This window comes from Aethina tumida, chromosome 1, assembly GCF_024364675.1.
Source record: "Aethina tumida isolate Nest 87 chromosome 1, icAetTumi1.1, whole genome shotgun sequence".
Taxonomy (NCBI): domain Eukaryota; kingdom Metazoa; phylum Arthropoda; class Insecta; order Coleoptera; family Nitidulidae; genus Aethina; species Aethina tumida.
In genome coordinates this window covers 57,148,950-57,357,924 of record NC_065435.1, presented here as the reverse complement: position 1 = coordinate 57,357,924, position 208,975 = coordinate 57,148,950, and the positions used below count along the sequence as shown (strand labels likewise).

The 208,975-nt window shown below is 30.9% G+C and overlaps 26 protein-coding genes and 3 long non-coding RNA genes across 35 annotated transcripts; 12 read left to right on the top strand and 17 right to left on the bottom strand.

Moving 5' to 3' along the window:
* Window positions 1-4,337: 4,337 nt before the first annotated feature.
* LOC109609361 (protein SEC13 homolog) lies at window positions 4,338-5,506 on the bottom strand. The gene has a single exon (XM_020026016.2). The coding sequence runs from the start codon at window positions 5,342-5,344 to the stop codon at window positions 4,421-4,423; it is 924 nt and encodes a 307-aa protein (XP_019881575.1). The 5' UTR covers window positions 5,345-5,506; the 3' UTR covers window positions 4,338-4,420.
* A 121-nt stretch (window positions 5,507-5,627) lies between these two features.
* Window positions 5,628-6,376, top strand: LOC109609362 (ATP synthase-coupling factor 6, mitochondrial). Its single transcript, XM_020026017.2, has 3 exons — window positions 5,628-5,776; window positions 5,898-6,058; window positions 6,113-6,376. Exons 2-3 carry the CDS (start codon window positions 5,898-5,900, stop codon window positions 6,273-6,275), a joined length of 324 nt encoding a protein of 107 aa, XP_019881576.1. The 5' UTR covers window positions 5,628-5,776; the 3' UTR covers window positions 6,276-6,376.
* Window positions 6,377-6,378: 2 nt separating this feature from the next.
* LOC109609360 (DNA polymerase epsilon catalytic subunit 1) lies at window positions 6,379-15,470 on the bottom strand. The gene is made up of 24 exons (XM_049963332.1): window positions 15,317-15,470; window positions 15,139-15,262; window positions 14,858-15,076; window positions 13,801-14,024; window positions 13,505-13,749; window positions 12,864-13,445; window positions 12,468-12,808; window positions 12,216-12,408; window positions 11,894-12,161; window positions 11,660-11,833; window positions 11,163-11,603; window positions 10,744-11,109; window positions 10,506-10,689; window positions 10,017-10,367; window positions 9,747-9,968; window positions 9,501-9,688; window positions 9,082-9,444; window positions 8,788-9,022; window positions 8,444-8,712; window positions 8,018-8,365; window positions 7,479-7,875; window positions 7,178-7,422; window positions 6,707-7,124; window positions 6,379-6,587 (listed from the first exon to the last, which is right to left on the bottom strand). The coding sequence occupies exons 1-24, from the start codon at window positions 15,400-15,402 to the stop codon at window positions 6,420-6,422; spliced, it is 6,651 nt and encodes a 2,216-aa protein (XP_049819289.1). The 5' UTR covers window positions 15,403-15,470; the 3' UTR covers window positions 6,379-6,419.
* Window positions 15,471-16,800: 1,330 nt separating this feature from the next.
* On the top strand, window positions 16,801-22,253 carry LOC109609368 (chromosome-associated kinesin KIF4). Its single transcript, XM_020026028.2, has 15 exons — window positions 16,801-18,193; window positions 18,246-18,420; window positions 18,563-18,777; window positions 18,949-19,158; window positions 19,443-19,782; window positions 19,856-20,231; window positions 20,288-20,659; window positions 20,713-20,932; window positions 20,992-21,140; window positions 21,196-21,337; window positions 21,391-21,500; window positions 21,559-21,778; window positions 21,832-22,004; window positions 22,059-22,141; window positions 22,191-22,253. Exons 1-15 carry the CDS (start codon window positions 17,707-17,709, stop codon window positions 22,243-22,245), a joined length of 3,327 nt encoding a protein of 1,108 aa, XP_019881587.1. The 5' UTR covers window positions 16,801-17,706; the 3' UTR covers window positions 22,246-22,253.
* On the bottom strand, window positions 18,261-24,440 carry LOC109609369 (uncharacterized). Its single transcript, XR_002192359.2, has 8 exons — window positions 24,376-24,440; window positions 24,198-24,318; window positions 23,505-23,572; window positions 22,853-23,005; window positions 19,428-19,582; window positions 18,942-19,139; window positions 18,553-18,770; window positions 18,261-18,400 (listed from the first exon to the last, which is right to left on the bottom strand). It is a non-coding gene; the product is annotated as an uncharacterized LOC109609369 (long non-coding RNA).
* Window positions 24,441-25,552: 1,112 nt separating this feature from the next.
* LOC109609355 (integrin alpha-PS3-like) lies at window positions 25,553-30,132 on the bottom strand. The gene is made up of 21 exons (XM_049961493.1): window positions 29,975-30,132; window positions 29,685-29,782; window positions 29,561-29,631; window positions 29,408-29,510; window positions 29,271-29,353; window positions 29,067-29,217; window positions 28,926-29,011; window positions 28,431-28,643; window positions 28,276-28,378; window positions 28,032-28,214; window positions 27,785-27,958; window positions 27,611-27,732; window positions 27,236-27,495; window positions 26,961-27,171; window positions 26,736-26,890; window positions 26,618-26,681; window positions 26,202-26,559; window positions 26,061-26,151; window positions 25,874-26,000; window positions 25,769-25,822; window positions 25,553-25,694 (listed from the first exon to the last, which is right to left on the bottom strand). The coding sequence occupies exons 4-21, from the start codon at window positions 29,478-29,480 to the stop codon at window positions 25,602-25,604; spliced, it is 2,601 nt and encodes an 866-aa protein (XP_049817450.1). The 5' UTR covers window positions 29,481-29,510; window positions 29,561-29,631; window positions 29,685-29,782; window positions 29,975-30,132; the 3' UTR covers window positions 25,553-25,601.
* A 206-nt stretch (window positions 30,133-30,338) lies between these two features.
* LOC109609337 (uncharacterized) lies at window positions 30,339-33,522 on the bottom strand. Its single transcript, XM_020025989.2, has 4 exons — window positions 33,406-33,522; window positions 32,382-33,260; window positions 30,740-31,066; window positions 30,339-30,679 (listed from the first exon to the last, which is right to left on the bottom strand). The coding sequence occupies exons 2-4, from the start codon at window positions 33,258-33,260 to the stop codon at window positions 30,446-30,448; spliced, it is 1,440 nt and encodes a 479-aa protein (XP_019881548.2). The 5' UTR covers window positions 33,406-33,522; the 3' UTR covers window positions 30,339-30,445.
* LOC109609347 (dynein axonemal assembly factor 10) lies at window positions 33,416-36,649 on the top strand. Its single transcript, XM_020026001.2, has 6 exons — window positions 33,416-33,557; window positions 33,830-34,098; window positions 35,688-35,818; window positions 35,868-36,085; window positions 36,138-36,370; window positions 36,421-36,649. Exons 1-6 carry the CDS (start codon window positions 33,540-33,542, stop codon window positions 36,626-36,628), a joined length of 1,077 nt encoding a protein of 358 aa, XP_019881560.2. The 5' UTR covers window positions 33,416-33,539; the 3' UTR covers window positions 36,629-36,649.
* Window positions 36,650-36,698: 49 nt separating this feature from the next.
* LOC109609341 (JNK1/MAPK8-associated membrane protein) lies at window positions 36,699-38,740 on the bottom strand. The gene is made up of 4 exons (XM_020025994.2): window positions 38,382-38,740; window positions 38,107-38,319; window positions 37,887-38,056; window positions 36,699-37,833 (listed from the first exon to the last, which is right to left on the bottom strand). The coding sequence occupies exons 1-4, from the start codon at window positions 38,603-38,605 to the stop codon at window positions 37,544-37,546; spliced, it is 897 nt and encodes a 298-aa protein (XP_019881553.1). The 5' UTR covers window positions 38,606-38,740; the 3' UTR covers window positions 36,699-37,543.
* Window positions 38,741-38,948: 208 nt separating this feature from the next.
* On the top strand, window positions 38,949-81,904 carry LOC109609359 (serine/threonine-protein phosphatase 2A 56 kDa regulatory subunit epsilon isoform). The gene is made up of 7 exons (XM_020026014.2): window positions 38,949-39,682; window positions 62,485-62,681; window positions 73,084-73,409; window positions 75,274-75,412; window positions 76,926-77,180; window positions 77,260-77,489; window positions 78,186-81,904. The coding sequence occupies exons 1-7, from the start codon at window positions 39,544-39,546 to the stop codon at window positions 78,298-78,300; spliced, it is 1,401 nt and encodes a 466-aa protein (XP_019881573.1). The 5' UTR covers window positions 38,949-39,543; the 3' UTR covers window positions 78,301-81,904.
* An 818-nt stretch (window positions 81,905-82,722) lies between these two features.
* LOC109609328 (solute carrier family 25 member 45) lies at window positions 82,723-84,400 on the bottom strand. The gene is made up of 5 exons (XM_020025981.2): window positions 84,262-84,400; window positions 83,545-83,814; window positions 83,301-83,496; window positions 83,126-83,241; window positions 82,723-83,076 (listed from the first exon to the last, which is right to left on the bottom strand). Exons 1-5 carry the CDS (start codon window positions 84,293-84,295, stop codon window positions 82,844-82,846), a joined length of 849 nt encoding a protein of 282 aa, XP_019881540.1. The 5' UTR covers window positions 84,296-84,400; the 3' UTR covers window positions 82,723-82,843.
* LOC109609327 (scaffold protein salvador) lies at window positions 84,142-86,431 on the top strand. Of its 2 annotated transcripts, none has more exons than XM_049969987.1 (8): window positions 84,142-84,538; window positions 84,592-84,805; window positions 84,865-85,000; window positions 85,058-85,268; window positions 85,391-85,571; window positions 85,841-86,016; window positions 86,066-86,198; window positions 86,259-86,431. In XM_049969987.1, exons 1-8 carry the CDS (start codon window positions 84,448-84,450, stop codon window positions 86,329-86,331), a joined length of 1,215 nt encoding a protein of 404 aa, XP_049825944.1. In that variant the 5' UTR covers window positions 84,142-84,447; the 3' UTR covers window positions 86,332-86,431. The 2 variants fall into 2 exon arrangements, with proteins under 2 accessions (XP_049825944.1, XP_019881539.1); XM_020025980.2 differs by having other exon boundaries at window positions 85,058-85,337.
* On the bottom strand, window positions 86,316-86,897 carry LOC109609329 (uncharacterized). Its single transcript, XM_049970374.1, has 2 exons — window positions 86,587-86,897; window positions 86,316-86,532 (listed from the first exon to the last, which is right to left on the bottom strand). Exons 1-2 carry the CDS (start codon window positions 86,807-86,809, stop codon window positions 86,417-86,419), a joined length of 339 nt encoding a protein of 112 aa, XP_049826331.1. The 5' UTR covers window positions 86,810-86,897; the 3' UTR covers window positions 86,316-86,416.
* Window positions 86,898-86,948: 51 nt separating this feature from the next.
* On the top strand, window positions 86,949-100,507 carry LOC109609365 (tubulin polyglutamylase TTLL5). 3 transcript variants are annotated; one of them, XM_020026023.2, is made up of 15 exons: window positions 86,949-87,068; window positions 87,210-87,341; window positions 87,395-87,487; window positions 90,245-90,549; window positions 92,786-93,028; window positions 93,084-93,360; window positions 95,922-96,121; window positions 96,178-96,404; window positions 96,542-96,590; window positions 96,650-96,886; window positions 97,965-98,162; window positions 98,221-98,380; window positions 98,462-98,612; window positions 98,691-98,857; window positions 100,077-100,507. In XM_020026023.2, exons 2-15 carry the CDS (start codon window positions 87,232-87,234, stop codon window positions 100,249-100,251), a joined length of 2,592 nt encoding a protein of 863 aa, XP_019881582.2. In that variant the 5' UTR covers window positions 86,949-87,068; window positions 87,210-87,231; the 3' UTR covers window positions 100,252-100,507. The 3 variants fall into 3 exon arrangements, with proteins under 3 accessions (XP_019881582.2, XP_019881584.2, XP_019881583.2); XM_020026025.2 differs by lacking the exon at window positions 87,395-87,487; XM_020026024.2 differs by lacking the exon at window positions 96,542-96,590 and having other exon boundaries at window positions 96,688-96,886.
* Window positions 100,508-102,516: 2,009 nt separating this feature from the next.
* On the bottom strand, window positions 102,517-103,830 carry LOC109609366 (zinc finger protein-like 1). Its single transcript, XM_020026026.2, has 5 exons — window positions 103,609-103,830; window positions 103,434-103,545; window positions 103,183-103,376; window positions 102,864-103,129; window positions 102,517-102,811 (listed from the first exon to the last, which is right to left on the bottom strand). The coding sequence occupies exons 1-5, from the start codon at window positions 103,708-103,710 to the stop codon at window positions 102,622-102,624; spliced, it is 864 nt and encodes a 287-aa protein (XP_019881585.1). The 5' UTR covers window positions 103,711-103,830; the 3' UTR covers window positions 102,517-102,621.
* A 48-nt stretch (window positions 103,831-103,878) lies between these two features.
* Window positions 103,879-106,663, bottom strand: LOC109609314 (uncharacterized). The gene is made up of 4 exons (XM_020025965.2): window positions 106,599-106,663; window positions 106,250-106,545; window positions 105,933-106,119; window positions 103,879-104,057 (listed from the first exon to the last, which is right to left on the bottom strand). Exons 1-4 carry the CDS (start codon window positions 106,610-106,612, stop codon window positions 103,898-103,900), a joined length of 657 nt encoding a protein of 218 aa, XP_019881524.2. The 5' UTR covers window positions 106,613-106,663; the 3' UTR covers window positions 103,879-103,897.
* A 3,479-nt stretch (window positions 106,664-110,142) lies between these two features.
* LOC126266551 (uncharacterized) lies at window positions 110,143-111,780 on the top strand. The gene is made up of 3 exons (XM_049970756.1): window positions 110,143-110,268; window positions 111,052-111,259; window positions 111,308-111,780. The coding sequence occupies exons 1-3, from the start codon at window positions 110,167-110,169 to the stop codon at window positions 111,652-111,654; spliced, it is 657 nt and encodes a 218-aa protein (XP_049826713.1). The 5' UTR covers window positions 110,143-110,166; the 3' UTR covers window positions 111,655-111,780.
* A 2,101-nt stretch (window positions 111,781-113,881) lies between these two features.
* On the bottom strand, window positions 113,882-119,479 carry LOC109609313 (L-asparaginase 1). The gene is made up of 9 exons (XM_049970080.1): window positions 119,338-119,479; window positions 116,837-116,945; window positions 116,666-116,780; window positions 116,474-116,599; window positions 114,826-115,036; window positions 114,667-114,773; window positions 114,378-114,560; window positions 114,210-114,323; window positions 113,882-114,155 (listed from the first exon to the last, which is right to left on the bottom strand). Exons 1-9 carry the CDS (start codon window positions 119,411-119,413, stop codon window positions 114,048-114,050), a joined length of 1,149 nt encoding a protein of 382 aa, XP_049826037.1. The 5' UTR covers window positions 119,414-119,479; the 3' UTR covers window positions 113,882-114,047.
* A 3,634-nt stretch (window positions 119,480-123,113) lies between these two features.
* Window positions 123,114-126,207, bottom strand: LOC109604738 (uncharacterized). The gene is made up of 2 exons (XM_020021268.2): window positions 125,943-126,207; window positions 123,114-123,397 (listed from the first exon to the last, which is right to left on the bottom strand). Exons 1-2 carry the CDS (start codon window positions 126,058-126,060, stop codon window positions 123,186-123,188), a joined length of 330 nt encoding a protein of 109 aa, XP_019876827.1. The 5' UTR covers window positions 126,061-126,207; the 3' UTR covers window positions 123,114-123,185.
* Window positions 126,208-129,802: 3,595 nt separating this feature from the next.
* On the top strand, window positions 129,803-132,239 carry LOC109604734 (uncharacterized). Its single transcript, XM_020021264.2, has 4 exons — window positions 129,803-130,200; window positions 130,254-130,379; window positions 130,440-130,640; window positions 130,695-132,239. The coding sequence occupies exons 1-4, from the start codon at window positions 129,941-129,943 to the stop codon at window positions 132,046-132,048; spliced, it is 1,941 nt and encodes a 646-aa protein (XP_019876823.2). The 5' UTR covers window positions 129,803-129,940; the 3' UTR covers window positions 132,049-132,239.
* Window positions 132,240-133,754: 1,515 nt separating this feature from the next.
* LOC109604743 (3-hydroxy-3-methylglutaryl-coenzyme A reductase-like) lies at window positions 133,755-137,593 on the top strand. Its single transcript, XM_049970648.1, has 6 exons — window positions 133,755-134,905; window positions 135,755-135,883; window positions 135,948-136,288; window positions 136,341-136,619; window positions 136,681-136,932; window positions 136,985-137,593. Exons 1-6 carry the CDS (start codon window positions 133,863-133,865, stop codon window positions 137,404-137,406), a joined length of 2,466 nt encoding a protein of 821 aa, XP_049826605.1. The 5' UTR covers window positions 133,755-133,862; the 3' UTR covers window positions 137,407-137,593.
* Window positions 137,594-142,592: 4,999 nt separating this feature from the next.
* LOC109604736 (uncharacterized) lies at window positions 142,593-150,567 on the bottom strand. Of its 2 annotated transcripts, none has more exons than XR_007547050.1 (4): window positions 150,378-150,567; window positions 149,021-149,207; window positions 143,449-143,581; window positions 142,593-142,798 (listed from the first exon to the last, which is right to left on the bottom strand). It is a non-coding gene; the product is annotated as an uncharacterized LOC109604736 (long non-coding RNA). The 2 variants fall into 2 exon arrangements; XR_007547051.1 differs by lacking the exon at window positions 150,378-150,567 and adding an exon at window positions 149,597-149,715.
* Window positions 150,568-152,573: 2,006 nt separating this feature from the next.
* On the bottom strand, window positions 152,574-152,869 carry LOC126264405 (uncharacterized). Its single transcript, XR_007547124.1, has 2 exons — window positions 152,750-152,869; window positions 152,574-152,695 (listed from the first exon to the last, which is right to left on the bottom strand). It is a non-coding gene; the product is annotated as an uncharacterized LOC126264405 (long non-coding RNA).
* Window positions 152,788-160,059, top strand: LOC109604740 (uncharacterized). Of its 2 annotated transcripts, XM_020021270.2 has the most exons (13): window positions 152,788-153,502; window positions 153,654-153,789; window positions 154,698-155,462; window positions 155,522-155,685; window positions 155,740-155,916; window positions 155,971-156,325; window positions 157,216-157,884; window positions 158,056-158,227; window positions 158,281-158,725; window positions 158,778-158,976; window positions 159,029-159,220; window positions 159,272-159,656; window positions 159,712-160,059. In XM_020021270.2, exons 1-13 carry the CDS (start codon window positions 153,171-153,173, stop codon window positions 159,981-159,983), a joined length of 4,263 nt encoding a protein of 1,420 aa, XP_019876829.1. In that variant the 5' UTR covers window positions 152,788-153,170; the 3' UTR covers window positions 159,984-160,059. The 2 variants fall into 2 exon arrangements, with proteins under 2 accessions (XP_019876829.1, XP_019876830.1); XM_020021271.2 differs by lacking the exons at window positions 152,788-153,502; window positions 153,654-153,789 and adding an exon at window positions 154,073-154,191.
* LOC109604741 (translation initiation factor IF-2, mitochondrial) lies at window positions 160,030-164,306 on the bottom strand. Of its 2 annotated transcripts, XM_020021272.2 has the most exons (6): window positions 164,048-164,306; window positions 163,873-163,996; window positions 163,206-163,818; window positions 160,899-161,561; window positions 160,364-160,846; window positions 160,030-160,310 (listed from the first exon to the last, which is right to left on the bottom strand). In XM_020021272.2, exons 1-6 carry the CDS (start codon window positions 164,116-164,118, stop codon window positions 160,138-160,140), a joined length of 2,127 nt encoding a protein of 708 aa, XP_019876831.1. In that variant the 5' UTR covers window positions 164,119-164,306; the 3' UTR covers window positions 160,030-160,137. The 2 variants fall into 2 exon arrangements, with proteins under 2 accessions (XP_019876831.1, XP_049818285.1); XM_049962328.1 differs by lacking the exon at window positions 164,048-164,306 and having other exon boundaries at window positions 163,206-163,827; window positions 163,873-163,998.
* Window positions 164,307-164,398: 92 nt separating this feature from the next.
* Window positions 164,399-165,820, top strand: LOC109604739 (NSFL1 cofactor p47). The gene is made up of 3 exons (XM_020021269.2): window positions 164,399-164,599; window positions 164,659-165,422; window positions 165,476-165,820. Exons 1-3 carry the CDS (start codon window positions 164,498-164,500, stop codon window positions 165,693-165,695), a joined length of 1,086 nt encoding a protein of 361 aa, XP_019876828.1. The 5' UTR covers window positions 164,399-164,497; the 3' UTR covers window positions 165,696-165,820.
* Window positions 165,821-167,930: 2,110 nt separating this feature from the next.
* Window positions 167,931-169,914, top strand: LOC109604744 (intermembrane lipid transfer protein vps13l). The gene is made up of 2 exons (XM_020021274.2): window positions 167,931-168,462; window positions 168,516-169,914. Exons 1-2 carry the CDS (start codon window positions 167,944-167,946, stop codon window positions 169,782-169,784), a joined length of 1,788 nt encoding a protein of 595 aa, XP_019876833.2. The 5' UTR covers window positions 167,931-167,943; the 3' UTR covers window positions 169,785-169,914.
* Window positions 169,907-172,353, bottom strand: LOC109604745 (homocysteine-responsive endoplasmic reticulum-resident ubiquitin-like domain member 2 protein). Its single transcript, XM_020021275.2, has 5 exons — window positions 172,266-172,353; window positions 172,054-172,119; window positions 171,686-171,850; window positions 171,258-171,628; window positions 169,907-170,780 (listed from the first exon to the last, which is right to left on the bottom strand). Exons 3-5 carry the CDS (start codon window positions 171,818-171,820, stop codon window positions 170,348-170,350), a joined length of 939 nt encoding a protein of 312 aa, XP_019876834.2. The 5' UTR covers window positions 171,821-171,850; window positions 172,054-172,119; window positions 172,266-172,353; the 3' UTR covers window positions 169,907-170,347.
* A 2,117-nt stretch (window positions 172,354-174,470) lies between these two features.
* On the bottom strand, window positions 174,471-182,771 carry LOC109604735 (facilitated trehalose transporter Tret1-like). The gene is made up of 2 exons (XM_020021265.2): window positions 182,629-182,771; window positions 174,471-178,864 (listed from the first exon to the last, which is right to left on the bottom strand). Exons 1-2 carry the CDS (start codon window positions 182,653-182,655, stop codon window positions 177,494-177,496), a joined length of 1,398 nt encoding a protein of 465 aa, XP_019876824.1. The 5' UTR covers window positions 182,656-182,771; the 3' UTR covers window positions 174,471-177,493.
* Between the last annotated feature and the right edge of the window lie 26,204 nt (window positions 182,772-208,975).

The following is a 208,975-nucleotide window of genomic DNA, read 5'->3' as shown; positions in this document are numbered from 1 at the left end:
TTTTTGACACTTTATTCTATAGTTTAGTTGAATTAGAAGGATGTTATTTACATTTTAAACAAAAGCAAGTTTTTCATTGACTTCAACAACCTTCAAAATTGGTACATACCAATTTTCATAAAGAAATTTGATATTATTTGAAGCAGGGTTGAAAACCTCATTATTGTTCTAAATTTATTTTTTCTGTGTAACCAATACATGGAATAAGGTAACAAAATTACCTGAGATTATCAGTTAGTGATTTAACATATGAGTTTTCCTCACAAACAGTATAATTTTTAGAACCAACAAGACCACAGATCCAATTTTGTCTGATATGTTCATTTACTAATGATACCAATCTGTTATACACATTTAAAGACATTTTAATAGGGATATTCTCAGATATTTATGACAATTTTTTCCATAGTTTAGTTGAATTAGAAGCATGTAATTTTCAATTTAAAGCGACACAAGTTTTCCATTAAATTCAACAACCTTCAAAATTGGTACATGCCAATTTTCATAAAGAAATATTTGATATTATTTGAACCAAAATTGTTCTCATTATTCTTCTAAATTTATTTTTTTTTGTGTAACCAATACATGGAATAAGGTAACAAAATTTAATTTAACAAGCTTCAAAATTAGTTAGTTCATACCAATTTTTATAAAGAAATATTGGTTATTATTTGGACTAGACTTGAAAATCTAATTATTCTTATGACTTTATGTGAGTTAGAAATACCTGAGGTGTCAAAATTACCTGAAAATATCAATTAATGATTTAACATATTAGTTGTTCTCACATTCTATTCTATTCTATTAGCACAAACGAGACCACAAGCCTTAGATATTCTTGACACATTATTTTATATTTCATCTGAATTAGAAGAATGTAATATTTTACTTAAACAAATACAAGGTGTCCATTAAATTTAACAACTTTCAGAATTGGTACATACCAATTCTCATAAAGAAATATTGCTGCTACATGGACTAGAGTTGACAATCGCATTATTCAATGAAAATATTTCAACGGAATAAAGTGTCAAAGATATCTGAGAATATCATTTAGTGACTTAATACAATAATTCTCTACACAAACAGTTTAATTCTTAGTACAAACAAAACGACAAATGCAATTTTGTATTGTTGACTATAATTATTAATGGTCACTATTTCTTAATCTCAGATATTTGTGACACTTGTTTCCATGGTTTAGTTGAATTAAAATAATATAATTATTGACTCAAACAAAAACTAGTTTTCGTTAAAAATTGGTAAATACTAGATTTCATGTATATTATTTGGACTAGAGTCGAAATACCTTAAGAATATCAATTAGTGAATGAACACATTTGTTCTCACAAACAATTTATTTCTTAGTGTCAACAAAACCACATGTCCAATTTTATAGTTTATTCACTAATGACACATCATTTATACACTATTAAAATTTTGAACAAGCATTAATCTGAAAAGTAATAAGTTAAGTGATAGAGATATTCTCACTTAAAACCCTTACATGTATTTTGACAATTTTATAAATACAAGAGAAGATGCCATTTATAACTTAAAGTATTATCTTGTATCTTTCAAACTATTATCCATTAAATCCGAGTTATAAATAAAAAAGTTACGGGGGTGTTGCAGTCTAAGATGAGTCACACTATATTCGGCAAAAACCAAAATAATGCTATGTTGTGACATTTAATAAATATAAATAAAACAATATTCATCAAATAAATTTATAAATTATAATTTTAATAGGAATACTAATGATGAAACAATATGGCCTGTTTATTGCAAAATAACATATAGTCGTTTTCAATACTAATAAATTTCATATATTCATATTATCGGTAATGTCTGTTGCTTAAACTACGATCGCAGATGTAGAGCTCCGTTCTATCGCCTAGAAAAATACCACCCCATACCGTTATGGACCCACCTTGGTATGCGTAAACTTCGTGCACATAACGTGGATTGGTTCTTTGACTTGAAGGTCTCTAGACTCTACTGACTTTCTATCACTAAACACTCCAAATCTGCTTTCATCTGTAAACAACACAGTATTCCACTCTTCATGCCAGGAAAGATCCCGAGACCAAGCTAATATCGCTGCGCGATGGGCAGATTGACGAGGTAGTCATCTCATGGGTCTCCTGCGACCTGATTAATAATCTGTCTTCCCGGTCAGATGTAAATTTTGGTCGACCTTCAGTCTCTAGAAACCGTTGATAGTGTGTACACACTACGATTGGTCAACATTAAATGCAGCGACCACATCAACTTGTCTTGAGCCAGTCTGAAGCATTTCTACAGCACGATTTTAAGAAAAGGCAGTAGAAATTGACTGATAATTTTTGAATAGAGTTAAAATAAAACTGAATATTTAAATTTCGATTTAAACCCATTATGCGTTTTTTCGACCTCATTTATTTTGTCAAAGGTTTCATTTTTATATTTTTATTCACAAATAATATTTATTTTTATGTAGATATACAGAAAAAATGAAATATGATATTCTAGTTTATCAGCCAAAAATAGAAAATTAATTTTTAAACAGTATTTTCCCCTGTGTATAATTTGATATCTTTTTTAATGAATACAAGTGATATAGTATATCACATGTGTCATAACTTATTTTGTATAACAAATGTGTTTTATTTGATTTATATTTTTCTGTAATTGTTATCTGTCAACAAAAATGTTTATTTTGATTTAAAATAAAGTTACCATGAATTGTATTACTCATTGTGTCCATCAGCTTTTCTTTCTGGAAAGTTTCTTGAAAATTTTTTAATATAAAATTAAAACAGAAATATTGTTTGTTGTATAAAAACCACGTAATGATTTAATCCAAATGTTCACTTTTGTTTTATCGTCTTTTCAATGGTTCCTCATATTCTAGATGCGTCCATGGTCTCCAGTATCCGATCAACGAGAATTTAGAGAAAAATCTTTTCTAAATGTTTTAACCAAAGAAGGAACATTTGAATGGATTATTTAATAACGCAAATTTTGATGTGCTTCCGGAATTGTAAAACTATTAATACTTTAATATGATTTATGAGAAGATTGAGTATACAAGTATTTAATATTTTCAGTACAACCCTACAATATCAGGTCTGACGTATTGCTGCCTCAAGGCTGCCCAGTAGAGCTTAATGCTTCCAAAAATTCTCGCGGTATTATCAAAGTAATATATTGAAATATACTTATTTGTAATTATTACTAAAAAATATTTGCACGAATTTACAGGAGTTACATGCGAATTATGAATATTTTTAACTGAAATAAAATTTTTCCTTCAAAATATTGTATTTTTAAATAAAAATGTTTCTTTTCTAATTATTCTTAAAAAATACAAGTTCCACGGTGTTCAAAATTAATAGAAACAGTTTACTATTTAGTTTGATGGGATCTTTTTATTAGTGGTGATGCAACTTTATTAAAATAAAATAAATAGTTCTATATTTACAACCCTTTTTTCTGATTTTCAGTTTCTGATTAATTCAAAAATTTAATATAAAAAATGTATTCAAAGAAATCAACAACTATAGGCATCACTTTTTCTGGTACTATATGTAATATCGATAAATAATTTGATATTAATTATACCTGAAGGATAATAAAAATACACAGTAAATAAAATGATTATATAATTTGAATTCAGATGAATGCCCACCACCAGAATCACAAGGTTAGCGATTTCTGTTATTATTCATAAAAGAAATATTATGTTCCAAATTTTCAAAAATAAATAATTAGCAATATCAATATTCGATTATCAGATTTAACTCAGTGGAAATTTAATTTCTAACAAAAACGATGAATATACACTTTAGCAAAGGTTTATATAAAATTTCAAAAATATATGGGAATATAGTAGGAGAAAAACACCAGCCTAAAGAATACTTCCACTGGTAATTTGTTAATGAACTAGACTAGTTATTCTTTTGTCAGAATGTATATTAAGGGCAATATGTCTTGATATATGAATAGTATGGGTATGCTATTTTTATGTAGACCTAATTCACTTTTCACACGAGTTGTTTTGTTTTAGCATGATTTTCAATAGTCTGAAATTTCATTGAGCAAATGGAGCGAGATTTTTCGACGTGTGTAAGAAGTGTTATTTTATAATATATTTAATGAGTTAATGAAATAAATTCTTAAGTGAACTCTAACAAAAATTTTTTAATATTCAGAGAGATTAATTAAAAAGAGAATTAGGTGTATAATAAAGTTTAAGTGTGTATAAATCATTTCAGTTCATTAATAAAATCATATGACAAAAAAAACGTATTAAATATGAGTTGAAGATAATAGATGAACAATAAATACATAACTTTAGTACAAATTATTTATTTATTACATACAATATACAATAACAGAGTTAAAATAAATTTTTAATAATGCAACCTATAACTACTCAATTAATTTGACCTTGGCCCTTTGCCACATCACTGATGCATTGCCAGGTGTTTTCAGAATTTTGGTCCCACAGAGTGATTTTATTGTCTCCACCAGAAACGGCCAAGATATTTCCATTAAGTGACCAACTAACATTCCATACAACATCATCAAATGTTTGCAAGACAGTGGAACTCCAATTAACATAATCCATACTAGTCCAAATGAAGACTCTCCTATCTTGAGAACAACTGGCTATCATGTGTCTTTGAATGCCCACAGAGGGAGCCCAGGCAACATCTCGCACCCAATCGGAATGGCCTTCCAGTTTAATCTCTTCTATCCATCTATCACCTTCCTCACGCCAGATCTTTACTAAATTGTCACATCCACCAGACACCAATCGTTTAACAGGTGTATGTGGATCAGTTTCGTTATTGTTAAATACTGATGTTATTGAGGGCGCCCAGCTTACTGCATTGCATCCGATTGCATGTGCATTTTGTATTTTCTTTGCATCCCAGCTATTGGTTTCAGGAATGTAAGTTAAAATTGAAATAGAACCGTCGCTACTACCGCATGCCAAAATTAAACCCAACTCCGGTGGTGCAAATTGCACTGAGTTAACACTTGAATCGTGATTGGAGTATTCATAATGTTTGAGCCATTTTCGATTTTGCTCCTTCCAAATGATAACTTTTCTATCATACGAACAAGACGCCAGCAGGTTGCCGTACTTAGGATGGCTCCAGGCGATTTGCCAAACTGGGCCGAAGTGTCCCTTTAAGTCGTCCAGAAGAGTAGACGTTCCGTTTTTGATATCGTACACTTTAACACTATTATCGGAAGAACAAGTTGCTAAACGCAGGCCATAATAATCCATCTCCGCATCATGGATCATGTCTTCATGACCAGTATCGATTGAATTCAACACAGAAACCATGGTTTTTGTTCTAAAATACTTGAAACTTGGCAAAGAACTTCAAAATAACGTTATAACCACAAACTCTGACGTGTACAAGTTGTTACAGATCGACAACATTCCATAGACAAAAAATATTCCAACTTCTTTTGACGTTGACAACAAAAGATTATTTAATGACCACTCCTTTATTATACTGTTGCATGGGCTGTTTCAAACGTGAATTTCGTTAGTTTTTTATATATATAGACGATAATAATATTATTAATTTGAGTAAAATTTATTCTATGAAATCAGTATTGCCAACTGCGGTGGTTTCTGTGGGTGGCAGCCATTCAAGCAATTGAACTGTGCAACTTAAAAAAATTAAACCACTAATACATTTATAAAAAGAAGTGTCGGAGGTTCCTTAAAAAGGTTGCATCGCATCTAGTCCATATTCTCACATACAAGGTAAATTTTATTATCATTTTGACCCGTATAAATATAAGTAACTTGTGAGAACAGATAGAGTTTAATTGATTGGAGCGGACGAATACATTACATAACTTCTAACCTTATCTGTTTTCTTTAGATGTTGAGCTCCAGCATTCTATCCGGCGTAAAGACCTCCGTGCGCACCGCTGTATGCAGTCGCAACATCGGTATCTTGGCTCCTTGCTTGCAAAAAGCCAGTGACCCAATCCAACAATTGTTTGTCGACAAAATCAGGGAGTACAAATCAAAGAGCAGTGGGTACGTATTATACGCTTTCTTGGGGACTATTTATTAATATTTTCGCCATTTTAGTGGCAAATTAGTTGATCCAACACCAGAGTTAGAAAAGGAATTAAAGAAAGAGTTGGAGAAGGTTGCAAAGCAATATGGGGGAGCCTCCGGAGAGGATATGACCAAGTTTCCATCCTTCAAATTCCAAGAACCCACCATTGATCCCATCAACTTGGAGAAGTAGATTCAATATTAATTTTACTGTTATATAATACATAGTTACAGAATTTCATTTAGTTTTTGTTTATGTCCAATTTCTTTGTACAGTAAATTAATTAAACACACACTTATATAAAATAGTTTTATTAAAATACAAGAGTAACAATTATTAACAAAGTTGTAAAATTTGAGTAACAGTTTCATGCAAGGCATACATATGAAATTTGTCTGCTAGGGTTAAAAATGTTTGCATTAATTTGGTGAGTTCTGTTTTTGAGATCAAGCAACGGAATCCTGCAGCACATTGGCAGTGTTTGATTAGATTTTCCATTTTTATCTAAAATATAAATTAATTAAGATATTGTAATTATAAACAAGTTAATAAAAGTTGAAGGTCATTATTAAAATGGGAAAATTAAAACATTATATCTGACTATAATTTTTGATGAAGCTTACCTGACCACATTTGAGGCACTGCAAATCCTGTAAATTGTATGCTAATAATTTCCGGCTGATTATGTCTAAGAGAAGACTCTCAATCTCCGTATTGTCGTACGCGCTTTTGCATAAAGGACATAACCATGCAGTATCTGAACGATGCTGATCTCTTCCCAAGTCAATATCCCTGCAGTGGTTGCAGGATTTGCAAATAAATTGGGGAATTACATAAGAAACGGTGGGATCGTTCCACACTGCTTTTTCGGAGAATTCTCCAATGCCAATTAATCGAAGTAAATTACTTTTAAGATGGTTTACAGTATCTACCATGGCAGGATCAAGACTTAAGACATGACAAATAGCTTTCACAAAGTCCAAAGCAGCACTTGTACCGTCCGGAAGCGGTTGAAGCTTGCTGTTAATTTTCTCGGTCATTCTAAAAATAATCAAAATATAATGATTAATTTTAACATTTGTATGTCGACTTACTGAAACAGCGTTTGACTGATTTCTCCCTGGAGTAGCTCTTTAGCGTATTCCATGACTGTTTCGTGCGTGGCCAAACCGTACGATGGCTGACTTAGGGCTCCAACCATAACTCTTGACCGGTCGGCATTTTCCAATCTTGTATACACGGCGTTGATGTAGCCGGCGATCACAGCATTAAAATTATTCCGACAACCCGCCCTCTCAGGCAAAAGTTCTGCGATGTTCCAATTCATCACCACCATCGCCTACAAATTAGAATTGGTAATGGTACATATTTAAAAACTGAGCTAGCTGATGGAACCTCTTTTTCTTCGTCCTGATCTCCATCTTCGTTTGCCTCCGGATCGATTTGCTCAGAGTCGTTTTGAATATTGTCAGGAAGTTCCGCTTGAATTCCTCCGTGGTTTGCCGTATCCAACCAGACCAGCTGCTTCCAACAGTCACTGAAGGTGATCTCGAGTGAATGGAAAAGTTCCTTGTTTCTGATTGACGCCACGACGAATTTTATATTAGCTATGGCATCTTCTACGTTGTTTTTGGTCGAACATATCACGATTTTATTAAAGTTTGCGTAAACTATTTTGCAGCCTAATCGTTTAAATTCGGCAACAAGTTGTAAAAAGAGTTTCTTCATAAGGTTTTGCAAAGTTCTTAGTAAGGCTGGATCGTAGAGCAGTGCCTTTGATGATCTTAGCCATCTGAAACATGTTTATCAAAATTAAATTACATTCTTTATGTGAAAATATTTTATGACGAATCTTCCTAAGTACTTGCTTTGAATCTCAACAGTTAAGACTTGTTGATGTAAATTTAAATTTTATAAATATACCAGCGACTTACCTATAGAAATGTATTACTTGAAAATCAGCAAATATATTCTTGTATACGGAGATGTCACGCATCCAGCCGCTGGCCATGGACCGTAGTATCTTGAAGGCTTCGGAACATCGGGCACTTTCATCGTAAGCTACCGGATTGGAATGACCACTGATCATGTCGTCAATCGACGTAGTGGCCGCAGCATCAAAAGCTGTTGCCGAGCTTGTGCCTTCAATGTCCGCAACGTGGTGCGATTGCAGCAATGTGTTGATGGCTAAACTGTCAATGTCCAACTCTATGCAGACCGAAGAATACCAACCTGGATTGTTGCACACTTCGCTGGAACCCTCTTGATTTTCGGCTAGAAGACTATAAATAATAAAGTTGCAAAGCTGTTTTTGGAAACTACTAATTATTATCAAAATATAATCTAGTACAATACATTACCGTGCATCGTTTTCTTCGCTGCCTCCCAAATCAGGTCTGTCTAAAGGTGAGCACCACAGCACATGATTGTTATTTATTAAATGTCTGGCATAAAATAGATCTGCACCAAACACTGCTGGATCAGCAGGTACGTTACCCAAAGGTAAATGGAAGTATCGGCATTGTTCCTTCATCAATTCTAACACACGTTCACTATTCAAATAATGACGTATTATAGCTTTGGCTCCTGATTTTTGCCATTCTATCACGTTATAAAGATCTTCCACATCCTAAATAAATAAATAATAATATATTACAAATGATCGAAATATTAAACATCTTATAAATCTCAATCTCTTTATTACCTGTACATGTATTTGTGTTTGGGGGAAGTCGGAAAATTGTGGAATGTTCAGCTGCAAGTGATGGACATCCATAGTAGATTGCAATGCTAGTATTGTAGGACCCTTCTTTTCATCTTTGTAATTCTGTAGTGTTTTCTGTAGAATCTTATACACCTGATTCAAGTCTGTTTCTACGTGAACCTCAAACGTTACACCTTCTGGGGGTAACAGATCTTCGTCTGGGTTTCTCTCCATTCTGTGTATACAAAATAACACATATTAACCGAGTCCTTAAAATATATTAAAAAAACTTACTTCGCAATTCTCTCAGCGTTATAAAGGCTGTTCATGTTGGGCATAAGATTAGTTCTTACTGTGTCGACGACGATGATGACTGCGCTTTTCAGGGGAGTCAAGAATAGTGCAAACATATGTTGGGGCTTAGTTGCGTGTTTGTGATGGTAAAAGAACATGTGCTTGATGGAGTCTTTGGCTAAATATGGCTGTCTGACCACACTGGACATGTTCAACTGCTCCATAGAGAAGCTATCCTGGTTTGTGCAGCCGGGTCCGACTTTGCACACGCATCCAATGTGAACCAGGCTTCTGAATAGAGGTGACACCTGAGTCTCATAAACGCCTTCGACATTCGGGTCGCTTTGGTCCAAATATACTTTCCTATCGCGAGATTGTTTTTAATGAAACGAATCAAGTTTAAAGAAATTTATACTTACTTTCCGTGTTCTTGAAAAATGTCTTCAGGCACTGAATACATATATAGATTATATACAGGTCTAGATCGCGGTAGGGTTCTGTTACATTTTTTAAACAATGCCCCTTCCTCTGCAACCTTCGGTTGTTTTAAATTCGCATAGAATATTCTTGGCACTGTAAGCTTCACCATGTGCAGCTCACTTTGAACCTGTTATATAGCGATTACGATTGATGATTTTAAAATAAAATATTAAATAATCTCTTACCAGAGCCCATAGTTTAAATTCTCCCGGAATTGGCGTCGGAGCAATTTGTAAGACTTGCCACATGGACGTTAACAAAGTTCTTTTGGTTCTATGGATGAATCCAGCTACTGATTGAATAGCTGGTCTAACTTTTTTATTCATATTAACCTGACAAATTTTCTTCTGTGCTAGTTGGAACTCCCATTTCCTCTTTTGGAACCTGATCCAAATCTCACGTTCCTCCTAAATAAATGTTTTAAATTTTTATCTCGTTAATAAACAACAACTCACTTTTGTTTCGCCATGAGGAGGCGGGTTTCCTAACACTTCTCTCCAACCACGATTGAGCTCATCTTCAGTAAATTCACACTCTTTATCGGAACCTCTCTTACGTTTGGTTACGGTTACCACAGGTCGGTTGACTTTTATCGTATTATCCATTACCGTATCTTCAATGTCTGCCGATGCTGCTGTAGACTCTCTGTTTTCTACATTCATCTCGTTTTCTTTGTCGTTTACAACCGGCCGTGGTCGATTAGAAAACATATCAGTTATTCTGCGTTGTTTAAAGTTGTCGGATTTTTCAAGAATTTTTTTGTGCAGCCAATCGGGATGACTGACTCTTGGAACAGGATTTGGAACCTAGTGTTATTCATAATAACGTTAATGCACAGCGCAACAAACAGGAAGTTTTAAAGAAATTTAACAATCTTTAAGACTATTTTGAAGCAAAATCACAACATGTATAATTTGTTAGTTAAAAATCAATATTAAACGTACCCCTTGCATGGCTGCAGGAATAGTTATTATCTTTTGAATTGCGCCTCCCAAACGTTCTATATAATAACTCCAGTCTAAAATGTCTCGTATATCAATTTCATTTAAGGAGGTGTCCTTTAACCATTTTCTTAAATAATGCTTCTGAATGGCTTCATCTGCTTGAAAAATTGCTAACGGTATCGCTCTATAAATTAATAATTATTTAACTTTAGTAAATGTTGTTTCTGGATTATTATACCTTTCAGTAACGGGAGATCCCTCAGGTTTTTTCGAAATAACATATTTACACGCGAGTCCAGCGTCTTTGACCATCTGATCTCCCAAAAACTCGGCCAAACGTTTTGCCGTACTGATAGAGGTACTCTTCTGTCCTCCGTACTCTTCCAACTTCTTCGACATGGACCGATTTTCCGAAATCAAATCGAACAATTCCGAATCCGGCATATTTCGACCGTGAGAAAACAACACGTCCAACCAATAATCCGCCACCTGAGCTACTGCAGCATAGCACGTTTCCAATGAGTCACCTTTTAAAAACGCTTCAAAAACGGAGGACTGGAAATTCTTAATTAATTGTAATTCTCCTCTCCGTTTTACTTCGAATCTAAAATTAATAGAATCGTATATAGGAATTGTTAAGTGTTTTAGATTTCGTACCCCTTTAATTCGGCGAGTGACCCATCGAAATTGAACACGGCGTATCTTTTCTTCAGTTTCTTGCCTTCCTCTTTACTGGCGGGCAATACCATCGCTTTATAAGGTCCGTCTACCTCAAAGAAAATGGAGTTCTCACTTCGTATTTCGTATTGTAGATTCTGAGGATCGACCAAATCGTGGTACTGATCATTGGTGAAGTACTCCTTAACCATGGCGTTCAGGACAGTGTTAGGATATGACACATTGAATTTCTTTTTCTTTTCGTGAGTTGTATAAATTGTGAAGTTTTCTGGAAAGGAAGCCGGTAGTATGCACCAAATACCGTCGGTGTCTAATTCGAGAGGTCTACCGACTTGCTCGATGATTTCTCTAGCTCTCATAATTATGTTAGCACCAGTATAGCATACAATACCAGCCATTTCCATGCTGTGCCAACGTGCACTGAAAAGCAATAAAATATATAGAATAATTAAAATTATATTAATTAAATAACTAACCCTCTTCTCATTACATATCCGTAAAAAGAATTCAAAATACATTTGTGGGCCAATTGTAAAGAATCGTAAAGTACTTCTCTGTTTTTGGCTGATTTAATTTCACCAGCATTGCCACCTTTCACTGCATCAACCACAGCCTGCTTTGCTTTCTTTGATAATCCTTTGTACTCATATCTAAAATTGCCATACTAATTTGAAATTCTGAAAATTTAGTGTAGTATACATAAAACTTACCTTCTATCTCGGAAAGCTCTAACAGTGTCGACGTAAAAAGAGTTTTCCTTCTGGCAAATAGTGGTGTTACGTTCCTCAACTCTCGTCAGTTTTACTTTCTTGTAAACTCTTCTGCAATAGACCTGCAACCTCTTAATTTCGTAATCTGCCTGTTCGTTTCTGGTCAGCTCGTGAAAAGCTCTAGGTTTACCGCCGGGAAATTTGGGAGGAAACTTCTCCGTTTCTAATTGTTGCTGGATCCTGTGATATTCATTTCGACTAGCTGGAACTAAAAAAACCTTATCATCAAACAACCTTTCGAATTTCTGAATGAATCACTTACGATATTCTTCTCGCATCATCCACGACATGGTTCTTTGACAGTCCGCTCCAGGTTTGTTATAATCACAAGCTGCACAAATAGTTTCGTCTACCATAGCGCAAGGTTGCAACCGATTGGTCAAAATAATATTTGGGTACATAGCTCCCACATCCAAATGGTAAATCAATGGTCTCTCAAGCCTCATTGGATGTTCCTGAACCAAGTAATTTGGATAACGTTTTTAAAGAGTTTCAAACTTGCTAATTAGATTACCTTGAGGGCAGTTAGTTTATTTTTGATTTCCTGAGATACTTCCTCCAGATTAGTTACCATCTCCATGGGCACACCTTCTTCGACGACGATGGCGTGTTCGAGTGTTTTCGAAATCTGTGCAATTAACTTATCTATGGCCTCTGGTACCATTCTGAATCTGCAAGGGATGTCTGCACGAAACACGCCGGACTCAAGTGCCTCTACGTGACCTCCAACATATGTTTCTTGATGTAATACGTGCCCATCGTGAGTTAACTTGTTGAGCACTGCTTCTTCTTTGTTAGGAAAGATGATATTGGCGTGAAACGCTTCTACCATAAGTAATGCTTCGCAAAGTGTACCTAAGCAGAATATATTATAATAATTTGCCTCAAATAAACTATTTTTGTCAATTACCTGATCCTTTCCTGAGCACCTCATCGGGCTCACACGGAATAATTGTACACAACGCAAAAATAAAGGGGTGAACGTATTGCATGTACAAATAGTAAGTTGCTACCGCGTCTGACACTGAATAATTTGAAAGTACTTGTGGGTCGGACGCTGCCAGAGGACACATTTCTTCGGGATCCAGCTCGACAGGATCATACCTCAGTTTAGCTTTGGCTACGGCCTTTAAATTCTGCGAACCGACTGGCAAATAGGAATCTCTCTTTACCCAGCAGAGACAGTCCATGTGCATAGCAGGTCTGCTACAATACACGCCCTCTTTATTCTTAAAGAAGCCAATTTCTTGCCTCATATCTAAGTCATATGAAGCTGCTCGTGCCTCTATGAAAGGCCAATCAAAAAAGTCGCCGTTGTACGTCACGAAAATGTGCGGTCTGATTTCCATTATGTGATCAAAAAAGCGTTGGATCAAGTCCATTTCATTCTTCTCGTTGAATATCGTGAACTTGCCTTCAAACTCTGGTTTCGGCGTATACTCGAAGTCGTCTATGTCGGAAGATAATATTTCCCTGTTTGTTATTAAGTACCCTTAAAAATATGAACGACTGATGTTTCCACTCTTTGACACTAGAATGTGTAAATTTTACCTTGACCATCGATCATATACGAAATCATCATAATTTGATCTGTAGCAGCATCAGGAAATTTCAATGGTAATTTTGTAGTTTCAATATCGAAAGCTAATACAATAGGTTCAGGACGTTCTATTAAATCTGGTCTGGATGTGATCATAGGAGGGTGATTAGGGCCAACAATTTTGATGGTGTACCAAGATCCACAGAATATTTTTAAGTCGATGGACACTCGAACGTGATAAGGGACATCAAATTCTCTAAAATATAATAGCAATAGAAGTTAAAAATTAACATCAATTATACCTTACCTTATATCCATAATATTCTCCATTTGATCACTTGTTGTTTTGTGAACTTGAACATTATTGGCCAGAGTACTTGTAAGCATTTCAGTATAATAAGTGTTTTCATTTTGACGCTCTTTATTTTTGTTAACAACTCTAACAATCTCTTTCCTAACTTTTATTAAATCTGTTTGATTGTAAAATGACAACTTAATGTATTTTTGTTTTAGACCAATTAAATGATTGGGCTGAAAAAGTTTAATGTGAAAATAATTTGGAATTTGAAAAGAAAAATTTATAAAATTTATTCAAATATAAAAGACAATCTAATAGAAATTTGTCAGCTAAATTTAATATATTTGTAAAATGCATTCAACTTTTGCCTATATTTAAATAAGAACTATGTAAGTAAAAGACAGAACATACATCACAGTAATTAATCTTTACAAATCATTCACAATTATTTTTAAGGGTTAATTATAAAAGGTGGAGACTTTACTGGAATAAATACGTTATCGGGCAGATATCGAAAAATTACTGAGACAAGTCAAAGTTTTATCGTATTTGCCCATCCTTATCAAACAATATACGTAATGTAGCTCTTTAAGGGGACTACCGAGGCAGGTAGTTGCTGATGAAGACGCGTTTGCATTTTGCTGCTTACTCAACATGATGAAGCTCTGGCACACTACGTTGTTATTGATCGTCCATATCTGGACAGATTTTTTTTCGGTAGGTGAATAAGACGACAAAATACCATCAACTGGCCAGCACCGTCTACAGATTTTACATGGCTGGATTTTTTTCTGTAGGAATATTCCAAAAGTAAGGTATACACAAAGACCAAATAATATAATGAGCTAAAGGAAAGAATAAGTGATAATATTAAGATAATAACGTCAGAAATGTTACGCGATGTGAGGGAAAAAAACTTGTCACATATTAAAATTTTCAAACCAACAAATGGTGCTCATTTTGAACAATTGTTACATTAAAAAGTAATCTGGTAGTAAATTTGTGATTGTGGTGGTCTTTACTTATATATTCTTAACATTAATTTAATAAAACTAATGTTACTTACCAAATCCAAATCTTCTTTGGTGACTGTTTCAATTTTACCAATTGTACCAGAAAATTTTTTACCCAAAAATTGTGTGACCTCTTGTATGAGTTCTCTTTTTGTTAGTACATAGAAGTAGGGCATAAAAGGATATGAGACTTTAAATCTGGTACCATCCTCTTCCATGAAATAATAATCAATTGACGCGCACAGTCTCTTATCCTCATCCAAAATTTCACTCTAAAATTAACATCACACATAATTTACCACAACTTAAATTTAAATATTTTTATTGCACATACAGAATGCATATTAAGCAAGAAACCTGTCCTTTCACAAGGATCTTTAATTCTTTCGAATCCATATTTTGAGTCAATGGCATCGTTTTCAAGAACTTGTCGTAATCGAAATTCCGAACTTTCCTCTCTAAAAAAATACGCAAATTACAAATGTTTTGTTTTCAAATTTGATTCAACAAACCTATTGACTGGAATCACAGTGGCATTGCTGGGCTCCGGTTTTTCGGCACGTTCGGCTCTGTATTTTCCGGAATTTTGCAAAACCATTTTTATCAACGCAAATGCCGTATCATATCAAACAAATATTGGTAGTTTGCTGTGAAGTATTTATTTAAAATAACCTTAACTTGTCAGAAGTGTCTTAGAGATTTCCCGCCTTATTTTAACACCGGCGCATTGTAACTAATAAGGGAAAACTTATAACTACCAACGTTGCCAAGTTTAAAATTTACATGAACTTTCCACAAAATATATTTGTTTAACCAGAATATACGCATTTAAGCAGAAGCCAGGCTACATGTATAACAACAAATTAATTTTAGATTAAAGGAAATGGCGATTTTCTAAAATTAATAATTAATGTAATTTTTGTAAACAATGAATTTAATAAATAAAATAAATGATTATAGAAAATCCCACATAGGTAAATGTCTAGACTCGATTAAAATATGTCTAATAGATGGTAAAAATACCATATAAATAATAAATTTAAGAATTTTAAGGTTTTATGGTTATGTTACAGGTGTCCGGTAGGTGTTCTGAGTATAAGTCCACCAGAAAATGAGCAACACTGGTTATTTGAAATCACTCAACGAACTTCGTGCGTTCCGGGCATAAAATTTCGTTTTGCGGTTATAAAGACCTAAAAAAAGTTCTTATGAATCTTTATATTGAGATCCACGACTAGTGCTACAAAAAATCTACAAGTTGTACTTATTGTTTAGTTTGTTTTAATTTTATATACGTTATAACAGTAAGTACAAACAATTTATTCGCAGCATAGCCCAGTATGTTACAACTTAATGTTCGCATGTTAAATATGATAATTAGACTTTTAATTTTAATTATTTTCTAGTTCATTACCGTATGTTATAAAAATTATGAAAAAGTTAAAAATCTTTGTAGAAACAAACTTTTTATGTACTTTCAATGTATCCAACTTTTTTATTATCCATATAATTCTATATTATTAATACTAATCTTTATTAATTCATAATAAAAAATTTAAAATTTAAAAGTCAATAAGTTTGTATATTTTGTTTACATAATTACATATTACTGTCACTTAGTGTTTATATTAAATTGATTTAATATGAAGTTCTCGATATACACAGTTTTACAATTAAATTTGTGTTGTATACACAATACATTTACATATATTTAATTAATTTCATATTGTTAATTAGTGCTTAACATGTTAAACTAATGATAACATTTTCTCTTCATAGATGTTCAATAATTGTTCAGTAAAAGTTGCAGTGCAAATTAGATCTCTTGCCAACGAAGGTATCCATAAAGTAGTAATTTTGGTGCTTACAACATTAAACAAAGGATGAGGTTAATCTTCTAGATATCAGCCAATTGTTTAGAAACAATTCCAGTGGGAGTTACACTCCTTGAAACACTGTACAATTCTATATCATGAATACTATTCTTATTGGGCTTTAAAAAAATTAAAACATATTAATAAGAGTAGAGACTTTATTGTTTACACAATTAAATTTACATATAATTAAATAATTACATATCATTGTTAATTGGTGCTTACGATGTTAGACTAGTGATAAGGTTTTATTTCAGATGTTTGATAATTGTTCAGTAAAAGTTGCAGTGCGCGCCTTGTCAACTATGGTATCCATAAAAGATACATACACATTACATCAACATATAACTAAATAATTACATAGTCCTGATAATAATTGCTTACAATATTAAACTGATGCCAAGTTCTTCTTCTAAATATCTAATAGTTGTCCAATTGTATGTTTTGTATACACACCACATTTACATATAATTAAATAATTACATATTATTGTTAATTGGTGCTCAAGATGTTAAACTAGTGGTAAGGTTTCCTCTTCCTAGATGTTTGATAATCATTCAGTAAGTGGCAGTGCGAATTAGATCCCTTGGCCACTAGGGTACCCATGAAGGATACATACACATTACATCAACATATAATTAAATAATTATCTAGTACTGTTGGTGGTTACAAATTAAACTGAGAATAAGGTTTCATCTTCTAGATGTCAGACAATGTCCAGTAAAAGTTGTAGTGCGGATTAAACCACTAGCCAACAATGAAATTATTCAGATGCTTGATATTGTATTGTATACACATCACATTTACATATAGAATTAAATAACTACATATTATTGATAGTGCTTAAGATGTTAAACTAGTGACAAGGTTTCACTCGGGATGTTCTTCAGTAAAAGTTGCAGTGCGCGCCTTGTCAACTAGGGTATCCATAAAAGATACATACACATACATCAACATATAATTAAATAATTATATAGTACTGTTAGTGCATACAATATTTAAACTAACAACAGGGTTTTTTCTTCTAGATGTCGGACAATTGTTCAGTAAAAGTTGCAGTGAGAGTTAGACCCCTTGCTATCTATGAAATTCACAAAGGATGTAAAGATGTTGTTCAGATTATCCCTGAGAATGACCAAATTCTAATTCACGATAAATCTTTTACGTTCAACTACGTGTTTGGTACTCAGTCAACACAGGAGGAAGTTTACAATAGATCGGTTAAGAGTATTATAGGGAATCTGTTTAAAGGCTACAACGTAACTATATTGGCTTACGGACAAACAGGCTCAGGAAAAACACACTCTATGGGAACTGCTTACAGAGGAGAAGGAGACATGGGTGTCATTCCCAGAGCAATTAAAGATATATTTGACTATATAAAAGATAACTTCTCTTTGGACTTCAACTTATCAGTTTCATTTGTGGAATTATACCAAGAAGTTCTATATGATCTTTTATCTGGTAAGCCTAGAGATCAATGTGTCTTGGATATTCGTGAAGACGTTTCTAAAGGTGAGTTGTTGGTGGTGCTTGCTACAATTTGGCGATAACAATTTTTTTCTAGGTAATCATATACCGGGATTAACTGAAGTGCCAGTCTCTAACTCTGAAGAGGTGTTTGATCAACTGGCAAAAGGATCCACTGGAAGGGCCACTGGTTCTACGAACATGAATTCGCAAAGTTCTCGTAGCCATGCCATTTTCACCGTTAACATTGCCCTGCAACACAAAACAGACGAGTACATATTAATCTGAATTAATTGCGAATATTGTGTGGGAAATTGTGAAGCTATATGAACCATATGTTGTCCATATATCTTCACACTCCCTCATCAATAAACCTAGATTTCGTTTATATATTTTACACTCACATAATTGTAGGGATAAGAATATTACGGCAAAATTGCATTTGGTCGACTTAGCTGGTTCTGAAAGGCCAAAGAAAACTGGTGCAGTGGGAAATACTTTCAAAGAGGGTGTTAACATCAATAAAGGCTTGTTTGTACTGGGGAATGTTATAAGTTGTTTAGGTGACGAAACAAAATCCAGTTCCTTTGTTCCATATCGGGACAGCAATCTCACAAGACTTCTAAAAGGTAACTAATATTAGCGTCATGAAATTAGATATAACAAACGTTCAGTATTATAGCAACCAGGAGACAAAACTGTAATACCATTTTGTATTTCTTATTTTACTTTCAATGAAAGTTTCTCTATTTAGCATAATTGCATTTGATAATTCATAATTTTCTCCACTCACTTTCTAGATTCCTTGGGTGGTAACAGCATCACACTAATGATAGCCTGTGTCAGTCCGGCTGATTACAATTTAGATGAAACGGTTTCCACTCTTAGATACGCCGATAGGGCCAAGAAAATCAAGAATAAGCCTGTAGTCAACCAAGATCCTCATGTCGCCGAAGTCAATAAACTTAAGAACACCATCCAGCAACTGAGACTGCAAATAGTGGGACAAGGTGAATAAAATATTATGAACACTAGAACATTTTTTGCTACGTATTTCACGTCGAAAGTATGAATTTTTAATTCGTCTTAATACCATCAAACTGATCCAAATCTATATAAATTATTCATCGCATAAAACACTAGTTGAGCTTTTTATGTGACGCATATTTTATGTCAAGATGAATGAGTTTTTATAATTTTTTCGACGTAAAATACTTGTATATAGGGCTAGTGCAGTAAAAGTTCCGTAGCTTTATAGATATAAATAAAATTTACTTACTCATTGCAATCCTAGGCGGTCCTATGGTCTGTCCTGCTGAAATTGAGCTTCTGAAGAAGAAAATTGCGGATTTGGAGAAAAAGAATCGAGAATTAAACGTCAAATTGTCGGCCTCGCTGGTTGATAATACCGCCCTCATGGAGAAGTTCCATATTCTGCAACATCACACAGAAAATTTGAGTAAGAGATTGATGGAATTGGGCGAAGATTTCGAAGCCACCGTGGGCAACATTAGCACGGGACTCGAAGCTAACGACGCCGATTCAGTCAAATTGAATGTGAAAAATTTATTGGAGCTTCAACAGAAGTTTGAAACAATCAACAGTGAACAAAAGGAAACAGAGAATGAAATTAAGTAAGTATAATTTGATTAGTTAGTTGCTAAGTACACTTATGTATATGCTTACAAATTTTATAAATCATTACAGGAACCATGAAGAAACTTTCATCAAGTTCCTGCATACTGGTGAAAGTGGTAACGAAACACCAGTTGAATTCGATGAACAGCAAAATGAATACACTGACAAACAGCTGGCACTCAACAATGAACTGAAAGACTGCATGAAACAACTCGCTCTGAAGCAAGGTCTCGCAAATCAGTTGGTGAAGAACCTTCAATGTATGACTGACTATAATGGTATTAACGAGAATGAGGAGAAAATTGCCGCCCTTCAAAAGGAGAGAGACGAACTGTTGCAACAATTGAAGGCTGTTCATACGCAGGATAACGTAGGAAAAATATCCGAACAGAGGAGGAAGCGCCTGAAAGAACTAGAATCACAAATTCATGATTTAAATAAGAAGGTATGTTTTCTTATTCGGACACTTTCCCAATAAATTATTTAAATCCAAATCCACAGGTGGCAGAACAATCGAGACTTATTAAACTCAAAGAAAAAGATGAAAAAAGGATCAAGCAGTTGGATAACGAAATTATGCTTATGAAGCAAAACAAAGTCAAGCTAATGAAAAAGATTCGGGAGGAGTCTGAGAAGTTCAGGACGTGGAAAATTCAACGGGAGAAAGAACTGGCCAAGCTGAAACAGCAAGACAGGAAGAAGGACAACGAAATCGCTAAAATAAAATCAATGAACGCCAAACAACAAAACGTATTGAAGAGAAAAGTCGAGGAGGCTCATGCGTTAAACAAGCGATTACAGCAATCCTTGCAACTGAGAAAACAAGCGCAGGAAATGAAAAACACCGACAGATCCAAACAAGCCAAGACTTCTGTAAAAATCTATTTAACTTTAATTAACCCTCATTCTATTGACGTATTTTGTAGTTTAAACAAGAGTTTGAAGTCTATTTTAACTTGATAGAAGCCGCCGAAACTGTAAATAACTTGTTGGAGGACCGTGCGAAACTGCAAGGACAGTTGGAGATACTGAAGGCTAATGAGGCCACTAAAAACTCTGAAGAGTGTCGGTCATTGGAGGAGGATATCGAGTGCCGATCTGCCCAAATCCAAGATTTCCAAAATAAACTCTTAGAATCTGATGAGGGTAAGTCGATTCTTGAGGTTGAAAAATAACATGAAACTAGGCACAACTGAATTTTGCAGACAATAAAAAATCTAGGTTCGAAAACATTCAAACTATGGCAGAGGCAAAACAGGCTCTCCAAGTATTATTTGAACAAGCCACTGAAATAAAAAGAAAAGCTGTACAAAATGAGTTAAAACTGACTGAAGCCCAAGAGATCACAGCAGAGGTAGTGTATTTATTAAGTCGACCATATCACTCCTTTCATTATTAAATTATTGTAGTTTAAAGATTACAAGAAGAATTATGAGATGAATATGAAGATGATTGAAGAAAAATACGACAATCAGTTGTCTGAACTTCAAAACGTTAATGAAGAAAAAGTTTCATTTTTATTGAGACAGTTATGTGGTGGGAAGGCGACAGGTAAGATGACCAAGTTTTCTTGATTATAAGATAAACGAATTTTACAATTCTAGATGAGTGTGTTGATGAGGAACTTAAAAAGCATTGTCAAATTCTTGAAGAACATAATACCAAGCTGCAGGAAACAATAGCACAATTGAACATGAAGTTGGATTTGATAAAGGTTAATATTAATTATATATAAACACTAATTAAATTTGTAATAATATACATTTTTATAGACTACAGGCGAAAATGGAGCAACTACCCCAGTGGTCCCTAAAAAACCCAAAAAGATATCGAACAACGACACTTTCATAATGAACGATGACGAGAAAGTTCTCGATTCAAGCATAGAAGAACTCTTTGATGATCCCAATGATCCGGATTGGAGAAATACACCCCTGGGTAAACGAATTCTAAAGGAAAAGAAGAAGTTAAGCTACTTCAAAAGTATAAATGGTTAGCGCCCATCTGTGACATGAATCATGATGATAATTATCATTTTATTACAGCGGAGTATACTACTGAGAGCGAAGAACGTCCGTCATTTAAAAGGTCGTCGGAAGGCGGATGCACGTGCAAAACTAAATGCTCCGCCAGATGCGGTTGTAGGAAGTTAAATCGTGGTTGCAGGGATTCATGTAAATGCGACCCATCATCCTGTCTGAATCGTGATTCTCAAAATGTAAGAAAAATGTATTTTTATTTATATCGCTTTATTCATTGATAATTATTTCAGATTGATGTAAGCAATAACTCTGATACAACAGACACCCAACAATCTGGAGAGGTGGATGAGACTGAATCATTTAAAAAACCTAAGTATGTATGATACATTTATAAATGCATTTATAATATTGTTTTTTTACAGGATCGACGTTGATAGGAAGAAAAGACAAAAAAAGAGACATCTTTTCCAAGATTGAGATGAAGATCAGTATAATTCGTTAAAATTTTAGTTTTATAGATAATTAAATAAAAATGTAATATTTATTGAAAATGGAAAATGAAAGATCTCTACAAATCGTGACAATGTTATTTTTATTAAGTGATTATTTATTATTGTGTAATTTTATATTGTATTGTATATTGTCCATATAGCGTAGTAATATAATTTTTTAAATATAAGCATAAATACATATTTTATTTCAATAGAAAATAAAATAATGATAATTTTTTATGGTGGTTACTGTTGATTTTGAGTATATTATATTATTGAGTTCTATTAGTTATTGTTTATATTAATGTAAAAACGTCTTTTGGTTTATTTGGATTTCATAAAATGGTGCAGAAAAAAAATATTTCGTATAGTAATTCCGAACGGACAACAGTTCATCATATCATAATTAAAAATAATCTAAAGCTTAATTGGTTGGGTCATAGTTTAATGAATCAATCCCGACGTGCACTTAGCAATAGAAATACATGCGACATAAAACGGTACACATTTTTGACTGAATGCGAACATAGTTTTCTTTTGACCCAATCTATGACAGACGGGCGAGTAAATATAATTAATAAAACTTTACTCACTTTTAAACCTAGGCGGTGCCGGGGCGGTCTATCCAACTGAAATCGAGCTTCTATAGAAGAGAATCCCAAATTTCGGGCAAATGTCAGGAATTGGACGTCTAACTATTTACCCCCGTTGTGGATAACGCCATCCCCATGGAGCAGTTCCATATTCTGTAATGTCGAAATGGAAAGTTAAAGTAAATAATTGATAGAATTGAGCGAGCCCACCGTGACCGACATCAGCACGATACACTACTACTACAATTTGATCAAAGTGAATGTCACATTTGTTTGTGTAGCAACCAATAACAATTGAAAAAATAACAAGTGAAGAATAATATCAATTAAACCAATTTTTGCGTAGCAACTAAAACAAATGTGAAAATAAATGAACAAAATCAAGTAAGCTTAGTTTTCAACTGCAGTATACAATAATTTGATTGTATTTATATTAGACGTCAGTTCCAAACTTAATAATTATAATTATCTTCCCCTTTTAAAAATTTAATATTCACAAAGAACTTACAGTTATGATCTAAAATATACAAATTTTATAATTTAAATTACTGGTAATTGCATTAACGAAAATTAAGAAAAATCTACATTCAAAATAAACCTAAATAACCCAGAAGTAATGTAAAAATAAATCGAATAAAACTTTTATACTTACTTGACATCATGGTGGCGAAAGTGTACAATTTATCGAAGTTATGGGGATGCCATCACCATGGAACAATTCTGTAATATTAAAGAAAAAATTAAAGTAAATGATAGAATTGATCGAAGGAATGGAACCCACCGTGACCGACATTAGTACGATAGTCGAACCCAACTACTACAATTTGTTCAAACTGAATGTCCGGTTTGTTTATGCAGCAACCAACAACAAACAATTGCGAAAATAAGTGGAAAATAAAATCAAGTAAGTCCGTTTTTACTTAGCAACCAATAAATAATTACTAATTTTTCCTGCTGCTAAATATTCACTACAGGATTATAGATCAGGATTATACAACCATTTGTGTATGAATAATATATTGTGTATGAATTATAAGTATAGAAAATGTGAAAAACATTTCAAAATTTCAACAAATTATTACATTCTCTTTGCGAAGCAATTCATTGTATTAATAGATTAATTAAAAGAAAATCTACATTCAAATGGAGAAAACACTAACACAGAAAATTTTAAGCAATTAAAAATGTTCAACGATTAAGCTTAAAATTTAGTTTATGATAGTATCCAATTAAAGTATTTAGTTGTAATGTAGTTTTCTTCCGATTAAATTTCTATCGTAGATGAGCATATACATGTTACTACTAATTTGAGGTATAAATAAATTAATAAATTTTGTATACTTACTTGCAATCCTAGGCGGGTGGTATATCTAACTGATATGAAGGTACTGTAGGCAAACATCAGGAAGTAACATCTAATTATTTGCCGTAGTTGTTGGGAATACCAGCCATATCAGTTCCATGTTCTAAAATATCAAAGGCAAAATTAAAATAAATTATGGTTATAGTTGAGCGGAGCTTACCGTGACCGACTTCTTCACGATAGTCGAACCCAATGACTACAGTTCAGTGAAACTGAATATTAAAGGTTTGTTTGCGTAGCAACGAAAACTAAAAAACAATTGAGTAATAAATAACAAATGAAAATAATAAAATCTAGTAAGTCTATGTTTCAACTACAGGGTGTTCTTATAATTACTGTTTAATTATATATTATTATATATTATAAAATTATAATATTCTTCACTGATAAAAATTTAATATTGTTGAGTGATGTTCTAAAATAATATATTTATAAATTTTATTAATTTGATTGTAGAAACTCTTAAAAACGTTTTTAATATCAATACTTTCTACATTTTTCCATTAAAGAAAATTAAGAAAAAATCTACATTCTAAAGAAGAACACACGAAGTAACCCAAGAACAATTCTAAATAATTAAAAATATCAGGGTCTAAGCTTCACAAGAGAATTCATGATTTTGGTATCTGCGCATGTACATGCATGTACATGGTAACTGTATATGGTGCTGCTGTTATGGATAATACAATTATCATGGAAAATTTGGGAGAAAATAAATAATCATTTGTATACAATTTATTGTATACAAATGATTGTTTAATTATTTACGTATTATAGCGTAAAATAAAATCAAGTTAATTAATTAATTTTTCAATTGAAGAGTTGTAAATTCTTCTGACAACCCTTGGGTAATGGTATGTATACATTATATACTATAATTGCCTTAAGACTTAAATTTTTGTTAATCAACGGATTATTGCAAGTAAATTGGTATAGACTATTAATTACACAATAAGTAGAACTATTAAGACGTATTTAATTAAAATAAGAGAATAATAAAATTGTACTTAAGAAGTACAGTAAGTTTAGTTAATGAACAACATATGGTAAGAGTTGCTTTCCAAAATTGAATCCCAGAATCAGGTGACGACATTACGACGTTTGATTAGAGTTTACTGAAATTCTTCCTTCGTTATAATTATACATTACTAAGAAGGAAATGATGCAAAGAGATTGTGTACTGACATAAAAATATACTTTTAAAATATTTACAGTAACAAACCACAAACAATCATAGCCGAGTAGAAGTTCAAAGATGAGGAATAATTTTTTATGCTAAAATTAAACGAAATATAATTTTATAAGATTTATTATTAATTATTTTAATTAGAATTACTTTAAATGTATTTAAGTAATCAGATATAAATATTATATGTAGCACACAAGCTAATTGTCCTCTTTTGTTTCCATGGCATTTTCGAAGAATACAGAATCATCTCCTTCCAACATTTCGTCTACGTCTTCCATTTCCCCGCTTGTCTAGAAAAAAATATGTATTAAATGAATTTATTTTAACTACATAATTTATAATTATATTTTATTTTCTAACATACTCTTGCTTTTAATTTATTTAATTCCTCCTTCTTCGTCCTCTTAAAGAAGCCGGCCTAAAACGCAATACAATACATATTGGGTAATTGTTAAATAATATAAATTACTTTTTTAAGTCCATAAACTAGAAGACAGAACAATATTAATCCCAATATTGCGCTAATAATGAATATCCATATTGGGATCACTTGGGTATTGTTTATAATTGTAGTAACAACTTCAGTTTCATCAGGCCTATTCGGGATAAAAAGATAATATGAATAAAATTCTTGATATAAAAATCATACAATTTACCTATCACCAGTTTGTTCAAAATTTGAAGGTTTTTCTATTGAAACCTGGGCGTGGGTTGTGAGTGTTAATATTTTCAGGTTACTCAAGTGATCTGCAAACGACTTAATTACAAATATACTTTTATGAAGAGGTATGACTTACCGATTAGTTTCAGGTGATCAAGAATTAATTCTAACGTAACAGTCCGTTTTTTATTTTCTGAATCTAAGCCTCCCACATTACAACTGTATGTTTGTGAATATATATTGGGTCCATTGTAACTTATGTTTTGTGCTTCAGAGTCTGTTAAAATCTGATTGGTTAATTTTGTGCTTCTACTATTTCTATTTCGTATTTCAGGACTAAATTCATTCTCCGTTCCATTTGCACAATCGAGTAATTTATTGGACATCATTATTCTATTGTTTAAAAATACCATTTTTTCTTTTAGTTGTATCGCATAGGGAACAGTTATGTGTACGATGATACTTTCTAGTGGGGTTTGTCCAGTTTTTTCAATCTAAGGAAAATTGATAATTAAGTAGTTGTGAATGTACTTAACATTTCTCCTAAATTACTTCAAAAATTTGTCGCAAGTTTGTCGTTTCATTTCCAAAGGAATAAGTTTTTTCTTCCGAGTATCTGAAGTAATTAAATTATTAATGCGAATGTTATGCGGTTACTGTATGTACCCACCCAGTAATATATACATCAGCTTGTTGTATAAATTTAATATTTAAAGATTTTTCTATGTCACCATCTACGTTCTCACTTTTTGTTTTTAGTTTCATATTTATAATAAGTTCGTCAACATGCAAGTCTTCTAAATATAACTCGAAATAAATTGTTGTCTGAAAATAATAAAATTGTAACAGTTACGTTAACCAATTAATTATATGTTTGTCCAAATTTATTTCCCACCTTTTCGTTCTGTCTGAGAGGATTTTTCACATTGCACATAATTGCAAGACTTGTGTGATTTTTCTCACAATTTCCTGGTATTTTTCTAAACTTTAATATTTCTTCTGAACTCATCTCTAAGGTGGTTGCAAAGGCATTTTCTTGACTATTTTTTATAATTGCTTTTAAGTGGATGTACTTTCGGCCTCCTACAATGTGTTTGTTCTTCTCACTTAACGGAGAATATTAGTAAGATCTCATCATATGATGTAAGACCAAATTTATTATGTACTTACAGTCCTTCAGTTTCAATGTCCAGTGACAATTTCGATTTACACACTGCGTTGTTGCCACACCCGTTTTCGTAATTAATTAACAATTTTTGAGGTCCACTCGATCGTTCCTTATCAAGAACTGGACATTTAGCACAAAATGTATTATCTGGTTGAAACTGTTTCTGCGCTGATACTATTGTAGGATCACTTTTATTTTTTTCTTCGTCGATCATTTCGTAGTCCAAGGTAATCTCCAAAGGATCTATGAGATTTGTAGTAGGCTGAAAATAATTGTTCGAACATGAGTGAATACTTCACACAATTTTTATCCTTGTGCTCAAAGTAAATCCAATATTAGGGCAATTAATAAAAAATAAATATCTATAACTATTATACCTTTAATTTGAATGTGATATTTTGTTCGAATTCTCCCAATGTCCAGTTTTGTATGATTGGTAGATTATCAATCATTTCAGCTCTAGAAAACTTTTCATCAACAGACCAAGTGTTAATAATTCCTATAAACACAAAAAATTATTATTTGTATGTAGTTAATATTAAAATACATACTAGGAAGTGGGTCGATCGAGGAGTAGTTTTCAAACTTAAACTTAACTCTAATTATTAAAGTTTCTGAAGTGCTTTCGAGTTTAGTAAGCTGCTCTAACCCTGCAGTTATTACCACGACACGTCGACCTGGGAGGAACACTACATGCCCTGATTGGTAGGCCCCTATGGCCAAATCTGGAACATAATTACTTAAAATACTATTTCATTATCACTAAATACTTAAGAAAAAATTAAATTATATTGTCACCTCCTATTAAATTTCCATCAAGGTCTATGGCTTTCGACATGCCAATCCCGAAACCAGTTAAAGGAGAATATATGTCTTTTGCAACAATTTTTTGACTAGGTTTGATGTTTAGTCCAGATCTTTCACCTCTAAATATGTAAACTACTCCGTGTTTATCTTCATAAGGTGCAGCCACGGCAACATCTCAAAATTTAAAAATACCTCAATTGCAATTCTCAAAAATTGTAATTAAGATATACAATACCTCCATAGTTATCGTTATTAATGTCTCCCAAATACATAACATTAAGACCTAACTGCCCATTTATCTTCTCACCCTCAATAGTTTGCCCTCTGAGCACATGTTTCTGAAAGTAAAGATTATTTTATCCACTACATAATAAGGCAATCGATACGTACGGTTACACTGCCTAAATATACGTAAACTTTTCCCTCATTAAATTTCTTCATGTTACAAAAAGGTGCTCCAATAATTAAGTCATCCAATCCATCGTTATTGATGTCTCCTACAGTTACGGAATACCCAAAGGCCCCTCCAATCACCTCACCATCCAGTATTTCTAATTTATTTATATAATTGTCTGATGCTTTGGGAAATTCGAATATAACAACCTAAACAATAAATTGTATACGTAAATTATGACATTGTATCAATAAATTTTTTGCAAGAAAAAAGCAGTAAGTGAAAATTTTATTGAGCATGTAAGACGGTCAGAATAATCAATGTCGCTTATCTTGTGTACATATAATTGATAATTAATTATTCTATATATTATTAACATGCTGATTTAAGTTATCTTCTCTTATATGTGTTGTATATATCACGAGAGAAGTAAGATCTCGATTCTGATATTACATACTTTCAGTTTCAATGTGTAAAATTATATTTTTTACCTTTCCCTTATCCTTTGCTCTGGGACTAGTTAGTACATAAGACATTTTATTTTTATTGTATATATATCCTGAGGAGACATCATATCCTAAAATTTTAATGATAAAATTAAAAATAAATTGTAAATATTTAAGTATAGGTACCATATAATCTATATTCTAAAACATTATTTAGTTCCGGGATGATCGGTCGGTCAAAATTAATACTTTTCTTCTTATTTTGATATTTGAATTTAACGGCCATGCCATCCCACTGTTTATAACCGGGACATCCAATTATAACTTGATTTGACTCCTTAAAAGAAATGTTTGTTTTTTCATACAATAATAAGATACATGTAAACTCACATTCGAAACATGTATGGAAAAACCAGCTTGTGCTACTTTTGAGCGAGCAATGCGCGCCTGTTGATGAATTTCAGTCGGCTGACCTGAAATAAGAAGAAATAAAAAGTTTTATTTATTAACCACAATTTATTACTTACTATTTTTAAGTGGAACATTTATGGTGACGAAATTCGAATTGATATCTTTCATAAAAATTGCACCTTTCATCATAGAATCGACAATTGCATGATGGGCCGTCACCTGTAATAAGTATAATTATTAACTGCCTCTAATAAACCACATTTACTTACAAAGAGAATATTTGTTTTATAGTCTATTTCAACGTTTCCACCAATAAATCCTTTTTTGTAAGCGGCATTTGCTACAATTAGCGTAAGACATGTGAATTAATAAATAACATTTAATATAACTTACCCAACAAGTCTTCTTCTACACATTTATTTATTAAGACACATTGATATACAGTTCCTGTATCTTTCAATTGTAATGAATTTGGACTTCCCACATATAATCTATATAAATGTAATTTTCGTTAATAAGTGAAATAAAATACGTTCAAAATCATTTTTTAACGAGACTGATCTTTTCAGAGTAATATGTTTATTTAATTAAATTATTTAGTTTGTTAAAGTGCTTAATCAAACAAAAAAGATAAATAATGTTTATGAACAATTCAACACTAATTGTAAGATTCATCGACTTACCGCCCCGGAGAATCTTGTTGTACTCGGTAGGTTGCTACAGAGTAGCCAAAATAATTACTGTTATTTCCTGGATTTTCGTATATTATAGGATAATTCGTTGCAATATTAAAACCACTTGATGTACTTATATGAAATAGTACACATATAATGTAGATGTACATTTTAACAGTACCCTATTAACACATCTCAGCATCTACATACAACTAACAGGTTGTGGTCTTTCCACATCCACATTCATGTTATCTATTTTAGTGGTTTGACGCCGATTTTGAAATGTAAATTCAAGGAAATTTTAAACGGATTTACGAATTATATATTGTGTTTTGGTTCAGGTTCGGGCTGAATGTGGTAAATTAAGCATCAATTATATTTTCAATATTTTATTATAATAAATTGCATATTTAAATTCAAAACATTAAACAATCACAAGCTTTAAAATGACCAACAAATGATTTGACTCAAAATTGTATATTACTCATCTTGTTGTGACTGTTTCATGTTATTTTGTTTTGCTCTGCGGAAAGATCTCTTTTGGGTATCCTTCTTGCTGCCAGCCAACTGTCCTTGCTTTCTCATGGCATGGAGTTTGAAATTTTTCGCTTTTATTTTCTTTTTTTGCTCCCCGCCCTTTTTCTTACCACCTTCTGTGTACAGAACGTTGATCCTTCGTCCTTTCATAGTGGAATGGTGCATGGATAGACATCTCTAAAAGTTAAAGGAGTAATTCATATTCAAAATAACAGTTACCAATAGTTACGAAAATACCTGATAAGCATCGTCATTGTCAACTTCTACGTAAGCAAATCCGCGCGGTTTATTGGTTTTCTTATCTGTAGGTATGCGGACATGCCTTACATCACCGACTTTAGAAAAGTGCTCTTTTAAATCTTGTGTGGTAGCATCGTAAGGAATGTTTCCGACAAAGACGACGTATCTTTTTTGATTTTTCTTCAGTATATCATTCTTCTGTAAATCTTCAATTTTGAGTTCGGATTGTTTTTTACTTTCATTAGACAATTCTTTTTTATTACTAGATTTCGGTTGTGGTTGCTTTTTCATTTGTACTTCAGACTTCGTGTTTTTACTTTCAACCTGTAAAGATAAACACATGTTTGATAAATCGTTCAAAAATATTAATCTTATTAAATAACCGCATTCTAGCGACTTATTATAGTTTCTGGTATAACTTCCTGAATAATGAACCAAATTGAATGATTGTTACTTAAAAAGTATACAAAAATTATTGTGTCCCTATTTTTTATGATTGGTCTTTTAAAAACTTATGGCTGTTATTTTCAACTATTAAAAAGAAAATCTATATATTTAATTAAAAAAATTATACTGTTAAATATTATCAGCATTGTTAAAAGTATAATTTTACTATATTAAAAAATAAATTATAGTCACAATTTAATATAATTACATAGATAATTGTCGAATTTTATTATTGATATGGTTACAAATTTCTTACTGTATGAAAAAGTGTTAATTATGATTAACAGAAAACTTTCTTTTGATAAATGATAAAGGATCTATTTTGAAGTATAAAAATTCTTTTAATATTTCTTCTATAAATTCTTTTCTGGAGCCACAAAAAATTTTTAAAAAATAACAAAATTCCTGGACAAAATAGGTAGGGGCATTTCATTTTCTCTTATATATATATATATATATATATATATATATATATATATATATATATATTTTTAACTGTCTGACTTTGCATAGAAACATTATAGATTGTGTACACAAACAATTAAAAAACCATTCAGAAATGATTTTGAAGAGGAACTGAAATATTTAGTTTTATTGAACTTTTTTATAAAAAAATATTCATAGTTATAATTAAAATTTTTGTTTTTCTTCAAAATAAAGGGAAATAATTACAGCTAATCTGTATCAGTTATTTAAAATTAAAATTAACTTTTCATGTAAACAACTTGTATGTATGATGTTATGATTTTAATAAAAAGTTAAAAAAAAAACAAATGAAATTTGTGTATAAAAAATTTATTATGCTAATAAAACAAATTTACAATACATAAAACAAGCATAATATGCTTTAAAGTTTGATTGGTAGAAGATGGAAAGCATAGTGGCTGAAATTAAATGAACTGGTCCAAATTTCTCCTTAGCACAAACCAAAAGAGGAATTACTGGAAATAAAATAACAATATTAAAATCATAATAACATACAAATACACCTAATTTAAGTATAAGTTAATTATTAAGGAAAAATATTGACTTATAAATATTTGTTAAATTTATGGCAGAGCATAAATCAATTTAATTCCTATGTTGACTTAAATTTTTGTTTAATAAAATGAATTAAGTACAAGGGTTGCTATACCACAACTTAAACAAATATGTATATTTTGATAGACAATTAAAATAACTAACAACTAACCTCATCATCTTCATCTTCCTCTTCACTCACATCTCCACCTTCTTCTTCAGAATCTTCCTCTTCAACATTGTCTTCTTCGACAGATTCATCCTCAGGTTCATCTTCAACTTTTTCTTGCTTTACTACAGCTTTTTTCCCTTTATTTTTCTTATTTTCCACCTGAGCAACCTCTTGTTTCACTGGTTTTTTATCTCCTTTAGCCTGTTTGGGTGCTTTTTCTTTCTTAACTAGTTGCTGCTCTTTCTTTACAGGTGAATTAGCTTTCTTAGGTTGATTTTTTTTCTGTTGAATGGCACCTGCATTTTCCTTTTTCACAACAGATTTCTGTTCATTTGATTCGGCGGTTTCATTTTTGTCTTCCGCGCCGGTGGTGGATTTCTTCTTTCTCTGTCGTCTTTTTTGGCTGGTTGTTTTATTTTTGTTTTTACCTTCACCCTTTACTGGTTGTTTTGGAAGATTTCCTTCTACTTCACCTTTAACTTTCTTTAAAAATGCTAGTTTCCTTTTTGCTGTCTTGGTTTTCTCTGGGAGGCTTTCAAGAAGTTTAATCTTTTTGTTGAGTTCAGCCTCCACTTGTTTATTACCACCCTTGATTTGTTCTACTAAGCGGGCACGTCTAGGTTGGCCCAACTGAGCTTTTGCTTTCTTTTTTGGTTCATTCTTTTTGGGAGATGGCTGCTCAGACTTAATTAAATCGCCGGTACCCTTAAATTTCTTAAGTTTCTCTGGCGATTCTTTTTTCGGTGTTTTAGGGGCAACACCATTCTTGGGTGAATCAGTATTTGACTCTGCTTTTATTTTTTTTACAGACTGTGGCTGGTTTTGTTGATTAGGCAAGCTTTTCCTCTTTTTGGGACTCTTAGCTTTTACATCAGTCATCTGAAATAACAATAGTGTTTTAGGAAAGATCTAGAAACTGCACGTTGCCTATATGAAATATTATAAAACTGAAATAAATACGTCCTAAAACACTACCAGTTTTGGAGATCTACTTAAAATAATTGTATATAGGTTTAATACATACCTTTAATAAATCAAGAATCGTCAACAGGTAAAAAAAGTTCTCTTAGATGCACACCAAGCAAGACAACGTGGGAGAGAGAATCGCACGTTATAAATGAGAGGTTAGAAAGACGCTGTGTCTGATGCGCCGCTGAGATGCAGGTTGAAAACATAGTAAACATAGGGTTCTTAGACACTTCCCTAAAGTTTTACAAATAAAATACGTTTAAGTTAATCAAAACAAAAGTTATTAAACAGTTATTTTGTAAATGTTGAATTAGTTTATTTAATCTTTGATACAACTATATGAAAACTGATATAAATTCAAATATTTTGGTGTATTACGGATTGCCGCCACAATGCCCGCCAAATCTCAATTTTTTGAATTCCCATGGCAACGCACGAAAATTTGATCGATTCACATATAAAAAATGGAGTACTTTCAGAAGCCGCAAATTATAAGCCACACTGAAAAGCAAACCGATTATGCTGTGCATGCGGTAAAATGGATTCCGAGTTCGGCAAGATTTGTCGCCGTTGGAGGAAAATCCAATGGAGCCGGTATAGTTGAAATTTATTCTCTTACCGGAGAAGGTTTGGAGAAGCAAACTGAATTTTGTAAGAGGGATCACTTTAAATGTGCAACATTTGATGCGTCTAGTTTAACGAACCGTCACTTGGCCACTGGAGATTTTAGCGGAAGATTGCAAGTATGGTAAGGATATATGTTGTGTAATTTTCAAAATATCCTACATAAACTATTTACTAAAAATAACTCATGTATCATAGTTTTTCCATGATTATTTCTTTTCCATATACTTTTAAGTGCATCTTTAAATGTAATATAAAAAAGTCGAAAACTTTTTTATTTAATTTTTTTTTCAATAAAGTATATATTAATTTCCTACATTTTTTTTATCACACATCTAAAAAACGATTCAGATATTACTTTAAGCGCACATATTAGGCATATATTTGCATTTAAATATTTTGTGGCACTATTTAACAATATTCTTAATAGTAAGAATTTATTCCTAATAGAATTTATATTATTTTATTGAATAACTTACTTTCAATGGGACGAAATGAATGAAATGAAAAATAATAATAATAATATTAATAATAATTGATATGAAAAATCACTATCCAATTATTGCCAACATCTCTAAAAACTTGAAAATGATTTATAATTTTTTAACAAATATGAGACAACACGCGATTGAAAATACAATAAAAAACAACTGATTTTGTAGACAGACAAGTTGGAAAAGTCAGTAAACGAAATTCCTTGTTGCACAAAAAATATATTAATTATCTTTCAGAATTTTGGCCAACTGTACTTTGGAATGATGAATGAAAGTTCAATAGAATAGAATCAGATGATAAACTATAGGTTCCTCGTCTTCCAAATAAAATGTTGGACCTTAGACACACTACAAAAGCTTTGAGACACGGTGGAGGCATCGTTATGGTTTGAGATTCCTTTTCTTACTATGATATAGTACCATAACACAAAATTATTGACAACATGGACCGTTTCATGTATAGAGATATCATGAGAGATGTAATGGAACCAACGAGTTACATGGATTCTTATATGCTGTAATGATCTAAAACATGCTACCAAAGTTAAACAAAATTGGTTAAAAGACTATTATGTTGAAATAGTCGATTGGCCAGCACAAAGTCCGAATCTAAGTCCAATTGAAAACTTACGGAACAACATAAAGTCTCATTTTAAAACACCAAAACCTATCAAATTTTGATGAATTGTATTTATTACTTGTAGAGTCGAGAAATTTAATTTCAAATGACCGTTGCCTATCACTTAACATTAATATAATATTCTTGTATTAACAATTTTTTAATGTTATATACAAATTATTTTATAAATATATATTTTTCAAAATGTATGCTATTTCAGGGACCAGCCACATCGTGCTTTTACTTTTGGTATAGGTGTAATTTAAATAGAAATTATTTTGATTTAGGAACAAATTACAGGTGTGCATCTCTTAATTTACAATCAATAGTAATGCGTACTATTTGCTTGGCAACCACTGTATATGTATACACATATTTTTATTGTGTCAAAATGAAAACTTATTATTTTTAATTTTAATATAAAAAATACTTAATACTATATAAAATATAATTTGATATATTGGAATAATATTCTTAATGTAAAGCAGCAACACAGAATAACTCTGTTACTATAGAAATCAAATTATTTCAATAATGACAAATATTTATAGTGTGTAAGAATATTATATACTAAAAACACAATAAATTGTACTATTTTAGGGATTTGGAAGACAGTTTATGTCCCGTTTATATGACGACGAAACACACACAAGTAATCAACTCAATCGACGGAGTCTCCGGAAGAAACTCCGGATGCGGAGCCCCAGAAATAGTCACTGGCTCCAGAGATGGTAAATTTTGTTCATATTTAAACAAACTCAACATTCATTGTTCACACAGGTTCCGTTATGATTTGGGACGTGCGTCAAAAAGATTACCCGGTATCAAAATTTCTACCTCTCGAGGGACAAACCGGAAGAGATTGTTGGGCCGTAGCTTTTGGCAACTCGTACAACAACGAAGAGCGTGTCGTTGCCGCGGGCTATGATAACGGCGACATAAAATTGTTTGACTTGAAGATGAACGCCGTTCGATGGTCGAAGAACGTTAAGAATGGGGTAAACACCACTTGATAACTACCGAACCATTCTCTAATAAAAAATTGTGTAGGTTGTCGACGTGCAATTTGACCGCAAAGACATCTGCATGAACAAGCTGGTCGCGACGACTCTCGAATCGAAGTTGTACTGTTTCGACGTACGTACTCAGCACCCGAAAAAGGGGTTTGCGTATGTGAGGACCAAAGCACATGAATCCACTATATGGAGTGTGCAACATTTGCCGCAGAATCGCGACATTTTCATGACCACTGGGGGTGCTGGTACACTGTGCTTATGGAAATAGTAGGTTCGCGTTGAATTTCAGAATTGTCATCTAACGGTTCTTCTTTCAGTGAGTATCCTGACAGAAGAGTGGAGAAGGATTCGGATGGTATTTCTTACGGATTACCAGGAAAACTGACTTTGCTGCAAAATTGTGTGATGTCTGAGCAGCCAATTACTTCATTTGATTGGTGCTTGGATAAACTGGGACTGGCTGTGACCTCAGCGTTTGATCAGACAATTAGGATTTTAATTACCACAAAATTGAATTTATATTAAATAATACTTCATTGTATTCTTGCAGCTAGTTTAAATATTTATTATTCTTTATACAATAAATATATTTATTAACAATTATTTGTATGAAACCTAAAATTTCTACTCATAACGTTTTTACCACTCCTATTATATATTAATATAAATATATTAACGAATTAGATACAATATATGTATTTACAATATTAAAATTAGTGTTATTTTGAATAACAAACTTTACACATGTACTATACAGTGAATATCTATTGGATATAAATATAAATATACCATCCTTAATCTATTAAAATTATTATTAGATTAAATACAAAAAATATACATTCATAAATAACAGACATTTTTATAAAAATATTAGATGTTAAGTGACTATTTTTCTCTCCTCTTGGAAGAAATTTTGTTGATAGTTTGGTGGAAACAAATAATTAAGTGGGGAAATAATAATGTATACTAATTAATTTTGATCAAATGCTGAAAACCAGAATATGGATTTTCCACCTTCCATATATTTGATTTTCTCATGGAAACAAATTTATATATATTTGGTCAAAAATATAATTTCTACCTATTTTCCCTAGGTACCACGATATAAATAACGCATTTTCAAATTAATGTTTTGAAAAAGTTAAATAGGAATACATATATAAATATAAGAAGCCACTGGATACAATATTAGTATTAGATATAATTTTTATAAGAACAAGTTTTTTACAAATATTTTTGTAATTAGCTTGATTTTATACATTTAATTACAGTAAAATTAACTTATAAGTAAATAAAAAAATATTCCTATGTAATATCACAAATTTGCATATTTTGCTATCAGTCCTTATGTACAAACATTTATATGTATGTATACATATTTGAAATCAGTCAATAAATATTTTGATAAAAAACACTTACTATCTACACCATCTGCTAATACTAGAAACGAGAATGATTTGGATCCGTGAATTTGGCGGTCAAAATGTAGAACAATGCAGGAAGAGGCACCAATAACAGTAGTAATGAGTGAAACAAGGGTTCAGTTAATAAAGTTATAGATATTATACCATACGCATGAAGGCACCAGTGACCCAGGAGAATCATTATGTTCCTAGGTTTCGTGAGTGTAGTTTTAATTAAATAAGATATGTCTTGTCTCATCTTAATGGAGAAGTGGGCTGCACAAGATATCACTGACATTATCACCACTAGGTATGGAAATGCATAATCTGAAATTAATTGGACGAAGTATTTTTAAATTGTTGATATGCTAATAACTTACACAGTAGTCCTCCTATTAAAGCATGTATTAAAACAAGTATAGGAATAAAGTACATCGCAGCATAAATGGACATTTTGCTTTGTCTTGGAAACACCCTCCGGCAAATCCAAGGTCTAATCAACAGCATAAGTAGTAAAGAGAGGCCATAAAATAGAAATACTATAGTGTACCTAAAATACAGGTATGAGGACAATTAACCAATGCTCATGGTCATACTCACAATGGATAAACGGCCTCTTGGGTGCAATAAATTTTGTTTTCGAAATTTGGTCGTGGGTTGTGAAGCAAGGTATACCAATCTGCCAGGCTCGTCACTCTGCAGCTGGTTATGGTGAAGGACCCCATTGGGTGGGACAAAAGTATGGCTAATGTAGCTGAGGCAGCCACTTCAAACAGGGCAGTCAATTGGAGGAGTATCACTCTTTTACAGAAACTGCCAAATTAAATTTATTTTTAACTGTGTTGTTTTCTGTTGATAATTATCATTCGCCTTACCTCCTAATCATAATAACTTTGTCAATAAAAAACCAATGCAATACGAGTTCGAGGAGAACCACGAAACCCAAATAAAGCCAATCGTATAGCAACGGATTGTCAGTACAGGGTTCGCAAATGTATGTCGAGGCATTTCGCCTAAATCCACGTGGACATGAACCGCAATCGGACAGATTTCCATTGGGCAACAGTTCCCGGCCGCAATATTGGCCAGGGCAGTTCATTTTGTTTTCCTCTATCGCATACAAAGTAAACTCGATAATTGAGGTTATGTATGGTATCTGTCAAATAAATGAAAATTTCACAAAGATGGTAGACGTCCAGCGCGATCTCTGCGCTGTGATTGGTCAAGGAAATTCATATGGCGTGTTGATTGGTGGCTATGAAATATTTCGTGATATTGTTGTTGACTGTTCAACAATAATTTGTGACTTTTGGGACGTTCCGAGGGTGGATATGACGTTAAAAAATTAAAATATATTTTTGTGATGTAAATTGCAGCGGCGGCCGTCGTTAAATTCATGTATCATTTACGTTTTAGTCTCGTGACTGACTAGCGAGTACCCCCCATCTATTTTCAGCCCTAGGTACTTACGGCATCAAATCGGTTTGTGTGCAAAAATTACTGTAAAAAACTGACTAATCCAGAAATCGTGAAAGTAAATAGTGTGTTTGAGCGTCGTCTGTTAATTTTTAAGTGTGAATTATGTGTTATTGGCGGCGGAGGATGCATAAATCAATTAGATTGGAGGTTTTTATGTCCGAGTAACCAGCTGATGGCGGGTGAAAATACAGGACTCGCTTGGCAGTTTACTGATCTCAGCCGTGTTCGATTGTGATTGAAGGTGTGCTGTTGTTTTCTCGTAACGATACTAGCGAATTAAACCGCGTTTGTCATTATTGCAACGGTGTCGGTAACATTAAATAGACTATATTTCGAGCAGTTGATCATTGGGCGTGCACTGAACTACAGCACACACCTTGTGCCATTGATATTTAGCAATCATTCATAAATTTTAAAGACTATAAATATAAATGATGCGCTTAAAAAATTGTGCAATTTGACGACGGTATTTGGGTGGTGAAATGAAGAGTGATCAGTTTACAACCCCTGTGTAAATAGTGTCTACTTGTTGTTGAAACGGACTTCTTGAGCACCACGATGTCCACGACGGCTTTCGTCGACAGGATCGATCCCTTCGCGAAACGGTCGCTCAAGAAGAAAAGCAAAAAATCGCAAGGCAGTTCGAGATACCGCAATTCCCAGGATGTGGAAATGCAACCGTTGCCTTCGCTCAAAGGTGAGTATTAACATGTCGCAATTTATCCCAACATCCCGACCTAGTGCAATACATCCAGCGCCTCATTGCTGCCTCAAACCTGGCACCTCACAAGTGCTCAACCCGACCATATATGTATATGCATCCTCTAGTTTTCCATCCCAAGAGCGCCCACATTTGCTTTTAACCTACCTACTGACTTTGATTGTCGCTTTTCAAATTATATAACGTAATAATGTACTCTCGCGATGGAACGCGCAGACAACGTCTTCGTCGCGGCTCTACATCGTCTAATTGACATGTTTGTACCATAATTGCAAGCGACAAGGTCGGGCTTGTTGGGCAAGGTCGTTTCTAACCACTTTTTTTGTTATTCTTTCCCATTTAGTGTTAATTTTATGTACCGATCGTCAACCACCCGGACCAATATCGAAGCAAGAAGCCACACATGTGGACTTTAATCCGTCCCAGCGTATCTTGGCTACCGTTTAAAATCGTTTAAACCTCTTAATCAACCCAGATTTACTTGAAAAATGTTTTTCGTACAACATAATCGCGTTGTAACACAAGCCAAAACACATATTGACAATAAACACGTATGCGACAACAAACTGTATTAATATCAATATTTTGCGTATAACTCCAGGTAAAATTCCAGTAAACTCCGCACTATTAACCGCATATGCCAAGAAAACATTTGTTGACTTTTATCCTTGACAGACCTCTGTGCTGTCATCAATACTGACAAGTCACAGTTCGATTTTGTTCTTTTGATAAAAAACATTGAAGGGGTTGGGAGATTTGAAACGTGTACCCGTGCTACCAATCAACTCATCTGATTATGTGAGCACAGTTGCCCGGTTGGAAATCGGACGAATTCATAAACACTGTCGTAGATAATTTTGTTATTGTTTATAAACTAACACGTGAAGTTCATAAGTTAAGACGAGGTTTCTTGGTAATTACCATTGCCATTAATTATTGATTTAGTGTGCATTTTTTTGTGATTATTTAAGAAAAATTACTATTAAAATAATAGTCTTATTGGATAATCAGTTGTTAATTGGATTTTTAGTGAGTGTTGTCGAGATAAAGTGACATTATCAGTTTGAGAAAGGAAATTTTGAATAGATAAGTTAATATACATGTGTACGGGGCGTAAAATGTGTGGGAACCTCCCGGATTCAACAAAATATTGTATTATGTTATATAATTAATAAAAAGTTTTGTTAAAAAATATGTATCTTCATAAATCACCTTACTTGCTGGGTAGTAGTTAGAACAACTGAAATTTATATTCCTTTGTACACATTTATCTTAACTCATCCTCGTTTTAATTCAAATAAAGAAGATGGGATAAAACAATAATATTTAATAATAAGATTTTAATGTAAGTTGGATTTAAACATTTTATTTTAAAAAATCTGTTCAATTTATAACAAAGTAAAAGATATAACAAATATTGATAGTTTTCTCAATGGTTAACTATAAAAGACAAACTTAGAAATGTATTACTAATAGGAAATGTGAATGCCTTAGTGTAAGTTTATTTTTATTTGTTACATAATCACGGTACATTTGAAGTGTAACTAAAATATGCTGAATGACTTTAATTTTGAAAACATACATTACTTTAATTAATAAATATTTCCCTCCATAAAATTCGCATTTTTTTTTCAACGAACGTTGTGTTTGAAACTGTATATCATTTTTTATATATTTATATGTCTAATAATTAGTATTAGTATTTCTGATGGTTTTTAAATTCTTGACCAATATTTACAATTTACAAATATAAAAAACAAAATTATCAAGATAATTATCAGGTTATCCTAAAAATGGTCTCTCAAATCAAATCAAATTGTTAAAATAAAATTTTCATTTCGTAACTGACCTTTATGAATATTGTAATTTGTGTTATTCATTAACGTTTTTTGATCTATCATCTTTGTTTTTCTAATACTTTTCACAAATCAAAATGAAAATTATTAAAACAACAAATATGACGACAGATTTAAACAGAGTGCTCTAAAATATGTCACATTCTCTCGTATTTAAATATATATTTTTGTATGAATATATTATACGTATTATACTAATATTTGATAGTTTTCTCAATGGTTAACTATAAAAGACAAACTTAGAAATGTATTATTAATAGGAAATGTGAATGTCTCAATGTAATTTAATTTATATTTCTTACATAATAACCGTACATTTTGAATATAACTAAAATGTGTTGAACAAATCTAATTTTGAAAACATACCAGTTTAATTAATAAATATTTCCCTTCATAAAATTTACTAGTTTTACTTTCTAACTATTAAAGACAAACTTAGAAATGGATTACTGATGGGAAATGTGAATGCCTCAATGTGAGTACATTTATATTTGTTGTATAATACCCGTACGTCGTATGACTAAAATCAATTAATAATAATAAATTTAGTTCGAATAAATTTAATTTTGAAATCATATATTAGTTTAATTAATAAATATTTATCTCTATAAATTTGACTAGTTTTTTTTAAAGAATCTTCTGTTTGAAATTATGTATATCTTTTTTATGTATGTTATAATAAACTAGTATTTCTGAAGGTTTTTAAATTCTTGATCAATATTTATATAATTATCAAGATAATTATCAGTTTATTCAAGAAAATTCTCATTCAAATCTAAAGTTTTCAGCAGCTCATAAATCTTGGCTCTTTTATGTGCTTAATAAGTTTCAAAATTTATTGTTAAAATAAAATTTTTATTTCGTAACTGTTCTTTATGAATATTGTAATTTGTAATATTCATCAATGCTCTTTTCAACTGTCAGCTTTGTTTTTTCAATAATTTTTATTTTGATTTGTGAAAATAATTAAACAATTCAAAGCAACATTCTTACATTACTGTTTTTAATGTCATATTACACAGAGTGCTATATAATATGTGATATTCTCTCGGATTTAAATAGATTACATCATAAGATTTTTCGTATGAATATATTATGGATTAGAAATTTTTGAAAAATAATGACATTCTGTAACATTTAACGTAAGTATTAATAATTAAAATTATTGTAATAAATATCTTTTAAAATACGAATATTTTACTATTTTTTCTTTCTTGTATTAATTAAAACCCACAATCGAAATTAGGGATGAATCATTGAAAATGACAGGTTTCTTTTTATTATATATAAATTTTATTAAATTATTTTCTTCAATTAGATTTTAATTTTTTGAGTTGTAATATCAAATTGTATTTCAGTTAATTTAATTTTATTTTTGATCAGCTGCTATTTGTGGAGGTTTTTCAATTTTGGATCAATATTTACACAATTGTTAAGGCATAAATATTATAGTAATTATCAAGATAATTATCAGATTACCTTGAAAAAAGGTATTCTTGATCGGAATCGATGTGATGAACTGTTTTCAAGAGAAAATATATTTTTTAATTTGTAAATTTAGAACTTTTATGGGCTAGATAAAAATTTTTTGAAATGATTTTAATGTTTTTATTTAACAAAAACAGTTTGAACCTCTACGTATATCCATATCTATACCCTTTAATGGGTTGAATAAATTTTAAATTTTATTTTTAAAACCTCAATGACCTCAATGAATATTATATTTTGTATTATATATTAGAGTAACTTTTATTCGTTTTTAGCTAGTTTCAATGCCATAATATACATAATGTTTCTAAATATGTGGCATTCTCTCGGATTCAAATGGACTACATTAAAGTATCATGAGTTACATGTGTTACGAGATATTCTGTAAGAAATGTTTAACAAATAATTGAATAATTAATTAATTAATTTTTGACGCCAGTGTTAAGAATAATTGGAATTATTAGGATGTAATCAAAATTGAAATGTTATCGTTTAAGATATCTACTTAAACACGCCACACCTTTAAAAATATTTCTTCTTTGATTTGTTAATTTATAGTTCACAGTTGAAAAGAGGGATGGACCATCAAATGTAACAGGTTATTTTATATATAAATTTAGTCAAAATTTAACTTTGTCGTTATTTGTTTTTAATTAGATTTAAATTTTTTAAATTGTGAAATATATTATGATTATACTTTAACAAATTTCATCTCATCATTTGAACTATATTTCCATCATCTTTTCACATTAATAAATATTTCCCTAATCTTTAATATTTAATCATACATTCCAGAACTGAAACTGGAAAAATTTATTTATTAGTGTGATTGTGGATTTTTAATTATCGCCGTGGACGCAATAAATTCGTTCCTTTTCTTGTCTTATAACGTTAATTCCGGCATTTCCCCGGGAACACAATGCCCTCATTGTCTCACCGTTCGATGTAGTCCACGAGATTGCAGCAATTTCCCCGCTCCGCAATGTGTGGCCGTAATTGTACGAAATAGATCGCCTACCCCTTTATGCAATGACGTAGCCATACGGATAAAAATCCATGACAAAAAAAAGAAAAAATAACTAAAACAAACAAACAAGTCATTCGTTACTCGCGTTTCGCCCCTCGACGAATAAACGCTGGCTGCTTTCAATCATTCTCATTACGCAAAGGTGATTCATTATTTTTCGTGTCTTCCGAAAAATCAATTTGCGTCCTGCCCCTCAATACAAGGATCGATAGCTTCACGTTACGTATTCATCGACTCCTTCAATGTTTTACGATTGTTATTTTTCGTTTTTGGTTCGTGCTCCCTCGCGAAATTTGTCCGACGAAATTTCATAATCGCAAGTTTATTCGGCGATATTTTTTTTTTTGCGTTGACAAATTAATTTTTGGCGGCCCTCGGCGCACAAATTCATAGCCCGAGGCGATTCGTACGCGAGCCCCGTCGCCGGAATTAATATTAAATCTGTGCCCGGCCGCGGGGCGAAATCCACCCTCTGCATTGGGTCGGCTTTCGCGTGGGGACCGCACAATTTTATCTGACGTGTGCGGTGCCCCGTCGGTTCGCCGGCCAGGATTCGTACAGGTGGACTGAACTCGACCGAACTGGCTGTTGGTTTAACGGTTTTGATACGCCGGTTATTTTGAGGCTGTGCGTTTGATAGGTATTTTATTAGTCGGTAATTTTAAGATGGATGTGCCTCTGTAACTTTTTTTATTTGCCAAGAATATTGCTTTCTGTATCATTCGACTGGGGTGGCCTATCGTCAAATATTTCCTGTTAAATAAAGTTTTTGAGTGCAATTGAGTAACAATTAATTTTTTATTATTATTTTTAAAACTATATGCCTATAAAAGATATGATAAAATTACAACAAATACTTATGAGTCAAATGTCTGATAATATTTAAATTCAGCATTATCAGAAACAATTGCATAGCAAATTTCCTCAAATTTTGAAATTATCTAAGTTTGTGATTAAAATATTTTAGCAGTTGGAACCTTTGGGTATTTGATTCGATTAATTACACACCCTGTATATTTCATATAAAAGCACTCCTGTAATTTTTTTATTTCTAACATACAGTAGGAAAAGCGTTTGACCCGTCTGAATTTAGAGAGAGATATCATGCACGACAGAGGCAGTAGAAGTTTGGCCTATAGTAGGAGACTTTCTGTCTCTATCGTAGTGTGATGTCTCTTTCAGGATTCAGATGGATCAAACTCTTCTCATAATGTATATATCAGTCAGTTTTTGTCTTTTTGATCTGAAAGTAGAAGTAACATTTATTTACACTCAAAAAATGAGAAAAATTGAAGCAGTTTTTATGAAATAATATGTTGTCCATTGAAATATCTTTCAAAATGGATAGATACTAAATTTAATAAAATATTAATTATTCATTACGGTGTTTAAAATATATCATAATATCAAATATTGACTTCAATATTGTCACATACTGCTGGAATTCTATTATATGGTTTCAGTTGATCAAAAAAAAAAAAAATAATAATAATAATAATAATTAGAAAAATAAATTCAAATAAACCATAGAATCAAGAATCAAAAATTTCTGAGAATATTAAATGGTGATTCTAATATACTCCTATATTTTTGGCCTTTCATTGTATAGTTTAATTGATCAGACGAAATAAAATCATTAGACAAATAAATTAAACACTAAACTGTAAAACAAAGTGTTATAAATGTCTGAGAGTTACTCAGTTAAAGATATTCTTGGTACTTTAATCTACAGTTTAGTTGATTAAAAGAAACAAATTCTTTAGAAAAATATCTCAACCAAGCATAGAATAAAGTGTCAAAAATGTTAAATAGGGATATCATTAGTCTTACTCATTTTTTATTTTATTCTATGGTTTAGTTGGAAATAAATTGATTAGAAGAATAAATTCAATTAAATTAAAGAATAAAGTGTCAAAAATGTCAGAGAATATCAAATAATGTCTTTAAAATTCTCAGAGATTTTGGCTCTCTATTCTACGGTTGACTTGATCTGAAGAAATTAAGTGTCAAATATATATAATAATATTAAATAGTGATTTTAATAGATCATATGTTGTTGGCAATTTATTCTACGATTTAGTTTTAGAAAAATTAATTCAATTAAACCTTAGAATAAAGTGCCTGAAAAAATGTCTGATAATATCAAATAGTGGCTTTAATATTCTTTAATATTTTTATATGGTTTAAGTTTTTCTACTCTGATACAGATTTACTATTAATACGCAATATTTTTCTATTTAAATTGGTAAATATCCATTCAGATTAAGAATAAATCCGATGGTGATATTTTTTCATAAGAAATATCCAAAGAAATTTTCCTTTAATAATGATGATTCTATGTTAAAAAGGTCACAGGTTATAAATATTGTTTGTTAGTACACTAAAATAAAGTATCAACATTTAATATTTCAAGGCAAGCATTTAAAAACAAAATGTATTTTAAATAAAATGCCTAGATTAGAATCTTATCATATAAGTATCATTAACAGTTTTCTATAAAATTACTTGAAATTACAATTTATAATTTTATATAGAGTTACTAAATACATATATATATATATATATATGTAAAATATATTCAGAAACACTATTCTAATAATAATTTCCAGTTTAACGTCGATTTTATCACATGTCCTATTGCACAATATTACTTTTTAATATGAAAAAAACATTGATCACGATGAGGCAGCACAACATGCATGGTTATTGTTTGCTCTGAAATTACAGATAACGTTTCGTGTCACAATTAGAGGAAGTTATGGCTACGTTTCCTATTTTTTAATGGTTCAGTTCTTACATTAAACAGTTGACCAGCATTTATCATTGCTAATTAGTGTAATATGAAACGTAATTAAATTAACTTTGATATATTTGGATTGTTGCCGCATTAATTAATTCGTGTAAATTATTCGAAAAATAAACTAAGTAAAGTGTGTGTTAATTTTTATCCGTAACGGTGCTCGTTTTGTCTATTTATCTACGTAGTCGAGTTCTGCATGTGTTTAAACTCCCGCGGGAATAAAAAGTCAACTCCAAATAAGCTGAGAGCTCTCTAAGTGGAAGCTTTTTACAATGACGCTCCCCACAGTGGCCTGATGTTTGATATAGGTGATGTAAAAAATACAAAATATAAAAATTCGTGCAAAGCTTTTAAAACTTTCAAAAAAGTCATTCTCAAGAACGCCTTAATACGATTTTGAAAAGTGAATTATTCAGAGCATCAAATAAACTTCCAGCAGCCCAGCTTACGTTTATTGGATTATGTTGTTTCACATTGTTGTTATTGAAATATATTTTTAGTTTGGGGAATCTGTAATTTGGAGATTTTGTGGGAAGGCTTTTAAAACTTTTTTTTGTGTCGTATTATAAAGGTAAAATTCGACATGGTTAAAAAAATATGTGTGCGCAGAGCCAATTTCTTTGTAAGTAAAATAATATTTAAGATTTTATAATAAAAATAAAAATCTACTAATTGTTACTTTGTGTCGCTCTGTTTTAACTCTCAAAGAAAAACATTTTCTAAAATATTATAATAAAATATTGTTTTTTCTTCATTTATAATTATATTAGTTGACCCAGCTAAGTTAACATTTATTTTTTAATAAATCTGAGTTTTATAATAATGAGATTAAGTTTTTAAACAACATAAAAGTTGATTTTAATTATACTATTGCAAAACTTACAGAAAAGTTTTTTTGATTAAACTGGAGAGTTTCTATTATTTAGTATTTAGTTAAATATATAAAAATATACGAAAAATTCACCGTTCGTAGTTTATAAAATTAAACTTATCATCGATTTTTAATAGTATTAAACAAGTAAGGGAATTTGAAATATTTCGAATCAACAAATTCTTTATATAGAATGAATGAATTACGTTTTTCATATTATATTTAATTTTGCTGAGTATTCATGCGGTCAGGAATTATCTGAAGTAAAAAAGATTGATATTTTTCATTTTTTATCAAAAATTTTTATCGACTTTTAATTGTAAAAAGAAATTTGTAGGCGTATGAGAAATATTAAAATTAATAATTATTTTATTGAATTAACTGAATTCTTTTATTTGGGTATTTATCAGTTTACTTAAATCAACATTTTTGTCGATTTTTAACTTTAAAAAGAAATTAGTAGATGTATAAAAATATTTAGAATAAATAATTCTTTTATGGAATTAACTAAATACAGTATTCATTTAGTGAATTTAATTTATTCAAGTATTCATCGTATTACTAAATCAGTTTATATTAATAAATAATAAATCAGAATTAAAAAATGTGGTCAGGAATTATCTGAAGTAAAAAAAAAACTATGATATTTTTCATTTTATATTAAAGTTTGCTATAAAAATTTAAATTTGATTTAATTATGATTGATTACTATATCAAACGTTTTTCACAGATTTTTAACAGTAAAAAGAAATTAGTGGACGTATAAAAATATTTAGACTAGATATTTTTTATGGAATTAACCAAATACAATATTCAATTTAGGAAATTTAATTTATTTAGTATTCATCGTATTATTAGTTTACTTAAATTAGTTTATATTAATAAATAATAAATCAGATTTAAAAAATATGGTCAGAATTAACTGAAGTAAAAAAATTGTCAATTTTAATTAAAATTTACTACAAAAATTTAATTTTGAATATTTCATTATGCATTATTATATATGTTACTATATCAAATATTTTTATCGATTTTTAACACATAAAAAGAAATTAATGGATATAAAAATATTTAAAATCAATCAATTTTTTTTTGGAATTGACTAAATACAATATTCATTTTTTTGAATTTAATTCCTTTGGGTTATTAATAATGTCAGAGTTAAAAAATGACAGTCAGGAGTTATTTGAAGTAAAAAAGATCATGAAATATTTTTCATTTTATATTAACACACTATAAGCGGGTCGGGTAAAAATACCCATCTCAAGAACTGTTGATTGTTAGCGGGCCGGGTAATTTTTACATTTTTGAATGTACTTACTTCAAAAGCGGGGTGAGATAATTTTACTCCATTGGTTTACATACAGAACTGAAAGAATTATCTCTTATTTTTCGTTATCATTCAACAACTTAGTTTGGACTATTTTGCTGCCCGCCTATAGTGTGTTAATATTTTCTACGAAAATTTAAATTTGAAGATGTCATTATGATTGGTATAATATATCACAAGTTATTGTCGATTTTTAACTATAAAAAGAAATATTTAGATTCAACAATTTTGTTATGTAAATAAAATATTCATTTAGTGAATATAATTTTGTTGAGTAATCATCGTTTATATTAATAAATAATAAATCAGAATTAAAAAATGTTGTCAGGAATTATCTGAAGTAAAATTTATTTTCTTTTTTATTAAAATTTACTACAAAAATTGATATTTTTTAAATTTCTGTATTAACGATGTACTACATCACACGTTATTGTCGACTTTAACTTATAAAAAAATTGTAGACATATCCGAAATATGTATAATAAAATATATTAATTTTGTTGAGTATTCATCGTATTATCAATTTACTTATATCAGTTTATATTTATAAGTAATAAGTCACAGTTAAAAAATGCGGTCACGAATTATCTAAACCAGAAAATATTGTTATTTTTAATTTGTTGTTAAAATTTGTTACAAAGTTTTAAATTTAAGATTTCAGTACAAATAAATTAGTCGTTATATTAAAAATATTTAGAATATACTAATTTTTAATTGGGTTAGTGAAATTAAATATTCATTTAGTTTATTAATAACTAATAAATCACATTTAAAATATATGACCAGAAATTATCGAAAATAAAAAGTTTTTCAGACGTTTACTGCTGTGAGACTGTACGATTTTAATTTGTTACATAATTAATTCTTAGCATTTCAACATGAATTCCTTTGTCATTTTTTAGAATTATCAAAATTGAAGGAGTTTTTAATTTCCAAAGTAGCTGATTTGTTTGGGAACTTAAAATTTTGAGAACAACGCAATTTAGATGATCAATATCGAAAATTAAACAATATTTTCATCCCACAATAATTAAAATATTTAGTCCAATAAAAAGTTAGATGATTGAATTGATTGATTCGAAATTCTGTGTCAAATTGGACGAACGGGTACAAAGTTCTATACGAACTGTTCAATAAGTCACAAAGTAAAGATTTTCCTAGAGTAAATTGGTTACCGCCATGTTCGATCGCACGCCTCCGCATTTTACATTGTGAACCTTTCAAATCATCGAAAATTAGTCGCATCAAAAACCGTCATGCGACCATCATACGATCGCAGTTTATTACAACACGGTCGCAGGTAAAATAATCAGGGCGGACATCCAGAAGCGTAACTGCAACGGATAAACGAGACCGAGACATTGGCGACGGTAATTGAAAGCGCCCGCGGCCCGAAAAAAGATACGCGCCCAGCGGGAAGATAACTCCCCAGTTTCCCCGTCTTAGATTACCTCGGCAACCTTCACGGATGCCGAATGCTCGCCGGTGTCGTTTCGCCAATATTGATTTTGTCCCATGACCGCGTGTCCATGTTTGTATTTTGCCGGGTGCAACAATTATGGATGCAAAACCAATTTTCGTTGCGTTTCGTTTCATTGTTACGGCCATTTTGCGTGCGGACCACTGGGGAAACCTGATACGCGATAAATTGTTTTCGTGGCTTTTTAGCAACAAGTGTTTTCCTTTTTGTGGCGTTTTTAAAGCTGATCATGTTTTAGATCTGACTCTGATTTTAATAAATTATCACGAAGACTGGACAGTAAAAATATCTATGCACCCATTTTGAAGGGTGTTAAATTTATTGGGAAATTTATTTGTTTAATTAAAAATGCCCCATCCAATGTTTCGATTGAAAAATGGTTATATTTTTATGCCAAATGTCATATGTTGCTATTTTAGAAACAGTCAGAGATATTAAAATATGGGACACTCCGTATGTGCAAAAAATTCCACTGATAAAATGTTTTAGCAACATATATTTTATATAGCACAGTGGCATAGAAAATAAAACACAGTAATCAGATTGATTTATACAAAAATATTAAACATATTGATAGGTATATTTGTTAAATTAATATTGAGTCGATGATCCACTGACTCGTTTTGGCATTAATCTAATGAGATGGTCAATTTCGTTTTGAAGTACCTCATTCTAAAATAACCCTAACATGATGAGGTCGACAATTATCTTGTTGGAAAACTGGATTTTAAAGGACCCTTCCTTCTTCTGTAAACTGGTAGATAATTACACGAGTCACGTTCATTTGTCGCTTCTAAACGTCTTCTGAACTTTACGACCTTCTTCAGACTACGATTCCAAACAGTTCCAGACATTGCTTCAACTCCGATTCATCTAATTTGTAATTTCCACAAAATTCTTGCCTCTTTTGAGCCAGTTATTCGACCTCCATCAAACTCACTTAGCAACAAATTAATGTCGGAGTCCTCTAAAACAGAATAAAAGTGAAATTAATAATGAACTATTTATAAAATTAACACAAAAGAGAGTTGCACAACATTTTTTTTTTAAATTGGACTTTTGTGTTTTATCTTTAATGTTGTTGAATATACAAAAATGTTGATAGAGATTTAGATAAAGCATTCCAGAATTTTTATGAAATTTTCTACACACTTGTTTTTGATAATGCTGAATTTAAATATTATCAGTCTCACTAACTTATTGTTATTACTTTATCCTATCTTTCATATGTATTGAGGTTTTAAAACAATCGACAAAATTTAATTGCTAATTAATTGGAATAAAAATAAAAAATATATTTTTACACGATATTTTGCTAACCTTAGATAAGTTTAACAAAACAACTCCCAGATAAAAAGAAATACACGAATTAATTGCTAATTAAATACCAGCTAATAAGCACAATCCGATTCTTTATTTAGTTTTGTTATTTAGACAAACTTTTCTCAAGTTTGCAAAACAAATTTATCTCCAGTTAACAAAACATCGTATAAAAACTTTTTTGAACCACGGTATTTTTTAGACAGAAATTCGTTTGGAATTAATTACCAATTAGTTCCTTTGTGTTGAAAAAAACTGACTTTGTTTCTGAAATCACAATTAGTTTGGATATAATTAGCGGTTAGTTTTAGTTTTCGATTGGTTTGCAAATTATTAGAAAGTAATTCAAAAACATCATGCAGAATAATTGTGATTTGTAATTAATACTTTTAATGGATTGGTGATAAAAAATATTTTCATTTCAATTAATTAATTAGGATGTCATAAATTCTGATATTTTATAATTTGTTAAATTTTTTCCCTTTTTTATTGGATTGCTTCCATATACTACTGAAAATTTTTGACTTTGTAAGGTGTTGTGCAAGCTCCGTAAATAATTCTCTCTTTTTCACTAATATATTCAACAAGTTCTATTTATTAAATACGGATTTATAGAGTTACTTGGATTTTGGAAACATTGATTAATCGTTTCAAGATCCTGTAACTGTAATACCATCTTTTGTTATGATAACACTGCTTCCCCCCAGGAGATCACAACTTTTACAAACGAAAACTTTGATCATTAGGAGGACTCTGGACGATTTTAAATTTTTCACACGTAAAAATTACAAATTCGAAAGCCATCCTAAACTTCTCCGTCTTGGCACTCAGGTTCGTTGGCTTTTCTTAGTGTTACTGTTTTTTATATTTTACTTTAATGTGTTTGTTTATATTACATGTGATATTTTACTGATTACTGATAATTTCTTGATTAAATCACTATCGAGTGTATTTGCAACTGATACAAATTTATATGCCTAATTGATCAAAAAATATTAAATTTGCCGTCTTGTGGTATAATTCTGTAAAGACCATTCGGGGACACCCTGTATATTAAAAATAAGAACTATACTACCTGAGTTGTATACAAATATATAATATTTACTGTTTTTATTTTGTTGTTGTTATTGTTTTGTCCACTATAAGATACATCTGTTGATTATAATTCTATTATATATAAAGTTGTTTTACTTTTTGATGGACCAATTCAGTTTCGATTATAATTATTTAGTAAAGTTTCATAATAAAACTATCATAACCCTTAAAAAAGTTAAGTGGTAGCTGCCAAAACTATGTACTACTATAGTTCGAAGGACTTCAAAGATAATCAATAACTGGATAATAACATCAAAAAATAATCAATTCTTATCATCCACTCAAATTGAAACCAACCTGGAAGAAACAGGGTAAATTAGTTCAAGGACTGTGAGAAGAAGGTTAGTGAATAGGGGTTTGTTTGGCCGCAGACCTGGAAAAAGACCCTGCTTTCTACCAAGAGTTTCCTATTCGATTTTCGATTTCCTCAGGAGCGTTCACTGAACAATGTGGCCGTATAATTTTTAGTGATGAGTCTAAATTTAATTTGTTTAAAAGTGACGGTCTTGTTTATGTTAAGACGTTCTATGAGAGTATAAAAAAAGTTTGTTATTTCCATTGTGAAACACGATGGTGGGTCAATAAGAGGTGCGTGCTTCTTTATAAGCGTAAGTCACTTTTATCATGTGGAGGGGTTTATTTACAATTTGCTTCAATATATTGAAGAAACGATGTCATTAAGAAATGTTTTAACATGATAACAATCCCAAACAGACATATTGGTTAAAAGATCAAAGTATCGATGTTTTTGACAATCTCCAAACATCATGTTTGTGAAATATACGATAGATTATATAAATTGAAACGAACTTCACACCAATTCAAGTTGTATATTTATTCCCAGTTCCCATTTCAGTTCAGTTGGATTGTTTCTTGACATTCGAATTATCCAGTTATCAATTTTTTTCCAGTTTTTCGTACTCAGACAAATTTTTTCGTAGTTACCAGTTTGTCAATTTCTCTTAATTTTTTAATAATACGGGAATCAATCGACTTAATTGGACGCAAAGTTTTAGCCATCTCTTCATGTTTCTTTTGGTTTTGGTAGCTCTGAATTATAATTTTTCTTACAGTTTCACTTCGACCAATAATTAAATTATAATAAGCAAAAGATGGATAGTGAATAATCGACTTAAATTTGCAAAGAGCAATAAAAAACCATAAAGTAAAAAGTTGTCTTTTGATGTAGTTTTTTAAAGAACAATTAGATTGACCAGTTTCATAGAAGGCACAACAATAACGGAAAAAACAATACATTATAGGGACTGGCATCCGCTTCAAGTAGAGCAGCTCATATTTTAATACATTGCTATGAGTAAGGTGGGCACTATTGTATCTCATTTTATAATATTTTTATAAAACATGTTTAACATTCGGCCTGTGGGAATTCCTCTTTTACAAAAACCCTTTGAGACGTGAATAATGAGGAATGTGTTATTGTTAATTTTTTCTTTTTAAATTTTTACATTATACTGTGTAATTTCTACATTTACTTTGTACTGTGTAATTTAGTTTTATTTTAATATATTTCTTTCATGCTTTTGTTGCTAATTAGTACCATTCGCGATGTATATTTTTGGTAACTTTATATATTTTATATTATTTTATTCTATTTAGTAAAAAATGGCCGTTACTCGGGGCCTAGATTTTACAAAAGAACAAACATCGTATAGCCTCCAACGACTTGCGACAGAATTAAATTAAAATGCTAAACGAGACGCCAGCCAGATGATCACTCCGCGGAGAAACGTTTCGAAACCGTCAAAAGGTAAAAAAGCGAGAGTCCCATCGTTTGAAACGTTCGAAAAATTGCAATAAAATTGCGACCGGTTGAGAGGCGGCATGGTGTATTACATCTGGACAGGATGCGGCGCATCGGAAGTAGTACGAGATTAAATTTCTCGCTGTCGGTACAAAAAAAAAAAAAAAAAATAAAACGAGGAGGAAAACGAATGAAAAAAAAAATGGGGCGCAACCTCGGGAGAGCGAACGGCTCGCGTCTGAAACTTAATAACACCGGCGCGCGTAATTGAGGTAATTAAGTGGAATATTCGCAATATGGGTCGGTCATTTGCCGATGCTATCTCCGACGTAATTGCCGACCGGTTACAAATAATCGGTCGCCGTCGATGTTTATTAAGTGCCCCCGGTCCAGCTCGTCTTTGATGGAAGGAAACGAACGTCGCAATCCAGACGTTTGATCCCGACACAATTTTTTTTGTGAATAAAAAAGGATCTGTTAATTGGTTCGTACCGATTTGAACTGTGACACCCGTTATTTGACTGTTGTAAATGAAGGAGCGGGCTCCACAGAGTGGAGTCCAATTCGACCTCGAGATTAGGCGGACTGAGACCTTTCAATGAAGGTATTGAATTACATAACTATGACCAACTTTTTCTATGTTTACAATATTAATCGATAATGTCTACTACTTGATGGTCGTCAAATAAATACAAATTAATGTAGCGTCTTGAAATTTGAGACTTAACATTTTAAGATTTATATTTTCCTTCAATTTTTTTATTTTAAACAGAGGTCCTTACGTCAGGTAATGTATTTTTGGCTCTCGTGTATTATGGTAACACAATAAATTTTTTTCTTCCACATGTAAAATCAATATATACATAAATAACTAATAATAATTGATATATATTGTCTATATTTTACTGTATCAATATTTACCACCCAATTTTTATTAATTTAATAAAATTATTTGAAAAACTTTTTGTCAATTTTAACTATATAATTTATACATTTACCTTATTTGGAAATTATTTTTATTTCAATATATTCGTTATATGCTGGTGTAGCCAATTAATATTATTTCCAGTGCATAAACTTTATAAATTTATAAAATTTAATTCTATGTTTAAATGCTGATCTAACTCTATCTAATTTATGTATAAACTATACCGTATTTTAGTTTTTTTTTAACAATCGGCCGACCATTAATAAGGTAAACAATTTCCCAGGTTTAATCAATTCGAGTCTAATAAATTCCTTAAGGAAATGTTGCCTTGCTTGTTAGGTAAGAGGTTTTAAACAATTTTTGCGTGCACATCTTGAAAACTTTTTGATTGGTATTTGTATTGGGGAATCGATCGAGTGGCGACGAGAAAACTAGCAACAAGGCAGGAGTTTCAGTTAGTCATCATCTTACTTACAACTTGTACTAAGTGTTATGTCCTGTAAGCTGCAAATAGAACAAAAGTACAAGGAAAAATAAGTTGTTGAAATATATGGTGAATATTTTATCAACTGGAGACACTTGTTTGCTTTATATTTAATTAGGTTTATAAAAAATATAATAATAACTAATTTGTTTAGTTCAAATAATTTAGATAATCCTTAAATCATCTACAGTCTCATTAATAAAAAACTATTTTCTAGCAAAATAAAATAAAATAATTTAAACAACTTTTTCAATGGTTGAACTTTGTAACGTTGTTGTAATGTTTCGCTATAAAAGCTATGGAAAATGTTGTTCAAATATTTCTCTGTGTAAACTACCCTAGATTTTTTATTGAGCGAATATTTTATGTTTGGATGGAACTGCATAAACATTTTATGTTTAATTTACGTATTTTTTAATATCATTTATTCGGTTTGATTTGATTTTATTTTTAACAAATACCATTTCGAGATAATATAGGTTATTCATGTTGGTATAATTATCAAAGCATAATTACCACTATAATTATCAGTGGACCATGTATTAAATATAATTAATATTTTTCTTAAATTACATACAAATTTTTAATTAACAACAAAAGGAACTTCTTGCCACGACAAAAGTTATTACTGGCAAACATAAATTATGGTGACAATTATTAAGGACAGCTGTTATTTAATTTCAATCATACTTTACAATATTAAATTGAGAAATCAATGCTAGTAGTAGTTGTTATCTTTATGTGACAGATGTGTGGCTTTCTGATATCATTTAAAAGTTTTTAATCAAAACATTGAATTAAATCACGGCACATTTATTTATTGTAACTAGAATTCTAAATTGTAAACTACGTAGATTTGTCAACATTTGATATATTCAAAACTATTATTTGGTTTATTTTAAAGAATTTTTTCTTAAATAATTGGAGGTATTTCAGACAAATACCAATCTTGATCAGACTTTTTTATTTGTCAATTAGTAATTATCATTTGATAATTATCATGATATAAATACGATATATATCAAGATATCATCAGTTGATAAATATCAAATAATAAATATGTCAATATGAAGAAATTATCATCAAAAATATATATTATTATGTTAAGATGAGTATGAGTATTACTTAATAATTATCGAACCATAAATATCATGATAAGGATCAGCATATTACAATTTAACGATCATTAAGAATTAAATATTATAATATAGATCAAGATAAAACTATTATTTTGTTTATTTTAAATAATTTTTGCTTAGTAAAGAAACTACTCTTCCTGGAGTTTTTTTGGACAAATTTTGGCGAATATAAAAAATGTTGACCAGTCTTTTTTGTTAGTAAATTGCTAATTAATACTTAAGAATTATCAAGGTGTAAATGTGGTAAGTATCAAGATATTATCACTTGATAACCATTAAGACAAATATTAATTATCAAGACATAAATATTATGATAAGCATTAAGATATTATTTCTTGATACGTATTAAAACATAAATATCATCATAAGTCACATTAAGACATGAATAGCATGATAATGATCAAGGTATTATCATTTGACGATTATCAAAAATTTAATGTTATTATAAGGATCAAAATGTTATCACTTTACGATTATCAAAAATCATTATAAGAATCAAGATAAAGCTATTTTTTGTTTATTTTAAAGAAATTTTGCTTACTTGACAAACTTCTATTTCTAAAGGTATTTTGGACAAATTTTGGTGAAGACAAAAATGTTTATCCGTATTTTATGTTTGTGAATTGGGAATTATCTTATCAATATCAATATATTATCACTTAATAATTTCCAAAGTATAACTATTATAAATATCAAGATATCATAATTTGATAAATATTAATGCATATCTATTACAAGTACCAACATGTTATCACTTGATAATCATCAAGACGTAAATATATTATTATTATATATAAAGATAATATCACTTGATAATTATCAAGGTATACTTTAATAAAACTTTATAATGATATCTAGGAAAAATATTTATGGCTCGTTCATTGAGGATTGATGATTATAACAAGATTAATTAAGACTTTGCATATCCCAAAATGTATAAAAAACAGGTGTGTTCAAAAATTCAAATGAGAGGAACCTTAGTTAATAAAAAATCCATAAATTAAACATGGAAATACAACAATTTCATACAGGAATAATCTCAAAATCTATACTTTAATGATACGTGTTTTAAAAATTGTCAATCATTAAAATCGAACCGTAAACAAAACGGTTACGGGGGTGTTCCCATCTGAAACCCGTCAACAACACAATTTGGAAACGTGAGCGTAACAAACGGATAAAAATGAACGCAATGAGTATTCATTTACGTCACTCGCTAAATTTCTCTCGCCTTTTATACCAAATAAAAGTCAAGACGTCATGCACCAAACAAAACTTATAACGGCACAAAGCCCCGACGTCGGCTCTTTATTTCTAACAACGGGGGGGCATAAATTCACGCGAACGTTCATTTGGGGACGATTAAAAAAGTTTTTTATTGCACTTTAGCCTTCGTTTCGGTTTATTGCGGTCTTGATTAACCGTGGCAGACTATAAAGTGCAGTAAATAATAATTTTTAAATAATAAATATAAAAGAGCCGGGACACTTTTGCCCCGATTTATATTCTATGCGCACAACAATAATAAATTATGAAACGTGTAATGAACCGGTGACACATTTCGTTCCGATTCGAAATGCAACGGCAATTTAATACTGAACAACAATTTAAATAGTTATTAGTTCGGCGCCGCGCGTCGATATTGCACATGGCCAAAAAAATACGCGGACCTTGTATTTGTATTTATGCGATTCGGATCGTTCTAATTGCCTTCGACGGTTTGATTTGTTTAATTTTGTAATTTACAAATTGAAGTCGATTAACAAATGGGTAGATTCTGTTTCTTCATTGTCCTAGGCACAATTGTTTTAACCTTTTTCAATGTGTGTATGTGTGTGACCTTAACTTGATGCCTTCAAACTTGCATGTATTTATCACTACGAACGTGATGATGAGCAAGTCGTTAATTTTCCTAATTTAACTTGCGCACTTTTATATTGATGGAATAGTTATTTGATTACTTGAATTATTACATTTTTGCTGTAAATTCCTTTAGAAATTGAACAAAATTTAATTTCCATTTAGATAAAATGTCTATTTAATATTATAAGGTAACAGGTTTGACTGATAACGTTATTTTAGACGCGAGATATGCAGATGTAAATTGCATGCATCCTCTACATTTAATATTCAGTTGTTGTGTAAGTGTTTTAAATGTAAGTGTAAATAGTCCTTTTTTAATATAAATAAACTTTTGTTTACATAACAATGTTACTTTTTATTCGTATAATTAAATATGTTTTTTACATTTTAAAGTTTTTATTTACAACGTTTGGTAAACATGTTGTAAATAGGTTTCTAAAATAATCTATATACTGCTATTATTTTAGATTTTTTGTGAAATTATGATAATTCTTGATCAATCTTGATATCATTAACTGATAATTATAACTTTAGAATTATCAAGGCATAAAGATCACCATAGTCCATCGAATTCCTTATTAATTAAATATTTTTTATACATCAATTTAACGTTTTGATTTATAACTTTTGGTAAAATTAAAACACATTTATATATTGCAACAGGATTTCAAAAGTAATCTATATTATTGCTATTATTTTAGATTTTTGTGAAATTGTGATCAATATTGATATAATTATCAAATGATAATAACTTTAGAATTATCAAGGCATAAATATCACCATAATTAATCGATTTTTATATTAACTAAATATTTTTTATACATCATTTTAAAGTTTTGATGGTGGTTGGATGGTGAAATTAAAACATTTTTATGTTGTAAAAAGATTTTTAAGATAATATATATTACTGCTATTATTTTAGTTTTTTGTGAAATTATTGTCAATCTTGATATAATTATCAACTGATAATTATAACTTTAAATTTATCAAATATCACCATAATTTATCGAATTATAATTAAATATGTTTTAGATATCAATTTAATGTATTGATTCATAATGTTTGGTAGAATTAAAACACATATGTTGTAACAAGATTTCTAAATTGTTGCTATTATTTTAGATATTTTGTGAAATTATGATAATTTTGATCAATGTAATCATCAGGTGATAATTATAAATTTAGAATTATGAAGGCATATGTATTACGATAATCCATCGAATTCTTAATATTTTTCTTATATAATATAATCATGTTCTTAATGAATGAACAAGGAAATTTTACTGATAATTCTTTGGGCTATAGCGTTAATTAATTTTAATCATATTTACATTGTTAAATTGTAAAATTAACGCTAATGGTATTTGTTTCGTTTATTTTTTACAGAAGTGTCTGTCACTTTCTCAAATCATTTATAAGTTTTGAAACATTACGTTGGATTGAATATAAACACATTTATAAATTGTAACAAGGCTTCTAAAAATTGATATTGTTGCTATTATTTTGTATCTTTTGAGAGAGTATAAAAATACTTGATCAATTCTGATACAATTATCAATTCATAATTATCATTTGATAATCATCAAGGCATAAATTAAATGATACCTCATGTTTTTAACAAACTACGAAAGAAATTTTGCGTCATGAATGATTATCGCCATAATAATAAACATAAATTTACTGACGTTATGTGTAAAAATTTGCATATTTAGTACTATATCTATCTTTATTTTTATATTTAATTTATGTATTTTTTATTAACAAACGAGTTTTATTTGAAGCGCCATTTTTTAAGTTTTTTGAACGAACTTTGAGACCAATCTTGATACAATTATCAAATGATAATTTCAATTTGATTATCAACGGAACACGAATCTCACATTAGTTAGCCAAATTCTGTTTTATAAAGTATGTTTCTTATATAAATTGTATACAAAAGTTTTTACGGAACAACGAAATAAACTTTGTGCTATGATAAAAATGATTATTAACATAATGACAAACATAAATTACAGTGACAATTATTGAGGACATGCTGTTATTTAATTTTAATCATACAATATTAAATTGTGAAATCAATGCTACTAGTAAGTAGTTGTTATCTTTATGTAACAGAAGTGTCACTTTCTCATATCATTTAAAAGTTTTGAATCAAAACATTGGATTTAATGAAAACATTCATATATTGTAACAAGACTATTTAATTTTCTTTATTACAAATTAAGAAAAGTGCCAGAACTGAACAGTTTATTCTTAACCTCAGTTGACTGGAAGAAATATATTTACTCTGTCATAATGTGCAGGATGTTTCTTTTTAAAATTTAATACGTATCCATTTTGTTCAATTCAATGGAGAACTAATCCATTTCTCAAACATTTAGACTGTAAAAAAATAAAATGAGGGGGTTCTTTCTTGATCGTCTTTTGATTCGTTATTCACTAAATTCTATTTGCATAAAAAACACAGGGATGAGCCACATCGTATGCAAAGTTGCAAAGAAAAAACCAGATCCAGTTACGGAAGTTTCGCAAGTACTGTAATACAATTGTACAAACTACTTTACAACATTGAGAACGAACAAATTCTGTTAGATATTTATAAACGGCCATCGGACGATTGGTCCGTGCATTTATTAAAAAGGTTACTGCTAAATAATAGAAGTCATCGAACATTTAAATTACAAATGAATCGCCGTAATTTCCATTGCAAATTAAACGATGCCCGGTATTAATTACAAAAACAAACAGCGCCAGAATAATGAGTGTGAAATTAACAATTTTAAATGTAACGAAACGATAAAAGTAAATCTATTTTCGAATTTCGATATTCACGAGCGCAGCAAATTCTCCGAAATTTTGCTCCGCGCATTGATTAGATTAAATGTGTCGGCGATGCGAACGATAATAATCCATCCATCCAGCCTTGTACATGTAATTAATTACAGAATCTCGTTGCATAATCCCCTTCACAAATAGATCAATGGCATCTTTTGTATCAAGAACGGCTAAGATTGCGTACACAAACAGGAACCGGCCGACGAGATTCAGTTTAAGAAACCAATTATCGATCAAATATCGTGTGTATGTGTTAGTTTTACGATCTATCAGCCAGACGTAATTTTTGTGAATTAGCGGAAGCCTAATTGATTGGTACATTAACTCCAACTTAACAATTCGTTCGGACATAATTCGTTGTTTGTTCAGCGAAAGGTCACTCTCTCTCCACGCCGGATAATTGCGATTCTTTTGTGTGTTCGCGTTAATTAAAAACGAATAGAGAAAAAAAAAATGGGGGAAAAAAATTAATTAATTTCCTCTTTTTTTTTATTTTCCAGACGTGCCGGCTTCGGAACAGGAGGAACTGTTCATCCGTAAGCTGAGACAATGTTGTGTGCCATTCGACTTTATGGACCCGGTGGCGGACCTTAAGGGCAAGGAGGTGAAGCGCACTTCACTCAACGATTTAGTCGACTATATAACGGGCGGACGAGGCGTCCTCACCGAGCCCGTTTACCCCGAAATTATAAAAATGGTAAGTGATGATCGACGCCGCGTACGGGAAATAAATTATCGAACCGTTCGCACCTGCTTCTTTCCACTATTTCCTGTTTAACACTGTTGCCCAACAAACTAATCTAAACCCACATAAACATTTACACCTAGAGAATGTGGCCCACTTAGTTTTGGATACTTCGAAAGATAGGCGATGAATGTAATAAAAATCGTTTTTTGTGTCATTCTACTTTATAGTGAATTGTTGAGAGTAATTAATTAGGGGGTTGTTTATGAAAAATAAATTGTCCTTTCAATTTCACGTCTCAAAATAAGTTCATAAAAAAATTCGTACAAAATTTTCCCTTTGTAGTAATAAATCTTTGGTAAAATTAATATCACATTCTTTATCTCTCACGAAATAAATTTGTAAGGACGTAATTTTAGTTCTGACACTGACTGAACTGTTTGAAATTTGCACTTATTCTTTTTCTATTACCTTTATCAGTTTTCTCGTTTTTTACTTTATTGTGGAAAACTGAAGATGCCGATCTAATGAATTATGTATAAAATCGATCTTTATATTTCAAATCGAGTTTTCAAATAATGTAGAAACTGGCTTCAAACTCTCCCAAATGACGTTATTTTATTTTATTTATCGATTATTTGAGCACCTACATTTTCCCGTATTTCCTATTTACTACGGTTTCCCAACAAACTATTCTAAACCTGCAAATATAAACTTTTCTCTAGAAATGTGGTCCACTTAGACTCAAAACATCTCAGTTATTTATTTCAATGAATAATAATTCTTAAGATAGACAATCTAGAATTCAATTTCATGTCATTAAATTTTTAACATTTTTAGTCAAAAACTGAGAAAAAATATTTTACATATTTTATAATAAAATTAATTATTCCGTAAATTTCATATAAGAATAGATATTACATTTATACTAAATAAATTCCTAGTAAAACTAATATCACATTCTTATGAATTTATTTCCACTGATCCAAGTAAAGCATTCAGTGAAGTGTGAACAATATATCAGAAATCAGACAATGGCTTTACTTCAGAATGAATAAATTCATAAGAATATAATTTTAATTCACAAACTTATTAAAATATTCCATACTTATTCTTTTTTAATACCTTAATCGTTGCTTTTATATTTTTTATTTTTATTTTAATAAACTGAAGATGTCGATTTATAATGAATTATTCATAAAATTGAGTTTTTAAATCAATTCTACATATATTAATGTAGAAATTGCCTTCAAAGTCTCTCAAATAAGAGATTTTTATTTTATTCTTTTCCAATACTACTGCACCTACTTTTTCCCTTATTTCCTATTTATCCGTGTTTTCCAAGAAATTATTCTAAATCTACATATATAACTTACCCTTAGATATTGTGATCTTGATCACATCAACCTCATTTTATATTTTAATGAATTATACTTCAAAAGATAGACAATAAAGAACTCAATACATGCCATAAAGTAGTAATAATTTATATCTAAAAAACTGAAAAAAGAATTATTCGAGAATTATAATAAAATAAAGTTAAAGTTTACAATTCTCACAAAATATATTTGTTCTTTGTATTAAACAAATCCTTAATGAAAATAAAATCCACTTCTATGAATTTATTTCTACTGAAGTAAATAAAGCATTCAATAGAATGAAACAACAAATGAGAACATCAGCTTTATTTCAGAAGTAACAAATTCATAAGAATATAATTTTAAAATTGCCTTTATTTTAAATACCTCAATCATTATTTTCCTTCGATTTACTTTAAAAATATAGTAAACAATTATGGTTTATATATAATTTAATGTATATAATTTGACTTTTTTCATTTTTGCTATATTACAAATCAGCACTCATTTTCTTGTGAATCTGCTTCTTTATATATAAATAAATATTTGTTTAATTTTTGACAATGAAAGTGTTGAGTAGTCTTTTTTTACATATACCAATTTTTTCCTAAATTCAGTGTCAAAATGAGTTATAGACGAAAATTATTATTAAAATTATTTCAGTTGTATAATTATATTTAAGTAAATTAAGGTTAAAATAAAATTAAACCGTATATTTTCATAAAAACTCTCTTATTAGATTATGTACGTATTTTATATTGGATTTACGTTACGAATTAAAATCACATGTGTAATAAAGGATTATTTATATACAAACAGTAATTCGATTGTCTGCACATTTAAAATTGTAATCTACTTTCGTAATTAAAATCAAATATAAAATTAAATAATTGGGGTACATTGTTAACATGATTTTCATTAGTTGACAAATTAAAATACAATATTTCTCTTGTTTATGTTGGAATTCATAAAAATTATGATAATTAATTTTAAAATACTGTAATTGGTTTTCATATTTAGGTTTTATAAAAACAAATGTATATTATAATATACAAATATATTGTGGTTTAGTTATTTTATATGACCGCTTTAATGTATCGAAATACACATTAAAAGTGGTCTACCAAGTATCGATTTAAACTAAATGTTAATTCTCTTTTCGACGGGTGTTTGACTATCCCTTTATGTGGGTTAAAAAAAAAACAATAAACCTACTTATTCCTAGTACATAAATAATTGGGGTAGTGGTGGGCGCTTGCGCATAATTGGGGTGACGGTTTTTGTTATTGTTGCAAGGGGAAGTAATGAGTGGGTGGCTTATGTTGTGGGTGGACGCAGTGGGTGTAATTTTGTTTTTGTATCATTTTTTACTTGAATTTCCCACTTCTACTTGTTTATCGTTCAAATAAATAAAATTAATATACGAATTTTTGTCCATATTTTATATTTATTTGCTCGTTTAATTAAATGAAATTGCAATATTTAATCATAAAATCATGGTTTAATTTTTAGTTTACAATACAATATACATGTTTTAAAATCGATTCCGAATTATAACTGTTACTTTGGTTAAGAATATTTAGTTTTAAATTGTTTTATACTAAAGCCACTACCATTTGGATGTTGAAAGACTGCAAGAATTGATATTATTCCTTTCTTAAAGTTGTTCATCCATTCCAAAATCATCCAAATAGTTGTAAATTTCTCACTTCGTTTGTTAAATTTGTTTTATTTGTATTTGCAAACTTTAAAGCGGTCTTAAGTCATCGAACAACAATGAACAATTTCTTATCGCTCTCTGGAAACCACATGCTAAGACTTCCTTTCAATTCCGCAGAGCATATATATTTCGATTGTCGTCGCCGTATCGACGACGGATTTTTACGTTGCAAAACGAGTCTCCCGAATTGGTTGTGTGGCGTGGAGCCGATCGATTCCACTTCGGACCGGGGTCGCATGCTAAATTGCCCGTTTGGAAATTAATAAGTGATACACGGGGCACCTTTTACGTACGGCCCGCCCTTATTCAATTGATCACATTCGGATCGGGTGACGAATTAAAAACAAACCGGCTTTTAGACAAATTGTTCATTGAATATTTTTCACCTACGATTTATCTGACGCACTGTGTGTTCTGGGTAAATTTTCCCGTTTTTTTTCGAATGGAAAACAGTTGAGTTTTGTCTTTAAAAAACGTGAAAAATCAAGACCACTTTACGCACACTCATTCAAAAGTTGTTATATAAGTCGTAATTTACAAACAAATGAATCATTAAGATACGTAAATTTAATTAATTAATATTTCTACGTGTTTCATAGAAGTTAAATTAATAATCATTACTATATTAATTTGGAATTATATTATTTCAATTAGACATAATTTAATAACAAATTGTTTTTGAAAAGCTTGTTTTTTTTCAGACATTTTAAAGGCATATTGAATTATGATTTCCATCTGAAATAAAAGAGTTGCACATATTGTGCCAAATGTCAGGTTTCATAGATATTTTCAAAACGGTTTCAGGTTTGTCATAACCAGTGTTTTAAAAAAATTGAAAGATTTTCTTCATCGAATTTATCATCATCATAAAATAAATTTTAATTAATTAATACACAGTAGTGGTCAGAAGTATGGAATAATTTTAAGAAATTGGTTATTTCAGTATGTAAAGGAGGGTAAAAAGAAATATTTACCAGAAGACTTGAAAAACGAATCGTAAAATTTCATATTGATGGACTAAATCAACGCCAGATTTTGCAAAATTTAAGAATTAGTCAAGGTAATGTTTCAAAAATTTTGAGAGAATTTCGCATTTAGAGTAATGTGTAAACACAAGAATAAATTCAAATGTTGAAAAACGTTACCGGATATCGGTAAACAATTCAACAAAATCATAAATGCAAATCAACCAGGAAATATCCCAAGATTTTGGTACAGATGTTTCTAATCGAACTGTGAGACGTCGGCTATGTGAATCGTGGCTATTTGGGCGCATAGCTGTGGAAAAACCTCATATATCGAAACGAAACCGTAAAATACGAATGGAATTGGTCAGAAATGGTGTGGACTGGACCCCACACATGTGGAATTTAATATTATGCAGCGATGAAACTAAGTATAACTTGTTTGGATTAAATAGTAGGCAATAACAAGGAGCCCAATTGGAACTAGACACAATTTTAAGTACCAAGAACTAACAGTTAAACACTGTGGTGAAACCAACATGGTATGGGGATATTTCTCGGCATCTGATACTGGTCCCATAGTAGGAATTGAAGAGAAAATGGATCGTTTTATCTATAAAGACATCTTGGTAAATTATATGCTGCACTTTTGTTGAAAATAATTAGCGTGAAGTTTGAAGTCTCAACCAAATAACAATTCAAAACACTTGTAAAATATTGATTTTTGAATCAGATGGTGAATGTTCCAGTGCCTTTAATTCAATTGCACATCTTTGGTAACATGTGAAATTAAAAATACGACAAAAAACATCACCAACAAAATGCATTTGTGGCAAATTATACAACAAGAATGGACAAACAGGTGACATGGAAAAGTAATTAAACAAAATGGTGATGCTACCAAATATAAAATAAATACCCTATTTCTAAATTTATTTCGTATGTATAGTCTAATTCCATACTTAGGTTCATTTTTCATTTAAAAGAATTGTAATGGAAAATTAATTTTTATAATAACTATTTCATACTTTTGATCACCACTGTATAAATAATCGATTTTTGAAATATTATAAATTATTTATTTTGAAGATAATTTAACTTTAAAATATGTAAAAATAAGATCAATCAGTAAGAGGGTCACATTCTCTAGATTCTTAAATAATCTATTTTTATCTCGACAAAATTAGAGCGACTCTTCATAAAAATAAAAAAAATAAGTAAATCGTAATATTTAATATTTCGTCCAGTATGCCTTATTGGCTATAACCTCCTCTTTTTGACATAGACTAGTTTAGATTGGAAATTATTTCCTCGATTATATTGTTCACATTTTGATTTGTTCAAACAAATTTGTTTTATTTGTGATGCAATTTGCTCTAATCTACTTATCCACAATCTCCCATAAGTTTTCTACTGGATTAAGGTCGGGAGATTGAGCTGGCCAGTTAAAATATTGATTTTTGGTTGAACAAATTATTCTTTAACAATCTTGCCAGTGTGTTTGGGGTGATTGTTATGCTGAAATATTAAATTTATCAGCATTTCCCGTTCACAATAAGGTAGCATCACATCTTCTAATATGTTACGATAAACAAAACGATCCATTTTGTCTTCTATTTTGTGAATTGGGCCCATACCGTAAGCGGAAAAACAACACCAAACCTAGCACTACCACCTCCATGTTTAATAGTTGTTGTAACATATTTTGGATGAAGTGACTGTTTTTAGGGTGATGAACAAACTGTCCACCATCACTTCCAAAAGTATTAAACTTTGATTCGTCCGAAATTATACTTTTTTTCAATATTTTGCTGTTCAGTTCCGATGCCATGCAAGCTTTTCGATTCTTTTTTGAAAGACAGGATTCCTCTAACCAACGCTGAACTGTCCTAGAACTAATTGATTTATCTTCTAAATCTCTTAAAATTTGAATTGAGGACATCCTTGGATTATTTCTAATAAGCATTTTTATGAGACCGTATAATCTTCTTTTCGTGTTTTGTCCACCTCGTTTTTGATTCTCTACACTTAAACTCGATACTTTTTATTGTAATTGTTTTTGATACAAGAAACTGTTCGCTTATAACTTTTTGCGATTTTCCCGTATTATAGGTCACAATAATTAAATTTTTTAAATACACGAGGCATTGTTTTACTAAACGTGAAAAATATGTGGAACATAAATGAACTAAGAGAAATAAAGTAGTAGGCATAAATAAATGTGCAGATTTCAAACAAATATTACATATTAATGTAGTAGTATGTGACAGAATTCTTAACAAACTTGTTTCTTCTGAAACAAAGCCCCCACAGATATTGTTCACATTTCATTCCAACCTTTGCTTGATCAAAGGAGATAAATTCAGCCCTGTACACTATTCATATTACCCTTCTAATCAACACTATAAACACGATGGCTACGTGTACAAGCAACGTTTTCTATGGCAACTAGGAAAAAAGCCTGGAAACCCGAATGAATTTTCGAAACATGCGTTGTTGATTAAAAGCGGATCGACAACGGCAAAGTGTAAGAGGACGGAGGGAGCCGAACGAACATATTTATATATTCAGTAAACAGAGGCGCCACATACATATTCAGCACCCCATGATTGACATTTTAATTTTTCCACGATAAAATCGATACGTAAACTAAACAGAATTGATCGAAGCAATTAAAATTACCAAGTGCCGTATTTACATATTTTATCTGGAAAAAAAAACGAGGCAACAGGAAAACCTAAGAACATAATGTCCGAGTGAAATTTAGAACTTGGCAGACATAAAATCGGTAGTAACAAAATATATCTGCTTAAGTTTAAATATAAACAAACAAGTTGGAGATGTATTTGCGTCACCATAATTTATTTCTCATTAATTCCGACGTTAGGTATTTTAATCGGCAAAGGGGAGCAACACGTTTTTATTTATCGTTGCAACATTGTCGACATCCGATTGCGTAATCCGAATTAACAAAACTAATAATTCGTATTTTTGAGCCACTCGTTACAATATTTGTTTGTTTACCGTGCACGCGGATAAGGAAAAACTTGATAGGGCTTATCACGAAATGTTATTTACGATGCCACACACATTATGGAAACCTATCGAAAACCTTAACATTAAAAATCTGGTTTCGTGAAATTACGAGTGAGTCAGAGATTTAGGGTAACCTGCCAACTTTTCGCCACGAAGCAAATACGTTTTTCTATATGTCAACTTTCCACCAATTTTTCATCGCACCTCCAATTGTGCCAACATTCTTTACGCGTTCCGTAATTGTCTGCGTACGTAATTCGCAGCCGGGAAACCGTCCTGTTTTTTTTTCTGTTGCACTCATTCATATTTTTAAAACAAAAATTTTTCGAAAAATGTTCTTTTCTTTATTTAGAAATTAGTATCCGCTCTAGTAAATTTTGTTTAGGATATTTTTTAGTTGCTTGATTTTATTTTAGATTTAAAATTACACATTTTTAATTTTAAAACATCTGTATCTTTATTTAATTAATATGGTTTTATTATTTTAATCTATTCTTTCTAAAATTTAAATTAATTTATTAATTATTTTATATTTCTAACAGAAAATTTACAAAAGTTTTAATAATTTTTATATTTTTTCTATTTTATTTTAAGAATTTTTGTTAATTTGCTTTTGATTACTTTTTTATATATGTCTGAACTCATCTTTGTTTGCTTCACTCGATTATTTTTTTAGATCAAAAAATTTTTACTAATCTTAAATTAGACTATTTTTAACTTTTTTATTTTATTTTAAGTTTAAAATTAGAAATCCGTATTTTTATAATAATTATATTTTTATTTCGTTAATTTGATTATATTATTTTATACATTTTGTTAACTAAATTTTTTATTCCTTTTATCAAATTTATTTTAATTTTTACTTTACTGAATTTATATACATTTACTTTCAGTAACGTAGCAAATATGTTTTTTCTATCTAACCTTTTTTTGCTGCACTCATTCATATTTTTAAATGATAACATTTATTAATTCCTTGATAGTATTTTAGTTTAAACTTAATTTTTTAAAGTTGTGAATTTTTTAATTATTTAATATTTTTTTTTTATTTTTAATATTTACCCTTTTTTTAAAGGGTAAATATTCTGTAGATTTTTATAGATTTTATTTTACTTTTTCTTTTATGTGATTTTATATTAATTAATTTTCTGCCACAAAGCAATTTTTATGGTTTTATTTTAGGCTTCAAATTAGAAGTCCGTATTTTAATAATTATTATTTTTTATTTGTTTAATTTACTTTTATTATTTTATATTTTTGTTTTAACTATAAACTTGGTTATAAAAAAAATAAAGACACTATTTATATTATTTTTATTTTATGTAAGTTTATATTCATTTACTTTTACTGACGAACCAAATGTTTTTCTGTCCAAAATTGTTACTAAATTTTGGTTGGAATATTTTTTACTTTCTTAATTTTATTATTTTTTTTTATTATTATACCTTTTTTATGATCTAAAATATTTTAGTTAACTTCTTTAAAATATTTATTTTTGTTTGCTATGAAATAACTTTAATTTATTAACTATTTTAATTTTTATTTGGTTTTTTACAGTACTTTCAAATGAGTTTAGAAAAACATCCTTCATTGTGTAAAACAAAAATCCGTGTTACTAAGTTTAGAACAGTATTTTTCAATTTCTTGTGTTTATTCGAGTTTTAAATTTAAAAATGTGTAGTTTTATTATTATATAATTTTTAACTAAAAATATTACAGTCAGTCTAAAATTTCAATTTTTATTGCTATGAATTTTAAAAGCTTCTCAATATTATTGTTGATTTTTTTTATTGTATTTTAATTTATATTTGTTTTACTGTGTGTGCGTTTATGTTCATTATTTTCCCATAGTTTCCTGGGAGTAATTATGTGTTCTATTTATAAATAATAATTTACTAATGCTTCAACAATCCTTCAAATTAACAGATTATACAAACATTATAATGTAATTTCCATAGTGTATGTCAGTTGAATTACTATTTTTAAATAATCATCCCTTGTGTTATATCATATTTAGATTGCACACAATATTTTTACAGTATATATTTCCAATCATAACTACAAACTAAATTAGCATTTTAATGTTCCAAGTTTGTGTGACCGCTTCGCGCATTATTGTGCAACTTTGCATATGTTGTTTCCTAATAATATTTGGATCATTTGCATATTTAGAAAACTTCGTGTTTTTATTTGAACGTTAATAATGTAGTTTCCCAGAATTGACACCCGTGATCTGAAGTAAACATCCGATCGATCACATCTCGCAGAATACAAAAGAACGAAAGGCTGAATCCAAAACAGTTTTTTCGCATTTCTGATCCATTTTTGATACTCGATCAGGTCAAGACTCATTTATTCATAAAGAAATCGATCCTTTAGAAAATCGGACCCGTTATAACTAGAGTAAATAGCTGAGAGTCTCATTCAGGACACGTATAAACTTGCATTGCAATTTTACAACACCATGGATATTGTATGGAAAACAGTAACTTTAAATTTATATGACCGCTATCGAATTTAACTTTTTGAGTAGCGAACACGGAGAAATGCAAATAAAATGATTAATGGGCTAATTATAGATCGCCACGAAATAAGCGGTACAACTTTGTTAGATAAAATCAGCCTGAATGTGTGCGATAAATTGCAGATAGATTTAAATATTTGTATGTGCAAAGTCTGTTTATGTGAGGTCAATATTAATGAACTGTCAATATTGTTATGTGTTGGAATCATGCGGACTAAAAATATCAAGACGTCATTGTTTTTATCGTGCTGACCAAATGAATCTATAAATAAACGAAATGGCTCCTGAGACATAAGAATGGTTTTTAAGGAGTTAAAAGATTGATTGTAATCGGTTCGAATGAATGATTAATTATTTATGGATTCTCGATATTATAAATTGTTTAGAAAAATATTAAATTGCAGTATAAAAGTCGGACATGAGAAGGAAATAAATAATGTCGCATTAAAAAAAAGTCACGGCATTGTGTCTTAAATTTTCCTTTTTTAAACGTCGCACCAAACACAAACTGATAACGGTTTTGTTTGTGCATGCAAAACAGCGACGAACGTCGACGAGAAATTCGAAATACTGACATCTATAAATACCGCGCGTTATGAATGGACCGATGACGAGTCGCGACATTACATTTGTTCGCTTTTAATAACAATAAAAACAAATTTATTTTTAACTGCAACCGACGTGACGCGTAAAAATATTTTATTGTGCTCAAATAAGAAACCGTCAAGCCGACGTTTTCGCTGCCGCCCTTAATAATTATGAATTGAACGTGCCCAACATTAATTGTTAATAATGTGTATTTTGTTCACAGATATCGGCCAATTTGTTTCGTACACTGCCCCCAAGCGAGAACCCGGACTTTGATCCTGAGGAGGACGACCCCACACTGGAAGCGAGTTGGCCACACCTCCAGTTGGTGTACGAGTTCTTCCTGCGGTTCCTCGAGTCGTCCGAGTTCCAACCGACGATCGGCAAACGTGTCATCGATCAGAAGTTCGTGCTGCAGCTGCTAGAGCTCTTCGACAGCGAGGACCCGCGGGAAAGAGACTTCCTCAAGACGGTCCTTCACCGTATCTACGGAAAGTTCCTCGGATTGAGGGCCTTCATAAGGAAACAGATCAACAACATATTTCTTAGGTGGGTATTTTGGATCCAATCCAGTAAGAAGTTACGAGATAAAATCAATAAATAAATAATTTTTAATAACCATTTGGTTAATTTGAATATGAGTGGGTGGAACTGATGAACAATCACTTGTACTTGTACATGAAAAATTGCACAACTTTTTACGACATAGAAAACTCACAATTATTAAGTTGATTTTACTATTTCTTTTTTATTTTGCCAAAATTTTGTCACACTGGATAAATAAAAATAACATAAAATTTCATTGTTTAAAATAGTATTATATCATAAATTTTGAGGCCAAAGAATTAAATAAATGGACATGAATGTATAGTTGAAATTTAGCTGAAACTAAGTATTAGATATAAGGTCAAAACTTAAAGACATTTATCAGTAAGTCTTATTCAAAAATGTACCCAAGAAATTTGTAGCTTAATTTTTCATGTACGTTACCCCACATGTTCATTTACTAGACTAAAATAAAAATATTGAAAAAATAATTATAATTCTCTAACTCGGTTTTGAATCAGTTCAATTATTTTGAGTATCAATCAAGCAAAGAACAGAGATTATTTCCAAAAAATGAATATCACATGTTTTACAACACTTTCATGAAAATGTTAGATAAGAATTTGTTTCTCCAAATTAATACATATTTTGCATTTTTCCTCTTTAAATTTTGCAGCACTAGATAAAACTATATCATATAGTAAATTTTGAGGGAAAAAATTAAAAAATAGACATTAGCAACGTCCTTTTTTAATTGAATTTTGGAACGATTGTAAAGTTAAATAGTTAACAATAGCAACTTGTAGTTTCATTTTTCTGACTAGATCAATTTTTGGACCACAAAAGATCAACGTAGTTTTTACTAAAGTTATTACTGCCTTTAATAATGTAGAAAGATTGTATACAAAAAATGAATGCCACAAGTTACTACTTAATATATTTTTATGGATCTATTCTCTTCAAAAATTGCAAACTGTCAACGTATATTTTAATAATATACTTTTAACTCTATCTTGTATAAATTACTTAATTAAGTTAATAACCATTTGGTGAATTGATTAGTAATAAACAGTGATTGTACCCAAAAAATATTTAATATTTTAAAAGTTTCCAGGATAGAATTTGTTTCCCTAAATTAGAATATTTTTATGCATCAATTCTCTTCAAATTTTGCAACACTTGATATAAAAGCTGAATTTTATTGTTTGTCATAAATTTTAAGGTCAAAGACTTAAAGAAATGAACATGAACATCGTCTTAACTTTCATAAATGAAATCAAATCAAAGTTCAATTCCTGGATCACAAAACATGAACGTATCTATTGCTGTTAATAATCTAAAAAGTGCAATCAATTCAATATTGAGGTAATATGGTCTTATAAATGTGTATAGTAAAACAATTATTTTTATTATCATTGATGGTCTTAATTAATTGTGATCAACAATCACTGAATCAAATAAATGTTCAGGCTTCGACATAAATCTTTGCAAGATATATAAATATTACAATAATTAACTTAGATATTGTTAAGTATCAATTAAATTAAAAGTTTTTAGCAGTGTTTCCAAATTGCTCGAGGTTTTTCCCTTTTATATAAAATTTTGACGTTTTGGACATGACTGAACTTGAAACTCGCCGTAAAGTCATATTATAGGTAGTTATTTTGTATGCAAACTTAGTTGCTGTAAAGTTAAACACTTTAAGAAAAGTTTCTGACGAATGTTGAAGTAAGTCTTTAGATTTTAACTATCCTCAGTTAAAATATTTATTTACAACTACATTATTAGTATATGTAATATTCAACCATATATCTTTACATCTTTACATAAAAGTATTTTTCATAATATTTTTTTGTTTATTTTCTAGATTTGTGTATGAGACTGAACACTTCAATGGTGTGGGCGAACTGCTGGAAATCCTGGGCTCGATAATCAACGGTTTCGCATTGCCACTGAAGGCCGAACACAAACAGTTCCTGGTCAAGGTGCTCATACCGTTGCACAAGGTAAATGTTAATATTTTTTGAATAATTTTGTTTGAAGAAGCCGAATTACTATCGAAAAATCGACTGAAAAATTAACTGTTCAAAGTAAAACTTGTTTTAGATTCGACTGTGGAAGAATTTAATATGTTCGATTAGATAGACCAATGAATTAATTAATATTTTACCAACAAATTTTGGAAAATAGCACTCTTTTACATAATTATCTATTTCAAAATGATCATTAGGTATTGGCACTAAAATTTAATTTTGTTATCTTTCGTTAATATTGTTAATTAAGTAGCATGACGAAAAGATTTTATTTTAGTATCAAACAACTAAATAGTTAACAGATAACTTTTAATCTTATTAGAAAACGTTACGAATTATATTACATAAAAAGAACAGTAAAGAGATAAATATTGTTTATTTTCAATACAATACATCATTTCATAATGTGTTAACATCTGAATTATGGAATTATGCGACATAGTGACATATAGATATCCACTGGTCCAGCTTTTGAAAAAATCGTGTCGAACAGTTATTGCAACACAACAGCGCTACGTTTGTTGTGTTTAATTCATTTTTAAATGCCTTTAATACGAGAAGTGTCATTTTTAGTTATCTAAATATGTTTGATAGAAAATTATTGGCTTGCAAGAGAACTTTAATTCTACGAGATTCTTTTGTAACCACTCATGCAATTGCAAACTAGAGCTTTACAAAAGAAGTATGGCTTTTTTACATGTGTAGAATTCGGACGTTTGAACTTTTTTGTTACCGTCCCCAGTTTATGTTTCCTCTCACATCGCATATCGTCAAAGACTGAGATGGTGTAAAGAAAGACTACTTTCTTTGGCCATGTTTTTAGAAAAAGTTCTCTACATCATACAGTTGGAGTTGGTGATGATTTGGTGACCTTTAATTATATAAATAATTTAAATAATTAAGGGTCATCAAATTTATTTAATAAAATAATTTAAACTTCCATCAATACATACATGAAGTGTGGAACCCCATTGGCTACCCTTCAAAATCCAGTTTTCCTAATGGGACAATGCCCGACCTCATATTGTTAGGGTGTCTTTGGAGTATTTTGAAAGTAAATTTGTTGCCAAGGCCAGTAAGCGAACTTATTACCGATTGATGAACACGTGTGGGGTATCATAGGCAGGGGACTTCGAAATTAAGCCCTCCCTTCAGAGATATTGGCTTCAATGCCTAGTAGAGACTGATCAAGATTTTTGTCTGAATTTTTACTTATTTGATATCTCTTATTGGCCCAAACTGTATATTTAAAGTGAATCAAACCACTGTGTCTATGCGATTTATTTTCTACATCAATGAGTTTATATAAAATGTATAATAAAGGCTTCTAAAGTTCACATTCAGTTTTAAATCAAAATATAACAAAGAAAATATCTAATTCCATTATTATATTACAAAAGCTTCCACTTATTCTTCCAAAGTCGGAAAACATCTAACGAATTTAATCAGTCTTTCACTAAAGACATTGCTATTGTTGCGTTTATAGGTCAAGTGCCTGTCGCTGTACCACGCGCAGCTCGCCTACTGTGTGGTCCAGTTCCTTGAGAAGGACCCAACGCTGACGGAGCCAGTTGTCCGGGGACTGTTGAAGTACTGGCCGAAGACGTGCAGCCAGAAAGAAGTCATGTTCTTAGGCGAGATAGAGGAGGTGTTGGATGTGATTGAACCGTCGCAGTTCACTCGTATCCAGGATCCGCTCTTTAGACAGATTGCGCGGTGCGTCTCCAGCCCGCATTTCCAGGTGAGTGTGTCTCCATTCCGTTAACGTTTCGTTTCTCCTGTACGACACGGAAGTTTAATCGATGTGGACTTGTTTGCAGGTGGCAGAGCGGGCTTTGTACTTCTGGAATAATGAATACATCATGTCGCTGATGGAGGAGAACAACCACGTAATTATGCCGATTATGTTCCCGGCACTCTACCGTATATCCAAAGAACACTGGAACCAGACAATTGTGGCACTCGTCTACAACGTGCTCAAGACATTCATGGAGATGAATTCCAAATTATTTGATGAACTGACAGTTAGTTATAAAGCCGAAAGACAAAAGTAAGTGGAATAAAACGATTATCCATCAAATTTATAATTAATTAGAATATTAGGCACCGGAAAAATAATTTAAAATAACTTATTCAACAAAATAACCAATATCATAATGAACATTTTTCTGTCAACGTGTTCCACAAGCAAATTATATTTACATAATTTATTATGTAAATAATTGAACAATGAGAATAATAAATTATCACATGGAGAAATATCTGGACCTGATGGTCATTTTGAAGCTTACTTCATGTTTCTAGTGCGACATGTGAGTGTGCGTTATTATGCAGAAGTAAAGCACATTCTCTGTTAACTAAAGTAACTTGAAATCTTTCTTGGTTTAAATCAATATTCTAGTATTGTTCTACCAGCTTCAATCCATTGTCCTAATTGTCTAGAACTTTCATAATTAACTTGTTTGTAATCGCATGTCAAATTTTTTAATGAAACCTTTTTTTAATGGTTTATTAATCGCAGTTAAATTTTCAAACATTTCGTAAGAGGATTTTGCATAAGATATTGCTTTATTTTCCACTAATTTTAAACACATTTTAAACACATAAATTAATTTTTCTGGTACCTAATTTAATCGATATAATCAGTGTTACCTTAACAAGCAGATATCGAAGAGTGTTTTATTTATGATTTTTAAATTTAATTCGATATTACTGTCCATAACACGATTTTTTGAAACCTTTGCAGAGAAAAGAAACGAGAGAAAGAACGAGATGAGTTGTGGAAAAAGCTTGCCGAGCTCGGGTTGAACCATAATAAGAGCACGGCACCGCAGACCAACAGTCCACCAAGCAAGAAGTGATACAACAGCCTAACAGCAACAACAAACACCGCTACACAACAACCAATTACAAAAATATTTTCTCCCCCGTCGTAGCCGTCTGTCGGTAAGTAAGGGACGCGTGTGTCGCGTGACCCACGACCCCCACCCTCCCTCTCTACATATATGTATGTTCCCCCGCCATCGTCATCGTCACTCAACAAACATTGGAGCATGCTTCAAACACCACAAATCTAGAAAAAATTTAATCCCAGTAATCAACATAAATATGTCAGTTTGTTCCCCCAATATATTATATGATTAAATGCAGTTTTAAAGCACGACGCTTTTTCATTATTTTCTTTTGGAAACAAAAAAATATGATGTATAAACATTCTCATGTATTTTATTTATAGAGCTAGTCTATTTTACTTCTTGTGTATACTAAAGTTTATATTTACGAATTATGTATTGTTATGGCATTAATTAAAGTAATAGATTTACAAACAAGCATTACTTTTTCTTTTTCTTGAATTTTGTACTTTATTAATAGGGCAAATATGAACACATTCTTCGGTCCTACTAGTTGTAACATTTTTTAAACTCTTTGAACTGTTTTAATTCACTTTGCTCTACATTTAAAGATGTGATATCTATGGAAAATGAGACACCACAAGCTGTGCTTTCTAAAAGAAAATCAGCACAGCAAGTCCCGTTTTCCCATTAAATCGTTTTCTTTGAATTAAATCGGGTGATTTTTTTCTGATGTAATCAGTAATGAACGCAAAACTATTATATTATTTTAATGAAATTATGTACTTAACTAAAATGGATAAATCTAATGTGACATGAAATAGGCAGTGTCGTTTGGCAAAAAATGTTTAAAGTAGAGGAAATTGGAGATCAATCGCCCGATATTTCTACCATACGAATTATAAAACTGTTGGATGTTGACTAAACAAATCAATTCTGTTCTGGAATGGTGTAGTGGCATATTTCGATGAATTTGTTCCCAAAAAAGTAAAATTAGAAGAGATAACGAGAGGAGTGCAGCACTTGGAGTGTACAATTTTTATTAAATTACTATGAATGTATCAACAGTGTAACCTGTGGACAAAGACATTTAAAACGTAAATTAAATATGTGCTATAGTATATCTGAGGAAACCTGTATATAGCTGAGATGTTGCATTTTGTGTTTAATCTGTGATCGGAGCTTTGCGTTACGTTTACGTTTTCCTGTTGTGTGTCCTAACTTGATTGATTCTGATTTGTTAACATCTCAAACATCTTTCTTTTTTTTGCTCCGATTATTTTATAAACACATCTCATAATGCGGCAATTTTTTATGTGCTTATGCACAAATTGTATGCATGCGTGTGACCGTGTGAATGAGTTCTGTAATAAACATTCATGTACAGAAGGCTGTATAACTTGTAGCATATACTTTCTAGCTAATATTATTAATATAAGATACTTTAGTTGTACCTAATTAGTCACCTGTTATGCATAGTCCCATTTCAATTATTCGGGACTATTGGAAACTGGTTAATTATTTTTACAAGCCATTCAATAGAAATAAGTCCTGTTGATTGTAGATTCGGATTTAATTTGTTTAATGACGTAGTAATATATTAAAGGGTTCATTTTTCTACTTTTGCACAGTAAATCTAACTCATTTAAATCCATCAAATCTGCAATTCTGCAATGAACTGCAGGGTCGTATATAAGGAGTGTGCTTATAAAAGAATTGACCCAGTTTTCGTTATCTTTGTATATTCACGGATTGTTGTTGTATTGTAAAACTATTTTATAATGAAATTCCTAACTTTTGTTTTTATTTTTTCATGTCAACTCTTCCAGATTCATTTCCAGCCTATAACTAGAGTTACGTAAAAGCTTTGTAACCTATTCTTATCGCAGCTAGGATAAATGTATGTTTGAGGCTGCGTTAAAGGAATTTGGTATGTTTTAATTGACCTTAAATGTATAACCTGTAACAGTCTATGGATGTTAATGTTAGATTTGGAGCCTCAAGCATACTGTGTGAAAATGTACACGTTGAACGTGTAAATTATTTGAATGTGAAAACTACTGAATTATCGAAGATTTCTTGTATACGCGTTTTTCGCTGTTTAATTTTACAAATTATACAGCCAAATGAATTTCTTACAAATGGTGCCACTTCACTACCAAACTTTTATAGAAGCACTGTTATGTTCACTTAGATGAGAAAAAGCTTTATATAAGGAGAAAAATATAGCGAATTGTGTTTTAGATAGAAAATTAAGAACGTACGTATATTAAGTTGTCTTGGCGAGCTCAAACCAACTCGTGACATAACTCTGAAATGTTTTTTATTCATAGAGCTATTCTACTGTATTACTGTGTCTTAATTTCGGTTCATGTAACTCTTCAGGGGGTACATTTTCATTTCTACTGTTGTGTGTCATATTGAAAGATTTTTAAACGCCCTGTGGATATTTGGAAGGTTGGAAAATCTATATTTTAAGCATTAATAAGAATGACTTCGCAAAGTTAAGCTAATTGGGCTGGATGGTGTAAAAATTACATAATAATGAACAATTGTTTTTATATTAGTGTGTGTGCCAATTGCTGATAATTAATAGTGTTTTTAGTTTTTTGTTTATTCTTGGGACAATTACAAGTAGATTTGAGATTTGAGCCTTCCGAAAATGGCCACGGTGGATGATTGTTTTTAAGTTGTTGTATAGGTGAAGTTAGCAATATCATTGGGCTAGAAAAACCGCTCCATAAGTGCTATTAGACATAATGCTTAAGTGTTTCATGTTAGTTATAGTTGTAAAAAAGACTTTTATGTATATTTGTTTTTATTTTTTGTGATGAGAGGTGTGATATTCTAGCTAATTCCATTTGTAAATGTCGATTAGCTCTGTGAATACATTTAACTACATCATACAAGTTAGGGCTATATAATATATCGCCCAACCCTCATTAGACTAAAACTATGTAATATATAACTAAATCACTATAAAACTTGTAGATATATAAAAATATATTGTTAAATTTATATTGTTTTTCTCAAATTTCTATAGTTTTAAAATGTATCGTTTTGGAATGGTAGGTTGAAACGTTCGGATCTAATTTATAGACGCACATTAAATATCTATTTTACCAGAGTTCATGCAAAATATTACTTGCGACAGCTTTTCAATCTAATTGCATTTGCAACAATAACACATTGTATTTAGATTACGCTCGTTCCTACTTACTGAATATCTGCAGGAATTTATTAAATTAAGCAAACAATGCCTCATATCTATATTGAACTTTGTAAAATGGATCTTTTCAATATTAATGTATGTTTAAAATAACTTCTGGAAGAAGTTGTTGAAATGTTATTGACAGCTCCAATTTAAGCGAAGCTAGGTGTTAGAACTGTTGCAATTACTGTTCCAAAAAATATGAAAACTGTGAGCTGATAAGTTTTCTTTTTGTTTTCTCGTTACGGAATAATATTGCGTGTAAAAGGAATCAATACATTTATAAAAGTTTCATAATTATTTCTATATGAGCTACTTATTAACCTCATTTTTGAGGATCTAGTATCTGCAGTGTCAATGGACGCACTAGATTACTGTGCGAAATAAATATTTTCATTTTGAGCATGTCTTTATTTTTTACACACTGATACCTCTATACCACAGAACAGAGAATACCGAAGGTAAGTATATATAGTATAATTTTAAATTAAAACCGTATAAAAAGGACGTACGTCACTGAGCATGTTTTGTTATGGTTTCGTAAAACGATGCCGTTAATTCTGAATACCCTCAAAGTTGTTATGGTAAATCCTCTCAAAAAATACAGATAATTTTCTTCCGCGTACGTTTTCTGAATGTAATCTATTATGCCTTTGTATTTAAAAGAGCGTGGATCATCTGAAGGCTGGACTTTATCACTACAACCGGCACAACGATGTTTGTGGAAAATATGCCTAAAATTCTGTAAGGCAATATTTAATAATTTTTTTGTGATGTTAGGGGCATTCCAATCGTTAAAAATACTAAATCGCAGCCCTTCGTAGGTCAATATATAAATACCGCTGGTGAAACAATCTCTGTAACATGTTCAGAACTACAGCTTTATGAGAATTTTGTTAAAATTAACGCCATCCAACCTGATAAAAGTCTGAATGAATTCCTTACAGAGACCCTTCACCCCAGTTCTCTTAATCACATTTTTGAATGCTTGATATGCCTCTTTATCCACTGACAGTTCTAATTTAAGTGAAGCTAGGGTTGGAACTGTTACAATTACTGTTCCAAAAAATATGAAAACTAAACTGATAAGTTTTCTTTTTGTTTTCTCGTTACGAAATAATATTGCGTGTAGAAGGAAGCTTTATAATTGTTTTTATACGAGATACTTACTTTATTTTTGAGAATCCAGTATGTGCACCGATTACTGTGAGAAATAAATATTTTCATTTTGATCATATCTTTACTTTAACACATTGATACCTCTATATCAAAGTGTAAAGAATATCAAAGGTAAGTATAATACAGTACAGTAAAATTTTAAATTAAAACCGCATAAAAACGTCACTGAGCATGTTCTGTTATGGTTTCGTAAAATGTGAAAACGATGCCGTGCATTATGAATACCCTCAATGCTGTCATAGTAAATCCTCTCAAAAATGCCGGATAACCTTCCTCCGCGTACATTTTCTGAATACAATCAATTATGCCCTTGTATTTGGGCGACTGTGGATCATCTGCTTGAAGTCTAGACTTGATCACATCCACCGGCATTACGATATTTGTGGAAAATATGCCTAAAACTCAGACTATAATACCCTTGGAAAAGCAATATTTAATAATCACCTGCAAATCCACCCGCAATCAATTCTTTGGTAATGTTTGGCGCATTCCAATCCTTAAATATGCTAAATCGCAGCCCTTCGTAGGTCAACGTATAAATACCGCTGGTGGGACAATCTCTGTAAGATGATAGAACTACAGCTCTATTAAAATTTTGTTAAAATCAACGCCATCCAACCTGATAAAAGTCGGAATGAATCCCTTATAGAGGCCCTTCACTCCACTTCTTTTCATCACATTTTTGAATGTTTGATATGTCCCATTATGTTTTTCATTGGATTTTGATCCAATATATTTCTGTTGCGTTTGTTGGAGTATTTTTAATAGTTCAACAGGCGTTGTTATTAAAACCTGTGCGAAACCTGCTATGCAACCTAAAAAAACGGATTAACCCAAACACTATTAAAGATAGGACACTCTACCTGCAAAAAAAACATGTTGTATTTCTCTCATGTCTTCCGACCTGTAGTGGTATTCATTCCCCAATAATTTTACTATAGTTCCATACACACCAAAGAAGACCGCATTTGAGGGGCCGATAATTAATAAAGGACTTGTAAAACCTTTATAAAACCCCTTTAATCCCTCAGATTGATAGATGTTTATCACAGCGGAACGTTTAGTTTGTCCATAATTTTGTTCAATTACTTTGATTGTATCTAGGGGATGAGTTACTATAATTCCGCAACATCCTGTAAATATTTTAATCATTCAACGTATTTTTTGGGCTGAAGTATGTGTGAAATTAATGTAATATAACATTTTGCTTGTTTATTTATATGATACAAATTTATAAACATATTTTAATAGGTGTTAAAGAAATGTTTTTATTGTAAATTTTGTAGTAATACTAAGCTGCTAAGTACGTACAGTCCATTATAATTTAGTGTGGGACATATCTCAATAAAAGTTTGCAGTAAAAACGCGTTATAAATAATTAAATTCAAATATTAGAAAATCTTTGATGCGAGATATGCAACTCACATTGCACCATCATGCGCATGGCAATAGCAAAATGTCATAAGAAGGAATTTGTAAACAATGGAATTAGTGCCTTATTAGAATAACTTACATATAATACTTAAAATAAACGCGAAAACAACAAGAATGTACGCAAAAAATGGACAGTGAAAAGATACCTCCAACTAATCCTGCCAGAAAATCAACCATCATACTTCCACATTAATTTTGGACCAGGATACTGCACATCCCATTCTTTGAATAAGATATTGCTTTTAAACAGGATAAAAGTTTCTTGGCAGTATTTTTATACACGACGATTTAGAATGCTTTAAACTATTTGACATTAAAAAAACAAACAGACAATGCTGTCACGTAAAAATAAAGATCTTCGAACAATAAAGGAGGGTGTTGTTGGCAAATATGTCAAAAAAGACACACCACCAGAAATACCAAGTGAGTAACTAAACAAACACCTGTTTGATGCATATTAATATGTATTGTTTTAGTTATAAATGTTTGGACTACAGAACCAAAGAAAAGATTATCGAACCAAAGCAGATCTTTACCATTGCAATTCCAAGTGTCAAATAGGAATACTACCCAGACAAGTAGTACTGTGCAGAAGTTTGGAAATCAAAAGGCTACTGTCAGTGATGTTGGTTTAGGTGCACATGAAGGAAAATATACTCCCAGTGCATCTGTGCCTGATTTAGCAACAAGGTAAGTATTTTCATTAGTTAATTGTTGATTTTATATTATTATATATATATATATTGTAGGTTTGCAAATTTATCAGTAGGCTTAAACAATGAGAATGGTTCACAACTCAATCCCAATCAGTCCAATGGTGGTAATGCTCAACATATTTATGTGAATGCTCCTGTCACGAATTCTTCTTATATAGATAATTCTGCTGTAAGTGTTCATAATTAATGAAATTTTGATGATTGAATAAAACACCTTTCTTTATAGAATAATGCAAATTATGTGGAAATAGACCAGATTTATCCATTACCATCACAGGAGACAAACCCAACCTATAAGGAGCCTGTTTCATACCATCGAACAAATTCTCCTATTTACCAAAATACCAGTGAAAGTGCCAATTTACCCAGAACAAGTCAAGACACAACTCCTATTTATAGTAATACAAACGTGGAAAGATTTAGGACCACTGCCCCAGGTATGTCTTATGGAGAATCATTAGCCCATCATCTAAGGTACAGTATGGGCAGGAGTGATAATACTCAAGGTAATATTAATATGGGAGTGATTTTGGAGACTAAGTTGTATGTATGCTTTTAGAACAATCTGAGGAGTTGCCATTACCACCTGGATGGTCAGTTGATTATACATTAAGAGGGCGTAAATACTACATTGATCACAACACTAAAACCACTCATTGGTCACATCCTTTGGAAAGGGAAGGCCTTCCAACAGGTTGGCAGTGCATTCAGTCACCACATTATGGGTTATATTATGTAAAGTAAGCAATAATATTAATTATAACATGAAATTTTCGCTAGCATGGTTGTTTCCCAATATAGCCTAATGTAAATTTTTATTTTTTAAACTTTGACATTCCATCACTATTATTTGATAAAAAATCAGTAGGGTGGATTTTAAGTAGGTAAAATATCATCTGTCCTAAATTTTATTAAAAAATGATCTTTTAGATTTTTACATGTATTTCATTTTAAAAGTAATTAACATTTGATCAACATTATGTGTAATGGCAATTGTGATTTTTTTCAGTCATATAACAAGGCAGGCACAGTATCAGCATCCCTGCCTAATGCCTTGTTACAATTATCAACCTGAATATTCGAATCCTCCTAGACCCACTCACTATCAACCTCACAGTGTTTTAGTGCCTGCCAATCCATATTTGCTTGAAGAAATACCCCACTGGCTTAATGTGTACTTCCAAAGTAAGAATTTAATTTTCTTTTATGCATAATCTAAGTTTGTTGTTTGCAGCCAGTACAGATTTAGATCACAAGCTAAGATGGGACATGTTCAGATTATCTGAATTGGATTGCTACAATGCAATGCTTACAAGATTATACAAACAGGAATTACAAAATATTGTAATGAGATATGAATCTTACAGGTACAGTTTGGTTGTTAGCTTGATTCTAATTGAAATTATATGAATCTAATTTGATTTTAGATCTGCCTTACTTGTTGAAATGGAAAAATTTAGAGTGAATCGAACTAATCCAAGGGCTGTGAGTGGACAGTAAAAGTTCCTTTCTATTTATTTTAATTATTGACTAAAACATGAACAAAATGTGATTTTAATTATATTATAATAATAAATAGCTTTTATCACTTCTTTTCAAAGTCTTCATCATCATTATGGATGTTGTATTTTTCAACATTCAAGCCTTTTACTGAATATACTGTTGCATCTCGAATTCCTAGCGTTTTTGTCCATTTTTGTGCTACAAATAAACATGCTTTTATTTTATGTATTTTATGTTTTAATAAATATTTACCTGGTGTCATTTTAAGTTCTTCTTCTGACTTTAAACCGTAATATTTGGCCCAGTCTCCTTTACCTTGGTAGAACATGTAACACACTAAACCGAAAGCATTCCAACATATCAGCATATAAGCCAGGGACAGTCTGTTTTTCCATAAATATGCCTTATCCTGCGGAATAGGATTGGTGTTTCGTCGTACAAATCTTCTCAGCCAGGGAAATCTAAATAACGACATTTCAAATAATTATTTCTCACCCTTGCATATATTTTTAAAATTATGTAAATCAGCTGTTGTCAAGTGAGGTTAATAATTTGACGGATAAACATTATCACGTTGCCTGTAATACCGACTGAGAAGAAAATAAACAAAATGGCGAAGCCCTAAAAAATTATGAAATTTGAAGTCTTGTCAAAATTTTAAGTACATTAATCAAAAAACCTTTTTTATTATAATGAACTAAATTCCCAGTAACTTTTTCATTCGCCCAATAAATGTAAGTGTTATTTTAAGTTTTACGGTGATCGTTAAATTAGTTCGTACGAAAATATGTTGCCTTAAATGGATGTAAAATTTACATACTTTTTAAGACAACCGATTCTTTATAAAGGACATAAATTGTACGATGCTATTCCAGTTAGTAATCCCTATCAAAAACCATGGACAACACCGTCGGCGACACTCTACAAATAAACCCCACGGACAGGTTAGAAAATCAGACGTTCCCTCACAACATTATCGAAAAGGAACCGAAATCCGAGTTGAGACGGTGAGTTAGCTGTTGCTTTTATTGCATGTTTTTAAGTTGCATGTTCTCTTTAGAGCTGACAAAATTGCGAATTTATCTTGGACCCTCGATATTCGTAAAAGCCATGGACCCCAGGGATTGCCAAACGAAATTTCATCCCCCAACAGGTTATTTATAATCTAATTGTTTTTCATATTCGAATTTGTTCTATTTTGGGTATGTATGTGTATGTTTGTATTTAGTTAGTTTACACAGTATATACACAAAGATAATATCACATTATCTATCTAATGTTTTATTTTAATTCAAGTTGTTTCTCTATTAACTTATATGAAAATGAAGGCCATAATTCTAAATTCTTTTAGTTTAACACTAACTAAAATAAAAAATATTCATTTAAATATTTATTGAAAATCAAAAAGTGTTCAACATCACATATTTGGATGGATTCCATGTGTATTTGCAATTTATTTTAAATTGCTGCGGTTTTATGAATGTAAGCAACGAAAATAGTCTACAATGCCACGCCAAGAGTTGGTTTGTGCAGCTGAGTGTAGTATTTGATTTTATTATTTGATTTACTAACAAAAAGTGTGTCATATAATGTGTATAATATTTCTACACAAATTTTGCTCATTTACGACATTTAAAAGTTCTATCTGTAAATATTTAACATATAATAAAGTAAAAATAAATTATTGTATATCTTTGAAGGTTTTTAACAAAATGTATTATTAATCTTATGAAATTCCACTAAATATAAATATTAGTCTGAAGTTCGGATGACTATTATTTTATTTTATTGTGAATATTTAATACAGAATAAAAACTGTAATTAAATTACTAAATTTATAAGTTTAAAGAGAAACATAAATATGTAATAATATTTTGTAAAATCAATAATTAATAACTTATTTATAAAATGTCCAATAGGAATGATCATTGTGTAGTAATCCAATAATCTATAATTGTTGCCAAAGAGATAGCACACTTTCCTATTTATTGTTAATTAAGATTACTTAAACATTATATATGCTCTGTGTGGCTGGTCACAGAAATGGCACACATTTAATATTTATTAAATAAGTTACACATAACTTGCTAGTATTTTGTAGAGACATAGATTCAACTTTTCAATTAGTCACAATTCATCTAAATTTGATGATTTTTATGTATTTCTTTAAGTTTTCCATTGGATTTAGATCTCGACTCTGGCCAATCGAAAACCCCAATGTTCATTTAATAACTAGAATTCAATATTTTTATTTGGAGGACGTTGAACGTATTGTTTACAATCTATTAAACTTGGATTCCGTCCAAAGTACTCTTCGTCAAAATTTTAGAGAATAATTAATATGTTTGCACTAAAAACTTTATCCTTGTTCGAATTTTACTTTTTGATACCAAGAGTTTCTTTACTGAATAAAATAAATTAAATTTAAAATTTCTTACTTTTCTCTGGCGATCACTATAATTGTCACAATAAATTAAAATGAAACCCATTTTGACATAATAAAAAAATATAATATATAATTTTATGATTCTTTTTTCTTAAATCTAAAACCAGTATGCAAATTTAATAAATGTGTTTATTCACTACTATTATCTACATGCGAATGCCGTGCGTGTTCTCGTTTTATTTCCAATATTATGAATGTAAACAACCAAAATAGTTGGCAATGCCATGCCAGACATCAATTTGTTGTACTGTATAGCATTCCTCCATTATACGGTTTGATATTTTGACGGAATGTTATGCTTCTCAAATTGTTGTGATATTAACATGAAAATACTATCTTATAAATGAAAAACAAGTCAATAATATTGTAGTATATTGTTCTAATATAATTTATCTTGGGTATTATAGTTTAAATTTAGAATACTTTACAATGAAATATTCTTGGAACAATTTATGTATCTTCTAAATAGTTAGCTCGGGAATTTACAAGGATAATTAACGGGAATGCCAACAACGTCCCGTATTTTCAAACAACGCTTTAAATACATTTCGGGTTTACAGAAGGGAAGTGACTGAGTTGAATTTTAACTGTATGATGTCACCGCTTTAACCATTCAACCATAGATTTATGGCCCATTCGCATGTGAGGTTTTATCAAATATTGTGACAGTCATATAGTCTTTTTGTGTTTACAATCTAAAGATACTTATTGTATAAAAATATTTTATTCCAATTCTTATCAAAAAAATGTTTGAAATAGGCGAACAAATATTATTGATTATTTATATATCATTATACATTTATTTTATTTTAACAATTATCTAGTTTTATCTTATTATCTTTTATTATTATTTCCATGTTCATCTTAAGACATTCTTAATATTTTTATGGAAGAATCCTAATATGAAATTCCTGTGACCAAGCCTGGTCTATTTTCGGCGCATGGTCTGCATAATTTATATATCCGTTCGTTGTTCTCATCATTGTGTGAGTCATTAAACATTCAGACCGACTGAATCGATGGGATGCCATGCGTAGTATTTTTTAATAAACATGCTTAAATAATAAAATTAAAATTTTATCGATTTTTCCCGGGGATGAAACAGCTCGCGTTAATAAGTACCTATACAGGCTGGCACTAGATTTGTATTTGATTACGATTTGGCTAATCGGAGGCACATTTCGAGCGTTTGATCCGTGAATCGGGGTCGGTGGGTCTCTCGTAACGCACGAATTTCACGTCACAGTCTAGGGTGTACTACAACGGTTGTAACACGATACTTTAATATGTTACACAAGTATGTAATATTTAATCGCACTCTGTTAAACACCAGCTTAATGCACAATCAATCAGGTGGTTTATTTCTATATTGCCACGTGAGAGTAAGTGACATACGACAGCATGGGCATTAAATATCTTGTGTCAAAGACGCATAAAATAAAAGCGTAATTTTCACATTTCCAGCAACGAAGAAAAGAACAAAGATGAGGTTCCGAAGCAGAAGATCGCGAACCCAATGGATGCGTGGCTGCACAATGGAACGATGGGCTCGCGAAGTGCCATTTTGATATTTAAAAGTTCGGCACTGGCCAATTCCACCGAGTCGGCGATCAAAGAGAAGCCTGCCTATAAGCTGCACGTTTCATACAAAGTGCTGCAAGCAGAGACCAGACTTCTGTCCAAGCTCTTGGACTGTCACGGAGTCACGGAGGTACCACCGAACGCGTCCGATTTCAATCTGTTGTGGACTGGGTCCCATCCCAAGCCAGGTTAGAAAAATAATTAAGTCTTTTCAATGGTGCTCTAGTGAAAAAGCTTGTCTTTATTTATGATTTGTTTAATCAATTAAATTATTTCCTTATTTTATATAAAAATATCGAATAGTAAAATATGCACATTTAGTATCAACATAAAAAAGTATTTCGTTGTATATCATGTGTATTGGTCATATACTTTGAATTGATACAATTTTATGAATGTAACTATATGAGTCTACAATTCCATGTCAAGAATCAGTTTGTAGTAGAATTTTATCTACTACTGATAACATGGTATTTTTTATTTAAATTTAAATTCAGAATAATTCTTATTTAAAGTATAAAAAAATATCTGTCACATTGTTAATCTGTTAACATACTTCCATTATCAAAAGTATGAGATATACTACTAATTTTCTCGTATTTAATAACAATTCTCTTGATCTTTGTTTAATGGTACTTATTGTTTTTTAACTTTTAAAAAAGTTAATTTTGAGGTATCATATACAGTGATGATAATTATTGTAGCAACTTTTTAAAATGTTAATTTTAGCCATGACTTTTATTTAATATATATATATATATATATATATATATATATATATATATATATATATATATATATATATATATATATATATATATATATATATATATATATATATATATATATATATATAGATATATATATATATATATATATATATATAATATTAATTTACTATTGTTGTTTTATACAGTATTGTAAATATATTATATTATTATTCTATAAAACATCGATGCTTTGATCTTCTAACTAAACCGTCATAATTTTGGATTTGTGTTTAGGATTGTTTTCATGTTGAAACACATTTATTAAGAGTATCATTTCTTCAGTATATGGCAGAAGAATTGACGCATCCCCATAGCATAATTGGACCACCATCTTACTTTACTGTGCGTAGTTTCGTCCTTGTTGGATATTAAATATAAGCAGAACTATACATTTTTTATAAATTTAATTTAGGCTCGTCACTAAAAACTATTCGTTCTACTTATTCTGTGGTCCATTGAATGTGATCCTAAGTAATTCAAAAACGGTCATTTTTTCTTGTAGGTCAGGGATCTTCATCTAATTCTTGAGTTAATTTCAGCAAGTCCCATTTCTTCCAGACTTTAAAGTTCCTTTAAATTTTTAAATAATATGAGAAACGGTTGACTTATTTAGCCGTAAACCATCTCGTCTAATCATTTCGTCTTGTTTCTCTCGGTTTTGGTAACGCTGAATTATAATTTTTCTTACAGTTTCAATTCTTCACTTGATATGTACTGGTATCCAACTCATGCAGTACAGCTCATATTTTCAATATATTTTACTAAGTTGTTATAATTATGTCTACTGTGTGTCAAGTACATCAACAAACGGACATCTGTGAAACCATTAAATTTATGCAGATTATTTTGAAAGCATTTGTCTGTTGTGTCTTCCATAAACAAGTTTTAAATTTTAGTTCCCAGTTATTTAATGTCTGTATAATTATTATTTTAAAAATTCCAAAAATAACTGAATTAACGAAGTATGAGCGAGGCTTGTGTTTAATTATACGAATATAATATATGATATAATGAAATTTCTACAACTACGAAACAGTCTCACTGAATACGATATAAAGCAAAAAAACGAAGGGGAAAAAATATTTCGGTCGGAAAAGTTGCTTGAACCAAGTTGTTTCCTTGACTGTAACAGTTGTTGGACCAGGATGTAAGACTAGAAAGAAACCTTAGCTAACTAAGAACAATCTTAAGTCTCGTTTAGAATGAGTTTAAAGATATTTCACAGAAAATTGTGTTTTTATGAGTCTAATTTTTAGGAAAACTTCATTTTACATTTATATAAAGTTTTTTAATATTAAAATTGATATACTTTAATTAAAACCTTCAGCTGTTTAATACAACTGAAGTGACATATATGTTGTGAGGAATATCACAATATGTTGTATCCACCTCTAAACATAGAGGAGATGTATGCTCGAATGAGATTATTAATTTCCTAAAATTGGTATATTTGTCGAAAAACATTATATGTTTGCCTCCTACAAAAACGATTATACACTTTATTAAATCCATGTGCGAAGATGTTTTGTATATACAGTATAAAAAAGTAAACAGCTATTGACAGGATTTTTTTAATAATAAAAGGTGGTGCGTTGTTAATTTCTTGGATCAGTATGTTTCCTTCTAGATATTTATTTATCAAAATTATTTACAGGGACCTTTAGAAGTTTGGCACCGCACCAACGATTGAACCATTTTCCTCGTGCTTATGAGTTGACACGCAAAGATCGCCTTTACAAGAACATCGAAATGATGGCGCACAGCAAGGGTGCCAAAAATTTCGATTTCATACCACAAACGTTCGTCATGCCTCTGGAATATCGGGAACTCTGCACCACACATAACCGTGTCAAGGGTCCTTGGATCGTTAAACCGGTGGCATCTAGTCGCGGACGCGGTACATATTGACATATTAATTTCGCAATTTGTTCCTTATTTTTATGTATTTACAGGCATTTTTATTGTTGAAACACCGAACCAAGTGCCTCTCGAGGAACCAGTTGTCGTTGCCAAGTACATCTCTAAGCCGTTGCTTGTCGCCGGACACAAATGCGATTTACGACTTTACGTTGTAGTTACCAGTTTCGATCCTCTGATGATCTACATCTATGAGGAAGGTCTAGTCAGGTTTGCCACCGTCAAATACGACTCTAGTCACAAGCAGTTGTGGAATCCCTGCATGCACCTTTGCAACTATAGTATTAACAAGTATCACAGCGACTATGTCAAGTAAGTTTTATTAAACCTTAATTATTTTTTAGTTTATTTTTTCGTACACTTTAATATTAAACTCAAAATAAGCATTTTAAAGTAGTGTGTTTTTAATGTAGTTAAAATTAACAATGGAATAATAAAAATAAAATTTTTCTTGGGTGTGGTAAAGTTGTTAGTGGCTATAGGGAAAATATTGGAACTCTCATACATTTTAATTAAGGTAATTTACGTACACTGAACACGAGAAACAGACTCTCCACATTTGGTCTCGAAGCTTAAATAACACGTTATATTTGTATTCTTCAATTTATGATTTTATTTAAAATAACCTCCAGAGTGAATGACAAGACCAAATAAGATTTTGTTGACAAAAATTATTAAATTCTATGAAAATTTTTCACATTGTTCATCGATAGTTTCTTCAATGATAAATATTTCTTGAATAAATGAAAAGTATAGACATATAATTTTTAGCGATCTTGCCGTTACCGGCCTTTGAGTAATTTTTTCAAGAAAAAATTCAAATCAATATCCCAAATTACACATTATTAATCGATAGTTTGTTTGTTAGGGGTTACCTGTCGTAATTTTATTACTATAAATGTTAAAATCGGTAAAATCAAGGACTTTCTATAAGACTCATTACGGCAGAATAAATGGAACGATTTTTTCATCACATCGATAATATACTTAATATACAATTTTCATTAATAAACTCGTGTTATAAAATTAGGGATATTGAAAAAGATGTAATAATCTCGTTGTCATTAGATTTTAAAATTTTATAATTAACAATAACGACTTAATAAATTTAACTTAAATTTACTACATTGTATAACCTTTATGGACATCGATAACTGCATGACACATCCTCTGCATCCCTTCTATGACGTTCAATTCTTTTTAAGTTATTACATATTGACCCATACTTTTCCTTGGTCTACCACTTATGGATCTTCCTAATGTAGAGCTAGTTTGATAAAATCGAGTACATCAGCGAGAAATAACACTTTGTGGAGCTTTGAGCCTACATACGAATTCTATCTGAATGACCCTAGATTCCAATTGGTCTACCCTTCTCCTCACGAGTTAATTTTCGTCTAGGCATAACTATTTCGACAAATACCCATGCAAACATTACTGTAATCAATTATAAACTAAATGCACATTGTATTGATTTGTTTAAAAACGTTTGAAGTTTTTTTCTCTATTTTTTTGTCTGAAATTTCATAAAAATTGATAAAATAGCTACTATATGTATATACGATCAAGTACAATTAAAGTGGATCTATTTTATTTTTTCATAAAATGTAGCTAATTTCCTTAATTTTTGAACATTAGTTGATCTTCAGTACCAATTAACTTCATTTCTCATAATTCTTACAAAACTACCAATTCCATTTCTTTACTATTTTATTGGTATTAATTCAATATCTTAACCTAACAATATTTATAAATAAATAATAGGAAAATAAAACAAATACGTGGTGACTTGTATTCATTAAAGTTAGTATTTCAACCAATGAAATGACCATCCTCCTTTTTACAACATTGATGCCAAACTTATTTAAGGGTTTTTCTTATTATGAAGCCTTAGTACCAGGTCTAAAAAATTCATTCATGCAATTAGTCTTGATTTTGAAAGTATAAGGTGTTTCTAAAAATTTTCCAAACTTTTAGAACACGTAAAACACGTCTAGTAATGAAGAAAATCTAAATAAATTTTTTCACGTCCTTTTTCTAGAAAATATTAATTATGTTTTAAAACTATTAAACTTTTTATATACTTTGAACAATTTAGAAAAAATGTACACTTCATTAATTTCAATTATCACAGTCATTTTTGAGATATTTTACTTTTAATGTTTGGCAAAAATTGAAGTGATTGAATCCGGGAGAAAATTTAGAAAAAAAATATTTTGGTTTTCTTCATTATTAGACGTGTTCTGTTTATTCCCAATTTTTGTCAACCTTTGAACACCTTTAACTTCGCACAACATATACAAACATATGTATGTGCAATTAGAGAAAAACCTTTGTACTTACAAACATAATAATTATTCAAAATCAGCTCAATAACTCATCAGCTCAATAACTCTACAAATAAGTTACTTTTCTCTATAAAGAGTTTGTTACATTGTAATGATTATTTTTATATATTACTTTTTATTTAAAAATAAATCTTGTAAATTAAGACTTTACTTGTGCGCATTTCTTATTAATATTCTAAACAGCCATCAAAGGTACTCAAAATATGACTTGTGTTAATATCCAAATCCGGGAAGTGATGACATTTATTACTTCCCGTTTTGTGTAAATATATAATTTAAAATCATCATTGTTACATACTCAGTTATGTTATATATACGAATATTTAATAGTAAATTTAAATGTTAGCTTCTTTTTTCTTTTTATCACAATATTGTGATCACGAATGTTTTTAATTAAATAAATTATTTGAAAATAACGAAATTTGTTGATCTTTCATATATAAGTAACTCAACTATCCTTCATCCGATATAAACTAATATCTCGCGTACTTTAATTAACTTTCAACAAAATATAATTCTTTATAGATCGGAGGATCCTTCCGCCGAAAATGTTGGTCACAAATGGACGTTAAGTGCGTTACTAAGACATCTAAAATCGGAAGGAAGAGACACCGTTTGGCTAATGTCGCAAATCGAGGATCTCATAATAAAATCCATATTGTCCTCGGCGAACTCCATCGTTTCGGCTTGCAATATGTTTGTACCCCACCAGAACAACTGTTTCGGTAAGGTTCATAAGTGCCGGCTGTCCCTTGAACTAATTAACAACGTTACAATTTAGAATTGTTCGGTTTTGATATACTGATCGACGAGAATCTAAAACCGTGGCTGCTGGAGGTCAACTTGTCGCCATCACTTAACTGTGAGAGTCCACTCGACGTCCGTCTAAAATCGGCAATGCTTGCGGATCTTCTCACGCTGATCGGGATTCCAGCCGTAGATCCAGTCTTAAGACCGTCCACATCGTCTACCAGCACCAGATCACACGCGAAGATGAAAATGAATTACGTAAGTATCAAAGATTTTCTTTACTTATTGCCATCACTTCGCCAGTCGATATGTCGTTTAACAAAATTTATGTCAATCGTGAGGGTTGTTGTCACTGTTTCGACTACCCCGTTAAGGAAACCAATGATCTGTTGTAGCCGTTGCCGCGATACTCCGGTACATGTATGCTGGAGTGGTTTCTCGTAGGTAACGGTCGCAAACCATGAATGAAATTGGCATAATTGATATAGTTGTTGTCTCACTAGAGTGTATACGGTTCTCACTTAACCTAATGTTGAATCAGTGCCGGCGGGTGTGCTCAGCTGATGGTCTGAGCGTCACCACCAAGAAGTCAGATGCCAATTCGCAGCCTGTAATGCCGCCCTGCAACAGTGAGGAGAATAAGATTGTGAAAATGGCTCGAGACCAGTTCGAAAGGCGTGGCGGGTTCGTCCGAATCTTTCCTGCAATTGATAGTTGGGATAAATATTCTAGATATCTTGGTGAGTACTAACTTTTGTCAGAGCCCGTAACCAATTCATGAACGTTCACTCAAAGACAGATAACATCTACTTTTTACATGAATTGTACTCTATCAATTCTCTTTATAAGATTTTAAATAATAGTTACTATTGCAATTAATTTTTATGTTAAACATTTTCTGTTAGGGAAATTTTTTAGTAAAATTTTTTTACACAAATACTTATTAAACTGTTTTGTTAAGGTTGTGGTGAGTTTTTAACAAAAAATACTTCATTTACACTAAAACTACATTTTTAGCTTTACACGTCTGAATGTAACATAAAAATTCTTTTGTTAAAGATGTGGTAAGTTTATTCGTTGTTAATAACAATATTCAAAAGAAGAATTCCTGTTGTAATGAATTTTTATGTAAAACAATATTTTGTTAGGAGAAGTTAATTACTTTCTTTACTCTAAAAATACATTTTTAGTTTTAGACATCTAAATATAACATCAAAACTTTTGTTAAACTTTTTCGTTTTTCGTTAATAACAATATACAAGACAGAATTCCGGCTGTAATTAATTTTTATATAAAGCATTGTTCTTCAGTTTTTCGTTGTTAATAATAATATTTTTAACAATAGTTCTTGTTACAATTAATTTTTTTATGAAACAATATTCTGAAAGGGGAATTTTTTGATAAAATTTACTTCTCTTATAATAAAACTATATTTCTAAGCTTACAAATCTGTTTTAATAAAATTGTTGTGTGTTTTTCGCTGTTAATCATAAATTTCTAAACAATATTCTTTTGAATTTTTGAAAAATTATAATGTATTATATATTATATTATTATTATTTATTTAAAAGATTTTCATTTAGTTTTTTTTTTCATATTAACATGCGTAAAATTAATATCCTTTGATTTTCTATAACATTACATATTAAAAACGAGAAAAAAATATAGTTTTTTCTTGAAACTACTTTGTAGAGATGTCCGGTATTGAATTAACGCCGCCCAATTAATATAGTAAAAAATAAATTACTTTCACGTCAATCTACTCGGCCATTTAATAAGTTCTTTATGGATTTTATAGTAGAAAGTGATATTTTTCAGACCCCACTACTGGAATACCCATAACCATCCAGAGCACAAGTGTATACAGCCTTAACGTGAACCACAATTATAATTTAATGCTGTTCACACAATTGTTCCCTGATGTCTATGTGCCTATCTCCAAAATGCAGGATAAAATACTGAAAAGATCTCGCTTCGGCCTCAACAACAAGCGCGACATGTCTCTAGACAGATTAGGTACTGTTTGATTTATAAATGTCGTCAAATCTGTGTGTGTGACAAATTCAAATTGTAGCCATCGATAAATCCGTAAGCGGCAGACAGGACAGGTATGAACGCACACTAAGCCAGGGCCACAGATCCGACTTGCACCCACGCAAAATTGTAAAGGAACCTGAAGCTATTGAATTAAGAAAGAAAATTGTCGAACTGTTGCAAAGCGGCAAAAAAATATCGTAAGTAAATTGAAAACGCTTGCGAAATGGATTTTCAGTCGCCACCTTTATTTGCGATTCAATTATAGGATGATGTTTTAGGCAATTCGAGTCACGGAAGACATTCAGTCATTATCTCGTCTGTGTGTTGAAGCGTATTGTGGCCGGACCAAATCAGGAAGACCACATTGATATTGTGATAAAGTTCTTGCAGAAGGCTTCTAACTACGTTCGTACTCCTTTCTCCGTCAAGGTTTGTTTTCAGTTTTTTATTGATCACTTACATTTGTTTGTAAAACAGTATAATAATTATACATTTTTTTTATTTAAGGCTCCTTGCAATAAGCTAGAATTAAAAGATCGAACTGCAATAACAGCGAAACAACTAAATGACTTTTTATACTTGTACAACAGGGAGACAGATTTATTTGTTGATAAAAAAGACAAGCCAAATCAAATACCTTCTAGTCTGTATAGCGAGTTTTTGGAACATGCCAGGTAAGTTGCGAATACAAATTACTAACTATTAAAAAATCATAAACACATAACACTCAATGTTGAGTATATACAGTGGTCCATTTAATATAATTTGAGATTATAAGTTTGTGGCAGTGATGAAAATAACTTTTTTCTAAGTAATTCTTCTTGTCATATCAAATTATGGAATAAAGAGTCAAATATTAGTTAATGTAGTTCAGGTTTCTAATGTTTTGCCAACGTTCCTGGTTCTTGGAACTAAACTGAAGATTCGGGCAAAGTCAGATTTGACTTGTGTTGGAAAGCATTGCGAACGCCTTAATAGCAATAGTTCATCTAAACTCGATGATTTTGGTCTCTTTGATGGAATTCCATAAGTTTTCAATTGAATTTAGATCTGGACTTTGCACTGATCAATCGAAAACCTCAACATTATTATCTTTTAACTAATTTTGACCAACATGGGCGCATCTCGAGAGAACTACCAACCATAACGTTTCCTCCATCGTGTTTAAAAATAGTTGAAGTACATCTAGAGTCTAAACTTTTACTTGAAGGACGATTATTGAACACCTGATCCTATTCTATTATATTTGGATTCATTACTCCAAAGTACTCTTCACCAAAATTCTAGGAGATAATTGAAAAATTTAGTTTTGTTCCATTTTTTTTTATGAAACCAATGGTTTCTTTACTGAAGTACATCCTTGCAAGTTTTGTTCATTCAGTCGACGTCTGATTGTTCTACTAATTCTATACACTGATATTGTTTAACTCAATTCATTTAAATTAAATTTATTAGTCAAGACAAGAATGGATTCCGTTTACTGGTTCTACCAATTTTTCTGTCTATAAAAGGAATTGCTTTTTTCTTAGACAGTCTTTTTATTATATTTTCAAATGAGGGAATATCTTCAAGTTTTGAGCGATGTCAGCAATATTTAGACCTTTATCTTTCATGTGAATTATTATTTTACCTCTTGGAATGCAGTGTTTCTTTATTCTCACTGAAAGTGAGTTATCCAATAAAATAATATAAATCCTGCTAAGAATAAATTCTATTAAAAGTATTTTTAAATAGTACTATAAAACATAAGTAGATTTCTATGTGCCATTTCTTTGAACAACCATATTAGATTAATATGTGCTTTTAAAGTAGTATCTCTGTCGTCTCATTTATTTTTTACACTGATTGGACAACATTTGGCCACGACAAATTGACAATCTAAAAATTTCACAGAGAAAGCGATCTAGAAGAGGTCCTGATGTATCAGACAACGCAAACGGTGCCAACGTACGGCGTAAAGCCCGGCGTGTCGGCGCTACTGAAGTCCGCACCGTCGTCAGGTCTGCGCACCTGTCAGAGATCGCGCGCCCCGAAACCGAAACCGACGCGAATGTCGGCGCTGTTGTGATCTCTGGCACTGAGGCCGATACCGCCCGGTCATCTGGAAGCGGTGGCTGCATCCGCCAGCGGAATAGATTGACGAATGGACGCCGCGCGTCGTTTTTGTGATACTGCTGTGGTCTTCTAAGGATAGGTCCAGTCGAGTGATCTGCGTTGGGCGGTAACATTTTTTTAGTCCGACTTGCTTTACATAATATGATTGTTTTCTTTATTACTTTTTAAGTTGAAGACTATTTATTTATTTAATAAAATTGAGACGTTTAGATATTTTATTATTTCTGTGGTGGTTACAATCATTTTAACGCACCGATGTACTGTGACGAACAAGCTAATACTTTTTGAGGTACTTAACTTAATTATGACTTATGTTAAATGATTCTATGTCGTTATTAGCAAAAAGACCTGTAAACATACATTTAACATGGGGTTAAAATAGACAAGGGATGGAATTGGTTGTAACTTTTGTTCAAGAAGTGCAATTAGTTTGTTAATCAAATTACTAATACCTACATGTTTTCACGTTATCTTGGTTTAGCCACTACATTTATATTTTTGTTGCATTTAATGGTTATGGTTTCTGTTTATTTATAATATAGATTATCTATTGTGATAGTTAACACATTTATTTTTATTTTTGCTCAATTTTTTTTCTCAAAGAACCAAAGTATAGTATTTTGTTTATGTTTTTTATGTTTTGTTTTATTAACAGTCTATTTACAGATTTGTATTTTAATCAATATTTGTTATTGATATTGTGATGCGCTAATGTTTCAACGAACTTTTGCTGTTTGTATTGGATCGTGTTTGTATTTGACTTTTACAGCGCTTAAAGTTCTGTGTCGAATCAACTTACACATGACGATAAAACGTTACCACTTCACGTCATGTTTACGTTGATGGTCGCACCTCAAGGTGCATCCACATCAATAAATATTCACGTTGAATTTATAGTTAAATTTTCATGCAGTGCAAGGTCTATGTAAATATTTTTTGATGCGGCTGCACCCCTAACAATGTTTGTGTGTATTTCAAAATGCCAATTTCTAATTAGCAGCCAACATTGGTGTTTTCAATGTTGGAATTCGTTTGTAAATAGCGAGTTGCTGCCAAAATTTATTAAATATTCAAGGTGCAAGGAGAAATGCCAGTAGTACGCGAACTCGAAAACGCGTCTAAACGATAATGGTACAAAGTATTAATTAGAATTGAGCATGTGATATAATTAAAGGTGATAAAACTTGTTCAGATTTCTAATACTCAGCCTCGGCATTTCTTCGAAGCACACGTTACTGACTAAACATATTTTCGTACTTAAAACAATTAGTAATTAGTCTCACCTCTAGCACAATTTTTACACAAACTTGTGATATTTTTAGAGCTTAAGCTATTTTTCGATACTGATTGTGAGTAGCGAAGTAGAATTGCCGCGCAACTTAGAATAATTATTTATTTTTTACACGTTAAGGGTGTTTGCACTTGGACAGTTGAAGGTAATCAAAATGCAACGGTTTCAGTTAATTAAACACACACCAAGGAGACATTAAACTCTATACCTACTATATCAATATTTTCAGGACAAATATCTAGTGCGAGTAAAACGCTTAGAAGTGAATCATTATTCGTGCACTGACTGGCAGCTTTGATTTTTTAATTTGCATTTGTTTGTCCTGGATATGATGGTTTCTGTACAACAGAGTCAGTTCACAAGGTTTCATAATAGTCACATTCCTACATTGTAGTTACCTTAAATAAGACTTTATTTTAGATATTGGAGTATATTTTGTTTTAATCTAATTATTTTTAATATCACCATTTTCGTTAACAAACAGTTTTTGGGTATACCAAAGTGTATTGTAATAAGTGATTTTGATTTATTGTCTTATGTACAAGTACCAGCAGCTTTATTTTTTTACGACTTGTCATTCTATTCCATAATTATCAGTGGCGGATAGCACGTATTCCTAATTATTATTTTAAGATTTATACATTACTGCACTTTGAAAACGATTAAATTGAACACAGCATGATGAAAAGCTTAATGTTTTTATGAGATTTAACTTTACCATCGAATGTTTTGATAACAATTTACTAAATAGTTACAATGAATTTTTTAAAATGTATTTTTAAGGATTCCAAAAAAAATATCTTTGTATGTTTTCATTTATTGTGACATTGCATTACTACTGGTTAAAAGAAACTATGAGAATAAATTTTTGAAATCACCCAGTGTTTCATTTTACATTTTCAGGAATCACGAGAAAATAAAATCAAATTGATTTTTAAAGCAATTTTATTTGTGATTATATTACATATATTTTACAAAATTCTGTACATAATTTATTAATTTCATTAAACTTAAAATTTAAAAATTGTGATTTTACAAGTTTCTCACAAATGGATTGCTCTCTACATCAAAAGTGGGATCGTTTTCAGTTGAATATCTTCCAAGTTTGGACATTGTATATAAGAAAAATATAATACCTAAAATTATTAATGTGCCTAATAAACAATATCGCCTATAAATTGAGCCGCCTCCCCTTGCCCTCAGTGGTGCTCCAAAAGTTATTCTAAAACCACAATTATATTAGTAATTTTCACTGAAAATAAATGATCACTTACTTCCACCAAGTGCCAATTAGTTCAGTTACGGGACGCCTCTTGTATTTATCGTCATCGTGATCGAAAGTCGTGGGTTTAATATCTCGGATGTCTTGAAACACACGTCGACTGGACGATCCCTGATACGCTTCAGTCGAGTTTCTATTAAATGCGCCATGCTCATCTACATTGACCACAGAATGGGGTGGACTGGGTGTCAGTCTGGGGCTTGCCAGTGATGTCACTGTATGGTTCACTGCAGCCTTCACTTCTCTTTCCTCAGACAGCTGCAATAAATTATCTTGGTGATGCTGTTTTATTTAAATTGAGATTCCATTACCAGTGGTAATCCTAATCCTGCCCTAGCCCAATTGACTCCTGCCAATTTTTCTTTAAGGACATCAGCCACAGGGCTAATTAAATTTGAAGGGGGAAATAAAGGACTTTTACATGATGGACATGTGTAACCCCTAGGTGCCGTAGTAGGTGGTAGTTGCCTTGAAAAGTGGTCCAAACAGGACCAATGAAAGACATCTAAAAATAAGTCTCTTAAATGAACTGCCTGCACTTTTAGGTAATTCTAATACTAACGGTAACAAGTTAATCTTATACTATCTTCGACATTCAATTCTTTGTTGCAAATCTCGCAGATAGAATTGTAGTCACTGTCTTGTAACCATTGAAGATAAGACTGAACAATGCACTAAAATTAAAATTAGGTCGGCGTAATAAGATGTTTAGTGTCAATTTAGTTTTGTGTACTTACAATTGGATGATTTGTTACCATACAATTTTCACAAACACAAACCCTATGTTCAAAACAAAACTGATTGGTTACTCTCCTTTTAGGACACTTACACAGACCCATTTCGTTAAGAAGTTATATAAATTTTATAGTAATTGAAACATACACTCTCAAGTAATATTTAATTTATTGAATACATTAGGGAAACATTAAAAAACTACGGCCACGTATCTGACAGCTAAATGACACATTTGACATATTTACAGACAATGCCAACACAACAGACGGAAATTACCGACCGATTTCAATATCAGGCGGGAAGGAGGCTGGCCACGACTTTTGCTATGTTTTCTTTGCTTATTGGACACTTTGTATATAGGGAAGAACATTTTTCGGTGTCTCCGGATTTTCCCATATCTATTGCTTGTTTTACCGTAGACCCGTCCAGCATATACGAGAGCAGGGAATTACTGAAAAAATGTAATGAGTTTATAGGATTAAATACAGAATGTTTCAAAAAAATTTTATAGCACAGCGTAATATGAAATGGCTTAATTCATTATGGTATAATTTTGTTTTTAATATTAATTATTAATAATAATAATTAGACATTCCACATTTCAACTATAATGATGCTACACAATTTTAAGTACAATTTAACTAAATAAATAGCTTTCTGTTGCTGAATTTATTCTTATTGTTTAATCTAATTAAAAAAAATTACGAAAAAATTCGAAATTTTATTATTTAAAAATAAGACTTCTTACTAAATTAATTAGCTTATTGTTAAAAAGTCTTATTTTAAAGAATATCTTTGTGTTGAAATTGCAAACAATTATTATAATAACAAACCGTGAGAGAAATCAAGTTTTATCAAAATTTTCTTTTTTATGGTGTTTATTTAATCTACATACAAAAATTGCTTTGCTTCTTTGGTATAGAAATGTGAAACATGTAATTACTCAAAAATTCAAGTAGGTTGAGTTAAATAGACTTATTTTGAGTCACATTTTATATATTGTAAAAAATTTTTTCGGGAAGCTTTGTATAAAGGAAAGAAAGAATTTTAAGGACTATTTAGTTTAAAATATTTAATTAATTCTAATTTAATTTTATTTTATTTTTGTTCAATAAATTTCTTATGATTTTATAAAATTAATAATCAATTAATTAGTGAAAGAAATTTTTTAAACAAGTTTCTAATGAAATTAGATCTTTATAAACTCAAGTTCAAAAGTTAGGGATGTTAAACTTTTATGGGATATAGTTTAGGTAGTGTTTATGTTAGCATTTTTTATGAAATTCGAGACAAAAAAAAATAAAGAAAAAACTTGATACACTTTTAAAGAAGTCAATACAATGTATATTTGTGTTAGCACGGGTATTTGTTCGGATAGATTTACTCATTATAAGAATGGGGGCAACTGGAATGTTGGAATCTAGGGACAATTAGATAGAATTCTCTTCCAGAGTCAAAAATTCACAGAGTGTTATTTCTCGCTGGTGTACTCGATTTTATAAAACTAATTCTACTTCATTAAGATCAGGCAGACCATGGACAACTACCATAAACAAAGACCGATATTTGTGATTAAGAACCAGTAGGAGGCAAGGTCTGATGTTCATGTCACACGAAATTGTTGAATTTCAAGAATTTATCCATTTTAACAAGGTTCTATTATATATATAGAATATACAATGAGGAGTTCAATATACTCAAGAGACATTGATAATGGTAAATTATATTGAGTATACATCAAATCATCAATTCAGCCCTGATACTCTTCCAGAGTTGAACTATAACTTCATCGATGACTCCAAGAAAAATTGAATAAGCCCGTAGAAGGCATACAGATGAAGTATTTAGTAGTCATCGATATCACTAAAGAAGATATGCAATGTATTAAATTTTGTGTATGTAAAAATTTGATCAAAATCAAAAATTGCTAATTTATATTAAATTTAAATTAAGTCGTGTATATTTTTCCTAAATAAACAGTAATATTTTATTTTTCATGGGAACTTTTCAGTACAAAAAAATTAAAAAATAAAATGACAAAAATTCAATTCACTTTTATATACTTTTCCAACATTCCTAATTTTTGAATGTGAGTTTATATAAAATTTTAATGTAATATAATAAATGTGACATTAAGAATTTTATGACAAATATTGTATTAAAATTTTAAGATAAAAAGAATTATTTTTCAAGACAAATGAAGAATTAAAATAAATATAGACATTGAAATTTTTAAAATAATAACTAAAGTAAAAAAGTTTGTTTTTACCTATTTAACTTAAAATATATAGCATAATGAATTTAACTGAATTTATGTAGAACTTACTTTGTTAGAGCATAGATGAATTCGTCCACAGAATTGGCCTCACCCATTTTGATATTCTTTTGAGCATCATGCACGTAGCTGCAAATAACTCGCTGCATACAAGAACTGCTGTCGATATTATGTTGTTCCAATGTATTGTCTACTCTGGCCAATACGTCCGTTAATGATCCCATTTCGTTTTCTAGGCCTTAAATAGTTAAATGTTACAAATGAGTTTACAGAGAATTGTCTATGTATCTATTGGTGATTATTTTGACTAGTAACATTTTATCAAAATAACCATCAGCGCTACAAGCTCAAGGTGTCGATTTTCTTACTCCTATATCCGTATCCTCCAGAAAAAATGTGCGCCAACTTGGGAACGACGAGGATGGCGCCCAGCCCGATAAGGGCGCCCAACGCCACGCCACCAATGTCGATCTTCATGGGGCTTATCATGTAGCCGACTCCGTTTGAATTGCCGTAGTTAACACCAGTTCCCGTGTTGCCGTATGATGCCGCGATCGGTATGCCAAATCGTAAACGGTCGTTGGTGTCTTTGCTTTTGGCGTCGATACGCGAATTGTTCGACGGCTGCGGCAAGTTCGATTCGAAGTAGCGCGTCGAAAACGATCTGAAAATACAGTCCAGGTTGCCATCACTCCGTATTACGATAGGGTTACTTACCCTTCGTCCGGCATGTACTTCTTGGGCGACCCCTTCACCACCAACACCAGAAGAGCGAACGTGCAAATTTTCAAATACGCGGCCCTCATTGTCATTTGTTTGTATCCAACGGACTGAATGCAGTTGACGGGAGAAAAATGCATTTATATAAATATATGGTTACAGTTCCATGCTTAAAAACAATAAACAATGTAAAATTTCAACATTTAAATAATCTTCACTTTCTTGAAACGGTCAGGTTTCGGTTGGTAGCCGTAATGTGCTTGGCGAGGAGCACTTAAGTTAATGAATATTATGTCAACCGATGTCATGTGGAAAATTTGAGTTATTGTATTCGTTCGGACCAGGAAACGTCAGAAAAAACGAAAACTCTTGAATATACTATATAATATAAACATATAAATATATTTTTGTAGGGGTTCATTACTTATTAATGTGTTCAGTACTTATTTATAGTAACATATTTTATCAATCCTTTGTCGAAAGTGTTTTTCAGAAGACTTTGTTATTAGTTAAGGTACAGTAAAGATAGGAAGCCGCGAAAAACAATTTCAAATGTCGAGAATTGGTAACAAAATCTAACAAAATCATTAAGGCAAATTAACCAGGAATTATCCTAAGACTTCGGTGCAGATGTTTCTAATAGAACTGTGAAACATCGGTTATGTTAAGCGGGACTATTTGAGTACACAGTTATGAAAAAATCTTATATATCCGGACGAAACTGTAAAATCCAAATGAAGTTTGAAAGAAATCATATGAACTGTAAGCAGGCCAATTGGAACGTGACACGAAAATAAGTGCCAAAAACTAACAGTTAAAGATGGTGGTGGTGGAACCATCTGGTCCTGGCCCTAGAGTATGAATTAAAGACAAAATGTATCGTTTTGTCTTTAATTCATAGATAACGATCCGAAACACATCCAGGCTTGTAAAAAATTGATTTTTGGATCAGAGGTAAATGCTCTCCCATGTTCCTTACACAGTCGGGATTTAAATCCAATTTAACAACATCTGGAATTAAAAATCCAACAAAAGACATCCAAGACCCCCAAAAAAAGCATTAGCAACAAGCATTTTTGTGGAAGTATGCCACAATCTTGGCGACTAGATACAAGCGACATCGAGAAGTTACTAAACAAAATTATGCTACCAAATATTAAATACATAAACTATTTCCATTTTTTTATTTAAATTTATTATAATGGATTTTTTTTATAAATTATTATTTACATTTAAAACTTTTTTATAAAATATATACATATTTAGTTGTTTCTATTCAGTAATAAAAAATATAAAAATAAATCTAATGAAATAAAAAATAAATTAAAATTTATTCTATACGCTTTACTTCTTACTATGTCTGAAGGAAAAAACTGTTTCCCAAGTGTCACAATAATTAATTCTCAAATTTCTCCAAATATATGTATGTACAAAAAATTTATATTAAAGTTTTTAATATTTTTAAAGGAATTTTATAGTCAAATGTATTTTCTACTGAATGCATATTAGAAAATATTAAAGCTTTTCAAAGTATGACAACACTTGGAAATTGTTTGTTTTGCTGATTGAGTGTACGATGTCCAATTTAGGAGACCTTGACTGCAACTTGAGTGTCAAGCTTCAATATTTGTATTTTCATTCAGAACAATGCCCAGAAAATCATGGTGATTTCAACTACAATAGAAGAATGTTATTAGCAAGAGTGGGAGATTAATATGATTATCAAGACATAATTGTTAACCTGTTAATAGTTCTATTGAAGAACTATCTGAACAGTACAATTTTTCTACAATATAAAATATTTTAGAATAAACTTTAAAATGACCAAAATAAAGATTTTTACTTAAAACTGTTATAAAATAAATAAAGGATCCAGAAGAACTTATTTATTTTCCAAAAGCCATCCAGGATGTTTCTCAAACACAATCAATCAGTAAATCTCAAAATTCAAAAAACAACAAAATACATTAATTACTAATATTTAAAACATATGCTATAGTTTTATTTATGTTTTATGCATTATGTAAGAAAATTTAGTAATCATACAATACCTATTACCAACTAGACATTGTGCGTAAATATTTTAGGATAATACACTTTTAAGTTAATCAAGTTATTATTGACATATCTTAACCATAACGTAGTAACGCAACCGGAAGACACGGTCCACATAACGATACAACTGAACTTAATAGCAATAATATAAACAATTAATTAGTTAGTGCGTATATTGCTTTTAGATTTGATTTTCTTCGTACCATTTTCAACATTTTTAACATTAACCCATTGTTTCTTTTCGACAATTGCATAATAACGAGATATATCGACGCGTCGTTAAATAATAATTGCGGCTATTGTTTTAGATTATTGTAAAACGATAAATGTGTTGCATTAAGGTTTAACAGACTGGATCATGTATGTTTTAATTATTTGGCCACATTGTGCTAAATTCACTTTCAATCCACACAAAAAAGTGATGTTCCAGTAAACTATTTCATGTTATTTATTTAAAAGAAATATATGTGTAAATACAAAATATTTACAATTTTTTTATATTATTTGTGGATATTACAAAAATAAATATGAAAAACTGTGGAAAAATTAGTAATTTTTTTTTCGTAATTGGTTATTTTTTTTATTTTTTGAAATCATTCTTTTTCTTCGATTCTAATTTTTCCTGATTTTACAGCTGGTAATTTTATATACGTAAAGAGAAAGGTAATTTTCAATAAGATATCAAGTCCGGGAAATGTTAGCATATGTTTTGTTCTAAACTTTTTTCTTCTAAAATAAATTTAATATGCTTTGCTTTAAAAATACATTTTAAAAAGTCCTTCATAATTTTTGAATAGAACACAATATCAATGGAAATAAAAATGTTGTAAGATGTCAATCTAACTATATATTGCCATGATATGTGCCAAATTGGCCAATGGCGTATGGGCATTAGCACTTAATTTTTTAATGGAAAGTGATATTGTGATATAAGTCGGATGAGCAATTACTGAGTTAGATAATCTTCCAAAATAAACATTCCGTAGTTTAAGTTACAATATTTCCAACAGAAGACAGTTTCTTATTTACTTTTTGTTGTTGGTTGTGCTTATAATAGTTATCAAGGGTGAGAATTTTTTTTCAACCTCACCATATTCTGTGGTGCTGAATAAAATTTTAAATATTTTAACAGAAAGTTATTTTTTCCCTGTCCGATTAACTTTCTTATAAATGAGGGTCTAAATCTTTTAGAGGAAATACTTACCCCAATTGAAAGACTTATTTCAATAATAAAACAATCACAAATTGCCAAAATTACCAATAATCTCCAGAATAACACCGTGACTTTTATAATCCGTCCAACTGTGGCAAAGTTTACGTCCTCCGTTGCACTTTCCCTATTGTTTGCCATTTTACTTGATTTTAATTCAGCTGTTGTTAATTCGCAAAACGAAAATCATTTTTTCGTTCAGTACTACGCTCGGTACGAAACAATTCACAATATTGTTCGAGTGTCCGAGTCATGAGGTGTCTAATATTCGTTTTGTTGGTGCATTGTTGCGGTGCCGGGATGAACACCACCGGTAAATATATGCGGCTCGAGAAACCGCAGTTCGGAAGACACAAGTCGGGCAGGCTGTTTTCGTTTAATTCGGAAAATGGCGGGATTAGCGTAAGTTTTTGACACCCTGTGATGTACTATTTAAATTTGGTCCTCTTAGGTTTTGCTGAACTTTTTATGTAATAAAAATTTAGAATTTATGAGGTATTTTTAAATTTTTGAAAAAAAAAAAAAATAAACAAATTTTAAATAGTTTCTAATAAAACTATCATTAATTCTTTGTTTAATGTATCAGCATCATCATGGATGGACTATTTTTATTTTGTTTTGTAACATTAGTTTACAGTGAAAATATATAAACTTTGTCTTATACATTTTGAGATAAGCAGATGAAAAATATATTAATTTTTCTCCCATTTAGGTCCTTCACGTATTTAATGGTATATTTCTGTTTTCCAAATTTTGATTGCCCTTAAACTAACACCTGGAGTGAAGGTAACAAACATAGCTGAGATACAGCTGATGAAATCTAAAATAGATTAAAATATGACAATTGAATGGTCCATTTAGCATAGGATGTCCAATATAAAAAGATTTAAGTACACATAGAATACTTAAAAGGTCGACCCCCGGGGTCCTTTGTAAAGTTTACGGAATCTTATAAAAAATAATTTTCAGTATTAGTCAGTTCAATTAATATTTTTTCGTAATTCTTCTGTGGATATTGATGTTACTGTTCTTCATTCACTTTGGTGTCACATAGAGATTTCCAAGATGTTATTCTGGCTAATAGCAGAATGCATCTATTTATTATTGAAATAATTTCTACTATCAATGTAAATATTCATCTTCTAGATTATAAACATAAATGTAATACAATATTTGTTTAATTAGGTTGATTTGGAGTTCAGTGTACCATTTATCGAGTTGCCAGTAAAAGAATCCCTCCAAATGGCCAAGGGAGCCGTAGCCAACATAAACGTTGGGGCTCTTGTACTATCGGGAGCGGTTGTCCTTGTGATTGGTGTCCTGGGTCCCCTTATCATATCCCTAATCTCCAAGAAAATGATATACCAACCCCAATTCGGTGGCTTTCAGAGAAGTGAGTACAGCAATCAATTATTCTTGTGATTAACACAAATTATTTTAGGTGAAGATACCAATGTTTGGCGCTACGTTACAATATTGGACGACATTCTTCTGGACAACAACATCGACACAACGTCCTGCATGCAAAGGATGGTGTGTTGGACGGTGAAGAATTCAGCGAAGAAAGTTAGCAACGGGCTTGGGTCCAGTAATGATAAAATTATAGACGGCATTGCTTCCAATGAATGGGTCACTGATTATATTAAAGGATCGGCGGTTTTTGACGCTGTAGAAAATGCATACAAGGGAATCAATTGCTCTAAGCAATATGGAAAGTGTCATATTACAGAGTATACCATTCAAGGATTAACGACAAAGTTCATCAAAATGATTAACGGTAATAGATAATTTTAATAAAACTAGCCAATAAATAAAACATCCGGCAAATAATACAAATTGCAAATTTATTTCATTTCTGTATTTCTCATTGTACGTAGATAATGTTTGTAGATTAATTATTGTTATATTTATCGTTGTTGCCTAGGTTTAATAAATTTGTATCTATAATAATAATTATTAAGTCTTTTATTTTACTTATTGTACATCAGACCCAACCTAACCCTTAAACATTAATACATCTCCAAAACAAAAAAAAATGATTTTCAAAAGTACTTAAAAGCCCTAAGACTTATTAAAACTTTTTAAAATGTTATCAAGAGTATAAATTTAATTACCACAATACTCTTTATAATCGATGTAGACAAAGAGATAATTTTCAAAAAATAGCTGAAGAATACTACGTATTTATTAAATATACATAATACACTCAAAACGTTACCGTCCAAAGTCTTTCGATTTACTAACTCTACGAGATATTGTGAAAAAAACAACAGGTCAATTAATATTTCACATATATTTTTCTCTGAATATAGATTTTTTATTATTGATTTAGTGTTGTGTGACAGAGTTTACAAGTTGCTATTCTGATTGCCAGAAATTTGAATCTGTTCACAGGCTTCGCTTTTTCAGAAAAGGTATCCTTATTTAAAAACAGCTACGTAGATCCTATAAATATATTTATGTATATTAGATATCCTCCTTTAAATTAAAAAACTTCAATATTTATTTAACTGGTTCGATTTGGACTTTAAGGTACCATTAAACTAGTTACTAGAAAAAGAGTCCCTCCCAATGGCCAAGGGAGCTGTAGCCAACATAAACGTTGGGGCTTTTGTACTGTCCGAAGCAGTTGTCCTTGTAGTTGGTGTCCTGGGGCCCCTTATTATATCCCTAATCTCCAAGAAAATGATATATTCGGTGGATTTCAGAGAACTGAGTACAGGAATCATTTATTCCTGTGACTAACATACATTATTTTAGGGTAAGATATCAATGTTTTGCGCTACGTTACAATATTGGACGACATTCTTCTGGACAATAACATCGACACAACGTCCTGCATGCAAAGGATGGTGTGATGGACGGTGAAGAATTCAGTAAAGAAGGTTAGCAACTGGTTTGGGTCCAGTAACGATAAAACCATTGACGGCATTACTTTTAACGAATGGATTAGGGAATCAATTACTTTAAGTAATACGGAAAGTGTCATTGTACAGAATATTACAGAGTCCTTGGCCTTGTAAGCTCTACGAGACGGTCACATATTTCAATTGTTGAATCATTATGAAATGACCTAAACTAACCTAATCACCAAGAAAATGTTATACCGGTTCGAATTCGATGACTACCAGAGAAGTAAGTTCATTAGTAATCATTCACCCGATTAAAGATACCAACGTTATGTCATAATCATGGACGATGTTTTTGTAGACAAGAACTTCGACACATAGAATGAAGAATGCAAAGAATGGTGTGGTGGACGGTGAAGAATTCAGCTGGTTTCTACAAGAATATGATAAATGATAAATTTTATAATTATAAAACTTTTTAATAGATCGAAACAAAGTTTTCAAAGAGTACCTGAAAAAATAAATAAAATATTTGTATTTTACAGCAGTAACCAAAAAATAACAACATAAATTAAGTAAGAATGGTAAATTAAACAATTTCTTCCTCTTTTTTTTTTCACTATTAATGTTGAAATAATAAAAATACAGTAACTCTTAAAAGGTTTAGAAAATAGCAAACACTATTAAAACGTGTTAAATATATTAAATACGGTGTTAATTGCTGAAAAGTTGACCGACCCAAACAAAAAAATTAAAAAATAATATAAATTTGTTAGAATATTGGTGGACAAATAACAACGGCACACAGTGTATTTCCGATGCAATCAAGGACAGAACGTTTAAACCTTATCACATCTCAGGATTATGTTCTTTTCCGCATAATTATAATTTTATGTATTCTATAATATAAAATTAAATCAATAAATAGAAATTATTTACATACGCATATGGCTAGCAATGTAAAACATTACCTTTCACTTAAATAGATTTATTTAAATTTTAAAGAGCTATTGAAATTAGATTAGAATAAATTATGCTTAATTATAGTTTACAACATAGTGTTCTCAACATCAATCTGGTAATAACTGGATTGGGACTGATAATTTTTTAATTACACCACATTAACGACTTGAACTCAGAAAATATACATACGAAATTACATAAACTTAAAAATAAAGCAGTATGTTTATTATTCACTTATATATACACACATACATCCATTAATATAATAAATAAATGTATCTTAAATTAATCACATCTAATTGTAAAATACAAGTAACTGAGTTAAAAATACACACATAAATATTTTTTTGTATAAATATTCAACATCAATCAATTATTATTATTACTATTATTATTATTATTATTATTATTATTATTATTATTATTATTATAGCTGTCCATATTGGTAAGTTCGCCACACAAATCAGTAACCATTAACTAAAAAATGTTTAAAATCAGTGATAATTATTTTATTATAACTAGAAATTTTACCTCTTTTTTCTCGTCCACTGTAAGGTCGGATTTTGCCAGGACGTAACACATTTTAGTAAGGGCAGCCTCCAAAGTCAAATCGTATCCTGGTATTACACCAATTTTTTCCATTTCCTGCAAGACAAAAGGTAAATTATTTATGTTTCATTTGAGCCTTTCAAAATTTACCTTTCCAGCTTCATAAATTGAATTGACGGTTCCTTCGGTGCACTGTGTTATGTTCAGTATAAGCACACCTCTTTTGTTACAATCTTTCAACAGGTCCATAATCTTTGGATCTGTGGGGATGTTTCCGGCACCGAACGATTCCAAGATAACTCCCTCAACAGACGGTTGAATAATTGCTTCCATCTAAAAAAAATTTGTAAACTAATATAAATGAGTTAAAGTTTCATCGTTTATATAGTTCGAAGACAAAATCAACTGAAATTGATGACGAGTTTAAATAAAAACTTACTTGTTTGGCGGTCATCGTAGGCACAGCAGTGATGACAATCACGTTTTTGTTCAGTCTGGGGGAGACCCTGAATTGCTTCTTGCGTTTAATGGGACGGTAAGGGTTCACTATAAATACTTAAGTTAGTACAGAATGTTAATTTTAATTGGAAACGTTTACCTTTGACGGTGATTCCAGCTTCGGCCAGGGCTGGAAAGTTGGGTGAGTTAAAGGCGTTCATGTGTGTGGCGCTCACCTTTCTCGTCCTGTTGCCTCGAAGTAATTTGTCGGCGAAAAATATGCACACTTCGTTTATGGCGAAATTGGCCGCGAAATCGATGGAAAATAATATGTTGGCTTTCGCGTCGCTGATCCTTTCGAAAATTGATATCTAAGAGGAAAAACTGCTTTAATTTACAGCGAAGATGTAAATTGAAGAAATAATTTTGTCACTCAGTGTATATGTTGCTCGAAGAAATTAACGCACCACCACAATAATAATTGATCATTATTAATTTTTTCTTACAAATTATCCTAAAGGAAACATAAAAATAATTTAATTCTTAAAAAATGGAATATTATATAATATTGGAACCGTCTGTTTATACCCAATATCAACATTCGAATTTCGTTTTCCTCCAAGTTCTTGAGATGGTCCCTTAATCCTCTCCTAAGCATGTTTCAAATATGTTCGATGGGATTGTGACGTCGTCAGGCTATACCATTAATTCCATCGGAAGTAAAATAATTTTGGACCACAAGAGATGTGTTTGGTTGATCCTGTGTTAGTATTGGACCTATATAGGAAGCATATGGCACGATATATTCTTCCAAAATGCCTCCCCACACCATAATTGCGCATCCGCCAAATACTATGATATTTAGTAAGATACATTAGTTATATCTCATCATTTGACCATCAAAACATCTATCTAACGTCTATAATATAATTACAGGAAAAATCTAGACTTATCTGTAAAGATAACTTGTTCCCAACCCGCTTATACCCCCAATTGACGTGCTATTTAGAAAGATTTAGCCGGGCTAAACACACGAGGTTGTAAATTATCTTCCTTAAGACTTTGTCGAATTAATTCAATACTTATTCAAACGGATTCTACATTTTCTAATAGTAACAATATTGTGGTTCCAAACTGCTGTCCTAAAGTTGAAAGCCCCAAAAATTATCTTGTGCTTGAGTTGTAGCTCTATGTAGCCAGCGTCACCATCAAACCTTTCGACTATTTTGCAGTAACTCCTTTAACAAATCAGCTTGAGGACAATTATCAAAAGATAATTTTTAGATTGACGTTGCATATTCACAATATATATAAAAATTAAATCAAAAATGAGATTTAGAATTTAGTTCTAACGAAGCGACGATGGTTTAAACTCTTTTACTAATTTACCAGAATTGGCATATTTTACATAAAACATTTTAATCAAAAAAATTAACCTTTTGTAAAAATGCCATTTACTTTAATATATTTTGTATTTTAAAAATAATGGATGGTGCATTAATTCCTTGGATTAGCGTACTTGATCATTTCATTTCCAATCCAAATTTACTTTCAATGACACGGTTCCGCGTTAGAAATTAACACCTGTTTAATTGTTAAGTTAAGTTGATTCATTATTACGAACGTAAGTAATTATTAATTTGCTTTTAATTTAATTAATTAATCCTAATTCACTAATTGTACGCACATAAAAAACAAATCCACACTATTTTTAAATACATCGCTAATCACCTTTAAATTAGTATCATTTGGTGCCATGTTTCTAACGACATCGAGTGTTAATTGTTTATCGATTATTCGGTACTAACCTGCGATCCTGTTAGAATGACGGGCTTGTTTAGATTTTCAAGCATGAAGGAAAGTGCAGATGCGGTGTAACACAATGTATCGGTACCATGAAGTATCACAAACCCGTCATAAGCGTCATACCATTTCTGCAAACATTCGAATCATGTTTGTTTTAATAATTTAAACGACATGAACAAAATAGAATTTTGTACCTCTATGTCCAATGCGATGTTTATCCATTCGTCTGTGCCCATGTTGCTGGAGTCCAAAAGTGGTTCGTATTCTATAAATTTGCAAGATACGACCGAATTGCTGTGTGAATAACATCTAAAAGACGATTCGATAGGTTTATTTTATCTTAATGTGGGACTATAACTGCATACATGACCAAATCGTTTTCCGGATCTTCCAGGTGATACCGTGCAGCCAAGTCCGGTTGATGCAGTTCATCCTTCAGTTTCTTTAAAAATGCCTTTGATATCGGTATAAAAGCTGTAACACAAATTTACATGCGGAAATATTGGTTAACTGACATTCCTTAGTGATTGATAAATGTTACAAAATAATGTAACCGAATTTATTTTGTTCATTATTCAATACAGTTATCAACAACATTGATTGGTAATAATTAATGTTATAAATGTAGATAAGCACAGGATTGCTTAAACTCTATGTATGTGAATATTAAACTGTTATACATCTGATTAAAATTTTGGTACCGTGTAAAAAGAACATGTTTAATACACGAAGGTCTTGGCCAATACCGCGATTAAACATCCTCTATCATTATCATGTTTATAATTATATTAAAAATTATGTGTATAATAACATAGATAACTTCAAATCATATTTTTGAATGTACCTACACATTTCAATTATTGCTTTACGGAAATTCACCAAACATTAAACAATGTAAATATTTTTATATTTTTATATGATTGTAATACTAAAATACTCTTGTTTTATTTTTGACAAGCGATGTACTATAAAGAATTATCACAAAAAAAATGTTTTATTGTTCTAGTTTTTTAATTTCTTCAAATTATCAAATCAATCAAATATTTTAAAAAATACTAACGAAGCTTAGCTCATATCATCGAGTTTTTTCTGGATGATTTAAAATGCCTGTCCAAGCTATATTTTCAGAGAAAATTTTTAATAATTTAAAATTATTTTCGAGCTTCAAAACAAAACCGTGGAATTTTTAAAGCTTGGATAAACTTTTCTTATTTGCAGACTATCAAAAATATTTACTTGTCTTGATTGTATGGTTTTTGCTTAATGCTGGTTTTCGATATTGATAAACTTTTTCTTCATCAACTTCTAAATGATATACAAATCAAAACAATAGGAAACTCTAATCCAAAATCCCCCAACTATTTTAAATGCTTATTTTGTCGGCCAGTGTTATAAATTATTGTTTTCACTTGTTTGAACTATGGAGTAATGTATAGTTTGAACTGTAACTAAAATACAACATGACGGTGTACTTGATCACTTGGGAGTCCCCTTTTTCTTTCGGCTGATACTATTTATATTAATAAAATATTTGTATAATTGAGCTAGTTTTTGAAAATTAATTTGCACAGTTAAAGAGCCCCATTGTTCTTAAAAATCTGCATTTTTTCTTATTTTAATTATGAAATTTGCCAGTTTTTCTCATTTTGGTCTTGAATTTGTAACACCCAAAATTAACCAATTTAGAACTTTGTGTCCTGTAATCACAACTTGATTTCCAATTAATTGTTTCGTATTTTAAGTTTTATTATAATCTTAATTGAATTTGTCTTTGAAATGTTCGAAAAACATAAAAATTTCTAAATTCTGATATATTAATCTATCTTTAATTAAGTTATAACATCGTTTCTCCATATACTATACTATAGATACAACTTGATTTCTAATTAATTTTTCAGTTTTTTTACGTTAAATATTAAGTTTTATTACAATCGTAATTAATTTTGTCTTCAAAATTTTGGAAAAAATCAAAATTTTAAAAATATATAATTTGGTGAATTAAGTTCTCTTTAGCTAAGATACAACGATATTTCTCATAACTCGAGAAATTTAATAATGTCTACACTTTCTCTAAATCTTCTAGTTTTTCTCAATTTAATCTAATATAATACGTGTAGTGGTTAAAATCAACCAATTTTGGACATCATGTACTGTAAATATACTGCATTTTAAGTTAAATATTATGTTTTGGTATCATAATTGAATTCGTCTTTAAAATATTATAAAAAAATCAAAAATTCCAAATTCTAAAAATATATAATTGGTGACATATTAAATTATCTTTAGCTAAGATATAACGATGTCTTAGAGATGTGTTAGTTTCTCTCAATTTAATTTTGAGGTACTCGTAACAATAAATATAAACCAATTTTGAACATCCTCTAATGTAACAACTTCATCGTAATTAATGCAATAAATATTTTGAAATATTTTTAAATTATTAAAAAAGTTTAAAGTTAGAATTTTAGTGTTTATTTTACTGTTAAAAATATATGTTTTAAAAAAATAATATTATAAAATTGTTAAGTTACGTTAATGTACAGTTTTGGTAAAATTCATAAATATTTTAGCAAATACCACAACTTTCCGAAGTAATGTAACGTTCATGTTCATAAATAAATTTTCTCTACAAAACAGTTGAAGTTGAAAGTTAGTCACAAACAATTTGTAGTTAGTCTCTGTGACTTTGGAGTTGGATGGAAAATAATGGAATAATTTATTTACAAATAGACGGACACATTATAACTGATAATTTCACTGTATATCTCAATAAACATAAACATTTGATGAGCGTACAGTGCACCGCAAGGCGTTGCACGTGTTACCGATACAATTAAGCCGTGTTAAATAAATCGATTCGACTTACCTCCGGACGCGTTCTTCTGCATACCTATCGTCCCGCCGACGTACAACATCATCACTTTAACCACTTGAAGGGGCATCTTCGAAATTATATTGTTTATGTTTAATTAAAAATGCAACGTACTATTAGAAAAACGACACAAATGCACACATGCGCTTCGTGCGATCCAAAACGCGAAGATAAACTAACGACAAATTCACGACTAGTTAATGAATCTCAAATCACCACATATTTATATGTCCGCGATAGCTGGCCTGCTGATCAAACGCGTACGCTGACACACATCGAAACTGAATCGGTTTGGCTATTTTACTTCGTCTGTTTGTTTGGTCATATGGTTTTTATTTATATTTTTTGTTAAAAATTTATTACTTTATTTTATTTAATTTTGTTTTTGGCAGGAATTGCCACTAAATTATCGACAAGATTCTCAACAAATGCAGTAACCTAAAAGAACACTACGAAGTAATTTAAGAATTTATTGTTATTAAAAGCTATTAAATTAATATCCGTAGTAGTGTTGATTATTTATTTATTTATTTTAACTTCAACAAAATCTACTTATTTCTCATGTTTACAAAAATGGTGGATGCGGTTACTTGAACAATTTTAACCAAATGTATTTTAATTTATTGCAAATAATATCAAAGAATTATACATAGTTTTTGAAGAAAAATATCTAAAAATTTTGGAATTATTATTTTTTTAATATAGTCATGTCTAAAAGTATGGAACATTCGACGATTTTCCTTGTAATTAAATAACCATTCCCTTCGTTTAATAGTATTTAATGTTTCTTTAACTGTTAAAAAAGTTAATCCGGGGGAATCACATACTGTAGTGATTATAATTATATATAGAAATTTATTAGAATATATTAAAAATATGAGTTGTTCTACTTGAATTAGATGCCAGTACCTATAATATTTATTGTGTTTTTTGTTATTGTTGTGTCTGTTATGTAACTGGTCAATCTAATATTATTGTTTAAAAAATTCTTTACTTTTTTATTTTTCAGAGGACAAAATTTTCATTGCTTTCTATGAATTTAAATCGATTATTTGCTAGCGGTCTCTTGTTTATTATAATTATTTAATCATTGGTTGAAGTGAAACAAATAGAGTTTACGCTAAATAAGTCAATCGTTTCCTGTATTATTAAAAAATTTAGAGAAACTGGTCAAGTGGTAAAATTGTCTGAGTTCGACAATTGATGAATAATTCCAATGTGAAAAACAATGTGATCGCCAACTCAAATTAGAGTCAATCTAGAGGAAATGCGACTTGAAACTGGTTCCCACAAGAAAAATCATAAGTGAGGTATTTTATATTCATTAAAAAAATTAAATAATAATATCTATACATTTGTAAATAAATTTTTCATGTATTTCTTGAAAATATAAAATATGTATTTGGTACAGCTGAGGTAGATTCAGATTTCAGGAATATCTTCCTGAAAATGTTGTGTCTACTTTGAAATGCGAAAAAGGAAATATTATGGTATAGGGCTGCACGAATACATATATACATACATTTGTGAAGAAACAAGTATATATCGGTATCGAACATAATTAGAGCGAGTTACTTTTTGTTTAAATACTAAACAATATATACTTATGAGACTGATTTTTATTTCCTTAAATAATAACTGTGTTCCATAACTTATCTTTCCTAACTATGTTATGTTACATAACTTATCCGAAATTTTTTAACCAGATATGCACTTCTAAATAATAATTCGATATCTTAAAAAAATTCTTATAAAATAATTGGATTTCATTCCTACTGAACGTGACAAATGTGTGGGACATATATAAACTAATAAAAATAAAATGTAGCGCACTTAAATAAATATTTTACAATTTAGTTTTTAATTTTTTTAATTAATATTTAAGTCGCTCTAATTTCGGCCAATACTGTATCTATTAAAAGCATTTCAACACAAAACATAAATTATATCACAAAGTAGATGTTCATATACTTTCGGCCAAATTTGTATAAGTAATAAAGAAGATGCCAAGGTGATACTTTCACTAACTTCTTTGCTTCGAAATTTTCGAAAACTTTTGTTGAATTTGTTGAATTAGTCTTTCTAGCAGCTTTCATTTACTATAAGATTTATCAACTTTCATTGAACCCATCTGCAGCTCTCGAGTTTTTGAGAAATATTTCTAAATTGTAATAAAAAATAAAGAAAATATTCTCAAAATAAATAATAAATTATCCTAACATACCTTTAATTGGTAAATTTTAAAAAAAGAAGATTTTTTTTATGTCAGGTGTTAGGCTTCCTAGTGAACATCTATGCTTATTTCAATGCTATTATATTAATTAATTCTGAAATATCGGAAATAAAACAAATCAGAATGTAGGTGATCCCAAATATGCACGGTTGGATTTAGATCTGGACTATTTGCTGGCCTATCTAAAACTTGAATTCCAACCTCTCGCAACAATTATTCTGGCAACATGCAGACTGGCGTTGTCGTATACAAGAATAAAATTGTCGCCTAGAACATACAGTATTTATTTTCTTCAAGAACCTCCCTTATATACCGATCAACAGTCATAGATCCTCTACGAAACACTGTTAACTCGATATGCGCTTCAAAACATGTGCCACCCCATATCATAAATCCACAATTTTGGGTTCCACTAATGTTGTACTGAGTAAATCTTTCACCGTCGCGTTTGTACACTGGAGAGATTCGAAAAGAGAAAATGTGGACCCATCCGTGAAAATGATATTAGTCCAGTCCTGAATATCCCAATTAATGTTTTCTTTTGCAAACCTTATTCGTGCCACACGGTGTGCCCTAATTAATAACGGGCATTCTGGGTCTGATTCCAAATTCTCTTAACCTATTCCTAATGGAATTAATGGATATTTGAATATTACGAACCCTGGACAAATCGTTTTGCACTTGTAGAATAATAACATGCCCCAGACGCAATATTTGTATACGTAAATAACGATCATCTACAGGCATAGTACACCTTGGACAGTTTGGACTGTCCTGTTTCTCTAAATTGTCTTACAAGCCTTGAAACACTGGATTGATTGATTCCCATCAAATCTGCCACATATTGCTGCGAATTGCCATCTTCAATTAGGGTTACAATTTGGGGTGCTTGTTTAACAAAATTGCTCATTATCCTTTAAAATACCGTTGTAAACTTAAATTAGCAAATAAATTGTACACGAACTATTTTAATATAAAAAATAAAATTTTTCACAGAATTTCTCTTTTGTTTTTTGTTCATTTGTTTGTACAGCTGAATTTAAAAAGGTGATAATAATTAATTTATTTATTAGATTTTTTTCCACAAAACATGAATAAAATAGCAGTTTACCAGTAATTTTAGAAGTATTGAATAAAATCATTCTATTTAATAGTTTATCAATATTTTAATAAATAAAAATTTAAACAGTTGTTTTCTTACACAAATATTTTAAAAATTTAATTTTTTATTATTTATTTTTTTACAGTAATTTGAAAATGTTTATATTGTTCATTTAGAGATGCATGTATAAAAAAAATTTATATTTTCCATATAATTAGAAAAGTATTTGAATCAATAATAATAATAATAATAATAATAATAATAATAATAATATAATCATTTCTATGAACATACACATGTGTAAATTTAGATCATTACATTAATATTTAAAAATTTTATCAGCCACAAAGATCATTTATAAATTTTTTATTACATACGTCATACGTCTTATCGATCTATAATGTAATAATAATTTATTTTTAATTAAACGCAAAATATTTCAAAAAAGCATTTATTTATTATTTTCTAAAAAAACATTTTAAATTGGACGTAAACAACATCTCGAGATTATCCATTTTGCAAACACCTAATGGCCTCATCTAAAAATGTATTTTGTGACGCGAGCACAGTTTCGTTGACGATTGTTGTAAAACTGCAATTTTGATGGAAAGCACTCTTCAGCAAAACACTCAGGGACACGATTTTTTTGTTGATGTCCTGATAACTGGCCCTCACCTTGAACGCTGTCCTGTCCGTTGTGAATTGTCCCAACAAATATCCTGAAACAATTACAAAATCTTGTAACCTTTAAAAATTATTTTCAATATGAATTTTTAATAAAAATCTATTCCTAGAACAATAAAATCGTATTACATATTCGTAAACGCAAAAGAAAAGTACTGAATGTCTGAATTGGAAATTAGGTGAACCACTGAAGACTGTGCACGTAATGTAAACACGCATAACTGGCACTAATTATTGACTTTAAACATATTTAGATTCTACTTCGTAATTTCAATGTCTATTTATATTCACACGTATTTTTAAATTTACTTAATAAAAACAAATATATTATTCAATTTTTTTTAACACAAACATTGCAATAAATTGCATTAAGAAATTAAATAATTTTTGTTAATTTTCAACTATAATTGATAAATTAACTTATTTTTAGAAAAGGTCAAATTTATTATAACAATTTTCGTTTAACCTTAATTTCACATGTCACAAATACATACTGTGAGGTCCAAAAAAGAGAATAACTTTCGTTTATTTAGATATCCTCGAATAAAAATAATATAAAATATATGGGGCAATAGGTATTTTGAGAAAAACGACGTATATGTTTTTAAAATATGAAAAACAGCAAACATTGAAAAATCAATAATAAAAATTCAAAATTTTGTAATGTACCATATTATTTTTTATTCTATTTAATGCTATTTTGGTGGCTAAACTAAGATGGTTACAGAGTTATATACATTTAATCTATTAAATAATCTTACAATTAAAAATAAAAAAAATTTAAGAAAAACGATGTTATTTTTTCAAAATAAAAAAACAACAAAAATTGAAAAATCAATAATACTTAGTAAAAACTCAAAATTTTATAATGTACTAAATTGACCATTACCATATTATTTTTTATATATTATATTTTTGTAAATGGAAAAGGTTTTGTGACATCTCATTTGAAATATATTTTTATTCTCTATTCAATGCTATTTTGCTGACAAAAGTAAGGTGAGTAGTTACAGAGTTATGAGTGATTCGTTTAATGCATTAAATAATCCTACAATAAAAAATAAGATCAAAATATTGAACCTCTAAAAAGATTTTCAAAAAAAACGACGTTTATTTTTCAAAACAAGGAAAACAACAAAAATTGAAAAATCAGTAATACTTAATAAAAACTCAAAATTTTATAATGTACGAAATTGGCGAGTACCATATTATTTTTTATGTTATATTGTTGAAAAGGGAAAAGGTGATCTCATGATATCTCATTTGAAATATATTTTCATTCTCTATTCAATGCTATTTTGCTGACAAAAGTAAGGTGAGTAGCTACAGAGTTATGAGTGATTCGTTTAATGCATTAAATAATCCTACAATAAAAATAAGATCAAAATATTGAACCTCTAAAAAGATTTTAGAAAAACGGCGTATATTTTTTCATAACAAGAGAAACAACAAAAATTGAAAAATCAATAATACTTAATAAAAACTCAAACTTTAATAATGTACAAAATTGGCCAGTACCATATTATTTTTATGTTATATTGTTGGAAAAGGAAAAGATGGTCTCGTGATATCTCATTTGAAATATATTTTTATTCTCTATTCAATGCTATGTTGCTGACAAAAATAAGGTGAGTCGTTACAGAGTTATAAGTGATTCATTTAATGTATTAAATAATCCTACAATAAAAAATAAGATCAAAATATTGAACTTCTAAAAAGATTTTAGAAAAACGACGTTTATTTTTTCAAAACAAGAGAAATAACAAAAATTGAAAAATCAATAATACTTAATAAAAACTAAATAGAAAAGGTGGTGTTGTGATATTTCATTTGAAAGGTATTTTTATTCTCACTTCAATGCTATTTTGCTGGCTAAAATAAGATGAGTAGTTACAGAATTATGAGTGATTCATTTAATGTATTAAATAATCTTGCAAAAAAAAATAAAATCAAAATATTAAACCATTAAAAAGATTTTCAGAAAAACGACATTTATCTTTTCAAAATAAAAAAATCAATAAAAAAGTTTATATTTCTACAAAAAAGGTAATATAGTTCAATATTTATACATCAGAAGACAGTTTTAGTATCTATTTTAACTTCTGAATTGTGTTTATAATAGTTCAGATCAGGGAGGAGGACTTTTTACGACCTTACTGTGTATATAAATGACACACGTCTATAATATAAATAAGATTAGTAATGTTATTTAAACAATTATCTCATCCAAATTAATCATTATTCTATTGAAAAAAGGATTCAAGCCTCTCGATAAACGCAGTTAAACTGATTTATGAACGAATAAAATTGGAAACACGTTGAGAACCGTGTCTCACTTTGCGCGCCTTTTAAAACCGCATAAATCATGCCATCGAGAGAAATTCACGCATGGACCTTTCACAACACCATTGCCCAAAAATAAACGCGCAAAATTAAATATAGTCATGAAATTGAACTTAACACATTAAACTGAACGGCCTAAACAAAGCTGCAGTGGATCGATATGCGTGAACTATTTTTAGCACGTCCGCATTATCCATCCAGACAAGCGATTAAATATATTTTCCTTTTCGAACTCACCACCCACGAGTGCCAAAAAGGCCACAGTCAAGATGAAGCTGCAGCACAACCTCTTGGTGACGAATTCCGACGCCAGGACGCCATTCCTGCTCGTCTCGACGCTCAGGATTCTGTTCATTGTCGCGAATTTTGATCGATTCGAAAACCTGCACGTCTCACTGTCACCTTGTGTATATATTGTTTCCCATCAAACACACAAATAGTTTTCGAACGCTGCGACTGTGAAGTTTGTTTGGCTTTTGGCCAGACAATGTTATTGTAGTTACGGACATATTAAAACGCGAAACTGCTCAATCAAGCAAATTTTTCGCAATCTAAATATAACTTTCAGGATCAATCAATTATTTGGACGGTTTTGGAAGTTGCATGACGCCAAAACACCCCACGTCGGTCCGATTAGTGACACGGAATGGGGTTTTCGTGTCGCGCCAAGGTTAATTTATTATTATTTTAGATTTCGAAAAGATTCAGGCGAGAGTTTTTAGATGATTTAATTGCCAAGGTTTATTGGGCTGTAAACTATTATTACATTAAGTTATCCGTGCAGTTTTATTTGACGTGTTAATTTTCCTGGAATTGTTTTCCTGATTACTGGGTAATTGAGGGATTTTACTCGGCAGCCCACTTCGGAATGTTATAAAGTACAGGGGTATTGGAATACGTGACTTAAAGTAGACTAGTTTACAAAAACATTAAAAAGTTCCTTTTTATTTAATATTTACATAATTTTTTATTTGTTAAAAATTATATAAATTCACAAAAAATGTATATAAAATGTGTAAAATCGTTTTCGTCAGTTGTCAGTTTTAATTACAAATTGCATTATCTACCAATTTTATTTGCAAGAAATAATTTCTCATTTACAGGAAAAATATAGAGCTTCTATTTTATCTGATAATAAAAATCTTAGTACCGAGAAAATTTTATTCATATCAATTTTAATTACTGTTTATAAATTGCATGTCAACCAATTTTATTTATAAATAATGATTTCTCATTTTCAATATAAATCTAATCTAATTATTTTAGCTCAGTACTGAGAAAAATATTGTCACCAGTTTTTTTTTACAAAAACATGTGATTACGTCGCAAAATTATGGAATATTTATTAACATAAAATTTTAAACGGCCTGTATATTAAATTATTAGTTTTGACATTTTCGCATTTGGTATCCTAAAATGTTTGCCAAAATATTTGCTTTTGCCTATTAAACAGAAAAAACTAAACATCGACATTTCTTATATTTTTAAAACAATTAGTTTTGCACTTGTAACAGTTTTTTACGGTTTATGACAATTTTTAAAATATTTAAAATGAATAACACTGCAAATAATCGCAACAATTCAACAAAATAAGACCTAGACAGGGACAATAAAGAATAACTTCACCACAACTATACCGATAAGAATCCAGGCTCTCAGGCAAAGGTTTTGTAACCAGTACTTTATAGCAGCAATTTTTTTCATTGACTTATAATGTAAGAATAAGTTAGGACATGATAAAGAGAAGACTAAAGGAACTCCGTACCGTGCTGTAACAGGTCCCTTATTGACTACAACACATCGTAGGGATCTAATGAATTTCGCTCGAGAGTACCTTCATTGGATAGAAGCTGAGTGGAGTCATGTATTGTTTAGTGTTGAGTCTAGGTTTTCTTTAAACAGCGATTGCTATCTTAGAAGAAAATATAGATGACTGTAATTCTCAATCTAATATAGCTGAAACTCTTACTTTTGGTCGAGAATCGGTAATGGTTTGGGGGAGGCATTAGTTTGCATACGAAAATAGTTGTTGCTAGATATATAAGGAAATCGTAAAACTTCATGCTTCTTTTGTTGATGAAGTGTTTATTTTATGAATGGCATTGCTCGACATCATACTGCAAGAATTGAAAGACTACCTTGACGAGGTAAATATTCCGCTAATGAACTGGCCAACTAGAAGTCCGGACTTAAATCCGATTGAATAAGACAAATAAGAGCACTTCAACCACCACCAGACACTTTAAACTAATTAAAGGAAAATATCATAGAAATTTGACAGAGCATTAATTAGAATATCATGAGGAAATTAATTTTAAAAATGAGTCGACGTTGTCAAAAGATCATTAGAAATACTCCATATTAGCGTAAATAAACTTGAAAAATGTTAAAATTTTGTCATCGTTAATAGCATTGTATTTTTTTCTTTTTCAATAAATTTACATAAATTTTCCTTAAAACTGTATCCTTAATTTATTTAAAAAAAAAAATAATATAAGAAAAGTAACATACTTATTTAATTTTCGTTAATTTTTAAAAATAGTAAAAGTTGTTAATTTTTAATATTATATAATATATAAATAATAATAAATAATATATGGTGAAATATATATCACAATTTATTTGATTTTTCAAATAATTCGTTTAAATTAATTGTAAAATGATGGTCCAAGAAATAGCAGACATTACTATTTAATGTTTACCAAAAAATGCCCACCTCTAATTAAAGACAACCAAAATATTTTATATAAAATAATTACACTATATTCTTTCTGCAATTGTACAATTACTTAAGTCAAGAAAATTTTTATTTAAATTAAATTTTAAATAAAATGAAAATCCGCATTCAGCTTGTCAGTTTTAATTACTATTATAGTTACAAACTGTATAATCTACCAATTTTAATTACAAATAATAATTTTATTTTGTCTTATGATGAAAATCTCAGGACTAAGAAATATTTTGTTGATTGTATTGTCTAACAATTTTATTTAAAAATAATGATTTCTCATTTACAATAAAAATACAGAACTGCTTTTTTATCTTATAATAAAAATCTCAATACCGAGAAAATGTTGTCCATCACCATCAGATAAGAAGAAAATCAACACTGAACTTATCAGTTCTAATTATACATTTCAGTATAGATATAAAATTATTATTTTATCTTATAATAAAAATCTCAATACTGAGAAAAATTGCGTTAACCAGTTTTTTAATTTGACAAAGGAACGTTTAATGAATTATATTATACCAAAATATTAAATGTGTTCTGAAATTAGTTTCAAATGAAACTTTTACCATATCGTTGGTATATCTGATGGGTTCAAATTGATATCTTGTTTAATGTCACTAAAGGCTAATAAGTCACATGTTGTATCATGAATTACTTGATTTTTAAAAGTGTAAAGTGATGACTGAAAGAACATCAGACGTTATAATTCATACATAACTTAAAAAAATGTAAATATCTAAATTTGATGGCTTTTGATGTTTTAAACATATGTGGTTCCATGTATTTTCGGTTAGATTTTGAACCACTTTGGACGCTTGCTTAGGAACATTATCATGTATAAAAATCTACCTAATGTACCTAATAAATTATCGTTGGCATATGGTTCTATTACTACTCTCATGATATTTTTGTACATGAAACTGTCCATGTTACCAATATATTTGGTTAAAATAGATTCTATAGAATGAGTCACTTATTTGCATAGTTATTGCTAATATTAAAATTGAATTTTAGATTTGGGGGAAGCACAGGAACACAATAAGAAATATAAGCAGATGCATTAACTTTACATACTTTTAACTATTTAAATGTCTGTTAACACTTTTCATACGTATTTAAGCCATATTTTTGTTTAAAATTAAATACTAAAAACCAATAATTGATTAGAATTTCCACAATACTTATATTGTTTTTGAAAGTTAAAAATATTTTGTATAACAATACTTAATTAAAATTGTGCAATTTGAATAACATAAAAATAAATTTAAAATTTATATTTACATACATACTTATTATATCAATAATATTTTCTACAATTGGTGTCAATAAAGAAACAATCAATCAATTAATTTTTGACGCTATCCTCGTAACAAAAAACATACATCAAAGAAATGTAAAAGTCAAATTCGTGAGAGGTTATTAGTCAAAATTCCTGAAATACTGAAATGAAAATTAAATTAAACCTTATTTCGGCCTAACGGTTTATTCGCCACTATTTATAATGCCTAGTGAAAGCCAAGAGGAGTCAATTCAAAATGAGTGTTCGTGTATACCCAAGAAGAAAAAGAAAAAAGACAAAGTTGACAGCAATGTCGACATGGACAGCATACCACCCCCGCCGCCTGGGGGAGAGCTCGAATGGGACCTGCAGTTCTGCAGGTGGTGGGGCTGGAACTGGGTTCGACGCAAACCTGAAGATTTAATGTTGAACCCGCGGTCACAATATGAGCCACTACACTGTCGATTTATGTATCCATACGGGTTTGTATGATTGGTATAAATGTTGATTGTATGGTAATTGTTTTGTATTGCAGCCCTGAAAGGGAGGGGATTTGTATTTGTAAGAAAATTAAAGACTGCTGCAAGTCCAAATGTTGTAAACCTAAAAAGAATAAATATTGTCCCTGTCCATTTCCACAACAACATCCAGATGCGTGCAGGTACAGTGGTTTATAAAATTATTATCATTATATTGAGATTATTTTATATTATTTTGATAGGTATTATTCAAATGACATGTACATGAGACCAGATTATCAGTTCCCCCAAAATGGCGTATGCAGAGATGTATATAGGATGGATCCTTATTCTTGTCCTCGTCGAATGTATCGTGACGATTTTCGACAAGAAGATGATCCTCGATATAGAGATTATCGTTATGGACCAGAGGGCCGAAGGGGACCTCCAGACCAATATTATCGGTAAATAGATGTTTAAATAAAAAATATACTTCAACTATCAAATTTACTTTGTAGAACCAAATATCGGCCATCAATCAGGCAATGTTGTAAATGTTGTAAGTGTCCCACACAAGGGTCCTCTCAAAATCTGGATGACGACTTCGATCGCGTCAGTGTAAGCCTCCATGAGAAAAACAAAACGAGACACTACGTGTGTCATCCATCCAGCGCACCTAATCAAAATGTTGAGAATCGTGGTTACCAAGAAAAAGACCACTCAAGTAATAACACGTGTACAAAGCCTAACATACAAACGGTGCAAAATCTTCACGACCTCTGCTATCATTACAATCCATATTTGAGTCACTTAGGAGTGCCCTCTTTCCATAAGTGTGGGCCTCCAACTAAAACTTTCCCGTGGATGGAACAACCTTTTGCCAATGACAGTTACAGAGATGAATTTATAAGTCCAGTAACGGGGAAAACTTACAGTTTAAATTTGGTTCATTTAAACAAAGATCACTTACCTAGAACTCTTCCTAACCCTATCGATCCAAAACAAGTTAACTTCGATAAAGTATTTGAGGTAACCGAAAATCTTGCTAGTATGAAGAAAAATCTACTATATGACAACGTATTAAATTGTTTATCACAAAAGACACCTTTTGGTGCTTTTACATTTAAAAACATAAATCCCGTGGATAATATTTTTGAGGATGAATCCATACAAGTCACTCCTAGACATGAGGACAACAATCTATTATCCGATGTTAGGAAAAACTTAAGGCGAGTAGATGTTTTAATGAAAAATCTTACAGATAGAGAAAGTGACATATCTAATCCAAACAACAGTGATTACAGTAGTGTGGACTGTGACAAAATTATTAGAAAAATTTCTTATAATAGTCTGGAAGATATACAGTCATCTGATGATATTGGAATCCACACGGGGGCAAGATCTAAGTATTGTAAAAACGCAACAATTCAAATTGATATTCAAGATTCTGGCAACAGTAGCTGTAAAGTTTCTGGAAGATCGTCAAAAAGAGCTTTGTCGCAGTCATCTATAGAAAATGTACATAATAAGAAAATCAAAACTTTTAATGAACAATTTTCTTATAGTGAGCATTGTAATCCCAAAATTGGTAAACCTACCAAAAGTGATAAATTACGTTCAATGAATATGGCCATTTATCCAGATAGGTTTAATAAACAAAGAAATTACGCCTATTATGTCGAAGACCATAACAATATCACAAATTACAAACATTCAATACATAGCGCAACTACATGCGAGAAAAATGAAACCGCCGAAGAAAGTCCTCATGGAAATACATTTTCAGAAAGCAACAATTTAGAAATGAACGAAAGCAGCGATTGCACTCCAGGCACGATGAAGCCTTTGATTTTAAAGAAGTTGAGAAATTAATATCATGTAAACAATTCACAATTAAAAAATGTCGATCATTTCTGAATATATTACAGGATGTGCAAAATGTGTCCATAATATCTATGAAATATCTGTAAAATATTCCCAACCCTCATTTAATTGTATTGTGACAGTTGTGTCTTTTTGTTTTTATTATTCCTTGGAAATCTAATAAATTTATTAATTACTAATATGCATTTAATATTTTTGTCTGCATTTTTTGTTCGATTTTATGTTACTAAATATAAGATTTTTGTATGTGTGTATTCGCTAATCTATGAATATAGTACAAGAGAATTAATTAATGTTCCTAGCCCCAAAATATTAGGAAGAATTATTTATTAAATAAACGCGTGTACACCTTAAATTATCAACTTTTAGATTTAATAATTTATTGTTTTATAATTATCCTTAAAATTCAAGTATCTCAAAAATGGCTGATTGAAACAACATGTGCTTTTTGGTCAAATGGTTGATCAATATTTAACTATTTACTAATTATGTTATTTTTACACACAACACACTTTATACTTACATCTCTTTGAAAAAATCGAGAATGCATTGCTGCGTCCAAACAATAATAGGTTCGATCCAAAGTACAAAAAGTACTGAGTAAAATTAAACATGATGCTGGAAATGTAATGGTTTAGAGATGCTTTTCTGATTTTGAAGTGGTATTGGAATAATGGCAAAAGTTATTAAACAATGGTTCCAAGACAATGATGTGACAATTTTCAAATAGCCAGTGCAGAGTCCATATCTTATCCCCATTGAGGATATTCGATAAATCCATGTGGAAAAATTTAAAAAATCTAATTTAAATTTCTTGTTAACAAAGAGTTATAAAACAAAATTGTCTAATTTCTTTAAAATTTAAATTTAATGATAAATATATTTTTTTATTATTAACATAAAATAAAGTTATTTAATTTTAATTTATCATTAAGTTAGTGATATAAAATAAAATTGTTTAATTTTGCTCGGCATTGCACATTTCCCAGTATAAGGTTTCCAAACAGTCTTTAGCTGTTACAAGTTTTTCAAACCAAATAGAGAAAAAACTGACTTAACTGTTCAGATCTCAATATTTTTAAAATTTTTATTGTCACAAACAACACTTTTATATTTCTGACAATTTCTAAAATATGTACGAAAACTTTTAACAGATGTTGTAAATATAATAATTCTTATATTTATTTTTGTCTTTTTTGTCAAATGGTAAAAACTTTTGTATGCCCTTTTCCATAATATAAGATACATACCTAAAATAATATATTTCCTAAAAATTTAAAGATGTTAGTAATTTTTTATTTCAAATGAAAATCATTTACCTTTAAATTTATAAAAAAAAAAAAATTAAAAATATAATTTGTAATATATTAATTTATTTGTCACTGAGATATGACAATATTTATGATAAATTTCCAGATATGTAATATTTATGTCCTATATTTGTGTTATCGATCTTATTTTAGCCTCATGAATTTATGGGATCATTTGAAATTGACTGCATTTATAATAACATGTAGAACTTATCTAAAAATGAATGCGCATTATAAATTTTTGTATTTGTTTTGTTTGTTTAAATCTGTTCTAGCCTAATTTACACTGCAGTCGGAAACGGAATGGTGCGCATGATTTGACGTAGAAACGTGCCTTAACCTATTACGTCAATCAATAATCATGTCATTGCGAAACGACCTTTACAATCGGACATAACCTAAAACTTTACTATCTTTGTGCATAATGCGGGCGTTAGAGTAGGATTTTCATTTTACCACGTTTATCATTTAGCACGATCAGGCCCCCGTGAAATGATCATAATGTCGCGACTTTTCGAACAGTACGGAGAATTCTGTGCCACTCATCCCTATGAGGTTATATTCGCTGTTGTCACCCTGACAGCCAGTTTTTTGACCATAGAAAGATCCCAAACTCCGGTAATATCTAGTAACAATGATTTTAACGCCATTAATATTGTTTGCATGACAATTATACGTTGCTGTGCAATTTTATACAGTTACCATCAATTTAGAAATCTTCAGAAACTAGGCTCAAAATATATACTAGGAATAGCTGGTTTGTTTGTGGTGTTTGCAAGTTTCGTTTTCACATCCACCGTACTCAATCTTTTACAAATCGAGTACGCCCAACTGAAGGATGCGTTGTTTTTCTTTCTACTACTCATTGACCTGTCAAAAGCTGCATCTTTGGCACAGTTTGCTTTAACTGCCACAAGTAAGGAGGAAATTAGTAAAAAGATCGCAAGGGGAATGTCCGTACTTGGTCCCCCAGTTACATTAGATACAGTGGTCGAGGCTCTTGTTATAGGAGTGGGTACCTTGTCAGGTGTTGATCGGCTAGAGATTGCATCATACTTTGCTTGCCTTTCGGTCATAGTGAATTACATCATTTTTATGACTGTCTATCCGGCCTGCCTGTCTCTGATGTTAGAATTGGTGAGAATCACCAATTACTATGGAGAAAACCACCCTGGTATTAAAAAACTGTTACTAGATGAACATGAAAAGTCTAATCCAGCTGTCCAAAGAGTTAAAATAATAATGTCAATGGGCTTAATGGTTGTGCATATATACAGTAGATGGAGTATTGACAATGAACACAGAAGTGGTCAAATTTATGTTGATAATGGCACAGGTTGTGCTGATGATTCCTCTTATTATGGACTGTTTGTGAAACAGTTACAAATTAGTTTGGATCACATTGTAATCTTAACACTACTCACTACATTAATGGTCAAGTTCATATTTTTTGAAAGCAAGGATAACACATGTATAAGAGAACAGATTAAAAAGGACACTTTGGAAGAGTTACAGAGAAAAATTACTAGCCACAGGTAAGTTATTAAAATAAACAAATGTTTAATTTTACAGTGGGATTTCGCACTGTGCATCGTCTTGCCGTTTTTTAATGTGAACCACCAGCACATCCATTAAATATTAGCTTGTTCCTTATTTTGTTCGTTCTCGAATTTAAACCTTAAAACTATGTTCAAGTTTTAAAAAAAAAATCTGCTAAATCTGAGTTTTTTCCAATAATGTTAACACCTGACACCAAACTGAAAATTTAAATTGACATTTTTCATTATTAAAAAAGAATTTTAATGAATCAATTAGAATATCTTTAAAATGTAGAATTTTATTAGGAAAGGATCAAAGGTTATGTTTAAGATGATTATTTAAATTGTAAAAGTGATGAATTTATGGCATGACTAATTAATAATTAACAAATTAATAAAAAACATAGATATTTAATAGAAATATGAATTTGCTCCTATGCTTGGAATATTTTTAACCCATTTTAATTATTGCATAGAAATTTAAAAAATCTAGTTATAATATAAATTTACATTTTCAGTTGACCAATGCTGTTAATAACATTATTCGAAAAAGTTTAAACTTTAAACAGTATTTTTTTCTACAATTTGTACATACATTTGAGAGATGAAAAAATTCTAAAATGATCAAAGTAAGGAGCACCCTATAAAATATAGTACCATGTACATTAATGACAGTGCAATAAAAAATGTTATTTAGAAAACGATAGGCGTTTTTATATAAATCTATTATAGTTTCTAATTAATTGTTTTTCTAAAGGGGAGATGCACAAACTTTTTATAATCTAACGGGAGTCCCACCACACAAAAGATTGAAAAACTCCTGTTATAGAGAACTATTATATTTAGGGTCAGGACAATATCATCTAATGTTGAAGTTCAAACCGATAATTTGTATCAGGTCCAAAGATTTGAAGATTCAGACGCACCAACTGCTGATGTGTGCAGGAAATTGAAGGACTGCTTGCAGATTTACAGGTAACCAAAATAAATATTTACGTATAATTGTGATGTACACTGAAGATTCGATCGAATATTGTAGATCAGAAGAGGGGGCAGACCAACTTAGTGACAATGAAATAATCCTCCTTGTTGACACCAAACACATTCCAGCTTATGATCTTGAAAAAGCACTTAGAAACCCAGAGAGAGGTGTAAAAATTCGTCGTAAGATTGTACAAAACCAACTTAAAACCAATGCTCTTGAAAATTTGCCATACAGGGAATATGACTACAGCAAAGTAATGGGCGTGTGCTGCGAAAATGTTGTGGGTTATGTGCCCATGCCATTGGGAGTAGCCGGACCGTTATACTTGGATGGAAAGATGTTTTATATTCCAATGGCGACTACTGAAGGATGTCTAGTGGCAAGCACCAACAGAGGTACGTTACTTGAGAATATTTATAGATATTATTTTAACTGTTTTACGTATAGGTTGTAGAGCAGTCGAAAAATGCGGAATCAAAAGTCGCATAGTCAAAGACGGGATGACCCGAGGTCCGGTCGTGCGTTTTCCATCTGTAACAAAAGCAAGCGAGGCAATGACGTGGTTAAATGATCCGGAAAATTACGCCCTAATCAAACAAAGCTTCGATTCCACTAGTAGATTTGCCCGCTTGTTAAAAATATCCATACACATAGCAGGTCGTTACTTATTTATCAGATTTGTTGCAGAAACAGGTGACGCAATGGGGATGAACATGCTTAGCAAGGGTAATGTCAATCTGTTTGTATAACCACAATTGACGCTAAATAATGTTTATATTTGCTGCAGGTACGGAACAAGCACTCAAACGTTTACACCGGGAGTTCCCAGAAATGGAAATCCTCAGTTTGAGTGGCAATATTTGCACTGACAAAAAGCCCTCTGCTATAAACTGGGTCGAGGGAAGGGGTAAAACTGTTGTATGCGAAGCGATTATACCAGCAGAAGTCGTTCTAAGTGTCTTGAAAACAAACACACATTCTCTTGTAGACCTCAATATCTCCAAGAACATGATCGGATCTGCTATTGCGGGCAGCATTGGTTTGTTACTTATGATCTTCGTTGACAATATATATTACGTTATGTTTTTTAGGTGGTTTCAACGCCCACGCCGCAAATATTGTTACTGCCATATTCATAGCAACAGGCCAAGATCCCGCCCAAAATGTGGCGAGCAGCAATTGTATTACAATCATGGAACCGTGGGCGGAAAATGGTCAGGATCTGTATATTTCTTGCACTATGCCTTCTCTGGAAATCGGTACGGTGGGCGGTGGTACGGTTTTGCCTGCACAAGCCGCGTGTTTAGATATGTTAGGAGTTAGAGGTCCTCACGAGACAGAACACGGAGAAAACGCCAAGCAACTGGCCCGTGTAATTTGCGGTGCCGTTTTGGCTGGGGAGTTGTCTTTGATGGCGGCGTTGGCCAGTGGACATTTGGTTAAAAGCCATTTAAGATACAATAGGTCGTACTCTGAAAAGGATTCAGTATCTAGCGGTTCTTGTGATACATAGCTTTCTTGTTATAGTATTATCCCAACAAAATATAGATTTTAAGACACATTTATACCAAGTTTTCGAGTTACTCTGGTATTGTGTTCCTCATTTTACGAACTTACGCTATTAGATCTACTTAATTTTATTTGTACATATTTATTATATTTATGAGACTTTAGTACAAACGAATATACATTTTACTCGACTTTGGTAATTTTATTTCGAAATACACATAATATATTAGGTATTATATTTTAGTTTACTTGGTATTTATAATTGTATGATTTTGAATAAATTGGATTACTTTTATGGTGAAATTATTTTTTTTAACAAATTCTATTTGAATATAATAAATTTAAAGAAAATATTCGTAAATTATAGATTTATATTTCCATATATTACCTTATGGAAAGGTACTCAATAAACATAATACGTGTACGAAACGTTTCGACAAAGTATAATAGAGCAATATTAGGAGGTATCCGTGAAATGTATAACAGATGTTATTTTATAAGCATACAAAACAACAATTGAACGTAAGTTAATACACAATTAAAGACATTTTACATTATTTACGAAATATTTCAATGATTTGATATTTATTTCATGAAGTAATTATTGGCGACTCGTGAGATTTGAGCCTGATGAGACACATTATATAAATATAGAACAATTAAAGTCTGCAACACGGACATTCATTTGTGATATTAATGGTTGACGCCATATCGTAATAAAATAGAGATGCAGTATTAAAAACCTTCCACAACTGAATCCAGCAGGCACACACACAATCAAGTAGTTTTTGAAACTGAATTACCGCCAATGTTGGGAACTTAGTTTGTGTCCGAATTTAGAGAGGCACGCCTCAGCTCCCCTACCATTCAAGCAATAATCCGATGTGTGAATGTTAGAACCAAACATATTAAAATTATATTATTTTTAAAAAACGCAAAGTTATAAAGTGCAAGTAATAATTTCATACATGTCTATGTGAAGTTACGTTTAACTACTTCATCATAGAGAATATTGTGAATTGCTCCATTACTGTATAAAAAATCAGAAAGATACATTTCTGAATGTCCCCTCAGATATTATTTGTGATACTATTGTTTTATTTTATAGATTTTTTATTGGTAAGTACAATTACAAGTTGAACTCATAGAACACCTTAATGTTCGCTACAAATATGAAATATGACAAACATCTATTAGCTAATAATATAACGAACAAAAAATGAACAAAAGAAACAATTGTGGTTTTGATGTATACTTATTACTGACGAAAAAGATATTCGCACCTTAATGTTCGCTACAAATATGAAATATGACAAACATCTATTAGCTAATAATATAACGAACAAAAAATGAACAAAAGAAACAATTGTGGTTTTGATGTATACTTATTACTGACGAAAAAGATATTCGAAATAATGTATTGACTGAAAGAACGGTTTAAGGGATTATTCAATAACGCAAATTTTGATAAGCGTCGAAGAACGCGCATTTTTCCTACTCGTGATTTTTCAACTTTAGCAAGTAAGTAGTACTTTTATTTATAATTTTTTCAACCGTCGAGTCAACAAAAAATAATTCTTACGACTATACTTATCCCTCTAAAACATTAAAATATTTTTTTGTTGATGTAATTCTCTCGACTTTATTTATTCAAGTCAAGTATATAGTAAATAAATATGTCTAAGAATTTGCATCCAAGTATGAAATATTATGAAAAATGTATGATAAAATGTATTTCATTTTAAAATATATTTTTCTTTATTTTATAAAATTAAACGCTATTTCAAAAAGTAAAAAAAATATATGTAATAAAACAGAACGATCTAGTTTTGTGCATACTCCACTTAATCTTTATTTTTTTATAAAGTACTATTTAAACAAGAGATGTAGTAATAGTATTTTAATAAAAATAACTAGAAAATAAACTAATTCTATTTTTTTGTTAATTAATATAAATAATCTGAACACATTTTAATGAAATTCAAATAAATAATATACAATTAATTAGAAAGTATTTCAATAGTATGTTTAGCTTTAATAAATTAATTTAAAAAAATTCCACGAATGAAACACCTAATTAATATTATATTAACGATTCTTATCTATAGTAATGTAGTAACTAACTATTTAATCTATAATAAATTAATTAATTAACATATATTTGATTTACTTAAAAATATTGCTTTATTACTATTTTCAAACAATGATAATGGAGCACTAACAATTTTCAAACAAAAGTTTAATAACTTTTTATAATAATGTTTATAATAAGACATTAAATAAAACACTTACCATATAATATGACGCATACTTCCATTCTGAATTGAAATATTCCATGAAGAGATTAATCCATAAAAATATATTATTCATAACAAATTTTATTTTACTAATTTACATTTAATATTTGGGTTTGTTTATAAATTTTTGACAACATAGTTACAAGTCACATACAATTATTGTAGTAATGGCGAATGCGACGTGACATTTCTTACAATTTAAATGACAAAATTTATTGGTCTATTTTATGTGTGTGAAGTTGAAGTAAATTTTAATAACTAGTATGTGTTTTTTTTGTATCTTGATTTATTTATTGTTACTCACTCCTTTTGTATGTTTTAATTTTATAGAGTATTAATTTTTTTTTACTTTTGTACATTTTTATAAACAAATTTCATGGAATTTTATAGTTTTGGGGGATTTTTGATGGTGTCAAATTTAAATATGTAACCAAGCAAAAGAAAATAATATACTGAATGTTTGTTTTATTACAACCATCTCGTTTGCCTTGTTCACAACATCTTTGTCGAGTACTTAAAGAAAAATGAACAACATTATTAAAGAAGTCAATTCTCAAAGGTGTTGTGAACAAGGAAAACTAAATGCCAGCGAAAAACGAACTCTCAGTACACCATTTTTTTTAAGTTGATTACGTATTTAAATTCGGCACCATCAAAATCTCCCCTATACCAAATTCTATGAAAATTTCGTGACACTTCTTGAAATTCAAAAACCAATAATTGCAATCTTTACCATGTACCACAATTTTTTATAGTGTATGGGAGGTTAAAACGTATTACTTTAGTACATTTTGTGTATTATTTTTATAAATAATTTTCATGAACCTTTGTGGTATAGAGGGATTTTTGATGGTGTCGAATTTAAATATGTAACCAAGCAAAAGAAAATAATATACTGAATGTTTGTTTTATTACAACCATCTCGTTTGCCTTGTTCACAACATCTTTGTCGAGTACTTAAAGAAAAATGAACAACATTATTAAAGAAGTCAATTCTCAAAGGTGTTGTGAACAAGGAAAACTAAATGGCAGCGAAAAACGAACTCTCAGTACACCATTTTTTTTAAGTTGATTACGTATTTAAATTCGGCACCATCAAAATCTCCCCTATACCAAATTCTATGAAAATTTCGTGACACTTCTTGAAATTCAAAAACCAATAATTGCAATCTTTACCATGTACCACAATTTTTTATAGCGTATGGGAGGTTAAAACGTATTACTTTAGTACATTGTGTATTTTTATAAATAATTTTCATGAACCTTTGTGGTATAGAGGGATTTTTGATGGTGTCGAATTTAAATATGTAACCAAGCAAAAGAAAATAATATACTGAATGTTTGTTTTATTACAACCATCTCGTTTGCCTTGTTCACAACATCTTTGTCGAGTACTTAAAGAAAAATGAACAACATTATTAAAGAAGTCAATTCTCAAAGGTGTTGTGAACAAGGAAAACTAAATGGCAGCGAAAAACGAACTCTCAGTACACCATTTTTTTTAAGTTGATTACGTATTTAAATTCGGCACCATCAAAATCTCCCCTATACCAAATTCTATGAAAATTTCGTGACACTTCTTGAAATTCAAAAACCAATTGCAATCTTTACCATGTACCACAATTTTTTATAGCGTATGGGAGGTTAAAACGTATTACTTTAGTACATTGTGTATTTTTATAAATAATTTTCATGAACCTTTGTGGTATAGAGGGATTTTTGATGGTGTCGAATTTAAATATGTAACCAAGCAAAAGAAAATAATATACTGAATGTTTGTTTTATTACAACCATCTCGTTTGCCTTGTTCACAACATCTTTGTCGAGTACTTAAAGAAAAATGAACAACATTATTAAAGAAGTCAATTCTCAAAGGTGTTGTGAACAAGGAAAACTAAATGGCAGCGAAAAACGAACTCTCAGTACACCATTTTTTTTAAGTTGATTACGTATTTAAATTCGGCACCATCAAAATCTCCCCTATACCAAATTCTATGAAAATTTCGTGACACTTCTTGAAATTCAAAAACCAATAATTGCAATCTTTACCATGTACCACAATTTTTTATAGCGTATGGGAGGTTAAAACGTATTACTTTAGTACATTGTGTATTTTTATAAATAATTTTTATGAACCTTTGTGGTATAGAGGGATTTTTGATGGTGTCGAATTTAAATATGTAACCAAGCAAAAGAAAATAATATACTGAATGTTTGTTTTATTACAACCATCTCGTTTGCCTTGTTCACAACATCTTTGTCGAGTACTTAAAGAAAAATGAACAACATTATTAAAGAAGTCAATTCTCAAAGGTGTTGTGAACAAGGAAAACTAAATGCCAGCGAAAAACGAACTCTCAGTACACCATTTTTTTTAAGTTGATTACGTATTTAAATTCGGCACCATCAAAATCTCCCCTATACCAAATTCTATGAAAATTTCGTGACACTTCTTGAAATTCAAAAACCAATAATTGCAATCTTTACCATGTACCACAATTTTTTATAGCGTATGGGAGGTTAAAACGTATTACTTTAGTACATTGTGTATTTTTATAAATAATTTTCATGAACCTTTGTGGTATAGAGGGATTTTTGATGGTGTCGAATTTAAATATGTAACCAAGCAAAAGAAAATAATATACTGAATGTTTGTTTTATTACAACCATCTCGTTTGCCTTGTTCACAACATCTTTGTCGAGTACTTAAAGAAAAATGAACAACATTATTAAAGAAGTCAATTCTCAAAGGTGTTGTGAACAAGGAAAACTAAATGGCAGCGAAAAACGAACTCTCAGTACACCATTTTTTTTAAGTTGATTACGTATTTAAATTCGGCACCATCAAAATCTCCCTATACCAAATTCTATAGAGAAATAGATCCAATTTTTAACATTTTCAACTCTTTTGTGTTTAAAATAGACCATTACAATTTGATTTTTTTGTCTAAATGTTTGATCGTAATATTTCCTAATATGCCGAATTGGATAATTGAATGGTATAACTTAAAATATAAACCTTATTTTTGACAAATTTTTGATGAAGTTCTTAATTGATGTAGTTCTTAATGTTCACCTCAGAATCTCAGTTTCTGGTATCTGGAAAAAAATATACAATATCAGAAATTAACTCTTACAAAAATTAATTGACACGTAATAATATTCGTGATATTTATAGTTGCGTTCACCAAAAGGAAATGGACGAAATATAACAATATAATTTAAAAATTGCAAAATAATATTCTATTTACTTTGTATCGGTCAAGACAACTACAAACATATGCTTGTTGTCTTGACATTACTTACAATTTAATTTAATTTAACGATAAACCTTTTAGAGTCAAATAATATTTCTCTCAGCTACATACAACCACTCATAAAATTCCCATCATCAACATTTATGTGACAATATTTCTCCTTTATTAACTTTAAATGTATTTGCAAAATTATTTTGTTTCGTAGGATTATTGTGAGTATTAGTTACGTGTTAGATTTTTTGAAAATTTAATTGAATTATATTATATTATGAGTTCTATATACTTTCCTATCTTCATTCAAGATTTTTTGTTATAGGATTATGTCCAAACTGTTGAATATATTAGAGTTAAACCGGAAGCAGTGTCTTCCTTTTACAAATAGTACGCAATTGTACAAAAAATTGCAAGGAACACATTAAATGTGTTAAACTAAACTAAATTAATCATTTAGATACAAGATTAAACTTCTATTATTGCATTTATAAAATTTACCTGTGAGGTTAGTTTCGTAGTTCTGTTATTTACTTCTAGGCCAGACATTCATTATAAATTCTATAGGGAACTTCGATCGAACCGACTGCAGCCGAGATATTTCAATCCAGGATCCAGAGTAGTTTGTGTGTATCTGAAGAAAAAAAAAAACAAAAATTTAAATTTTCAAAATGTCTGAGGCATTTTAGTGGTCAATTAATGATTAAGGAGATGTTTACGTAAAAACTATATGGGGGTGGGACCTAAACTGGATCCATTTACAAACTCTGCGAAATGCAGTTATGAACAAAATTTCTTCAGATAATGGGAGAACATTGTCCATGTAGACACTTCCTTAAATTTTGGAATTGGTGAGCGTTCATGTTGCGTTCATTTGTATTATGCCTTAAGAGATATGACATAATATTCCTCAAATCAGTGTCACTTTTACTTTGCTGATACATCCTTACACCCCCCTCTTTATACATCCCCCTGCAACACCACCGACTTTCCGAAGAGGCCCGTGGCACGTCAAGTTTTTCCAAAACGAGACAATTTTACATAGTCTTTAGTACCTGTATAACATTCCCAGAAGATGCCATTATCACGAGAGGATTTGGGGCGCTGTTTTCTGTAATTTATCGAAAATAAGACAGTTTCGCTTTTATACCTAAAACAGTCTTTCTTAAACCTCCTTAACAATCCTCTTAAAATACCTTTGATCCCCCGGGGGATATTGGAGGTGGGTACCCAATGTGGTAACATAGCAATAATTATCCTTTCAAAACGAGACAAAGTGGAATTACGTCACGTTTTCTAGAAATAAAAAATTGAAAATATGCCATATTGGATTCCACCCTCCAATGCCCCCGGGAAATCTACGGCATTTTGAGAGAATGTTAAAAAGGTTGTAACATGACTGTTGTACGTGAATATAGGTCTAGTTTTTCGAGAAAATAGTGAAAATATGCCGAATTTACTGCATTGTTCAGAGAATTTTAAAAAGGTTAAATAAAGATTATATTAAGTGTATAGAATACATATTGAAGAATTAGTGTATCTTGTGAGCCCTTCTCGGAAGGTCAGTGGTGTCGCAGGAGGACATTTAAAGAGCGGCGTGTAAGGGATGTATACATGAAAGATATACCATCTAATTATTTTTGGAACTTGAGGGTGTGTGTTGCCTTTAGAGGTGCGCCTGCTTACTTCATCTTCATATTATTGAACTGTTTATTTTCTTTTTTGTCTGTAGTCATTTCTTCTTTCTCTTCCCAGGATTGTTTTCAATCTCAAATGTATACAGCAATGTACAACAGGAGTAATTAATAAACTTGATGTATTATGCCATAATTCAATAATTTATATATATAATATAATTTACTATTTATAAATTACTCAGGATGGGGCTTCATTAGCTACATTTACCAGCCATATAGGTATGTATAAAATTTCTTTGTTAAAATGTATCATACCCTCGAATTATTTTTGGAATTTGTGAGAGTGTGTTACTTCTTTTAGTTTGAAAAATGTTGTTATCTTGCTTACTTGGGGTCGGCAGATATAAATCCCTCACAAGAAAAATATACAATTACTTATGTTCTGTTCCCTCTATTTTGGTGTGTACCATCTTCCCATAATATATTTCAATAATTCTTTTTCTTCGCTGAGTTCCGCAGGATTGTGTAACATGTATAATATACAACAAATTTAGAAAATTTGTATCACCATATTTCTGCAACACATCTGATCGCTCGCATAATTTGCATTATGTATTGTTTCGAGAATTTAAAAGAGACTAGTTGCAGCCCCAAAACCATCTGTACTATTCAAAAATTATACAGGATGGGGCTTAATTTGGATCCTTTTACTGACTATGAAAATTACGTATGTATAATATTTATTACATCATGTATCTTGAGACTTCTTCGAATTATTTTTGGAAGTTTGAAAATTTGGTTGAGGTGCTTCTGCTTACTTGGTTCGGCAGATATACATCCCTCAAGAAAAATATTGTCTATTTTGTTCACTATTTGGATATATACCTCATCTTCATGTAGTCCTTCTGTAGATTTTTCTTACCACACTTCCGCAGGAGTGCGTTCACTCTAATAAATGTTAATAGTAGAACTAATCAATCAAACTTTCTAAATTGTAATATGCAACGTTGATTAGTCTTAATGAACCTCAATCCAAAAAACCCTCCCAGAATATTTTTACAGTAAACTTATCTACAATTGTAACAATTTTAATGTTGCAAATTTTGTAGAACTGTCTCCTTAATCTGTTAAACTAAAAAGTTAATAATGCAAGACGTTTTGAAAATTTAATTGTTAGAAATGATAATTTTAATATATGTAGCAAATTTAAGAAATTGGAAACAGAAAATTATAAAACTGGTCCGTTTCATAAAATCACAGATCCTTTTAGTTTAGCTGCCACACACTTAATTTGAATAAATGAAAACAAGTTTGTTTTGTCACATTGATCTGTCCAAAATGACTAATAGAAAATACAGTAATTCATTTTCTATTAGGGTTCGAATCTCTAAAAATATATTTATTTTCCATCTTTAATTATTATATTTTATAAATTCATTCAAATAAATTCACGTCAATTCATTCAACCATTTGGTAAATACAATATAAAAGAAAAATGAATAGGTTCATCTGGCTAAATTTGAACCTGCACAATTAATGGATAACGATGTGCACTGTATCTCTATACAGTTCTCACCGTCCTCTTGTAAGTTATAGTGTTTCAGGAGCATATTTGAAATTTTTTTATTGGCTATTAAAAACGGTCCGTCAAATTTACCTCTGTAAGTGTTTCATAGCTATTAAAGACATTCATAACATTGTTATTTTGTTAAGATTCGTAAGATTCATATTCATACCTTTAATTAGTCTTTTTAGTGTCTCCTTAAACCCCCAAAACATGCCATTTTTATACCGAGGGGCCTTGGGGAAAACAGTTTATTTGGAAAATTTTCTCCAAGTTATTTATCGAAAACCAAACATAATTTCTCATTAATACCTAAAGCAGCATACTCTTTTTAAACCCTCTTAACATTCTCTTAAAATGCCATCGGTTTCCCATGAGACCTTGGAGGTGGGTAGCCGATTTCCACCTTCTAAAGCCTCTCGGGAAATCTACGGCATTTTGAGAGAATGTCAAGAAGGTTCTAAACAAGACCATGGTGTATGTATAAATGAATGTGAAACTACGTATAGTTTTCGAAAAATAAATTAGTGAAAATTTACCAAATTGACTGCTTCCCCAAGGCTTCCCGGCAGAATAATAGGCTTGTTTCGGGAATTTAAAGGAGACACAAAAAAGACTATGGTTAAGGTATGAATGTGAATGTTTTCGATAAATTAGTGAAATTTTGCCACTAATAAGAGTACAAATAGAATTTAATAGGACAATATTTATCCTTAATAGGTAATTTTAAAATCAAATTTTAGAAATAATGTTATATAACGGACATATAAAATGTAATTTTATGTGGCGACCCGTTTTAACAGTCACTTGATGGAAATAGCAGAAGTTGCTCTAGTTTTATCATATTTATATCCAAGATGATTGATAGAAATTACAATGTTACTATTATCTTTCAAATAAACTTTACACCACACTTAATATCCTCCTGCAACACCACTGGCTTCTTTGTAGACAACAATGTTTGACTAAGGCTTATTTAATTTTTTTAACAAAATAGTCAGTTTCATATTCATACCTTTAACTAGTCTTTTTCGTGTCTCCTTAAACCCCCAAAACATGCCATTTTTATACCAAGGGGCCTTGGGGAAAACAGTTTATTTGGAAAATTTTCTCCAAGTTATTTATCGAAAACTAAACATAATTTCTCATTAATACCTAAAGCATACTCTTTTTAAACCCTCTTAACATTCTCTTAAAATGCCATCGGTTTCCCATGAGACCTTGGAGGTGGGTAGCCAATTTGAAAAATTTGCACTAATATATTTCTTCAAACCGGATTTTCAAGAAATTATTGAAAATATGCCATAATGGGGGGTGGGTTCCACCCTTCAAGGACCTTCGGGAAATCTACGACATTTTAAGAGAATGTCATGAAGGTTAGGAACAAGACCATGTTGCATATATAAATGAATGTGAAACTACATATAGTTTTCGAAAGATAAATTAGTGAAAATTTACCAAATTGGCTGCTTCCCCAAAGCTCCCCGGCAGAATAATAGGCTTGTTTCGGGAATTTAAAGGAGACCCAAAAAAGACTATGGTTAAAATATGAATATGAAAGTTCTTGATTAGTAAAATTTTGCCAAATGGGCTGTCTCTATATGGGGAGAGAATCATTAGAATTGAAGTGGGCATGATATCTATCCTTAAAAAATTTTAAAATCATAACGAACATATGAAATTTAATTTTATGTGGCGGCCCGTTTTAGCAGTCACTTGATGGAAATAGTCGAAGTTGTTCCAGTTTTATCATATTTATGTCCAAGATAATTGATAGAAAATACAATACAATAATTAAACTTGTTTACACTACACACTTATTATCCTGCTGCAACACCACCGACTCTTTGTAGACATACATTTCAGTAGGCTTATTTAATTTTATCAAAAATTAGTCAGTTTCATATTCATACCTTAAACTAGTCTTTTTAGTATATCTTTAAACCCCCAAAACATGCCATTTTTAAACCGAGGGGCCTTGGGGAAAACAGTCTACTTGGAAAATTTTCTCCAAGTTATTTTTCGAAAACTAAACATAATTTCTCATTAATACCTGAAGGATAGTCTTTTTAAACCTTCTTAAGATTCTCCTAAAATGCCCTCGATTTCCCGTAGGACCTTGGAGGTGGGTAGCCAATTTGAGAGATATCAATGTGAAATTCAAGTATTTCAAGAAATTAATCAAAAATGTACCATATATTGGTTGTCATCCACCAAGACCCCCCGGGAAATCACCGACATTTTAAGAGAATGTTAAAAAGGTTCTAATAAGACCATGTTGCATATATAAATGTATGTGAAACTATGTATAGTTTTCGAAAAATAAATTAGTGAAAATTTACCAAATTGGCTGCCTCCCCAAAGCTCTCCGGAAGAATAGACTTTTGTTTCGGGAATTTAAAGGAGATTCAAAAAAGACTATGTTTTAAGGTATGAATATGAATATTTAGTTGGAGAAATTTTATCATTTTTCAATCAGTTTCTGAATACAATATAAGAATTAAAATTAAAAACTTAATAGATTCATGTTAAGAAATTGGAACCAACACAATTAGTGAATACATCAATAGAGGCATTTCTTGTTCCCTGTGTCTTGTGGTATTACAGGAGGATATTTAAAAAATGGTGAAGATGTACAATCAAAATAATACAGTGTCACTGTGTGTTAAGTCTTATCATTCATTGATTTTCTTTTGTTAGAAATTTATTTATGTGTTGCAGCTAAACAAGAAACAAATTTGGGTTCAACAAATATAAGGGAATATGTACTTATGCAACAGAGCAATTATTTTTTTCAATGATATAACTGACTGAACATTGTTTTTCTTAAATCTGCTACTACTATATTAAAATATTGATTATCATTTCTAACCTTATCTGAGAGATCCTCCAGTTCTAGCTGGTTTCTCATCCTTTCATACATGTTATCTGCAATGACTTCTTCGTTAGACTGCAACTGTCTTCTATATTTTCATTTTTTTCTGATGGCGCATCTGCAAGAGGCTGGTGAACTACACCATAGCAAAACATGTTGAAGTCTGGATCTGGATCCTTGTGGCCTATGGACAAATTTATTGTTTATGATACAATTATCATACTGCTTAAATTTTTGAATTGAATACAATATTTTATCAAAAGCGTCACACCGTATCGAAATAAGTTGTTTAAATTGTTTCCAAGGAAAACTTGCTTACCGACTACACATTATGAATTAAAAAAAAAAAACTGAAAATTGTTATGGAGAATTTGTTTGAAAAAAAAATAAACCAAATATAAGCAGCTATCTTTATTACTTTACTAATTACACAATATCTCTACATTATAGGTGAAATATTAGGAGGCCCTTAATAGACGATGGTAGAAGATTTAATATGATATTCAAACTCATTTCAATATCATCGTTAAAAACATTCATAATTAGCATTTATGTAAAACTTATAATTCTAACCTCAATCTAATGATAATTTCACTAATGTGCTGCTTTCCATTTATTGCTTTTCGCCTTTGAAAGCTCTGTACAATCACTTGTTTTTATATTGACTCGCGGTACCAGCAATAACTGCACTACTTTTGATAAGTAAAAGCACATCTATGGAATTCGAATATGTCAATGTAGACTGATACATTGAGCCGTGATGATAAATTGTTTCTATGGAGAATTAGTTTATTGTTCCCATGACAGACAACTCAACATAACCAGCCTACTTAAAAATTTGAAAACACTTATACAAACTATCCCATTTTTGAATCATTCTTTTCTGATACATTTTGAAACGTACCGAATATATATTAAAAATATTATGAAATTGAATTATGAGCTTTTTGAGCTTACTTTAAACTGGTCCTTAAAATGTATGAAATATTTAAATTTAAATTCTATAAAATATTTTTAATTATTCATTTAACAACAAAGTTGGGTTTTTTCGAAATATTTTAGCATTTAACAACTTGACTGCTGCTCGAAAGAAACATGTTTTGATTTCTGTGCGTTATCGGTGCCTGATGGCCGATAGAACTTTGCAGGATAGGTCGCCAAGCACCGATGTTTTATTGGGTTTATTTTAAAATCACTTGTGTGTATTTAGTTACCCGAAAGATACAATAACCAATCGGCAAAAAAGTTTTAAGCAAAATTTATATACTATATCGGTATTGATACCGCAGTCAAGTTATTAATATATCATTGAATTTATAAAATTAAATAAATTTAAGATATTAAGCTTACTAACCTGAATCTGCGGCACCCTCATCGAAAACTCCTCTTCAATTTCATATCCCGATTAAAATGTTTATGAACATGATACAATATTTCGTTTTCTATATTGAGTTCATCGCCATTCCATCCATGACTACATTGCAACTTCACATCTATGGCTTGACTTCATAGTGATACATCATTGACTGGGTGGTTTCAGTCGACCGGTCCGGTTGGGACCGGATGATCTACTGAATTGATAAACCGAATTGAGCTGTATTTATACTAAAATTTTTGTTTGTTTCCATGGTGAATTTGTTCTTTAAACAAACAGCCTACTTATTCGTTTGTATTTGTCCATCATAGCCACCCATACAAGTCAAGTCAAGATGAATCTTGTTATCCTTGTTTAATAGAAAGAAATACATTACTATGTCTAGCCTTGTTTAAATATTAATCTGTTCTGTTTGGTTTTGGATACTATTATCTTTGATTTGACCATACGATGATGGAATAGAGCCGAATATTCAATGGAACTACTGTAACTCTATGCAATCGAAAATGGTCATTTTTGTATGTTTTTCTATGCCAGGCTGTTAGAGCTCAACGACAATAAACATTAAGAGGCTTAATAAACATATCTAATATTTTGTCTAACAGCTGCATTAGATAGGTAGTGGTTTGGTTTTCGTATACACCTCCTGTTGTACACCTCCTGTTGTACACACCCCAAACCATATTCAACGCTTCCGTCCCGAAGTGCTGGATGGGTACTCCAAGTGGGGTTTAGAAATAAACCCCACTAAATCTGTCGCTTTATTCATTTCGGATAAGCGACGGAACCCTCCCAAAATCCATATCAATGATCATTTCATTGAATGGAGTCCCCAAGCCGAGTATCTTGCCGCTTTTACCTCCCTCCCACCAAATTGCGTGCATTCAACGCAATTATTCATTCCATTGCCACCTACGGATTACACATCTGAGGTACGTTTGGTCAGAAAATCTCTGGCCATTCCATATTATTTCCGAAATGTCCAAATCCGTGATGACCTTCGGATTCTTCCCCTGGCAGAAACCGCTTGGATTCTCGCCAAAAATCTCCGAAACTCCGTCCTTGCCTCTCGGATTATGGCTATTTCGAGCCGAACCCGAGTGAGGGGGGGTTTTAGTCGGTGGAAATCCGACACTGGCCTCCGCCTTCCATCAGAAGTGCGTCTCTAAAAGATTTACCCCTCTCTTGTCCAAGAAAAAATCACGTTAAAATACAACCATCTGAATGGCAAAGAAAAATTTTACTCATCCGAAAACAAACAATTACTCCATTCTTTATCAGCCCATTCTATAAGAATTTGCCTGCCTCTTGCGGGCAATACGTTGTTGTCTGTTTAGTTTCATAAAGTGGACAAGTTTTCTGACTCTCGCAATTACTTTCTAACAGTTGAAAAATGTATGTGTGCTTTCTTATGAACTATGTACATTTGAGTCACTTATTATGTTATACTCGATTTCCATTTTGTAATAGAATTATTGTACTGATTGGAAGAATGTTCTAATGAAACCGATGGAAATGCGTGAAGTGAATTAAAACGTTACATCTTAACATTTTAATAGATTAAGTGTATATTCAAAACAGTTACATCATTATACAATTATTAAATAAAAAAAATAAATTTATAAAATTTGAATTGATCTTGTATATTTTTTATTTATATGCGGAACTTTTCTGGGGATTCTCCCTTGTAGATACAATTCTTCTAATCGTCTTCTTATGGTTCTTGTAATGACAGTAGATTTTTTATATTAGACAATATGGTAAACGGTTCCTTTAGTGCCTCTTTTCCAATCCGGCTTGTTTTTCGTCGTCGAACTCTGGTTTCTTGTAGTTTATTTGATAAGTGTTGTTTCTTTAAAACTTTAACAATTACACAATAACTAGATAACAATATAAATAAAGACGCTCTTGTTTTATTTGCCCAGTTTTTCATAATCGACTAAAACTATTAACGTTTTACAGTAAGGATGAATTATATAATTTATATTTAAATAGATAATATTATAATAGATACAATATTTTATATTAAATAGATATTTTTTAAAAAATAATACTCTATACTCCTTTTAATATATGTTAACTGTGGACCTCTAAAGAATTTATTATTTTTACACAAATTACTTATTAATATGGATATGTAAAAATGTTATTTAATGTTAACAAACAAACAAAAAAAACATTATTAAAATTTATTTAAACAAAATATTACGAGGTAAATACAATATCCACTTTAAAAGAGTGTATAGTTCTTCAAAGCTAATGTAGATATACATTCGCGTATTGTGTGTTGTCTGCATCTAGGGGTATACAAATAAATTATTAATAATTTTTCAAGTATTGGAAGATGATACTTAGATACTGTGTATACTTTTCCTATGTTTACCCTGTGCACTGTGGATTTATCCCGTAAGGTTTATTATATAAGATTTTGACTTGGGCTTTGCCATCTGTGGTCAACCGTACTATCCATATATTCAGCGTATCATGCGTATTATCAATTAAGTTTAGAAAGAATATTAGTGTTAAAGTTTCCTAAAATTACGTCAAACATCATAAAAAGGAACAAAGACTAAATATGAAAAACGTTTCATTTCAATATGTATTTGATAAAACGATTGTATCCGTAACACACAGAAACCCGCCAACACTGTATAGAAAACTCTGTTTTTTTCAAACGAATTAGGTTATGTTATGTTCTTTACAGATTAAGTTTTTTGTTTTGTTTACATTGCCATCGTCGAGGGTTATTTAAATTTTTTATTTGTTAAGACGATGGGTTTGTGGACGAACTCGAATTCCGGTGAATCGGACGATGACAATTCGGATGGTACTTTAAAAATTGTCTTGGAGAGTCCTAATAAAAGAAAAAAGTTTGTACCTAGTGAAACTGAAAAGGAAATAATCAAAGAGGTGGAAGAAACAATTGAAGAAAACTTAACGGAAAAAGCTGCTAAAGTAAACTTAAGTACATGTGATGTTAAAAAGATTATTAGACAATTTGTAAAAAATGAACATGTACTGGCATTGGTGCGACAGGCTGAGAACTCAGTTGAAAATCAGACAACTCCAGTATTTGAGCCAAAGTTCACCAGGGCAAAGGCAAAGTATGATTTTTTGCTATAAAGAATGTAACATAATTATTTAAACAAATTTACCACTTGTTATGAGCCCAACAAAAGAAATAACTTATCATTCTTAATAGAAATTATGTTACATTTTGTGTACATTATATAAAAGTCATATGAGATATTTTAGGGAATTGTTGTCCACTGTACCAAATCCCCTACTTGTCGATCCAAAACCTACCACAAAATCAGAGACTCATGTGCTTTTTCAAGAAGATCTTCAGGAAGATTCATCTGGAGATGACTATGTACCTGACGAAGAAGAGGTATACATATATTAATTAATTTTGTTCTTCATAAATAAGCTATTTTAATCTTTTACATCTGTATACTATTTTTATATACAGAATTTATAACATTAATCCTTCATTTAAGTTAATAATATTGCTAATTGGTTTGAAACATTCTGTATACTACTAGAATAAATGTCTTGAATACTAATGCACTTTTTCTGATACAAAAATTTTTTTTACATTTGTTTGCTAAAATTAACCTGATATTTAAATATTCTTTTACAAACATTATAAAACGCTTTGTACATTTATTTAAAATATACATATCCATGTAGATACCGAGTATCTGAGAATGTTTTAGTTGTCTTTTGGTATTTTTGAAACAAAAGGAATTTTAGTATGTGGTGTATTGTATAAAAATAGATGCAAGTCCTGGCAAGTTGCTTATTTACCTTTGAACAAGCATTTTATTGAAAATAGTTTATTGTAAATCAACTCATGATAAAATCAATTTGTTGTTTTCACTCCAATGGCGCATCCCTTATCACATCAATTTGCTTACCCAAATATCAAAGTAATGTTGTACAGTATATGTTGTAACATTTATTTATTGATTACATAGTTAGTTACTCATTTAAAGCTGTTATATTTTTGTGAACAGTCTAGTGCCACTAATTTTGTGGACCAATGTAGAATATGAAGACGTTGTATTTGATGTTAAATTAATTGTTATTATTGCAAAAATTGCTTCAGAAGTAGTTTTTAAAATATATTTATTATATATTTATAAATATAGGATATGAATACACAGCATATCATATCACTCCTTTATTCAAAGGAACAATTTTCACATATTTTAACATGTCAATAGTGACTTTCTATGACACATAAAATCTGAAATTGGTTATTTAACTATATTATATATATTAAATAATTTTTAGAGTGAAGATGATAGAGATAGTTCAGTAGTCAGTGATTCAGATGTGTTATCAATTCCACCCATGACACCTCCTACACCACAATCACAAGATACGTTAATTCAAACACAATGGTCAGAAGATGGTATCTTCAAGATTCCACAAAACAAGGAAATAAACAACAAATGCGAGGATGATGCAAATATTGCCCTCAGAACTCGTTCCAAATTATCCTTGAGTGCAACTCCTTTAGAACTTATTGAAGAACAGTTCATTCCACCAGATATAACAACTGATATGTATGATATGGATTGTGATGATGAAGATTGGAGAGATTTTCTTAAAAAATTTACAAGACCTTTGGATGAGGTTGCCAAATCTGCGGAAGATGATGATCATGATCCTGAATATAACATTCTATCAGATATTGACAAGGTGAATAAAGAAGAATTAAGGGAGGAATTAAGAGTTGATAAGGCTGTCAAAGTATCAAGGAAGGAATTAAATGCACTTATGGCCGAATTGTTAGAATTTACTAATTGTGCTTTTGAAAAAGAAAATATTGGTTTAGAAGGTGCAAGAGAAGAAATAACTGTACAATCAATAGAAAACGAATCAGCTCAAAAGAATTTTGAAGAGAATCCTGCTGAAGTATTAATATTAAGGTCTCAAATTCCTCTTTTAGAACAGCAATTAAGACAGCATGTTCAAATTTTGGTACAAAATTTTTTATTAATTTATGAACACCCTGAATATCATGAACATTCACTTGTATTTAAGGAGTATTTAGTAAGTGCAATTTCCATATAATGTTAATTTGATGTCATTAAAAATTTTCATTGTTACAGTTGAATCTAAAATATCTATCTTTGAACAAGAATGCATCTATATTTTACATTTTGAACTTGGATGAGGCTTTAGATATTGTAACTAATTGGCAGCTCATGTTTCTCTCTAAACCTGAAGAAGGTCAAAAAATTAAACAGCATTTTGAAAATGATATTTGTGAATCGTAAGTAGATTTTAATCAATTTAGAGGAAAGAATGAAACAAAACGACTTTTTAGGTTGCGGAGAAAAAACAGTGGTAATTATGACTATGTTTCTACAATTCCGCCAGATATTCTAGGGATAATAAGTAGTAGTAAAGTATTCTTATATACTTCACTACTGCCACGAATACCATACAAATCTGAACAGTTCTTTTCAAAGAAGAAAGTCGTATTTGAAAACACGGAAGACAAGTACTAATCAATTTCTATTAAAAATTTACACGTGATAAAATTGTATTGTTTTAGTTTAATTGCCTTAGGTCTGGAAAGATTCATGCCTTCCCCAGAGGAGTGTAGTGATTTCCGTAACAAAGCCACTATCAAAAAAGTTTCCAAAACTATTCAGGAAAATATTCTTTCCACAAAATCGTTCATGAACATCTATAATCATATAATCTCAATGAAGAGTACCCGTTGTGCCAACAATCCCATTAAGTATTATTTCCAAAACAAAAAGGCACCATCTACTACACACTATGTATATCCCCTGAACCAGTTGAAAGTGATACCTCCGTGCGAGCGTAGTCCGGAAGAGCTGCCGTTGCAAATCAGAGAATATGTATGCAAAAATAAACAAATGGAAAATAATAATGAGACGCAGGTGAGAAGATATAATTGCATGTTACTTTAAAAATAGTATAGAATAGTAAAATAGTATTTTTAATAAAAATTTATTATTCAAGTAAATTGGTGTCCCGATTTTTTATTCTTCTGAGTATGTGTGAGTGAAAATAATAAATTTAAATTTGTTGTAAATGTCATTATACCATAGAAGTATGTGACTGAAGATCAAATGCATGCAGTGGTGCCCAGAGAAATAACACCCATTACTATTTAATGTTAATTAGGAAATGCACTCCTCTAATTAATAACATTTTATATTTCATTTAAATTAATTACTCATTCTTACTACAAATTTTAAATTTGGTGCCATTTCTCCAGGTAAAATTAAATCAATTGATTAGAAGAAATATCAGTTGTTGTTTTAATATCTTAATAACATGCTGGCTGCTCTTTCATTCACTATGTTCTGCTGTGCCACTTAATTTTGTTTTGATTTTCTGCCTCTTCCACAGATTTACAATTAAAATAATATTGAAATATATGGGATACTGTAGTGGTATTATTATAGCAACTTTGTAAAATATTTTAGCTTTTAGTTATTTTATATAGTATTATAAAAACTACTATATTCTTATGCTGTAAAATCTTACTATATTTTTTTGAATTGAGCTGGAGATGAATATAGCAACTTTAATTTTAAAAATAATTTTTATTGACTAAATGATATAACGTTTAACATAAATAGTTTTTGCTTTATAATTAATTATATAAGCTCAACCAATTTCCTAATATATATCTATATTACTCCAAACTTCTTGAATGGATTTAATGATTATTTTATTCAAATTCTTTAATTGGGAAATTGCTTGTAAATCTGGCAACGCGGTGAGTTGTTTTCATGTTTACATTTGTTTGTTTTGTTACCAGTTTATGAATGAAACAACAGTTTTTGTACAGCCATTGATTAATGTATTGCCCCCATATAACCACTCTACCAAGAGAGTATTGTTACCTCGGATAACCAACGGAGTTTTATTGAACAAGAGCAGCGTTTTGCTAGAACCAATCATAACCTCAACGCCGTTGAGGCCAAGACGAAGTCGTAGACAGGCAAACAAAAAGAAGAAAAACAATAACCAAGCAAATGTGTCTTCATTTCTTAAGAGTACACCATTAGAAAATTTTATCAGGATCTTAAAACAGCCTACACAATCAAGAAAGATACTACAATTGTCTTCATCAACTATCACTAGTCCTGTTTCAACTCTGTGCGACACAACGTTAACAAACAGTCTCTCAATGTTGCCTAGCATGCCCAATTTAAACACTCCCGTTAAGAACACTTACGAGAATGTGACAACACCAATAAGTGAGGTGTCATCCACACGTAATATCTTAAAGAATCTGGCAGAAGAACTGATCATAGAGCCAGTCGAAAATTGTAAGGAAGCTGACACTTCAAATGAATCAACTAGTCAATTATGTATAGAAAAAACTGTGAGTAAAGAAGTGTCCAAGCCAGTTCCAGAGCCTGCACCCATCAAAAGTCTGTCGACAAATGCAAGTACTAGTGCTCCCAAAACTTCGAAAGAAAAGGTTAGTGAAACTGCAATCAAATCTTGTGAAATATTAATATTTTCAATATATTTTTTAATATATGGGGTGTTAAAATGTGTAACACAATACATCTCCTGTCCTGAATATTTGACATCCTATTGTTTAGGATTTTTTATTATTAATAATTTATTTGTCCTTTTAAAATCTTAGGATAATCTAGATGATATAAATGCTTTGATGATAGCCAGTTCTACTGTAAAAAGTACCAAAAAAGAACCATCAGGAGCAGAAAAAAAGAGGGCAAAAATACGAAGAGAATTTTTAGCGAACATTGCAATATGTTCCCCACAAGACCCAGAGCAAGAGACCAAGAAAGATGAAAGTATGTTATTTGAATTTTTTCATTAAGGAAATATAATAAATTGTAATTTTCAGTGTTTGCTATGGCCTATTACGACAAATTACGTGAAACCCTAGAGCTAGACCATTACCACAAAATAATGCAGATTCTTAATGAACACGAAGCTGGCGACGCTGTAGATCTATACCTGAAAATCATGAACGTGCTGCGCCCACAATACAATGATCTCGCCGATGAGTTTTTGTTATTCCTGAGAGATCGCGAAGCTGCCGCCGTGGGTCAGTATATTCCGTGGGTTAAAATGTCCACTAGGTCGAAGTTTCTACGCAAACTGGAAGTTTATTTTAAAGATCAACCGGCCCAACTGAGAAAGATATTTAAAAGCTTAACAGAACTATCTGACTGTGAAGATATATCCATAGAAAAGGTGAAAAGCACAATTCTGCCAATGTTGAAAGGAAATGCTGTACTTGTCGACTTGTTTTTGCAAAACTTCCTCAACGAACCTCCTCCAAAAAGGTATGTATAAATTTTGATAAAACTATTAGGATACAATATAATTTCCTCATAGCTTATTGCAAGGTGACTATGAACAAATTGATATACGGGCAGAAATGTCAAGGACAGACAGTGAAATATTAAGTGAAAATATTACTATTCCTGATGGGGAGGATGTATATGGAGGATCATCCTGCATATGTTCATGCCATAAAATAGAAGATCCCGAGTTTAAATCCAGGCATAGACACTGCATTCCTTGTGGAATAAAGGTAAAGGCTTTAACAATTTTAAGACTTTTACTGACATTTCACATTGCTGCAGTTCATTCAAGGTAAAATTTACATTCAAAGTGGACGGGGTTTACGACCAGCGACAGTATCATTTCTTACAAACTCTAATAAAGATCACAATCTAAGATTGACTGGAAAAACTGTTCAATCCAGGAAAAAAAGATCTGACACTAGCCCTTCCAAACAAGTGAATTTATCGCCTACCAAAGACAATGTAGATGAAGTAAGTGTTAATATTGGTTGTAATTTCTGTTTTATCAACACCTTATTTTAGGAGAGCGAGGATGATATAGATGGTAAGAAAAAAGTGAAACCTAGGAGGCCTAGAAAGACGAAGAAACAACAGGACAAAAAACCTTCCAAAGAACCGTCCAAAAGTTCCAAACCAAAAACCTTAGACCAAAATGAGACTGAAAGTTTACAACCAGAAAAACCGGTTAGAAAACGATCTGTATCTAAGAAATCTATTAAGGAAACTAAGACTGAAGAAACTATAAAAATGGACGAAACTAGAGAACCGGAGACGAAGCCGGGTTTTACGGGGGGACAGTGCAAACGGTTAGCTGAAGAATCATTGGAATGGGACTGTGGAACTTCCATCGAGTCGATGGAAGTGAAGCCCTGCAGTCCGGGAACACAAACTGCGGAATCAGAGAGCGGTATTTGCACAACATTTATTTTTACATTAATATATTATGAATCGTATAATTTTAGAGTTTTGTGAGGAATCGTCACAAGATAATTGTGAATCAGACAGCAATTCTAGTATATCTAGTAACGCTCATTCCCAAAGCGATACGAACATTGGGGATGACCTAACTTGGACAAGGGAAGAAGATAAAATCATACTTCAGACGTTTCAAAAGGAAAATGACAAGGAACATGCATATTCTTCGATAGCGAAGAAATTAACAAATAGAACAGTTCCGCAAATCAGAAATAGATTTCAAACGTTGATGACTTTGTTAATGGAACAATTACAGTGATGTGATACAATTACAGCATGTGTTTTAAAAGTATTAATGTAAACTTTATTAGAAATATATTTTTATTTAAAAACAATCGTTTTTTGATAACACCAATTCAAACACATTTTTAACATAATAGTGTTTATTTAAAAATGCACAGCCTATTTTAATGTTAAAAGCCTGGATCCCAGTCAGTTTGTGGCGACTCTTTCTTCATTTGGAAACACACTAATTGATCACCTGGCTGAAATATAACTGTCTTATCTAATAACTGTAATCCGCATTCAGTATCTGATTTTATTGTGTCAACTTCCTCTTTAAGATGCCTCATCGACGACAAGTTACCTAAAATATTTTAAGTAATGTACCACAATTAGATTTGTTGTCAAAATACTAACCAGTATGAATTATTTCTCCATTTCTGACAACTTTATACAGTGCTGCTCTTTTCAAATTTCCTTTAATACACCTACAGCCTGCGACTGGCACCTTTTTCTTTCCCTGATTAATTTCAAACAGTTGCAGAACTGTAGCTTCTCCCAGTACTTCTTCAACTTCCATGGTAGGCAGTCTATTATTAATTTCTGCTTTAATGTCATCTATAAGTTTGTATATTACATTGAAATGTCTTATATCTACATTATTTTGTTCCACTAAAGGTTTCAGATTCCCTGGTACATCAACATTAAATGCATAAATAATACTTTTGAATGTTTGTGCTAGTTCTATTTCGTTTTGAGTTACTGAACCCACTCCATAATGAATCACCTCCATCTTACAATCTTCAGAGTGATATGTGTCAAGAGTATCTAGCAATGCTTCCAAAGTTCCATCTACATCACCTTTCACAATAACGTTTAACTGTGGAGGTCCGTTATTATCTATAAAATATCAACCATTAACTATTAGTGCAGCTATTTCTTCATCTCATACCTCTAGATATTTCAGGCTGCCGAGGACCCTCACGCTTTAGTTTATATCTTCCCATTTTCCTCTTCATTTCCAGTTTCTCCTTGTATTCTCTATCATGTTGTTCCCGCTTTTGCTCGATTACTTGCAACACCTCTTCCTGTTGCTCCAAATTCTTTTGTTCCTCCCGTGTTTTGATCACATCTCGCGCTCTACGTTCACTTTCAACCTGTAGAACTTGTTCACCGGCGGATGGTAGGTCTCTCCATCCTTCAATCTCTACAGGATAACCAGGTGAGACGCTCTGCAATTGTTTTCCATCCGCATCACGGAGCGTCCTCACCTTCGCCATTGCCAAACCTGCAACTAAGATATCCCCCCTTTTTAGGGTACCTCTTTGCACTACCATGGTACTTAGTTTGCCTTTGTGCGGATGCAATTTACTTTCGACAATAACTGCTTCCACTGGTCCCGTTGGATCAGCACCCACCTCTAATAGTTCAGCCTGAAGGACTAATGCTTCTGTTAATTGATCTAAGTTTTGCCTCTTTAGGGCAGATATTGGTATCGCTTGAACGTCTCCGCCGAGATTCTCCACTTGTATTCCGATGTCCACTAACATTCTTTCTGTTCTTTCCACGTCCGCTTTTGGTGAATCGATTTTATTTATGGCAACCAGAATTGGCACTGCAAAAAATTATTTATTTACATATTAACTATTGATAAAATAATTACACTGTTTTTACTGCAAAAATGTAAATATTTTAATGAAAAAGGTCAAAGTAAATAGTCCAGATATTGGATATTTTTATATCAATTTAATTTCTTGTTTATATTGTCTTAATAGAATTGTTGTTATTGGAGGTTTAAATACCTTGTAAATAATAATTGGTATTGTTGGTATAATAATAATAATTTGGTTGGGTAAACGAATAATACATTCAAATATATTTACGTTTTGTGACACTAGTTAATAATATTTTTAATAAGACGAATTTATTTTTAGTAGGATTTATTTTATATTATTGAATAATTCACTTTCAGTGGGAAGAAAGAGCACAAAATTTAAAATCAAACATTTTATAAGATATTTCATAAAAGGAATTCAAATTTCGTTCAGTCAGTATAAAAGATATATTTAAATATTCTATACTTTTTTTGTACATTTTGTTACAGATCTTATAAACGTCGGAGATATTATTTTAAACACATATATTAGCCAGATTTGGTTGACCATTTTAAGTGAGATGAGAAACATTGGTCTCCAGAGATGAGGAAAATAATAATTAACATGAAACACATAAATATTGCTGATATCGCTAAAAACTTATGGTGCTTCCGAAAAATAGTTTACAATGCTTATTAATAAATATGAAACAACACATTCAATTGAAAATACAATAAGAAAATGTCCTAACAAAAAAACAACAACAAAAACAAGACGTTTAGTTTAATGTTAATTATTAAAAACTTGATATTTTATGACTGCTACAATTAATAATTTAAATTATTTTAATAATTTGATATATTGTTTTATTTTCATTTAACGAAAATCCAATTTCTTAAATTGAAAAGTCTAATAATTAATTTAAATGTGCAACCATATATAGTGTACTCAACAAAATTTATTATTTTGTATGGTTCATCCTGTTAAATTATATATTTATATTATTTTTATATTGTATAGGATATACTTTAATAAAGAAGCCATTGGTATAAAAAAAGAATATTCTAACATAACTACATGTTTGTACAAAATTTCCATATTCAATAGAATAAGATTAGACGCTAAAAAATCGCCCTCCTAATAAAAGTTTGGATTCCAAATACCCTAAAAAAATTTTGAAACCCAGTGGAGGAATAGTTTTGGTTTGGGGTTCCTTTCCTTGGTATAGTATAGGACAAAAAAGTTATTAGTAAAATGAGATACTCGATTGGTCAGCGTAAAGTCCGAATCTAAATACAATTGAAAACTTGAGGAAAGAAATGTAATCTCGATTAAAACACCAAAAAACATCAAATTTATACGAACTGTGGTTATTAATTGAAGTCATGAAATTTAATTTCAAACGACCATTGCGGATATTTCATTGAATCTTTAGCTCTCCGTCCACAGGGGTTCTTATATATAAATTTAACAAATATATATTTTTTACAAGTGTACTATTTCTGTAACCAGCCACATTCAGCATTTATTTTGTTTAAGATTTAATTGAAGCAGAAATTATTTTGATAATTAATATGCTTAAAAGGTGCTATTTTTATAACCACAACCATGTATGATGTGGAAAGTATTATTATATATTTTAATGTACCTAAAAATTATATTACCATTTGCCTGTCTTGCCATTCTCACAGATTCAACTGTTTGCTCCATAACACCGTCATCCGCGGCAACAACCAAAACTACTATATCCGTCAAATTAGCTCCTCTTTCCCTCATTGCAGTAAAAGCCGCATGTCCAGGTGTATCCAAAAATGTAATTCTTGCACCAGAGTCCAATACAACAGAAAATGCACCAATATGCTGGGTAATCCCACCAAATTCTTGATCCACAACACTTGAATGTCTTAAAGCGTCCAAAAGTGTAGTTTTACCATGATCTACATGACCCATTACTGTGACAACTGGTGGACGTGGTTTTAACATGTCCTTAGTTGCAGGTGGTCGAGGATAAACATCTTTTTTAATTATTTCCTCCAGTTCATCTTTGGGCTTTGCAATTACATGCATTCTATTTCCACTTCTTTTAATTGCCTGTTGAAGCTCTTTCATGTCATTGATAACATCATTAGGATGATAAACTTTATGTAAAAAGATTTCTCTTACAAAATTTACATTTTTATTGAGTACTTCAGCCAATTCTTTAACAGTTATACCTCTCCAAACGCCGATCAGCTCACCTTTGGCTTTTGGTGAATATTCAATAATCCGACTGCTTTTCTAAAAGTGCTTTATAAAGTTAATGAAGAAGTTATTTGTTGTGATATGACTTACTCTTTCATCTGGTTCTTTTCTCCTTTTGTAAAACTGTGGAGATGAATGAAAGTCATTGTAGTGAATGAATAAGTTAACGGTATTAATACTTTGTTTGTATTTCTTGTAATTCAAGTAGGCAGCTCTGAAAATTTTTGTTATGTGACGGTATAAAATAATATATTGAATTCGTTACCTTCTACTACTACTTAATAAGATGCTGTTAAAATTGTATATGTGATTTAAATATTTTGTATACAATGCCATATTATATTATTTAAAAGAATTTTGAAAATTATTTAGGTTAACATTGTATAGGTTAAATTTAGTTATTAATTATATGACATGTGGTAGTAAATTTTGCCGGACACGGATTTTATTTGCGTATGTATAATTTGGCATAATATTGGTATTATCATTTATAAAAACTTCATTATTTCCAATATTCTTTTAAAAACATTCAAAATAGCATTCTTTTTAAGTTTCTTAAAAGTAATGATTGAGTGAACCTGGCAACGCTGACGCGAAAATCCCCCATTTTTATTCCTCTGCATAAAGTGTCATTTTTTACCAACTGTTAAATTCATCGTAGAGACTGACTAGTCATAGTTTGAATCGAAGAATATTAATAATTTCGTTTAGAAGTATGTCGGACCAAGAGGAAAAAATATCACAATTCGTTGGAGTGACAGGAGTCAACGATCAGCGAGCTCGTTTTTTCTTGGAGTCTTCCGGTTGGCAAGTTGAGGTTAGATTTTCCAATATTTATAAACACAACACTCATCATCATAATACATTTGATTTTAGGTGGCCTTAGCTAGTTTCTACGAAAACGACAGTGAAGAAGCCGAATCTGCTGAACCGCCTGCTAGAGAACCGCCACAGTCAACTATTATCCAGAAGAAACCTGCTCCAAAACCGAAGAGCTCCAATTTACACACTTTGAACACTCTGACTACCACAAGTGATGATGAAGAAGAGGGACAAGCCTACTATGCCGGGGGTTCGGAGAACAGCGGTCAGCAAGTGCTTGGACCACCCAGAAGGAGGAGCATTGTTTCAGATATGTTCAGATCAGTTCAGGAACATGGAGTGGAAATTGTGGATGAAGCAGCACACAGCACTTCTTCAAGAATTTTTTCGGGAACTGGCTACAAATTAGGCCAAGATGGTAATGACTCTGAAGTCATACCTGGAGCTGCTCAACCAGCACAACCCCGTCAAGTTACTTTAAGATTGTGGCAAAATGGTTTTAGTGTTAATGATGAAGACCTACGTTTGTATACTGATCCACAAAACAGAGATTTCTTAGAATGCATTCAAAGGGGGGAAATTCCCTCAGAATTCAGACAAGATAACAATGAGTTTATTCATTTAGCTATGGAGGACCATAGAATGGAGAACTTCAGAAAGATAGTGAAGAAAGGAGTGAAGGCATTCCAAGGACAGGGATACACTTTAGGAAGCCCAGCCCCACCAGTGGTTGGAGCAAGTAATGAGGAGGATAAACCTGCTAATGAAGCCAAAGCAAAGGAAACTATCAATGTGGATGCTTCTAAACCTACTACAAAGTAAGTGTTGTTTTTTTTTTAATGCTATAGTCATTATTAATTTTTTACTTTAGTTTGCAGATTCGGTTGGCTGATGGATCACGACTTGTTGGTCAATTCAATCATGATCATACTGTCGCCAATGTTAGGAATTATATTACAATTGCCAGGCCTCAGTACCAAACCCAGCAGTTCAACCTTCTATCAACCTATCCATCTAAAATTTTAGATGATTCACAAAGTTTGGCTGAAGCTGGACTTCTAAATGCGGCAATTATGCAAAAATTGATATAAAAATACTGTAGAGTGTATTATCTAAACTAGGTTATTTTTCTTTCTTAAATTAACAATCAAAATGTTATTATAGGTTGCGACACTTATTCTGTTTATTTATTTTGTTTAATAAACAATTAATCACACACTTGTATTTTTTAAACATGTGAATACCCGTTTTATAAACTGTTTTTCTTATCGTAATATTTCTGAGAAGATATGAGATCATCACTTATTTTTGAATGCGGTTAATGTACAGTGGTAACTAACCAAATAAATATCTTATCTCTTATTTAAAATAATAAAATTAAATTTTAGAGAAAATAAATAGCCAATGTGAATAGTCACACAAATAACACGCATGTAAACGGCAAAATATCGGCAACTCTATTTTAAAATTAAACTCTAGAACTCCAATTATTAACCGCAATTCATACATCTGACTTAAGGAGGGTGTTTATGTGCAAACTTTAGTCTTATTCGAATATTCTTTACAGAAATACAGCAAATTTTTTCATTCGACGTCTTACTACTCAACTAGTCACACTGATATTGTATGTCCCAACTAATTTATTTTTTATTTGCTAAATAAACAAGAAAGGATTTCGTTTACTTATTTTTCCAATTTTTCTATCTATAAAAGGCGTTGGGTTTTCGTTAAGATGTTTTTTATTGTATTTTATATATATTTTTTTTTGTTTCATACTTGTTAATAACCATTTTTCATTATCTTAAACATCTTAAACTTTTAGCGATGTCAACAATATTTAGACCTCGATTTTTCATGTTAATTATAATTTCCTTTCTTCCCAATAGAAGAATAAAAATCCTATCAAGAATAAATTCCAACTACTTAAATTTTAAGATATTTATCAGCTTAATTCAATTTAAATATAATGATAAAAATGCTTTTGCGTATTTGAATTATAATAATTATATCAACAATATCAATTATTATTTAAAAGATTTAAATCTCTTACATCAACAATTTTATTAAGACAATATAAACACAGTATTAAATTGATATAAAATTATCCAATATGTCTGGACTATATATTGTTGCAATAAAAATATTCTCTACGTGCATAATTTACTACAAAATACTAAATAGTAATGATTTTAATGATTAGGAGGATATCTTAGTTGCAGGTTTGGTAATGGCGAAGGTCAGAACGCTCCTTCATCTACCATTTGATGAACAAGAACTACAAGTTGAAGGTGAACTTAAAGCGTAAGATTTGATCAGATGTCGAAAGGTATAACAGAATTTAGAGCAGCAATAAGATATATTCCAAGTAATAGAGAAAAAACAGGAACTAATACATGTACGTGCGTTAAGAAAAACGAATACTGAAATATATTTTATATATTTACTGGATCAATTTTGATAGATATTTCTATGAACAGTTTTACATAATGTTTAAATTTAAATTTTCTGATATTTCTCTAGCCACCACTCTATGTATATTATTATAAATAGACCAAAATAAACCTTCCTTTTTTCACATTTCAAAACAAAAATACTCTTTTAAAAGGAAACAATAGTAAATGTAAAATATAGGCAGAACATAAATTCTAAAACTATGAAACTATGCTTAAAAATTATTTGGTAGACACAAGTTTAAAAAAGAATTATAACATGTACTTGAAAAAAAAAAGATTTTATTTGGTCCCATATTCATGAGCTATCAAAAAACTTTTTGTCTTATTGAATGGTCGCGGTATTTGGGCTAATTAGACTCATGATGCCACCTTTGAGCGACAGCACAAACCATTTCTAACCTAAGTAAACGCCTATGAATTTGTTTATTTTCCATTCAATAAACAGAAGTTTGTCAAAATGCCTGTAAAAGAAAATGAACAGATTAACACCAAAATACCAGCCACCGTTGAGCAACAACCAGTTCGAGAGTTGACTCAAACTGATAAGCTGAACAAAAAATTGTTGCAGTCGTTCCTGGAGAGAATCAACAAAAATGAATCCACAGATGAACACCCCTCTTGTGTAGTACATAATTCTAATGATTTTGAACAATAAAGTATTATTTTAAGTATTTAAGTTGCCTTTTACTGTAATCTGGTCCTTTAACCCCTAATACGGAGTTTTGTATAATAATTGTTTATATACAGAGGTATTCTGTACCTCTGCATTATCTACCGTAGATTATAATAGAAAATCAACAATATTAAAATATAGGGCTCAATTAATGTAAAACTCGATAAATGAAGGAAGCTATGCTTAACAATATTTCATTTATTTATTATTTATATGTCCCCCCTAACCTACCTAACCTTATTCTATGAATGCGCGGGAATTAACACCAAAACAAACTGCACAGTGTTCTGCCACATAACTTCTGAAGCAATGTCGTCAGGAGGTGAAGATGTACAATTTGAGGATGTAGATGATCTAGAGCGGCTCTATGATGGTGTCGAAGAAACAGAAAATATCGAAGAAGCGATAGAAGATAACACAGGCGAGAATGGTGAAAATGAACAGGGCAATGAAGATGAGGATGAATCACAAAAAAAAGTCGTTAAACCCAAAAGAGTTGTACGTAATCCACAACCGAAGCTCAACGATCAAACTTTGAAAGGACCAAAAGGTATCGGTGTGTTATCAAAATACTTTGAGAATGTTCAATTCAAAGGGAAAGGCTATGAGGAGGAAGATCTGAATGTATTGCTGAAGACTTATGAATATTGGTGTCACAGAATGTTCCCTAAATTTCCTTTTGAAGATTGCATTGAGAAATTGGAGAAATTGGGTGCCAAAAAAACAGTACAGGTAAGTAAATAATATCTTATAGGTTCAAAGATATTGAAATATGTGTTTTGTAGACTTATTTGAAGAGAATTAGAATGAATATAACATTTGATGAAGAACCAGATAAAATGGATAGTGATAATGAAGAAATTGCCATGCCAGTGGAAGAAAATGTGTTCGATCAGTTGACTAAACGTGCTGAACCAGTTGTAAATGAAGAAATGTTGGAAAGAATGAGGTTAAACAGAGAAAAAGCTGAAAAGATTAAACAAGAAAGATTGCAAAGAATTAGAGCCAAGGTGTCAAACAACATAGGAGAGTCACAAATTTTACAACATAGAGGTACTGTAAATCGTGATCAAACATCTCTTAATGATATTGAAAATAACAGTTTGCCACCATCATATACACAAGAATCAAGAAAAAGTATAGACAGTGATAAGGAAGAATTTGAAAAGATGGACACTAATGCAACACAAACACCCCACAAAAAAGTATCAAGAAAAAAGAGAGTATTTGAAAGTGATGTTGAAGAAATTGAAGAGGATGATCAAGATGTTGAAAATATTGATGATATGTTAGATGAAATCAACAACTCAAAACAAAAAAATACTGTTGAAAGTGATGGAAATTCGTTATCTCCTAAAACACAACAGCCAAAGAGAACAATTCTGGACAGTGATAGTGATACTGAAGCAACATCTCTTGAACAACTATCAGATAATATTGGTAATGCCAATGAAGACAGCAATTTGTTTCCTTCACAAACACAAAAATTAAGAAGAAAGACAGTTATAGATAGTGATAGTGAAGACTCTGAAGAAATGGACACTAATGTAACATCTAAATCACCACCCAAAAAAATATCAAGGAAAAACAGAGTATTGGATAGTGATGATGAAGATATTGAAATGAATAATCAGCAAAATGTTGATAAAATCAGTAAGCCAAATGAAAATAATGTAACAGAGAAAAATACTTTTGAGAGTGATGAAAGTGAAAACAGTAGTTCACTACCTTTAGAAACACTTAAATCAAGAAAAAGTAAAATTCCAGATAGTGATGATGAAGAATATGAAATGATATCTCAGCAGCTCCATAAGAAAAAGAGAGTAATTGATAGTGACAATGAAGAAACTGAAGAGAATAATCAACAAGTTGCTGAAAATGTTGAAAAGGAAACTACAATGAATGGTACATATGAAAGTGAGACTCAGAGTAGCAATTTATTATCTTCAAATATAAAAGAATCAAGATCGACGAGAATTGCAGACAGTGAATGTGAAGAAATATTAAAAAATAATGCTCTCAGTGATGAAGGAGAAAAAGATGAAGATGAATAAATTGTCACATAACTCACAAAAGCACTATGTATATAAGTAAAGATATTGATTTTCCCTTGTATGTGAATACTATTAGTTGAAATTTAAGGAGATATGTTATGATATTTGAATAAAACTCATAATTTAGTAATCCATGTACTTATAATTTAAATCACATATGTTTCTAAAGCTAATAAAGTATATACAAAGCTATTCATTCAAGTAAATATAACTTTAAACATTTTAATTTGGTTTCTACATACAATTTACAGATCTGATGTGTCAGAATATGGGAGACTGTAATTTAGAAATTTTCAGGTACTTTAAACCAAACCCACAAAACCATTAAAATTCAACAGTATAAATTTCTAATCAGGCCAGACTTACATAATACTAATACATAGTCATGTTAATAAATATGGTCAAAATGTACACATTTCATGAAATGATTTTTATACAATTGGAAGGTGTGCACTGGTAACACAATTTTCATTAGAAAAATTGGTATTTAATGATGTTGATCAGATAACTATAATTTTCATTTGATTAAATGTGAGCATTGCAGTTTCATGAAATGTTCGCAATTAAACTGCATTTGGTATTTCTGGTATCAATGAAGCGAAAAATGTCGCAAAAAAGGTCCACACGACCATTAGCCTAGAAGGTGCCTGATCTTCCTGTCTGGCCTGATCAGTAGGAACGTTATTGTTGTTGTTGTTGTTGTTATTAATGTTTCTGAAAAACCCAATTTGATATAAATATAATCCAATGGCCAACAACAAAACGAAAATAAAACGTAGTGGACTGGAGTAAAAGTAAACAACACTGGAAAGCACCAGAGCCCTGCTGATGAAGTAAAATACATCCAACCAGTCCCTCTCTGGATTGTCTGGATCTCTTTGTGCAGGAACTGCTTGTGGTGGGGGTGCTTGGGCATTCTGTTGTTGCTCTTGATCTGGTGTGTTTCCCTGTTGTTGTGGTGCCACTGGCACACCATTTGAGTATGACTGAGCAGCACTGAAATTAATAAATTTATTATAAATTGCAAAAATGTAACTGTGGCAATTTATTTATTTTTTTTTCATGGAATAGGATTTATTTTGCATGGCCTTGATTACTTTGTCAAACATAAACTATTGTTCAGGGCAATAAAATATATAATCCTCATGTTAAATGTAAATATTGTTTTAAAAATTATATAAACAAATAAACTGTTTAATATTGTATTAACTAATAATAAATTATTACATTCATGTTTATTAAAAATTTACTCAATCAACGTTAAATTCACTTAAATTTAGAAGTATACTATTTAGCAGTACACTATTTTGTAATTATAATGAACACCCATTAGTACCATCCATTATACATTCTATGTCAACAACAATAATCAGCAATGCAATTTTACCTTATCACAATATATTAATTTGCATCAATTTTTGTCAGTTTGCTTTAAGACACTTAGCCAAAAACGACAATAAAATGAATACTCACATGTGCATATATTGCGTCATATACTGAATGTATGCCTGCTGCATCATAGCAACTTGTGTGGCGAACTGATTGGGATCCATGCCTGGATTTATAAATCCCATATTGCCAATGTTGGGAATGTTGTGCATGTTAGGAACTCCTTGATCTGTTTCAGTATCATTACTGTTAGAGCCTTCAGTTGGGTGGGTTGTCTGTTCACTAGTGGTGGTTTCTGTATTGGCTTGTGCCTGATATGCTTTTGTGAACTTGGGTGTGCATACCAGATGTACAGTGTGCGTTTCCTGGCCCTCGTATTGTCGTAGGATATCTTTGAGGATGAGAGAGTCGCTTAGCAGTTGTCCGGAATAGATGAGCTTCTGTTCATGTTTTGGCTACAATGTTAATATCATGTTAGAAGTGGTACGGGCGGTGGGAATTTGTTTACTTACTGGTTTGCTGGGATAGACTTCAGACAAGTGTTGTTTCAGTTTGTTTATAGTCCAAGACAACTCACACTTGATAGTTTGATCTTCAATTTGCTGGTTGGGTGCTTTCACTATTAAAGTAACTGGTAACGTTTCCATGTTTCTGTTTTTGGAATACAACTGGGTAATCTAAAATATTAACAAATACCGTTCAATACATATACTGGCACAACGTTTTCTATTTTAAGCTATATCTACTCGAATGACATATTTATCATTTATCAACAGAAACGTATTTGTCCAGGCCTGATTGGCGGAGCGGACGACTGTTCACGTTGTCACGTGACTAAACAAACCAAAGGCGTAGCATAGAAAAGGGTCTTGGGACTCACCTCTGTTCCGTGTTGGAATTATTCTCGTCCAGTTGCTCCTATCTCTTAGAAATCCGCTACTAATTTCTAAGGATTAAAGTAGTAAAAATGACTGACAGTAAAACGTAATGTCATGAGATGATTTGATTGAAAAAATGACAAGTTCTGTTAATATATGGTTAGTTTATAAATTGTTTATAGTTAAATTTATATTATTCTATTTGTTAATTTACCCGTGAATATAAAAACTACAATTTGGAGATATTTGCTGCAAGTAACTTAAAATTTTCATATTAATATGTTGTTCAATTTACATTTTCCTAAAATATTATTTGTTTGTCTACAACTTTAACTGTCTATAACTGTCATCCAAGACGTACCACAAAAAATAAAACTTAAAATAATTTGTTATACAGAGTGGTTTGTTATAATTATTTTGAAAGGGCTAGATTATTTAAGACCAGACATTAGATTTACAATATATGTATACTACCACCATAAATATTTTAAAAACATTTTTAATCACATTTTTCCAATATGTAAATTTTTAATTTTATTATTTTTAAAGTATTGCTAGTAGTCTAATATTTTAAAAAGATAAATGTTAATTTAGTTTTATTATGTCATGTATTAAAAAATAGAATCAAATTACTGCAAGTTAAATATTCTAATAATACGTACCCAATTATTTGCTTATTCGCCGCCACTGTAATCACTCATTAATTGTGATGTATTTTCAAAATATTATTGTGTAAATCTAGAAATTGTTTCTTATTTGGCGTGAGCTCTCTCTAAAAATACTTTGATACATACCAATATTAATTTTTATCAAGTAAAAAAGTATAATTTTTCTACGTCTTAGTGTTTTCGTTTATTGAGAATGAAAGTACATCTAATGAAAGCTATTATTATATCTTGCATAATGTAAGATCAAGTGAAGTGTAACCAGCTTGCGAAATAATCAATTATTAGAAATTTTTAATTTAAATGTCACATAATGGGAATTGAAATTAATTTTCAAATGTCTATTTAGTGTTTTTTTTTTCATGAAAAACTAAATATTAATATAGTTAGAAGTACAGTCATAATTATAACTTATTAAAATATATTAAAAATACATATATTAAAATAGAGCTGTACTACTTGGATACTACTTTCATTGCTCTCTGTAAATTTAAATCCATTATTTACTAACGGTTTTTTGTTTATTATAATTATTTAATCATTGGTCGAAGTAAAACTGTAAAAAATATTACAATTCAGCGTTACCTGGACCGAGAGAAACCAGAAGAGATGGCTAAAAATTTACTGCTAAATAAGTCAAACGTTTCACGTATTATTAAAAAATTTAGAGAAGCTGGCCAAGTGGCAGCTGCTAAAAATTATCTGAGTTCGAAAAGCTGCGAAAAGAACATCGATAATGTCAAAAAGCAATCCAATCTTATCGTCAATTGAAATTAAAGCCAACCTGGTGAAAATGAGACTTGCTGAAATTAATTCAAGGACTATGAAAAGATGGTTTAGTAGTTTTTATAAGAAAAACACTGGTTTTTACTAAAAATGTGAAAGTCCACTTGCTGACTTCCATATATTGAAGAAATGATGCTCTTAATGTTTCAACATGAAAACGAACCCAAACACAAAATTGTAATTTTAAATGTAAATAGCAATTTTTAGAAAATTTTGATACAGTATGTGTTTATAAGTTTATACATACGGCAGAGTTTAGAGATTATAATTTTTGTTACAAAAAGTTCAATATAATATTCAATTAATTTCTGAATGAAATGTATATTCAAATTTCCAACTTAATATTGAAATACTTTTATGTCAGATTAATTTTAATTGTTGAATTAATTTTAATATTTAATTTTGATTTAAAAAATAAATATAATGTTTATACAATATTTTATTTTTATTTGTCTAGTAAAAAGTAACCTGTCATAAAAAGGGATACTTAAAAATTATAATGAAGTATTCCATATACAATAACAATTTTTTGATTTGATTTAGATTCCTGTCATTAAAAGAAATCATATCATATCATATCAAGTGGGGAATGTGAATCCAAACTTCTATGTTAAACAACGTTGATTAACTGATTAATTAATTTTAATATTTATTTTTGATTTAAAAAATAAATATAACATATCATCATTTTATATAAATTAACATAAATGAACACAAAATATTCCGATACTCCTAAGTTAGATAAGGATAGATATTAATTGATTAGCTAATTTCAAATTTAATTTTATTGTAAATAAATAAATATGACCTTAACAAAAAATGTGAAACATGTTTATAAAACTGTTCCTTAAATATAGAATGAAAATGCAATTATTATAAGACTATTTTGTACAGGAATGTTTTTGTGTAAGGGAAACTGGGAATAAAACAATCAATATTTTATACAATATTTTATTTGTCTAGTAAAAAGTAAACTATTATAAAAAGGGAGAATTAAAAATTATTATCGAAGCATCTCTAATATACAATAAACATTTTTTTGTTCATATTGAACATCACATTAGCGCCATAGGCCAGCTATGGCAAATATATTAATATATTACACCTAGAGCATATAAGTATATATAATCTCTTTATAAATATGACCTGTATGCAAGATTGACTCCAAAGTACCCCATTATTGTCTTTTTTCGTTTTAATTGACTTATTATTGTCATTACCACATAGTTACGTTTGTAAAGAAGAGGAAGCATTTATATGAATACAAATATTATGAGCATAAGAATTTTGACATGAATATGCCCTGAGGTATTTCCCACAACCATTCTTCATTTAGTCTAGATATGAGAAATTTAGCCAGTTTCATAAGTTGAATATATAAACTGAGCATAATTAATGATATAATAATATTAGTATTCTTATCATTTTATCACATCGTATTGTGTAATACAATTTGTATTGTCTGTATGTTATTAATGTGATTTATTTTAGCATAATTATTGTCTCTTTTTAAAGTTGCTAAAATATTTGTAAATCAAATATCTTTGGTTGGGTCATTTTTATCAAGGTTTTACTCTCACACTTTACGAGATCGTAAAGTTTTGAGCAGTTTTGCATACAGGCCGCTTACATGTGAATTAGAGTCAATAAAGCTCGCTGACACAGTGATCAGCAAAGTACACACTGTAATAAATATTGTCTCGGATATAGGCTATTTGAATTGAGCTTAATAAAATTTTCGCGGCGAAGGAATTCTGAGAAATCGCTCCCGATTATTAACGATTAACGTTTCCAGAGCAATTAACCATTTAATTAAGTCATTTAAGATTTTGATTACAATCAGACGGTGCCCATTATATCTAATTTCCGGTCTAACGTTTTAATTGAGAAAAACAACCGAAAGTTCGAAAAGTTATTTAATTCCGCGTCCATTCTGGGGTTTTATGAATTTTCATGAGATAATTAATTCTAAAAATAGATTCATTGGATCTCAAACAAAACTTTATGGCATGGTATAAACTGAAGATAAAACTTTTTTCAGTAATTGCACGATTGTGTTTGCAGTTTTTATTCGCCATCGTTCAGCCAAACGTCCTCAGCTATTCATATCTGTTTAAAATTCGTGTAATTTATCTTTATACTCTTTCAGTTTTCAAATCCCTCGGTTAATATTCACTCCATTAAGTTTTGTTTACTCCAACCGCTCTAAAGTACAGAAATTCTTTTGGGGGAACGTGATAACTGGAAATATTTCTCACTTTATGAACAAGAATTTAAGATGGAACATTTAGATTTCACGGCAAATTAATGCAGTGCCCGCTTTTGTGGTCGAGTTTTATAACAAGAATTTACGCAATTGTACTTTATGGCGAATTGTTTACGGGGTGACAGACGAATGTTGAATATTCCGGGAAATGTTTGTACGTGTTTCGATGTCGCTTTCATATATTGTCACAGTACCAACAGTTTATTGTAAGCGTCACTAAATAATGTTCGTAAACCGTTGATTTCTCACAATTCAATCGCCGAGAAAGCGTAGGATTGACATCGGACAATGCAGTTCTAATATCTAGTTAGGTACATTAAGTGATTATCAATGGCTAAAGCTTCTAAATAGCACCTAAACGTCAGAAACATAGTATTTTTTCTGTAATAAGTTCACTCTAAATTTTCATAGTAATCTAAATATTGTCGCGTTATTAGTGGTATTGTCAAAATGGACCACGTTCTCCTAATTTTATATCATAAGTTTATTTTCAAAATGTTTTTAATATTTTCTACTAACATTAGTTTTGAATAAATTCAGACTGAATTATGTGCAATAGAAACCGATGACAATTTATGATTTAAAGCTTTTGTCATGGCACATTTAATCAGATAGAGTTTTGTGAGTAACATTTTTTGTATTCAAATTATACACACTATCACAACAGAACAATAATCAATAGTCTATCTTTTCAGCCATTACGGTATTAGAAATAAGTCTGTCATTATAGGAAAATTAATGCTGTTGTGAAAAGTTTGATTAATTGTCCCGATAAAATTCAAAATTGTTTCACATACACAATTGCACATAAGTCAGTCTATATGACAATAGTTTAATGGCTGTTTCCTAATGTACGTCTAAAACTTTAACAAACACTTCTAATAAAATATATTAAAAATTGGTAATGTGATTGTTTCGCGAAATGTTCTCTTTGATATATACTATAATTTTGTATCAGACATGATATGCAGAACTAGATCAAGTACTTTGCAATGTGCTCAAAAAATACTAAAATTTAAATACATATACGCAAGTCTTGTCCAGTTCAGATGATATGCCCATTAAAAATAAATATTTCTTAGTTCGTATATTATTGTCGATACGAAAGAGATTTCGTTTTCATATAGTTTTGGAAGACTAGTCAAAATCAAGCAATACTAAAGTTTAGGTTTGTTAAATAGGATTTAAAGTTTAATCAATATTCCATCGACATTGTACTGAACGTTAAATCCTATTACTTATAAGTAGTTAATGTTAGGGACTGATTTTCACAATAGGCCATTGTACAAAAACCAAACTATAATTTAGTATCACATTTAATATTAATGTGCCGAATCAATTCGATTCAAAATGTAAAAGTTCTGGTTTTGATATCACATACTCTATTTTCTTTTACATTTTCAATCGATCGGTGTTGAATTTCGAAAAGATTACTTAGGCGTTCCAAGGATAAACGATTGATTCATAAAATCAATTAATCACTTTTTGTGGAATTATTTAGACGGTGGAATGCTATCAATCAGGTACAAAATCATTTGTTTCGTCCGCAATAAAAATATAAGTAAAACTAATAAACAGCCCTATCGTTTATTCCCAGAATGCTCCCAATAAACCACAAACTCTTCCTAAATCTTCTGCCATATTATGGTGCGGCTACAACGAAGGTTAACAATACCTTTCGACCACACTTATAGAGACCATATGACTTGGTCTGTTGGCGTTACATCATCTAATCGCATCGATTTCCGTCAGGTCTCTGCCTTTGGTCTCCGGCACGCAGCAAACAACGAAGCAGAGGCCGCAGATGGAGATGAAGGCGTACAACCAAAATGCACCGTACAAGCCCAGCATTTCCTGGAAGTCCACGAACGTTTTAACCCCGATGAAGGCGCAGAGATAGCTGAAGCTCGTGGCCAGAGCCGTGCCAATGCCACGATGTTCCAGAGAGAAGAGTTCACTGACCAAGAGCCAGGATATCGGACTGATACCTAAGGAGAATGCAACGGTAAAGACCAAAACGCACAGTAGAGGTATCCAGTCTAGATTCGGAACTGTTTTCGGATGCGCATCTTCATAATAAGCGAACGAACCGAAGGAAGCTAATGCTAGAGTCATTAAGACACTTGAAGCGACTAAAAGGGGAAGTCTACCTGCACTGTCCACTAAAAGACCGGACAACAACGACGACAGTAATTGTACAACAGCAACAGCGACCGCGGCGCTGTGCGGATTCGTGCCTCCGAACGTTTCTTTGAACACGCTGACCACGTAAAAGTTAAAAGCGTTGACGCCGGAAAAGCGTTGGAAAAACATTAGCCCGCAGGCTATTAAAGCTGGTGTTCTCAGGGTCTCCAAGAATAGCTTGGGGTTTGCAGGAACAGTTCGAGTGAGCACGTGGGCTTGCAGAAGGCCCAGTTCTAATCGTAGATCGGCTGTGTCGCCTCGTAACCATCGCAAAGCTTGCTCGGCCTCTGTATCTTTACCGTTGAGTACCAGGAAACCGGGACTCTCTGGAATGCGCCACATGGCTAAACACATGGTGGCCGGTGCGAGGGAAATTAGGAATGCCAATTGTCTCCAATCGAGAAAGGCGCCGGCAGCGAAGGCTACAAGCATGCCAGCATGACCTGCAACCTTCAGTAGGGCACTAAGCCCTCCACGTATACTGGGGGCGGCTATCTCGCTGACGTAGACCTGGGCAGATAACTGCACGATTGCGACGAGGAATCCACTGAGAAAGGCTGCAAAACACATGACCTCCACACTTACTGCGAACACGGTGATTATCCAGCAAAGGGACAACGGAGCACCGGCTAGTATTAAGGTTCTCCGTCGTCCCCATCGAAGAGCTGCGCCACCAAAAGAGGCACCGAATAGGGCACCGAGCAGAGACAGACTAGCTAACCAAGAGGCTTCTTGACCGCTGACGGGGAACGCGTCAGCATCTCGTTGCTGCAGAGATGCGATAGCGGGGGAGCTGTAGCCTTTGCTGAGACCGGCTGCTAACGGTCCAAGGGACACTGCCAGGGAAGCGAGCACTTGACCAAGAATCTGTGGTCTTCCGGTCACGAACAGGTGACCGCCTGGTCCCGACACCTTAAAAATAAAAATATTATTTTAAAACAGACCTTGTCGGAAATGTATGAATGTAGTTGTAACATGTGAATGGTGTTGACGCACAAACACAATAGTAAATAAATAATAAAAATATAAATATATCAATGAATTATGTGTATATATAAAATACTTGGCTAGAAGTACGGTAATATTTTATCAAAACAATTTGTTGCTATATTTCAAAGTAGTTAATTTAAAAACTAGTTATCTACGTTCGTAATTTTCGAAATAATACAAAGTTGCATAAACGTTTATCATATTCGAATAGGAGTTGCAACTAAATTTTCAAACTAGGTCAGTTATTTACAAAAACGATAAGCTATCTGACAATTTTGTCCAATTTGTATAGCTGAACGTATAAATGGGCATCCAGAAAAGTTATGTTAGAGGTTGTTAATTAACTTTGTTCAATTTATATGATAATGAGATATAATTTATTGATTAGTCAAAACTCTGTTAATTGTAACTTCAAATTTGTTTATCGTAATATTGATGGCGGATCGTTTAAGATTGGTCGATTGAGCGAGGCTAAAGATTTTCCTCGCCATATAACGTAATGAACTGGCGTGAAAAGCAGACATTTGGGGGAAATGGTGCGAATAACCCAATGACGTGTATTCATTTAAACTTCTAAATAGCTGTTACCATTTGTCTATTGTTTCCCAAGTTTTACTAAAATAATTTATTTGATGAATCCGATTTAAATAGAATGTGGAAATGGGAAATTCTTTACACATTCAAAGGCGTGGGAAGCGACATTTTTGCCTAAATTATTTTTCAGGCTGTTAAACATTGTGGTACCTATCAAATTTTATTCTGTAACCTTCCGATTAAAATCATCACACATTTTTTAAAGTTCATTAGAGAGGTATCGAAATTTTCTTTTTTATATTTAGTGCTATTTGTATGTGTTGAACACGAAAATCATATTGTTTATTTTTTTTATTCGGGCCATTAAAAATAATTGAGTTACAGCTATTGAAAGTTCAATTTTTTGCAATTTTTTACTATTTTTGAGTAATTTTTTAGCAATAATTAATTCCAGTGTTCCAAACATACTTTTAATTATTAGTTTTTGTCCTTTTAAGACCAAGGAAAAAAATTAAAATGTTATGATGATATTTCTATACGGTTCGTCCATCTGATTCGTGTGAAGAGCTTTAGCTTAAACTTTTACGTTTTCTATTGGGTAGATCTTCTCGTATAAGAAATAGTTCACCATGACTTACTCTTGCCTGCAGCTTTGATATCTTCTTTTTATTTTAGTGGTTATCAAAATTATGGAATAAATTTTAAGTTAATTTTCTTTTCATGAGACTTATTTGTATATTTTATATTATTGAATAGAAACAACTATATGTATATAGTTAGGATAATAATAATTTTCCATTAAAATACCTTTAAATAAAAATATTATCATGAGAATAATATATAGACGAAATAAATTTGGAAATAGGAAATTTATTTAATATCTGGTAGCATAACCAGACTCAACATCGAGTCGACAAGACTGCGACGTACTAACACAGGAATGTTGGCCAATTTTTTTTGTATAACTGCTACAAATATTCCTCATTGATGTTTTTTTTGTCGGATATTTAATTCCAGATGCTGCCATAGATGTACGATTGAATTTAAGTTTCAACTCTGTGAGAGCGGGGAAAACAACCACCATCTGATCCAAAGACCACTTTTTTACAAGCTTGATTGTGTGTTTTGGATCATTATCTTGTTGAAACTTCCAAACTACAGGCAATTCATCAATTCGTATTATGGAACCAGTCCCAGATACTGAAAAACATCACTATTCCATGATGTTTTCACCACCATATTTAACTGTTGGTTTTTAGTTTGCTTACATTTTATTTTTCTATAGCACTAAAACTCATTTCTTGTAAACTTAAATAATTTAATATATTGACCATTTTCTAAACATCAGATGAATTACGACATCCTAAAGCATTATTACGGATTTCCAGTAAAATTATTCCATATTTTTGACCTATGGTATGTTAAAGGTTAAAGGTTACCTCGTTAATTACTTTGACCATTTAAATTTTCTAAGGCGAAAATCAAATGACTGAGGGGAGAATAAATCTTAATTGTCTTATTTGAACTTTCAAGTCGAATTGAGATGAAAACCATTTTGAAGTATCCACTTTAACTGAACTTTTTGATCATTTAATTTTGAGGAAGCAGATCAATATACCACTCATACAATTAAAATTACAAGGAATTTCAATTAGAATTTCATGAATAAAAATATCGAAATTTAGCTGCAAATTTATACACTACTCGCAATATTTACATTTTTTGGTCTGATCTTAGTCTGCTACGGTCTGAAATGATTGTAATTGAATAAGGTATAGGTTGAAAATGTAAATCTATGAACATTGAAATGACTGTAACACAGTTAGTTTCCTTCCGATCAAAACAAATTTGGGATCGATACATAATTTACTCCACATTCTAATCAAATATTACTTACATCAATGGAACGGACACGCTGGTAATTTTTGACGTAGCATTAAATAAAATGATACACTGAAAAATACTATCTAGGTGAACTCTCCAAATGAAAAAAAATTAATATGCCTTTCATGTTCAGCGCACCCGTATTATCATAAAACAATGTAGGGAAGAATCTCTATATTTCAAAAGTTACTTTACCAGTCTCCCGCTTTTGTATATAAAAGACGTACTGTGAATAGAGAAAATTATTTTTTTGAAAAATTAATATTGTCTTCGGATCTTTATAACTTTCAACAAACTGGAAAACAAAAACTACGGCCCGGTTATTACAAAGAATTTAGATATTGATTTTAAAATTCTTGAATGTACTATATTAAAAAAAGAAAACAAAAGATGAGAACGCTGTGTTATTACAACAAATTAGATATTTACAATATAAGAATTGTAAAACAAGGTTATCATATATACTCTGATAATTAAAATTAATCATCATTTTAAATTAACATTGAAGGACGATATCAAATGACGACTAATTTTAATAATGTAAAAATTGCATAATTTAGCCACAGGAATTTTTAAGGTAATTATAATTTTATATTAATAGTAGTACACTATTGAATTTTGGAGAAAAAAAATTGAGATCTATTATGAATTTTCTAGTGTGTAATTTTTTATCAAATTAAGAAGCAAAATGTTGAAGAAACAATTCGTGGATTTAATAATTAGTGATGTCTAATTATTAATAATTAAAGCATAACACCGACACATAATATTTTTACTGCATACCATAAATTCACAGTAGGTATTGATTTTAGAATGTCGAGTTTAGTGATACTACATAGTCATACTACATGCATTAAAAAGTATATAACAACTTTTGGTCGCTCTATACGAAACAGCTTAAGGCATAATTACAAACAATACGGTGCAGCATTACGTATACGTATGTCGCATAGTAAATCTTGTTAATGATCTAGGTCAGATTGCTGAAAAAGAACAAACGGTCATGTAACCTGGTCCATTTTGCAACCTAACTATAAACTGTAACATTACTATAACCTGCTAAAAGTGGGGGGCGTAACCTACCACAATTTTTCTATAACAATCCGCCAATTAATCTCGGTAAAACAAGAGAGACAACAAACAAGGATGTGTTGTGACGGTCACACCGTGACCTTAGAGGCGTCGATCCGCGTGAAAGTGAACCCGTTGTGTCGGGGACAACGCACTTCTTTTCCCATCTACTGGCCGACGTTTCCTTAAACACTTACCGTGTGGGTGTAAAAGTCCCGGGTCATGGTTGCGTCTCTGCACGTGACTACGTGCTACATGACGCGATGCCGAGCACACCTCCCGCCGTCGTCCTGTTCAGGAACGTTGCCGTTGATCGGTGACGGTTGTGGTACGCGGCGGCACAAAACGTCCGGCGTTCATGTCCGCCCGTTCGGCCGATTTCAGCAGCACTGCGACCGTGTCTGGGACGCGTCCGGACGCCGAGTCGGTTTCAGCTGCGGGCGACCGGCTAGGCGCAGGACCGGAGAAGCAGACGGCCCTTGTGTTGGAGAGGTCGTTTGCAGGAGACGGTCGGCCGTGTCGCGACGTTGCGTCTGTTCGGGACTTGGACGGGCGTCAATCAATTTTCGCATTACGAATATTTGGGTGCGTTTATGGTTATGCGATATTGCTGCGATAATATGGCCGCCGGTTGGGGTTGGAAGTAGTAAGGGACCTGCAGGTAACAAGGCCCGTCGCGTAATAAGGCCTAACTAACGAAAATTGTATTTAAAATGGGAACCCCAGCTCAAAACCACACTCGCAAATGCCTAAAACATATATTTTACTGCCCTTTTGTGGATGCGCATTATTCTACTCTTTGCCGCTCCTTTCGTACTAAACAACAAATAATAAAATTCTATCTTAAAATGGATCCACTTTAATTGTTCTCCATTTTATATACAGTATGGGATAAAATTAAATATTAAACAATATATACGATTGAAAGTCATTAGAGACAACAGTGACCTCCTCACCTCCTCAAAATTGGTTGGTCAGCTAGAAAAGGCTACATAAGCTCCTATCGTTCCAGTTACGGTAAGGAGACGCTCAGCAAATGCAGGTTTTCGTTTACGAAGATCATTGCAATCATTTGATCAATGACCATAAGCAAAAACGTTTAGAATGAGTAAGGTGCATTGTTCACTGGACGGAAGAATGGATATCTGTACTTTTCACAGATGAAAGTGGATTTAGTCAGTACAATGATGATCATCGAGTTCGTGTCGGGACTAGAGGCGGTGTTCCACGAAATCGTCGAAGAAGTTCTATTGTGGGATGGGGAAGAATATGCTATAAGAGCCGCTCGATATTAAGACTTTCCCTTCCACCAGTGTTAACTGACCTGAGTAATTATGTTACTCTACATATTTTATACAAATAAGTTATCAAGGTCTACCAATATTATATTTAAGTCTTTTTCTCAATCAAAATTTACTTTTTTGTGGTATATTAGCATCAACATTACGAAGGTAGAAAGTATCTACCTTGATTGACTGAAGTTTTAAGTTGCAAGGCCCTATATTAATTATTATTTATTTAACAACCAAGGTTCTCGGAGAATTTTATAAAACTTTGACTACCGTTATCTGTGTCTCCACTCTGCGGGAGTGTACTCCTTCGTTTACAACAACAAAAAATTGGGCGACAGTGTTTAAGAAGTTTGCTGCGTTTGCTCACAATTGAATTAAAACAGATTCGTGAGGATGATTCAATGGAGTGGGTGGAATATTGATGTACCATTTCACAACTAAGACGAAACAACAAAAAAACAATGGACTAAAATCTAGGATCCGCCTCCAAAGAAGGTGAAAAAAGTTCGGTTTGCTGGAACAATGATGTTATCAGTTTCTGGGATAGTTAAGGCATAATTTTCAGTGATTATCTTCAAAGAGGAAATGTGATGCATCAGTATTATGTGAATTGCTTCTTCATGTACTCCATACGCCAGATTTAATCCCGTCGGATTATTTTAAATTTCAATAATTAGAAGAAACGCGATTATTTACATCCTACTTCACAAAATTTACGATTGAAAAAAGTAGTATCACCACGTGGTATAATATTACAAAACATATGTTGTCAAAGGAAAATCCAAAATAAAGTATTGAGATGTCTAAAAGTTGAAGTATTAGATAAAATGTTTTCTAATTTATTTATTTTTATGAAGTAGTTTATGTAAGAAGTGTATTATTTAAAATAAATAAGTTAGAATAGTCCCGTTAGATCTTTGCATCTACATCATCAGCGTATGACCATATCAAAGACAAACGTATATAAAATTAGATAACAGATTAGTAATTAAACAATGATAGAGATAGTGACTTATTTATTTTTAAGTTGCAAGGTACGTCGTGCATCATAAACTAATATCTATTAAACAAAGATAGCAATATCCGCCAGCCAACTATGGATGTTTATGGTCGTCAATCACAAACGAAATAGTAGGCTGTTTATTTAATCAACAAATTCACCATAGAAATAAGAAACATTCGAACTTAATACAGTTCGATGCATCAGTCTAGCAGATCATTCAGTTCGAACTCCACAAATGTGGAATGAACCTCAAGTTATCCAGTCCGTCCATCATATATCCATCAAGATGAAGCCAATTTAGTAAACGAGACATTGTATCATATCAACCGGTATATGAAATTAAAGGAAGCCATCGGACATCATGCTGCAGACTCAGGTTAGAGCATTCAAATTAATTTTATTCAACGTCGTATATTAATTACTAAAGTAAACTTAAATTATTTCAATCTTATAATTAGATAATTAAGAATTATATTATATTATATTTAATATTATATATTTAAGAATACTTTAGTAATTGATATAATATGATTTTTAATTATTAATTTAATAATTAAAAATATTTTATAGAATTTCAAATATTTCATAAAGAATTTAATGAACAACCTAAAATAAGTCACGTGTGATTATTATAAGACAAATTTATCAAAATGCAAATTACAGATAGCCTCTGAAGTTTCTAATTATTAAACAAATATAGCATGATCCATCGTGAGTACTATAGTTAGTTACATTAGAAAATCACAAATGAATAATTAGGCTGTTTGGTAAAGCAATATAGAAACAAGAAACATTCCTATATAAGTCAGTTTGCTGCATCAGTCTGTTTCAGTTTGTAGATCCATCCAATTCGAATTCCACAGACTTTATTATTCGAAGTTATTAATTACGATAGTATTTTTAAACAGATTTTAGTCAGATTAATAATTAAAAATCATAACATATTTTATCTCAATTTAAACATTCCATAAAAAATTTAATAACTTAAAATAAGTTTCGGTAGCCCAGTTAGTTTTTCCTCCACATCAACGTGTGATAATTTCAAAAACCATTTTATCAAAAGGCAAAATACCGATTAATAAATAAAGCTGTAGATAGTAGCTGATGTATTTTTAATAATTAGACATTGTTAGATAATCACAAATGAATAGTAGGCTGTTTGTGAAAACAATTAATTCACCATAGAAACTAAAAATATTTGTGTATAACACAAACAAATAAGTAGGCTGTTTATGCAAAAAACAAATTCTCCATAGAAACAAGAAACATTTCAATGTAATTCAGTTCGACGCATGAATCCGCATCAGTTCAGTAGATCATCCAGTTCGAATTCCACAGATGTGGATTGAAACACAAGTTAAATCAATCAGTCAATGATGTATCAAGTCAATTTCGAAAACGAGAAGTTGTTTCGTTGATGGGGATATGAAGACATCGAACGTGGTATTGGAGGTTCAGGTTAGAAATTATTCAAGTTTATTTAATTTTTTTATTCAACGTTATTAATTGCTATAGTATTTCTAAACAATATTATTATTGTATAGAAATACTTTAGCAATACTTTTAATCAGATTAATAATTAATATTTTATATATCTATATTTGTTCGGGTTTATAAATCTAAGTTTGTTGGAATTATTTCCTGACGTTTCGCTGGCACGAGTGACTATGAAAAATTAAATTAACAGCTTAAAATAAGTTTCGGTAGTCTCTCTGGATCTTTGCCCCACGTAATCTATGTATGATCATGACAAAGACAAATTTATCCAAATTCAGATTACAAGTTAATAATTAAACAAGACTATAGATAGTAACTGATGTCTTTAAGATCCCAAGTACATGTATCATAAACCACTAACTATTAAACAAAGATAGTAAAATCCATCGTGACTACCATAGATAATCACAAATGAATAGATTATTTTTGTAAACAACAAATTCCCATGGAAACAAGTAACATTTCAGTATAATACAAACGAATGAGTAGGCTGTTTATGTAAACAAATTCTCCATAGTAACAAGTAACATTTCAATGTTATTCAGTTCGATGCATCATTTCAGTAGATCATCCGGTCCGGAATGGACTGGTCGATTGAAACTGAAGTTATCAAGACAATTTAGAAAACGAAATTAATCATGCTGTTATATAAACATGGAATTAAACAAAAGCTGGCATCAGGCATGGTACTACAGACTCAGGTTAGAAATCATTCAAATTTATTTAATATGACTTAATATTTCTAAAATATTCTTGTAATTAGATTAAGATTAGAGATTAGTAGCCCCATATATTTAATTAGGTTTAGGAATTATTTATTTTATTTAACCATCATCCTCGTCAAAAACAAAGGATTATCAAAACACTAACCGAACGAGCCAAATGGATATGTGCCACACACCATCTCGCTGAAGAACAATAACACTTGGAAAAAACACTACAGGCCAACGGGTACAAACGCTCAGAAATAAGACGTACGATTTGTAAAGCTTTTCTCCCATATGTATTTAAAGTTACCAACATGGAAGATTCAATACAGACTAAGGTATGCCAAAGATAGGAGAGACTATCACAAACAGCTTCAGGGATACTTGCGAGAAAGTACACATCGGTACTACAAAACGTTCAATAGAGGGAATATCATTCAGGAACACAAACAAAACTGCAAACTAGGACAATCAGACAAGTCTGCTGCAGCTGAACATGTAATGTTAGATCGAAATCACAAGATAAAATTCCAAGATACACAATTGCTTGTCTCGACAACTGAAACAATACTGAAATGACTTCAACAGAAAAGCATTGGAGATTGATAAAATATGAACATCAGTACGTATGTAAACTTTACATACGTTTAGACAAGATTCGTAAACAGAAGGCCCGGCTACTATCATCCCAGACTGACATTCTTATGTCGCTGCAGAGACCCGAATATAATTCAAAGTTTTGTACGTGTTAAGAGAATTTTCAAGTCACTTCAGAGAGAATGGATTTACAACAGCATGGAAAAAGCTTTACTACGACATGCCATATATAACACTAGGAGATACTTACCTAAGACCGATGTAGGTCTTTTGGATAATCTACTCTAATTAAGCAGCAGCTTACACTCCACGGACTGGGTTAAAATAAACTATAACATATAGAAGTATAGGAAATGAGCTACAACGAAGAACCGAACAACAAAAAAGGAAATTCGAAAAAGTTAATTACAATGAGACGACCACAAAACCTCACCAACAATAGATACACATCCCTCAGTCATAACCATGACTGATTGTACTTTGACACCTCCCCAGGATGGATCCACCTTGTCGTGGTCCTGGGGTTCAGTACCGCTCCACAAACTAATGGCAACTAATGGTGGGGAGTTAACGGATCCAACACTGCAAGTCCAATCCATCCCCAGGAAGATCTCGGATCTTTCTCAGATTGGTCTTGCTCTTCCGAATCCAGTTGACAGGGGGTTGGCATCTTTGCCAGTCTTACGTCTTCTGGTTCAGCAAACCCGTATATGTAAATATACGTCCTATTTCGTCCATATATGATTTATCATATATAAGAGATTATGGTTATGATCTTCGGATCGGTGCCCGGAGAGGGGTTTTTAGACTTTCCCCTCTTTGAAAAACTTTGACACCTGAAGAAACCTCTGTACTTGCAAAAGGTGGAAACTTTGCCAATACTCCTCGTGACATACCAGTAGAGTATATAATTACCGACACTGAGGCTGCCATTAGAACTTTACCAGAAAATGTAGCCCAAGGAATCCGCATGGAAACCTGTAAAATCCTAATGAAAGCCAAGCCACCGACAAGCAATCTTGGAAGTATGGAGAGCCGAGCGATCAGAACTCAAACTTGGATAAAACTATCGTAGTTCTCCGAGCAGATAAAGAAAGTGTAACAGTTATAATGAAATCCGAGGATTACAAAAACAAGATGGAATAACTGATGGACCCGATGAACTATCGAGAACTGGCTAAAAATCCAACACAGGAAGCTAAGAAACACCAATCTCCTAATGAAGAAATCATTGATACCAGCGGACATCCAAAAATAATTAATCGAATCAGAGGCGATTCCATCTCGCTTATATGGTCTGGCCAAAATACATAAGGATAATGTACCACTCTGACCCATCGTTAGTAATCCTGTAGGTCACTAACATAATTTAGTATCTCCCAGATTGCTACAACCTTATGTTAGAAATACATTTTGTTGAGATATTGAAAGGATTACATCTTGATGTAGAAGATAGACTGTCAGTTTCGACGTAGTCACTTATCACTAAAGTTCCTGTGGATCTTTTCCGTATATGCCTTACTGAAAGCTATTTCATTTGGAACAACAAATTCTACGAACAGACTGAAGGATTCACAATGGACAGTCCTCTTAGTCCAGTGATCGAAAAGTTTGAACAAAAAGCGATTGAGGCCAAACATAAATCTTCTATTTGGTATCGTTACGTGGATGATACTTTCGTGATATGAAAACATGGACAAGAAAAACTAGATTAGTTTCTTCACCTAAATTCTCGACATTCACAATGGAACTAACCGAACGAGCCAAAAGGATATGTCACACACCACCTCGCTGAAGAACACTTGGAAAAAGCACTACAGGCCAACGGTTACAAACGCTCAGAAAAAAGACGTACAATGAGACCTCATACTAATAATGAAGATCTACCAAGTGAGCCCTCGATTGGTAAAGCTTTTCTCCCATATATATGTAAAGTTACCAATAGGATTGGAAAAATCTTATTAAAACATAACATCCATACTGTTATACCAACAAGGAAGAGTCAATACAGTCCTAGATCTGCCAAAAAATAAGAGATCATCAAACAACTTCTGGGATATGCTCTTCCGGGAAAGTATACATAAGTACTACAAAACGTTCAATAGTTACTAGGATTAAGGAACACAAACGAAACTGCAAACTAGGACAATCAGACAAGTCTGCTGTAGCAGAACATGCACTGTTAGATGGAAAACATAAGATAAAATTCCAAGATACACAATTGCTTGCTTCTACAACTGAATATCATAACGGAGTGATTAGGGAAGCAATTGAAATCCAGAAACACGGAAACAACTTCAACAGAAAAGAAGCATTGAAGCTTGATAAACGTGCTTAAAAACATCAAAATCGCTAAGCAGATAAGAACGGTAAACGAACAGAATGAAATTTCAAGAACATCATTTGTCTAAGTTGTCCTTTAGTTGCCAACTCAGACCTCTGAAGATGCTAGCCACTAGTGTTAGTGAAACGTCAGGAAATAATTACAATCAACGTCGACCTATAAGTCCGAACAACCTTTACATGATTTTGTAGGCCAATCAGAAGGAGCATAATGATAGAATTCACATTTTTAATAACATTTTAGTCAATTTAAAATTATTTTTGATATTCAATTTAAATATTTAAGTCTTAAGTCTTTTTATGAACACCAATTAAAACTAATTATTATCATAACAATTTTTCCACAGGCTGCAAGAAATACATTGTATTCCAGATTTAAACTTCAACGTGGTTGACTATGGTATAGTTGAGCAGCCAAATGCAGATGTGCCATCAGAGGAAATTGAAACACCAAACGAAGAAGTCATTGCTACTAACATTTATGAAATGGATGGAAAACTGCCAGAACTGGAGGATCCCCCTAGTTAAGGTTAGAAATGAAAATCAATATTTTAATATGGTAGCAAATATAAGGAAAACAATAATAATTCAAAATAACCTGGATGATTAATTATATTACTCACATGAAGTAAATAAAAATTGGTTGTAGAGGTCGCACTAATCCCATATATTTTTTCATATGCAACCCACAAACCCCTTTGTGTTTAGTTTAAATTATTATCTCTAACAAAATAACAATCAATTGAATGAATACCACTACATCTACAAGTCTAAATAATCTTCTGCAATACCACAAAGAGATAGGGAACCAGAAATGCATCACTCAAGAGATTCCGAGTTTCTTTTCAGTACTTATTTTCTGTAACATTTATACCTTAAACATAGTCTCTTTTGAATCTCCTTTAAATTCTCGAAACAAGCCTATTGTTTTTCCGGAGAGTTTTGGGGAGGCTTCCCATTTTAGTAAATTTTCACTAATTTATTCCTAGAATATTAGACCTAGTTTTACATTCAAGTACAACCTTCTTAACATTCTCTCAAAATGCCGTAGATTTCCCGTGTTGCTTTGGGAGATGGAAGTCAATATGGCACGTAATTCAATAACTGATATCTTGAAAAGCTTGACATAATTTCACATTATTGTCTAGTTCTGAATTTGACAAATTGGCTATCCTTTTCCAAAGTAGCACTGAAAATCTAAGGTATTTTAAGAGATTGTTAAGGAGGTTTAAGAAAGAATATTTTATAGCTGTGAATTTCGATAAATTAGAGAAATTTTCACAATGGGCTGTTTCCCCAAGGCCCTCCGGTATAACAATGGCATGTTTCGGGGGTTTAAGGAGATTCTAAAAAGACTAGTTTAAGTGTGAATATGAAACTATGACTAATCTTTTAAAAAAATAAATGAGTTACTTTAAGAAGTCAGGTGTTGCAGGAGGATATTAAAATGGTGGTGTAAAGGAAATATACCTATTTGAAAGGTAATAGTGACACTGTATTTTTTATAATTCATCTCGACTTCGGCATTTCCCACAATTAAATTTTAAAAGCTCTACCTTCTTATCCGTTAAATATTTTATAAAGGTTATCTGACAGCCCATTGTTATAGGCAATACATTTGGCAAAAAAATTAGTTAAAAAACTAATTTCACGGAAATTAAACGTGCATGTTCATATCTTAAACATAATCTCATTATCAACATTCTTTAAATTCTTGAAATAAGTCTATTGTTTTCCGGAAAGCTTTGGGGTGGTATCTTATTAAGTAAAATTTCACTAAATCATTTTCCGAAAACTAGACCTAGTTTAACTATTATATATATACATACAATCTTCGTGGAACCTTCTTAACATTCTCTTAAAATGTTGGTGATTTCACGAGGGGATTTGGAGAGTGGAAGCCATTGTGACACATTTTCAACAGTAATTTCTTGAAAACCTGACCCAATTTCACATCAGTATCCCGTTTTGAAGAATTATATTTTTGTCAATTTTTTAAACTGGCTACCACTTTCAAATTCCCACGTGAAATCTGGAGCATTTTAGGAGAATGTTAAGAAGGTTTATAAAAAAGACAATGCTTGAGGTCTTAATAAGAAATGTCATTTGATTTTTGATAAATTAGAGAAAATTTCTTTATGAGCTACTTCCCCAAGGCCCCCTGTGATATAACAAGGGCATATTTTGAGGGTTTAAAGGAGGTATTAAAATTTTTTGAAAAAATTATAAGTAATTGTGAAATTTTGCTGGCATCAAGTCTTTTCGGGATGTCAGTGTTGTCGCAGGAGGAAATTTAAAGGGTACTGTAAAGGAATATACCTATGTGAAATGTAATAGTGACACTGCATTTTTTATTAATTTACTTTATCATATAAAAGTGATGCAAGCGGAACGACTTCGGTATTTCCTATAATTAAATATTAAAAGGGTTGCCAAGTTCCCATTCGTATTAAAATTTTTTGAAAAAATTATAAGTAATTGTGAAATTTTGCTGGCATCAAGTCTTTTCGGGAAGTCAGTGGTGTTGCAGGAGGAAATTTAAAGGGTAGTGTAAAAGAATATACCTATGTGAAATATAATAGTGACACTGTATTTTTTATTAATTATATGAAAGCGATGCGAGTGAAACGGTATTTCCTATAATTAAATATTAAAAGGGCTGGTTTAAAGGAACACACTACTATGAAAGGTAATAGTGACGCTGTATGTATGTATGTATGTATATATTTATTAATCATCATACACATAAATGTATTTATCTCTAACAATCTAAACAATGTTGCAGAGTTCGGTAAATTTTTTTATAAAGAACAACTCAGACTGCTTCTTTGTTAGTCAGTCCAGTAGCATCTTCAGTCCTTAGACAGTCTTTTTTTTACCTCCTTTAAATTCCCGAAACAAGCCTATTGTTTTTCCGGACTGTCTTGGGGAAGCAGCCAAATTGATAAATTTTTACTAATTTATTTCTTGAAGACTGGATATAGTTTCACTTTCATATATACGAACCTTCTTAACATTTTCTCAAAATGCCGCAGATCTTCCGAAAACCTGAAATTTGCCAAATTGGCTACTCATTTCTAGGTCCCATGAGAAGTCGAGAGTATCTTGAGATTGAGATGAGTGACTATGCTTTAGGTATTAATGAAAAATTATATTTGGTTTTGGATGAATTAGAAGAAATTTTTGAATTGGCTATTTCCCCAAGGCCCTTCGGTATAACAATGGCATGTTTTGGGGGTTTAAGGAGGTACTAAAAAGACTACTTGTAACAGCCAATTAAAAACTTATACATACCTTTCAGGTATTTATCTTTTACTCTACTCATTTAAAATGTCCTTTTGATACAACTGACTTTCCGAAGGGGACGTTCTGGGGTATTCAATTTTTTACTGTGATAGAGCAATATGTAATATTTAGTAAAAAAAAATAAGGAAAAAGTTGAATGGGCTCTACACCATTAAGTTGCTACTCAGTGAAAATAGAATTTGATTCAAAACATGATCTTTTGCTAATTCATAGATTTCGCGATTCTCCTGGACACTTTTATTTTATAGAATATTTTTTTTTTATTGTGCGCAGCTCACGTTTATTTATGATTTAAAATTATTTTACTAAAAATACTTCAAACAATTGTTGGCTCCTCCTCGACTGAGATTAGTAACTACTCAATATCACAGACGTTTCAATGGCACAGTATATGGGAAATTTTCTATAATTTTAAATTAACATTAAATGGGCTGCCAAATTGTAAAATTAATTAGTTTCATTAATTCAGCCTTGGTTGCAGTTAAATTGAAATGGGATCTGTTGAACTGATCCGTTTTGAATTGTTTCACCACAAATATTCCTTAAATTTGCTACCTATATTAAAATTATCATTTCTAACATTAAATTTTCAAAATGTCTTGCATTACTGTTGTTGATTTAACAGATTAAGGAGTCATTACTACAAAATTTGTAAATTACAATTGTAGACAAGTTTACTGTAAAAATATTCGGGGAGGGTTTTTTTGGATTGAGGTTCATTAAGATGAATCAACGTTGCATAATACAATTTACAAAGTTTATTGATTAGTTCTGCTATTAACATTTATTAGAGTGAACACAGTCCTGTGGAACTGAGTTAACAAAAATTCTACAGAAAAGACTACATGAAGATGAGGTTTATATTCAACTAGTGAACAAAATAGACACTGTTTTCTCGAGGGATGTATATCTGCCGAACCAAGTAAGCAGAAGCACCTCTAAACAAAATTTTCAAACTTCCAAAAATAATTCGAAGAATTCTCAAGATACATGATACATACGTAATTTTCAGTAAAACGATCCAAATTAAGCCCCATCCTGTATAATTTTTGAATAGTACAGATGGTTTTGGGGCGGCAACTAGTCTCTTTTAAATTCTCGAAACAATACATGAGGCATAATGCAAATTTTCGTTTGTATGTAATGAGTAGTTCTTCAAACGAGCGATCAGATGTGTTGCAGAAATATGGTGATATAAATTTTCTAAATTTGTTGTATATTATACATGTTGTACAATCCTGCGGAACTGAGCGAAGAAATAGAATTATTGAAATATATATGATAGGAAGATGTTATACACCGAAATAGAGGGAACAGAACATAAATAGTTGTATATTTTTCTTGTGAGGGATTTATATCTGCAGAGCCCAAGTAAGCAAAATCACAACATTTTTCAAACTAAAAGAAGTAACACAGGGGTACGTTACATTTTAACAAAGGGCATAATACACCAAATTTATTAATTACTCCTTGTACATTGCTGTATACATTCGAGATTGAAAACAATCCTGAGGAAGAGAAAGAAGAAATAACTACAGACGGACCCCAAACAAGAAGAAAATAAATAAATAGTTCAATAATATGAAGATGTGGTATATGCCGAAATAGTAAACGTAATAACCAAAGTAAGCAAGCGCACCTCTAAAGGCAACACAAACCCTCATGTTCCAAAAATAATTAGATGGCATGTCTTTCAGGTATACATCCGTTACACGCCGCTCTTTAAATGTTCTCCTGCAACACCACCGACTTTCCGAAGAGGGGGGTGTAAGGATGTATCAGCAAAGTAAAAGTGACACTGATTTGAGGAATATTATGTCATATCTCTTAAGGCATAATACAAATGAACGCAACATGAACGCTCACCAATTCCAAAATTTAAGGAAGTGTCTACATGGACAATGTTCTCCCATTATCTGAAGAAATTTTGTTCATAACTGCATTTCGCAGAGTTTGTAAATGGATCCAGTTTAGGTCCCACCCCCATATAGTTTTTACGTAAACATCTCCTTAATCATTAATTGACCACTAAAATGCCTCAGACATTTTGAAAATTTAAATTTTTGTTTTTTTTTTCTTCAGATACACACAAACTACTCTGGATCCTGGATTGAAATATCTCGGCTGCAGTCGGTTCGATCGAAGTTCCCTATAGAATTTATAATGAATGTCTGGCCTAGAAGTAAATAACAGAACTACGAAACTAACCTCACAGGTAAATTTTATAAATGCAATAATAGAAGTTTAATCTTGTATCTAAATGATTAATTTAGTTTAGTTTAACACATTTAATGTGTTCCTTGCAATTTTTTGTACAATTGCGTACTATTTGTAAAAGGAAGACACTGCTTCCGGTTTAACTCTAATATATTCAACAGTTTGGACATAATCCTATAATAAAAAATCTTGAATGAAGATAGGAAAGTATATAGAACTCATAATATAATATAATTCAATTAAATTTTCAAAAAATCTAACACGTAACTAATACTCACAATAATCCTACGAAACAAAATAATTTTGCAAATACATTTAAAGTTAATAAAGGAGAAATATTGTCACATAAATGTTGATGATGGGAATTTTATGAGTGGTTGTATGTAGCTGAGAGAAATATTATTTGACTCTAAAAGGTTTATCGTTAAATTAAATTAAATTGTAAGTAATGTCAAGACAACAAGCATATGTTTGTAGTTGTCTTGACCGATACAAAGTAAATAGAATATTATTTTGCAATTTTTAAATTATATTGTTATATTTCGTCCATTTCCTTTTGGTGAACGCAACTATAAATATCACGAATATTATTACGTGTCAATTAATTTTTGTAAGAGTTAATTTCTGATATTGTATATTTTTTTCCAGATACCAGAAACTGAGATTCTGAGGTGAACATTAAGAACTACATCAATTAAGAACTTCATCAAAAATTTGTCAAAAATAAGGTTTATATTTTAAGTTATACCATTCAATTATCCAATTCGGCATATTAGGAAATATTACGATCAAACTTTTAGACAAAAAAATCAAATTGTAATGGTCTATTTTAAACACAAAAGAGTTGAAAATGTTAAAAATTGGATCTATTTCTCTATAGAATTTGGTATAGGGAGATTTTGATGGTGCCGAATTTAAATACGTAATCAACTTAAAAAAAATGGTGTACTGAGAGTTCGTTTTTCGCTGCCATTTAGTTTTCCTTGTTCACAACACCTTTGAGAATTGACTTCTTTAATAATGTTGTTCATTTTTCTTTAAGTACTCGACAAAGATGTTGTGAACAAGGCAAACGAGATGGTTGTAATAAAACAAACATTCAGTATATTATTTTCTTTTGCTTGGTTACATATTTAAATTCGACACCATCAAAAATCCCTCTATACCACAAAGGTTCATGAAAATTATTTATAAAAATAATACACAAAATGTACTAAAGTAATACGTTTTGACCTCCTATACACTTTAAAAAATTGTGGTACGTGGTAAAGATTGCAATAATTGGTTTTTGAATTTCAAGAGGTGTCACGAAAGTTTCATGAAATTTGGTATAGGGGAGATTTTGATGGTGCCGAATTTAAATACGTAATCAACTTAAAAAAAATGGTGTACTGAGAGTTCGTTTTTCGCTGCCATTTAGTTTTCCTTGTTCACAACATCTTTGAGAATTGACTTCTTAAATAATGTAGTTCATTTTTCTTTAAGTACTCCACAAAGATGTTGTGAACAAGGCAAACGAAATGGTTGTAATAAAACAAACATTCAATATATTATTTTCTTTTGCTTGGTTACATATTTAAATTCGACACCATCAAAAATCCCTCTATACCACAAAGGTTCATGAAAATTATTTATAAAAATAATACACAAAATGTACTAAAGTAATACGTTTTGACCTCCTATACACTTTAAAAAATTGTGGTACGTGGTAAAGATTGCAATAATTGGTTTTTGAATTTCAAGAGGTGTCACGAAAGTTTCATGAAATTTGGTATAGGGGAGATTTTGATGGTGCCGAATTTAAATACGTAGTCAACTTAAAAAAAAAATGGTGTACTGAGAGTTCGTTTTTCGCTGCCATTTAGTTTTCCTTGTTCACAACACCTTTGAGAATTGACTTCTTAAATAATGTAGTTCATTTTTCTTTAAGTACTCCACAAAGATGTTGTGAACAAGGCAAACGAAATGGTTGTAATAAAACAAACATTCAATATATTATTTTCTTTTGCTTGGTTACATATTTAAATTCGACACCATCAAAAATCCCTCTATACCACAAAGGTTCATGAAAATTATTTATAAAAATAATACACAAAATGTACTAAAGTAATACGTTTTGACCTCCTATACACTTTAAAAAATTGTGGTACGTGGTAAAGATTGCAATAATTGGTTTTTGAATTTCAAGAGGTGTCACGAAAGTTTCATGAAATTTGGTATAGGGGAGATTTTGATGGTGCCGAATTTAAATACGTAATCAACTTAAAAAAAAATGGTGTACTGAGAGTTCGTTTTTCGCTGCCATTTAGTTTTCCTTGTTCACAACACCTTTGAGAATTGACTTCTTAAATAATGTAGTTCATTTTTCTTTAAGTACTCCACAAAGATGTTGTGAACAAGGCAAACGAAATGGTTGTAATAAAACAAACATTCAATATATTATTTTCTTTTGCTTGGTTACATATTTAAATTCGACACCATCAAAAATCCCTCTATACCACAAAGGTTCATGAAAATTATTTATAAAAATAATACACAAAATGTACTAAAGTAATACGTTTTGACCTCCTATACACTTTAAAAAATTGTGGTACGTGGTAAAGATTGCAATAATTGGTTTTTGAATTTCAAGAGGTGTCACGAAAGTTTCATGAAATTTGGTATAGGGGAGATTTTGATGGTGCCGAATTTAAATACGTAATCAACTTAAAAAAAAATGGTGTACTGAGAGTTCGTTTTTCGCTGCCATTTAGTTTTCCTTGTTCACAACACCTTTGAGAATTGACTTCTTAAATAATGTAGTTCATTTTTCTTTAAGTACTCCACAAAGATGTTGTGAACAAGGCAAACGAAATGGTTGTAATAAAACAAACATTCAATATATTATTTTCTTTTGCTTGGTTACATATTTAAATTCGACACCATCAAAAATCCCTCTATACCACAAAGGTTCATGAAAATTATTTATAAAAATAATACACAAAATGTACTAAAGTAATACGTTTTGACCTCCTATACACTTTAAAAAATTGTGGTACGTGGTAAAGATTGCAATAATTGGTTTTTGAATTTCAAGAGGTGTCACGAAAGTTTCATGAAATTTGGTATAGGGGAGATTTTGATGGTGCCGAATTTAAATACGTAATCAACTTAAAAAAAATGGTGTACTGAGAGTTCGTTTTTCGCTGCCATTTAGTTTTCCTTGTTCACAACATCTTTGAGAATTGACTTCTTAAATAATGTAGTTCATTTTTCTTTAAGTACTCCACAAAGATGTTGTGAACAAGGCAAACGAAATGGTTGTAATAAAACAAACATTCAATATATTATTTTCTTTTGCTTGGTTACATATTTAAATTCGACACCATCAAAAATCCCTCTATACCACAAAGGTTCATGAAAATTATTTATAAAAATAATACACAAAATGTACTAAAGTAATACGTTTTGACCTCCTATACACTTTAAAAAATTGTGGTACGTGGTAAAGATTGCAATAATTGGTTTTTGAATTTCAAGAGGTGTCACGAAAGTTTCATGAAATTTGGTATAGGGGAGATTTTGATGGTGCCGAATTTAAATACGTAGTCAACTTAAAAAAAAAATGGTGTACTGAGAGTTCGTTTTTCGCTGCCATTTAGTTTTCCTTGTTCACAACACCTTTGAGAATTGACTTCTTAAATAATGTAGTTCATTTTTCTTTAAGTACTCCACAAAGATGTTGTGAACAAGGCAAACGAAATGGTTGTAATAAAACAAACATTCAATATATTATTTTCTTTTGCTTGGTTACATATTTAAATTCGACACCATCAAAAATCCCTCTATACCACAAAGGTTCATGAAAATTATTTATAAAAATAATACACAAAATGTACTAAAGTAATACGTTTTGACCTCCTATACACTTTAAAAAATTGTGGTACGTGGTAAAGATTGCAATAATTGGTTTTTGAATTTCAAGAGGTGTCACGAAAGTTTCATGAAATTTGGTATAGGGGAGATTTTGATGGTGCCGAATTTAAATACGTAATCAACTTAAAAAAAAATGGTGTACTGAGAGTTCGTTTTTCGCTGCCATTTAGTTTTCCTTGTTCACAACACCTTTGAGAATTGACTTCTTAAATAATGTAGTTCATTTTTCTTTAAGTACTCCACAAAGATGTTGTGAACAAGGCAAACGAAATGGTTGTAATAAAACAAACATTCAATATATTATTTTCTTTTGCTTGGTTACATATTTAAATTCGACACCATCAAAAATCCCTCTATACCACAAAGGTTCATGAAAATTATTTATAAAAATAATACACAAAATGTACTAAAGTAATACGTTTTGACCTCCTATACACTTTAAAAAATTGTGGTACGTGGTAAAGATTGCAATAATTGGTTTTTGAATTTCAAGAGGTGTCACGAAAGTTTCATGAAATTTGGTATAGGGGAGATTTTGATGGTGCCGAATTTAAATACGTAATCAACTTAAAAAAAATGGTGTACTGAGAGTTCGTTTTTCGCTGCCATTTAGTTTTCCTTGTTCACAACATCTTTGAGAATTGACTTCTTAAATAATGTAGTTCATTTTTCTTTAAGTACTCCACAAAGATGTTGTGAACAAGGCAAACGAAATGGTTGTAATAAAACAAACATTCAATATATTATTTTCTTTTGCTTGGTTACATATTTAAATTCGACACCATCAAAAATCCCTCTATACCACAAAGGTTCATGAAAATTATTTATAAAAATAATACACAAAATGTACTAAAGTAATACGTTTTGACCTCCTATACACTTTAAAAAATTGTGGTACGTGGTAAAGATTGCAATAATTGGTTTTTGAATTTCAAGAGGTGTCACGAAAGTTTCATGAAATTTGGTATAGGGGAGATTTTGATGGTGCCGAATTTAAATACGTAGTCAACTTAAAAAAAAAATGGTGTACTGAGAGTTCGTTTTTCGCTGCCATTTAGTTTTCCTTGTTCACAACACCTTTGAGAATTGACTTCTTAAATAATGTAGTTCATTTTTCTTTAAGTACTCCACAAAGATGTTGTGAACAAGGCAAACGAAATGGTTGTAATAAAACAAACATTCAATATATTATTTTCTTTTGCTTGGTTACATATTTAAATTCGACACCATCAAAAATCCCTCTATACCACAAAGGTTCATGAAAATTATTTATAAAAATAATACACAAAATGTACTAAAGTAATACGTTTTGACCTCCTATACACTTTAAAAAATTGTGGTACGTGGTAAAGATTGCAATAATTGGTTTTTGAATTTCAAGAGGTGTCACGAAAGTTTCATGAAATTTGGTATAGGGGAGATTTTGATGGTGCCGAATTTAAATACGTAATCAACTTAAAAAAAAATGGTGTACTGAGAGTTCGTTTTTCGCTGCCATTTAGTTTTCCTTGTTCACAACACCTTTGAGAATTGACTTCTTAAATAATGTAGTTCATTTTTCTTTAAGTACTCCACAAAGATGTTGTGAACAAGGCAAACGAAATGGTTGTAATAAAACAAACATTCAATATATTATTTTCTTTTGCTTGGTTACATATTTAAATTCGACACCATCAAAAATCCCTCTATACCACAAAGGTTCATGAAAATTATTTATAAAAATAATACACAAAATGTACTAAAGTAATACGTTTTGACCTCCTATACACTTTAAAAAATTGTGGTACGTGGTAAAGATTGCAATAATTGGTTTTTGAATTTCAAGAGGTGTCACGAAAGTTTCATGAAATTTGGTATAGGGGAGATTTTGATGGTGCCGAATTTAAATACGTAATCAACTTAAAAAAAAATGGTGTACTGAGAGTTCGTTTTTCGCTGCCATTTAGTTTTCCTTGTTCACAACACCTTTGAGAATTGACTTCTTAAATAATGTAGTTCATTTTTCTTTAAGTACTCCACAAAGATGTTGTGAACAAGGCAAACGAAATGGTTGTAATAAAACAAACATTCAATATATTATTTTCTTTTGCTTGGTTACATATTTAAATTCGACACCATCAAAAATCCCTCTATACCACAAAGGTTCATGAAAATTATTTATAAAAATAATACACAAAATGTACTAAAGTAATACGTTTTGACCTCCTATACACTTTAAAAAATTGTGGTACGTGGTAAAGATTGCAATAATTGGTTTTTGAATTTCAAGAGGTGTCACGAAAGTTTCATGAAATTTGGTATAGGGGAGATTTTGATGGTGCCGAATTTAAATACGTAATCAACTTAAAAAAAATGGTGTACTGAGAGTTCGTTTTTCGCTGCCATTTAGTTTTCCTTGTTCACAACATCTTTGAGAATTGACTTCTTAAATAATGTAGTTCATTTTTCTTTAAGTACTCCACAAAGATGTTGTGAACAAGGCAAACGAAATGGTTGTAATAAAACAAACATTCAATATATTATTTTCTTTTGCTTGGTTACATATTTAAATTCGACACCATCAAAAATCCCTCTATACCACAAAGGTTCATGAAAATTATTTATAAAAATAATACACAAAATGTACTAAAGTAATACGTTTTGACCTCCTATACACTTTAAAAAATTGTGGTACGTGGTAAAGATTGCAATAATTGGTTTTTGAATTTCAAGAGGTGTCACGAAAGTTTCATGAAATTTGGTATAGGGGAGATTTTGATGGTGCCGAATTTAAATACGTAGTCAACTTAAAAAAAAAATGGTGTACTGAGAGTTCGTTTTTCGCTGCCATTTAGTTTTCCTTGTTCACAACACCTTTGAGAATTGACTTCTTAAATAATGTAGTTCATTTTTCTTTAAGTACTCCACAAAGATGTTGTGAACAAGGCAAACGAAATGGTTGTAATAAAACAAACATTCAATATATTATTTTCTTTTGCTTGGTTACATATTTAAATTCGACACCATCAAAAATCCCTCTATACCACAAAGGTTCATGAAAATTATTTATAAAAATAATACACAAAATGTACTAAAGTAATACGTTTTGACCTCCTATACACTTTAAAAAATTGTGGTACGTGGTAAAGATTGCAATAATTGGTTTTTGAATTTCAAGAGGTGTCACGAAAGTTTCATGAAATTTGGTATAGGGGAGATTTTGATGGTGCCGAATTTAAATACGTAGTCAACTTAAAAAAAAAATGGTGTACTGAGAGTTCGTTTTTCGCTGCCATTTAGTTTTCCTTGTTCACAACACCTTTGAGAATTGACTTCTTAAATAATGTAGTTCATTTTTCTTTAAGTACTCCACAAAGATGTTGTGAACAAGGCAAACGAAATGGTTGTAATAAAACAAACATTCAATATATTATTTTCTTTTGCTTGGTTACATATTTAAATTCGACACCATCAAAAATCCCTCTATACCACAAAGGTTCATGAAAATTATTTATAAAAATAATACACAAAATGTACTAAAGTAATACGTTTTGACCTCCTATACACTTTAAAAAATTGTGGTACGTGGTAAAGATTGCAATAATTGGTTTTTGAATTTCAAGAGGTGTCACGAAAGTTTCATGAAATTTGGTATAGGGGAGATTTTGATGGTGCCGAATTTAAATACGTAATCAACTTAAAAAAAAATGGTGTACTGAGAGTTCGTTTTTCGCTGCCATTTAGTTTTCCTTGTTCACAACACCTTTGAGAATTGACTTCTTAAATAATGTAGTTCATTTTTCTTTAAGTACTCCACAAAGATGTTGTGAACAAGGCAAACGAAATGGTTGTAATAAAACAAACATTCAATATATTATTTTCTTTTGCTTGGTTACATATTTAAATTCGACACCATCAAAAATCCCTCTATACCACAAAGGTTCATGAAAATTATTTATAAAAATAATACACAAAATGTACTAAAGTAATACGTTTTGACCTCCTATACACTTTAAAAAATTGTGGTACGTGGTAAAGATTGCAATAATTGGTTTTTGAATTTCAAGAGGTGTCACGAAAGTTTCATGAAATTTGGTATAGGGGAGATTTTGATGGTGCCGAATTTAAATACGTAATCAACTTAAAAAAAAATGGTGTACTGAGAGTTCGTTTTTCGCTGCCATTTAGTTTTCCTTGTTCACAACACCTTTGAGAATTGACTTCTTAAATAATGTAGTTCATTTTTCTTTAAGTACTCCACAAAGATGTTGTGAACAAGGCAAACGAAATGGTTGTAATAAAACAAACATTCAATATATTATTTTCTTTTGCTTGGTTACATATTTAAATTCGACACCATCAAAAATCCCTCTATACCACAAAGGTTCATGAAAATTATTTATAAAAATAATACACAAAATGTACTAAAGTAATACGTTTTGACCTCCTATACACTTTAAAAAATTGTGGTACGTGGTAAAGATTGCAATAATTGGTTTTTGAATTTCAAGAGGTGTCACGAAACTTTCATGAAATTTGGTATAGGGGAGATTTTGATGGTGCCGAATTTAAATACGTAATCAACTTAAAAAAAAATGGTGTACTGAGAGTTCGTTTTTCGCTGCCGTTTAGTTTTCCTTGTTCACAACACCTTTGAGAATTGACTTCTGAAATAATGTAGTTCATTTTTCTTTAAGTACTCCACAAAGATGTTGTGAACAAGGCAAACGAAATGGTTGTAATAAAACAAACATTCAATATATTATTTTCTTTTGCTTGGTTACATATTTAAATTCGACACCATCAAAAATCCCTCTATACCACAAAGGTTCATGAAAATTATTTATAAAAATAATACACAAAATGTACTAAAGTAATACGTTTTCACCTCCTATACATTTTAAAAAATTGTGGTACGTGGTAAAGATTGCAATTGTTGGTTTTGAATTTCAAGAAGTGTCACCAAATTTTCATGGAATTTGGTATAGTGTCCCAATAATACAACAAACATTCAATATAATTTTTTCATCATAAAATTTGCTCATTATATAGATTTTCGTTCTACATTATTTTACTGGTAAAATAAGAATTCAATATTTCTATATCTCAAAAATGTATTTTTAAATTTAGTTACATCGAATTATGCATATACAAAATTATATAAAATATACCCAATATATGGATCTAATTTATTGAATTCAGTAAATTTATAAAAACTGCAATAAAAATCCCTGAGGCCATTCTGTATGGATAAGTAAACATTTCTGATATACCAATAAAATAGACCAATACATTTTTAATATATAAATAATAGAATTTTACCTCGCATTCGCCATATTTGTATATATATATATATATATATATATATATATATATATATATATATACATATATATTTGTCATTTGTTGCTTATTCACAATGTTTATATATATACATGAAATGTAAATATACTAAATGCAAATTATGAAAATAAAACATGTGTTATAAAATGTATTTTTATTATCAATATATAATAAACAACAACAATCTCTTTTAAGAAACATGTCGATCACTGTTACGTCCTGTAGGATATATTATACTGGTAATAGAAAAGGTAAATGAAGGGAAATTAACAACCATTTATACTGTGATTTTTGTTGCCGTTTTTATTTTTAAATGTCTTAATTTTATTCTATACAATTTCATAATATTCTTTTATCAAAAGTGGAATCCTTAATAAAAGTATATTGTATTATGGTTAGATTTAAGTACTTGAACATACGGTACAAATATAGTACCGTATACTAAAGAAAACATCTCTGTAGAATACCTTTCACTTATAAAGTAGCCGGCACTAAACCCTGATTTGAACCTCAAAGGAAATCTCTGGAATGTGGTCGTTACATCCAGGAACATTTCATAATTGTGCAATGAAAACAATAAAACTTTGAACAAAAATGAAGTCGAAAAAATGATAATTAAATATTTAATTTGATTTCAATTTTGTTCAAGAATTAACAACCAATTTCTACAGTCTTTTCTCAAAACCATGGAGATAGACTTCGTGCTGTAGAATTGCTTCAGTTGATGTAAACACTGCATTTAATGCTGACCAATACGTACTTTAATAAGTACGTACAGTACGTATTTGGAGGCCTCCAAGTCAAAGAATAAATGCGCGTTATGTACAGGAAGTTAACGCATACCAAGGTGGGTACATAATGGTTTAGGGTGATATTTTACTAGGAGGTAGAACGGAACTCTACATCTGTGACCGGTCAAATTTATGCAAGAGACATTATCGATGGAATTTGGAACCAAATTTTCGATTTTTAGACGGCAACGCAGAGCTAGGGTTGTCCCCAACCACTTAGAAAATGCTCAATTGAGTGTCTGCCTTTGCCAGCCTTGTCGCCTGATCTGAATTTAACAGAACATGCTTGGGATTTACTTGGAAGATCATTAATTGCTCACCAGCATCGTGCTCATACTATCAGAGAATTAAGACAACTTCCTTCAGAATTACCTACATATGCCACGAAGGATTTAAGCTGTAATGCGAAGCAGAGGCGAAATTACCCGATATTAAAAAAATTGGGTATTTTTCCTTTTATGTGGGACCAAAATTTCTTATTTATTTTGTAAAATAAACTTTAAGTTGCTTTTGGTTTAATTTCTTAATATTTATTTCTTTTATTACAATTTTAATTTTTAATAATCATTTAGTTTTAAAATAAGGCATTATGCTTAACTTTTTTCGATCAGTTTAGTTTTTATACAACAGAGACATCATCTAATAAATAATTGTGGTTTGTTACGAATTAATTTAATGTTACATGACATTGAATTCCCTTACATAATGTATTCAAAACTTAATCCACCGTAATCAAAACCATTAGTACACCGAACATAAATATTTGCTCGGAGAAAACAAATCGGACGCTTCTCCCCTTCGTCCCGTAGAGCGTGCCGACGCCGTGCGCATTCCACAATCAGTTTCGGTACGGAACGATGCGTCGCGGCGTTACGGGCGTCGGTGGTCGGTGGTCGGGGGTTGGAGCGGAGCAGAGCGGGCAAAAGGGTACAAACTTATCGACCCGCTCGCATACACACATGCACTCGAACCGATGCGAATTCCGCAGGGGATTAAAAAAAAACAGTGTCTAATAGACCGCTTCGGCAATTCCATTACAGTAACAAAATCAAGTGGGAGTCTAGCTAAGTTGGTTTTTCAAATTTAAATTGAAAATTACTATGGTCCCATCTTCGTTAGTAGTAGTTTGCTTTTTAATTAAAATATTTAACGTTTTAACGAATACCATCATGTAAAATAAAAACTGGATATATATTTCTTAGTTTAATTTATAAGGAATTTATACATTACGCACAATTTTCAATAATCTAACAATATTTTTATTCAATTATTTATTCAAATTAAATTTATGTTTTGCCTTTTGTGAGTAGAATATGACAAATTACATATCTATGGAATTATACATAGAATGATGTGAAAATTTTGTGAAATAAGAATATTATTGACATCTAAAATGTACGAAAATGTTGATACTTTTTTCTTAACGTTTGACTTTTTAACATTATAATAATTGGTAACACAAACATTTTAGCTAGTCCCTCTATATGTAAAAGGGTCAGTTTCACGAATTAGTCCAACAATAATCTCCTAGTATACTTTTCTTCCAAAATCCTTAATAATTTCTTTCAACTTTCATTAAATCTTCACTCAGGTTTTGTGGGAAAGAGTCCAAATGTAAATATAAAAAATGCATTTTGAGTACATCTGTACACTAATTTACAATATTTTTTTAATAATTTAGTAACAATTTGTCTGTAGATTTTGCTTTTTCTGTTTCCAAGAATACCATATACGATGATTTTGAAAGATTGACAGGCTGCAGATTCTTTCTCCAATACACAGTGAAAAATCATCATCATTCAATCTGAGGATCAACAAATATACTTTTTTAAATTTTAGGAAAAACTGCTAACAAATGTTTAAAAGCAACACTATCTTTACTCAGAGCCTTGACGGCGGACGCCATGTTTTTCAGGAGAATTCTCTGCATTTTGTGGCCACTATGTGACATAAAAAGAATTAGACCTGGTTTTTCTAGTTATTTTTTTTTAATTTGTATCGAAAATTCAATGAAAATATTAATATTGTAAAATGCAACCAAAGTTTCAGATTTCTTTTAGATCTTTTTTTTAATTTTCTCTAATTAATCAGACCATCCTATGGTTTAATAATCAAAATATTGTTTTAATTGTGTAAATTTTTAAAATTGTTACCATTTTACAGTCTTTCTATTTTTCTATGTTCAGCTGTTATTCTCTTAAGCTATTGGTTTATTCGAGTTTGATTTTCTAACTAGTGTGGAGACTGTTCTCAAATTAGTTTAGTTAGTCACTCCGTGTATGAAACTGTTTTGAAAAAATCAAATATTTCAAAACAAATGAAGATGAGAAAAAAGTAATAATATTTATAGGATCCATTTGAAAATACAGTGAAAATACTTAAAAAATATAAATAACATTTCAATTGTTACCAACATGTCAGGTGGATTCAGATAAGTCTTTCATTTGTCTATAATGCTCTAATTAATCTGCCTGCCCTATGTAACAACAATTTTAATAACCCAAATTTTATATTAAATATGTAAAATTTATTGAGTTCAATACTATCGGTAGGAAATATTCTAAATTGTTACTATTTTCCTGTGAGGAAAACAGACTTATTAGTATGCAATTTTAAATTAGTAGTTTTTGGCCAAGCTTCTGTGTTATTTAGAAACTGCCTTTTGTATACTATTTTGGAACTTATAGTTGACACTGAAATGAAACGGTATAATCATATAAATAACCTTCCGTCCATATTACAATATATACTCTATTCTATATTTGTATTCTACATTACTAAACGGATGTTACTATGACATAAAAGGGGAATTAAAATTTGGGCAGTATTGTATTCAGAGAAACGCATGGCATACTTTAGAAATAGGAGACTTAAGACAGTAATCACTGTATATTGAAAAGTACAATGTATATAATATATATTTCCAAGTTTTGGGCTGAACCTTATTCCAGGAATAACCGCTGAGATCTTATTTTCCAAGAAGATGGCATTATTTTGATAGTTTTATTTATGACATATATTTTTAACTACTATAATTCTCCAAATCCAAAATATGTTTTATTATATCAACAAAATTTTAATGTTTTAATTTTATAAGTTAAAGTTAGTTATTAATAAAAATATTAAATTATTATTAAAAATAGTATTGTTTAAATATTCATTTCTATTTCTAGCTGCGCAGTAGTCTTGATCCCTAAACAATTTTTAAATTATTTAAAAATCTTTTGTAACTCAAACTGGATTTTGATTAAAAAAGTAGTATAAAATTCGATCACATAGTCAGAAAATTACAACTAATCCACCAAAATGACTAAAAATTGTTCAGAATTAAACGTTCGAATGAGCCCAAAATGGCATTACCGAATTGTGACTGTTGACGAAAAATGTCGCTTTTAGTAAGATCCAGAAATCAACCGTCAGCACTGAGAGAAATCAGCCGGAAGACCCGAAATCCAAAAAAGTGTTGATTACTTCGATTTTACGATTATTTTCCACGATGTTGTAAAATACTAGTAATGGTCTCCGAATATTGATTTCGGTGCGACTATTGATCA

What these genes read in the sequence shown, in the direction of transcription:
- LOC109609361 (XM_020026016.2), bottom strand. Translation starts at nt 5,344, where the DNA reads ATGGTTTCTGTGTTGAATTCAATCGATACTGGTCATGAAGACATGATC.
- LOC109609362 (XM_020026017.2), top strand. Translation starts at nt 5,898, where the DNA reads ATGTTGAGCTCCAGCATTCTATCCGGCGTAAAGACCTCCGTGCGCACC. An exon ending in TACAAATCAAAGAGCAGTGG is followed by an intron (nt 6,059 to 6,112) that starts GTACGTATTATA and finishes TCGCCATTTTAG; the next exon opens with TGGCAAATTAGTTGATCCAA.
- LOC109609360 (XM_049963332.1), bottom strand. Translation starts at nt 15,402, where the DNA reads ATGGTTTTGCAAAATTCCGGAAAATACAGAGCCGAACGTGCCGAAAAA. An exon ending in GTATATGATCGATGGTCAAG is followed by an intron (nt 13,446 to 13,504) that starts GTAAAATTTACA and finishes CATATTTTTAAG; the next exon opens with GGTACTTAATAACAAACAGG. An exon ending in AAACACAAATACATGTACAG is followed by an intron (nt 8,713 to 8,787) that starts GTAATAAAGAGA and finishes TTATTTATTTAG; the next exon opens with GATGTGGAAGATCTTTATAA.
- LOC109609368 (XM_020026028.2), top strand. Translation starts at nt 17,707, where the DNA reads ATGTCGGACAATTGTTCAGTAAAAGTTGCAGTGAGAGTTAGACCCCTT. An exon ending in TCTCACAAGACTTCTAAAAG is followed by an intron (nt 18,778 to 18,948) that starts GTAACTAATATT and finishes CTCACTTTCTAG; the next exon opens with ATTCCTTGGGTGGTAACAGC. An exon ending in ATGTGGTGGGAAGGCGACAG is followed by an intron (nt 21,338 to 21,390) that starts GTAAGATGACCA and finishes TTACAATTCTAG; the next exon opens with ATGAGTGTGTTGATGAGGAA.
- LOC109609355 (XM_049961493.1), bottom strand. Translation starts at nt 29,480, where the DNA reads ATGATGAAAGGTGCAATTTTTATGAAAGATATCAATTCGAATTTCGTC. An exon ending in TTTCCATACATGTTTCGAAT is followed by an intron (nt 29,218 to 29,270) that starts GTGAGTTTACAT and finishes ATTTCTTTTAAG; the next exon opens with GAGTCAAATCAAGTTATAAT. An exon ending in ACTTGCGACAAATTTTTGAA is followed by an intron (nt 26,560 to 26,617) that starts GTAATTTAGGAG and finishes AATTTTCCTTAG; the next exon opens with ATTGAAAAAACTGGACAAAC.
- LOC109609337 (XM_020025989.2), bottom strand. Translation starts at nt 33,260, where the DNA reads ATGACTGATGTAAAAGCTAAGAGTCCCAAAAAGAGGAAAAGCTTGCCT. An exon ending in AGGAAGATGAAGATGATGAG is followed by an intron (nt 31,067 to 32,381) that starts GTTAGTTGTTAG and finishes TTATCTTTACAG; the next exon opens with GTTGAAAGTAAAAACACGAA. An exon ending in ACAATGACGATGCTTATCAG is followed by an intron (nt 30,680 to 30,739) that starts GTATTTTCGTAA and finishes TTTAACTTTTAG; the next exon opens with AGATGTCTATCCATGCACCA.
- LOC109609347 (XM_020026001.2), top strand. An exon ending in CGAAGAACGTTAAGAATGGG is followed by an intron (nt 36,086 to 36,137) that starts GTAAACACCACT and finishes AAAATTGTGTAG; the next exon opens with GTTGTCGACGTGCAATTTGA. An exon ending in ACACTGTGCTTATGGAAATA is followed by an intron (nt 36,371 to 36,420) that starts GTAGGTTCGCGT and finishes TTCTTCTTTCAG; the next exon opens with TGAGTATCCTGACAGAAGAG.
- LOC109609341 (XM_020025994.2), bottom strand. Translation starts at nt 38,605, where the DNA reads ATGAACTGCCCTGGCCAATATTGCGGCCGGGAACTGTTGCCCAATGGA. An exon ending in AAAGTTATTATGATTAGGAG is followed by an intron (nt 38,320 to 38,381) that starts GTAAGGCGAATG and finishes TTAATTTGGCAG; the next exon opens with TTTCTGTAAAAGAGTGATAC. An exon ending in CAAGAGGCCGTTTATCCATT is followed by an intron (nt 38,057 to 38,106) that starts GTGAGTATGACC and finishes CCTGTATTTTAG; the next exon opens with GTACACTATAGTATTTCTAT.
- LOC109609359 (XM_020026014.2), top strand. Translation starts at nt 39,544, where the DNA reads ATGTCCACGACGGCTTTCGTCGACAGGATCGATCCCTTCGCGAAACGG. An exon ending in ACCCCGAAATTATAAAAATG is followed by an intron (nt 62,682 to 73,083) that starts GTAAGTGATGAT and finishes TTTTGTTCACAG; the next exon opens with ATATCGGCCAATTTGTTTCG. An exon ending in ATCAACAACATATTTCTTAG is followed by an intron (nt 73,410 to 75,273) that starts GTGGGTATTTTG and finishes TTTATTTTCTAG; the next exon opens with ATTTGTGTATGAGACTGAAC.
- LOC109609328 (XM_020025981.2), bottom strand. Translation starts at nt 84,295, where the DNA reads ATGATGGTTGATTTTCTGGCAGGATTAGTTGGAG. An exon ending in TCTGGCAGGATTAGTTGGAG is followed by an intron (nt 83,815 to 84,261) that starts GTATCTTTTCAC and finishes AAATATTTACAG; the next exon opens with GATGTTGCGGAATTATAGTA. An exon ending in GATTGCGGGTGGATTTGCAG is followed by an intron (nt 83,077 to 83,125) that starts GTGATTATTAAA and finishes TCTGAGTTTTAG; the next exon opens with GCATATTTTCCACAAATATC.
- LOC109609327 (XM_020025980.2), top strand. Translation starts at nt 84,448, where the DNA reads ATGCTGTCACGTAAAAATAAAGATCTTCGAACAATAAAGGAGGGTGTT. An exon ending in CACACCACCAGAAATACCAA is followed by an intron (nt 84,539 to 84,591) that starts GTGAGTAACTAA and finishes GTATTGTTTTAG; the next exon opens with TTATAAATGTTTGGACTACA. An exon ending in CTTATATAGATAATTCTGCT is followed by an intron (nt 85,001 to 85,057) that starts GTAAGTGTTCAT and finishes CTTTCTTTATAG; the next exon opens with AATAATGCAAATTATGTGGA.
- LOC109609329 (XM_049970374.1), bottom strand. Translation starts at nt 86,809, where the DNA reads ATGTCGTTATTTAGATTTCCCTGGCTGAGAAGATTTGTACGACGAAAC. An exon ending in AGAACTTAAAATGACACCAG is followed by an intron (nt 86,533 to 86,586) that starts GTAAATATTTAT and finishes GTTTATTTGTAG; the next exon opens with CACAAAAATGGACAAAAACG.
- LOC109609365 (XM_020026023.2), top strand. Translation starts at nt 87,232, where the DNA reads ATGGACAACACCGTCGGCGACACTCTACAAATAAACCCCACGGACAGG. An exon ending in TGGGTCCCATCCCAAGCCAG is followed by an intron (nt 90,550 to 92,785) that starts GTTAGAAAAATA and finishes AATTATTTACAG; the next exon opens with GGACCTTTAGAAGTTTGGCA. An exon ending in GCTGGAGTGGTTTCTCGTAG is followed by an intron (nt 96,591 to 96,649) that starts GTAACGGTCGCA and finishes TTGTCTCACTAG; the next exon opens with AGTGTATACGGTTCTCACTT.
- LOC109609366 (XM_020026026.2), bottom strand. Translation starts at nt 103,710, where the DNA reads ATGGGTCTGTGTAAGTGTCCTAAAAGGAGAGTAACCAATCAGTTTTGT. An exon ending in TATAAGATTAACTTGTTACC is followed by an intron (nt 103,377 to 103,433) that starts GTTAGTATTAGA and finishes ACTTATTTTTAG; the next exon opens with ATGTCTTTCATTGGTCCTGT. An exon ending in CTAATTGGCACTTGGTGGAA is followed by an intron (nt 102,812 to 102,863) that starts GTAAGTGATCAT and finishes TTGTGGTTTTAG; the next exon opens with AATAACTTTTGGAGCACCAC.
- LOC109609314 (XM_020025965.2), bottom strand. An exon ending in TGGAGGATACGGATATAGGA is followed by an intron (nt 106,120 to 106,249) that starts GTAAGAAAATCG and finishes TAACTATTTAAG; the next exon opens with GCCTAGAAAACGAAATGGGA. An exon ending in TTCATCTATGCTCTAACAAA is followed by an intron (nt 104,058 to 105,932) that starts GTAAGTTCTACA and finishes ACATTTTTTCAG; the next exon opens with TAATTCCCTGCTCTCGTATA.
- LOC126266551 (XM_049970756.1), top strand. Translation starts at nt 110,167, where the DNA reads ATGAACACCACCGGTAAATATATGCGGCTCGAGAAACCGCAGTTCGGA. An exon ending in CGGAAAATGGCGGGATTAGC is followed by an intron (nt 110,269 to 111,051) that starts GTAAGTTTTTGA and finishes TTGTTTAATTAG; the next exon opens with GTTGATTTGGAGTTCAGTGT. An exon ending in ATTCGGTGGCTTTCAGAGAA is followed by an intron (nt 111,260 to 111,307) that starts GTGAGTACAGCA and finishes AAATTATTTTAG; the next exon opens with GTGAAGATACCAATGTTTGG.
- LOC109609313 (XM_049970080.1), bottom strand. Translation starts at nt 119,413, where the DNA reads ATGCCCCTTCAAGTGGTTAAAGTGATGATGTTGTACGTCGGCGGGACG. An exon ending in GCAGAAGAACGCGTCCGGAG is followed by an intron (nt 116,946 to 119,337) that starts GTAAGTCGAATC and finishes TTTGTGTTACAG; the next exon opens with CTTTTATACCGATATCAAAG. An exon ending in CAGTGGACGAGAAAAAAGAG is followed by an intron (nt 114,156 to 114,209) that starts GTAAAATTTCTA and finishes AACATTTTTTAG; the next exon opens with TTAATGGTTACTGATTTGTG.
- LOC109604738 (XM_020021268.2), bottom strand. Translation starts at nt 126,060, where the DNA reads ATGAACAGAATCCTGAGCGTCGAGACGAGCAGGAATGGCGTCCTGGCG. An exon ending in CTTTTTGGCACTCGTGGGTG is followed by an intron (nt 123,398 to 125,942) that starts GTGAGTTCGAAA and finishes TAATTGTTTCAG; the next exon opens with GATATTTGTTGGGACAATTC.
- LOC109604734 (XM_020021264.2), top strand. Translation starts at nt 129,941, where the DNA reads ATGCCTAGTGAAAGCCAAGAGGAGTCAATTCAAAATGAGTGTTCGTGT. An exon ending in CGATTTATGTATCCATACGG is followed by an intron (nt 130,201 to 130,253) that starts GTTTGTATGATT and finishes TTTGTATTGCAG; the next exon opens with CCCTGAAAGGGAGGGGATTT. An exon ending in CAACATCCAGATGCGTGCAG is followed by an intron (nt 130,380 to 130,439) that starts GTACAGTGGTTT and finishes TTATTTTGATAG; the next exon opens with GTATTATTCAAATGACATGT.
- LOC109604743 (XM_049970648.1), top strand. Translation starts at nt 133,863, where the DNA reads ATGATCATAATGTCGCGACTTTTCGAACAGTACGGAGAATTCTGTGCC. An exon ending in AGTGGCAAGCACCAACAGAG is followed by an intron (nt 136,289 to 136,340) that starts GTACGTTACTTG and finishes TTTTACGTATAG; the next exon opens with GTTGTAGAGCAGTCGAAAAA. An exon ending in GATGAACATGCTTAGCAAGG is followed by an intron (nt 136,620 to 136,680) that starts GTAATGTCAATC and finishes TATTTGCTGCAG; the next exon opens with GTACGGAACAAGCACTCAAA.
- LOC109604740 (XM_020021270.2), top strand. Translation starts at nt 153,171, where the DNA reads ATGGGTTTGTGGACGAACTCGAATTCCGGTGAATCGGACGATGACAAT. An exon ending in GCATTCCTTGTGGAATAAAG is followed by an intron (nt 158,977 to 159,028) that starts GTAAAGGCTTTA and finishes ACATTGCTGCAG; the next exon opens with TTCATTCAAGGTAAAATTTA. An exon ending in AACTGCGGAATCAGAGAGCG is followed by an intron (nt 159,657 to 159,711) that starts GTATTTGCACAA and finishes GTATAATTTTAG; the next exon opens with AGTTTTGTGAGGAATCGTCA.
- LOC109604741 (XM_020021272.2), bottom strand. Translation starts at nt 164,118, where the DNA reads ATGGCATTGTATACAAAATATTTAAATCACATATACAATTTTAACAGC. An exon ending in TTATTAAGTAGTAGTAGAAG is followed by an intron (nt 163,997 to 164,047) that starts GTAACGAATTCA and finishes AAAAATTTTCAG; the next exon opens with AGCTGCCTACTTGAATTACA. An exon ending in TGGAGAAATAATTCATACTG is followed by an intron (nt 160,311 to 160,363) that starts GTTAGTATTTTG and finishes AAAATATTTTAG; the next exon opens with GTAACTTGTCGTCGATGAGG.
- LOC109604739 (XM_020021269.2), top strand. Translation starts at nt 164,498, where the DNA reads ATGTCGGACCAAGAGGAAAAAATATCACAATTCGTTGGAGTGACAGGA. An exon ending in CTTCCGGTTGGCAAGTTGAG is followed by an intron (nt 164,600 to 164,658) that starts GTTAGATTTTCC and finishes ATTTGATTTTAG; the next exon opens with GTGGCCTTAGCTAGTTTCTA. An exon ending in GCTTCTAAACCTACTACAAA is followed by an intron (nt 165,423 to 165,475) that starts GTAAGTGTTGTT and finishes TTTTTACTTTAG; the next exon opens with TTTGCAGATTCGGTTGGCTG.
- LOC109604744 (XM_020021274.2), top strand. Translation starts at nt 167,944, where the DNA reads ATGTCCCCCCTAACCTACCTAACCTTATTCTATGAATGCGCGGGAATT. An exon ending in GTGCCAAAAAAACAGTACAG is followed by an intron (nt 168,463 to 168,515) that starts GTAAGTAAATAA and finishes TGTGTTTTGTAG; the next exon opens with ACTTATTTGAAGAGAATTAG.
- LOC109604745 (XM_020021275.2), bottom strand. Translation starts at nt 171,820, where the DNA reads ATGGAAACGTTACCAGTTACTTTAATAGTGAAAGCACCCAACCAGCAA. An exon ending in AAGTCTATCCCAGCAAACCA is followed by an intron (nt 171,629 to 171,685) that starts GTAAGTAAACAA and finishes TTAACATTGTAG; the next exon opens with CCAAAACATGAACAGAAGCT. An exon ending in ATGACGCAATATATGCACAT is followed by an intron (nt 170,781 to 171,257) that starts GTGAGTATTCAT and finishes TATTAATTTCAG; the next exon opens with TGCTGCTCAGTCATACTCAA.
- LOC109604735 (XM_020021265.2), bottom strand. Translation starts at nt 182,655, where the DNA reads ATGACCCGGGACTTTTACACCCACACG. An exon ending in GGGACTTTTACACCCACACG is followed by an intron (nt 178,865 to 182,628) that starts GTAAGTGTTTAA and finishes TTTATTTTTAAG; the next exon opens with GTGTCGGGACCAGGCGGTCA.